The sequence below is a fragment of the Artemia franciscana genome, chromosome 4 (genome assembly GCF_032884065.1).
Source record: "Artemia franciscana chromosome 4, ASM3288406v1, whole genome shotgun sequence".
Lineage (NCBI taxonomy): Eukaryota > Metazoa > Arthropoda > Branchiopoda > Anostraca > Artemiidae > Artemia > Artemia franciscana.
Window position 1 is genome coordinate 22,007,161 of NC_088866.1, and position 288,358 is coordinate 22,295,518.

The window sequence follows — 288,358 nt, forward strand, 5'->3', positions numbered from 1 at the left end:
GTATTCAGGGGAAGAGTTACCGGGTTTGAACCCTTCCCCCCCCCCAATTTTCGTCCAAATCATAAAAATGTAACAGAAATGTATATGAAAAAATTGTTTTGTTTGTCATCTCTTTTTGTGTAAAACACCTCCGGAAAAAATAACTACCTTCCCGAACAAAAGTCATAGCCCTTGCTCTACCTGCAGTGCCCTTACTCGTTTGGTGTAATCTTCCACTGTTTGAAGGGTTTGTTTCTTTTCTTTTTGTTACTCCGCCTTCTTTCTTCTTTTTTAGTAGCGGGTTAAAAATAAATTATTATAATTTCGTGGAAAGTTAAGGGAGATATGAACTAAAACCTCTATTTAATACCCTATTTTACCAAAAACTCATTTCGACTTCTTTAGCTTTATTACAGATCTTATTCAGAGATTTTTTTGTTAGTTTTATTGTGTAATTTTGAAATATTAAAACGGACAAAAATTAATTCGAAAAAAACAAGCTTTTCCTGTGAACTTAAGAAATGAAGTTGAAACTTAAACAAACCGAAAATCATTCTTTTACTGATTACGCAAGATATATTTAAAAAATTAAATAAACTGACTTGATTTTTCAATTTTTACAAAGTTCTAATGCTAAGGTTTCATTGAAAACTGAGCTTGCTTGTATTTTTTAAGAAATTATAATTGTATGCTAAAAGTTTTCGAATCATGATCACTGAAAGACTATTGAGTCTCGTACTCAATTTTTTAGCGTTGTTTTCAGTAAAGTGCAAGTCCGTAGAATTCTACAGATATTGGTTACCTGAGCTAGTTTTGTAGATTTATCTTTCGTAATCTGAGAAACAATAATTTTTGTTCGTTTCAAGTTTTCAAATTCGCTTTTTACTTCTGTAAGACAAACTTCATTTTTTTTAGACTGCGATTATTACATTTTTTTTTTTTTGTTTTATGTCTTTTTCTCTAGATTTAAAAGGGATAAAATTCTTCGCTCTCTTAGGTCAAAACCTTTAGGGACTAAAAGGAACATCTGTCTATCCTCATTTCCTTTCATTTGTAATGAAGTTCTAATTTTAATTGTGATACGTTTTAAGTTGTCATGTGAGATTGTTGTCTGTTATGGTTAGGTATTTACGAGTGAATCATCGTTTTGGAGATAACGAGAAACTTGTTTTAAAGAGTTTTTTGGCATATAAGGTAGTAGACTTAAATTACGTCAGACGGGTATATACTACCCGAGTTAGGATGTAACTTGGAATGATAAGTTAGTTTTAGGCCAAAGGCCCTACCTTCGTGACTATACTAACGACGGAGTACACACAAAAATTGACAAAACAGAAGCTAAAAGGGTAATTTTTAAATAAAAATATGTTTCTGAAAAATAATTATTATCAGTATTTCTATTCACTGATGGCTTCGATTGTTCAATTATTTTGACGGAAACCATGGAATTTATACAAGTTTTGAGACCTATAGTGCTCATAGGCCTATTTGCAGTTCAAAAGCATTTTTGATGTACTTTTAGTATTCTATTTGTGAAAACCACAGTGGGTTTATGCCTTTAATCTTCAGTTTTAAAGGAGTTTGCTTTATAAGCTACTGAAAACCAGGAGATTACCACACAAAGCGTAAAAACTGAATCAAGAGCCTAGAAATTACATGGCTTTGAACCAGAAGATTTTCCTACGAGGGTTACAACTTCAGCAAATATTGTCTGATAGTTTAGACACCGCCTTGGTCGTATCGGTCCAGTTCAGGCTTTTCTTTGTTATCTTGGAAATTGTATGTGAAACTCAGAGCCAGAGTTAGGTTCTTTCTCAGGGGGGGGTGTAGAGTTTGTCGCTCCCTGTCGTACCATCATTCCTGTAAATATTACAATTGTTGCCCATAAATATTACAATTTTAGCTTTCTCCCCCCCCCCCGATCTGCCCTTGGTGAGACTTTCGGAATAAATTAATAGCACAAATTAAAGCCCAGGAATATGTCTTCAACACCCCCCTCCACACCTCTCCTAATTATCAGGCTCAGGGGATTTTTTTGGGGGGAGCGTGAGCCAAGGATATTTGTCCCTTAGATATTGAAAGATGGTGTTTTTGGGAGTATTTCTATTGAAGTACCTTTTTTGGTGTTTATAGATTATGTATAAATGCAAGTATACATATGCTTATATATAACTGTTAAAAAATATATTAAAATCGGTAAAGGAAAAAAAAAAACAATCCAATGGATGAATCTTATGACTTCCTACCAATCTGGCCGAATCTGACTCAATATTGGTGAGTCAGTTTTCAATGTCCGCATCCGTTGATTTTCAAACAATTTCTGTGTTTTGTCTAAATGTTTGTAGGCACAATGTACACTGAACTCTTTTTCGACTAGGCATGATGATAGAAATGCAAAAAGATGTTTTCCAGAAATATACGTAGTAAAAAGCAGGGCTCGGCATATATTTTCACCTTTAATATATCGAATATTAAAACTTGTCTAAAAGGATTGTACGCTAGGACTCATTGCCTTGCACAAATTTGTCCGTCTTATTGACTTGTCGACTTTTCATCTTGTACGCACTTCTTCGAGTTGAACGACTTGTTAAGTTTATTTCTACTATATCAATTATAGTTCGTACTAAAATATCAGTTATTCTTATAACAAGTTGATACATTTAACACAACTTATGTCACATCTTGAAGTGCCACATAGGAGCTTGTGTTAACTCATAGGGATCGGTTTTCAGACCTCGTCGATCACTTTGGGAGTCCCTGGTCTAAAGACAAACCTATCTTAACTTAAAAAAACAATCAAGTTTATCCACTAAGAGTCTGTATCTATTACACTCTAGCTCTTGGCAAAGGTAGTTCCTAATATTTGTATTCTCAGCCAAATTTAACTTCTGTTGAAAGTTTGGAACTATTTTCATCGGAAAATTTCATTGTGAAATATTAGAATGAGGCGAGGACTTGAGGTATAAGGTCGGGAAGATCTTTTTAGGCTCATAATTGAACTGCAGATCTATCAGTGCAGGTTTGTTTCCCTAGCACGATATTTTTCCATTTGTAAAAGGTCAATAATCTCGTCAGTGAGGCGAATCTATGTACTTGAAAATACTGAAGAGAGAGAGGGGTCGCCGGACTCCCAAATCAAATTTAAGCTTTGGAGTTTTCTGTTTCGATGGACTTGAATATGTTATGTTTACCTTTTATAAGTAATCATACATTGCCTATGCTACTACTTGATTGTCATTGGATACAACAATATAGCCATAGGGTCTATGCAGGGTGAAAGCTAAGCGCTCATTCCTTAACATCGTACCTTAAAAATTACAAGAGTTTTAATTTTGTCCCATAAGACTATAATTTCTTAGATAATTTTAATGCATGACTCTTTTCTGAGCAAATCGATGTAATAACAAAATTCTTATTGCATAAGAAAATTATTTTTATTGGATTCTCACTATTGCTCTCATTAAATCTGCATTCCTCTCTCAATCCCTGGATATATTCCAAATTTTGGTAAAAATTATAGCCCTAAGGCTGTGTCCAGGCCTTAGGGAGGGGATGTATTATTCTGAAAGTGATTTTAAAAACTCAATAAATATAAGTTTATGAATGTAATGCAGTAAAAATCTTGTTAATACAGTCTTTGGTTTAGAGAGGCAGTCTTGCACCAAAATTACTTTTTCTTATATTTAGGCTGTTCTTTTTCTAATTTTTCTTTTCTCTCTAGGAACTCTTATAATCATTTATTCCATACGTGCCTGGTAAAGCCTATTCTTAAATACACTGCGACGAATCAATTTCAGTGGGCCTGGCTCTTTGCTTTCTGAGCTTATTGAGAAATCTGAATATGGTCATTGACAGGAAATGACTAATTTTTCTTAAAAGTACAAGGCAATGTCTAATATTTAAGAAAATGTAATATGCATAACCACAACTGGAAACGAGAGGAAATCTTAAGAATCTGAATATCATCCTGAGTCCAAATATAACATTCATTTGCGTCGCAAAATAACTTTTCCCCTACCCCCTAAAGGTGAAATATATAGCCTAAATTGTATTTATGCACCGAATTTTCCACACGTCCCTCTTTTCTTCAAATTGATTTAACAGATTATCAAAACCAAAATACCCTCCTAGTTAGATTTTTGATAACCGGGGGGCTCTGTGTGAATCTGCGTATTTAAAAATGGTGGAAACAGGTAATCGAACTCCCCAATTAATGTAAAACTGCATTTTTCTGCTACCATATTTTTAAATGCGTTAAGTTTTTTTTAATATATATATATATATATATATATATATATATATATATATATATATATATATATATATATATATATATATATATATATATATATATATATATATATATATATATATATATATATATATATATATATATATATATATATATATATATATATATATATATATATATATATATATATATATATATATATATATATATATATATACATATATTTATTTTTCACTTGTTCTGATTTTTGCTGTCGCTTATCTTCTAATAGCTAAGTTCTATGTTCTTCACTCCATTTTTGACACGTTCTGATAATCGCTTTCCCGTGATTACTTGTAAATCTCACTGCCACTCATGTTTTACTTATCTTTTACATTCACTCATCCTTATTCTCTCTGTGGTATATGTTTCAGCAGCATATTTGTTAACGGTTTGATTCTTGATTAATGTGTCGGGTCATGTTTTGATTCTTCCTGTCGTATATCTTCTAACCACATTGTTGTTTCTTCTTCATTTGCATTTTTGATTACTTCAGCCATTTTTCAATGCCCTTTACTTTAGCTACCCGTTTTGGTTTCGTCTCAAACTAAGAGGAAAAGAATTATTTCGTATTTTACTCCCAGTGCCTTTTTGACAGAACATTGTTTAGGCTATACTTTACTGACAACAATCTTTATTTCGAGCTGTGTATTTTATTTCTCATAACATAAAAAACCCCATCAGAATCAAAATTACTGAAAAAAAAAAAACAACAAATAAATATGGATTGACAGTTTAATGACAGTTTGATATAAAAAAAAAAATTGATGTTTTTGGATTGTAAGCGTTATCATTTGTCTTTTTTTATATTTATATTGTAGCCTAGTCCTCATTTTTTGAGGGAAATAAAGAAATTAAAATAAAAATAAAACATATACTGTTGCTCATTCCTGAAAGGCTAAATTATTTCGTATTTTACTCCCAGTGCCTTTTTGACAGAACATTGTTTAGGCTATACTTTACTGACAACAATCTTTATTTCGAGCTGTGTATTTTATTTCTCGTAATATAAAAAACCCCATCAGAATCAAAATTACTGAAAAAAAAAAAAATGTGGATTGACAGTTTAATGACAGTCTGATATAAAAAAAATTAAAAAAATTGATGTTTATGGATTGTAAGCGTTATCATTGGTCTTTTTTTATATTTATACTAGCTGTTGGGGTGGCGCTTCGCGCCACCCCAACACCTAGTTGGTGGGGGCGCTTCGCGCCCCCCCAAGCCCCCCCGCGCGCGTAAGTCGTTACGCGCCATAATAGTTACGCGCCATTGTAGTTGTGTCCCTATGTCCCACCTGTGAATATAGATATATATATATATATATGGTTTTAACTACGTAAAACTTGCGAATATACAACATTCTTTGCTGTCCCATTGTCTTTGCATATAAATAGATTGTCAGGTTATCCCCCTGTTTCCCCCGGTGTCCCCGTTGTAGTTGTGTCCCTGTGTCCCGGTCGTCATTTATATTCCCTGTGTCCCGGGTCCCGGTCATCATTTGTATCCCGGTGTCCCGGTCTGTATATACATTCGTTTTTTAGTTTTGTTTTTCTCCTTTATTTTTTTCCTTTTTTTTCTTTTTTAGCTTATTTAGATTTTTAGATTTTTTTCCTTTTTTTTTCTTTTTTAGTTTATTTAGATTTTTAGATTTTTTAGTTTTTTTATTAGTTTTTAGTTTTTTTTTCTTTTTAGTTTTTTTGTAGTTTTTACCTTCTTTTTAGTTTTGTTAATTTTTTTTTTTACTTGTGTCCTGGTCGTCATTTATACTCCCTGTGTCCCGGTGCTTTGTTGATTGCTAATCGAACATTCCTTTTGTCCTGGTCGCTTTCTCTTTGAGTGTCGTCATTTATTTTTTTCTTTTTTAGTTCTTTTAGTTTTTACCTTTTTTAGTTTTTTTTTAGTTTTTAGTTTTTTTAGTTTTTTACCTTTTTTTAGTTTTTTTAGTTTTTTAGCTTTTTTATTTTTTTTATTAGTTTTTAGTTTTTTTGTAGTTTTTGCCTTTTTTTTTAGTTTTTTGTCCTGGTCGCTTTCTCTTTGAGTGTCGTCATTTATTAGTTTTTTCCTTTTTTTTTTTAGTTTTTTATTGGTTTTTACCTTTATTTTAGCTTATTTTTCAGTTTTTTCCTTTTTTTTAGTTTTTTTTTATTTTTTATTTTTTTTAGTTTTTTACCTTTTTTTAGTTTTTTTAGTTTTTTTAGTTTTTTAGCTTTTTTACTTTTTTTATTAGTTTTTAGTTTTTTTTTGTAGTTTTTGCCTTTTTTTAGTTTTTTCAGTTTTTTTTTTAGTTTTTTATTGGTTTTTACCTTTATAGTTTTTTTAGTTTTTTAGCTTTTTTATTTTTTTTATTAGTTTTTAGTTTTTTTTGTAGTTTTTGCCTTTTTTTAGTTTTTTCAGTTTTGACGTCACCTAATCCAGTTTTTTCAGGTGACGTCACCTGACACATCCATCCACACATCCATCCACACATCCACAGACAGACAACTTATTTTTATATATATAGATTGTAGCCTAGTCCTCATTGGAAAATAAAATAAAAATAAAACATATACTGTTGCTCATTCCTGAAAGGCTAAATTATTTCGTATTTTATAAATTTACGGATAAAATGTATATATTTTATTATCAATTAAGTGCCAATTATGTTTTGATCTTTAAAAGACGCAGGGGGAGTTAGTCTTATTTCTCTTTGTGGCCGCTTCCGCTTGTTTTGAGTTTGACTTGGTTATTTTTTGTAATTTCTATTCGTTTTGGTTGTTGTTTGTTTATTAATGGCGATTTATAGCAGTTTTAAGCTTCAAAATTATTTGACTCCGTTTTTGCTCATCTTTGGTTTAATGTGACTTTTTACTTTTCTTTGAAAACTTTTTTGTGGAAAAACCTTTTTGAAATTAGTCTTGAAAAAATGGAAAGAAAAAAGACCAACTTTTGAAAGAAAATCCTACTTTTATTTTGCTACTAAAAAAATATTTTATTCAGTCAAAATTGATATAAGAACTTGACTGGTAGCAGAAATCTATGCCAAATTTCATCAGGGCAGAGGCGTCATATGTATGACTCAACCGGTGACAGGATGGAGAAATCCGACTTTAGAAATGATATAGAAAGCGAAAGGAAAAATACTATTTAAGTAATAGATTACACTTTCATATCAAGACTCATTAATTTTATAGTTACTAAGATAGTAGCTCGAAATGGTGTGGAGATAAAAATTATGAATAACACAGATCGGTCAGGATGTTTGACTTTCTCCCAAAAGACTGCTATCAAACAGTTCGTGGTAACGGACTTAAGGAGCGATGCGGCTCAGAAATTATTTCAAATATGAAGGGGATTGCCCCCTCCTCAGTGCTTCGCTCTTAATGCTAAAGTTTTTTTACCTTTAAAAAAAGCTTATTATTCAAATCAAACAGCCCTTGTGTTTTATGAGTCATTCTTAACCAATTAAAACAAAAATTGAAACTTTAGCGTAAAGAGTGGAGTATTGAGGAGGGGCAATCCCCTTATGTTCATAATAATTTCTGTTCGTTTTAGGCTCGAATGTTGTCCTTACTTTCAGCTAAAAATAACTTGTTTTTTCATTTCATATGAGAAGTAGGGGGGATTTAAACCTAGGAAAATACATGAGATGAAATTTTAAACTATAATTGTTAATAACACATCATTCATTAAATTGAGTCTATTTGTTTTCAATTCGTTTTTTTTTCTTTTTGTATCTCTGGCCGAAATCGTCTGCAACAATGACAGCTGTTCCGAAAAATCGAAATGAGAGCCTATGTTGCCCCAACTGCAAGTTAGAAACATAATGCACTTTAAATTGTATAACATTACAATTTTTGTCTGTGTTGCCAAATTTGGAAGAATCGTTGCCTTAAGTAGGCTTGCCTCCCTTAATTTTTCACGTCTCTCTTTTCATCTTATTGATGCTAAAAATTTCGTTGTTTTGAAATTTAAAGTGCAGTTGTTATTTTATGATTAGCGGAGATAGATCAACAGATGTCCTCACACATAATTATTCATACCATATAAGTATTATTGCCCGAAGGTAGACAAAATAAAGTAAAATTCGACCTTCAATACTATTATTTTGTAAAGTTCATTTTCCTCTCGTTGTTATGTCCGCTTATGGAAGCTATTGTTTCTTTTTCTCTCATATTATTAACCTATCCAGGGCTCTGTCAATGCATCTTTTTAATGGAAACGAGTCAATAATCCTTATAAGGAAGCTGTTTGTATTAGGAAATCTAATATACACTATTACAGATATTTAAGTTTTTTTCTGTTTATTTCTTTGCTGTTTTCTTTTTTTTAAGTAAAAAGCTATGTTATGTACTTTTAACTGCAAGGCTTTGGATTTTGATGTGTCTGTGTGTTTGTGGTGGTGGGCGGGGGGGGGGGGTGTCAAAACATTATGGGGGATTTTGGAAAATTTCAAAATGGGGAAATAGAAATGCCAGGGACCTTATGAACAAAGTGCTTTACAAGCGTTTGTTTTTACGTAATTTTCGCATTGTTTTCGGGATCAAACCCAAAACCTTCCTGGTACGCGCCTTGTTTTTAGAGGCATGCAGTCGAAAATAGCATTCACAGGGGTCGGTGCAGCATTAAGAGAACCAAGACACATTTCCGATCCAAATCTTTAGTATATTAGAATCTTTAAAAAAATAAACACAATAAAGGGTTTTGAACCCTAAGTTGTTAAAAAATTTTACGGATAATAAGGTCAATCACCAGCACCAATTTTTAAAGATGGCATAACTGTCCCAAAATGCCTCTTGCGGACCTGATATATCAGACTGGGCAAATATCAGCCAAGACTTGACTGCATTTCTATCGTAAAAACGTAGAAATAATACAAGGAAGAGACGGGGCTAATTTTTGTAGGACAGTGGAGTAGAAAAATAGAAAAAAATCGTCATTTAAGGACATAACTTCAAACAATTGACCGACTTGAAATACCTGGAAATACACATTACTTCAAAAAAAGTTTGCATCATTTCTTTCGTTCTTTTATTTCTTCATTCTTTGCGGTCTATAGGAATATTATTAAGCTCGAAATGCTTAGCCCATGTCCCCCCTTAAAAAGTAAAATAAAGAGAAGATACCTGCAAATAATTGCACATAGGGTATTTTTTTTCAACTATTTTCCTGTAGTTGGTAGTCCCTAGGTTCTGTTTGAGCTTGTAGATTGTTTCCCTTGATAACTATTAATTAAACAAAAAAAAAATTTTCGAGGGAAGTAAAGACTGAAGTTGAAACTTCAAACGAAAAAAATTATTGCTTCACAGTCTATTTAACATATATCAATAAAACTAGTACAAATAAGTCAAATAACCATACCTATGTTTCTAGGATTATAGAAAACTAGCACTTTACTGAAAACACAAAAACCAAGTATAAAAAACAAGAATGTTGATTTATTGGTTAAATGTGAGTATGTATCCTATCAACAACAAACTAATCTATAAAGCTTTTCATAGTCTTATTCCAGCTGTGATATTAATAGCTTTCAGTATACAATTAAAATTATCTTAAAAACATAAGCATAAAAATAAATATTTTCTTATTAACCGCAAAATCTCTGAACAGTGTACAGAAATATTGTAGTGATTTATCAGGTAAAATTTTGGTCTCACCAGCTATAATACCAATAGTAAGTAATAAACAATCTTAAATTGTAAGAAATGCGCTTTAGTATTACTCGAAATGAAGATGCCCTAATATGAGCTTTGGGAGTCCAGTGATTTCTTTCTATACAACAGAAAATTTCAAGTTATAATAGAAATTATAAAGCTAGTCTATAGTACTAATACTATCAAGATGGTTTCACTTCGAACTTGTGTACAAACTAATCATGAAATGTCCTTTTCATAACCAAAACGAGAGCCAATCATTGGACTGAACCGTAGTGCTGAAGTGTTTAAGCAACAATGCTAAAATGCTTTATTTTTGTACTGTAAAAAGTGCCCTTAATCAGTTTGCTTTTACTGTACCAAGAATCCTATATTGTTTTGTGTTTTCATAAATAATTTCTGAGACTACACTGGCTAATCATGATAAAACATAAAATAGCGAAAAAATGAGAAAACGAGTACAATAAACAGTGAGTGAGAAAATTAAAAAGCTATACAAATATTTCGATCAAGACCTACGCTTGACCGTCCTCAGCGCAGAATAAAACTGATAAAAATATTAAAAAACCAAACCTTGAAACAAAACACAAAACTAAAATAAGATGACCCTTTCTAAGTAACGGTGAAAGGGTAACTGAATAAAAACTCAACCCTAAAAGGTATTTCTCCGAAGTGAAAAAAAACTTCTCACTGGCTGTTTATTGTTCTCGTTTTCTCCCTTCTTCACGATTTTATATTTTATTTATTTTTTTTTTCAGTAAAGCGCTATTTTCTATAATCCTACCAACATAGAGAAACATGATTATTTGATTTATTTTTACTTATTTTATTGATGTATGTTATATAGACTCTGAAGCAACAATTTTTGTTCTTTTTAAGTTTTAACTTCGTTCTTTACTTACCTCAAAAAGATGTTTTAAAATTAATCTTTGCCTGTTTTTATTTTAAAATTTAATGCAGAAGCAGTACTGCAATGATCTTTTTTTATTTTTTCAGGGGATGGGGGCGCAGCCACCTCATATACGGAATAATATCTCTTAATTCTAAGCTTTAATGTCCCTCTTTACTTTCAGTTGAAAAAAAATCACATAAATTTCTGATCATTTTCAAATAATGCCGAGAAATCTATGTTACACAAAATGGTGTACACGATTTTTGAAGGTGGGCAACCTCGACAATTAGGAAAGAATAACCATTTTTCAAAAAGAAGATTTTTAAGTTCTTCAAAACTTAAGGAAAATCTTGTATGTCTAATTTATTTCACTAAACATCTCCCCCCTCTTCCCTGATAAACACAAAAAATCTTTAGGCATTCAAGTGTAAAATAGTAATAAACAAGAAAAGGTTGGAAAGTAACCTGACAACTAGAAAAATATCACAGAAAAAAAGAAAATAGTTTCTTAGTGCTATGATGTCTCTTTATACGCTACAAATAGTTTTATTCCGTCTACTAAATAGTAAAAAAGGAAATAATACGAGTAAATAAATGTAGCAATAAGTAATCCTTCTTTGAAGATACAACTTTCAGTGGTTCCAGAACCATATGCCTACACTTCTCCAACCCCTAAGTGACAAGGGGTCCAGTGCGTAATTTGTTCCAAAACTAGTGTAAAGAACGTTTCATAATTCATAAAAATTTAACAAAAATAGTGAATTAGCTGAAAAATTAATAAACATTAAGTTAATGAAAGTTTCTATTATAAAGAGTGAGAGCGTTAAACTATACTTGGTGAAGCTGAACTTTTGTGGAAAGGAGGAGGGAAGGGGCTAAGTCAAGGAATGGGCAATTGGAATTTCGAAATTCAATTATTTGTTATTCTATAAATTTCTTCCTCTTAAGAACATTCGATATTTAAAAAAAATCCTTTTATGGGCCTCAACGTTGGCTGACCGTGTTAAAGAGCTCATAGTGAATTCTCCCAACGGACTAATGGGACTTACTAAGGGAGCCAAGAGGGGGAATGTACGGGAGGGATTTTTGTAAATCTTCAGTTAAGAGTTTAGGACCATAATAATTACAACTGTACCATTAAATGCTTCCAAGCTTTTCCATTTAAGAATTGGCACCAAAAGTACCGTTTTTAGTGCTATATGGCACTTGGGGATGGTAGAACTGGTAAAAAGCACGTAGATATAGCAATAACTTTCCATTGAGCCATAAACATGTCTCTAAGAAGTTCCGCTAGCCCATTAGCCCCAGCTTTTCCACTTCAGACATGGCACCAGTATTACCATTTTTAGTGTAGTTTGGCGCTTGCAGGTGGTGGAATTTATAAGGAAAACGCAGATATGAGAAATAAATTTTATGTGAGATATTAAACATCTGACTTCAATGTTTTGGTAGCCGGCTAGCCCCACCCTTTGAGAAATGGTACAGAAAGTGCCATTTTTTGCCATATGGTACTTCCAGATGGTGGAATTCATAAACAGTAGGTAGATGGGAGAAATAGATTTCGAGTGATCCATTAAGTATCTCTCTATGATGTTCTGGTAAGCTGCTAGCCCATTAAAAAAATCGGGAGACAAATCACTGCTATCTATGCAAAAAGGGGACTTTCCGTGTTGTTGAAGGTTGGTGACTGTAATTTCCCTGTAGAAGGTTTTCGACTATGCTGATTCCAATGGAAAACTTTTCATTTTGATCTGACGCCATTTTCGAGGGGTTTCAGGCTTTTATGAAATTACCACAAATTTCTTTCGAAATAAACTTTTACTTTTAAGACGAACCAAAATAATAGTTACCATTAGACGGGGTTTTTTTTTCACAAGACAGTTTTTTTCTACGTGCGTTTTTTAGCTTTTGGTTACTATGGGCTGCTGCTCGGTCTTTACTAGGTTGCAGCTACCGCTGCAATCATGATAGGGGGCAAAACTTAGGGTAATTAAAATATATTTTTATGCCACTTGGTATTTACCAAGTGACATATAGCGATCGTAATTTCTGTCCGTCGGTCTGTCTGTCTGTCTGTGTGTCTGTGTGTCTGTCGGTCCCGGTTTTGCTTGTTCGGGAGCTTCTAGATAAGCTAGGACGATGAAAGTTGGCAGGAGCATCAGGGACCGGACTAGACTAAATTAGAAATAGTCGCTTCCCGGATTCGACCATTTAGGGAGGAGTGGAAGGACGGTTAATTCGGAAAAATGAGAAAAACAAGGTATTTTTAACTTACGAACGGGTGATTGGACCTTAATGAAATCTGGTACCTAGAAGGATCTCGTGCATCAGAGCTCTTATTTTAAATGCCGGCCGGATCTGGTGACATTGGGGGGAGTTGGAGGGGGAAACTGGAAATCTTGGAAAACGCTTATAGTGGAGAGATCGAGATGAAACTTGGTGGGAAGATTAAACACAAGTCCTAGATACATGATTGACATAAGCGGAACGGATCAGCCCTCTTTGGGGTAGTTGGGGAGGCGGTTAATTCGGAAAAATTAGATATTTTTAACTTATGACTGGGTGATCGGATCTTAATGCAATTTGATATTTAGAAGGACCTCGTAACTCATAGCTCTTGTTTTAAATCTTGATCAGATCTGGTGACATATGGGGGGGACCGGACTGGATCCGTTCTCTTTGGGGGTTGTGGGGGGGACATAGTTTGGAAAAATTAGAAAAAAATTAGGTATTTTTAACTTACGAACGGGTAATCGGATCTTAATAAAATTTGATATTTAGAAGGACCTCGTGTCTCAGTAAATCCTAACCGGATCCAGTTGATTGGAGGGGGGGGGGTCGGAGGAGGAAACCAGAAATCTTGGAAAACACTGAGAGTGGAGAGATCGGGATGAAACTTGGTGGGAAGATTTAGTACAAGTCCTAGATACGTAATTGAAATAACCGGTCCGGATCTGCTCTCTTTGGGGAGTTGGGTACTCTTTGGGTACGCTTTTGGAACGCATGGTTTGACCTACGTGGTGTACACGATATATGAAAGTGGGCAACTCCATCGTTCTGATATAAGAATTTGTTACACGGGATGGTTGGTGCATCAAAATCAAAAGCAGCAATGAATTTTGTTTCTGAACTTCCTTCGGGTTTTTTCGTGGGCTGGGGAAATTCGCTCCCCTGAATAGTTTCAAATAACAGAAGGAAAAATTATAAAAATGTATGTTGTCAGTTTTTATTATTGTGTGACTGTTATCTTGCGGGAAAATGTTCAGGGATTCTTTTTCTTTTTTTCTTTCTTCTGGCAGTTTCGGGTAGCTTGTTTGAGTGCATACAGTCACTAAAACTTACGTAAAAAATAATTATTTAATTTTCAATTTTCAATTTTTTACATTTTACTTTTTTATTATCCTCATTTTTAGAAATACTCTTATAAAACGTAACAAGTTGGTTTTTGCACGTTTTGAGAGGCAACAGATTCAGATCGCACGGGGATGAGTCTTAACGCTTGCATTTCTTAAAAAAGAAGTTAATTAATGTATAATTAACCCATATAGAATATTTGTTCACAAAACATTTCATGATAAAAGTGCCTCTACGCTTGCAGCAATCTTTTTCTTTGTAAAGATTTTATTTTTCTTTGTTTTTCCTACTGGCATAGAGGTATAAAAGCCGAACTTGGACATCTTGAGCCTCAACAGGGAATTTCTTGAGGGTGGACGGGGGGAAATGCTAGCTGGAGCTTTGTTCTTTTTTATGTAGAGTGTTCCAGTGTATATAAACATGTGTATACTATGTATTTAAACATCAGGGAGCCCAATGGCTTGGTCATAATAGCTATTAGCGGCGTAGGAAATCAAAACCCACGATTTTTCATCCGTATACCCCTTTCCGTAAACCCAAAATTATGCTGTAAAAATGTTAATAAGGACTTATTCAACAAAAATACTGTTCATCAGAAGTTTTGACTAAATATTCAAATTTTGTCTAGAATTTTAATTACAATTCAGGATTTAATTCTTTAACTGAAAATCTGAAAGTTACTTTTGCATATTTTGGGATAAAATAGATATGTTCCTATATAAACAGAAAATTTGGGTTACGTGGGGGCGAGTTTTAACACTTGCATCTTTGTTAAAAAGCCAAAACTATGATTAACCCAATTAGAATGTTTGTTCACAAAATAGTTTATGGAATGTCCATATATGTAGTTCATATTATCTACATTTTTAAACAAACTTCAGCTTCATTGCCATTATCTTGTGTTTTTTTTATGCTTCTTTTATGCAAACAAGTTTTACGAAGTGTCGCCCACACTTGACTTATCCGGTTAGTGCAATATCAGTGAGAGAAATGTAGATTCTGTATCTTCAAAGTAAGTTTCTTTTCTTTAAACTATAAGTAATTGTAATATAATATATAATATATCTATATATATAAAAATAAGTTGTCTGTCTGTGGATGTGTGGATGGATGTGTGGATGGATGTGTCAGGTGACGTCACCTGAAAAAACTGGATTAGGTGACGTCAAAACTGAAAAAACTAAAAAAAGGCAAAAAACTACAAAAAAAAACTAAAAACTAATAAAAAAAATAAAAAAGCTAAAAAACTAAAAAAACTATAAAGGTAAAAACCAATAAAAACTAAAAAAAAACTGAAAAAACTAAAAAAAGGCAAAAAACTACAAAAAAAAACTAAAAACTAATAAAAAAAGTAAAAAAGCTAAAAAACTAAAAAAACTAAAAAAACTAAAAAAGGTAAAAAACTAAAAAAAAATAAAAAATAAAAAAAAACTAAAAAAAAGGAAAAAAACTGAAAAATAAGCTAAAATAAAGGTAAAAACCAATAAAAAACTAAAAAAAAAGGAAAAAACTAATAAATGACGACACTCAAAGAGAAAGCGACCAGGACAAAAGGAATGTTCGATTAGCAATCAACAAAGCACCGGGACACAGGGAGTATAAATGACGACCAGGACATAAGTAAAAAAAAAAAAAACTATCTATATATATAAAAACTAAAAAAATAAAAAATAAAAAAAAAACTAAAAAAAAGGAAAAAACTGAAAAATAAGCTAAAATAAAGGTAAAAACCAATAAAAAACTAAAAAAAAAAGGAAAAAACTAATAAATGACGACACTCAAAGAGAAAGCGACCAGGACAAAAGGAATGTTCGATTAGCAATCAACAAAGCACCGGGACACAGGGAGTATAAATGACGACCAGGACATAAGTAAAAAAAAAAAAACTATCTATATATATAAAAATAAGTTGTTTGTGGATCTGTGGATCGTGGATCAGGTGACGTCACCTGAAAAAACTGGATCAGGTGACGTCAAAACTGAAAAAACTAAAAAAAGGCAAAAACTACAAAAAAAACTAAAAACTAATAAAAAAAATAAAAAAGCTAAAAAACTAAAAAACTAAAAAAAGGCAAAAACTACAAAAAAAACTAAAAACTAATAAAAAAGCTAAAAAACTAAAAAAACTAAAAAAAAGGCAAAAACTACAAAAAAACTAAAAACTAATAAAAAAAATAAAAAAGCTAAAAAACTAAAAAAACTAAAAAAAGGTAAAAAACTAAAAAATAAATAACGACCGGGACACAGGGACACAACTACAACGGGGACACCGGGGGAAACAGGGGGATATAAATGACGACCGGGACAAAAAAACTAAAAAGAAATAAAAACTAAAACTAATAAAAAAAACTAAAAAATCTAAAAATCTAAATAAGCTAAAAAAGAAAAAAAAAAGGAAAAAAATAAAGGAGAAAAACAAAACTAAAAAACGAATGTATATACAGACCGGGACACCGGGATACAAATGATGACCGGGACCCGGGACACAGGGAATATAAATGACGACCGGGACACAGGGACACAACTACAACGGGGACACCGGGGGAAACAGGGGGATAACCTGACAATCTATTTATATGCAAAGACAATGGGACAGCAAAGAATGTTGTATATTCGCAAGTTTTACGTAGTTAAAACCATATATATATATATATCTATATTCACAGGTGGGACATAGGGACACAACTACAATGGCGCGTAACTATTATGGCGCGTAACGACTTACGCGCGCGGGGGGGCTTGGGGGGGGCGCGAAGCGCCCCCACCAACTAGGTGTTGGGGTGGCGCGAAGCGCCACCCCAACAGCTAGTAGTAAATATATAGTAATATATAAATACATATTATTATACATCATATAATATATAATATTATATAATACATAATATATATATAGTAATATATAAATATATAGTAAATATAATATATTTCTTATAGAGAAAATATTCTTTACAATGAGTGTACCTGAACCTCATGACGATCAGAACTTAGTATCGTGTGAAAGATTGACTTCCGGCTCTCCTGCTACAAAAATCGATGTGGTGAGTTTTTTTTTCTTTTATTATTGTGTTTCAGTATTTGATCACAAGTATAGTGTCTTTTTACAAAAATAAAACTTTAAGTTTTATTAAAACTTATTTAACTTTATAATTTATAATTATAATTTATGATACTATTATTATAATATGATTATAAAATTTAATATGATTTCCTTCAAAGCGAAGTTCCTACTTCTTCTATATAACAAGAAGATTAAGATCCCATTATATAATGAAGACGCCAAGAGGTTCAATTGAAATTGAAATGTCTGAAAAATCAAAAAAAGGTTTCCTAAACCTTATAGTTTTATAATCATACCTTATAATTGTATAAACCTTATAAAACTTATAATTAACACAGAAATAAACCGTATAAACCTATATATAAACCTTATAATTATAAATTTCATAATAACTTTATAATTTATAAATTTATAATTTAACTTTAATAAAAATTTAAGGTGTGTAACCAAAACTTTTCAAACATCCAAAATGTATATTTTAATAAACCTTAGCGTAAAATTATATATAAGCGGATTATTGTAAATAGAGATGAGATTTAATATAAATTAAGTTTTATGTCTGATGGGTTAATTTTAAAAAACAGGCCACAACCTTGTATGCTCTTAAAATCGAAGAAGATTAATAGCGAAGACATTTTGTACGCTCAACACTAAACAAGTTTGAATTCAATAAAATAAAGGTCAAAATGAAATAAAACCTAAATAAGTCGAGGTGCTGCGACTCGATCAGCAAAAGAAAAAAATTATTTAATTTGTAATGCATTTTAGTATTAAAAAATATAGGACTACATCTGATTTAATTTGATCTAGGCTTTGCGTTAGATTTTTGAATAAAATATTATTTCATTTTGTTAGATGCTCTTGACAGTAGACAACTCAAAAAAAAGCAAAAGCAAACTTTCGCATGCAAACCGATTAGGGTTCGCGTAGCGCAGGTGCCGATCTCCTGATTCTCAGCCCTCGGCCGGGGTGCAATGCGTGGTTGGGGGCAAGCCATCCGACGCTTTCCCGTGCTTTTCCCTAGATTTCTCTAGGTACCCATTTTGAAGCTGGGTGGACTTTTGGCTTGTCTTACGGGGAAACGCCACTAACCCTCGTCCTAAACCAAACGGTCGGCACCACCGAGATTCGAACCAGCGACCCTTCGCTTGTGAGTTCGGCGCGTAGACAACTCGCAGATGAATAATAGTGTGTAGGTAACAGTCTCGATGTCTTTTTTTTTAGATTGAATTATCAGTTTGGGCTTGTTTAAAAACAAAACTAGTTTATCAAATGTGTTTTATAGTACTTTTTGTATCGTTGCTATTTTTCTCATCTTTTCATGTATGTGTTAATTGGTTTAAGCTAGTTTCGTTTATTTTTATCTTCCTTCCCTGTTCTTTCCTGTTTATAAAAAGTTCCGGATGTCAATCCAAAATATACAGACTTGTGTTATTATTTGTATATATTTTCTTCTCAGCTCACTGTCTTATTGAACATCTCACTTTTCAGTATTTTATTCAGTATTCAGTATTTTATTCAGTACTCACTCACTTATTCAGTATTTTCATCTCACTTTAATAATAAGATTTATCATGGTATACAAGGTCATATCCATTATTTTTGTTGAGGGGGAGGGGGTTCAGAAAACTTTAAAAACGCATAAAATTGGTTTATATGCATTTGTTCCGTTTCACGAGCCGGGTCGACATTTTTGGGGGATGGGGCTCAGACCCCCTAAATCCCCTCCCTTTTCAGAGAAAGCAAAATACTCCCATTGTTTTGGTTATTCCAATATAAAGAAACAATAGTATTTCAGCAAGTAAGGGGAATATCAAAACTTCTAGTTATCTAACAGTCCAAAATCTCTAGGGATTAATTATCGCTATGAGTCTCTTTGTGCAAGGAAATTAAAAATTGAGATATTGAGGATTCAGTTCATCCAGGCCTTGGCAAAACTAGAGATGCACGGAGCATAACAAGGTGTCACTACCAGTTTGAAGTTGGGATATCGCAGGCTTAGGTTCCGACAAGACATGAATATAACTTTGATAGCCAGAATTCATGTCCCTTGACAAAAAAAAAGGAATTCCTCACTGTGGAGTTTGTGATTCGTTCCTGTTTCGGGTGAGAGTAAAAAAAAAATCCGTTTTCCAGACGTCAAAATTACCAATAAATTTCATTTTCTTATAATTTATTGGAATTGACACAAATACCGCTCTCAAAATTGAAGATGTGGCCTAACAGTTACATCATAATTTATCAGCACAATAAATGCCAAAAGATTTTTCATAAGCGTAAAATTTCGAAGTCTATAAAGAGCATGACTGAAGTCATTTGTTCCGATTCGTTTCACATCGTTTGTTTTAAGACCTCGAAGTAGATTTTAAGCGTGTAGCTTTTATCAGTTGCTAATTGGTAGTAGAATGGTTATAGTTATTCGAAAGAAAAAGAAAAATGTTGCTATATACGTTCTCTTTTTTCAGGATGATGGGGACTCAATTGCTATTACTAGAGAGGGTAAGTTTTTTTCTAGTAAATTATCTCTTTTTGGATTTTCTGATGAACTGACTATTCTAATGGATAATAATAAGGTGGGGGGCTTATCGGTATAAGTCTAGAATTGAGGCTGATGAGAAGGAAACATGGTAAGATAATAATTCTCGCTTCAGTGTATGCTTAAAAATTGTAGTTTACACATTTTGACTGCAATTGTACTGTACTTCACCCCCCCCCCAAAGTTTAAATATATTTCCAAAGGTAAAAACCAGAATAACACATGGGAAATGTATAATTTGGGCTATATATTTGCAAATCAGTGTGTGGGGGGGGGGGTAAAGTCCGCAATCAAAATGTGTTAACTACAATTATTATGTATATAATGAAGTAAGCATTGCTTTTTTAAATTTATCTTCTAGCCTTGAAATCAGATAGCAAAAAAAAGGAAAAAAAAACTACAATCTGTTCCTCATTCAGTGCTATTTCTAAATGGAATAATCACTGCCATTGCAATTGCATCCCAGCTTTCCCCACCCTCTTTACCGAGGATATAGGTTAGGCTAAATGCAAAAGTTGTTGGTTCTGTTTCCGTCATAGTTGTTTTGTTTTGTTTTTGTTTTTTTCATACAACTGGTGTTATGTGGTATTTATGAACCAACTCATGATGAGAAATAGTGCAATACCTAGGCACTAAGGAAGGAACTGGGAGCAATTACAACATTAGTAATAAGTATTATTGCAAAGAGCATTGAATGGGTAATTAAATGGTATACTTCCTTTTTTCTATCTAAGTCCTGTGTTACTAGGTAAATATGGGTATTTTTCGTATCATATGACCATTACTGGAGGTTCTGACAAACACGCGACCATACCCTCTGCTGAAACTAGCTTACTAGTTCCTAAGATTATCAGCCAAGTACAGAGCTGTTAAATGGGTTCGGTTAGGGACTTGAGCATCAATTTATTGCGGTAGCGCCTACAAATGCGCAAAAAACATGGACATTCTATTAAAAATATACAAAACTATTATGAAACTAGCAATAACCTCTATGGTAATGAATATGGTATGGCCTTGATATGGCAGATAACGTTGTTAAAATGATTATTGCAAAATATGCTGGAAATACTTTTTTTAAACTTGTGAAGGACGTTTGTATACGATAACAAAAAGACTAATTTATTTGAAAACCAATCATACAAAAAAGAAAGACGGAGCATAAACAAAACAAGAAAAAAGTACAACTAAAAAAACACAAAAAAATACATAACACATCAACAGCGACGAAGACAACACTGCCTTTCCATCATAAAAACAAACAACGAGTAAAAAAAAAAATCCCTGTTGTTTCTACTTGTTATTTGTGCTTAGAACGCGTCAAATATTTTAATAAATTACTATAATGGCATCGAAGACCAAGGATGGTTCAGCTTCGAAAGGCGCGTATTGTAAATAGAGACTTGCTTTTCTACAGCTATAAAAAGGTAAGCTAGGCTGAATTTTCTGACAAAATAAGTGTTACAAGTCCATGGGGGAAAATGTAGATGTTATTTTGGGAACCGAAAGAAAACTGAACAAAGTTCTGACTTTTCAGAGGAACAAAGGAGGAATAAATAGCTCCTCTAACAATAGGAGGAACAAATAGAGGAGTAGGAAGATAGTTGGTCGCAAAATCAGTTTTGGTTGCAATGCTCAAATAACATTCAATTAACTTATCACTTTGTCTTTAGATTTTTATAAGCAGTATGAAAGTTTATCTCAAAATTTTAATGGTAAACAGAAAACCTTCCAATCAAGACTTGGACAAATTTGTCATTCAAAAAGCCAAAATCAGAAAAGATAGGCCTTAAATAGAGATATATTGTCTTGGTCCTTTAGCTGACAATGATCGGAACCAGCATGATGATAACTGATGAATGGTCCCTTTTCGCTATCTGCCCATATTGAGTGTGTTCTCAATAATACACAAGTAAAAACACACACAAAAAAAAAAAATACATAACACATGAACAGTGACGAAGACCACACTGCCTTTCCATCATAAAAAAACGAGTTTCTTTAATCTTTACTTTAATCTTTACAATCTTTACTTGTAATTTCTATTTTGTATTTTGATTTCCAAAAGAAAACTATCTCACGCACTATAGATCATCTGTTTTAGTAGACATTTTCCGAAATGGTGCTTTGTACAGATAATGTGGTAGAGCAACTGACTGAAAATGTAGATAGCGGTTGAAACGCAGCTTAATTGTCACAAAAGAAGCATCTCACTTTTCGTTCCTCATTTCTCATTCCTCAACAAAAAACCACTCTTGCTAGAATTTATGTTTTTGAACTGTGGCTACCACAAAAGAAAATATAAAATTAAACTTCAAGATTGTACTTGAATTTTATCTATCCTCAAAATTTCAATTCATTTTACTACCTTGGTTAATCTGATACCAACACTGATATATAAAATCAGTATTCACTCTGCTTAGAAAAAAATTTGGGGGCAATTAAAGTTGCGTGATGGTTTATGTTATAATAAAGTTTTGAAGTGTGTGGATGTGAATTGAGGCTGGAGACGAAGTGAAGTGAGGCGATCGAAGTGAAATGAGTAAAGTGAGGCTAGAATGAAGGAGGCTGGAGACGTGAATGAAGCTGGCTGCTGTAAATATCTTATTCTCAGATAATTCGTTTTTGGTCGTGTTATTTGCTTGGGGGGGGGATTGTAGCCTGGACAAGGCTGTTATTTGGGAGAGAGACTAGGGTAGGTTCTTTATAACTTCTTTCCTTTTTCAAACTAAGATATACACTATAAAATCTACGCGTTGAATTGTAATACGAGGTTTTTCGTAAGTTTTTATGAGAGAAGCATCCCCCACTAAAATCTAGCATTCCGTTAACTAAGTTTTTCGTCTTTTCAATTTATGTCTTCAGAGTTGTATGTTCAAAATCTTCAGTAGCATCCTCCCTTTTTATTTCTAGAGGAAATAGTTGTAAAAAAGCGTCGAGAAGAAAAGACAACACGGCAAACAGAGACTAGAGTACAGCGACAAGTCCTCCTTGAAAACGGACGTATTATTGGAGATAGCGGGCCAAAAGTTACGAATAACACCACTGAAAACGTTGAAATACAAGAAAACCAGCAGAGTGAGGTAATATCTGAGTTATTGCTTCTCCTTTTATCTCTCTTTTTCTATCCTCTTTATTTATTTCCCAAAAGTTACGAATAACACTACTGAAAACGTTGAAATACAACAGAACCAACAGAGTGAGGTAATATCTGAGTTACTAACTGACACCACTGAAAACTTTGAAATACAAGAAAACCAGCAGAGTGAGGTATTATCTGAGGTATTACTTCTCCCTTTATCTCTCTTTTACTATCCTCCTTGTTTATTTCCCATTTTGTCGTTTCACTGAACTTGTAATTCATCTTAAATAACCGAGAAAAAAATTTCTAGCTTATATTTGATTTTTCGTTTTATTATTGTCTACATGTCTCACTTTTTCTTTTCATTTCTATTAAATTTTTATGTGTAACCAAAGATATGTTTGCATGATTTTAGTGACCGTTTGTTAGCTACAATTAGTTGCGATTTAAATATGTGTAATTTTAATTCTTTTCTGAAAATTTTAAAGAAGACTTTTGCCGATCGTTGTTTGAATTTTAATCTACAACCTTGTCTTTGTCATTGTAATCCCCAGATCCCTGTCTTTCTGGATCCGAAGCTTTCGAAAGATGACAGTATCATATATCCCTCAGTGGACTAGTGGATCAACACGTCATGGGAGTTTTTTGTCATTATCGTCTAGCTGACATTGCAACACATTTCTCAAGTAATTTCTGAGTTAGAGATGTTGAATTATTATTTTTATTAACCTTCAACGGTCTCATCTACCTCTTTTGAGGGAGAATAAAATATAATAAGTAAATTAATGCTGTCGGATGGGATACAGCCGGGGTCTTGCAGGAGGGGAGAATTTTTGGAGATTTCCCATTGAGCTCCTTAAATCAACCGCTGATAAGTGAGAGATATGGATAGATTCCTTTATATTCATCAATTTACAAAACCCAAATCAATTAAATAAACTCAGCCTTTCCTTGAAGGTCAAATGACCTGTGTACAGAGGCTCAACTAGTTAAATAAATCGCATCATTAACAATACAAAAATAAAGGCGACAAAAAAAGATGAAAAAGAAGAAAACAGTAACAACAAAACCATGATCTTGACAAGGAACCTGGTCTGACCCTGCATCTCGACTAAGGAGGAACTTTTTGACCTATAATCTAAATGAATAAACGGATTCAGTGTTCCTAATCCTGTCCGCGCGAGTCTATTCAGGTCCAGAGGGTTACAGTTACTTTACCAAACACATAGGCTGACCTTTCTGTATGTTCCCTCTCATAACCCAGCGTATCCACATTTCTTGTATGATACTTAAGAATAGTAATCAGAATCAGTAGAAAATATCTCCACTGAATAGACTGGCGCAACACAATTGAAACAGTGGTATAACCACGATTAATAGCCGGAGTTCCCTCTTTATATTCGTTGTTTCCAGCAATCTTGACTATTATGGCGATCTTGTTGTATTTTTTGTTGTTTGTTTTTGACTGATGAAATCCACGCTGTTCAATTTGTGCGTATCGTCTTCAGTGAAATGTGCACGCCTTTCAAGCTGTTTACGATAATCCTACCCAGAATGTTTTGTCATATTAATACATTATCCCAAATAAGATTGTTTTTGTGGATCCTAGAACCATAAAATCTGAAACATTGCTTGGGTTATACGACGATATTCTAGTCGAGGCAGACTACTTGATGCAAGAGGTTGAGCTTAGTCGCAGCAAATGGGAAAAAATATTGATCACAGAAAACCATCCTTGTGCTTTATCTTGTCTTCAAGACTGTGACTCTACTTTTTCTCAATATAGTTTCCTTTTTGCTGTTGTTGCGACGTTGCCAGTAGCTACTGGTACCCGAGTAAGAAGCCTCTCCACACTCAGAAGGCTAAAAACCCCGCTAGTAAGTTCAACTAGACAAGAAATGTTGGGTAGTTTAACCTTCCTCGCTGTCTACATAAATATCTATATCTGCTTGGGGAAGGTAAAAGATGTTTTTGCAGGGATGAAAAACATTGTTTAAACTTTATTATGGAGATAGTGACTAATAAACTTAACAATACCAGTTTATCGACTATGCAATACTTGATCTTTAAAAAAAAAACCTTAAAGATTTAACAGCATGCTTAGTGAATGCGTCTTCATTCGTAGGGGTGGACTAACAGTATCGATCTATGAGCTCCGGCTTACGGTTATCTAAGGTCACTATTCAAAGTCCAAGGGAGGCGGAGGCAAAATCATTCTTCTCTTTTTATTTACTACCCTTTGCCCTAAACAAAAATATCGGATATGGCCCTGAATCAGGGTATGTTCACTGAAAACTTATTCGAGGAATTGTGCCTATGATGCATTTCTGCTTGAAAAATATTTTTTTCGGTGCATTTTTGCATTTCTGACTAGGTTTCTTACACCAGTCTTAACAGTGGATTAAATGCATCTCCGGAAAGAGAAACAGTCTATATTAAACTTTTCGGGGATAGATAATACGAGGTGCACCCTTTGGTAATGGGTACCACGATACCTAAAAAAATTTCTAGATCAAAACCTGGTATAAATAAAATGGCTTTCTATTCGAAGATTCTATGATAATGTGTTGGCTATCCAATTGTTTATTGCGTAATCATTTCTTGAAGTTTTTTTTTTATTTGGATGTTTTGATTTTTCTTCTCTAAAACAGTAGTTTAGGATACTTTTCTTAATAAAATAATTTACGCTGAATAAGATATTTTATTGGATTGTGCTACCACATAATGCTTTTGTTTTATAAATTTGTGAATTTTGAGATGTCAATAAAAAAAATAAAAAAATTGAATATGAACTTTGGGTCCTAACTTATTTAGTACTTACAATTTTGAACTAATTTCTAATCTGTCAACATCTTTTTGAATCTGGCACTAAAATGTGTAACAAAATGTTAATGAGCAGGTATACCATGTTTGTTGAAACTAAAATACCTAGATTAAACAAAACAAAAACAAAACAAAAAATTGTCACCGCTGCACGGAAGAATTTGTCAAACTGATGTCAATCATCTTAAGAATGTAGAAAGATTTGAATATTTTGACAGTTCTTTGGTCACTGTAGATACGAGGGTCAGATTTCCGTCATCGGCATTATACTCGCAGTACTAATGTTTCAATATATTGTTAAGCGTTTTTCATCCATCTGGAAAAAGCAGTGTGTAATTGTCTATATAAGTTACTGTAGCTTATCGTAATTACCTTTGGTATTGTGAGAATTGGCTGAAAATACCCAGAATTCGGTGAAGGACATTGTGGCGTAAAATATCAGTTATTAGTGACCGCTATTTGGAAGACACTGCTTCTTAAACGACATCATTGTAAGGTTATCCTGGATTTGTATTAAATGAGCTATACACCCGGCAATGCTCTTATTCCAAGCTTTGATTTATGAAAGACAGAAGAAACAATATGACGACTGTGTAACGATAAACATATCGTGGGGGGGGGGAGTCTGGCTACAATCTATCTTCTTGTTGAGTTCAGACCCAACGCTTTGGATAAAAACACATAATGCCCTCTATTCTTTATATATCTATGATTTTATGTCTCTTGGTTTTCTAATGGGTAAAATTGTAGTTTAGCTACTTTCCACTATCTTCCATCCAGAAGAAACTCATTGATGTGGTGTAAAATTCTACTCAAATAGCAGGAATTGCATTTTCAGAAATAAAACCAGAGAAAAAGAAACTGATAACTGTAGATTAAGGTAACACAGCCCCTTTTTATGATTGCGAAAAGTAGTTAAACTAGAATTTTATCTAGTAAACTAGAAATAAGTCCCAAGGTATATACTACTAAATCTCACAGCAAGCACCAAGCCGCCTGAAGCCAACACAGCTACACACGCTCCTCCTCTATCGCAATCTATTCGAAGCCTCCCTCTTTACACCCTCTCAGGAGGTTTCCAATTTTTTATAATCTTTCTTTATGACATCCACCCACCCTACTGCGGACGACCTGCTTTCTGTTTAGCCCTAAACGGTTGGCAGAAAAGGACACTCATTGGCAAAATGTCCTCCTTAATCAGCAGAACGTGCCCTAGCCCAGCCATCTCAAGCTTTCTCTCCTTATAGCCCTAAAAAGTGGGATTGAACCACACTTTCGTACAGCCTACTGCTTGAAGTACGGTCAGTCAGCCGGGTACCCTGGACAATCCTTAGAAAATTTCTCTGGAAAACGTCTAGCAAATATACATCCGCTTTTCGGAGCCCCCAAGTTTCAGAGCCAAAGTTGACCACTGTCATCACTCCAGCTTCCAATATTCTAATCTTTGTTGCAGACTTATATTCCTTTTCTTCCAAACTTTTTTAACTGTGAAAAAAAAAACAAGAGCTAAGAGCTCATATGGCACTTGTGACGAGGCGAGAAGAGCTAAGAGCCAAGAGATCGTATGGTATGAGCTCTAACAAAATTCTATGAATCAATAGATTGATTTAAAAAGGAAAATTAGAGGCTTAATGCCGGTCAGGATTTAAAATAAGAGCTCTGAGTCACTATGCCCTTCTAAATATCAAAATTCATTAAGATCCGGTCACCCACTCGTAAGTTATAAATACCTAAATTTTTCTGATTTTTCCTCTCCCTTTAGCCCCCCAGATGGTCGAATCTGGGAAAACGACTGTATCAAGTCAAATTGTGCAGCTCCCTGACACGCCTATCAATTTTCATCGTCGTAGCACATCCAGAAGCACCAAACTCGCCAAATCACTGAACGCTTCCCCCCAAACTCCCCCAAAGAGAGTGAATCCAGTACGATTCTGTCAATCACGTATCAAGGACATTTGTTTATTCTATCCACCAAGCTTCATCCCGATTCCTACACTCCAAGTTTTTTTCCAAGAATTCCCCCTCCAACTCCCCCAATGTCAAATGATCTGGTCGGGATTTGAAATAAGAGCTGTTAGACATGAATTCTTTCTAAAAATAAAATTTCATTAAGAGCCGATCATCTATTCGTGAGATAAAAATACCCCAATTTTCACGTTTTCCAAGAATTCCAATTTCCCTCTCCAACTCCCCCCAACGTCACAGGATCTGGTTGGAATTTAAAACAAGGACTTTAAAGCACAAGATCCTTCTAAATATCAAATTTCATTAAGATCTGGTCACCCTTTCGTAAGTTACAAATACCTCAATTTTCAAAATTACACCCCCCTCCAATTCCACCAAAGAGAGCAGATCCGGTCCGTTTATGTCAGTCACATATCTTAGACAGGTTTTTATTCTTCCCATCCAGTTTCATCCTGATCTCACCGCTTTAAATATTTTCTAAGATTTCCTGTCCCCCAACTGCCCCCCCCCCCAATTACGCTTGATCCAGTTGAGATTTAAAATAAGAGATCTGAGTTACAAGATCCTTCTAAATATGTAGTTTCATGAAGATCCGATCACTCCTTCGTAAGTTAAAAATACGTCATTTTTTCTTATTTTTCAGAATTACCCCCCCCCCAATAGATTGGATCCGTTCCAATTATGTAAATCACGTATGTAAGACTTCTGCTTATTCTTCCCACCAAGTTTCATCCCGGTCCCTCCAATCTAGGCGTTTTCCATGATTTTAGGTTCCCCCACCCCAAACTTCCCCCAACGTCACCAGATCCAGTCAGGATTTAAAATAAGAGCTTTGAGACACGATATCCTTCTAAATATCAACTTTCATTGAGATGCGATAACCCGTTCGTAAGTTAAAAATACCTCATTTTTTCTAATTTTTCAGAATTAACCCCTCCCCCAACTACCCCAAAGAGAGCGGATCCGTTCAGGTTATGTCAATCATGTATCTAGGACTCGTGATTATTTTTTCCACCAAGTTTCATCCCGATCCCTCCACTCTAAGTGTTTTTCAAGTTTTAGGTTTCCCCCTCCCAACCCCCGCAAGTTAAAAACCCCCGCAAGTTCGCAAGTTAAAAATACCTCATTTTTTCTAATTTTTCAGAAATAACCCCCCCCCCCATCTATCCCAAAGAGAGCAGATACATTTCGTTTATGTCAATCATGTATTTAGCACTTGTGTTTATTTTTCCCACCAAGTTTCATCCCGATCCCTCCACTCTAAGTGTTTTCCAAGATTTTAGGTCCCCCCCCTCCAACTCCCCCCATGTCATCAGATCCGGTCAGGATTTAAAATAAGAGCTCTGAGACACTATCATTCCAAACATCAAATTTCATTAAGATCCCATCACCCATTCCTAAGTTAAAAATACTTCATTTTTTCTATTTTTTCCGAATTAACCGGCCTCCCACTCCCCCCTCCCAGATTGTCAAATTGGGAAGACAACTATTTCTAATTTAAGCTGGTCCCGTCCCTGATACGCCTGCCAAATTTCATCGTCGTAGCATACCTGGAAGTGCCAAAAGTAGAAAAACCGGGACCGACAGACAGACCGACAGAATTGGCGATTGCTATGTCACTTGGTTAATACCAAGTGCCATAAAAACCTGAGCCTTTTCTATTCCACTTTTAACATCTTCACTACTCCCACGGTCTTTACTAATAATACTACCAAGCTAAGTGATAGATGATTTTATTTTTTATTTTTCGCGCAATTCATATCTTCTTGATAGTTTATTCAAACTCCCTTCCTCCCTCCCCAAAAATGGTTCAAGCTTACATCTGGCACTTAAGCGGTTATAATACAAATGCTAGATGACTCTGAGCCAATGCAATTCCTTCTCTATTACAGGATTTAATTTTCTTTGGAGGTATAAAGATTTAGCCAGATGGGATTATCTTAAAGATATTTTTAGTCAACTATAGATGATTTAAGTAATCTAGAGTACGAAGATTACATTAGAAAACAGACGATATTGTCTTTATCCAGTAATATCAGATTTATTTTCAAGGTAAGTACTGAGAGTAACGACATAAATGTTCCTGGGAAAACGAAGGTTTCAATACACCCAAAAAAGTATCGTATTTTTTGTCGAATATTAAAAAAATGCTTCAACTTTGCATATTTTGTCCTCGATATGAGGAGAAGGGGGGAGGGTGATTTCCCGGTGTATCTCCCGTTCCATCCCGGTTCGTACATTCAACGCTTTTATGTTGGTATGTCGTGGAACATTATGTTGGTATGTTGGTATGTCGGGTAAGTACTCGGGTTGTTGGTATGTCGGGTAAGTACTCGGGTTGTTGGTATGTCGGGTAAGGTAAGTACTGAGAGTAACGACATAAATGTTCCTGGGAAAACGAAGGTTTCAATACACCCAAAAAAGTATCGTATTTTTTGTCGAATATTAAAAAAATGCTTCAACTTTGCATATTTTGTCCTCGATATGAGGAGAAGGGGGGGAGGGTGATTTCCCGGTGTATCTCCCGTTCCATCCCGGTTCGTACATTCAACGCTTTTATGTTGGTATGTCGTAGAACATTATGTTGGTATGTTGGTATGTCGGGGAATTTTTCTTTATCTTCATGATATCTTAGAAATAACGACTTTGGTAATTTTCTCAAAATCAGCGAATCAATTACAAATGCAAATTTTTTTGGCTATTAAAAAGGCAACGACTCTGCTAAACGCTTGGCACGCAGTCAAGGTTGGTCTTAATTTGTCCATTACCGCACATGAAAATCTGCTCTCGTGTCTTCGTAATCACCGTTGGCACAACAAGCAAAGAGACAAAGAAATAGCTATTGGTAATGGTAACTATCTAATGCCAATCTACATAGTTTCTTTTCCTAATTTTAATTCTCCGAAGTATCTAAGAAAAACTATTTATTCTACAGTTTGCTACCAAGGTACTTAAAATTTTTATTTTGCATCTGTATAAAAGATCGTCCTTTGCATTTTTATTTTCTATTGGACTTTTTTTGAGGGGGGTTGAGCTAAGTCCATCCAAGGAAGGGTTTAGTCCTTGAACAGCTATGCCAATGAAATGGAATTTGAAGTGTTAATGAATGGACTTTGTCAAAAACCAGGGAGGGACGTAGCTTATGTGAATTGCATGGAGGAAGTCGATGGACGTCAAAAGCTGATTTGGCATCTTGATGAGTAATACACGAGCGTAAGTAGTTAAAAAGAGTTTGTAATCAAATTTGGCGCTGTCCCTGGAGGGATGGGAGGAGGTCCTTTGAACTCTTTGAATCATGCCCCAAATATTTGAACATAGACCTCTGTCGATTGTTTTTTCTTCTTTTCAATCTATCGGAACATTGAACTTTCTACGGATATTAAAAAGATTGAAGCAATGAGATCACTATGAACTTTCTTGAAATTTTAGACCAATTAGATGATGTTTAGGAATTCAAATAGAAAATGAATTTCCATCATAATACTTTGACCATGTATGTTGTTTCTTTTTTATTGAGAAAAATAACTGATTAAAAAATGAAGGGTACACTGAAGTTTTCTGTCTTGAAAAGGATCAGTTTTGATTAGATTTGGATTAAATGCTGAATACAAATCAGCGCCAAAAAATTGACTAAAATAAGACGGAATGTTTGAGTATGAAGGCAGGGGCGTAATTTGTCAAAATCCTGGAGGGGGGGGGGTGAATCTAGAGACGATTTTCATTTTTCTAAATCAGGTGAAAATGATAGTGAAAAGGATTTGGGTAGGGAGGCAGCTGCCCTCCACCCCATTTCAAGTTCCCCCCTGTATGAAGGGTTTGGTTATTCTATTAAGTATTTTATCTTTTCTTTATTTATTCTATTAAGAAAATTTCATGTTTGATCACTAAATTTATAATTGGTAAAAGATTGAACATCCATTATGTTCTTTTTGAATTTAGAGCTTTTCTCTCATCAGCTGTTGATGAGTAAAAACATCCAATCTCTATTCTTTGTACCACTTCGTTAATTTCTGATAGAAAAAAGGATTTGCCTGTATATAGCAACTATTCTTATGATTTGAATTTCTTCTTTAATTAGAGATATTTAAAACAGTAAAGTCGACTGTCGATAACTCGAATCTCAATAACTCGAAATCCTCGATTTCTCGAACTATTTTCAATTCCCTTGGAAAAACCTGTAAGTTGAAGAAAATACCATAAATAACTCGAAACAATTTTGCGGTTCTATTTCACCTCTATAAGTCGAAGTGATCCAAAAGCTACCTCGACCTCGAAAAGTAGTAGGTAAGCTTGCCTCTATAAATCGAACTATGAATAAGCAAGTTGAATTTTATGTAGAATGACCTCTATAATTCAAACTATACGTAACTCGAAGAAAAATCGTGGTTCCTTGAATTTCGAGTTAGCGAGAATCAACCAGTTATGCATTCCCCTGTTTATAAAAAGTTCCAAAGAAATTGATGTGCTACAATAACCAGTTATCATTGCGATTCTCCATTGGTGCCACATTTTGTTGTCAATTGTGTACTTCTTTGGGATTTCGGTTGCTGCGCAATGTTTGCTTATTTCCCGTAATTTTTGCTGTTGTGAAAAGACTGTATAATAGGTTACTTAAAATGCATCGATGATTCGGATGGACAACCATAGGGCTGGGCCTTAAACTGGGTTCCCGATTAGAAGAACAGTGCGTTGGGTACTTGCCTGTTATTCCGACCACGCTCGTTTTTGATCTGGGTAAAACCGGTATCTCTGTCTGCATTAGGTTACAATTAGCTTAGCCTGAGTGAGATAAACTGCTATGTTGGTATATCTTAATCAAATTTTAATATATAGAGTTGGTTAGGTGAAACATTTCATATAATGTGTTCTGGGCGACCTGTTTTCCATAATTCTCTATTGTAGTCTCATAATTTTGTTAGTAAAGCGTTTTATTGTCATCATATTTTGGTATATTTCATTATAATTATCCTAACTGCACTTGTTGAGTGTGGTTGGGATAATAGGCAAGTATCATACGTTGAACCGTCAAAAAGGAATAACTAGAAAATTATATGTGCTGTTTATAATAAACAGAAGGAGGATAGGACTAATGCCTCTCTTTACCTTTATTTTTTAGACACTCTGGTTTCAAAACAAGTTTAAATCCCATACATTATATAATTTCAGAAAAAAAACCTTTTTAATATTAGAGCTCCCTCTTGCATTTAGAGAATCTAGTCTTTTTCGTTTTTTTGGTTCTGGGCTTCTAGCCAATGCTTTTTAAAGCAGAATAGCTTGGGACACTGAACTTAATAATATCATGGCATTTGAAAAACTATCGAGAGCCCTAAAAATTAGTCATTTATTTGTTGCAGGCTACTTTAGGACTTTACTGCTCCTTAGGGTACATCCTGGTTTTGTGTCGGTTTTGTTTTTGCAATGAAGTGGTAATTTTTAGAACTAATAATATGGAAAAAACTTCGTTTTCTTAAAGAGTTAAAGAGGCTGCGTCCCAAAGTCGAACCTTAAAACCTACAGGAATTAGGAAAGGCAGTTGGGGGGGGGCTGCTGCCCCCTAAACCCTCCGCTTTTAAAGACTCTTTTGTACAGGTTTTTTGTTGTGGGGGGACTTCATTGTTACTAATTACTAGTTTCGGCGCAATGGTTCTCCTGTCCTCTTGTGTTTAACATTTTTTCGAAGTTATTCCATTATTCATTCATTTCAATTTTTTGTTAATTAAAAGAGGGCCTTTCCGAAGCCAAGAGCGGGGGCGGCAGCCCCCCACAACAAAAAACCTGTACAAAGTCTTTAAAAGCGGGGGGTTTGGGGGGTGGCAGCCCCCCAACTGCCTCTCCTAATTCATGTACGTTTTAAGGTTCGACTTTGGGACGCAGCCTCTTTAACTCTTTAAGAAAACGATTTTTTTTTCATATTATTTCTGTACGTTTTTCTACAATCCAAGGTGGATGTAATTTAATAATAATTTTCCATGTTTATTTTCTCGCTTTCTGTATCAATAAATTCAAACTGACAAAATTATTTAATTTTGATAATTTTAATAGTTTAGCAGCGTAATTAAAAATTTAGCAGCTAGTGGTTTTTACCCACCCGCCTCCGGTTTATGGGCCCAGCGCGCTTCCGCTGCGCCAAGCTGCTGTTATGCTTGTTATCAAACAAGTTATCACAATAGAAATTTTCACCAACGGCCTCAATTAGGAAATCAATTTAAATGGTTCTTTTGACTTGCTTCCATCAAGCCTTACCCCCGCTTCAGTATAAATTCTTGTGAACATTCCAGTATGTAATTCTGATCACATGTTTCCATGTTTATTTTCTCCCTTTCTGTATCAATAAATTCAAACTGACAAAATTACCTAATTTTACAAATTTTTAAAAATTAGTAGCTAGCGGTTTCGATCCACCGACCTCTGGGCTATGGGCCCAGCACGCTTCCTTTGCGCCAAGCTGCTGTTAGTGTAAGAATTTTTCAAACAAGTGATGTTATTACAAGAGAAAATTTTACCTTCAATGGGGAAATGGGTTTTTCTAAGCTAGATAATCGGAGGGTTAAGATTTTCCGACGAAACTTTCCAGGAAAATTACTCGGAGAATTCCGCGTCGAATGAGTCTTCGTACACCCAGATCCGATGTCGGCTATGACCTGTAGGCGTATCAGAAAAAACAAACAAAAGGAGAATATGAACATTAAGTGGCTATGTGTGGTTTCTGGAAAACAGGGAAGGAGTTATCGGATCGAGCTGAAATTTCGCAGATAAGCTCCTGGGCCCAAGGGGACCTTAACTTGTGAATTTCAGCTCGATCGGACAACGTTAAAGGGGGGCTGGGGTTGACGGGTCGAAACTTTTGGCCAGATTTTCCCCATGAAGGAAAAGCCGGAGGGGGGGTGAAATTTGGCAGGTTTCTTAGTTGGAGCTCGGGCTACGAAATGCATCCCTCCCCATCCCTCTGCGACCACTGGAACCGAAGATCGCTTAACATTGTCGTGGTTCGCCTCTTTAAAGATTTTTTTACATTTATATATAAATAAAACACGCATCCGTGACCATCCTTCTCAATAAAAATTCATAATCCTTTGTTTTTGCATGCACTATTAATTTTTTATTTATTATTTATTTATTTTTAATTATTATTATTTATTTCGAGACCTCTAATATAGACGTTTTGGGCGTGATGTAGTTCATTACTATGAACTGTTTGATTCATCTTTAGCATTAATCCTTGAAAATAGGGTTACCGAACCAATTTTACCATGTTATTAATGTCATATTTATAGGTTATGACCTACGCAAGACTTCTTAGCATAAAGACAAGGGTTAATACATACTGAATGGAATCTGTGGATTATTTATCTAGAAGTCTCCATGCATTTAAACGAATTATATTTGGACAACTTTTATGGCTGCCCTATTTCAACATTCGTCTTTAACACTAATCCTTGAAAATAGGCTTTCGGAAGCTGTTTCCCATTTTATTAGCCAGAATTAAGCTGGTCTTATAATCAAAGTCTCGAAGTTAACTACATGTAGGTAGTCTAGCCTACTAGATAATTCAAACTGGAAATATTTGTTTGTATCAATGCTAATTTGATAAGCAAATGTGAAAGATCAATTTGACTGAAAGTGGGTAGATTTCTTTCTTTTTTTTTTAGCTATTATTGTAGAGGAGGGGGATCATGGAACAAAACTTTTTAACATTAAACTATTAATCACCCAAAAACATAATATGTAAAACGTTTGCTCATAAAAGCAGATAAAAAAAGAAAATAAAAGACGAAACAGAAGGGGAAAGAGCTCATTCAAATACGAGAAAACCTACAGCTGAAAATATGCGATGCTAGACTTCAAAGACCAGACGAAATATACATATATATACATATACATATATATATATATATATATATATATATATATATATATATATATATATATATATATATATATATATATATATATATATATATATATATATATATATATATATATATATATATATATATATATATATATATATATATATATAATTTAAGGATATTTGTTTCTGGCCCAAGTAAATGGACCAGGAAGCCCCGGGGGATTTGTTTTTTATTTTAGATTTTTAGTTGTTGAAATTGGAATTGAAGGATTACGAAACTGTAAACACCCTAAATAATTATTAGGAAAAATATTTTTTGTTTCTTTAATTTAAGGTTTGTTGTCCAAATTGTTATTGTTACTGTTCTGTTTTCTTATAGAAGCAGAATTTATGTATCACAAATTTGTGACTAAAACTATTTTGAGACAGCCTCCTTATCGCAAGGGAAATTTAATAATGAAACTGTTAAATACGAGCAGCTATTCGATACTGGATTAAGAATTGGAAACGTGGATAAAAATGCGACGCGAAACGGTAAAACAATGGTTTTTTTTTAATAGTGAACTTATCTTTTTCCTCGGAGAATTCAGAAAAGGTAAGCCGGCTTTTTCGAGAAGACATAGCGTACTTTTGAGACTTATTGATTTTAATTCTTTCTTCCCAAATTTCAAAATCCGTCACTGGAAAAGTCCTAAAGGCATCACCCTACTTCAGCGTTGCCTTATTTTAGTATTTCCTTTGATTGTATGGAAGGGGGCATATTTTTTTTAAGATGAATTTTGTGTTAAAGGTTCTCTCCGTGAATAGGGGCGTAGCTCCTGCATTTTTATTGGAGGGGGGAAGAGGGGTCCACATCCGGAGAGTCAAGGGGCACGGGCTATATAATAATTGTTTCTCCAAATTATTAGGGGCAACTACCCCCGTGCCCCCTCTAAACGATGCCACTCCATAAATATATAGCATATGTGTCACTGCCATTATTATAGGCATTTTATTGCGTTTTAAAATTGAGTTCAGTAGGCGTGGGGGTTCAGTCTATTTAATACCCATATTACAGGTCACTGCTTACTTACATGACAATTAAACTTCACTTGGAGTATTTCTAGATGAGTAAGTTCTCGAAAAGAGCCTGCCTCACGTGGTAGTGTTATATTTATATAGTAACGTTGCTGTAGGTGTAAATAGTGTTACACGATGTTGTAATTTCAGGTGGCAGGCATCAATCATCACCAAAAAAATTCTCTTCTAATGTGTAACATGTTTAAGGCTGGTGAAGGTGCATGATAGAGTGCATAAAAATAATTGGATTTTTACTTTCTCTTGAATCAGTTTGAAAGAGGTCCAAATGAAGGCTGTTAATTTTTGGCTGGCTAATTGATGAAATTAGAAACTATAAATTATGCTACTTCTGTCTTTCCATGTACTAAAAAAACTGGTAAACTCTGTAAGTTAAAACATGAAACAAATTGGAAATCTCTTTTTCTCTTTCTTTCTCTCTCTTTCTCTTTCTTTCTCTCTCTCTCTCTCTTTCTCTTATACGCTCATTCTCTCTCTCTCTCTCTGCCACTATTTTTGCACCATTGCAATAGACATAAGAATTTGAGTAAAAGCCAGTCTTTATTATGCACTTTCCCCGAATATGGAACAGAAATAGGTACTTCTGTACAGCCCAGAACACACCCGAGAAAATTGCTCTGTTGAATCTGAGATACCCAGTTTATAGCTGTCTGTATTTGGAGACAATTAGCTTAAGCTGAAGCGAAAAACAACGTTGTAGTTATTTTTTAATTAAATATCTAAGATCTGGTATTTTGGTAAGGTTAGACATTTAAATTTAGGGGCCTGCTTTCCATAATTCTTTGTTGTTGTTTACATAATTTTGTTACTAAAGTATTATATTTTCACCATATTTTGGTAACTTTCTCTATGATTAACCTAACTTCACTTTGTGAGTGTGATCTGGATTGTACGGAAGTACCCAGAAAAATTCCATTTTTTTTTTTTTACATTGAGCCCTAAACAATTCCTGCTTCAACCTAAAAAAACCTCAAATTTCTGGAATAGCTAGAGCGGCAAACTCTTTGGATCAGCATATATTTTCTTGTTGGTTAGTGGAGTAATCATTTATATATCAACTGGTTCTAGGCGAATCCCCTTTTTCAACCCTTGTCATACTATTAAACAGTATTTAATTTTCAATTTGTCAACCCTGGGAAGTCAGTAGGATCTTACATCAATTTTAAATTTACAAACCTGTAGTAGCGCAGGGAACTGGTCCTCTGCTTGGCAATAAGGGGTTTCGGGTTCGATCCCCACCGCAGCAAGGCTGGGCTACAAGCTTGCTACTTGTACCTGCAACAACACCCAGCAACTGAAACGTCGATTCGACCCTCTATTCGCCAGCAATGGCACTTTGTCTTTCTTTTCTTTTCTTTTTTTAGGGTAGTACCACATTGGTACTACACTGTGGTACTACAATCGTACTTTTATACCGTGTAGTACCACAGTAGATTGATGCTCTTCCTGGCAATATGGGTCTAGAGTTCGATCTCCGCAGCAGCAAGGTTGGGCGACAATCTTGCTACTTGTCTTTGTAAAAACACCCAGCAACTAAAATGTCGATTTGACGTCCTATGCACCAGCAATGGCTCCCAAGGATCTTTATGCTTTATTCAAATTCTAAATGGTATATTGGAAAGTTGACAAATATAATACTTCAGTTAACCATATATAAATACTTTTAATTTTGTTTTTATAGTACTTTAATTTTGTGGATTGCCATAAAAAGCAATTTAAAATTTTCTAATTCTGCAACATTTCTAAAAATGGATCAATGATGATTGATTATTTCCAGGAAATGTATTTTTGCAAAGTTGTATAAAATACCAACTGGAGACTGGCTTTAATCATTTGGAAAATGGCAAAAAAGGAAACAGCAGCAATAATGATACTAGTTGAACTTGTAAACAAAGTTCATGTGTTAAATAAAGCATTTTACTGACAAAGTAGTAATTACAAACATTTCGGCTGATCTTCTGTGATTATTGCATTTTATTTTCAGCACACAACTCGAGGAGATGATCCTCTCCCTGTAAATTGGGTTGTAGTCCCTGGTTCAGTTGTAGTAAGAGACAAGACCGAGAAGAAGACAAATATTCATGATGAAAAAGAAGAACGACTTGAAACCGAAGAAACAAAGCATTTGAAAAACTTTACAAATGATGTAAGTTGCATATTATTTAAGTAGGAGTAAAAGTGAGTAGATTTTTTACAAGTTCTGTCTTCCTATTGAAGCACAAGCGGATGTTCAGAAAAAAATTCAATCGATGGATAGATAGATCTATTCAATAACTAACTACATGATAGATTTAAACAAACAGAAGCCATGTTACCCCGCAAGACTCCATGGCTCCAAAAATTACTAAAAAAATGAAGGAACGGTGTTCATCACTTACAACCCAACGGAATCACAAACACACACGTAGAAGCATACATCTACAATTGGACCCCGAGATATCCATCACGGGTAGTAAAAATGATGCAGTCATTTAAATTAGTTCAAAGGCTTTAAATTCCTGATATTTAAGATTTGGTAGAGTTTCTGCGGAGAGGTTGATTATGCGAATATGAAATCAGCTTAATTCTTATTGACTTTGGTTAGAATAGTTGATTTTGTATGTCTTTCCTAAAGTACGGACTGTGACTAGAATTTTTGAGATAATCTTGGTATATTTAAACATGTGTGTGAAATACACTCACGAAACACATAACCTGGGGTTTCCCTGTGAAATTAAGAGTTTTTCTTTTCAAAGCATGTTGTATTGAAATTAAAAACTGAAAGTGGTTATTCCACATCCTTGCGTATTTAATAACATGTAGTTAAGCCTTATTGGCGCGGAACACATTTTTACGTTGGTGACAAGTTCACATTCCGGACCCCACTTATGAAGACCTGAAAATAGTTTCCAGAATAAAATTGGATTTGTGGTACGACAATGAACATTTTTGTAGCAGCCTGTGACAAAACACTCATGTTTCTAGCGGAGACTACTGTTCATGAACGCAATACTATTTTCAAAGTGAGCCACCAAAGTCTACCAAATGAGCCAAATTTTATTACAGCGCTGAGAACTTCCACATGCAATCAAAGTCGATCTTTTCTTTAAATTTTGTCGCAATCGGCTTTCAAAACGGATTTTGGGTGTTTAAAGATACGCCATATTAAATGCAAAGGAAAATGCAAGTAAAGACTTTGGATATCTCTTCATTATATGGTAATTATTAGATAATTCTATTTTACACACATATATAAAAAATTATCCAGCACCTACTAAGTTGGCAGCAGGTGGCAGTCTTCTAAGTCTACTTTATGCAAATATTAAATAAAAAACAAGTTTTTTAAATGATAGTAAGTTTGACTTTCTCTTAACTCTACTTTTTAAAACAGTAAGAAACTTTAGTGTAAAAACCAGGTATTTTTATTTAAAAATGCCTTTTTTGGTATCGTTGGGAAAGTTAAAAAACAACAAAAAATCCTCCTTAGATTTTGAAAAATACATTTTCCCCCCTCCTTAGATTTTCAAAAATGCATTTTGCTCCCCCCCCATCCCCTAAATTTTTGTGAAATGACGTTACTGAATATTCCAGTTACAGAAAAAACATGTAAAATTATTAAATAAAAATGAAACATTAGCAGCATCAAAAACATCATTCTTCTTTCTTTTGGAAACTAAAATCTCCTTGCTGTAGCCTTGAAGGATGCCAAACTACCTTAATGTTCGGTATCAATTTGATATTCTAACAGTTCGTGGTCACAAACTGTAAGTAAGGAGCGATGCGGCTCAATAGTAACTGAAATTCTAAAAAACAAAATTTGATATTAATAGATAGATCGAAAGAATCGACTTATTATGCCTATTCCAAATATAAAAAGTTCATTAAGTTTAGCGTCACCCATCAAAAGCTAAGAGTCTACAAAAATTTGCATGATTTTAAAAGATGGGGGACACCCCCTCCACCCCAAAAAAATTCAAGGAATGTTCTTAAAAATCACATCTGGTTTAGCGTATCCGGAAACTTTATTGTAGACGTTTCAAATTCCCATTTGAAAAAATGCGGAACTTCGTACTTTTGCCAGATCACGGATCATGGAGGTCTTTTTTTTTTTCAGGGACGATCGCATCGAACCAATAGCCATAAAATATCGGGAAGGGCTTATTATAACTTAAATTAAAAGTTCTAGTGCTCTTTTTAAGCGACTAAAAGGCTGGAGGGCAACTAGCCCCTTTCCCACTCCCCTTTTTTCCTCAGTCGTCTGATCAAAAATTTGAGATAGCTATTTTATTCAGCGTAGTTGAAAAGCCGCCTTTGGGGATAACATAATCCCCCATAGCCCCCAAGGAAAGGCTTGTAAGTCTTGGAATTTGCCCATTGTTTGCGTATAGTATTAGTGCTAAAGGGAACTTTCCACGGGAATATTTTCCGTTGGAAAGTAAGTATCCGGAGATGAACTCTCCAAGGGAGATCCTAGACTTTGGAATTTACCCGAATTCCTATGCGAAATTATTTTTATTTGTCTTACTTTCTAATTGTCAACTCAATTTTCAATGTGGAGATGTTAAGGGGAATTGTCCGGTGAAAATTTTTTACTGGGTTGGAATTTTCTAATAGTATCTTTTCGTAGGGGGGGGGGCGTTTTTCCGTGTGATAAATTCTTCAGATCAAATTTTCTGCGGGAGCAAATTTTACTAGGAAGGGGGAGTATTTTCGGGAAGAATTTTCACGGCAAGAAGGGATTCTTCAAACGAAAGTATTCTTAGAATTTTTTTTTAGCCGGAACTTCAATCCGCCAAAAATGTCCCTTGGGAATTTTCAGCCAGACTAAAATTATCTGAGGAGAATTTTGCTGATAGGGGAGGGGGTATTTTACGTGGTAAGAACTTTATGTGGCGTTACTTTCCGTGAAGGGAAGGAATTTGATATGGGGAAGGGGCTAAATATCTCGGCATTATTAAAAAACGATCAAAAATTAAAAATAAAAGTTTTTCTACCGGAAGTACCGGAAGTAATGGGCTTGTTTTGTATTTAATCCATACAGAAAGGGCAAATTTTCTAATTTCAAATTAAGTCGTTGTTATATTTGTAAATTAAGTGTAAGAATGGATTGGGACAGACATATAGATGGTGGGTAAGAACTATAGACATAATAATTCGTTATAGAATAGAGACACAAATGTGTCTAAATATGCCATTTTGAGTACAAAAAAAGAAAGAAACGCCATATTGAACGCAAAGAAATAAAAATTTGTAGCTTCTCTCCGCTTAATGATAATCAAGCACAAGGACATATTGAGGCAACTAAATAGAGGATAAGAGCTATAGACTTGCTAATTCATAATAAACTACAGAATCGTATTTGGTGAGCTGGTTGAGTTTTTTCTTTCAATCCTCTGACAAATGTGTTCTAATATGTTCGGATTAGCCGCACTGAGTTCGATCACCCTTTAGAGGCAAAACATACATAGAATTTAGAGCCTCTTTCATTGGTTCTTTACATTCGTTCTCGTTTCCTATTCTCCATTATTGTAGTTATTTTATTTTAGTCTTTAAAGCAATGATTAGCTTAATTTATGATTCTAGGTCACATGAATGATAAACCCCCTACCGCTCAAGTTGTTCATTCATTGACACATTATGGAATCGGTTTTCTTTTTAGAGAGGAGCGACAGAATAGATGGAAAATATATAATTTGGGCTATATATTTGCGAATTGGGCTATAGGGGGGGGGGGTAAAGTGTTTGGACAATCTGAAGTTAGGAAACAATTCTTACTATATAATATGCAGAATAATTGTACCTAACACATTAGGCATGCAGACCCACTATACTTAATCCCCCCTCCTCCCTAATGTGCGAATATACAGCCCAAACTTGTTTCTAAAGTGTTCTGTTTTATCTTACTTTGGTATATTTCATTACGATTGAACGTCAGAGAAACATATTAGAAGAATATTAGGTAGAGGGTATATCATACACGAACCGATTCTAGAATGAAAATGCAGTTTCTAGTGTATTTGATTTCTCTAGTAATGTCAAACTTCAATGTACTTTACAGGATATTGTTCGTGCTTTAAGAGAAAATACAGATCTAAAAACAGCTGTTACAAGGAGACAAGGATCGTCCAACACTCTGAACACAATTGATGAAACAGACTCCGCACTTGTGCCCTCTGGTCATCGTCGAATTATCCACCAGTCTAAGAAACACAGAAGAATAATCGATGAAGAGGATATTAAGGTTGGTTTTCTTTCATGATTCTTTATTATAATCTTAATTAAATATACTATCAAGATTAACTAAAATAACCGTTACTATTCCTGAATAAGTTTCAAATAAAATTCTTTTTCTCTTGGCAATTTGTTTGTCAAGTTTGTTTATCCCTTTTTCAACTACCGTTTACTGTTGGCCGAAGTTTGCTCTTAATTCGATTGCAATCATAGCAGCATCAATGGTCTATGAAGAGATAAGTTGTCTGTGTGTCTGTGTGTCGAGTTACGTCATGTCATCAGGTCGTCATGTCGTCATTATGACGATGACGTCATTAAAGGTATTTAAGATATCCGTTCACGGAAAAATGTTTAATTGTAAAATGACTGAAGAACCTACAATGTCAACAGCCGAGGAAGGTGCTCGAAGAGTCTATGGCAAAAAACTTGCTGATGATAGAGAAAGTAAGAAAAGAAAGCGTGCCGAGGAATCACAAGAGCGACGCGAAACCAGACTTGCTGCTAAAAGAGGAAGTGAAAAAAGAATGCGTGCCGAGGAATCACAAGAACAGCAAGAAAACAGGCTTGCGGCTGATAGAGAAAGTAAGAACAGAAAGCGTGCCGAGGAATCACAAGAGCAACGCGAAACATGACTTTCTGCTAAAAGAGAAAGTGAAAAAAGAAGGCGTGCCGAGGAATCACAAGAACAGCAAGAAAACAGGCTTGCGGCTGACAGAGAAATTAAGAAAAGAAAGCGTGCAGACGAATCACAAGAGCAACCTGAAAATTATCCCCTGGCATTCAGGTACAGCCCAGTCGATGATTATAGCTTGAGTAGATGTGTTCAAATCGGGACTATGTCTAAAATTTGTCCCTATTGCAAGGCATTGAAATTCAATGGTGAAACAATGGGAATGTGTTGCGCCTCAGGAAAAGTTAAACTTCCTCTATTGGCTGCACCACCAGAGCCATTGAAGACTTTGCTTACTGGAACTACGTCAGAATCTAAGCGTTTTTTTTATCACAGATCAGAAAATATAACTCATGTTTCCAAATGACGTCGTTTGGTGCCCAAATCGAAAATCCAGATCAATTTGTGGCTACTTTCAATGTAAAAGGGCAAATTTATCATAGAGCAGGGTCCCTTCTACCATTCTCAGGCGAGAATCATAAATTTTTACAATGGTACTTCATCAGTGATAGAAATTCTGAATTGGTTGCACGTTGCGAAATCTCTCCCAAAGTTGAAAGGACAATCGTTTCCCAATTGCAAAATCTTTTCCACGAAAATAATAATTTAGTGCGTCTGTTCAAAACAGCCATCGATTTGAAGCCTACTGATACGCATAAAATTCTTATTTCCGCTGACAAAACGCCTCCTGGTTAACATGTGCGTAGATACAATGCTCCAGCTATCGACGAAGTGGCAATCGTTAGGGTCGGTGATCAGTTTTTACCTCTAGATATTATTCTTCATAAGCGAAACGCTCAGTTGGTAAGAATTGCTGAAACTCATCGATGCTACGATGCCCTACAATATCCTATCATTTTTTGGGATGGAGCCGACGGCTATCACTTTAATATTAAATTGATGAATCAGCCACTAACAAAGAAATGAATAAGAATATGCAGTGCAATGCATTATTATTCCTATAGACTAATGATTCGGCAGGATGAAGAAAATTATATTTTAAAATGCCGTCAATTGTTTCACCAATACGTCGTTGATATGTATGCAAAAATTGAATCAGAACGCTTGCTATTTATCCGTCTGAATCAGACCAAGCTCCGCTCTGAACAATACATTCATTTGCGAGATGCAGTTGTAAATGACGGTAATACCACAAAAGTTGGAAGATTAACGATTTTACCTTCGTCATATGCTGGCAGTCCCCGTCATATGCATGAATATGCTCAAGATGTTATTGCGTATGTTCGTCTCTATGGTCGTCCAGATTTATTTATTACATTTACATGTAATCAATCTTGGGACGAGATACAGCAGCTTTTACTTCAAGGACAATCGGCGGTTCATAGACATGACATTACGGCCCGTGTCTTCCGGCAAAAGTTGAAATCACTGATAAACTACATAGTAAAACTTGAAGTGTTTGGGTCAGTGCGATGCTGGATGTACTCAGCGGAATGGCAAAAATGAGGTTTCCCATACGCACATATACTAATCTGGCTACATTATAAAATTACTTCTAACGAAATTGATGATGTGATTTCCGCTTAAATACCTGATGAAAATGTCGGTAAGGGGTTATATGATATTGTTGTAAAAAATATGATACATGGACCTTGCGGTCCACTGAACGAAAATTCACCATGCATGGCCAAAGGAAGGTGCACAAAGCAATATCCTCGACTTTTAGTATCCAACACAGTTACTGGCAATGATGGTTACCCACAATATAGAAGAAGATCTACTGAAGATGGTGGTAAAACAGCAATAATAAAGAAGCGTAACGGTACCACCATCGAAGTAGATAACCAGTGGGTTGTTCCATATTCCCCATTATTATCAAAAACATTTAATGCACACATAAACGTTGAATACTGTAACTCCGTAAAGCCAATCAAATACATATGTAAATACCTCAACAGTTTTTGGCTTGCAGCCCGAAATCGAAGATTTCGACGAAATCGTACAATATCAGGCTGGAAGATACATAAGCAGAAATGAAGCTGTTTGGCGAATTCTTTCATTTCCGATACTTGAACGTAGTCCAGTTGTTGTTCACTTAGCGGTACATTTACAGAATGGTCAACGTGTTTATTTCACGGAAACCAACGTGCAACAAAGAGCCCTGAATCCACCGCATAAAACATTAACAGCTTTTTTTTCGCTTTGCAAAAATGATTCTTTTGCAAAAAACTGCTGTATACTGAAGTGCCTTTGTATTACACGTGGAATACTAAAAATAAAGTATTTGAACGTCGAAAGCAGGATAAGTCAGTCGACGGCCAACCTACCATCTTCAAAGATACCACGATAGGAAGACTCTACACCGTTCACCCCAATCAACATGAATGCTTCTTTCTACGCCTGCTTTTGGTGAATGTACCCGGTCCGATATCCTTTGAGTATTTGAGAACTGTAAACGGTACTATACATGACACTTACCGTAGTGCATGCCAAGCTCTGAATTTATTGGAGAATGACCAACACTGGGATAACTGCATCAATGACGCGTGCGAAACGTCACCCCCAAGTCAAATTCGTGCATTGGTTGGCATCATTTTAACAACTTCCTCTCCATCAGCTCTCCATTGAACGCAAAGAAATAAAAATTTGTAGCTTCTCTCCGCTTAATGATAATCAAGCACAAGGACATATTGAGGCAACTAAATAGAGGATAAGAGCTATAGACTTGCTAATTCATAATAAACTACAGAATCGTATTTGGTGAGCTGGTTGAGTTTTTTCTTTCAATCCTCTGACAAATGTGTTCTAATATGTTCGGATTAGCCGCACTGAGTTGGATCACCCTTTAGAGGCAAAACATACATAGAATTTAGAGCCTCTTTCATTGGTTCTTTACATTCGTTCTCGTTTTCTATTCTCCATTATTGTAGTTATTTTATTTTAGTGTTTAAAGCAATGATTAGCTTAATTTATGATTCTAGGTCACATGAATGATAAACCCCCTACCACTCAAGTTGTTCATTCATTGACGCATTATGCAATCGGTTTTCTTTTTAGAGAGAAGCGACAGAATAGATGGAAAATATATAATTTGGGCTATATATTTGCGAATTGGGCTATAGGGGGGGGGGTAAAGTGTTTGGACAATCTGAAGTTAGGAAACAATTCTTACTATATAATATGCAGAATAATTGTACCTAACACATTAGGCATGCAGACCCACTATACTTTATCCCCCCTCCTCCCTAATGTGCGAATATACAGCCCAAACTTGTTTCTAAAGTGTTCTGTTTTATCTTACTTTGGTATATTTCATTACGATTGAACGTCAGAGAAACATATTAGAAGAATATTAGGTAGAGGGTATATCATACACGAACCGATTCTAGAATGAAAATGCAGTTTCTAGTGTACTTGATTTCTCTGGTAATGTCAAACTTCAATGTACTTTACAGGATATTGTTCGTGTTTTAAGAGAAAATACAGATCTAAAAACAGCTGTTACTAGGAGACATGGATCGTCCAACACTCTGAACACAATTGAATGAATGACAAAAACGAGGTTTGCCACACGCACATATACTAATCTGGCTACATAAAAAAATTACTTCGAACGAAATTGATGATGTGATTTCCGCTGAAATACCTGATAAAAATGTCGATAAGGGGTTACATGATATTATTGTAAAAAATATGATACATGGACCTTGCGGTGCACTGAACGAAAATTCACCATGCATGGCCAAAGGAAGGTGCACAAAGCTATATCCTCGACTTTAGTATCAAACACAATTACTGGCAATGATGGTTACCCACAATATAGAAGAAGATCTACTGAAAATGGCGGTAAAACTGCAATAATAAAGAAGCTTAACGGTACCACCATCGAAGTAGATAACCAGTGGGTTGTTCCATATTCCCAAACATTATCAAAAAGATTTAATGCACACATAAACGTTGAATACTGTAACTCCGTAAAGGCAATCAAATACATATGTAAATACGTCAACAAAGGCAGTGACATGGCAGTTTTTGGCTTGCAGCCCGAAATCAAAGATTTCGACGAAATCGTACAATATCAGGCTGGAAGATACATAAGCAGTAATGAAGCTGTTTGGCGAATTCTTTCATTTCCGATACATGAATGTAGTCCAGCTGTTGTTCACTTAGCGGTACATTTACAGAATGGTCAACGTGTTTATTTCACGGAAACCAACGTCCAACAAAGAGCCCTGAATCCACCAGATACAACATTAACAGCTTTTTTTCGCTTTGCAAAAATGGTTTTTTTGCAAAAAAACTGCTGTATACTGAAGTGCCTTCGTATTACACGTGGAATACTAAAAATAAAGTATTTGAACGTCGAAAGCAGGGTAAGTCAGTCGACGGCCAACCTACCATCTTCAAAGATACCACGATAGGACCCCAATCACCGTTCACCCCAATCAACATGAATGCGTCTTTCTACGCCTGCTTTTGGTGAATGTACCCGGTCCGATATCCTTTGAGTATTTGAGAACTGTAAACGGTACTATGCATGACACTTACCGTAGTGCATGCCAAGCTCTGAATTTATTGGAGAATGACCAACACTGGGATAGCTGCATCAATGACGTGTGCAAAACGTCACCCCCAAGTCAAATTCGTGCATTGGTTGGCATCATTTTAACAACTTGCTCTCCATCAGCTCCTACAGAGTTATGGGAAAAATATAAGTCAAAAATGTCCGAAGATATACTCCATCGAAAACAGCTAGAGACGTCAGATATGAGTTTTGATTTTACATCAGAAATTTATAACTACACTTTAGTTATTATAGAAGATTTGTGCGTACGTATGGCAAACAAACCTCTCCAGGATTTGGGAATGCCTTCACCTAACCGTATCACTGCTGTTTCGACATGTGTAGAATTGGATCGTGAACAAAGTTACAGTACGAGTGATGTATTCTCGTATGTATAAAATAACATTTCCAAGTTAACGTCGGAACAAAAAGACATTTATGATACGATAATGCATTGTGTCGATAACAACGTTGGAGAAATTTTCTTTTTGGATGCGCCAGGAGGTACTGGTAAAACGTTTGTGATAAAACTGATTCTGGCATCAATTCGATCAAAAAATGATATAGCGTTGGCAATTGCGTCGTCCGGAATAGCCGCAACATTGCTGCCTGGTGGAAGAACTGCTCATTCCGCTTTGAAATTGCCTCTGAATTTGCATTCTACAGAAACTCCCACGTGCAATATTTCCAAATCATCTGGGATGGGTAAAGTATTGCAGCAATGCAAACTTATTATTTTGGATGAGTGCACAATGGCCCACAAAAAATCGCTCGAGGCTCTGGATCAATGCTTGAAAGACTTAAGAGGGAATTCGAAACCCTTTGGCATCACATTGATATTGCTTGCGGGAGATTTCAGGCAAACATTACCTATAATACCTAGATCAACTCCTGCAGACGAAATGAATGCTTGCCTGAAAAATTCTAATTTATGGGCACACGTAAAAATATTAAAATTAACTACAAATATGCGTGTCCGATTGCAAAATGATGACTCTGGTCAAACATTTTCAGATCAATTGCTGGCAATTGGAAACGGAAAGCTCCCAGTAGACTCAATTTCAGGACGTATACAACTACCTGCTGATTTCTGTAATTTAGTGACGTCCAAAAATGAATTGATTGAAAAAGTATTTTCGAATATTCTAAAAAATTATAAAAATAATAAATGGCTAAGTGAAAGAGCGATTCTCGCACCCAAAAATATAGACGTCCACGAAATCAACAATATTGTTTTGACCAAGATTCGAGACAAGGCAGTCTTTTACAAGTCAGTCGACACAGTTTGGAACCAAATGAAGCGGTTAATTATCCATCTGAATTTTTAAATTCCATAGATCCTTCAGGGTTTCCACCACACGTGCTACAACTAAAAATAGGCGTACCAATAATACTTTTAAGAAATATCAACCCACCAAAGCTTTGCAATGGCACGCGACTTGCCGTAAAAAAAAAACATGGAAAACCTAATAGAGGCCACAATCTTGACAGGGCCTTTTGAGGGTGAGGCTGTTCTTATTCCTCGCATTCCCATGATTCCAACGGATCTGGCTTTTCAATTTAAAAGATTGCAATTCCCAATTCGATTAGCATTTGCAATCACCATTAACATAGCTCAAGGTCAATCATTAGAAAAATGTGGTATAGATCTTAATACTGATTGTTTTTCCCATGGACAATTGTACGTTGCATGTTCGAGGGTCGGTAAACCTGACAATCTATTTATAGGCAGCGACAATTGGACAGCGAAGAATGTTGTATGTTCGCAAGTTTTACGCAGTTAATTTGTATTGTGTCTATCTATCTATCTATCTATATAAAAACGAGTTGTGTTTATGCATGTTTGTTTGTTTGTAAAAAGAGCGTTTGCATATGACGTCATTATTAGTACATGCAGCTTTGTATATGCACAGACAATGGGAAAGCCAAGAATGTTGTATATTCGCAATTTTTACGTAGTTTGAAACACATATATAAATCTATCTATATTCACAGGTGGGACACAGGGACACAACTACAATGGCGCGTAACTAATATGGCGCGTAACGACTTACGCGCGCGGGTGGGGTGGGGGGGGGCTTTGGGGTGGGGGCACGAAGCGCCCCACCAACTAGGTGGTGCCACCCCAACAGCTAGTATACTATAAGAAATAGTATATGATAAATCCAAAAGAAGAGTATGAGATTGCTCTTTATTAAATCTTTGCTACTCCTCAAATTAGGGACATAATTTTGAATGCTTTAAACGTATTATGCATAATTTGTTGGAGGTTACAGTAGCACATTGGTTCAGACAGTTCCTTTAAGATTCTAAAGGCGTAAGTGCAAATCACTGTCTGGTAACGTGCTGCAGTAACTCTATAAATATAATTTGAATAATGTGAAAACTTGGGTTCACTGAGTTTCACACTCTCAGTGAGTGCTGCGCCCCAGGCACCCAAATCGCGTCCCCAGGTGGCGGATAGGGGAACGTCCACCAGATATGGTGGATACCTTCGAATATCCAATAAGAAAGAGCGGACCACGAGGGTGACCAGATCCTGCTTGGTCTTAATTCTTCAGGACTTAATGGAATGGTGGTTGTAGTGAAGTTGAAAACAAGAAAAAAAAAGTAGTTTAGAAGAATTCTTAAATAATAATTTGTTGGTATATTTTTGTCCTGTGGTGGCGCAGTAGATTTGACCTTAGCTCGGTAATACGGAACCCAGAGATCGAATCACAATGCAGGAATGCACTGCAGGGCCGACGCTGGGACATTAGTAGTCAAAGAAGCGTCATTAATTCTTAAATAAATAAATAAAAATAATTTGTTGGTGTGCATGCTAGTAGCAATTACAGATCACCCTACCCTCCAACCATTGTATTTCAAAATATCTAGTACAGCCCTTGTAATGGTGGAACGTTTTCTCTTCTTCTTTTCATTCCTTTTGTTCAGATGCCTCAATTGTATTTTCGGGGTTCAATTTTAAAGCTGATGATGCTTTGATCAATTTTTCTGATAATTCAGGCTCTTTTTCACCTTTGGCTGAGACAATGCTTAGATAGAGGTAGAATATTATCATATACCAGGAACTTAAACATGCAAATGCAACAAGTTTTATACCCCAACTCGAGTAAAGCAACGTGCAACTCAAGACAACAATATGTAGATATAACGATTTGAGATGGATTATTTGTTCAAAAGTAAATGCAGAAATATCAACCTTATGAGTAACGTCTTTGTCGCATATCAGTTTTGTAAAAAAATCGATTCTCTGTTTAAAAGTAAATGCAGAAATATCAACCTTATTAGCAAGTGTTACCAGCACCACATAAAGGTAGACATACAGAGCCATAAGAATAAAAAATAGTAAACCCTTTAAAAAGCCACTGCAAGTCATAAGCCCTAGGTTCAGTCCGACGAAAGAAATAAGAAGAAATAGCATTTCATTTTTAACCTTTAAACCAAACATAACTAATGTTTGTCGTTACGGACTTTCTAAGCAAGGCTGTGGGTTGAAATTTTCATTGATGATATTTTCCGGGAAAAAAAATAAATGATTAACCGTTCCGGAAAATTCTAAATTTACCATCGTTCTTTCTTAGAATAGATAATTTTGCTACTTGAAGTTATAACACATCATTTGTTAACTGTTGAAATTACTTGGGACAAAAGTTGAGAATTTCTCCTCCCAAACTTTTATAATCGTCATTAAGGAATTTTCTTTCAAACAGTTCGTGGTAACGTAACTGTAAGTAAGAGGTGCTCAATAGTAACCGAAGCTCTATAAAATGGAATTTTGGTACCAATAGATACACCAAAAGAATTGGGTTTTTATCCTGATTTTAAATATATAAGTTTCATCAAGTGTTTTAATCTTTCCCATCAAAAGTTACGAGCCTGAGAAAATGTGCCTTATTTTCGAAAAAAAGGGAAAACACCCCTAAAAGTCATAGAATCTTAATGAAAATTACACCATCCAGATTTAGCGTATCAGAGAGCCTTATTGCAGAGGTTTCAAGCTCCTATCTGAAAAAAAATGTAAAATTTTGTATTTTTTGCCAGAAAAAAGATCACGGATACGTGTTTATTTTTTTTGTCCCCAAGGGGTGATCGTATTGACCGAGTGGTCCTAGAATGTCGCGAGAGGGCTCATTTGAATTGAAATTGAAAGTTATAGTGGCTTTTTTACTTAAAAAACTAAATTTAATTAAATAAAAAAAACTTCTTTTTTTTAAACTGCATTTTTATGTACAAGCTTGATGAATGGACGTCCTCAAATTGAGTGACAAAAACAGATATAAGCAGTATGAGAAAGCAGTAGCTCTAAAGAACGTCGAGTTTTAAAACGATACAGTGCTGTCTTGCAGTGCTTGCAGGGCTGTCTAAGTGTTGCAACAGTAAACTATTTCGCGATCGCCAGTCAAAAACTTGGAAGCCTTCAATTAAACATGCAACATTTCTTTTGAATATTATTATGAAGTTTTGCCAAAGCGTACCTCCAATACCAATCCAACACCAGCTGTACCTCTTTCAAAAAGAATTTGAATTTGTAATTTTAATATTTACTATGCTCCCGGCAATACATTCGTATACCTCTTCAGGATTTGGGAATGCCTTCACCTAACCGTATCGCTGCTGTTTCGACATGTGTAGAACTGGATCGTGAACAAAGTTACAGTACGAGTGATCTATTGTCGTATGTACAAAATAACATTTCCAAGTTAACGTCGGAACAAAAAGACATTTATGATACGATAATGCATTGTGTCGATAACAACGTTGGAGAAATTTTCTTTTTGGATGCGCCAGGAGGTACTGGTAAAACATTTGTGATAAAACTGGTTCTGGCATCAATTCGATCAAAAATGATATAGCGTTGGCAATTGCGTCGTCCGGAATAGCCGCAACATTGCTGCCTGGTGGAAGAACTGCTCATTCCGCTTTGAAATTGCCTCTGAATTTGCATTCTACAGAAACTCCCACGTGCAATATTTCCAAATCATCTGGGATGGGTAAAGTATTGCAGCAATGCAAACTTATTATTTGGGATGAGTGCACAATGGCACACAAAAAATCGCTCGAGGCTCTGGATCAATGCTTGAAAGATTTGAGAGGGAAGTCGAAACCCTTTGGCAGCACATTAATATTGCTTGCGGGAGATTTCAGGCAAACATTACCTATAATACCTAGATCAACTCCTGCAGACGAAATGAATGCTTGCCTGAAAAATTCTAATTTATGGGCACACGTAAAAATATTAAAATTAACTACAAATATGCGTGTCCGATTGCAAAACGATGACTTTTTTCAAACATTTTCAGATCAATCGCTGACAATTGGAAACAGAAAGCTCCCAGTAGACTCAATTTCAGGACGTATACAACTACCTGCTGATTTCTGTAATTTAGTGACGTCCAAAAATGAATTGATTGAAAAAGTATTTCCGAATATTCTAAAAAATTATAAAAATAATAAATGGCTAAGTGAAAGAGCGATTCTCGCACCCAAAAATATAGACGTCCACGAAATCAACAATATTGTTTTGACCAAGATTCGAGACCAGGCAGTCCTTTCCAAGTCAGTCGACACAGTTTTGGAACCAAATGAAGCGGTTGATTATCCATCTGAATTTTTAAATTCCATAGATCTTTCAGGGTTTCCACCACACGTGCTACAACTAAAAATAGGCGTACCAATAATACTTTTAAGAAATATAAACCCACCAAAGCTTTGCAATGGCACTCGACTTGCCGTAAAAAAAAAAAAATGGAAAACGTAATAGAGGCCACAATCTTGACAGGGCCTTTTGAGGGTGAGGCTGTTCTTATTCCTCGCATTCCCATGATTCCAACGGATCTGCCTTTTCAATTTAAAAGATTGCAATTCCCAATTCGATTAGCATTTGCAATCACCATTAACAAAGCTCAAGGTCAATCATTAGAAAAATGTGGTATAGATCTTAATACTGATTGTTTTTCCCATGGACAATTGTACGTTGCATGTTCGAGGGTCGGTATACCTGACAATCTTTTTATATGCAGCGACAATTGGACAGCGAAGAATGTTGTATATTCGCAAGTTTTACGCAGTTAATTTGTATTGTATCTATCTATCTATCTATCTATATAAAAACGAGTTGTGTGTATGCATGTTTGTTTGTTTGTAAAAAGAGCGTTTGCATATGATGTCATTATTAGTACATACGGCTTTGTATATGCAGAGACAATGGGAAAGCCAAGAATGTTTTATATTCACAATTTTTACGTAGTTTAACTCCTGCAGACGAAATGAATGCTTGCCTAAAAAATTCTAATTTACGGGCACACGTAAAAATATTAAAATTAACTACAAATATGCGTGTCCGATTGCAAAACGATGACTCTGGTCAAACAGTAGACTCAATTTCAGGACGTATACAACTACCTGCTGATTTCTGTAATTTAGTGACGTCCAAAAATGAATTGATTGAAAAAGTATTTCCGAATATTCTAAAAAATTATAAAAATAATAGATGGCTAAGTGAAAGAGCGATTCTCGCACGCAAAAATATAGACGTCCACAAAATCAACAATATTGTTTTGACCAAGATTCGAGACCAGGCAGTCCTTTACAAGTCAGTCGACACAGTTGTGGAACCAAATGAAGCGGTTAATCATCCATCTTAATTTTTAAATTCCATAGATCCTTCAGGGTTTCCACCACACGTGCTACAACTAAAAATAGGCGTACCAATAATACTTTTAAGAAATATCAACCCACCAAAGCTTTGCAATGGCACGCGACTTGCCGCAAAAAAAAAACAATAGACAAAAAACAATAGGGCTTGGGGGGGCGCGAACCCCAACAGCTAGTATATATATAAAAATGTAGTGTCTGTCCGTCCGTCTGTCTGTCACTAAGTTTGACGTCAATATGTAAAAAAAAACTTACTAAAAAAAAAAAACTTAAAAGAACTAAAAACTATCATCTATTAAAACCTAAAAATAAAAAATAAAAAAAATTAAAAATTACAAAAAAGAAGACTAAAAAAGAAAAAACAAGAAAAGAAAAGAAGAAACTACAAAGAAAAGAAAAAAAAAGAAAAAAAATGACAAACTAAAAATTAGGAAAAACTGATAAAAGAAAAAAAAAATAAAAAACTAAAAAAAAAAGAAAACTAAACAAAAGTCAGAAAAAAACTAAAGACAAAGATAAAACAAAAAAAAATTAAAAAAAGAAAAGACTAAAAGAAAAAACAAATAAAAAAATACTAAAAAAGAAAAAATAAAAAAAATAAATAAATAAAAAAAGTTAAAAAAAAAACAAAAAATAAAAAAAGAACAAAACTAAAAAAAAGATTAAACTAAAAATAAAAAAATAAAAAAAATATATGATAAGAGATGTGATAAATATAGATGAAAGAATATGATAAATATACTATAAGAAATAGTACATGATAAATCCAGAAGAAGAGTATGAGATTACCCTTTATTAAATCTTTGCTATTCCTCAAATTAGGGACATAATTTTGAATGCTTTAAACGTATTATGCATAATTTGTTGGAGGTTACAGTAGCACATTGGTTCAGACAGTTCCATTAAGATTCTAAAGGCGTAAGTGCAAATCACTGTCTGGTAACGTGCTGCAGTAACTCTACAAAACAATTTGAATAATGTGAAAACTTGGGTTCACTGAGTTTCACACTCTCAGTGAGTGCTGCGCCCCAGGCACCCAAAGCGCGTCCCCAGGTGGCGGATAGGGGAACGTCCACCAGATATGATGGATACCTTCGAATATCCAATAAGAAGGAGCGGACCACGAGGGTGACCAGATCCTGCTTGGTCTTAATTCTTCAGGACTTAATGGAATGGTGGTTGTAGTGAAGTGGAAAACAAGAATAAAAAGTAGTTTAGAAAAATTCTTAAATAATAATTTGTTGGTATTCTTTGATCAATTTTTCTGATAATTCAGGCTGTTTTTCACCTTTGGCTGAGACAATGCTTTGAATGAGGTAGAACATTATCATATGCAAGGAACTTAAACATGCAAATGCAACAAGTTTTATACCCCAACTCGAGTAAAGCAACGCCCAACTCAAGACAACCAAATTTAGACATAACGATTCGAGATGGATTATCTGTTCAAAAGTAAATACAGAAACGTCTGCAACGTCTTTGACTTTATCACATATCAGTTTCATAGCAGCTTTTATCCTTTCTTGGCTGGGTTGTGCAAAAAACTCTTGAATGTCAATTAAAGAACAGGCTAACGTCTCTCCAGTCCTTTCTCCTCCAGTCTTTTCAGTCTCAAGTCTCTTCAGTGTTACCAGCACCACATAAAGGTAGACATTTAGAGCCATAAGAATAAAAAATAGTAAACCCTTTAAAAAGCCACTGCAAGTCATAAGCCCTAGGTTCAGTCCGACGGAAGAAATAAGAAGAAATAGCTTTTCATTTTTAACCTTTAAACCAAACATAACTAATGTTTCTCGTTACAGACTTTCTAAACAAGGCTGTGGCTTGAAATTTTCATTGATGATATTTCCCGGGAAAAAAAAAGAAATGAATAACCGTTTCGGAAAATTCTAAATTTACCATCGTTCTTTCTTAGAATAGAGAATTTCGCTACTTGAAGTTATAACACAACATTTGTTAACTGTTGAAATTACTTGGGACAAAAGTTGAGAATTTCTCCTCTCAAAACTTTATAAGCGTCATTAAGGAATTTTTTTTTCAAACAGTTAGTGGTAACGTAACTGTAAGTAAGAGGGGCTCAATAGTAACCGAAGCTCTATAAAACGGAATTTTGGTACCAATAGATACACCAAAGAATCAGGTTTTTATCCTGATTTTAAATATATAAGTTTCATCAAGTGTTTTAATCTTTCCCATCAAAAGTTACGAGCCTTAGAAAATGTGCCTTATTTTCGAAAAAAGGGGAAAACACCCCTAAAAGTCATAGAATCTCAATGAAAATTACACCATCCAGATTTAGTGTATCAGAGAGCCTTGTTGCAGAGGTTTCAAGCTCCTATCTGAAAAAAAATGTAAAATTTTGTATTTTTTGCCAGAAGAAAAATTACGGATACGTGTTTAGTTTTTTTTCCCCAAGGGGTGATCGTATCGACCGAGTGGTCCTAGAATGTCGCGAGAGGGCTCATTTGAATTGAAAATGAAAGTTATAGTGCATTTTTTACTTAAAAAACAAAATTTGATTAAATAAAACACTTCTTTCAAAAACTTCTTTTTTTTAAACAGTATTTTTATGTACAAGCTTGATGAATGGACGTCCTCAGATTGAGTTACAAAAACAGATATAAGCAGGATGAGAAAGCAGTAGCTCTAAAGAACGTCGAGTTTTAAAACACTACAGTGCTGTCTTGCAGTGCTTGCAGTGCTGTCTAAGCATTGCATCAGTAAACTATTTCACGATCGCCAGTCAAAAACTTGGAAGCTTTCAATTAAACATGCAACATTTCTTTTGAATATTATTATGAAGTTTTGCCAAAGCGTACCTCCAACACCAATCCAACACCAGCTGTACCTCTTTCAAAACGAATTTGAATTTTTAATTTTTAATATTTAATATGCTCCCGGTAATACATTCGTATAGTATTCTTCAGTCTATCAAGATCAGAATGCAGTTTTGCTATCTTTTCGGACTTCTGAATGTACTTTTTAACTTGTCTCAATGGGTTCCTTAATACACCCTCGCTGATGTCATAACCATTTTTTATAGCTTTCATCGCTACGGTGTTTACTCATTGTTCTGCTTGTGGCTATTTTTATCTTTGAAATAGATGGCGCTTTTGTATTTGCCATTGTCTAACTTGTGTTAAAAGGAAAACATGTAACATGTTGGCTTCAAAATAAAAACTAAATGAAACAAATTTATTTTTCACCAAAACTAATGATTTTGAATAGATATATTATTTTATCAATAGATGCGAATAGCGTTTCTTTGTATGAATCGTTGTTTTTTTATATTGATTATTTGTTTCTAATTTTCAGTTTTCTGTAGAAAAACAATAAAAAAAATTGAAAAAAGGGGAAAACACTCCATAAATGCCATAGAATGTCACACCATCGCACTCAGCGTATCAGAGAACCCTAACTTAGAAGTTTCAAGCTCCTATCTACAAAAATGTGGAACTTTGTATTTTTTGCCAGAAGATCTATCACGGTTTTTTTTTTTTTTTTTTTTTTTTTTTTTTTTTTTTTTTTTTTTTTTTTTTTTTTTATGTATTTTGTACAATGAATTATGTTTGACGTGAAGTTCAAATTCTTTCCAATATGTATATATATATGTATGTATGTATGTATATATATAGGTGTATGTGTATGTATATATATATATATATATATAGCCTCCATAGGAGGCTTAGGCCAAGTAGGACCTTGTCCCAGTAGGGCCCATAATAGAAACTGGGAAACCCTCCCCTGGGGGTCATAATTTCAGGTGGAGGAGGAAGAAGGCCCCTCAAATGTACACTCAGCAGGGCCAACTGCCGTGTTCACGCGTCAGATGAGTTACAAACCTTCTCCCAGTAATGGGTTAAATTCCATGGTGAAGCAGAACACCATCGTGGGAGGATCCTCTATAGGAGGACAACTGCGGCAGGGCGTAAGATCCAGATTTATGGACAACGGCCTCTGTAAAGGGCTGCCTCGACCCTTTCGGGGTACCTGCAAGACTGGGAAACTTGCGGTCAATTTTTCCCACTTGAGGAGTGGCGCCCCTCGAGGAAATTATAGCCTAGTAAACAACACAGCACTCGTACAGGATTCTGATTATTGAATAATTTTCTGGGCTTGGTTTGTTTTGATGGGCGTTTTCGGGCTGAAAAACCTCTTCCTAGCTAATTTATCTACTATGGGCTGCCTCTTCCCCGTAGTAGCATAATATTTGTAGGCATGAATATATAATGAGTCGGAGGTAATAGGCTTGGGACTGTCTGTGCAGGATTTCGACTCTTGTTGATAGAAGAGCATAGCCAAGTGCGGAAAACCATGTTGTGACTAAGATGGGCCCAGGATTGCACAAAGCCTCCAACATACTGGAGGTCCAAGGGACTTCATACTGTCCGGTTCTAAGCCGGCTTAAGCGCTTCAGTGTAGACTTGAGAAGATATGTTGGTCCCCATCCTGCACTGGTATCCGGGATCACTGCTTTTCTTGAGGCCAAAATAATTTCAAAGATTTAAAGAACATGAAAATTAGAACTTGGAATGTGACGACGTTAAAAAATGACTATCGCATCGACATTTTGACTGACGAATTCAGACGGTTTGAACTGGATTTATTAGGAGTTTCAGAAACTCATATCCCAGGGGTAGGAAGCATGAAATTAGTTAGGCTGGGAAGGTATTAATAATAGAATACTAATTGCTTATTTTATGACTAAAAAGTTTAGGGTATCAGTTATAGTAGTATATGCCCCCATTGAACCAACTGATGGAGATACTAGTGACTCAGATGAATTTTACTTACAGTTACAGGAGCAAATAGACAGGGTACCAGGTAGAAATATGGTGTTTTTGCTAGGAGATTTTAATGCCCAGGCTGGTAGAAATAGGGATAGATGGTATCCTAGCCTAGGTAATTTTGGTGTAGGAAAAGAAAACAGTAATGGCTATAGGCTTTTGCAATTTTGTAGGTATAACAACCTAGTTATAACCAATACGGTGTTTGGTCACAAAATGGCCCATAAGTTGACATGGTATTCACGTGATGGTAAGACAGCAAACCTTATTGATTATGTTATTGTAAACAGAAGACTAGCAGGATCAATACAAGATACTAGGGTGTATAGGAGTGCCGTTATTGATGTTAAAAGTAAAGATCACCATCCAGTAGTGTCTAAGGTTAATTTAAAGCTGAAATTCCGGAAGAGTAACTCCCTCCCGGAAAGTTATGATGTTGGTAGACTTCAGGATGAAAATTTGAGAAAAAAAATTCCAGGAACAGTTGAGTACTAAACTTGAGGGTTTAAAATTTGACAATGTGGAAGATGGATGGAATAATTTCAGAAAAACAATTTGTGAAGTTGCTGATGGTGTCCTAGAGAAGAGGGCTAAGACAGCAACTAGGAATATTAGTGAAAAAGCTTTAGGTTTAATAGAGAGTAGAAGGGGTTTGTATAAGAATTATCTGAGCGATAGGTCGTATGAAAACAAAAGGAATGTAAAGAAAGTGGAGAAAGCATTAAAATATGAACTAAGGAGATGTGAAATGGAGGCGATGGATAAAATTGCTGAGGATCTGGAAGATGCGGCTAGACGGCATAATAGTAAAATATTATACTGGCATGTTAATAAATTGAAAGGGAGTAGCCGATCCGGACTAGTCCCAGTTAAAGATAGAAATGGGGCCACAATTAGTGATAAGGAAAAAGTTAAAGAAAGATGGGTGGAACATTTTGAGAATGTGCTAAACCGAGATACAGTTGCAGGAAAAGATATAGATGAAAATGAAAAAAGTTTGTGATACCTTGGATGTGAAGGAAGATTTGTTTAGTGAGGAAGAATTAGCGACAGTACTAGAAGGATTAAAAAATAATAAGGCCCCAGGTGCTGATAGTATGATTAATGAGTTCCTTAAATATGGTGGCTCTTAGGTTAGGAATAAGCTACTGAAGATTATGAACATGATTTTTGAAAAAGGGGAAGTACCCAATGATTTTAGGAAAACCTTAATTAAACCACTGTATAAGAAAGGTGACAAGAGTGAATGTCAGAATTATCGAGGCATTAGTCTGGTCTCTGTAGGTAGCAAATTACTGAGTAATATGATACTTTTTAGACTGAGACATGCTGTAGACAAAGTTTTAAGGGAAGAACAATGCGGTTTTAGAAAAGGTAGAGGATGTGTCGACCATGTTTTCACTCTTAGGTTAATAATTGAGAAGTCCCTTCGTTGTCAAACACCTTTGGTCCTTAGTTTTATCGATTATGAGCAAGCTTTCGATTCTGTTGATAGAACAGCGTTAACAAAGGTCTTATCGTTATATGGTATACCAGAAACATACATTAAAGTGATTTGCGCTATGTACGAGAATAATACTGCTGCGGTTAAGGTAGGGAATGAGGTTAGCAACTGGTTTTGTATTAAATCAGGAGTTAAGCAGGGTTGTGTTCTATCCCCCTTTATATGGATCATTTTGATGGACTTCGTCTTAAGGAGTACAGGAAAGGCAATTGGAGACCATGGAATCAAATGGGGAGGAAGAACGCTCCTGGACTTAGATTATGCTGATGATTTAAGCATATTAGATGAAAGTGTGAGCAAAATGAATGAATTTTTAGAGGTTTTACGAGTTCAGGGTGCTAAAATAGGCTTGAAAATTAATGTTAAGAAGACTAAGTCACTAAGGTTAGGAATAAGTGAAGATGAACAGGTGACCTTAGGTAACGAAAAGATTGATCAGGTTGGGAGCTTCAGTTACCTTGGTAGTATTATTAGTAAAGATGGTGGGAGCAGTGAAGATGTTAAAAGTAGAATAGCTAAAGCTCAGGGTGTTTTTTCACAGTTAAAAAAAGTTTGGAAGAATAGAAAGATAAGCCTACAAACCAAGATTAGAATATTGGAAGCTACAGTGATGACAGTGGTCAAATATGGCTCTGAAGCATGGACACTCCGAAAAGCAGATGAAAATTTACTAGACGTTTTCCAGAGAAATTGCCTACGGATTGTTCTGGGTACCCGGCTGACTGACTGTATTTCAAACAGTAGGTTGTACGAAAAGTGTGGTTCAATCCCGCTTTCTGGGGCTATAATGAAAGAAAGGTTGAGATGGCTAGGCCACGTTCTACGGATGAAGGATGACAGATTACCGAAGATTGTCCTTTTTGGCCAACCGTCTGGGGCTACACGGAAAGCAGGTCGCCCTTGTCTGGGTTGTGAGGATGTCATAAATAAGGATTTAAAGGAAATGGGAACTTCCTTTGAGGGTGTAAAGAGGGAGGCTTTAAATAGATTAGGTTGGAGGAGGAGCGTGCGTAGCTGTGTTGGCCTCAGGCGGCTTGGTGCTGCAGTGAGTTATTAGTTATTAGTAGTAGTAGTAGTAACCATAGATGACGTTATAAGTTAATACAATATTTATAAACGTTTATCTTTCAACAAAAATAAATAAGAAGTACAGAATGGATAGATACAGTTTATAATAAATGGGGACTATGTAAGTTTCATGGAATATAGCTGAAACCTAGCAAAGAACAAACCACGGCATATAGCAGCTAAAAGTTAAAATAATACAAGCATCTTTTGAAAAGTTGGTTTTCCAGGGTATGGGGCCATATTGAGGATTTTCTCTTGCTATTCTAACTAAGAAAAATTGATAGGGTTTATCCTGTTTGTAATCCAAGTCGTAGTTCTGTTGCGTTATCGGATAAAAAAGGATACAGCGGTAACTAGTCCGGGTTGCAGCGGTAGCTGCCTAGTAAGAGACGATCACGTGCAATACTAAGAAATGTAATAGCCCCATAACTTTTGGAAATAGTGTCAGATCAAAACAGGAATTATGCTATTAGTAAAGACTCGTCCGAAATCCCTACATTCCTGGGTTTAAACAACGAAGAAAATCTATTTTCTTGAAAAAAAAGATAGTTGCTTCATCTATGATATTCTACATATACGGCAGCTTATCTAAAAATAAAATAAAAAAAACTACATTTTAACTAAAAATGGATTTTTTAATTAAAAAAATATTTTTCAATTTTGAAAATTTTTTGGTTAGAAAAAAAATATTCCGTAAAAACATTTTACGTAATAATTTTATTTTTAGTTAAAGTGGTAGTTTTATTTTTATATTTTGTTTTTGTTCACTGCTTTGTCGAAATTGAAACCCCTTTTCTCTTTGCTTAATTTTTTGTAATAGGTCATCTTGCACCACAACAAGATTTGGGTATTTTGCATAGTCAGTTAGGCCATCAAGAATATGACAACAACATTGCAGAGATAGCCCTGACCAAATTTTTTAACCATTTGTAGTATTTTAATTGTATTTGTGATAGTTGAATATGGTGTTTTGAACTTTTTATTCTTACAGTGACTTTGTACTTGTTGTCTTTAACTTTGTAGCTAACTTTGTCAAGCATGATATCTCCTTCGATTTCATTAAAAACCAGTTTTAAATACTTCATGATTTCTACATGAATAATATTATAAGATTTAATATATAGGATTTATGTGTAAGATTTATAAGGCTATCAAGATTTATAAGATTTATCTGTACATGAGATTTATCAAGTTTAATGTTAAACATCAAAAGTTACGAGACTGGGTAAATTTGCCTGGTTTTTGAAAAGGGGGAAAAGAGCCACTAAAAGTCAATGAATCTTAATGAAAATCATACCATCAGTTTTATCTTATCAATGAAGTCTACTATAAAAGTTTCAAGCAGTTCCTATATACACAAATATAGAATTTTTTCTCTTTTTTTTACGAGAAGAAAGATCACGGATGAGTGGTTTTTTTTATGAGTGATGGTATCAAAATATAAGTACTAGAGGATCGGGAGAGGATGCATTTGAAGAAAAATTAAAGGTTCTAGGGACCTGCTTAAGTGACGAAAAGAAATTAGAGGATGACTAGACCGTCCTCGCATGCCTCTTTCCCTCCAAAGTTATCCAATAATATTTTTGAGATAGTTGTTTTGTTCAGCATAGCAAAATATCCAACAACTATATCTATTCCGGTAACATGATCTCCCACAGTCCGCGGGGAGAGGTCTTTAAGTTGTGACATTAGCCCATTGTTTATGTATAATATGTGATATTGGGATCGTATACAAACAGCTCTCGGGGAGAGGGTAATTGTGCTTGGGGTGGATTTCCATAGTGAGAATTTTTCATGGGGGGGGGGAATTTCCAGTAAGTGAACTTCTCAGAGGAAATTTTACTCCCGGGGCATTTGACAGAATTCCTATTGGGAATTCTTTTTATATAGTATTTTTACCAACTCAAGTTTGCATATGGAGATGCTCTGGGGGACTTGTGTTTGAATTTCTGGGAAAAAATTTCTAACGAAAGGAGGATTTTCGGAGTGATCGAGAAAAAAGTTTTAAGTTGAAGTGTTTTTAAAATGTAAGTATGCAAGACATTTTACGAGGGGATTTTTAGCGAGGATGGAATAGTCCGGATGAAATTTTGAACATAAAAACAACAAGTTTTTTTTTAACTGAAAGTAAGGAGCAACATTAAAACTCAAAACGAGCAGAAATTATTCTGTATATGAAGGGGTCGCCCTCTTTCTCAATACTTTGCTCTCTACTCTAAAGTTTGACTATTTGCCCTAAATTTCTAAGAACGGCTCCTGAAACAAAAAGGTCATTTAATTAGAACAGGAAAGAAGGTCTCTTATCACCAGTATTGTTGTATAGGTACAGTTTTGGATTTTTTGGGGAGAGAGTTGACTAGCGAAGGGGAGGATTTATTATTCTCTCTTAGAGTCTAGCTTTGTGCTGACTCTTAATGGGTTTTCTAGTTGCATAAGGATTCTCCTAAGGAAAAGTGTTCCACACATGTCCTCCTCATAACCGCGCACATGCTTATGAAATTGTACATTGTACGTCATTCTTTTAAAACGAAAAGTATTGACACGTTTCAGTCAAACAGTTCGTGGTAACGAACTGTAGTAAGGAGCGACTCGGCTCAATAGTAAACGAAACTCAAAAAATGAAATTTTGATGCTAAAAGATAAATCAAAAGAATTGAATTTTTATGCTGATTTTAAATATATAAGTTTCATCAAATTTAGTCTTTGTCATCAAAAGCTACGAGCCTGAGAAAATGTGCCTTATTTTGGAAAATAGGGGGAAAACTCCCCTAAAAGTTATAGAATATTGAAAATTACACCATCGCATTCAGCGTTTCAGAGAACCCTATAGTAAAAATTTCAAGCTCCTATCTACAAAAGTGTGGAATTTCGTATTTTTTGCCAGAAGACAGATAACGGGTGCGTGTTTTTTTTATTATTTTTTTCCAGGGGTCATCTTATCGACCAAGTGGTCCTAGAATGTCGCAAGAGGGCTGATTCTAACGGAAATAAAAAGTTCTAGTGCCCTTTTTAAGTGACCAAAAAAATTGGAGGGCACCTAGGCCCTCTCCCACGCTCATTTTTCCCAAAGTCAATGGATCAGAAATTTTGAGATATCCATTTTGTTTTACATAGTCAAAAACACTACTTACACCCCCACAATCCCTGGGGTAGAGGCTGCAAGTTACAAACTTTGACAAGTGTTTACATAGAGTAATGGTTATTGGGAAGAGTACAGACGTTTTCAGGGGGATATTTTTGGTTAGGGGGTGGGGTTGAGGGGAGGGGGCTATGTGGGAGGAATTTTCGTTGGAGGAATATGTCATGGGGGAAGAGAAATTCAATGAAAAGGGTGCTGGATTTTCTAGCATTACTATAAAAAAAGCAATGAAAAAATAAACATGGAAAAGTTTTTTCAATTGAAAGTAAGGAGAAGCATTGAAACTTAAAACGAACAGAGATTATTACGCATATGAGGGGTTCTAAGAATACTTAGCATAAAGAGCGAGGTATTTAGGAAGAATCAAATACCTTGCTCTTTATGCTAAAGTATTTTTAGTAATTTCAACTATTTATTCTACGGCCTTTCTGGTTCAGGGATCACTCTTAAAGAATTGGGACAAAACTTAAGATTTAGTTTAAAGAGCGAGGTATTAACGAGGGGACAAACCGCCTCATATACATAATATAAAAAAAATAAGAACATAAAAGTTTGTTACGTAATTTAATTCTTAAGTTATGTATATTTTTTACTAATAAAAACGATCGTTAAAAATTAAAAGTTTTAGTTGCCTTTTTAAGTAACCGAAAAATTGGAGGGCAACTAGGCATCCCTCCCCGCCCCTTATTTCTCAAAATCGTCTGATCAGAACCAAGAGAAAGCCATTTAGCCCCTCCCCTCCCCCCCCAAAAAAAGAATTAATATGCAAATATTATTTTAATAATTTATGTGCGAAGAGCCAAAATCAAACATGTGTTAATTCAAAAACGTTGAGAAATTAAATAAAAAACTAGTTTTTTAACTGAAAGTAAGGAGTGACATTAAAACTTAAAACAAACAGAAATTACTCTGTATATGGAATGGGTTGTCACCTCTGCAATCTCTCGCTCTTTACGCTAAAGTTTGACTGTTTGCCACAATTCTACTTTTTAAAACAATTAAAAACTTTTGCGTAAAGAGCAAGGCGTTGAGGAGGGGACAACCCATTTCATATACGGAGTAATTTCTGTTCGTTTTAGGTTTTAATATTGCTCCTTACTTTCAGTTAAAAAATCTAGTTTTTTTTTATTTAATATAAACGAGAATTGTATTTATTTTGGCTGTATTTAGACTGACAAAGCCAAAAAAGAGATGGTTTTCTCACACATATCAATTCATCTATCAATTTAGAATCTTCAGAAGAAACTAAACCTAATTGAAAGTCAAACTAAACTTTCAATTCAACAAATATGTTGCCTGAAACGGAAAGTAATGAAACCCTCATAGGATAAAATCTTTTTGCTAAGCTTTAATGGGTAGCATTTGCCTCCCAATTTTTTTTTCTTTTCTTTTTTTGAATTTATATTACTTCAGTGGAAAACTGTCTCGTCTATTGATTATATTATTTTATTTTGTTTTAATTGATATTTAAACTTCTGAATCACACTCTGACCTTCCTCTGTTTAGTATATGGACGGGCTATTCATTATTTGGTAATCTGTCGACATTGTCTTGGATTTTGGGTGTTTCTATTAAAATGTTTTGGTGGAACGTTTTCGGATAGAATAAATAGAAGGCTATAAGAAAAGGTCTATTAGAAGTAGGAACTTTATAAGGAGGGATAAGGAGTGAAGTGCTGAGAAGAGTGGGATGGAAGAGGAGCTTGCGTTGCTATGCTGATCTCCTTCAGCTTCATACTACAATGAGTTGTCGAGAGCAGTGGTAGTAACAAGATTTTCATCATTATAAACTAACATTACTATTTTCTGTTATACATCCATTTTGTCGGGTTGTGACCATTATCTTCTAATAAAATGGTAAAAACTGAGCAGAATTATTTATCAAAATAAGATCAGAATAAAAGCATACGGCTTCTATAGTTTTAGATGTTCAAATGCGGCAATAATATTTTGTTGTGCTGTTGGTTCTTTCGGCAAATATGCATATTGATAGAATAAAGAAATTGTAGTAAAATTAAACTGTATTTATTTTTATTATTGCCATAGGATATTAAAAGAAAAACAACAGCCCCGAAAATTGGGCAAGTGAGTGAAAATAAAGGGAATCTTGGGAAGAATTGACCGAATCTTTTGATTTTCCTGAAGACCATGTGTGGGGCCCCCATTCACCCTTTGTGTACATGCCTGATACACGATGCATTATGATGTTTGTCGACACAAGGAATGAACAATGTATTTTCTGTTAGCTTTTAAAAAGAAACAATAATCAAATAATTATAAACCGAACTCCTTCTTAACAACGGTCCAAAAACGAAGCTGCCTACCGACCACAGGCTCAACGTTGTTTGCACCATGGTAAGCGTGGTGCACTCACCATGGTGAGTCACATGGTGACTCACCATGTGAGTCAAAGTATGTTGTATAAGTATGCTTTGTTTCTGTTCTTTCCATGTACTTGAGCTTCCCTATTGCGTCCACTTTGAAGCACACACGTCCAAATCAGATTTGCCAGTTCTGTTTTCGTCTTTGAATACCTTATGAATGAATTGTTGTGAACAAGAATAATATCAGCTGTTTCTTGCTTACCCAGCTGGATGTATGCTATTGTACCTGCTAGTGTTCTAGCTCTGGCTCCTTCATGGAAATTTTTCATGAAAAGAAATGTTCCCTCTTTAGATACCCCAAGTGACTTTTGTGCCTCCCCTTGTGACACAAAAATAGTGATGTACCCGGAGGTACAAAATCACAGATCCTTACCCTGCTGTTGAAGGTGACATTGAAACTTTCAGAGCTGATGTCATTAACGTATAAACCCATAGAACAATACTATTTTATAGTGACTTGCTGAATTATATTCTATTCTCTTTTATCACATTTTTACATATCTACTCTGGGTTTCATATTTTTGTTTATGACGCATAATAAATTAGAGCAATACTAATAATAAAAAGGATAGCAAAGAAAAAAAGACAATTTTGATGAAGGAGTATAGGACTCAGCTCAATAGATAAAAAAAGAGAAAAAAAATTATAAACAACAGCTCCGAAGAACGTTGATCGAATTTATCTATGAAACAAATTTTCAAATTTGACTTTTTAACGGCGTGCGATAATAATAAAATCGGTATTTGTCTTCAATTGTCAGAATTTCACGGTGATTTATACCATAAACATTGAAAAGGATGGCATTCTCTTTCATCATAAGAAATCAATTCCTGCTCCTTTTATTTTTTAATTGTGATTTTCACTTTCTTTTTTTTTTTTTGATAGCCCAAAGACAGAAACTTGTAAGAGTTGTTTGATTTTCTCTTTGATTCATTTATTGATCTTTGGTTGACATTCGTATCTTTTAGTTACTTGAAATTAAATGTTTTGCGGGTATGAGTGAAAACTTCTGGTTAATTCCACTTACCATACACTAAACTTCCGGAATAGCTTGGCAACTCCTAAGGTTATTTTTAATGTTTTCGTCTTTGCATTTATGTACTCGTAAATAAATCAGTGTGCTTCGGTCCTGATGATATGAAAGTTCAAGAGTTTGTGCTAAGAATTAGAATATACCATTATAGGGTATGTCATGTTTTTTCCCCTTTGAGTAGCCATGTAAGGTTTAAATTCTGGCATGAAAATTACAAAAAAAAGCATTGCTTCGCTAGTAAGATTTTATATTTTTAATATATCTTCAAACTTCACTTTCTCGTTTAAGACTCGTAGTAGCAGCAAAGACAGTAAAATTAAAATAATTTTTTGGAGTCGTAAGCTGCCGGAGATGAGCTCAGATAATGCACTGTTGGTATGCAAATAAGGTTTTAAATCATATGAGAAGCTTCAATATATATTTAATAAATGTTTAAAAAACTACTCCAAATAAACCAACTGTTGATATTTCGTTGTGTTTTTATGACGATAGAAAACTAGTACTTTACTGAAAACAAGAAAGCCAAGTAATAAGAGCAAGAATATTGATTTAGGAGTCAGAAGTGAGTAGCCATGGAAGTTTTTAAATCCTGGCATGAAAATTACTCTGAAAATTATAAAAAGGGTACTTGTGCATTATTCAGAACATACTCAATAAGTGAAGTTAGGTTTTTCCGTGAAACAAAGTACGATGCAGTTTAGGTTAGGTTCCTTCTCGTAAGAGTATAAAGTCATGTTGTATCCATTGACGCACTGTTCTGTTGTGGGCAACAACCCCTTATCCTGGAAAAATATAATTGCCTCTTTTTCAGACTTTGGAAAATCCCAGATCTTCATTTCAAAATCCATGTTCAGACACTATCTTCTATCACTATGCGTAACAAACTAATTGAGTTTTGTTGGCTATGAAACTGGATTTTCTGCGCGAAATTCTTGAGTGTGTTCTGAATTGAATTGAATCAATTGAATAATGACCAATTACCAAATATTTAATTACAATGTACCTGCATCGTAGTTTGTTTCACAAAAGAACCTAACTTCACTTAATGAGTGGGTTCTGAATAATACACAAGTATCCAAAAAAGATTTGGTTCGCTAATAAGATTTTATTTTTTAAGATATCTTGCGAACTTCTCGTGACATTTTTTTTTTTTACGTGAATGGAAATTTTACTGGACACACGAGAAAAAAAACAAAAAAAACATCGATTGTACATTCCCCTGAAATTGTCTTGAATCTATTCATTTCTGGAAACCATGATTCTTTAAAACTTTTCTTTCGGTTACTTTAAAACTACAAAATTATCAGGGTAGCGCCGCATATTCTTCAGTGTCACCTCGTTGAGACGCAAAAATGAATCTGCTAAAATAATTAGTTAAATTTGACAATATTTTTCCTGCGTTCATTCTTTGAGGCTAATTCTTTGGTGATTGAAGACTTTCAATCAACAAATGATTCTTTAAGACGTTTCTTTCGGTTGTTTCAAGACTACAAAATTTTTAGCACAGTGCCACATATTCTTCAGTGTTGCCACGTCGAGACGTAAAAATAAATCCGCAAAACTAATTAGTTAAATTTGACAATATTTTTTCTGCATTCATTCTTTAAGACTGATTCTTTGGTGATTGAAGACTTTCAATCAGCAAATGATTCTTTGAGACGTTTTTTTTTTCGGTTGTTTCAAGACTACAACATTTTTTGCGCAGCGCCACATATTCTTCAATGTTGCCACGTCGAGACGTAAAACTAATTAGTTTTGGCAGCATCCCCAAAAATAATTAGTTAAATTTGACAATATTATTCCTGCGTTCATTATTTAAGACTGATTCTTTGGTGATTCAAGACTTTCAATTAACAAATGATTCTTTAAGACGTTTCTTTCGGTTGTTTCAGGACTACAAAATTTTTAGCGCAGTGCCACATATTCTTCAGTATACCCACACCGAGACGTAGAAATAAATCCCCAAAGCTAATTAGTTAAATTGGACAATATTTTTCCTGCGTTCATTTTTTAAGACTGATTCTTCGGTGATTAAAGACTTTCAATCAACAGATGATTCTTTAAGACGTTTCTTTCAGTTGTTTCAAGACTACAAAGTTTTTAGCACAGCGCCACATATTCTTCAGTGTTGCCACGTAGAAACGCAAATATAAAACCCTACAACTAATAAGTTGAATTTGACAACACTTAGCCGGCGTAGAAATTGAAACATTAATAACTTATTGATTTGTTTCCCATAGACAACTATATCTTCAAAGGAAAGCTGCACCTTTTGAAGTTGTTTGGTGCCATGTGCTTTTAGCTGACCCTTACCAGTACCAAATTTCTGGTAACACCCACCAGTCTAATGTCAGATTGGTATCAGTATCACAGCTTAGATATAAAATACAGTTATGAAAACTTCTATCTTGCCCATGAGAAGCTTTTGGTACAGAGATTTGAACGTGGTGCCTCCTAGGTCGTACTACAACACCGTTGGCGGGAACGCAATTTTGTTTTGTTTATCCAATTGCTCCAATCCTTTAGGTCTAGACTGCCAGTTTCCTGTCTCCAGCCGCTAGCATCGCTACCGCGCAATGTGTCCCAAAAATAAATCGGGTTTTCATAACTGTATTGTATATCTAAGCTGTGACCAGTATCAATCTTACACTTACCAGCATCATCTCCAGGACTTTGTCAGAGGTCTTTTCCATTATAAATGGACTTCCCGATTTTTCTTACTTTATCAAAATATAGTACGAAGAGAGAATAATGAGGACTTATTTTCCCAAGATAGTGAATGAACAAAACCATTTTGAATATTTCGGCCCTATATCCAAGGGCCATCTTCAGCAAAGAAAATAATAAAAAATACAACACAAAAACACTTATAATAAAAGTTCTTGGTTAAAAATCCGTTTTTTAAAATAGACAGAATCATTACTTCTTAACGAAAAGTTCAGCCAAGACTGTGTTATAAAAGCTAAAATCTTACAAGCTAAAAACGTTCATTTCACTGACTTTATTTATTAAAAATTGGAATAATTTCTTATTGCGATGAAATTGCGGTGATGAATTATTTTTTAATTCGTCATTATTTGTTTTCATTGTTTACTCAAATATTATTTATTGTTTATTAAAAACTAAAAAAAAATTTGGAAGCTATTTTAAACATCCCTAAATATTTACTTATATCATTCTTAAATCCAGACTGTTTTGCCCCCTCCCCTCTAATGGACGAATAGCGCCGGTTATTTATATTCTCATTGTATAGGTTGCAGCAGTAGCTGCAACATAGTAAAGAACGAAGCACGGCCGATTATTATTAAAATTGAAAGAAAACGTTAAACAAAAGTGGTTAGCGACAAAACATTGTTATTTGTTGATGGTTCAGTAGTATTAACTATTATTTTAATTATTTTTAATAGTGAAATGTTATTTCGAAAAAAAAGTTATGAGAAGTTGAAAAATAGCCTGAAACCTCCTAGAAACAGCGTCGGATTGAAGGTACACCATTGATATTGCAGTGGCTTGAACTTGAAGTTCCTGGTCTTGAACAACAAGGGAAACGTGTTTATACTTTCATTTTCAACATGGTGACTCTTCTTCTAGCTGCTTGTTTACCGTTTGCCGATGCAATGAGTATATATAGTTTGAGCTATATATTTAAGTATGTATATATTGCGAATATACAATAGTCTTCGATGTCCCATTGTCTGTGCATGTAAATAGATTGTCAGGTTTACCGACTCTTGAACATGCAACATAAAATTGTCCATGGGAAAAACAATCCGTATTCAGATCTATACCTAATTATTCTAATGATTGCCCTTGAGCATTTTGATCCGGTGACTTTGGGGAAAAATGAGCGTGGGAGGGGGCCTAGATGCCCTCCAATTTTTTTGGTCACTTAAAAAGGGCACTAGAAATTTTCATTTCTGTTAGAATGAAAATTTCTAGTCCCTTTTTAAGTGACCAAAAAAATTGGAGGGCATCTAGGCCCCCTCCCACGCTCATTTTTTCCCAAAGTCACCGGATCAAAATTCTGAAATAGCCATTTTATTCACCATAGTCGAAAAACCTAACAACTATGTCTTTGGGGACGACTTACTCTCCCGTAGTCCCCGTGGGAGGGGCTGCAAGTTACAAGCTTTGACCTGTGTTTACATATAGGAGTGGTTACTGGGATGTGTACATACGTTTTCAGGAGGATTTTTTTAGTTGGGGGAGATTTGAGGGGAGGGGTTACTTGGGAGGATCTTTCCATGGAGGAATTTCTCATGGGGGAAGAGACTTTCAATGGAGAGGGCGTAGGATTTTCTAGCATTATTAAAAAAAAACAATGAAAAATAAATGTGCACAGTTTTTTCTACCGAAAGTGAGGAGCAGCATTGAAACTGAAAACGAAAAGAGATTATAACGCACATAAGGGGTTTACCTCCTCGTAATACCTCGCTCTTTACGCTAAAGTACTTTGAGTAATTACAACTACTTATTCTACGGCCTTTGTGATCCAGGGGTCATTCTTAAGGAATTGGGACAAAATTTAAGCTTTAGTGTAAAGAGCGAGGTATCGACGAGGGGCGAGCCCCCTCATATACGCAATAAAACATACGAATACAGAAGTTTGCTACGCAAGTTAATTCGTAATTTACGTATATTTTTTACTTTTGAAAACGTTCGTAAAAAAATTTAAAGTTAATGCCTTTTTAAGTAATCAAAACATTGGAGGGTAACTAAGCCTCCTCCCTCGCTCCTTTTTTCTCAAAATCTTCCGATTAAAACTATGAAAAATCCATTTAGTCAAAAGAAAATAATATGTAAATTTTGTTTTAATTATTTATGTATGGAGAGCCAAGATCAAAACATGCTTTAATTCAAAAACGTCCAGAAATGCAAAAAAAACGGTTTAAAAAAAAATAAAAGTAAGGAGCGATATTAAAACTTAAAACGAACAGAAATTACTCTTCTCAACGCCTCGCTCTTTACGCTAAAGTGTGACTCTTTCTCTTAACTCTATTTTTAAAACAGTAAGAAAATCTAGCGTAAAGAGCGGGGCGTTGAGGAGGAAAAGCTACTTTCATATACGGAGTAATTTCTGCTCGTTTTAAGTTTTAATGTCGCTCCTTACTTTTATTTTAAAGAAATTGTTTTTTTTTTGTTTGAATTTGTCAATGAGACGACTTTTTTTTGGTTGGTGCGAAATGCCTCCTCCGAGACGAAACTTGACTCAGAATCCAACTTGAGTTTGTTAGCAATAAATGTGTACTTTACCAAGGCTAGAGCTGAGAATTCTTCAGGCACAGTTGAGTTCAAGGCGCCATCTACACAAAAATTTGGCGATTCGTAAAAACGCAACAAAAATGCATACAAACAAATTTTGATACTTGTATGATATACCCCTACCTAATTATTCTTCAAATATGTTTCTCTGGCGCTCAATCCTCATGTAATTTACCAAAGTAAGATAAAAATATAATACTTTAGAAACAAATTGGGGCTATATATTTGCAAATTAGTGGGGATGGGGGTAAAGTATAGTGGGTCTGTATCCATAATGTGTTAGGTACAATTATTCTGCTTATTATGCAGTAAGAATTGTTTTTAAACTTTGCACTGTCCAAATACTTTACACCCACCCCCACCCCATAAGGTAAAAATATATAGCCCAAATTATATATTTTGTATCTATTCCTTCGCTTCTCTATACGCTAAGCTGGAAGAAACTAACGGAAAAAAAACTGGTTCTATAATGCATCAATGAACGAATAACTGAAGGGGTAGGGGGTTTATCATACTAGTACCTAAATTTTTGACGCGGTTTTTTACAGTTTTTTGTCCCCCTTCCCGAACAAAATCCTGGATACGCCCTTGGTTGACCCCTGAACACACAAATGTGGACATCTATGCTGTCATTTTTCTGGGGATGGGGCATGAATTTAAAAAAAATACAGAAAATAGATAAGTTACATAGAAATGGTAGAAATTACAAGAAAAATTGCAGAATTTTACAAATTTCGGGCTTGAGTGTGGCTCCAAAGACCCAGCTTGCCTACCTGTAAAAATACACTTGATACTATTTTCATGATAAAATATACATGATATTTTTCTTTTGCTTTCTACTTTCTGGGCCATAATGGATTCATTTTTCAGTATACTAGTCATCTGTATCCGCCAAGGGCACTTCGTCCTAGCATCTGCTTAGAAAATTGTTTTAATTTTAGTGTTGCTGTTAAATACTAGGAGGGAAATGCGGTTTACCCAGGAAATGTGGTTAAATGTGGCTTGGGGGTGTGTAAAGAGGGAGGCTTTGAATAGATTGGTATGGAGGAGGATGAGCGTGTGTAGCAGTGTTGGCCTCAGCCAGCTTGGTGCTGCAGTGAATTGTTAGTAGTAGTAGTAGTAGTAGTAAGGAAGCTTATGCATGAAATATTTGCGTGAAATTGAATTATGAGAAGACTAAGTTTTTTTCACTAAATAGTTGAAGGATAAAGGCATTTGTTTGTTTTTTTTTTTTGTTTGTTTTTTTGTTACAGTATTTGCATGAAGATCCTACTCTGTGAAATTATAGATGTCATTACCTATCTGTTCGTAAAGGTATGCTTCACTTTAAAACAAAATATGTCAAATTCTTTTTTCTTTTCCTTTTTAGTACGTTTTAGAGGGAACAGTATCATTTAACTTTTTTCCTCGAGTCCTCTACGCAATAACTAATTTAAAAATCGTAACAAAAAAAAAAAGACCGTGGATTCATGCATAACTTTCTTTTGTAATCAGTGAACCGGTTCTGAAAATAAAAATGGATAGGTGGTTTCTTCTTATATGGGTATGATTGATATGTTATACTTACTATCTTTTTTTTCTTTTCTTTTTTGTCTCAATTTATCACATTCCATATTTTCTTCCATTTATATAATATCATTAGTGCTATTCAACTTTTAAGATAAAGACTTATAAACTTATTTTAGTACTATTGGTGCTGCACTTCGATAAGTATAGCCATAACGAAAGGGAGAATTTAGCTGTAAAAAGAAGTTATAACTTCAAAGCGTTTTGTTCATTTGATGGCCTAATATATTCCACAAAAGAACCAATCATGGTTTTCCTTTGCTAACTCAGAATTAGACGTATAAATTCTCATTGTAAGTACAACAATGAGTTAAAAAACGATAAGATTGATTGGCTTCCTTTTCTAAATACACAAAAGAAATAACGTGGTAGTTTCAGTTCAATGCATAAAAAAACAATAAATCATGGATTATATTCATTTATTATAGTATATTAGTCACTTATGGATTATTGGGATTTGCAATGACCATGATGGGACTTATTAACGTTATCAGGTTCTTCGCTCGTTTCCTTCGTTTTTTTTCGAAAGTTCTAAAAACTAGTTTTTAAGGTATTAAAATAAGCTATCAGTTTTCAAAAGTATCGCCTTTCAGACTCCTAAAGGGTTTTCTGAAATCATCTGCATAGTAATCGAGCCGTAAAAACTGTTTAAATTTTGCTATAATCTTTCTGAGTTTAATTTATGTTTTTATTTTGTTTCTTTTCTTTTATTTTCTTTGTATTCAGCAACTGTCAACTAGACAGATGGGTGATATTATATAGGCTGTTCAGAATCCAAGTTGAGAAGTTCACTTTTTATCGTCAAATTCCTCTTGAAGGAGAACGCTAAGTTTAGGCTACTGTTTAACCCCAATTTTCGGTTAAGAATATAAAACACTGATCAGATGCGTTGCATAATGGAGATATTTCAGTCAAAATAACGATAGATTTAGACAAACATCTTTGGGAGATGGGAATAGTACAGACCCTCATATAATCCAATGAAATTTTGTCTAACTTCAAGTCGTCTGAAAACACTGAAACTCTGAAATAACACTGAAAACACTGAAATACTGAAATTAAAACATTGAAATAGACTCCCTCCTTCTCTCTCTCACCCTACCTAAAGCGTCAAATTTAGCTGCCCTCCTCCAAAACCCCAATAACCTTTGGCCGATATTAATGCTTTCATTCTAGCCTAATTTGGGGGTCTTTATTTTCTCTTGACAGCAAATTGTTAAAGGTATTTGAGTGATTTTATATTTGCGTCTAGCAAGGAGGGGGGGGGGTACCAAAAAAACTTAAAAAACGCAGCAAAAATTTTTTATATGCATTTTTATTACGATTTTATGAGTTGGACAATGATTTGGGGGGAGGGGGTTGAAACATGGTATCCCCGCCCTGGATCCGGCAATGATGTCCAGTATATGACTAGGATTATTTCTTTTTTCTTAGAAGCAAGTATACTCCTCTTTCTCTAGTTTTTGCTCTTTAAGACTTGTTCTGTAAGCTAAATTTAATTGCAGGAACATTCGGAGGAAAAAGATGGAAAGGTTGTAACTGAAATCACAAAGAATGAACACCATGAAGAGGTGGACACCGAAGAGGTGCCTAATGATAGTGATCGAAGTCATTCCTCGATTCATGAAGTTACAAAGGAAACCAAAAATAATTACAGCAATAGGAAACATGATGAACAGGTGATCATTTTACCTTAATCCGTTGCAATGAAAGTGTGTAATATTTTTTGAGAAGAGGGAAGAAATTCTTGGAGACTTGTGATCAGATTTAATATTTTCTCTTTAGATAGTCCATCGTATAGTTTTTTTTTCAGGTTTTCAAGTCTTGGTCATTGGTAATGTGGTAACCGCACACTCCCCCACAACACCCTGTGTCACCTCGCAAGAAACCACTGCACATCTCACTACTCACGCAACTCGCTGCCCATATAAATCTTCCTTCATAATACTCCACCCCTCGTATAATTCCCCATCGCTTAATTCAATAATGCACTAGTTACATGATTTTCAGGAAATTTATGTTTCCCTTATATACGAGAATTTTTAATTTTTTTTTTATTCTAATCTAACCTGTTCTTCCACTTTTAATCGTGCTAATTTATAGGGTACCTAAATGCTAAAAAGAAAATGGTAAAATAGAATCTTAAAATTAAAATATTTAGTGAATACATAAACATTTTTTGTTATGTCGTATTTTAAATAGCCTTAAGGTTTTGCTTTTCAGATTGATTATGTGGCAAAAGCAACCAAAGTAGATGGCGCTCATGTTCGTGATAAAGTTGCAGACGATGGTCAATGGGAATCTCTCTCCGACAGAATTCGTCGAACTAGGCAAATTCAAGACAAAACAAAAAGTCCAATTGAAGGTAAATTTGATTATCTTTTAAGTTTTCTATTATTCTTCTTTATAACATAACCAATATTTACACTCTGCTCTCTGAATTTTACTAAGCTCATTTCTTTGAGTAGGTGAAGTACTTGTGTTTATCGCGCAGGTAAGATGAGAACCTTTTTTTCTTACAAACAGCACCATATTTATTATTTTATGTGTCCGGAGATAAGCTGATGAGTTTACTAATTTTTTTTTTTATTTCTTAAAAATTTAAAATAAAGCAATGGAGATAGGGCTAAATTCATAATTTGCAGTACAGGGCAGGATTTACTTACAATGTTTGTTGTTTTTATCTTATAAAAATGCCCTTACTTTTACAAATTTTATGAATCGATGTTTTTATCATCAAGGCCGTACCCGGGGGGGGGGGCTGTGTTTTCTCAACATTGATACAGGTCAGCTTTACCCCATCTACACTCAACGACTACACCCTCTACACTGCTTTTATTTCTGACGGGAATCGGGCGTTTCAGCTTGCCCAGGATTGAAAATCGCTTGGATTTGTTTGGTCCATGAGAACCCCCAATAGGCTCGAGTTCTCATTTCACTAGGCTTAACCATTTTTATTTGGTCCTTCTTGACGTCTCTGCTAAGAGTGAGAGGCTCAACTAGAGGGATGTGATGCCATAGGTACTCTAGTTGCTTCCTTGAAACATTGCCCGGCAATGCTAGCTGTTCTTCCTCGACAGTGAGAATGAAGCTCCTCTTAATATTGTGCATTTATTGTACTTAAAGGTTAGATTTAAGGTGAATGCAATTTATTCTAATACATTTTTTTACAGAAAATTTTGCTCAAACACATTCATTGCATTCTTGTGTTGCGAAGGCATACACATTCAGTTCATTCTTATGTTGGTATATTAATTTTAACAATAAAAAAGGTAATATTAAATAGTTTGAATATAAAAGAGACAAAGATTTAAATAGTTTACTATTCAATCCTATTGTTCTCTATTGCCTATTTTTTGTTTTGTTCCTGTAATCAGACAATATTAAGTTATTTTGGATGTAGGCTTTATTCAACATTTCAACTGTGTTAAATAAAACCAATTGAATTTATGGTGGCGCTGTTCAACTTCTTTTCCCGATAAATTAAGCAAGAAAAAACATAACGATAAACATAGCAATAGAGTTACAACAAAACATAGTAATGAACATAGAGTCAAAACATAGTAATATAATATATATAATAGAGTGTTTGATAAAAATATATACTAATACATATCAATATATAATATATAATACAGAAACAACATAAATAATAAATAATGTGTAAATATTAAAATAATCCATAAATACATATTAAATGCATAGTATAAAATAATAAGGATAGTGCATCATAATATACATATTAAGAATAAATACAATCAGCAATAATGAAACAATCTAATAAATAGCTGATTAATTATAGGTAGACAAAGGGAGCCAACCCCTGAGAGGAAAGATGCTCTAACCCAAAAACCGCTTGATTTGGACGAGGAAGAAGAAACGAGGAAACTAGAGACCTCTAAGTGGCTTGAAAGTCATTTTGGTAGCGAATCTTCACAGTAAGTTCCCTTTCCAGTCTTAACAAGAAACATTTTAGTTATTTTCGTCAAGGAAATTTTTATATAATGATTAATTACCTGTCTGTCCAAAGACTTGGGTTTTTTTTTTCGTTTTTTTTTCACAACTTGTTAAAGCTTGTAATATGTAATATAAGCACAGATAGTGCCCCGTGTCATGGCCACTTTTATATCATACTAGCTGTTGGGGTGGCGATTCACGCCACCCCAATACCTAGTTGGTGGAGGTGCTTCGCCCCCCCCAAGCCCCCCCCCCCCCCCCCCCCCCCCGCGCGCTTAAGTCGTTACGTGCCATATTAGTTACGCGCCATTGTAGTTGTGTCCCTGTGTCCTACCTGTGAATATAGATAGTTATATTTATATTTTTAACTACGTAAAACTTGCGAATATACAACATTCTTGGCTGTCCCATTATCTGTGCATATAAATAGATTTTCAGGTCTACAATGATTGCCCTTGAGCTTTGTTGATGGTGATTGCTAATCGAACATTCCCTGTGTCCCCGTCGTCATTTATATATCCCCCTGTGCCCCCCGGCGTCCCCGTTGTAGTTGTTTCCCTGTGTCCCGGTCATCATTTGTGTCCCGGTGTCCCAGTCTGTAATTTCTCTTTGAGTGTCGCGGTCGTCATTTATATTCCCTGTGTCCCGGTGTCCCGGTCGTCATTTGTGTTCCGGTGTCCCGGTCTGTAATTTCTCTTTGAGTGTCCTGGTCGTCATTTATATTCCCTGTGTCCCGGTCGTCATTTGTGTCCCGGTGCTTTGTTGATGGTGATTGCTAATCGAACATTCCATGTGTCCCGGTCGCTTTCTCTTTGAGTGTCCCGGTCGTAATTTATATTCCCTATGTCCCGGTCGTCATTTTTGTCCCGATGTCTCGGTCTGTAATTTCGTCAGTCGACAAACATGACGTCAGTCGACACACAAACATGACGTCACTCGACAGACACACAGACAACTTATTTTTATATATATAGATATTAAGAAGTAATATTTTTAGCAAGGCGTAACCAATTTTTTTTTTTTTTTTTGGGGGGGGGTATTTTTCTTGGGGGCAATTTACAAAAAAAGAATCTTTAAAAAACGTATCAAATATTTGTTTATATGCATTGTTGTTACGTTTTTAGGAGTTCGGTAAAAATTCTGGAGGTGGGGGGTTAAAACTCGGTGCTCTCCCCCTCCCTGGATACGCCTTTATTTTCAGATGAGTAGGCCCAAACACTTATTTCATAGTTGAATGAGTAGAAGTAAACTCAGTAGCTTAAGGCTTTTGAGATTTTCCTACGCCAAGAGGTAGATACCGGAAACGATTGCTACTGACTCAGCTTTTAAGGTAAAATTTGTATCATTCTGGGGGAGTCTTAATGTTTTCACTTTTACTGTTTAACACATAACTTAATGATGCGTTTATTGTTGTGGCCCACGCAAAATGTAGGAGCATACATGACGCTTTTTCTGAAGATAAGTTGTGGTGTTGCTAAGTTATAAATGTAGGGGCAATGTAGGGGCATACATGACGCTTTTTCTGAAGATAAGTTGTGGTGTTGCTAAGTTATAAATGTAGGGGCATACATGATGCTTTTTCTGAAGATAAGTTGTGGTGTTGCTAAGTTATAAATGTAGGGGCAAAATGTAGGGGCATACATGACGCTTTTTCTGAAGATAAGTTGTGGTGTTGCTAAGTTATAAATGTAGGGGCAATGTAGGGGCAAAATGTAGGGGCATACATGATGCTTTTTCTGAAGATAAGTTGTGGTGTTGCTAAGTTATAAATGTAGGGGCAATGTAGGGGCACACATGACGCTTTTTCTGAAGATAAGTTGTGGTGTTGCTAAGTTATAAATGTAGGGGCAATGTAGGGGCAAAATGTAGGGGCATACATGATGCTTTTTCTGAAGATAAGTTGTGGTGTTGCTAAGTTATAAATGTAGGGGCAAAATGTAGGGGCATACATGACGCTTTTTCTGAAGATAAGTTGTGGTGTTGCTAAGTTATAAATGTAGGGGCAAAATGTAGGGGCATACATGATGCTTTTTCTGAAGATAAGTTGTGGTGTTGCTAAGTTATAAATGTAGGGGCAATGTAGAGGCAAAATGTAGGGGATACATGATGCTTTTTCTGAAGATAAGTTGTGGTGTTGCTAAGTTATAAATAACGGTCTTTTTGCGTGGCTTTATCCAGTAGTAGTATTTGAAATTGACCTAATTTAATGTCTCAGCCCCCCCCCATCTGGCGTGTATTCGACTCTTTGGGTTTTTTTTCTAAGAAAATAGTGAAAGGGTGCTAAAAACTATGCTTTGTGGCTATCCACATGGGGTCGAACAAAAAAAGGGCGGTATAGGACGTTCTAGGACGTTATAGGAATATTACAGGGCTAGGTCACAAGGAAGAATTTAAAGAGAATTGGGACTTTATTAGAGGGAGTAAACAGTGAAACCTTGAACAAATTGGATTGGAGGAGAAGTGTGCGCAGTTTTACATCTTAAAATTAACATATTTGTATATATTTTTCAATGAATTAATCTTACAAAAAAAAACCATTTTCTAATGAAGTCTAATTAAACCATTAAGTTACATTTCTCTTATAACGTAGCAACCAAATAGAGAGAAAATATGTTTGTTTTGTATCATATTTACGTTTGGATATTCAAAATGCGGATGGCAATGTGAATTTCAACAGAGACGGGTTTATTTTGCATTTTAGAAAGGATTTGTAACACTCAAATAATGATTTAAATGAATTCAAATGTAGAAAAGAAAAACAAATCGGTTGGCTCCTTTTTGACTTGAAAAAGTGGCCAACGCTTTGAATGGTCAACTTAGAATGATCAACAAGGACTAACTAACATTTTCAAGTCTCTTTGTAGCCTAGACATTGCACTATTGCGCTGCCTGCTGGGGAAGGGATATACTAAAAGACCTCTAAAAAACACATGAAAAATTTGCTTATATGTATGTTTTGTTACGTTTTAACAAGTAGGACAAAAAATTTGGATGGGAGGGTTCAAAACTCCCCCCCCCCCGGATATGAACTTGAGACTAGCCAGCTATTTTACAGGCAATGGGGCAAACTTTCACCGTACCTGAACTTACCATTTATTGGAAAAATGTTAAAAATTTGAAAAATGAGGTGTTTTTAACTTACGAACGAGTTATTGGATCTTAATGAAATTTGATATTTAGAAGAACCTCGTAACTCAGACCTTTTATTTCAAATCCTTTACCGGATTCAGTGTCATGGGGAGGATTTGGGGGGGAGGGGTTGGAAATCTTGGGAAACGCTTAGAGTGGAGAGATCAGGATGAAACTTGGTGGGAAGAATGAGCTAAAGTCCTAGATACGTCATTGACATAACCAGACTAGATCTACTCTCTTTGGGGGAGTTGGGGGGGGGGGGCCTAATTTGGTAATTCGGAAAAATTAGAAAAAATTAGGTATTTTTAACTTACGAACGGTTGGTCGGATCTTAAGGAAATTTGATTTTTAGAAGGACCTCATGTGTCAGAGCTCTTATTTTAAGTCCCTACCTATCCAGTGGTATTGGGGGGGGGTTTGGAGGAGGAGACGGGAAATCTTGGAAAACGCTTAGAGTGGAGACATCGGGATGAAACCTGGTGGGAAGAATGAGCTAAAGTCCTAGATACGTCATTGACATAACCAGACTAGATCTACTCTCTTTGGGGGAGTTGGGGGGGGGACCTAATTTGGTAATTCGGAAAAATTAGAAAAAATTAGGTATTTTTAACTTACGAACGGTTGCTCGGATCTTAAGGAAATTTGATTTTTAGAAGGACCTCATGTGTCAGAGCTCTTATTTTAAGTCCCTACCCATCCAGTGGTATTAGGGGGGGGGTTTGGAGGAGGAGACGGGAAATCTTGGAAAACGCTTAGAGTGGAGACATCGGGATGAAACCTGGTGGGAAGAATAAGTACTAGTCCTAGATACGTGGTTGACATAAACGGACTGAATATGCTCTCTTTGGGGGAATTTGGGGGATGTTAATTCTGAAAATTCGAAAAACTGAGGTATTTTTAACTTACGGACGTGTGACCGGATCTCAAATAAAATTTAATATTTAGAAGGAATTCATGTCTCAGAGCTCTTATTTTAAATCCTGACCAGATCTGGTTACATTGGGGGAAGTTGGAGGGGAAAATTGGAAATCTTGTAAAACGCTTAGAGTGGAGGAGATCGGGATGAAACTTGATCTGTAGAATAAGCAAATGACACAGATACGTGATTGACGTAACTGGAACGATCCGCTCTCTTTGGGGGAGCTATGGGGGAAGGTCCAGGGCTTTGGCGAGTTTGGTGCTTCTGGACTTGCTAGGACGATAAAAATTGGTAGACGTTTCAGGGACCTGCACGAATTGACTTAATAAATTCGTTTTCCCCGATTCAACCATCTCGGGGGCTAAAGGGAAAGGAAAAATTAGAAAAAGTGAGGTATTTTTAACGTACAAATGGATGATCAGATCTAAATGAATTTGATATTTAGAAGGACCTCGTGTCTCAGAGCTCTTATTTTAAATCCTGGCCGGTATTAAGCCTCTGATTTTCCTTTTAAGTCGATCCATTGATTCTTATAATTTTGCTAGAGCTCATGCCATATGAGCTCTTGGCTCTTCCGACCTCGTCACAAGTTCCATATGACCTCTTAGCTCTTGTTTATACTTAGTGAATGTTTGATTTCTTCTTTTTTTTTATCTCTCTGCATTGTATTTCTAGTTCAGCTTCACTGTGTTGATGAAAATAAGTTAGCTCTACTTTTCCTTACGATCATCAGCGATTTTTGTTATAAAATTTTGCTCCTTATGACATTTTATGCCTAGTTTTTATAAAAAAAAAAAAAGAAGTAATTTATCAAAAAACATTAGTAAATCTTTATTATTTACCAGTATGAAAAGCAGTTCGTCCCAAAATGGGGAAACAGGATATCTTTAGGAAAGATTTAAGAAAAATGGGAAACTTTTTAGGAGGGTGTAAAGAGGGAGGCTTTGAATAGATCGTGATAGAGAAGGAGCGTGCGTAGCTGTGTCAGCCTCATAAATTTTGGTGGTGCAGTCAGTTGCTAGTATTAGTTAATAGAAGTATTTTCACTCTACTTGCTATTTATGTCCTATATTAATGGGAACTTCTTAGGAGGGTGTAAAGAGAATAGATTGGGATGGGATTGGATAGATTGAATAGATTGGAATGGAGAAGGAGTGTCCGTAGCCGTGTCAGCCTCAGACAGGTTGGTGGTGCTGTCAGTTGGTGGTAGTAGTTAATAGAAGTATTTTCACTTTACGTACTATTTCTCTGGGATTATAAAATTAAACTCTTATATTTAATTTAGCAGTGGTGAGAGGTATTTTATGATAGAAAATGTCTTTCTTTGGACCTTTGATTCCACGTAACCCTCTTGTTTCGTTTTATATTCAAAGTTATGTATCTGAAGCTTTAATTTTAAAAAATTCGTATTTGTATCGTTTGAATGTGTAACATAAGCGATACACTTAGTGGAGCTGCAATTTTCGACATGGTTTTTCATTTCTAAGTCGCAATTACATACCCCCAGTTCCAACTTCTTCTTTATATAGGGTTGTAAAGTGATCTGCGTAATTACGATAATGACTAGAAAATGGTCTTGGTTTTAATATTGTCAGTTCTGTTAGGCAGTAATGATAGTGATCCAAGTGTGATTAAAAAAAATAGTCTACATGGAATTGACGAGGATACCCCTTGTAAATATACTTTGCTTCTAGTGAACCCGCCGAGAGAAGAGACTCTGACAGCCCAGGTATTAATATCACAATGAAATCAAAGAAAGAGGAGAAGGTGCCTGAGCCACCATGCATACCATCTCCTCCCCCTGCTCCACAATATGGCCAGAAGATACCATCCACAGTGCATACAACAAGTAAGGATGGAAATGATGATATTCCAAGGCTAATGAGCCCATGGAAAATTGGGGATAGAATTCAGGTTTTACCCATTGGTCCAGAAAATAAATTCTTTCCAAGGGAATTATCTCCCTCCAGAAAGACAACAAGTCCAAGAAAGAATAAGGTAGATATTTTACAATTTTATAAAGGAAGTTTTTACTTATTTTGATCTTAATTTATTGTTCCTGGTATCTTGAGGCCTTGAACTTCTTTTTTTTCTTTTTTTTGCTTTGTTACGACACCTTAGAAGTTCAATTTTCTTCAGAGACCGGAAGAAACAATATTTTTTTTTGTCAGTCACTGTTTCAACTATTTTCAGAAAAAAAGAGCAAAATAAAAATTTTTCTGAAGAACATTAGGGTTTACTGTCATTAAAACTAAAAATGTAGAATTTATACAAATTATGCAAAAATAGTGTAACTAAAAAAACTTATATATTTTTCTAATATCTGCTTATCCATTGTAGCCATGAGTATATAGTTAGGATATTTTCTCATGGGAGACAACTGGCTAGCTATAGGTGGATATTACATGTCAAGACGAAGCTCTATTCTTGTTTTTGAGGATTTTTTTTGGGAGGGGGTACTTCTTTGTTTTATTCCAAAAAAATGATTATTGTTTTTTAAATTTCGGGAGGGGGTGCTTCTTTGTCATATTCCAAAAAAATTATTATTTTTAACATTTGTAAAAGACATGTAAAAACGAAGCTCTATTCTTTCTTTTGAGGATTTTTTTGGGAGGAGGTACTTCTTTGTCGTATTCCAAAAAAATCTATATTATATTTAAAATTTGTAAAAGATATGTCAAAACGAAGTTCTATTTTTGCTTTTGGAGATTTTTCGGGAAGGGGTACTTCTTTTTCATATTCCATAAAAATGATTATTATTTTTAAAATTTGTAAAAGACATGTCAAAACGAAGCTGTATTCTTGCTTTTCAGGATTTTTTTGGGAGGAGATACTTCTTTCTCGTATTCCAAAAAAATGACTATTATTTTTAAAACTTGTCAAAGAGTTTGTCGTACACATACTTTTGAAAAATATTAGAGTGTTTCTATTCTACCTTTGGTGTGAGTAATTATGCGTTTAGATCGAGGCGCATTAAATTCATGTGCTCATAGCCTTCTTTGCCTCTAAGGTAAACGCTGTGGACTCTTTCTCAAAATATCGTATTGAAGTTTATATTATAGACAGCGTTTCCTCTTCTGCCGATTTCCCAATTCATCGCCCAACAAAAAAAGAGAGATTTCGAAAATATTTTCGTAAGAAAATCGGCACACAGCACTCAGGCTAAGAGCTACCTGCTGTTTTTCTACCGAAAATCCCCAAGGTTTTACAGATTGTCAGAAAAGAAAAGTGGAAGCACTGATTATATATAAAACAGACAGTTAGCATTAACATATAGTTTTGATAATTAGTGTTGTATTGAAACAAGATTACTTTAGAGGGTTGGAGTTAATGTAGTAAAGCTGACATCAAAGCTTGTAAATTCCAGGAATGTCTCCAACAATCCCCATCCTGTAAGTTATGAATTGAAACCACAAGTGTTTGTCTCACTCTCTAAGGATGATAAATGAAATTGGTCAAAAAAATCAAAATTATGCCTACAAAGTCAGTTAAATTTTACAGTATCTACTAGATCATACAAGAATAAGCAGAATGTAAAGGAGGTAGGGAAAACGACCAGAGTAAGAATTAAGGTGGTGAAGTATAGGCCAAAGATAAAATTAGTGAAGATTTGGAAAATGCAGCCAGACTGTAAAAATTGTCCAAAACTATACTGGTATGTTAAGAAATTGAGAGGGAGTAGCAAACCCAGATTTATCCCAGTTAAATATAGAACAGTTAGTAATAAGAGAAGTATTGGAGAGAGATGAGCGGGGCCTGAGATCTGTCGACTCCGTCTTTTCTTTTACCTTTATAATGTCAATTTATTTTATTGTTTAAGACTTAGCCAATAATTTAAGTCAATAATCTTTATGCTTGATGAAAACTAGAATAGAGAACATTTGTTTCACTTAGTTTTGGGTTCAAAAATAATAAAATATCCTTCTGTGCCAACAGAGGCGCTTAGAATATCCGAGAAGAGTCGACAGTTATCTCTCATGGCTTCGGTAACGCAGACATTCTCCCACTTGGGTACAAATGTGGTATTGAGACATGTAAGGTCAGCTCGGTACCTGTTCTGTTCGGTGTAGTTTCTGGCCAAATCATGTGCCCGAGGTTGATCATTTTGGTTATCAGTAGTTGAGACGCTTTTGTTAGTTTTTGTCAGAACGAAAGCTTATAAAATCAGTTTCTTGTCAGTTTTCATCAGAACGGAAATTTATAAAATCAGCTTTTTGTTAGTTTTCGTCAGAACGAAAACTTATAAAATCAGTTTCTTGTCAGTTTTCATCAGAACGGAAATTTATAAAATATGTTTTTCTTCAGTTTTCGTCAGGACGAAAGTTTATAAAATCAGTTTTCTCTCAGGTATCGTCAGGACGAAAGCTAATAGAATCAGTTTTTTGTCAGTTTTTGTCAGAAAGAAACTTTATGTAGTCAGTTTTTTATGAATTTTAAATTATGGAAGAAAATTTATGAAATCAGGATTCTGATTGCCAATGGGACAGGATTTAATGATCTAGATCCTCAGTCGAGTGGCATACGAGAATGTGCAATCTGGCAGACTGTGAATTTACATTCTTGACATCAAAATAATTTAATTATACTATTTTGTCAATATCTTAGGCTGATTAATCTCTTATTGTTAATTTTTCTTCTTTTCTTATTGCAAAAATCCTGTTTTGCATAGGCCTATTTTTAAAACGTTATGATTTCTTCAATTAAAGAAAATCGAGTATACTCTTATATTCAAGTGGTAGATAATCAGATATGGAGTCACCTTCACATGTTGGAACTCGAAAGTAAAGAAGGGGGGCGGGGTAACATTTTCTTTGCTAGAAACAGTTTGTGTTTTCAATTATTGGCAGCAATTGCGCTTTTTATGCAATTATGTATATTTCAGATCGTAGAATAAATTTGGTCGGTTGGGTGTGTATGTGGGTCTATAGTTGCTCTTTGTTTTTCACATTATTCATAAATTAATTCGACGGTATTATTTATTATCTGCTTGAAATTTATAAACCCTTGTCACTGATTTAAAACTTGCGCAAAACTGTATGCTTTGATTTCTTTTTTCTTATACTGCAAGTAAATAATGACATCGCATATATTTGAATTGATTTGTATCTGGGGGAGGGGGAAGTAGGTTTATGCGTATTGAAAGAAACATAAAGTACAGTCCTTAATTCTTATACTACCTAATCAATTTGCGTTAATTCCACTTATCTAAGTTCACACCTAGTACCCTCTTGTATATAAACAGAATTGTTTATTTGCGTTTACATTGAATAGACAGCTGCACTTGAAATTTTGTAGAAATATCGTTCAAAGTAGAGCTATTTTCTTTTTGAAGCGCTATTTACAAGTTTTAGTGTTTAAATATCCCAAAAACTGCGAGTTCTTCTAGCTTGGAACTATTGAATCAATTTCTTGCTTGCATTCTGTATATTAAAAGTTATTTTTGTTCTAGACTCCCCAAAAAAATCCTGTTGTAAACATCATTCCTCCAACACCAAGCACTCAAGTTTCAGCTCCGTTCAGTGGGAGTGCGGTCAAACGCTCTCATTCGTTCAATGTTATGCCTCGTGGTCAAAACAGCCAATGGAAAAAGGAAGATCTTATCAAGTATCCACCACCTGTTCCCTCAAAATCTTATAGGAACCGAAATTCGTTCAAATTTGACTCAAGACCAGCAGAACGGTATCAGAGCATGACTCATTTAAGGTATCTCCTTCTATTTTTTTTTTTAAATAGTAATGATATCATTACTAAATATAAAAAATTCTGTTTTGCATAGGCCTATTTTGCCTATTACTTTCTCAATTTTTTATAATAGTAATATTGTCATTATCAAATATAAAAAAATTCTTTTTTGCATAGGCCTATTTTGCCCATTACCTTCTCTATCTTTTTTTAATTGTAATAATGTCATTCATGGGGCTATTTGAAACCAATTGTGTAAATGAATACAAAATAAATATTTTGGAAACGACACTAAAAGCATGTTTAGTACTTATAGTACTTGGCCATTGAGGAGATAAACTTACTATGTCATATAAACTACATATCCTAGTAATATAGAGTAGAAATTAGGAGTTCTTTATGTTGCTGTTAAGGCTTTAAGGGACTCCAAATATAGGCAGATCTGACACGTTTTTAGAAGTTTTATTTTTGGGACAGGAAGAAGAAGGGGGAAGATAGTAAAAATTGAAAATTAATATGTGAGTTATACAAGAATGCAAAAAAAGTGGGAGAGTTTGTACATTTAGACTTTCTAGAAAGAAAAGACTGGCCTGAAAATACTCCTCCATAAGCAGGGGCTTAAGGGGATTTATTCTTCCTTTCCCCTGACTTCGACCTAGCCAGGCATAAGTCACCATCTTTCGGGTCCCATCATGTGTGCTCTAGGTGTGTCGCTTCGGTAACGGGATCATGACGCCCCTGGGATGCGCCTTCTCCTGAAACTCCCTCCGTAGCAGAAAAATTTATGAAAAATGCAAGCCTTTACTTGTATTGTATTAGTTGACCAAATCTAACATACATTTAAAGACTGTTTTGCGAAAGTTCGCAAAATATCAAATGTCAATAAAAGTAAATAAAAAACGAAGTCATTTCCAGGTATGAGATATTTTTCATTTTCTAGTGTTATAGTTCTTATTCGATTTTTTCGAGAATAAAATTTTTTAAAGCATAAGAACCGGTTTGTATGTACAAATCTCTTATAAATTATATTCATGATTTGCTAGTTGCTAATTTTTTTTAGTCTATGTGACTGTACTCATGTAATTTACGCTGTGCAAAACATGGGCTGATTAATTCGCTGTTAGAAAAAAAAGGAATAAAATGCTGTAGTTGTTGTTTGAATGTTATAATATCCCTCTGAAAAAAAAAATTAATAATCATAATGATTAAGGTTAATTTTATTAAGTGAATATTTTTTTCAATCGAAGTTAACATTAAGATATAGAATAAATGAACAACATCCCCTTTAAACATTTTTATATACAGTCTTTCTTAAGATAAGTCTTTATTAAGTATTATATGTCTTATTACGTCTTGTTTCTAAGGCGGGGGGGGGGGGATAGCTTCGAGAAAATCCTAAGAAATATATCTATTATACGGAAAAATTGAAAAATATAGGAAATCATAAAAATATGGATATTTTAGGGAAGGTGACTGGAATGACAGGGAGGGTCCTATGTGTACGTGGCTGGCTAAAAATAACTGCTGCAATATTGAAGCTTCCTCATGGAAGAACATATCAGGAAGAACATAAAGCAAAAGCTGTCGTAAGCGCTGGTTTATACTCATTTCCGTTTTTAAATGAATTCCTATCATCTCTAGGGATAAGTTCAGCCCTGAAAGACGTGTCGAAACAAGCATCCGATTCCCTAGTGAGCAGCAGCTGAACTCATCAAGTAATTTTATGGAGAGAAGCAAAACTGAAACGGATCTCTATGCGACACCTGTTAAAACCCAAAGGACGAAAGCCACGAGGATTAACTCTTCGTCTACAGGTCGTGAGCCACTAAAATCTGATTCTGACTCTACTCCTAGTCAACAAAGGTATACGACTTTTACCATTAAAAATCTCATTATAACTATCATTATTGTTGTTAGTGTTTTAGTGATTAACGCTTTTTTAAATTGTTTTCTTTTCATTTCTTTGTTGCTTTTCTGATGTTTTTACATATTTACATAAAAGGTGTTATTGTTATTAACATTGTATTTTTGTCCGTTTTATTATTGTGCTAGTTAACATTAATTTTGTTATTTTTTGTAATTCAGTCTTTTGGGCGTGTGAGGGTGAACTAAATCCATAAAATTAGTTCTTTAGTCGCACCGAACTCTTGGTTTAATAAATGATGGATGTAGCTCTTAAAAGGCTTAGCAGACATCAGATTAATGCAGTTACACAAAATGTTCATAGATGACGTTCCATTTGGTAGCGTATATTCTCTGCTTACAAAATTGATCGAAGATTGGATGGTGCGGTAATTAAGATAGATGGAAAAATTACTTCACATTCCGTTTGTCCGGCTCTCCATCCTATTGTCTTTTAGCGACACAAATGGATAAAACGGCAAATCTATTCATATGTATTTTCGCCTTGTAGATAAAGTTTTCATACCAAATCAACTGGTTCAGGCATTTGTCTTTTTTCCGAAATGGAGTTTTATACACACATAGTGTTTTACGCACCTTTTCTCGCTCGATTAATTCCAAAAATGTTATTTTTGTTTATGCTAGACGCTTTGAATTAGCCCAGGTTTTTGCAGCAAATTTCATTGGTTTTTAAAGGCCAGAGGGTGAGAAAGAAAATGTTGGAAAATCTCTAAGTATATTTTTTTTTTATTTCAACTGAATGCCCAATATTTTCCAGGATACGTCGGATTAGTCCAGACTTTGAATATGAACAAGTCTATAAATCGCCTATTGGAATGAGAGAGATAAAACCAAAATATGCATACACTGACCCTGATGCTGTCAAGCCAATGGAGGAGCCACAGTCCACACCGAGACGCCGCTCTCCACCAACTTACAAGGAAAAAGATGAACGAAGAACGCCATCTAACCAAACCATAAAGGTGCCGCCTCGCCCAGCACCACCAAGAATTATAGCTAAAGTTACAGTATGTATTCCTGATCTTAAGGTTAGGAGAGAGAAAACATTATCAGTAAATTGTCTAGTAAAATTATTTCAATCGTTCTCTGAAAATTGGACCTTAAGTTTGAACCCTCCTGCAGTGAATTTACTCTGGATAGAAGAAATTTCCCCTAATCAAGAAATTGTTTATTAAGAAAAATCTTTCCTTTATTAAGAAAAAATATTTTTACCCACAGATAAGTTGAAGCCGCGGAAAAAAGCGAAAATACAAAAAGTAAAATTTAATTTGATATTCAACAGCAATTTTGCTGTTCAAAGACCCAGGTTCACTCTCATTTGAATGAATTTCCCAAAACAGAACTGGGTGGTACTAAAGCGGACAAAAAAAAGAAAGATATATTGCGTAAAGGAAGCCTGATAAACAAAAATATCTATTCAAATACATAGGTTCTTGCTCATTTGTATGAGATTCTTAAAACTGAACTGGGGTGGTTCGAAAACATACAGTTAAAGTAAAAATGTATTGTGTAAAGAAAGTCTGAAAAAAAATGTGTTCAAATACGTAGGTTCTTGCTCATTTGTGTGAAATTCGTAAAACCGCACTGGATTGGTGCGAAAACGGACAAAAAAGAGGAAGAATTGTTGTTTAAAGAAAGCCTGATAATAAAAAGTATCTATTCAAATATGTCGGTTCTTACTCATTTGTATTAAATTCCTAAAAACTGGGTTGGTGTGAAAACAGACAAAAAAAAGTACAAGATGTGTTGTGTGAAGAAAGCCTGATAAACAAATGCGTAGATTCATACTCATTTGTATGAAATTCCTAATACCAAACTGAGGTGTTGCTAAAACACACAAGAAACAGTAAAGATGAATTGTGTAAAGAAAACCTGATAAACAAAAGTATCTAATCAAATATGTCGGCTCTTACTCATTTGTATCAAATTCTCAAAAACTGGGGTGGTGCGAAAACAGACAAAAAAAAGTATAAGATATATTGTGTTATGAAAGCCTGATAAAAAAAAACTATCTATTCAAATACGTAGGTTCCTGCTCGTTTTTGTGAAATTCCTAAAACCAAACTGGGGTACATATCAATTAGTCACAAAAAGGCCGTTCTAGCCTGTAATAGCGACTACATTTATGTTACTTTAATCATCAATAATACTAACTCATTAAATGCAAAAAAAAGTGTATGTATAAACATATACACACATACACACACACATACACATATAATAACACATATACACATACATACAAATATACATACACAACTCCAAATAATTACTCAGATTTGGAAAATTCTGGATAGCCCACTCTCATTCAATACGCTTCCCTTCACCATCCTGATCATTTATCATTCAAAAAATGCATTTTTAACCGGTGCTTAAGCTGTGGGAGAGTCTCTGACTCCCTTATATACTCTGGGAATGAATTCCAAATTGTCGTGCCTATGTGTCTTGTCACATGCCCCGATCGCTTTGTATTCCTTACCTCATTAATCAGATCATTTCCATATCGGGTAAAATACTCATGGTAAAACGAATTATGTTTAAAATAACTTCTAAAAACTTCAGGTCCTAAATTATTCAAGCATTGAAAAACAAAAATGCCTATCTGCATATCTCTAATTTGATCTACATTTAGTAAATTCAACTTTTTGAATATACTTAACGTACTATCGGTTCCTCGGTCATAATTTCCAATAATGCGAACAGCTTTATTTTGCTGTACCTGTTCTCTTTTATAATTTGTGTAAAAATCATTTGCCCATATCATACATCCATAATTAATATAAGACGATACCGAATGGTACAATGAAAGCATTACTTTATTTGAAAAAAAAAATTTAAGTTTACGCAGCATCCCAACACCTCTTGAAACTTTCCATGAAATCACATCACTATGTTTTTTCCTGCTGAGTTTATTGTCCACTATAAATCCCAGATATCGAGTTTCTTGAACATCTGCTAGAGTAGTTCCATTATATATAATAGCTCCTGGAGAAGTGGTAGGCGCTGTTCGTATTCTAGTGAATGTCATAAAATTTGTTTTGGTTGTATTTATTGCAAGCCGACTTAGACAGACGAATGTATGCAGTCCTTTTAATGCTTCATTAGCATTATCAGTAAGTTCATTGAGAGTCTTTCCTGTAACTGTAAGTGCAGTATCGTCTGCAAATGAAGTAATTTTGGCTCTTGGTATGTAAAACCGCATACTATCACAATATATATGGTGTAATAGCGGACCCAAGACTGAACCCCGTGGAACTCCACAAGTAATTGAATAACATTTAGAAATCAAACAATCTAATATCACTCTTAAAAACCTTCCATTCAAATAAGATTCAAACCATTTAAAACATTCATCTTTATTCCTAGGCAACGTAATCTTTTCAATAAAATGCTAAAATCTACTGTATCAAAAGCTTTTTAAAAATCTATAAAAATCGACATACAAAAATTCCTTTTATCTAGTTCACTATTTACGGTATCCATCAGGTCCTCCAGAGCATGCACAGTTGAATGAGCTACCCTGAAACCAAATTGCGTCTCGGATAAAAATCCACATTTCAATAAATACTCATAAAGTCTTTTATGCATTGCTTTTTCATAAATTTCTGACAAAACTGGCAAAATCGATATGGGTCTCCAGTTTGAGATGTCGGTAAGTGATCCTGCTTTTGACAGCGGGACAACTTTTGCTAGCTTCAATGGATCAGGAAATTGTCCTTCTTTAAAAGATAGATTTATCAGATAGACTGATATGGGTACTACTGTGGGTAGTATGGATTTCAAAGCCGGTAGATTTAGTCCATCTATTCCTGCTCTGTTCGGCTTAACTGATGCTGCAATTTTATTTACCTAATCTGTTGTACACGATTCAATATTCATTTGGTGCTCATCACCTTGGTTGTCTTCGAACTCCATTGTTGATGGTCGGTCGCTAGGAATTTTGCTTTGGATCATTTTTCCGATATTCGAAAAATGGTCTGCGAACAGTTCAGCTACTTCAACTGGGTATCAGCAATCCTATCATTCGCTTGAATAGCTATAATTTGTTTTTTCTTCGTTCCTTTTATGACTTCATTTATAGCTTTCCAAGTCTTCTTCGGATCATTTTTGTTTTCTTCAAAATAAGCTGCATAATAATTTTTCATATTTTGCCTCCTTAGAGAGTTTGTTTTATTTCTATATTCTATGAACTGAGCGCGATTATCATCATTTGGCTGACTTGAATAATGCTTAAACAGATAATTTCTATGCTGTATCATATATAAAAGTTCCTCATCAACCCATGGTTTCCTAATAGAATTTTTTTCAGTTTTACAGTTTTCACAGGGCATGTCCTGTCATAAATTTGGTTTGAAGTGACGTAAAAATTTTCGAAAGCTTTAGACGGGTCTTTTTCCTCAAGTAGAGTTTCCCATGATATTACTTTCATTTCCTCAGCAAACTTTTTCAAATTATTTGCTTTCAAATCTCTAAAGCTCATTTGCTGACCTTTAAATCTCTGTCTAGTAGTCACTTTCAAACACGCTAATATTGGGAGGTGATCCGATGCAGGGGTTAGTATAACATCCGCATGTGTTGTTCGTATTCTTTCCCCAGTGACGAATAAATAAATCAATAAATGTTGCGCTGTGCGTAATAAGTCTTGTTGGAATAGTCGTTACAGGATACAGATTATAAGACAGCACAAGGTTTAAAAAATCTAAATTAAAACCTATTAAATTCTCCAAATCATAATTAAAATCTCCCATACAAATATATTCAAGTCTTGAACTACTCACTATGCCCATTAAAGATTCAAAACCATGCTTAAAATCTTCAAAAAAATGCAATCGGAGGTTTATAAATCAGAATAAATAAAATTTTTCTTCCAATAACATCCATTTCTAACGATAAGCTTTCAAACTTACTTTCAATCCAAATTTCCATATCATCACGAATTTTATACTTGTCTGACTCTAAAAAAGTCAGGCCTCCTCTACCTAATACTGAGCAACTTCTTGATTCAAGATGATAACCCAGAAAATCGTAAGACGAGAGCGGACTATCCTTACCAAGAAATATTTCACATAGGCCTAATAACTGGATTCTTTTTTGAGAAATAAGAAAATCAACTATTTCATGATAGGAAGATGTAACACGAGAATTCCAGCTGCACACAAAAATAATCATCATTTGGAGTAGTGATTCCTAAGCTATCAATGTATCTATTCGGTTTCGCTGGTTTAAAACTAGTTTCTGAATTTTCTGACGCTATATCACACAATTAAAGTTCATCAATATCAAATGGCTCACTTTGTGTGAGCCACACTTTGTGTGATTCTTGCTCATTTGTGTGCAATTTCCAAAACCAAGCTGGGTTGGTGCTAAAACAGACAAATAAAGTAAAGACTTATTGTGTAAAGAAAGCCTGATAAACAAAATATCTATTGCAATTACGTAGCTTCTTGCTCATTTGTATGAAATTCCTAAAACCGACCTGGGGTGGGGCTAAATAGACAAAAATAGTAAAGCTGTAAAGAAAGCCTGATAAACAAAAATATCTATTCAAATACGTAGGTTCTTACTCATTTGTGTAAAATTTCCAAAACTAAACTGGGGTGGTGCTAAAACAGACAAAAAAAAAGTTAATTATGTAATGAAAGCCTGATAAACAAAATATCTTTTCAAATACCTCCTGGGTAGTCTCCTACTTGTAGTTTTTATTGGAACATCATAGAGGATTTGGACCATTTAGATAAGATCCAGGTGTTCTGTCATCCTGTCATTTTTATTTGTGAGCAATTTCTATTTTTATAATTATTTATTTGTTACGTGTCAAAATTAAAAAAGGGTAATTAAACAAGGTATAGTTAAAAGGATAAATCCAAAATTGGACAAAAGACAAAAACCCCTCTAGTTCAGGGGTAATCACTATTTAGTACAACAGTCATAAATTTAGCTACTGGTTCACCGGCTTGTATAGAGTCTGTAATATGGCACTGATTGGCGCGCTATTTCTGTGCCTCTAGAGTGACTAAAAAAGAACTTCAAATATTTTTAGGATGAGCCTCATATGGGCTGTCTTGAGTACTTTCCGAAGAGAGCCAGTATGAGTAGATGAGGGGCTATAGAGTAGTTGCATAGCCGAGTAAACAAAAAAGGCTTTGAACTTGTGTTTGAAACGAATGATCCGTATGACTTCCGAAAACGGGAGCAGACGTGAGGGATCCAAGCCGACCCTCCGCCCTTCAACGTGGATGTATCACGCAGGTGCAGGCACAAGAAATACTCGCAGGGTTTAGTCAGGATATTACCGTTGTTGATAGGGAGCCTGCTTCGTAGTTTTTTTTTAAAGCTGTTGAAGAGGAGGAGATGAGTTAGAAAAGGGCTTAAGCTCCAAAAAGAATAATTTTGTGTTTTTAATTTCGACACAGAAGTACAATTTCCCTGAAAGATATACGTTAGAATCTATCGTCTCTATCAGCTGTTCGAACATTTTTTAAATGCTTGTTGTTTTTTTCAGCCGCTACCAGAAACAACGATCAAACATTCCTTTGAAGAAGAGAAGTCACCTCCTGTCCGGCCAATGAGAAGAAAACACAAGCAGAAAGCCGACTCTGGGACGCAGACAAATTCATTTGAAACCCAAACTTTAGATAGGAAACGCCCTTCGAAAAGTTATTACCTTGGCGAGCTCGGAAACGACTTTAAAAATGAATTCAACGACAATAGAACGATAAAAGTGGATGATAATAATAAGGTCAAATCCTCCGCCACAGCTCAAAGAAGAATTGAAGAATATAATAATAAGGTTAATGCTGCTGTTGATAGTGATTATGTCTTGAGGTCACAGACTCTTCCAAGATCACCAAAGAAACACTTTACGCCACCAGAAAGCCCGAAAGAGAAACCTATGTTTGGTGAAAGGAAGAATGATGTAAAATTTGAAGCAAGAGAAATTAAACCTCCTCCAAGAGTTTCTCGAAGTCAGAGTTTTCAGCAGAAGCAGAATAAAGTTCATCCGCAGCCCCGATTTGAACCATTCAAAGTCACATTCAATTCAAATGACGAATATCTTAAAAGCCCAGGAATAATTTCTAGTATCAGCAAGAGTCAAGTTGACTTGACAAAAGGTGATAACGAACTAGAGAGAAAATATGAGAACGCCGCACTTTACACACTCCCAAGGAAACGTGCCGAAAATAAAGAAATAAAAAATATATATTATCACACTGAAAAGCAAATTGATCTGAATGGACCAACAGCTAACCCAGCTAAGACTATAAGCAAAAGTACAGTTAACCTTTCACAACCTTTCAGAACACTAGAACACGACGGCAACTTTAAAAGGTTCTCCCTAAATCCAGAGAATTCTTACCGCCCCCAAACAGAAAGAAAGGAAAACAGCCCCCAGCCCCCTTTAAGAAGGGAAAAAACAGTTGGGGAAATTCGCTTAAGCGCAGGAGTTCAACAAAAAAAGCAGCTTTTTGAACAATCTCTTCCGAAAGATTCCTCGACTTTGCCACGCGTGGTTGGTGGTAAGATTAAACCGTCTCATCCGCTATCAAGAAGGCAGACTTTGTCGCCAACCTCTTCTACTGACGAAAAAAGACAGAAGTATTTACAGAGCTTGCTAAGGACTGCTCCAGAACTATACATGACACTTCATGGAAATGAAGAATCTGGAAATAAGGTAAGAATTTAGGCTTGAACTGAAAATGAGTAAAATGTATGTTGCTACAAGTGTATCTCTATGATTCCTTATATTTCTTACATGATTCCTATCTTACAAAATATTTTCTTACATAATTATATATGGTTATTGTGTGATTACTGTGTCTTTAAAATTATATGTCTATAAGATATTTAAAATACATGTAGTACCGGGCGCCCGGCGGCTTCGTCGCCGGGTCTCGGCATCAGGCACGCAGAAAGCTTCTATATATAGATTCTCAGTGTCACTTGTCTTTGAAACGCAAACAATTTGAGTCTTTTCTTGATGTCATGGCGTCCAAATGGACCTTAAATTTGAAGTAGTGCCTTTGTGAAATTATATTTTTTTATTGGACTTTCAACTTTTGTGTCGGCTTGTCTTTTGTCATTATGAAAGACATATCGCCGAACCTTTGTTTCTTTTAATTGTTCAGGTGATGGGACAAAACCTTCTGTTTTTGCCTTGGTTTGTCTTTTGTCATTATGAAAGACATATCGCCGAACCCTTGTTTCTTTTAATTGTTCAGGTGGTGGGACAAAACTTCTTTTTCTTCCAACGATTTATCTAGTCCAGGTTTTTGATTGTCACGGTATAATAGGCACTGATAACCTTATCCATGTCGAAATGTCATGGATAAGGTTACAAAACACATGGTTTTGTAGTTTTTGCCTTTTTTTAGTTTTTTTAGTTTTTTAGCTTTTTTATTAGTTTTTAGTTTTTTTTGTAGTTTTTGTCTTTTTTTAGTTTTTTTAGTTTTTTAGCTTTTTTATTTTTTTTATTAGTTTTTAGTTTTTTTTGTAGTTAGTTTTTTACCTTTTTTTTTAGTTTTTTTAGTTTTTTTAGTTTTTTAGCTTTTTTATTTTTTTTATTAGTTTTTAGTTTTTTATTGTAGTTTTTGCCTTTTTTTAGTTTTTTCAGTTTTGACGTCACCTGATCCAGTTTTTTCAGGTGACGTCACCTGATCCAAATAGATTGTCAGGTTTACCGACTCTTGAACATGCAACATATAATGGTCCATGGGAAAACAATCTGTATTCAGATCTATACCTCATGATTCTAATGATTGCCCTTGAGCTTTGTTGATGGTGATTGCTAATCGACCATTCCCTGTCCCGGTGTCCCGGTCGTCATTTATATCCCCCTGTTTCCCCCGGTGTCCCCGTGTGTAGTTGTGTCCCTGTGTCCCGGTCGTCATTTATATTCCCTGTGTCCCGGTCGTCATTTGTATCCCGGTGTCCCGGTCTGTATATACATTCGTTTTTTAGTTTTGTTTTTCTCCTTTATTTTTTTCCTTTTTTTCTTTTTTAGTTTATTTAGATTTTTAGATTTTTTAGTTTTTTTATTAGTTTTTAGTTTTTTTTTCTTTTTAGTTTTTTTGTAGTTTTTACCTTCTTTTTAGTTTTGTTAGTTTTTTTTTTACTTATTTCCTGGTCGTCATTTATACTCCCCTGTGTCCCGGTGCTTTGTTGATTGCTAATCGAACATTCCTTTTGTCCTGGTCGCTTTCTCTTTGAGTGTCCGTCATTTATTTTTTTCTTTTTTACTTCTTTTAGTTTTTACCTTTTTTAGTTTTTTTTTAGTTTTTTAGATGAAAATTTTTTTTTAGTTTTTTCCTTTTTTTCTTTTTAGTTTTTTATTGGTTTTTACCTTTATTTTAGCTTATTTTTCAGTTTTTTCCTTTTTTTTAGTTTTTTTTATTTTTTATTTTTTTTTAGTTTTTTACCTTTTTTTAGTTTTTTTAGTTTTTTTAGTATTTTAGCTTTTTTACTTTTTTTATTAGTTTTTAGTTTTTTTGTAGTTTTTGCCTTTTTTAGTTTTTTCAGTTTCTTTTTTAGTTTTTTATTGGTTTTTACCTTTATTTTAGCTTATTTTTCAGTTTTTTCCTTTTTTTAGTTTTTTTATAGTTTTTAGTTTTTTTAGTTTTTTACCTTTTTTTAATTTTTTTAGTTTTTTTAGTTTTTTAGCTTTTTATTTTTTTTATTAGTTTTTAGTTTTTTTTTGTAGTTTTTGCCTTTTTTTAGTTTTTTTAGTTTTTTAGCTTTTTTATTTTTTTTATTAGTTTTTAGTTTTTTTTGTAGTTAGTTTTTTTAGTTTTTTACCTTTTTTTAGTTTTTTTAGTTTTTTTAATTTTTTAGCTTTTTTATTTTTTTTATTAGTTTTTAGTTTTTTTTTGTAGTTTTTGCCTTTTTTTAGTTTTTTTTAGTTTTTTAGCTTTTTTATTAGTTTTTAGTTTTTTTTGTAGTAGTTTTTTTAGCTTTTTAGCTTTTTTATTTTTTTTATTAGTTTTTAGTTTTTTTTGTAGTTTTTGCCTTTTTTTAGTTCTTTCAGTTTTGACGTCACCTGATCCAGTTTTTTCAGGTGACGTCACCTGATCCATCCACAGATCCACAGACAACTTATTTTTATATATATAGACTAGCTGTTGGGGAGGCGCTTCGCGCCCCCCAAGCCCCCCCCGCGCGCGTAAGTCGTTACGCGCCATATTAGTTACGCGCCATTGTAGTTGTGTCCCTGTGTCCCACCTGTGAATATAGATAGATTTATATATGTGTTTCAAACTACGTAAAAATTGCGAATATACAACATTCTTGGCTTTCCCATTGTCTGTCCATATACAAAGCCGTATGTACTAATAATGACGTCATATGCAAACGCTCTTTTTACAAACAAACAAACATGCATACACACAACTCGTTTTTATATAGATAGATAGATAGATAGATACAATACAAATTAACTACGTAAAACTTGTGAATATACAACAGTCTTCGCTGTCCCATTGTCTGTGTGTATAAATAGATTGTCAGGTTTACCGACCCTCAAAGATGCAACATACAATTGTACATTGGTAAAGCAATCTGTATTAAGATCTATACCGCATTTTTCTAGTGATTGCCCTTGAGCTTTGTTGATGGTGGTTGCAAATGCTAATCGAATTGGGAATTGCAATCTTTTAAATTGAAAAAGCAGATCCGTTGGAATCATGGGAATGCGAGGAATAAGAACAGCCTCACCCTCATAAGGCCCTGTCAAGATTGTGGCATCTATTAGGTTTTCCATTTTTTTTTTTACGGCAAGTCGCGTGCCATTGCAAAGCTTTGGTGGGTTGATATTTCTTAAAAGTATTATTGGTACGCCTATTTTTAGTTGTAGCAGGTGTGGTGGACACCCTGAAGGATCTATGGAATTTAAAAATTCAGATGGATAATTAACCGCTTCATTTGGTTCCGAAATACAAATTAACTGCGTAAAACTTGCGAATATACAACATTCTTCGCTGTCCAATTCTCGCTGCATATAAATAGATTGTCAGGTTTACCGACCCTCGAACATGCAACGTACAATTGTCCATGGGAAAAACAATCAGTATTAAGATCAATACCACATTTTTCTAATGATTGACCTTGAGCTTTGTTAATGGTGATTGCAAATGCTAATCGAATTGGGAATTGCAATCTTTTAAATTGAAAAGGCAGATCTGTTGGAATCATGGGAATGCGAGGAATAAGAAACAGCCTCACCCTCAAAAGGCCCTGTCAGGATTGTGGCCTCTATTAGGTTTTCCATTGTTTTTTTTACGGCAAGTCGAGTACCATTGCAAAGCTTTGGTGGGTTTATGTTACGTAACAATATTATTGGTACGCCTATTTTTAGTTTTAGCACGTGTGGTGGAAACCCTGAAAGATCTATGGAATTTAAAAATTCAGATGGATAATTAACCGCTTCATTTGGTTCCAAAACTGTGTCGACTGACTTGTAAAGGACTGCCTGGTCTTGAATCTTGGTCAAAACAATATTGTTGATTTCGTGGACGTCTATATTTTTGGGTGCGAGAATCGCTCTTTCACTTAGCCATTTATTGTTTTTATAATTTTTTAGAATATTCGGAAATATATTTTCAATCAATTCATTTTTGGACGTCACTAAATTACAGAAATCAGCAGGTAGTTGTATACGTCCTGAAATTGAGTCTACTGGGAGCTTTCCGTTTCCCATTGCTAGCAATTGATCTGAAAATGTTTGACCAGAGTCATCGTTTTGCAATCGGACACGCATATTTGTAGTTAATTTTAATGTTTTTACGTGTGCCCATAAATTAGAATTTTTCAGGCAAGCATTCATTTCGTCTGCAGGAGTTGATCTAGGTATTATAGGTAATGTTTGCCTGAAATCTCCTGCAAGCAATATTAATGTGCTGCCAAAGGGTTTCGAATTCCCTCTTAAATCTTTCAAGCATTGATCCAGAGCCTCGAGCGATTTTTTGTTTGCCATTGTGCACTCATCCCAAATAATAAGTTTGCATTGCTGCAATACTTTAACCCATCCCAGATGATTTGGATATATTGCACGTGGGAGTTTCTGTAGAATACAAGTTCAGAGGCAATTTCAAAGCGGAATGAGCAGTTCTTCCACCAGGCAGCAATGTTGCGGCTATTCCGGACGACGCAATTGCCAACGCTATATCATTTTTAGATCGAATTGATGCCAGAATCAGTTTTATCACAAACGTTTTACCAGTACCTCCTGGCGCATCCAAAAAGAAAATTTCTCCAACGTTGTTATCGACACAATGCATTATCGTATCATAAATGTCTTTTTGTTCCGACGTTAACTTGGAAATGTTATTTTGTACATACGACAATAGATCACTCGTACTGTAACTTTGTTCACGATCCAATTCTACACATGTCGAAACAGCAGCGATACGGTTAGGTGAAGGCATTCCCAAACCCTGAAGAGGTTTGTTTGCCATACTTATGCAAATATCTTCTATAACAACTAAAGTGTAGTTATAAATTTCTGGTGTAAAATCAAAAGTCATGTCTGACGTCTCTAACTGTTTTCGATGAAGTATATCTTCGGACATTTTGACTTATATTTTTCCCATAAATCTGTAGGAGCTGATGGAGAGCAAGTTGTTAAAATGATGCCAAACAATGCACGAATTTGACTTGGGGTTGACGTTTCGCACGCGTCATTGATGCAGTTATCCCAGTGTTGGTCATTCTCCAATAAATTCAGAGCTTGGCATGCACTACGGTAAGTGTCATGTATAGTACCATTTACAGTCCTCAAATACTCAAAGGATGTCGGACCGGGTACATTCACCAAAAGCAGGCGTAGAAAGAAGCATTCATGTTGATTGGGGTGAACGGTGTAGAGTCTTCCTATCGTGGTATCTTTGAAGATGGTAGGTTGGCCGTCGACTGACTTACCCTGTTTTCGACGTTCAAATACTTTATTTTTAGTATTCCACGTGTAATACGAAGGCACTTCAGTATACAGCAGTTTTTTCGCAAAAGAATCATTTTTGCAAAGCGAAAAAAAAGCTGTTAATGTTGTATCCGGTGGATTCAGGACTCTTTGTTGCACGTTGGTTTCCGTGAAATAAACACGTTGACCATTCTGTAAATGTACCGCTAAGTGAACAACAGCTGGACTACGTTCATGTATCGGAAATGAAAGAATTCGCCAAACAGCTTCATTACTGCTTATGTATCTTCCAGCCTGATATTCCACGATTTCATCGAAATCTTTGATTTCGGACTGCAAGCCAAAAACTGCCATGTCACTGCCTTTGTTGACGTATTTACATATATATTTTATTGCCTTTACGGAGTTACAGTATTCAACGTTTATATGTGCATTAAATGTTTTAGATAATAAAGGGGAATATGGAACAACCCACTGGTTATCTACTTCGATGGTGGTACCGTTACGCTTCTTTATTATTGCTGTTTTACCGCCATCTTCAGTAGATCTTCTTCTATATTGTGGGTAACCATCATTGCCAGTAATTGTTTTGGGTACTAAAAGTCGAGGATATTGCTTTGTGCACCTTCCTTTGGCCATGCATGGTGAATTTTCGTTCAGTGCACCGCAAGGTCCATGTATCATATTTTTTACAATAATATCATGTAACCCCTTATCGACATTTTTATCAGGTATTTCAGCGGAAATCACATCATCAATTTCGTTTGAAGTAATTTTTTTATGTAGCCAGATTAGTATATGTGCGTGTGGCAAACCTCGTTTTTGCCATTCCACTGAGTACATCCAGCATCGCACTGACCCAAACACTTCATGTTTTACAAGGTAGTTTATCAGTGATTTCAACTTTTGCCGGAAGACACGTGCCGTAATGTCATGCCTATGAACCGCCGATTGTCCTTGAAGTAAAAGCTGCAGTATCTCGTCCCAAGATTGATTACATGTAAATGTAATAAATAAATCTGACGACCATAGAGACGAACATACGCAATAGCATCTTGAGCATATTCATGCATATGACGGGGACTGCCAGCATATGACGAAGGTAAAATTGTTAATCTTCCAACGTTTGTGGTATTACCGTCATTTATAACTGCATCTCGCAAATGAATGTATTGTTCAGAGCGGAGCTTGGTCTGATTCAGGCGGATATATAGCAAACGTTCTGATTCAATTTTAGCATACATATCCACGACAAATTGGTGAAACAATTCACGGCATTTTAAAATATAATTTTCTTCATCCTCCCGAATCATTAGTCTATAGGAATAATAATGCATTGCACTGCATTTCTTATTCATTTCTTTGTTAGTGGCTGGATTCATCAATTTAATATTAAAGTGATAGCCGTCGGCTCCATCCCAAAAAATGATAGGATATTGTAGGGCATCGTAGCATCGATGAGTTTCAGCAATTCTTAACAACTGAGCGTTTCGCTTATGTAGAATAATATCTCGAGGTAAAAACTGATCACCGACCATAACGATTGCCACTTCGTCGATAGTCGGAGCATTGTATCTACGCACATGTTGGCCAGGAGGCGTTTTTTCAGCGGAAATAACAATTTTATGAGTATCAGTAGGCATCAAATCGGTGGCTGTTTTGAACAGACGCACTAAATTATTATTTTCGTGGAAAAGATGTTGCAATTGGGAAACGATTGTCCTTTCAACGTTGGGAGAAATTTTGCAACGTGCATTCAATTCAGAATTTCTATCACTGATGAAGTACAATTGTAAAAATTTATGATTCTCGCCTAAGAATGGTAGAAGGGACCCTGCTTTATGATAAATTTGCCCTTTTACTTTGAAAGTAGACATAAATTGATCTGGATTTTCGATTTGGGCTCCAAACGACGTCATTTGGAAACATGAGTTGTATTGTCTGATTTTTGACAAAAAACGCTTAGATTCTGACGTAGTTCCAGTAAGGAAAGTCTTCAATGGCTCTGGTGGTGCAGCCAATAGAGGAAGTTTAACTTTTCCTGAGGCGCAACACATTCCCATTGTTTCACCATTGAATTTCAAGGCCTTGCAATAGGGACAAATTTTAGACATTGTCCCGATTTGAACACATCTACTCAAGCTATAATCATCGACTGGGTTGTACCTGAATGCCAGGCGATAACTTTCAGATTGCTCTGATTCCTCGGCACGCTTTCTTTTCTTACTTTCTCTATCAGCAGCAAGCCTGATTTCTTGCTGTTCTTGTAATTCCTCGGCACGCTTTCTTTTCTTACTTTCTCAATCAGCAGCAAGCCTGATTTCTTGCTGTTCTTGTAATTCCTCGGCACGCTTTCTTTTCTTACTTTGTCTATCAGCAGCAAGCCTGATTTCTTGCTGTTCTTGTAATTCCTCGGCCCGCCTTCTTTTTTCACATTCTTTTAGCAGCAAGTCTGCTTCTGCGTTGCTCTGGTAGTTCCTCGGCATGCTTTCTTTTTTCACTTTCTCTTTTAGCAGCAAGTCTGCTTTCGCGTTGCTCTGGTAGTTCCTCGGCACGCTTTCTTTTCTGACTTTCTCTATCAGCAGCAAGTTTTCTGGCATAGACTCTTTGAGCATCTTCATCAGTCATTATAAACTTAAGCATTAATAGAATTCTACGCGAACATACGTCTTATATAACTTGAATGACGTCACGCCTTCAAAGCAAAAATGATGGCAGCTAATTTCATGACGTCAGCCGAAACATGACGGCGAACATATGTCTTATATAACTTGAATGACGTCACCTTCAAAGCAAAAATGACGGCAACTAATTTCATGACGTCAGCCGAAACATGACGTCACCCGATCCATCCACAGACAGACAGACAACTTATTTTTATATATATAGATAGATACTAGCTGTTGGGGTGGCGCTTCGCGCCACCCCAACACCTAGTTGGTGGGGGCGCTTCCCGACCCCCCCAAGCCCCCCCGCGCGCGTAAGTCGTTACGCGCCATAATAGTTACGCGCCATTGTAGTTGTGTCCCTATGTCCCACCTGTGAATATATATATATATATATATATATATATATATATATATATATATATATATATATATATATATATATATATATATATATATATATATGGTTTTAACTACGTAAAACTTGCGAATATACAACATTCTTTGCTGTCCCATTGTCTTTGCATATAAATAGATTGTCAGGTTTACCGACTCTTGAACATGCAACATATAATGGTCCATGGGAAAACAATCTGTATTCAGATCTATACCTCATGATTCTAATGATTGCCCTTGAGCTTTGTTGCTGGTGATTGCTAATCGACCATTCCCTGTCCCGGTGTCCCGGTCGTCATTTATATCCCCCTGTTTCCCCCGGTCTCCCCGTTGTAGTTGTGCCCCTGTGTCCCGGTCGTCATTTATATTCCCTGTGTCCCGGTCGTCATTTGTATCCCGGTGTCCCGGTCTGTATATACATTCGTTTTTTAGTTTTGTTTTTCTCCTTTATTTTTTTCCTTTTTTTTTTTTTTTTTAGTTTATTTAGATTTTTAGATTTTTTAGTTTTTTTTATTAGTTTTTAGTTTTTTTTTCTTTTTAGTTTTTTTGTAGTTTTTACCTTCTTTTTAGTTTTGTTAGTTTTTTTTTTTACTTATGTCCTGGTCGTCATTTATACTCCCTGTGTCCCGGTGCTTTGTTGATTGCTAATCGAACATTCCTTTTGTCCTTTTTTTTTTTAGTTTTTTATTGGTTTTTACCTTTATTTTAGCTTATTTTTCAGTTTTTTCCTTTTTTTTAGTTTTTTTTTTTTTTTTTTTTTTTTAGTTTTTTACCTTTTTTTAGTTTTTTTAGTTTTTTTAGTTTTTTAGCTTTTTTACTTTTTTTATTAGTTTTTAGTTTTTTTTGTAGTTTTTGCCTTTTTTTAAGTTTTGTTTTTCTCCTTTATTTTTTTCCTTTTTTTTTCTTTTTCAGTTTATTTAGATTTTTAGATTTTTTAGTTCTTTTATTAGTTTAGTTTTTTCAATTTTTTTTTTAGTTTTTTATTGGTTTTTACCTTTATTTTAGCTTATTTTTCAGTTTTTTCCTTTTTTTAGTTTTTTTTAGTTTTTAGTTTTTTTAGTTTTTTACCTTTTTTTAGTTTTTTTAGTTTTTTTAGTTTTTTAGCTTTTTTATTTTTTTTATTAGTTTTTAGTTTTTTTTTGTAGTTTTTGCCTTTTTTTTAGTTTTTTTAGTTTTTTAGCTTTTTTATTAGTTTTTAGTTTTTTTTGTAGTTTTTGCCCTTTTTTAGTTTTTTTAGTTTTTTAGCTTTTTTATTTTTTTTTTTTTAGTTTTTAGTTTTTTTTGTAGTTATTGCCTTTTTTTAGTTTTTTCAGTTTTGACGTCACCTGATCCAGTTTTTTCAGGTGACGTCACCTGATCCATCCACAGATCCACAGACAACTTATTTTTATATAGATAGATATATATATATATATATATATATATATATATATATATATATATATATATATATATATATATATATATACTAGCTGTTGGGGTGGCGCTTCGCGCCACCCCAACACCTAGTTGGTGGGGGCGCTTCGCGCCCCCCCCAAGCCCCCCCGCGCGCGTAAGTCGTTACGCGCCATAATAGTTACGCGCCATTGTAGTTGTGTCCCTATGTCCCACCTGTGAATATAGATATATATATATATGGTTTTAACTACGTAAAACTTGCGAATATACAACATTCTTTGCTGTCCCATTGTCTTTGCATATAAATAGATTGTCAGGTTATCTCCCTGTTTCCCCCGGTGTCCCCGTTGTAGTTGTGTCCCTGTGTCCCGGTCGTCATTTATATTCCCTGTGTCCCGGGTCCCGGTCATCATTTGTATCCCGGTGTCCCGGTCTGTATATACATTCGTTTTTTAGTTTTGTTTTTCTCCTTTATTTTTTTCCTTTTTTTTTCTTTTTTAGTTTATTTAGATTTTTAGATTTTTTAGTTTTTTTATTAGTTTTTAGTTTTTTTTTCTTTTTAGTTTTTTTGTAGTTTTTACCTTCTTTTTAGTTTTGTTAATTTTTTTTTTTACTTGTGTCCTGGTCGTCATTTATACTCCCTGTGTCCCGGTGCTTTGTTGATTGCTAATCGAACATTCCTTTTGTCCTGGTCGCTTTCTCTTTGAGTGTCGTCATTTATTTTTTTCTTTTTTAGTTCTTTTAGTTTTTTCCTTTTTTAGTTTTTTTTAGTTTTTAGTTTTTTTAGTTTTTTACCTTTTTTTAGTTTTTTTAGTTTTTTAGCTTTTTTATTTTTTTTATTAGTTTTTAGTTTTTTTGTAGTTTTTGCCTTTTTTTTTAGTTTTTTGTCCTGGTCGCTAGATTTTTTAGTTCTTTTATTAGTTTAGTTTTTTCAATTTTTTTTTTAGTTTTTTATTGGTTTTTACCTTTATTTTAGCTTATTTTTCAGTTTTTTCCTTTTTTTAGTTTTTTTTAGTTTTTAGTTTTTTTAGTTTTTTACCTTTTTTTAGTTTTTTTAGTTTTTTTAGTTTTTTAGCTTTTTTATTTTTTTTATTAGTTTTTAGTTTTTTTTTGTAGTTTTTGCCTTTTTTTTAGTTTTTTTAGTTTTTTAGCTTTTTTATTAGTTTTTAGTTTTTTTTGTAGTTTTTGCCCTTTTTTAGTTTTTTTAGTTTTTTAGCTTTTTTATTTTTTTTTTTTAGTTTTTAGTTTTTTTTGTAGTTATTGCCTTTTTTTAGTTTTTTCAGTTTTGACGTCACCTGATCCAGTTTTTTCAGGTGACGTCACCTGATCCATCCACAGATCCACAGACAACTTATTTTTATATAGATAGATATATATATATATATATATATATATATATATATATATATATATATATATATATATATCCATCCATCCATCCATCCACAGACAACTTATTTTTATATATATAGATATATATATATATATATATATATGTGTGTGTGTGTGTGTTTTTAACTACGTAAAACATGCGAATATACAACATTCTTCGCTGTCCCATTGTCTGTGCATATAAATAGATTGTCAGGTTTACTGACTCTTGAACATGCAACATATAATTTTCCATGGGAAAAACAATCCTTATTCAGATCTATACCTCATTATTCTAATGATGTGTCCATGTGTCCCGGTCGTCATTTATATTCCCTGTGTCCCGGCGGTCATTTGTGTCCCGGTGTCCCAGTTTGTAATTTCTCTTTGAGTGTCCCGGTCGTCATGTATATTCCCTGTGTCCCGGTGTCCCGGTCGTCATTTGTGTCCCGGTGTCTCGGTCTGTAATTTCTATTCGAACAATCCCTGTGTCCCGGTCCTCATTTATATATCCCGCCTGTGCCCCCGGCGTCCCCGTTGTAGTTGTGTCCCTGTGTCCTGGTCGTCATTTATATTCCCTGTGTCCAGGTCGTGATTTGTGTCCGGGAGATCTATACCTCATTATTCTAATGATGTGTCCCTCTTTTTCCGGTCGTCATTTATATTCCCTGTGCCCCGGTCGTCATTTGTGTCCCGGTGTCCCGGTCTGTAATTTCTTTTTGAACAATCCCTGTGTCCCGGTCGTCATTTATATATCCCGCCTGTGCCCCCGGCGTTCCCGTTGTAGTTGTGTCCCTGTGTCCCGGTCGTCATTTCCCTGTGTCCCGGTCGTGATTTGTTTCCGGGTGTCCCAGTCTGTAATTTCTCTTTGAGGTTCCTGGTCGTCATTTATATTCCCTGTGTCCCGGTCGTCATTTGTGTCCCGGTGTCCCGGTATGTAATTTCATCAGTTGACAAACATGACGTCAGTCGACAAACAACTTCATGACGCATACAGCTCAATCCTTATAATGACGTCACTCGACAAACATGACGTCAGTCGACACACAAACATGACGTCACTCGAACCACAGACACACAGACAACTTATTTATATGTATATAAATAGATAGATATACATATTGTGATTCCTCGGCAAGCTTTCTGTTCTTACTTTCCCTATTAGCCGCAAGCTTGTTTTCTTGCTGTTCTTGTGATTCCTCGGCAAACTTTCTTTTCTTACTGTCTCTATCAGCCGCAAGTTTTTTGGCATAGACTCTTTGAGCAGCTTCCTCGGCTGTTGCCATTGTAGGTTCTTCAGTCATTTTACAATGAAACATTTTTCCGTGAACGAATGTCTTAAATACCTTTAATGACGTCATCGTCATAATGACGACATGGCGACCTGATGACATGACGTCACTCGACAAACAGACACACAGACAACTTATTTATCTATATATATATAAATAAGTTGTCTGTCTGTCTGTGGGTCTGTGGATCTGTGGATCAGGTGACGTCATGTTTCGGCTGACGTCATGAAATTAGTTGCCGTCATTTTTGTTATGACGATGCTTAGTATATTGTAAAACACATTAATTTGGTTAATAATATACCATTTAAAACACCAAAAGGAACATGCTGGAATAGTCACTCGGTGAGAGAGGGTGTCAGAACGGAGAATGAAGGTCCCAGGTTAAAATCCTGGTTAGGCTAAAAAAGGTAAAAAACTAAAAACTAAAAAAAACTGAAAAAACTAAAAAAAGGCAAAAACTACAAAAAAACTAAAAACTAATAAAAAAATAAAAAAGCCGAAAAACTAAAAAAACCAAAGAAACTAAAAAAAGGAAAAAACTTAAAAAACTAAAAACTAAAAAAAACTAAAAAAGGAAAAATGAAAAATAGAAGAGAAAAAGAATACTAATAAAATTAAAAATAAAAATAAAAAAAATAAAAAAGATAAAAAGCTAAAAAAAGGTAAAAACCAATAAAAAACTAAAAAGAAAAAAAGGTAAAAAACTAAAAAAAAATTCATCTAAAAAACTAAAAAAAACTAAAAAACGTAAAAACTAAAAGAACTAAAAAAGTAAAAAAAAAACTAAAAAAAGGAAAAAACTGAAAAATAAGCGGGATATAAAACAGGGGGATATAAATGACGACCGGGACACCGGGACATAAGGAATATAAATGAATCAGAAAATACAACTCATGTTTCCAAATGACGTCGTTTGGAGCCCAAATTGAAAATCCAGATCAATTTATGTCTACTTTCAAAGTAAAAGGGCAAATTTATCATAGAGCAGGGTCTCTTCTACCATTCTCAGGCGAGAATCATAAATTTTTACAATTGTACTTCATCAGTGATAGAAATTCTGAATTGAATGCACGTTGCGAAATTTCTCCCAACATTGAAAGGACAATCGTTTCCCAATTACAACATCTTTTCCACGAAAATAATAATTTAGTGCGTCTGTTCAAAACAGCCATCGATTTGATGCCTACTTATACTCATAAAATTGTTATTTCCGCTGACAAAACGCCTCCTGGCCAACATGTGGGTAGATACAATGCTCCAACTATCGACGAAGTGGCCATCGTTATGGTTGGTGATCAGTTTTTACCTCGAGATATTATTCTCAGGGTTTCCACCACACGTGCTACAACTAAAAATAGGCGTAACAATAATACTTTTAAGAAATATCAACCCACCAAAGCTTTGCAATTGCACGCGACTTGCCGTAAAAAAAAAACAATGGAAAACCTAATAGAGGCCACAATCTTGACAGGGCCTTATGAGGGTGAGGCTGTTCTTATTCCTCGCATTCCCATGATTCCAACGGATCTGCTTTTTCAATTTAAAAGATTGCAATTCCCAATTCGATTAGTATTTGCAATCACCATTAACAAAGCTCAAGGTCAATCATTAGAAAAATGTGGTATAGATCTTAATCCTGATTGTTTTTCCCATGGACAATTGTACGTTGCATGTTCGAGGGTCGGTAAACCTGACAATGTATTTATATGCAGCGACAATTGGACAGCGAAGAATGTTGTTTATTCGCAAGTTTTACGCAGTTAATTTGTATTGTATCTATCTATATAAAAACGAGTTATGTGGATGCATGTTTGTTTGTTTGTAAAAACAGCGTTTGTATATGACGTCATTATTAGTACATACGGCTTTGCATATGCACAGACAATGGGAAAGCCGAGAATATTGTTTATTCGCAATTTTTGCGTAGTTTGAAACACATATATAAATCTATCTATATTCACAGGTGGGACACAGGGACACAACTACAATGGCCCATAACTAATATGGCGCGTAACGACTTACGCGCGCGGGGGGGCTTGGGGGGGGCGCGAAGCGCCCCACCAGCTAGGTGTTGGGGTGGCGCGAAGCGCCACCCCAACAGCTAGTATATATATAGATAGATAGATTGGAAAGTCTTCTTCTAAGCACTTGTAGTGGACACGGTAACACATTGAGCAAAAACGCGTTTTTTTTAGGTTGATCCTGCTAGAATGAATAAAGTACCTGACTCTCCACCTCCAACTTTAATTAAGGCTGAGAGCCCGTCCTCTTTCCTTTTATTCTCCATTTGAAAGTCTGCTTCTAAGGACTTCTAGTGGACGAGGTAACACATTGAGCTAAAACGCGTTTTTTTAGATTGATTCTGCTAGAATGAATAAAGTACCTGACTTTCCACCTCCTCCTCTAATTAAGGCTGAGAACCCGTTTTCCCCTCTTTTACTCTCCATTTGGAAGTCTCCTTCTAAGGATTTCTAGTGGAAACGGTAACACATTGAGCTAAAACGCGTTTTTTTTAGGTTGATTCTGCTAGAATGAATAAAGTACCTGACTCTCCACCTCCTCCTTTAGTTAAGCCTGAGAGTCCTCCTTCTTCTCCAGACACTAAACGAGATAACGCTCGAAAGGATCGCTTCGATCATGTATGCACGAGTACTCCAGCATTGAATAGGTAAGAGTTAGAAAAATAATATTTCAACTTCTTATATTTATTTTCATAACTTTACGGGAAAGACTAATAGACTCAAAAGTGTAATAGTGTGTGTAAGCTTTGATCTCCAAAATGACAAAAAAAAAGTTCCTAACAGAGAATCTTTGAAACTAAAAATTAAAGGATTGATCGGTTAAGAGGTATATTTTGTTTTTAAATAGTTATAAAACGTTGAAAATTGAGTGAAAGTTATAAACTGAAAAGTTATGAAAAAGTACTTGATAGCTTTTTGCTTCTGTTTTCTAGTATTTTTATGCTATTGTTCCTAGTCTTAGGCAAAGATTTTAGAACGAAGATGTTGGAAAGGCATTTCAAGACGAGAAAGCTATTAATTGCTGTAAAACTAATACCTATTGCATTGACCACCCATACTCTTCTTCAAAACAGGTTAGCTGTATGTAAGCTGCGACAAGAATAGGGTTTCGATTATTAATTTTTTGTTTTGCAGAAAAGAGCTTCGACATTTATTTAGCAGTCTGGGTCGGTGTGGGTGTGTGGGGGGGGGTGTCATTAGAGGGGTTCTTTGCCTGTTATGTAATTTTATTGGACGTTGGTGTATTTATATTTCAGCTCACTAGGGCCATGGAAAGTTAATGAAGTATTGATTGCAAGGTTTGTTAGCTTACGCATCTTTTATGTATTAAAATCGATTTATATAGTCTTTTAAAGAAAAGATTAGACTTCACTTCAAAACGTGGCAAAGTTTTTTTAGTTTGACGAATACTCTAGACACAGTTATATTTTCTTTAACACAGATGGTGACATCAATTAGATGTTGATATTGTCAAAATCTACATTTGTGGATATTTCTTCCTTGAGACACTCTTCTAAGCATAATTTTCATGGTATAATTTAGAATTGATACCATTCCATCCGAAGAACTTGTCAATATGTCAAAATTTCGAATAGTGAAATATTATTCCCTCTAGGGAAGGTATATCGAATAATCTAATTTTCATACCCCTCTGAATAATATCATAACTGCTTGTGATCAAGTATGTGCGTTATCGTGTGTCATCAAGTTTAGCACGTGACTTGAACATTTTTGTCCAGGTACTTGTTATTAATATGCTCCTCCCTGCCTTATTTATCTTTCACATGGGTATGACTGAATAGTGCTTTATGCCCGTCTAAAGCATCTGAAAGTAAACATTCAAAATGTTAAATCGTTAAATGTTAAGGGTTCACTTTTTTTATGATGGTTTATGCTCCGCATCTTCTGTGCGAATTTGTAAGTAGGCAAAAATAAATTTATTTTTACAGCATGTGTAAACCCTTCGTTATTTATGGATTTTATTTCTATGCTTTGGGGTAAAAAAAAAGAAACCCACTGTAGGTATGTCGTTGGAATCGATATGATGCGGTTGGCTTGATATTTAAGCGAAATTTGAAAATAATGCACCACCTCTGGGCAAGTCTATGCCTAATGTGCTTTGTCATTTTATGCACCACTTCTTTTCATATGTTACTTTATCTTCTTAGCGGCATATATGCCAATTTACCCTGCACTGGTGACAAAGTTTGTGCTTCACTACTTTACACTGTTGATTTTTTTAGTGTTTAATTTCATTTTTGTTAGTTTATCTTTCTACTTCATAAATTAAAAGTTGGCTTTATTGTAAAACAGATTCTAATATTAGCAGGACCAAAAACCTTTCTGCACCCAAGATTTGCAGTTTTCTAGGTTTTTCTTTTGCTCAACTTTTTCTATATTGTGTTTTTTTTACCAGCGCTTCTCTTAGGACGCCTGAGGGCACTCGAGGTCAATACTATGCACCAGTGACAGCGCTTAGCTACTCAACAAATACAAAATCGTATCAGTCTCTTGGTCCAATTCAAAGTTCTGGATATGGTACTGGCTCACGTAATAATCTGTATTCACCCGTTTCCTCGAAAACACTTGAAAGAGCCAAATCCCCTTACAGCTCTGGTAAGTTACTAAAATAATTAATAATTTTCTAGTTCCTCATTGCTCAGTAGCTAGGTAAGGTGCTTTGAAAAGTTACTGAAATGATAACTGATTTTTTGGCTATTGAATACTCAGTAGCTAGGTAAGTTATTCTGGTAAGTTCTGAAGTAATTACTGATTTTCTAGTTACTCATTACTCAGTAACTAGGTAAGTTGCACCTGTAAGTTACTGAAATGATTACTGATTTTTTACCTGTTGATTACTCAGTAGCTAGGTAAGTTACTCTGGTAAGGTACTGATTTTCTAGTTATTGAATACTCAGTATCTAGGTAAGTTACTCTTGTAAAAGTGGTAAGTTCTGAAATAGTTCCTGATTTTCTAGTTACTTATTGTTCAGCAGCTAGGTAAGTTACTCTGGTAAGCTATTGAAATGATTACTGATTTTCTAGTTATTGAATACTCAGTAGCTGGGTAAGTTACTCTGGTAAGTTACTGAAATAATTACTGATTTTCTAGTTACTTATTACTCAGTAGCTAGGTAAGTTACTCTGATAAGTTACTGGTTTTCTGAAATAATAGAAGTTTATTCCAAAAAGGATAAAAACGTAATTGAGAGTGAATGTGTGAAAGAAAAGGGGAATATCTTAAACTTGATGTGACAAGAAGGTTAGAGGAAAATCGGATCTTTATCAAAGTGTTTACAAGTCAATGAAGCAAAGAAATGAAAGAACTATATTAAAAACTATAAAGAAACAGACACTACAGGTTTTTTTTTTCTTGTTGTTCAAGATAGGGGATTGTTTAGTTTAATGCAGGTTCTATGTATACGATTTTTCTGTCATGACGTTCCCAATGGTATATTTTTTATTTCGACTCGATTTGGTAATGGGTTAAATTTTCCGATTTAGTAATGGTCGATTCGGTAATTGGCCGAGGGTCTTTCTTTACTTGGTTCCAGCTACCGCTGCAGCCACGTTGAACTTTTATTCGCAATAAAACACATTTCGTAACAAATATAAGTTCATAAAGTAATACGTGATTATTATTGATAATCTTTCGTAATGTGAAAAAGAACTGACCGTTATTCGCACTATATAATAATGTTTATTTGTTTCTAACCCTCAACAACCGCAGAAAAGCATAGCGATAAAAAGAAAGAAAAAAACACTTTAATAGACAACAAACCCTAGAAGCTAAATCAGAGAAGTAAGGGCACATTGGGTACCAGCTACTTAGATGTGGACTGGGTTAGTTTATCATCAAGCTCCGTAACTTTCAAACTGATATCTGCGACAGCTGAGAGTCCAATTACAAATATAAAGTTCTAACGTTTATAGCGTAGTGGCATAAGCAATAAAAAAAACTGAAAAGCTAAAAATAACTGTGATCAGCCTGAACGGATATCTTTATAATGAGGAAGAGGATAGATTCCAGAAAGAAACCAAGCTGAATAATTTGCAAAACCGAGTATAATGCAGCGAAAGATGTTCTATTGTATCTGGTGTAATTAAGGAATAGTTTAAGAATAAATTTACACAATTTTCTTCTTCCAATCAGTAAAGTCGGGATGCATCTTAGGATTTGGTTTTAATAACTTCAGTCTTCAACTACTGAAAAGGGGTAACCAACGAGATAGAAAACGATAAAGAAGATAGGCGGGAGGAAAAATAAGAAACCAACTATATAGTAAGCAATAAAAAGGATAAGCCAAAAGATAAACCGTATAAAGAGGAAGCCGACGACAAAGAAAACGATACATAGGATACGACATAAGATAAGGAAGAAACCGTTGAGATAAAAAACAATAAAGAGGATAAGCCAAAGAATAAAGAGGGAACAAGCGAGATAGAAAAGGACAAAAAGGATATGGCAAAGAATAAACAGGATATTGAGATAAAAAACCAAAGAGATGAAAACCGATAAATACGATAAGAAGGAACCAACAGGATAGAAAACAATAGAGGGAATTGACCAAAGGATAAAGAAGAAACTAACGAGATAGCTATGATTCTTAGTCGAGTCGTAGCGTTGCTACGAATAAAACGTATTCACACTCTGAAAAACTAAGAAAAGTTTAATTGCTTGTGAAGTATTGAAGCATCAGGAATAAAATGTTTAAATGTTTCAAATGTTTAAAAGGGACATTTCTGATTTTTTTTTTCCTAAACAAAACTTCGTTAATTTTTATTTTTATTCTTCAATAGTGAAAAACTGCGTTTACGCTTTTCTGTCTTGTTATACATGGTGCTGTCGCTGTGTTTATATTCCAAGAATTGGCAAACTTTTCCAAAATGGAAATCGAAGAAACACGTGACTGAACTGCTAAATAAAACTTAAGTAAGCAACTAGAACTACATGTCTTAAATGTGAGTTTAAGTCAAGCCAAATAGCTAATTTAAATCACCAGTTTTCTTGAAGGCCACTAGAAGCGTCCCTTTTTTGCTTGTTTTGGCGCATCAATCCCAAAGATTCTTGACAACCCTGATAAGAGTAGGTGAGTTTTCTAAGGCTCACAAGGGAGTATACTTTTTTCTACGGCTGTCATCCGACAAACGTTGTTCCAAATGTTCCAAACTAAGTTGTTTGTAGTTATGCGCAGTTTTTACTTATACGTCTACCAAGCAAAAAAAGGCGTGATCGAAATTGTAGCCTAAAATGCGTCAGGTAAAAAAAAAAAAGAAAAAAAAAATCTGCGAGATCTTTTTAGGTCAATTTGATTAAATCTATTCTGAAGAATACGGATGAGCCTTCATTTGTAACTCGGACTAAAAGTTACATAACATCTTTTGCATTGCTACAATGACTTTTAATGCTAGAACAAGGACAATAAATTTATTATAATAAATAGAAAACGGAACTATTTTCTGAGGAATTAAGGAAGTACAAAATAAATGATGCTAACATTTAAGTATAAGATTAATAATGTTTATTTGACATTATTCGCAGTGATCAGGCTGGGTTGCATCCAGGATTTGTGTTCTTTCTGGGGGTCATTCTTTTCGGGAGGAGGGGCTCAAAAAAGTTTGAAAAGTGCATGCAAAAAATTGTGTGCATTTTTGTCATGTTTTTAAGAGTCGGACAGACATTTTAGGAGAGGAGGAGGTTTTAACCCAATAACCTCCCCCGGGATGAGTCCTTGTAATCAGGCTTCATAAATAAGGATAAAAATACTCAGTTTTTCATTAACAAATGTAGTATATATATTTTTTCTAAGTTTCCGTTATTGTTTAATAGGAAGTACACCTCTTCCTGCCAGTTCCTTCAACTCCCGGCGTGATTCGCGGGACTTGATAGCACCTCTTCGCTCTCCTCCACCGGAAAATTTCAGTGAAACTATCCGTGTGAAGTCAAACAAACCTCAGACCTTTGGCGATGCTGAAACCGATTATGTCCAACGATACTCTAAAAAGACAGTACCAACAAAGGATGGATACACAATGGAGGTCGTCGAAAGCTCTGAAAATACTACTCATAGTCGATCTAGGTATTTACGCTATTTTTAACTTCTTTTGTTCTCTCTTGGGTTAAATTAATTTGATTATTTTAATAAGAAGAAATGTTTGCTTCGTTTGGACAGAGGAAACCTAGGGCTAAGGGCTCAATAAGTAATAATTCTAAGGCATAGATAATTTCGGTATATCAAAAAGAGGAAGGTTAATACCGCTTGCGGCAGGGAGGGGATATCAGGGGTTGCCTGAAGCCATTCATTTGGTACGAAACGGTTTAAGGGCTTGTAATATCAATATTCAACAAGAGGGATACCAATATTTCAACTCTAATCATTTTGGGAAGAAGGACGTATCGGAAGGGCTTTTGGCCAAGCCTTAGGAACAGACGGGTCAAAATGTGCATCCAGCATGTGGTAAATTTCAGTTCTAGGTCTGATTGTAACTATGCCAAAATCCTAGGTCCAATGGGTTCTTGTTCATTTATACCTGTTTCGGAAAGTTTTTTCTTAGCGACTAATGTGCTTCTAAAATCATACCTTCTATGATTGCTTATGCTTTTTCTCATTCTTTTTGTTGCCCATTCTTTTGTTCATTCTGTAATTGTACATTTGTTGATATGGGTAAATGTAGAAAATATGGGGAGAATGAGGGCCTGATTTCATTTTGTGGCTATAAGTAAACGTTAAGTTCCACGGTATGTTATGTGCAGTCGTTTCCAAAGCTGAAAAACATGTATCACATTTTTACACAGTTGCATCGATTGGAGGGAGAATTGCCCCCCCCCCTGAATTTTTGACCTCTTCTTCACCTTAATCGAAAATTGTTGACTAAAAAATTTCTCTTTTTGGTATTCTTATTAAAATAAAATAAAAAACAGTAAAACTGCCCCCCCCCCCTCTAGATTCTGAGAAACTCACTCCCCTCCCCTATTTTTATTAAATTAAAGCCATTGAGTTTAAATCAGAACAAAACTAGATTTTCAGCTTTTGCGGGAATAGGTCTAATTTGTATCAGGTATTGGATGGAGAACAATGTGCAAGTTTAGAAGTTTAAAAGCTGAGAACAATAAACCGAAACAAAGCCAAATAGATTTCGTTAACTATTTTTTACAAAAGAAAATTACACATTTTTAGAACACCCAAGATATTTTTAATAATAAAAAAAATGGACTTTAAGTTGAACAAACGGTTGACCAGCTTCAAACTTAAGCTGGAGAGAAACCACACATTTTTTTTTTTTGAATATCCTTCCAAGAATACAATTTTATAATCAATATTTACAATTCAGTTGTATGACTTTTTATCCATAACAACAAAATTACAATGAATGTTACCTGGCTTAACTGCTGAAAAAATTTAATTTTTCGAAAAATAAGAATTTACAAGGACTGAGAACTTTTTCTTAGAACAGTTAATAAAATAAAATCTTAGCCAATATTCGGCTACAGGAAAAACTAAACCAAAGAAGCTAATAAAACTAAATTTAAAACCAAAAATAAAAACTAGGGTTCAAAGACCCTTAGTTTTATATCTTCTCAATTGTAAGCTAAGAATGACAAAAAAAATCGTTAATTCATGCTAGTGTTTGGGCCTGTTTATTCATGTAAAAATTCTTTCATTTTTTAATTTTTAGCTACAAAGAGACAGACGGAAAGAGATTCCATGGGAACGATTACAGCTACGTTGAAGTTCGACCAAGAGAATCCGGTGGTGTAATAATTCAGCTACGTAGTGGTGATGGTAGACCTTATTAATGTGGTGCAGCTAAAAATAGTACCAGCAATTAGTGTAATGAAAGTTTCAGAGACTAATACAAAACTTATATGACTTGCAGTTGAACCCAGCTCCGCAGGTTAATCCCAGGGAGCATTTAGTGAATGATATCAAGGCCTTTTTAATTCCACAGATGATTAGTGTAGTCTTTGTTGCCTTATATTTTAAACTTCACTTTTCGGCTTTTTAGATCTACTCAATTATTATGAATATAAAATTATGCAAATATATAAATATGAAACTTAAATCCTTGTAACTGGTGTTTAATTGTTCGGAGTAAGAAAATTTTGAATTTTATATTTTTTTTTTTTTGTTATTAAGAGAGCCTGAAAATTTTTTACAACATGGAAATAAGCTTCAAACGTATGTTGTCAAGATTAGTGTTACAAAAATCTGTAGCAAGTTTGACATTGCTCAATCTAATGTTCCAGCTTATATACTTGCTCAGCCTTATTCTATAGCAAATTTATTTTGCCTTACTTATTCTATAGCAAAAGGCTATAGAATAAATGCGGTTAAAATCAGCAGATCAGAAAGAAAAGAGCATTAAATGAAATGTTTTTTTTTCTGAAATTTAGAATGTTTTACAGGAGTTTCTAGTAAGCCTATTTTCAGAAGAGTGAACCGAATCTGGTGTACTTACTTCATGCTGCCCAATTCTGACCGTGACATAACTTTAAAAAAAAAAAAAATTTTTTAGATTCTTATGTTGCTGGAGTGTAAAAATATTAACCTTGACTTAACCTAAATTAACCTTGACTTGATGCCCACTTAATTGGACAATCTGTCTTGGTTTTTTCTACAAATGGCCATGACTTGACTTTTCCCACAACTATTTCATTTTTAATACAATACATGACTTGATGCCCACTTAATTGGACAATCTGTGTTGGCTCAATACATAGGATCAAGAAAAAGCTAAGAAATAAGATTTTGAGCAAACAGTAGCTGCAGGTGTTAGTGGCAGATACCTCCGGTTTTTCTGACTTCTACTGTTAGATTTCTTTTAGCTTACGTAAAATGTATTCCTTTCGTACATCCCCCCCCCAGATTTTGAGGCCTGAAATTGCTACTGGTCATTAGACAAAATTTCAGTTTGCACCCGTGTATTTGGTTAATTGTACATGTTCACAAGGAGGGACTGGCAAAAAAATCTCAAAAAAAGAGAGCTTGTGTGAAGTGTATGGGCCTAAAAGTCGGAAAAATCAACCTATTAGCTCTTCCTATAATTTGATCTTTCTCTTTTCTCTCTTCTATTCTTACATTATATTAATTTTGTCGTTTTAAAGGGCATATTATTTTTCTATTTTCAATTTTCTGGTTCAATGTTGTTTGTTTAGAGTAAAAAAGACAGTAACATAAAATAATTTTTAATTATTAATAATTATAAATATTTATTATTAAAATAATTTAATATTAATAATTTAATAATTAATTATTTAGATAATTAATTTTGTTGTTTTAAATAAAAAAAGTAAAATTTTTGACCCATCTTAGGTTCATTCACACCTGAAGACGACGATTTTCTAAGATTTTTCTTCTGACTGTTTAAAAACAAATTTTAGGGCTCTACCACATTTTTACAAATGCGGCTACCTTGAAAATAAATATACAAAACTAATTGGTTAAATTTGACATGACTTTTTGTCGGTAAAATTCAAACATCAGTAGCCTGTTGATTCCCAAAGACAATTACACGTTCAAAGGAAAGCCGTAACTTCTAAGGCTATTTGGTGCCATTTTTTTCGTCTTTTTTTCGCTGATTTGTCAAAGACGTTTCTATTTCAAAATTTAACGGCTAAAATTTCATGGCCAAAATTTGCCGCGTCATCCCTAGATTTTTCAAAATATCTCTGGGGGCATTTCAATTGACAAATAATTTTTTCGAATTTTCACTGAAAAAACGATAAATTTACCACCCCTCCCTTAATTCTAGAAATAGTTTGCTTAAGGGTTTTTTTCATTAGAAATTAAATCCCAAAAATTTTTCTCAAATTTCAAAGATAAAAGAAGGACGTTACTGGTCTGATCCATCCTAATGCTTTGATCTTTTAACGGAGAAAATGTCCAAGATTTTTTTTTTGGCGTTTACTTTGTGAAGAAAGTTATTGTTGTATTTTAAAATATGGTAGGTCAATGGCCTATTATCCTACACTCCAAACGCTGAAAAATTTGCAAAATGTATTGTGATTCTGGACAGGGAGTGTTTCCGACTGTCCTTCCAAAATCTAATATCAGCATTTTGTGAATTTTCAAGAAAATTGCAGTGACATTTTGTTTTTTGTTTTCTATTTCTCCGACTTGAACAAGAGAAATCGATGAAGACATACCGTTTCATACATAGATATGAGCTTGGAACATCCAAAGTTAGGTCCTCTGATGGTGTGATTTTCATTAAGATTTTTAGACTTTTAAGGAGTATTTTCCCTCTTTTCCAAAAATCCGGCAAATTTGCTGATGCTCGTAGCCTTTGATGGGTAACACTAAACTTAATGAATATCATATATTTGGAATCAGCACAATAAGCCGATTCTTTTAGTATATCTATTGATATCACATTTCCGTTATTTAGAGTTTCAATTAATATTGAGCTGTGTCACTCCTTACTTACATTTCGTTACCATGAACTGTTTGATTTCCTGATTTCTTCCTGTCTTTGCCAACCATTTAATTTCTTTGTCATGTTTGAAGGACTTAAAGACACTTTTGTGAAGGCTGATGGACGTTCAATACTGTAGCTTGCAACGCACTCATAGGTGCTTTCACGTTCCTCTTTTCAAACTGAGCGATTTTAAAGCGGAATTTGAAGACAAACACGTCACTTATTTACTGCACTTCTTGTGGTGCACACAAGCAGTAGTTCCACATTTGACAATGTCCCTCAGTCTATAAGATGAAATTCCTCTTTAGGCCAAACATTTACTCTTTTTAAATACCCACGAGAAGTGCCATTAAAAAATACAGATGTAGCGAAGGATAAGTCTGACCGGGTCTACAGTACTCCTTTTTCGGGCGAAGTCATCATAGTAACTTTAAACGGCAAAGATCGACATGGTTACGGCCAAGATTCATATGGAAGCTTGATAAAATGAAAGGAAAGTTTTGTCTGCTGTTAACTTAAGAAACAGTTTTTCGTCACCCGATTGGGTATTTCAAAGAAAATCGTCGGAGTGTTCTTAATTTTGAGTCGTTTAGACTCAAAATGATACAAATTGAAAAAAAAACCTTTGAGTAGTTTCAATTTTATTTTTGTATGCTACACCCTAATCTTGATAACTGCCGCTAAGTCGGAGGAGCTCATGTCCTGCCTTTTTGTTAGTAGCCTACAGTCTACTGCATAAGAACGACAAAATTTACGCAGAAAAATATAGATTTATTGGTAGTAAATTAAATACACAAAACACGGTGTTAACAATAACATTAGAGCTCGGATGTATAGCGGTCGAATGCAAATTTCTGGTTTACGGTGAAAATGGAATTTGACGAATACCCTTGAATTTTGGGCTATAGTTTCTTTAAACAAATTCCTTAGTTTCGCATTTGAGTCGCTATGATTAGTAATTAAAAAATTTAAATAGTTTTGTAAGCTTTGTTATGTTATAACGCCTATATTAATTTTTTCATCCATTGGCGCACTGTAGAATCGGTTTCTTTTAGCTTAGCGTGATACTTTTACAAAGAACAGAAAGTGACATAATAAATGGGAAATATACAATTTGGGCTATATATTTGCACATTAGAGAAGGGTAGGGGTAAAGTATTTTGACAATGTGAAGTTAGAAAACAATTCTTACTTCATAATATGCAGAATAATTGTATCTAGCACATTTTGCATGCAGACCTGCTCCCGCTAAACTTTACCCCCCCCCACCCCTCATGTGGAAGTATATAGCCCAAATTTGTTTACAGTATTATACTTGTGATATTTCATTAGAATTAGTCAGAGAAATAGGTTCTACATAGATGTCAATAGAGTAAATTGCTCCCAGTGTGGAGCAGACCTTCCTCAAAACATAGGTGACATGCAGTCGGATTCTAAGAGAATTCTTTTATTTATCTCATAAGCATATTCTCTTATCAACTGCCACTGTCTCTCCACTTCTTTATAGCTTTTTTTTTAATTCAGTCTTTTAACTAAATCAAACCGTACCAAGAAGGGGACTATAGTGTCAACAGCGCCATGTAAAGCAATACACCCGGATTCAGATACATTAATAATTTCGGGGATGAGCCCCTACAGCTAGGTACGATTCCCTTGTTTAATCTAACAAACTGTTAAATAAGTTCTGACAAAAAATTACCTTTTAGTGACTAAAGAAAAGAGTACTCATCCAGCGGCGTCAATTCTCGAAAATTTAGAGGGACAAAATACATGGTTTAAAATCAGAAGGTATGTGCAAATTTGTCGTTTTTTTTTCTATTGCAATGCCATCCGCCCAAAACAGCGATATTTTTCAAAATATATGGGGGATATTCCCATCCCAATTGATTCTACTTATAATCAGTAACATTTTATTGATTGAAAAAAAGGGAACTTCTCTATTTCCGCGGACAAATTTGCTTTCGTAAAGCTGAAATGGTGGAATCAAACAGTTCGTGGTAACGAACTGTAGTAAGGAGCGACCCGGCTCAATAGTAACCAAAACTCTAAAAAATGGAATTTTGATACCAATAGCTACATCAAAAGAATCGCATTTTAATGCTGGTTTTAAATATATAAGTTTCATCAAGTTTAGTCTTACCCATCAAAAGTTACGAGCCTGAGAAAATTTGCGTTATTTTAGAAAATAGGGGGAAACTCCCCCTAAAAGTCATAGAATCTCAACGAAAATCACACCATCAGATTCAGCGTATCAGAGAACCCTACTGTAGAAGTTTCGAGCTCCTATCTACAAAAATGTGGAATTTTGCATTTTTTGCCAGAAGGCAGATCACGGATGCGTGTTTATTTGTTTTTTTGTTTTTTTGTTTTTTTGTTTTTTTTCTTTTTCCCAGGGGTGATCGTATCCACCCAGTTGTCTTAGAATGTTGCAAGAGGGCTCATTCTAACAGAAATGAAAAGTTCTAGTGCCCTTTTTAAGTGACCAAAAAAATTGGAGGGCACCTAGGCCCCCTCCCACGCTAATTATTTTCCCAAAGTCAACGGATCAAAATTCTGAGATAGCCATTTTATTCAGCGTGGTCGAAAAACCTTATAATTATGTCTCTGGGGACGACTTACTCCCCCACAGTCCCCGTGGGAGGGGCAACAAGTTACAAACTTTGACCTGTGCTTACATATAGTAATGGTTATTGGGAAGTATACAGGCGTTTTCAGGAGGATTTTTTTGGTTTGGGGGAGAGGTTGAGAAGAGGGGGATATGCTGGGGGAACTTTCCTTAGAGAATGTATAATGGGAGAAGAAATTTTCCATGAAGGGAGAGCAGGATATAGGCTATTAGCATTATTAAAAAAAAAAAAAAAATTAAAAAATAAAAGTGAAAAAGCTTTTTCAGCTGGAAGTAAGGAACAGCAATAAAATTTAAAACAAACAGAAATTATTACCCATATGAGGGGCTCACCTCCTTCTAATAACTCGCTCTTTACGCTAAAGTATTTTCAGTAATTTCAACTACTTATTCTACGGCTTTTGTGATTCAGGGGGTCATTCTTAATGAATTGGGATAAAATTTAAGCTTTAGTGTAAAGAGCGAGGTACTGACGATGGGGCGAATCCCCTCATATATGTAATAAAAACATGAGAATACAAAAGTTCTTTACGTAAGGTAATTTATAAGTTACGTAAATCTTTTGCCAATAAAAAGATTCGTAAAAAATTAAAAGTTCTAGTTGCCTTTTTAATTAACCAACAAATCGGGGGGCAACTAGGTTTCGTCCCCCGCTCTTTTTTTCTCAAAATCATTCGGTCAAAATTATGAGAAAGCCATTAAGCCAAAAAAAATATGCAAATTTCGTTTTGATTATTCCTCTGCGGAGAGCCAAAATCAAAACATGCATTATTCAAAAACGTTAAAAAACAAGTTTTTTTAACTGAAAGTAAGGAGCGACATTAAAGCTTAGAACGCACAGAAATTACTTCGTATATGAAAGAGGCTGCTTCCTCATCAACGCCCCGCTCTTTACGCTAAAGTTTTTTACTGTTTAAAAAAAAAGAATTGAGAGAAAGAGTCAAACTTTAGCGTAAAGAGCGGGGCGTTGATGAGGAGGCAGCCTCTTTCATATACGAAGTAATTTCTGTGCGTTCTAAGTTTTAATGTCGCTCCTTACTTTCAGTTAAAAAAACTTGTTTTTTTATTTAATAATGTAAAGCTTGAACAGATTCCAATTCATTGAACCTAGCTTCGGGTAAACAGAAGCGGTGTCTAAAAAGGATACAGGCAAAATTAGGTGGCTCATATTCCTGTTCTGCCTCCATGTAAAAAAAGGACGGAAAAGAACTAATCACACTGTAAGCTGACTTACCATTTAAAAGCCTGGGAGAGCGAAATAGAAATCGATCATTCATAGTCCATTGTGGTTAATGCAAGGTGCATCCTCAATGAAATTATCATAAAAGGTTAGTAATTAATTTGGATGAATTACAACAAAATGTTGTTTCAATGTTTATAAACTGTAATAGTGGCCACCAGTGTTGTCACTTCAGCGCTGACAAGAGTATGAATGCATTATTTTTTTGCTATATTATATCCTAACGATGGAGTTAATAGCGAGTAAATTTAGTGATTTTGTACCTCTACAACTCGAATTTTCATTTGGCTTACCTCTCGAAGAAAAATCTTTGTCCCGTGAATTTCAAGTTAACGAGTCAACTATAATTGTACATTCCTCCAGAATGGACTTTAACGACTAAAAGTCTTGCCGACCAAAAGTCTTACATGGGAAATATTTGTTACTAGATAGCTCCATTAAAACTGTTATTTATGTTACGATCACTGTGAGCAGTGGTTCACTCTTGATTAGGTTGCAGCTACTGCTTTAATAATGGCCAATTTCCTTTATTTAGCTAATACAGGTAACAAGTCATAATTTGGTATATAGAAAGCGACTGCAATGTTAACAAACTTAGCAATTTATTGAAAAAAAACGAGACTAAGGATTTGATAGAACGTATAATCATATCTGTAAACAACACCTAGTTGGTGGGGGCGCTTTGCGCCCCCCAAGCCCCCCCGCGCACCTAAGTCGTTACGCGCCATATTAGTTACGAGCCATTGTAGTTGTCTCCCTATGTCCAACCTGTATATATATATATATATATATATATATGTTTTTAACTACGTAAAACTTGCAAATATACAACATTCTTTGCTGTCCAATTGTCTGTGCATATAAATAGATTGTCTGGTTTACCGACTCTTGAACATGCAACATATAATGGTCCATGGGAAAACAATCCGTATTCAGATCTATACCTCATGATTCTAATGATTGCTCTTGAGCTTTGTTGATGGTGATTGCTAATCGACGATTCCCTGTGTCGCCGTCGTCATTTATATATCCCCCTGTGCCCCCTGGCGTTCCCGTTGTATTTGTGTCCCTGTGTCCCGGTCATCATTTGTGTCCCGGTGTCCCGGTCTGTATATACATTCGTTTTTGAATTGGTCTTTTTTTTAGGTTTTAGTTTTTTACCTTTTTTTAGTTTTTTTAGTTGTACCTCATGATTCTAATGATTGCCTTTGAGCTTTGTTGATGGTGATTGCTAATCGAACATTCCCTGTGTCCCCGTCGTCATTTATATATCCCCCTGTGCCCCCCGGCGTCCCCGTTGTAGTTGTGTCCCTGTGTCCCGGTCGTCATTTATATTCCCTGTGTCCCGTTCGTCATTTGTATCCCGGTGTCCCGGTTTGTATAGGCTATACATTCGTTTTTGAAATGGTATATGATGAAATAAATTTTTGTATTTTTCCCCTTTTTTTCTTTCTATTTTTTTTTGTTTTTACTTTTTTTTAGTTTTTTCTCTTTTTTCTTTTTATTTTTTTTTTATTTTTATTTTTTTTTAGTTTTGTTTTTCTCCTTTATTTTTCATTTTTTTTTCCTTTTTTTATTTTTTTCTTTTTTAGTTTTTTTTAATTTTTTTATTAGTTTTTAGTTTTTTTTTTAGTTTTTTTGTAGTTTTTACCTTTTTTTAGTTTTTTTTTAGCTTTTTTTACTTATGTTCTGGTCGTCATTTATACTCCCTGTGTCCCGGTCGTCATTTGTGTCCCGGTGCCTTGTTGATGGTGATTGCTAATCGAACATTCCTTGTGTCCCGGTCGCTTTCTCTTTGAGTGTCCCGGTCGTCATTTATATTTCCTATGTGCCGGTGTCCTTGTCGTCATTTGTGTCCCAATGTAATTTCGTAATTTCGTCAGTCGAAAACATGACTTCAGTCGACACAGAAACATGACGTCACCTGACACACAGACAGACAGACAACTTATTTTTATATATATAGATGTGCCGGTGTCCCGGTCGTAATTTGTGTCCCGATGTCCCGGTCTGTAATTTCGTCAGTCGAAAACATGACGTCAGTCAACACAGAAACATGACGTCACCTGATCCACAGACACACAGACAGACAACTATATATATATATATATATATATATATATATATATATATATATATATATATATATATATATATATATATATATATATATATATATATATATATATATATATATATATACGTCTTATTTTAGAAGCTATTCTTTTCTAGACTTGTTTTAATACTGAGCCTTTTTTAATAGGATTTAAACTGTTAGTATCATATTTTGATAAAGAAGTATACAGCATGATACGTAATATGTAACAATATATAATATAAATGGAGGTTGGAGGTGCTAAGCTGTTCAATCATAACTATCTCACGTTTAGGTCGTACTCAACACCGTCTCCAGGGGGTCACAGAATTTGAGACCCCTCCCGAAAGTTTTGTCCGAAACATAAAAACATAAAAAAAACATGTAAAAAGAAAAATTTTCGATACATTTCCAATTGTTTGTAAACCCTCCCCCTCCACACGAAAAAAACTCCTTCCCTTAAGAAAAGTCCTGGATACGCCCTTGGTCGCATTTAAAACTTTTCACTTCTGAGATACTAGCAAAGAATTGCTTTCCAAGTTCTTCTCAAAGAGAAGATCCATGGGTAATGCAGATTGGGAGAATCAAAGCGTGATTGAACACACATTGCCCTGCTGATCCTCCATTTAAGAGCAGCATAACTGCAAGCTTTAGGTGCATAACGGTTTATAGCCAATTGGTTTTAAAAATTCAGATATGATCTTTAGACGTGACAGAGGCAAAGCACTTAAAAGGGTTGAAATTAATTATGTCAGTAATTACAAGTGAAGCTCAGTATGATAGATCTAAAAATAAATAGCTGATTTTAGGGTTCAGACCAATAGCTTTTCAATATAACTTCGAAAGAAGAATATGTGTCATAATTGTGAACAAGACGGGTATATACTGATGGTAAATATCATTCAAATCATTTTCTTTGTACTTGTGAGCTCACAACTTAAGAAATAATACATTAAATCATGCATATTTCATATATTCCAGTAAACCTATAGATAATTAAAAAGATATGATCTGGCTCAAAACGAAAAATTGTGCTTTATAGTGTTTCAGAAATTTCTATGCCAATGTTGTACACTTATTTCATTTTTTTTGCTTGCATATTTACGGCAGTGCACCCATAAGGTAAGACAGAACGCACTCCCCCCCCCCCCCATCAGACCCAAAAGAAGAAACAAAGTACAAAATCTTATAGCACCTAAAGAAGATTGTAGCTTCTCTAGTTAACATTCTGCGTAGCCTTCACCCTCCGAAGAACTATTTCTATCACAGGATCCACCACTACCCAGAGATGTAAATGTAGGGCCCTTGTTTACACCTTGTAGACTATATAAAAATGTCTGTAGCGGTATTATTGGCAATTCTCCTGGAAGCCTCTTTCACTTGATTTCGGAGGGAGAAAGAGAGAGAATATGGAAGACGGCTTTTTTTTTACAGAACGTTATCTATTATGGTTTTTATACTAAAATACACACGAAAAATATTGCTCACAAAATTCGATTATAAAAAGGCAGAATATAAATTATTAGCTTAGCTATAAAATAAACTAACCGATAATATATAGTATCAGATTAAGCTTTGCCAGTAGCATACTTAAAAAGAAAAGATGTGCAAATTGACTAAATATGGTTTCCTTCAATGCATAATATAAATCTCGAATACACTCCACTTATTTAGCTACACAACTCGTTTCATTTTTTTTTTTTTTTACATTAGAATCTACATCATATAATCACTTAATCCTCTATAAACGACAAAAATGAAAATTCTGTCAAAACAAAAGCAACAAGAGTTACAACAAACATCTCTTCAAGAAGATATTGACTATTTACAAGACTTAGAATCATACCTGTGCTCAAAATTTTAAAAACAGCAGGACAGAGTTGCTTACCAATACTGTACAGCTGCTTTGCCTCTGTTTCTCTCAGATGCTCGAGCAGGAGCAGGCCTTGCCATTTCAACTTTTCCCTTTTTGGCACGTCCTTTACCCTTCTTCTCTTCAGCCAAACCATTTGCTTTAATTAAAATAAAATATGCCTCACAAGAAACTCTTTATAAAATGTTAAGAAATAACTGATCTTTACAGATAAGAAAAAGAATATTTTTTTATTAAGCGGGAAGAAAAAAGAACAACCTCTGCGTGTCATTACTCACACTCAGCAACCTTCAAAAATACATCAAATGCTAAGGATAAGTGATATCACACTATTTAGGGACCAGCAACGGACTCGCTGCTGGTCCCTTTAACACCCAATTGACACTCCTTTCTACTACTACTACTACTACTACTAATAACTCACTGCAGCACCAAGCCGCCTGAGGCCAACACAGCTACGCACGCTCCTCCTCCAACCTAATCTATTTAAAGCCTCCCTCTTTACACCCTCCCAGGAAGTTCCCATTTCCTTTAAATCCTTATTTATGACATCCTCCCAACCCAGACAAGGACGACCTGCTTTCCGTGTAGCCCCAGACAGTTGGCCAAAAAGGACAATCTTCGGTAATCTGTCATCCTTCATCCGTAGAACGTGGCCTAGCCATCTCAACCTTTCTTTCATTATAGCCCCAGAAAGCGGGATTGAACCACACTTTTCGTACAACCTACTGTTTGAAATACGGTCAGTCAGCCGGGTACCCAGAACAATCCGTAGGCAATTTCTCTGGAAAACATCTAGTAAATTTTCATCTGCTTTTCGGAGTGTCCATGCTTCAGAGCCATGTTTGACCACTGTCATCACTGTAGCTTCCAATATTCTAATCTTGGTTTGTAGGCTTATCTTTCTATTCTTCCAAACTTTTTTTAACTGTGAAAAAACACCCTGAGCTTTAGCTATTCTACTTTTAACATCTTCACTGCTCCCACCATCTTTACTAATAATACTACCAAGGTAACTGAAGCTCCCAACCTGATCAATCTTTTCGTTACCTAAGGTCACCTGTTCATCTTCACTTATTCCTAACCTTAGTGACTTAGTCTTCTTAACATTAATTTTCAAGCCTATTTTAGCACCCTGAACTCGTAAAACCTCTAAAAATTCATTCATTTTGCTCACACTTTCATCTAATATGCTTAAATCATCAGCATAATCTAAGTCCAGGAGCGTTCTTCCTCCCCATTTGATTCCATGGTCTCCAATTGCCTTTCCTGTGCTCCTTAAGACGAAGTCCATCAAAATGATCCATATAAAGGGGGATAGAACACAACCCTGCTTAACTCCTGATTTAATACAAAACCAGTTGCTAACCTCATTTCCTACCTTAACCGCAGCAGTATTATTCTCGTACATAGCGCAAATCACTTTAATGTATTTTTCTGGTATACCATATAACGATAAGACCTTTGTTAACGCTGTTCTATCAACAGAATCGAAAGCTTGCTCATAATCGATAAAACTAAGGACCAAAGGTGTTTGACAACGAAGAGACTTCTCAATTATTAACCTAAGAGTGAAAACATGGTCGACACATCCTCTACCTTTTCTAAAACCGCATTGTTCTTCCCTTAAAACTTTGTCTACAGCATGTCTCAGTCTAAAAAGTATCATATTACTCAGTAATTTGCTACTCCTTTCTCACTCCTAAAAAGATGGATGAGCTTTAAAAAAGACAATATTCTCCTAAAAGTTCCTTTAAAACGCGAATTTTTTTCCAGCAAATTTCAATTTCTTTAAGTATTCGTCACGAGCTTTCAAGAAAATATTTTTTTAAACAAACTTAAATTTCAACAAAATTTAATTTTAGGATCTTTAAACCACAAAGGATAAAACTACAAAAGAATTTTCGGTCAAAATAATGAAAACATTTGGTGAATGAAAACACACTAAAAACTAATAGTAACTATAAATGAAGGTTACATATGCCCTCTAAGGGTGTAGGTCACAGTGGAGTCAGGCACCTGTAAAGCATTTGATAAAATTTTGATACATACCAGTAAACAATATCCTGTCAAAAGAGGTTGCTTTTATTGAGAAGAAAATGGAAGGATGTCTGATTTTCACTTGAATAAAAAGACTAAACTATATTTTGGGCGCAAGTGTCTAAACCCCCCCAGAGACTGCGTAAATGTCTAACACAGTACGGTAAATTTTGTCAAAACTTTATTAAGCAACATCAAAATCCATATCAAAAGACAAAAGAATCTTGTTAATAAAATTATAAATAATAATAAAATAATAATAATAAAATAAAAAGACGAACACTCCTCTGACCCTACATTTTTTGAAGTTTTTTTTTTCAGATTAGTGTTGTTTGCCATAATTAGGATTTTTTTCATTATTAGGTTTACAGGTTGCACAGACTTCAGCACTTTACTCTTACTCTTCTGTGCCACCACCAAAGGTTTTCTCAGATGTTCAAAGCAGGAAAACTGGTTATTTTAAGTACAAAATACATCAAAATGAAAAAACACACCTCCCCCCCCCGGCTCCATCTTCGGACGGTTAATAACTGGAAACCCGGATTTTGTATGTTGTTCATTGGACTGTTATACAACTGTTAAGATTTCTCATTGCGTAATTTCTCTTCTTTGCTGCAACACTTGAATCGTTAAAAGAAACAAGCAGAATACAATTAGATGTATCCGTTTGGTATATATTTTCCATAATTCTCAGTTATAACTTCCATAATTTTGTCCCTAAAGTATTAAATCTTCATCATATTTTGGTACATCTTGTTAGGATTAGCCTAACTTTACTTCTTTAGTGTGGTTGCTATAATGCGTAAGTACTAAAAACCGAACATGGTTGAAAAATCAGCAAAAAATAAGCTAAGAACACATGGTAATAAGCAGCTTATTAAGCGTACTAAGCACCATATGGTACTGAGCAGCTAAGCAGCTTGTGTTCCCTTAGCAATTTTTAGAATGTTATCTTTCTGCTCTCTTATGGTTTTCATATCCCAAAGAAAAACGACAATTTCGATATTATTTCATAGCTCATAATGAAGCTAATTCACCGAATTAGCTTTTTGAAATTTGGTGTATCTATATGGCTTCATAGATTAAAAAAAATCTCTGAAAACTGATTAACCAACTACTGAAAACTGATAAAAACCAAGCGGATACAACTTCGAATTTGTCTTCAGCAGTTCAACGAGAAACGTACAATCAGTAGGGCATTCCGACCGTTAAGTTAAGTAGGTCAATTGGACAAAAGTGGGCTATTGAATACATAAAATTAAATAGAAAAAGTAACACTTTTAAATCAGAAGGAAATAAAGATTCCATTGACATGTCCATAGTCAACAAAAGGGATAAATATAACAAAATAGAATAGTCTAACCCGTCTTTCTAAAAATATAGTTTTAATAAATTATTTAATAATTTAGACTTGTAATCTTCAACAATTTTAATAAAGTTCTTGTTAATGCAAAGCTTAGATTTGTGAGTGTTTACTTTTTAGTAAAGCAATGACGGAATTTACAGTTTCTAGAGCTCCATAGACATTTTTTTCACTCAATTTCTGCTGAATTTTCATAAACGTTCCTTATTTTCAAACCTGGCGTCCGCTAAGCGCAAAACCAACCTGATTGGCTAAGGAGTTTCCTAGTTTTCCTAACTTTTTTAAAGACGCATACAGTTGTATGAGTTCCCACGTCACCAATTTAAGGCAGCAGTTTTTTTTGAAATCTTTAATTCCCTTTGTATTATAAACATCTCTCAAGAAGGCAAACACTAGAGACAAAAAGAAAGTCAGAAAAAAAGATCAGTCTGGTGCATGGCCCCTTCCAAACTAAACACTATAACAACAAAAGTATAATAGTATTCAATTCCCCATTCAATATTGTTTCCAAACATAATAGCCACTGTCGAGACAATCGTGTTCCACACTCCCCCCTTTCTATGTAATAAGACATGATACAGCACTAGGCTATATAAAAACCTTGCTGATAAGGTCAGTTTGCACGTTTGTACGCATTTTTAACCAGCAGTTGGTTCATATTGCAAAATAATACCAATTTGAAAAATAAAATAAGGGCGGGGGGGGATTGTCACGATGGCCGCCATTATATTCGGAAACAGAATCGAATTGCACTACATTGTGTTATTGTGTTTAGCTTCAGAAGTGGCCATGAGCAAAACTGTAACCAAAACTTAAAATTAAAATAGAATCCAAAAATAGACACGAAACAGATAGAAAAAGTAAAAAATTTCCTAATGTGAGGATGTGCTGCTCCCTTCCCACATTAAACAAATTTATCAAGGTTAGCGAAATCAGAAAGAAGTCCTCTGTACAACCCAAAATACTACTGTTCTTCGATTCAATTGTTGCGGGTTGAATACTTTTTTTTACATAGTCAGCTCACCTTTCTTTCCTTCTTTGGTTTCTTCAGTCTTGTTATCGGCAGGTTCCTCCTCTTCAGTTGTCTTTTCCTCAACTGCTGGCTCTTCAACCTTTCCACCTTTCTTGCCTTTACCTGTCAAAAGATCCAACTTGAGACAATAGAAACAAAAATGCAACATGACTTTATAAAAAGAATAAAAAATACATCAGAAATAAAAATCATTTTTTAGCATTTAAAAGTCTTCCTATCTTATAAACATAAGTTATGTATTCAGAACATAAGTCCAAACACAATTTGATTAAGAACATATTCTTATTGCTCCTCAGGTTCTTGGATACGTAAATGGCTAGACATCTATCTATATAAAAATAAGTTGTCTGTCTGTCTGTGGATCAGGTGACGTCATGTTTCTGTGTCGACTGACGTCATGTTTTCGACTGACGAAATTACGGACCGGGACATCGGGACACAAATGACGACCGGGACACCGGCACATCTATATATATAAAAATAAGTTGTCTGTCTGTCTGTCAGGTGACATCATGTTTCTGTGTCGACTGATGGCATGAAGTTAGTTGTCGTCATTTCTGCTATGACGGTTCAATACCATTAACGGTATTTAAGACATTTGTTCACGGAAAAATGTTTAATTGTAAAATGACTGAAGAACCTACAATGACAACAGCCGAGGAAGCTGCTCAAAGAGTTTATGCCAAAAAACTTGCTGCTGATAGAGAAAGTAAGAAAAGAAAGCGTTCCGAGGAATCACAAGAACAGCAAGAAAACAGGCTTGCAGCTGATAGAGAAAGTAAGAAAAGAAAGCGTGCCGGGGAATCACAAGAACAGCAAGAAAACAGGCTTGCGGCTAAAGAACGCAAAACCGCGCAGTTAGATGAAAATCCACCTGGACAGCGAGAGTCAAAACATATCAAAACTGAAAATGATAGCGATGATGATTGGGTTTCGGATTTTGACTTGGATAAGGTCATCAATGCCTACCAGATTTAAGTTAAAAAAACAAAGGTTCGTCGCTATGTACTTCATAGTGACGCTGAAAAATAAAAAAGAAAAAGAAAACTGAAAAAAGAAAAAGGTAAAAAACTAAAAAAAAACTAAAAAGAAAATACACTCAAAGAGAAATTACCGACCGGGACACAAATGACGACCGAGACGGAGGGAATATAAGTGATGACCTGGAACCTCAAAGAGAAATTACTGACTGGGACACCCGGACACAAATCACGACCGGGACACAGGGAATATAAATGACGACCGGGACACAGGGACACAACTACAACGGGGACACCGGGGGCACAGGCGGGATATATAAATGACGACCGGGACACAGGGATTGTTCGAATAGAAATTACAGACCGAGACACCGGGACACAAATGACGACCGGGACAACGGGACACAGGGAATATAAATGACGACCGGGACACTCAGAGAAATTACAAACTGGGACACCGGGACACAAAAGACGACCGGGACACAGGGAATATAAATGACGATCGGGACACAGGGACACATCATTAGAATAATGAGGTATAGATCTGAATACGGATTGTTTTTCCCATGGACAATTATATGTTGCATGTTCAAGAGTCAGTAAACCTGACAATCTATTTATATGCACAGACAATGGGACAGCGAAGAATGTTGTATATTCGCATGTTTTACGTAGTTAAAAACATATATTTATATCTATCTCTATTCACAAGTGGGACACAGGGACACAACTACAATGGCGCGTAACTAATATGGTGCGGAACGACTTACGCGAGCGGGGGGGGCTTGGGGGGGTACTCTGAATATCTCAAATACTTTTGCTAGGGTTACTAAATGGTCCTCTGGAGTTTTATCCATTGCTATGACGTCATCCACAAAGTGAATGATATTATTTAGACCTCTTAATAAATGAAGTAAGGGTCTACAAAATGCACTTGAAATAGTTTCAGTCCAAACGGTACTCTTAAGTATTCATAAGAGCCACATTATGTCGTAGAAAACGCAGTTTTGTAAACATCTTCTTCTGCTATTTTTACTTGATGATAGCCTTGTGTCAAATCCAGGGAAGTAAATATTTTATTTTTATTTGATATAGAATCTAAATTTCATCTATTCTAGGAAGGGAAAATTTGCCACTGACTACCTGTTTATTTAGGGCTCTATAATCTACTACTAGTTTAAGATCATTATTTTTCTTTGGCACGATTATAACGGGTGCAGAATATGGGCTTATGCTCGGTCTTATGACTTAATTCCTTTCGAGTTCCTGTATTTTATTTATTAGCCATTCTTTATTTTTATAAGGAATCCGGTAAGGTTGTTTTACGACTGCCAGCCCCGTAGTTTGTATTGCGTGTTCATAAAATGGGATAAGTCCTATGTCATTTTCAGATGTCGAGGAAACATCTTTATATTCCCATAATAAGTCGCATAATTTTGTTTCAATGGAATGTCCGTTATAAGATTTGGTTCGATTTTTTCAAGATACTGAATTCTTGCCAGGGGGAATTTTTTGTCAACTTGAATGTTTATATTGTTAACTAAGTTTTTCTTCGCATTTTTCAAATTATTTATATCGGTTTCCGATAATACTTGTATTTCTACTAAGTATGTTCCTTTGCTTAGGGTAATCATGTCATTTGCGTGAGTGTTCGTTACCCAAATGTACCCTTCACCCTTTTCGTAATTTATAATCTGTTCTTCACAGATTATATATTTTGGTATATCCTCCGACGGTGATGCTACCCAGATTTCATTTTTATCATTTATTGGTTCTAACATTCGGGATATTTGCACTCTCTGCATTGATTTAGCGGGAATCTTAGTTTTTCGTACTACAAATCCATAATATTTTTCGTTATTATTTTCTTCTATTGAATTTAGAATATTCTCCGCTGTTTTTTTCCTGGGAATTTCTATATTTGCTAGTTTTTCCATGAATAAGAAATTTCGTGAATTTTTTTCTTCCTATACTCTTTCACATTGCCTATGCTCTCCTTTACCTTGTTTGCTTGTATGTTATTTACTATTGATGTAGTTCCCGTTGGATAGATAAACTTTAAGTTTACTACATGTAATAAAATTTTATTGGCTTTTAAAAAATTAGCGCCTATTATCGCCTCATATGCAAAATTTTTACAAATTATAAATCGAGCATAGAAATTTCTATTGTTTTTTTGCCAGATTAGATGCACAGTTCCCTTTACGTCTAGATCATGTCTGGTTACGCTTGATAAATTGGGACAGATATTGCTCATTCTTTGTTTAATATAATTGGGTAATTTATTAAATTCTTATGTATTTATCACATTTACTGTTGCCCCTGAATCTATAACAGGTGAGAAATAAATATTCCCTGCATTAAAATTTTCAAATATTGGTAATATATTATTATTATTTGCACTCAAAAATGTTATAATCACTGGTGGGGACCTATAAATTATTTTGCAACCAAATTTTGTTCCTACGAATTTCGGAGGCTTGAATCGTTTCCCTGGGGTTCCCAGATGTCAGGTGCAGAACTATTATTTGTTTTACATTGGTTTCCTTGATTATTGCTTGAGGTGGAGTTGTTATATGGTTGCCGTCGGCTGATATAACTACCTCTTGTATTTCTATTCCAAATATTACTAGGTTGATTGGTCCACAATACCCTCCACGATACTGATTGCGTTGGAAATTCTGATTTTGGGTTGGTTAATTACCTCCTGTTACAAAGGTGTTCCTTCGATTGCCCTTAAGGGTGTACCCACTACAGTTTGTCCCCCTGGACAAACGGTTACTCGTTCCCCTAAAATTAGGGCGTTAATTATTGTTTGCAAAACAATTTCTTGCAATATGTTCTAACCGGCTACAGGTGTAGCACCTTAGTGGCTCATTATTAGTTTGTGCCCTCAATTAACTATTGGGGGAAAACGTACTTGTCTTGGAGGTGTGGTGGTTCAAATTTGATTTCGAATGGGTTTTGGCGATGATTCTTGGGAGAAAAATTGTGGAGAGGAATCTCTTGATTTTCCAGGGGTTTTACTTTCTACAGCATTTATTGACAGTTTTTGATGGTGTTGGACAGTCGAATCATTTTCTACAGCTCTTTCTATTTCCTGAACTGCTAGTTCTAGGTTATCAATATTTTTAGCTATTAGTAGGCGATATAATTTTGGGTTGAGCTCCTGTTTAAATTCGTTAAAAATTATTTTCATATAATTCCCCTTCTCCTGGACCTAATCGCGCTTCTGTTGCGATTCTAATTTTATGTAAGTACTCACGAAAGTTTTGGGTCTGTTCGAATGTAACTAGCCCGTGTTTTAGTTTATTCAATGAACTTGTGTCAATAAATCTCTTCTGGAAGGCCTGTTGCAATAATTCTATTGAGTTAATTGTTGAGGTGGCTTCTGTGCCTATCGTATTTTCGATTTGTTTTAAAAACTTTAGCGCCTGTCTTTTTAGTCTTAAAAGTAACATGCTTTTTAATACTTTTAAGTCAATTTTTGTCATTTCTACGAATTGTCCTAAATGGCTGTTGATTTGATCAACGTCTATATCTCTTTCATATTCCGGTAATGATTTTGCAACTTCTAGTTAAGTTGCAATAATTTGTTGCGCTTTCAATATTTCATCTTGTTCCTGGTCCATATTTATATTAGTGTTTTTTTTTAAGTATACGGTATATAATAATCTCTAATAGTTTTTAATTTTACTACTGTTTTATTTAAATTCTTAAAGATTTTGATTATTTTTGTATGGGGTATGCCTATATATAAAATAAATGCAAAAATAGAAATAATATTGCACTGCACATAAAAATCGAAAAATAATTTGTAAATAATCATAATTGTCTATGTTAGTAGGCATTCATTGTTGCAGGTATTTTCAGGTCCTTTTATTGTCTTTTCTTTCTGGCTGCACCAAATGTTACGGAGGTGGTTTTGGTGAAATATTTATTTATTTGGGAAGTTGTTGTGAGTTTTGCTTAAGGGGGGATTTTTTCTGTGAGGTACTTGGGACTTTTCTAAGTCTTAGTAGCTTAATGTTGAGATGAAATATGGGAGCTAAATTACTAACAGAATAAAAAAGCTCTTTAGACAATCCCCATTGACCTAGGAGACAGAATCATCTCAGTGATGTTCGATGTCTTCTAAATAGTATAGATTCCCTTGGGACCATACCTGAAGATAAACCAGTTATAGAGATTTGATTTTGATTGGTTGAAAAAAGAAACATTTCTACTCTTTGTTTGACTTGTGTTTAGAGGCACGTAGTCCACAAAGTATTGAATAACTGCTAAATTCCAGACTTAATTTTAAATTTTTTTCTAATTTGAAATTTACTAAAGGGGTATGAATGAGAAATTTAGTCCTGAATTTAAGAGTTTCTAAACGAGTATGGATGAGAGATTTAGTCCTAATATAAGAATTTCTTAGGGGGTATGAATGAGAGATTTTGTCCTGAATTTTATAGGGGGGGCTGGTCTATATGTTAAATACCTCTAACACCAATCCAACACCAGCTGTACCTCTTTCAAAAAGAATTTGAATTTGTAATTTTTAATATTTACTATACTCCCGGTAATACATTCATATAATATTCTTCAGTCTATCAAGATCAGAATGCAGTTTTGCTATCTTTTTGGACTTCTGGATGTACTTTTTAACTTGTCTCAATGGGCTCCTGAATACACCCTCACTGATTTCATAACCATTGTTTATAGCTTTCATCACTCCAGTGTTTACTCATTGTTCTGCTTGTGGCTATTTGTCTATATCTGTTTCGATAGTCATAAATATTATAATAACACTCTTTAATCTTATGGATATCTTTGTTTCAGTATAAGCTCCTTGATCTGTTACTCAACCCCCTAAATTACAGTTTTTGCAAAACATTAAGTTTTGCCAAAGTGTACCTCTAACACTAATCCAACAATAGCTGTACCTCTTTCAAAAAGAATTCGAATTTGTAATTTTTAATATTTACTATGCTCCTGGTAATACATTTGTATAATATTCTTCAGTCTATCAAGATCAGAATGTAGTTTTGCTATCTTTTTGGACTTCTGGATGTACTTTTTAACTTGTCTTAATGGGTTTCTTAATACACCCTCGCTGATTTCATAACCATTTTTTATAGCTTTCATCACTCCAGTATTTACTCATTGTTCTGCTTGTGTCTATTTGTTTATATCTGTTTCGATAGTCAAAAATATTATAATAACACTCTTTAATCTTTTGGATATCTTTGTTTCAGTATACGCTCCTTGATCTGTTGCTCAACCCCGTAAATTACAGTTTTTGCAAAACATTAAGTTTTGCCAAAGCGTACCTCCAACACCAATCCAACACCAGCTGTACCTCTTTCAAAAAGAATTAGAATTTTTAATTTTTAATATTTACTATGCTCGCGGTAATACATTCGTATAATATTCTTCAGTCTATCAAGATCAAAATGCAGTTTTGCTATTTTTTTGGACTTCTGGATGTACTTTTTAACTTTTCTCAATAGGTTCTAAAATACTCGCTGTTGTCATAGTTTTTTTGCAGCTTTCATCACTCCAGAACGGCATAAAAATAAAACTATTTTAGATGAGCTATATTTTTTTGTAGCCCCCAACCCCGAACAAAAATCTGGATGCCCCTTGGCCGTAGGTAAAGTGCCCCTTTACAAAAAAAACGAAGAATCTAGAAAACAAATGACCATAATCTGCTTTTTGGGCCGACTTAACCAAAAATTAACACAACCAAATTTCACGTCCGAGAATACTAGATCAAAAGTTTCAACCAGAGGTTTCAGCCTAAGATAGCGAACTAAAATACGACATTTCGCATTTCCAGTTAATAAAGCATTGAAGCTTCCACTCAATAATTCTAGCCCGTTAGTTCAAGAACGGCTCCTGAAACAAAAGGGTCGTTTAATCAGAACAGGAAGGAAGGTCTCTTATCACCATAATTGTTGTTTAGGTACAGTTTCGGGTTGTTTTGGGGAGAGAGTTGACTAGCGAAGGGGAGGATTTATTACTTTCTTTTAGAGTCTAGCTTTGTCCTGCCTCTAAATGGGTTTTCTAGTTGGATAATGATCATAAGGAAAAGATTTCTACACATGTCCTCTTCATAACCACGCATATGCTTATGAAATGGTACATTATGTGTCATTCTTTTAAAACGAAATGAATAGACATATTTCAGTATAAACAATAACTGTATTTATTATGGTTGCATTTAGACTGACAAAGCAAAAAAGAGGTGGTTTTCTCAAGCATATCAATTCATCTATCAATTAAAATCTTCAGAAGAAACTAAACGTAATTGAAAGTCAAGCTAAACTTTCAACTCAACAAATATGTTGCCTTAAACGGAAAGTACTGAAACCCTCATAAGATAAAATCTTTTTGTTAAGCTTTACTGGGTAGCATTTGCCTACCAATTTTTTTTCTTGTCTAACATTTTGAACTAGCTGTTGGGATGGCGCGAAGTGCCACCTCAACACCTAGTTGGTGGGGACGCTTTGCGCCCCCCAAAAGCCCCCCTGTGTGCGTAATTCGTTACGCGCCATATTAGTTATGCGCCATTGCAGTTGTGTCCCTGGGAACCACCTATGAATATAAATAGATTTATATATGTGTTTTGAACTACGTAAAACTTGCGAATATACAACATTCTTGGCTTTCCCATTGTCTGTGCATATACAAAGCCTTAGGTACTAATAATGGCGTCATATGCAAACTCTCTTTTTTACAAGCAAACACCCATGCATACATACAACTCGTTTTTATATAGATAGATAGATACAATACAAATTAACTGCGTAAAACTTGCGAATATACAACATTCTTCGCTGTCCAATTGTCGCTGCATATAAATAGATTGTCAGGTTTACCGACCCTCGAACAAGCAACGTACAATTGTCCATGGGAAAAACAATCAGTATTAAGATATATACCACATTTTTCTAATGATTGACCTTGAGCTTTGATGATGGTGATTACAAATGCTAATCGAATTGGGAATTGCAATCTTTTAAATTGAAAGGCAGATCCGTTGGAATCATGGGAATGCAAGGAATAAGAACAGCCTCACCCTCAAAACGACCTGTCAATATCGTTGCCTCTATTACGTTTTCCATACGGTAAGTCGTGTGGCATTGCAAAGCTGTGGTGGGTTGATATTTCTTAACAGTATTATTGGTACGCCTATTTTTAATTGTAGCACGTGTGGTGGAAACCCTGAAAGATTCACGGAATTTAAAAATCCAGATGGATATTAACCACCTCATTTGGTTCCAAATCTGTGTCGACTGACTTGTAAAGGACTGCCTGGTCTGGAATCTTCGTCAAAACAATATTGTTTATTTCGTGGACGTCTATATTTTTGGGTGCAAGAATCGCTCTTTCACTTAGCCATTTATTATTTTTTTAATTGTTTAGAATATTCGGAAATACTTTTTCAATCAATTCATTTTTGAACGTCACTAAACTACAGAACTCAGCAGTTACTATACGTCCTGAAATTGAGTCTACTAGGATCTTTCCGTTTCCAATCGCCAGCTATTCATCTGAAAATGTTTGACCAGAGTCGTCGTTTTGCAATTGGACAAGCATATTTGTAGTTAATTTTAATGTTTTTACGTGTGCCCATAAATTAGAATTTTTCAGGCAAGCATTCATTTCGTCTGCAGGGGTTGATCTAGGTATTATAGGTAATGTTTGCCTGAAGTCTCCCGCAAGCAATATTAATGTGCTGCCAAAGAGTTTCGAATTCCCTCGCAAATCTTTCAAACATTGATCCAGAGCCTCGAGTAATTTTTAGTGTGCCATTTTGCACTCATCCCAAATAATAAGTTTGCATTGCTGCAATACTTTACCCATCCCAGATGATTTGGAAATATTGCACGTGGGAGTTTCTGTAGAATGCAAATTCAGAGGCAATTTCAAAGCGGAATGAGCAGTTCTCCCACCAGGCAACAACGTTGCGGCTATTCCGGACGACGCAATTGCCAACGCTATATCATTTTTTGATCAATTTGATGCCAGAATCAGTTTTATCACAAACGTTCAGTACGTCATAGCGCATCCAAAAAGAAAATTTCTCCCACGTTGTTATCGACACAATGCAATATCGTATAATAAATGTCTTTTTGTTCCGACATTTACTTGGAAATGTTATTTTGTACACACGACAATAGATCACTCGTACTGTAACTTTGTTCACGATCCAATTCTACACATGTCGAAACAACAGCAGTACGATTAGGTGAAGGCATTCCTAAATCCTAAAGATTTCTTTGCCATATATACGTACTAATGTTCTATAATAAATAAAGTGTAGTTCTAAATTTCTGATGTAAAATCAAAAGTCATATCTGACGTCTCTGACCGTTTTCGATGGAGTATATCTTCGGACATTTTCGATTTATATTTTTCCCATAGCTCTGTAGGAGCTGATGGAGAGCAAGTTGTTACTATGATACCAAACAATGCACGAATTCGACTTGGAGTTGACGTTTTACACGCGTCATTGTTGCAGTTATCCCAGTGTTGGTCATTCTCCAATAAATTCAGAGCTTGGCATGCACTACGGTAAGTGTCAAGTATAGTACCGTTTACAGTTCTCAAATACTCAAAGGATGTTTAACCAGGTACATTCACCAAAAGCAGGCGTAGAAAGAAGAATTCATGTTGATTGGGGTGAACGGTGTAGAGGTTTCTTATCGTGGCATCTTTGAAGATGGTAGGTTGGCCGTCGACTGACTTACCCTGTTTTCGACGTTCAAATACTTCATTTTTAGTATTCCACGTGTAATACGAAGGCACTTCAGTATACAGCAGTTTTTTTGCAAAAGAATCATTTTTGCATAGCGAAAAGAAAGCAGTTAACTTTTTATCCGGTTGATTCAGGGCTCTTTGTTGCACGTTGGCTTCCAAAAAATAAACACGTTGATCATTCTCTAAATATACCGCTATGTGAACAACAGCTTGACTACGTTCATGCATCGGAAATGAAAGAATTCGCCAAACAGCTTTATTACTACTTATATATCTTCCAGCCTGATATTGTACGATTTCGTCGATATCTTTGATTTCGGACTCCAAGCCAAAAACTGCCATGTCAATGCCTTTGTTGACGTATTTACATATGTATCTGATTGCCCTTACGGAGTTACAGTATTCAACGTTCATGTGTGCATTGAATGTTTTTGATAATAATGGGGAATGTGGAACCACCCACTGGTTATCTACTTCGATGGTGGTACCGTTACGCTTCTTTATTATTGCTGTTTTACCGCCATCTTCAGTAGATCTTCTTCTATATTGTGGGTAACCATCATTGCCAGTAATTGTGTTAGATACTAAAAGTCGAGGATATTGCTTCGTACACCTTCTTTTGGCCATGCATGGTGAATTTTCGTTCAGTGCACCGCAAGGTCCATGCATCATATTTTTTACAACAATATCATACAACCCCTTATCGACATTTTCATCAGGTATTTCAGTGGAAATCACATCATCAATTTCGTTTGAATTTATTTTATTATGTAGCCAGATTAGTATATGTGCGTGTGGCAAACCTCGTTTTTGCCATTCCACTAAGTACTTCTAGCATCGCACTGACCCAAACGCTTCAAGTTTTACTATATAGCTTATCAGTGATTTCAACTTTTGCAGGAAGACACGGGCCTTAATGTCATGTCTATGAACCACCGATTGTCCATGCAGTAAAAGCTGTTGCATCTTGTTCCAAGATTGACTGCATGTAAATGTAATAAATAAATCTGGACGACCATAGAGACGAACATACGCAATAGCATCTTGAGCGTATTCATGCATATGACGGGGACTGCCAGCATATGAGGAAGGTAAAATCGTTAATCTTCCAACGTTTGTGGTATTACCGTCATTTACAACTGCATCTCGCAAATGAATGTATTGTTCAGAGCGGAAATTGGTCTGATTCAGACGGATATAAAGCAAACGTTCTGATTCAATTTTGCATACACATCAACGACGTATTGGTGAAACAATTGACGGCATTTTAAAATATAATTGTCTTCGTCCCGTCGAATCATTAGTCTATAGGAATAATAATGCATTGCACTACTAGTGGCTGGATTCATGAATTTAATATTAAAGTGCTAGGATTTCCTAGCACATACCATAAGGATTTTTATAATGATTATAGTTGGACGTTTTGGACGTACTTGGTGTAAAAAACTCTTCTAAGCCAATTTGAACTATTTTCGCCGACCCATAAAGATAGACATACAGAGCCATATGAACAAAAAATAGCAACAACTTTAAATAGCCACTGCAAATCATAAGCCCTAGGTTCAGTACGACCAAAGAAATAAGAAGAAAAGGAACTCCATTTGTAGCATAACTAATTTTTGAAATGTTATATAGACTCAGATAAAAATATAGTATACAGTATTTCATAATATAGTATAACATTTTACATAGTAACATAAAAATAGCGACGAAGGCCACACTGCGTTTCCATAACAAACAAATAAAACGTAGGGACAATAGTAACATAACTAATATTTGTCGTTATGGACTTTCTCAACAAGGCTGTGGCTTGAAATTTTCATTGATCATATTTTGCGGGACAAAAACAAGAAATGATTAACCGTTTCGGAAAATTCTAAATTTACCATCGTTCTTTCTTAGAATAGATAATTTTGCTATTTAAAGTTATAACACAGCCTTTGTTAACTGTTTAAATTACTTGGTACAAAAGTTGAGAGTTTCTTCTCCCGAACCTATATAAACGTCATTAAGGAAATTTCTTTCAAACAGTTCGTGGTGACGTAACTGTAAGTAAGAGGTGACCCTGCTCAATAGTAACCCAAGCTCTAAAAAACGGGATTTTGGTACCAATAGATACACCAAAAGAATTAGGTTTTTATCCTGATTATAAATATATAAGTTTCATCAAGTGTTTTAATCTTTCCCATCAAAAGTTAGGTTTCAAGCTCCTATCTGAAAAAAATGTAGAATTTTGTATTTTTTGCCAGAAGAAAGATCAGGGATACGTGTTTATTTTTTTTGTCCCCAAGGGGTGATCGTATTGACCGAGTGGTCCTAGAATGTCGCGAGTGGGCTCATTTGAATTGAAATTGAAAGTTATTGTGGCTTTTTACTTAAAAAACTAAATTTAATTAAATGGAAAAAACTTTTTTTTTTAACTGCATTTTTATGTACAAGCTTGATGAATGGACGTCCTCAAATTGAGTGACAAAAACAGATATAAGCAGGATGAGAAAGCAGTAGCTCTAAAGAACGTCGAGTTTTAAAACGATACAGTGCTAATCTTGCAGTGCTGTCTAAGTATTGCATCAGTAAACTATTTCACGATCGCCAGTCAAAAAATTTGAAGCTTTCAATTTAACATGTAACATTTCTTTTGAATATTATTATGAAGTTTTCCCAAAGCGTACCTTTTACGGGGGGGGGGTTGGCGAAATATTTATTTATTTGGGAAGTTGTTGTGAGTTTTGCTTAAGGGGGGATTTTTGCTGTGAGGTACTTGGGACTTTTCTAAGTCTTATTTGCTTAATGTTGAGATGAAATAGGGGAGCTAAATTACTAACAGAATAAAAAGGTTCTGTAGACAATACCCAGTGACCTGGGAGACAGAATCATCTCAGTGATGTTCGAGGTCTTCTAAATATTAAAGATTCCCTTGGGACCATACCTTAAGACTAGAGGAACTGTACCTGATGCCCTAATACATAGACAAAAGATGATTAAGGACAATAAGTTTTATTTGCTTACAGCATACAACTTTGGATAAAACAGCTCCAATAATTTATTGCATGAAAGGGTGCACATGAACTCTGGAGCTTAACTATTATAAAACTGTCCTAAAACTGACTTGCTAGCTGCCTGTGTCGCGCAATATAAGTCCAAGAATTGATTTCTGACAACCAGAACTTGGTGGAAGCTTGGTGACCTGGGCAGTTAACCTTTACCGCAGAATTTTGCAATACTGCTGGTAATCCCCAATCATGATACTTTGACCATTCTCCGCTCCCAGGAGTTATTTTTGTAACAAGGATTTCCCTTCTGGTTTTGAGTTAAAAAAGCAAAGTTCAGATAAGCCAGTTATAGAGATTTGATTTTGATTGGTTGAAAAAAGAAACATTTCTACTCTTTGTTTGACTTGTTTAAAGGCACGAATTCCGCAAAGTATTGAATAACTGCTAAATTCCAGACTTAATTTTAAATCTTTTTCTAATTTGAAATTTATTAAAGGGGTATGAATGAGAAATTTAGTCCTGAATTTAATTCCATATCCTTATAATGATTATTTAAAATTTATAGACATATTTTCCTACACCCTGTATATATCCTGTACCTAGCACTAAAAAAAATAAATAACGACAGCACTTGACATTAACTGTTATTAAACATGAATACCTGGTTCCAATTGTTTGTAATTGTAAAATATACAACATTATATAAAAAAATTACCACTGGTACTTTTATTTAATTTAAACTATTAATTCACTATTTGGCACTTTTATTTGTTTAGCACTTATTATTTTGGGATATTATATTCACACCAATCACAATTTTCGTGTCCTTGCCCTATTTACTGATTGAACTAATATAATGTCATTTTCTAATCTATCACCTTCAAGTGTTTTTGTTGCTTCAAAATTTATCTATTGTAAAGACTGTCTTGTTTTATTGCTTTTACAAAATGGGAAGCGCGGGACCCAGAATCACCTATCCCCAGCAGTTTATTTACAAAAGTACCGCCGGTATTACGGCTCTTCCGTCCCGTTCCCACTCTCTTCTGTATTTTAAGCGTTATTTTTATTGTCTTTAGTTCAATGGATTGAGGTAGTATTCAAGACCTTACTTTGTAGTTGATTCCTAAGTTTATAAAACTAGGATTTAGGACGTTCTGTTCTAAATTTTCATCTAGGTTTGTGAGGTAGCTGATTTTAGATTTCCATATTGAATTAGGTTATCATCTATGGTGTCTTCGTGGATATCTAGTCTACGGTGTTCAGTCAGGTTGATGAAAATGGTTGTAGTACAATAGATGGTGCTATTTGAGTTGTCATTTGGGTGATAGCTGTCTGGTTGAATAAGATGTGTTTTTCAGGCATTCTTCGGCGGTTGATAAATCATGTTAGGTGTTTTCCAGTTTTGACCATGACGTATCGTCGGCTAACGTCAAGTGTGTGCCAAATTCTGTAATAAAAAATTTCCAAGCAAAATCATGTCGTTAACACATAAAATGATACTAGCGATACGATACTATGAAGCATTATTATAACATAAAATTGCGTAATAATAACATAAAATTGCATAAGAGTAATATTATTTAAAAATTCAAAGGGAAATTGAATGTACAATAATTTTAGAGGTACATTCGAAGTAACGTGAGGTATATGAGGTTATATAGTAATTAAAAATATTTTATGTGTATTACACTAATACTATATTTTTATGGTTACATGTAAATATAAGAACACTCAATAAAAGGGGTTGGTTAAATATAAGATTACATAGAGGTCTTAATTTATTTTTGATCATACTTTAATTCAATTTTTTTGAACTTCCAATGCATGATTTGTCAAAAAGTAATACATTTTGCATCATAGCCTTTCAATGATCATGCCTTGGAATATTTTTAGTTGGGAAATAGAGTAGTAAAATTACAAGAGACGACCTCCTAAATCTCTTGCACATAAGAAAAGAAAGGAACGAATTTTTTTCGTGCTTGTTGGAGGTCTATATTTCCATAAGACTTTTTGCCAAGAGTATTTTTGATGTATATGGAAAAAAAATACAGTATATTGCATCATAGCCTTTTAGCCGTTATACACCAACAATATTTCCTACAGTAGGGAAAGGATGCTAACGTACGGGAAAGGACCTCTCAAATTTCCTGTATTCTTACATCCTCCCTGTTAAAATGGCTTAAATAACATCAGGAGCAGTAGGGTTCAATTGATGCATCTCTTGTCCTTCAATTATATCATTATTTATCGTTTTTGCTTCAGGAGTTTTCCATAGTTAATTGTTAGTAGCGCTCTTATTGTTAGTAAAATTAGAAATACCATGAATATAGTAATTATAATATTATACCATGAGTTTGGTGAGAACAATCTGTATTGACTTTCCACGTATATCAACCTTTGGCCTTCGTCAGTGAATAAGGGTAATTGCATATCTAACGCTTCCTTTATTTTTGTTAATTGCATTGTACCTTTAATCTTTTCTATTTTTGGCCATATGGATGATTTAGATTCCTCATCATTTATATTAGGAATTGTGAAGGATAAGTTTATTCCTTGAAAGTTTATTATTTTTGGGCTCATGACATTAGTGCTGGTTGTGATTAGAGGTGTTTGCACAGTTGTTTCTTTAATTACAAGTGTACAACCTTGTTTGATTGTAATAGTTCCAACGTCCTGTAATAATATTTCGGTTCGATAACTGGGGTAAATTTTTCTGTATTGTTGTAGCAGGATAGGGTTCCTACCGTCTTTTTAGGTACTGTAAATAACCATAAATCGTTGCGTAAATTAATGAAAGTTTCTCTTTTGGTATTTCCTATTAAGGCTTCACAAGAGTCGGGAATATTTTGTTGCTGTGATTCCTTTAGGAGCAGATCTAGCATGCATATTCCTATCTTTACGTTATATATAGGTAATGTTAGTTGGCAGACCAAATTTTTAAATGACCCGCATTCTTTTAATTCTTCGGCATTTGCTAGTGCATATTTTCATCTGTGTTGATCTATTAACATATATTCCGCTTCCGGGATGATGCTCATGAAGGAGTTTGTCTCTTTTATGTTAATGGGGAAGGTAGATATTTTGTACAGGTCATATATGGATTGTTGATTAATTAATGGAATTGTGACTACTGCAAACAGTTGTTCATTAATCTTGGTTATATGCACCTTTAGTTTGGTATAATATAAAAACAAGTTAACTACTTCTGGTTCTAAGAGTAAGTGGAGACCAAATGTTAAGTGAATTTTATTTCGTTTAGGATGTTCTTAAGGTCCGAGGGATCTAGTAAGTCGTAAGAAAGGGATCCTCCCGTTAATTCAAATAACGCGAATTCAAATTCACTGACATCAGTAGCTAAGTTCAACAAAGACATAATAACAATATCGAGTGACACCATTGTTAGGCTGGAATCAGAGATTACTCTGTCTACTTCATTTTTCAAATAATTAATTGTGTTGACTGTTCTTGAGATTTTTTTGGATATGGCCTCAATTTTATTTTTTTGATAGTTGCCAATACTTGCCTGTATTTTTATACCTGTAGGGTTGTATTCATGGCGTTTTTGAGTCTTTTAAAATCATCTCTTAATATATTTAAATCTTCTTCAGTGGACAAGCCAAATAGACGAGAAGCAAGCTCCCCTACTGTTGGGATTTAACTTGTTGATCTTTTATATTTACTCTTTCGGAAAAATACTTCAAATATACGGTTGTGCTTTGTTTAAGTTTTTGTATTTCTGTATTGAATAGTTAAAATAACGCTTCCAACCTTTGTCTATATAATATGAGGAATGCCTGTTGAGTTGATATTTTATGAGCATTTTCCATGGTTAAATCTCGGAGGGGTTCTAGTTCATTCTTTGCTGGTTCGTCGGCTCGTATGGCCAGTTGTGCGCAAGTTTACCATCTATTGTCCAACATTCTCTCCAGTGGTTTTCATCTTGGCATATTTTATCTCCATCCATACAATGTGTTCTACCATAGTCAGTGTCGACAAAAGGGATTTGCCATCTAACTTGTATTTTCCTTTCTTCGTTGAAGTCCATACCCAGCTAGTAGATTGGTATGGTTGCCTTACTGTTATTAAAATTTCATAGTTGTTATTTGGTATCAATACACTAGGGACAGTTTCTGTAGTAATTTCTGACATTGAGGTGTCTAACTCTATTGGTTGTGGGCCAGTAGTCGTGGGGTTTGACGTGGGGAATGTTTCTTCTTTTTTGATCGTTGGGGTATAGTCAGTTTCGATGGTTGTTGGTCCAAATTCAGTTTTGGACGTAGTTTCCTCGTTTTGAGTATTGTATTTCCAGAAGGTAGTCGTTTCATATTTCTTTGAGGTGCTTTTAGAGATTTCCATTAATTCGTTTGTGTTTTCGTCTGTATTAGTTGTAAGATGTGGAATTTAGGAGGTCGTTCTGATTTTGGTAACTTCTGTTGTAACATTTATTATTCTACAGAAGTATTGGCATTTAGACTTGTATTTCGGTTTACTGGTACCATTAGTAAAATTTGATGCTACTGTTTCTGGTATTTTGTTTGTTCGTTTTACAAGGTCAGATACAATCTTTGTTGTTTAGGCTTTAATTGGAGTGGTTTCTTTTGTGTTTAGGGAAAAATCTGTTATATCTTTCGTTTCAACTTCTGTTGGTTTTATTTTAGAGAGATTTATCTTTTCTTGTATTGGTTTTTTTCAGCCGTGTTTGATTTTGGACTATTCCATAGTTCTTTGAAGAAATTCCACACTGCGGGCAATTCGTTTAATAATGCATATTGTCCATCATAAAATTTTCTTTGTCTAAGTTGTGTCTTAATTAGTTTAATTTTGTTTTGGGTCTTTTTATTGGTATCTAGGTTTTGATTTTCATTAATTGATCTCTTTTTCCTTCGTTCAATGGCTTTTCCGAGTCCTATAGCTTTATCAATTTTGGCCATTTTTGCATCAAAATCATCAACTATTTTCTTTATTTTGGGATAGGTAGGGGATGGTATATCTTCTTTTCTTTATGGTTGCTTTTGCTTGCCTGTAGTCCCTTGTCTGATCTTAAGAATTGAAAAATTGATTCTTTCAGGTCATATATATTTTTTTCCAGTCTTATAACTTGTTGGAACAACGTTTCAAATGGTTTAGTGTCTAGCTTCATAAATATTTTCCAAGCGTTGTTACTAGTTAGAAGTGAATTTTCATGTTTGATTGTTATCCCATATTTACGACATCTTGTGGAAGGGCACTTATACACATGGTCATCAAAAATGTTAAGATCATCACTTCTTATCTGTAAATAATGTTGAATAAATTTTTTTTTGAATGAATACGGTGGGAAAAAAATGAATTGCGTGACAATGAGATTTATTAAATAGTATTTGAATTGCTGAGCATAGATTAATCTGAAGGGCTAATAACCTTATAGTTTAATTACCAACAAATAATGTTAAAATAGTTACTTTAAAAATATCAAATAATATCAATTGGGGCTGAGAACGGAAGTGATCGTTTTTTTCATAAAATCAATCAACAAACAAGCAGTACGTGGTAACGAACTGTAATAAGGAGCGACCCGGCTCAATAGTAACGAAACTCTAAAAATGGAATTTTTTGCTAAAGGACACAGTAAAAGAATTGAATTTTCAATCTAATTCTCAATATATAAGTTTCATTAGATTTAGTCTTTGTCATCAAAAGTTACGTGCCTGACAAAAGGTGCCTTTTTTGGAAAATATTGGGAAACATTCCCTAAAAGTCATAGAATCTTAATGAAAATTACAGCATCGCATTCGGCGTATCAGAGAACTCTATAGAAAAAATTTCAAGCTCCTATCTACAAAAATGTGGAATTGTTTGCCAGAAGATTAATCACGCCTGCGTGTTTTAGAGGATAATAGAATAATACTTTAAGGTTGTAAACATTAGGTATTTTAATATGTATATTGTCAACAAATTAAAGAAAAAACTTAAAACTTACTAATAATTTATTAGTGACTTTTTTGAAAATCTTTGTTTTAGGCCTGGGATGGGGTTAACTCTAGACCTGTTATATGTTCATTACTCGCTACTAAAACAGAGCTTAGGGGGAGATGGATAGAAAGTTGCAATATTTACATTAAATTTATTTTATTATTTATAAAAATACCTGGATATTGAAGAAAATAATAGCATTTGCGTTCTGAAAGAATCACCGTTAAACTTCTTCATGTTTTTAAGCAATTAAGAACGAAAAGTATTTAAATTTTGCTAATTAAGAGGAAATTCCTCTAACAACACATATCTGATAAAAGTATGAAATAATTTATTTGTTTGTTATGGCCTGAAACTTATATTACTGATTATGTAGGTATAATAGAAGGGTTGACCTATTTTATTATCAAAGTTTTGGTTTATGGTTCAAATTTGAATTTGGTTAAAATCTAATTATGGATGGGTTAATGTAGTTTGGAGCTTAAAATGAGGGATTGTTGTTATATAATAAGATTATAAGGCCTAGTAACTATGTTTCAAAGATCACAGCTCTTTTTGTATGAACTTTTAGAAATAATTATAGCTATTCCAAAACTGGCACAAATTGGATGAGTGTGTCATATTGAGGTATAAGGATTTCTTCCAACAAGTTAGCGTTGTTTTGCACTTGAACTCCTTCCAGCTCAAAATTAAGTAGCCTGGTTGGTAAAAACAAAATAAAAAAAATATGACTTATTATTTAAATTGACTTATAATTAAAATTTAGTAGAATTTTAGCCTAACTTAAATAATAAGTCGTAGACTATTAGTCTTTTGTAATACAAGTTTATATTGTCTCATAATTAAGAAGAGATTGTATCATAATCATTTACGAAAAGTTGAATCATTCGATTAATAATTTCGAAAAATTTTACAACTTTCCTCCTTTTTTTCTTGCTTAAAAAAAATATTTGTTATAAATTACACAATCCCAGCCGAGTTTTAGACAAAGAGCTATTTAAACTACCCTGTCTTGTAAAATTTTTTAGGCGAGAAAAATTATTATATTTAAATTTATACGCATACCCACATATGTATTCAGCATGTTGTTTAATATAGCCTACAGTTTAAAATAATAGCATTTATGTTTAATTAATTTTTTTTTTAATTTTTAACCGAATGAGTCGGTTAAGGGATTAACATTAATGCCAAGGGGATGGTTTATATATTAATTAACTTTTTTTAAAGAAAAAAATTATGATTAATCGGTCTCCTATAAACAATTTTGGCCTATAATCTTAAGAAGAATTAAGTTCTTTAGGCTATTAATTTTTAAATGATAAAAATGTATTTTTTGAAATAGCATATAAATTAGCTAAATTATAAGCATATAAAAATTTTACGTCGGTTTAACTTCTAACCACAAGTCATTCTTTCTTCACTAAGACTTTTGCTAATCACGGTGTAATTACGGTAATCACGGTCTGCTATCACGGTGTAATTTTTACTCCGTCGAGGATTATTCAGAAACCTTATAGTATTAATTCCTTTAATTTAGAAGGACATTAAATTATTTTATTACTATAGGCACAGTTTCTCAGTGCAGAGTGACACGTGGTAAAAAAAATAATTATGAAAAATGAATTAAGCATTTCATACGGTTCATTGAGTTTTGTCTTACAGGGCGCATATAACGACATAACGCGGCGCCGGATTTAATGTTTTCCTATGTGACACGCGAGACAGAATGCTGGGTAGCGCGATTTTTTTTTGTCCTTAGGCAGGAATACACTTTTAATGCAATCATCTAGTTTTGATTTTCCTTTTAGGTATGACCTGAACATTACAGAGGTTTATTATACCCAAGTTTACGACCTGTCATTTAGGCTCATAAATAACGTTTCTTTTGACTTTTCAGATCCTTATAATTGAAAGTTTTATTTGACTACATTAGGGGGAACGTACGAAGATGTCCTTTTTTTGTTTTTGGACTGAGTGCTATTTAAATTAAAGACAATATATTACATTGTAAGCTGATATATGCAATTTCTTTAATAGGGTAAGTCTAACTGTTGATCTTAATCTTAAGGGCTCAACTTTTTTGGGATTTGTCGTAATTCTGTAAGTCCTTTTCTTTTTCATTCCTTGTTCGGTTATTAAGTTGGAAACACCATATTTGGTTTAGCTAAGCGTGGTATATAAATATATTTTGTGAACAAAATACTTACCAATTATATTTACTGTGTTTTGGAGTGTGCTCAAAGTTTGGATCTTGCTATGAACCTATGTAGATTTTGGACAAGGTAAGAGGTCGTATTTTGTCAAATGCATTTGGTACTTTTAAAATTAATGAAAAAAAAATTTATTTTATTTTTATAACGCGCTATAGTCATATCAATAGTCTAGAGCTCTGCCTTTTTTTCTCAATGGGCAATAGTTATCGCCAGGGCTCCGCCTTCTTTTTTCCTAAGCCAATCAAATCTTATCGATAATTAGGCTATATTGTTGAAAAAAAAATTTGATCTAATTGGAGGGAATTGAAGAATTGAATTAATATATATATATATATATATATATATATATATATATATATATATATATATATATATATATATATATATATATATATATATATATATATATATATATATATATATATATATATATATATATATATATATATATATATATATATATATATATATATATATGTATATATAATTTATATATTATTTATATATATATAAATTATATATAATTTATATATATTTTTGTTTTCTTTATTATTATAAGGATTCAATAGGCTAAGTTTCGAGTGTTCTTATTTTCTACAAAAGGAACCTTTGGACAAAATATTATCATCACAGGTTGTTGTATTTCAGATGGGGTATATTCTTACTCTTATTTATAATGGCCAGTAAAATCCTGACAAGATTAGCGGTTTCGGTAATTTTAGACATATTAAAATGACTGTAGGCATATGGGTAAAGATAGTTATATGGTGGTTATTTTCTAGTAGTGTTACTGTTGGTAAGCGTAATCTATATATATAAAAATAAGTTGTCTGTGTGTGGATCTGTGTGTGGATCAGGTGACGTCATGTTTGTCCGCATATGACGTCTGAATTATTTCACACTAATACAAAAGAAGAAAAAACTAAAAAAGGTAAAAACTACAAAAAAAACTAAAAAGAAAAAAAAACTAAAAAAGCTAAAAAACCAAAAAAAACTAAAAAAAGGTAAAAATCTAATAACTAAAAAAAAACTGAAAAAAATAAAAAAAGGCAAAAACTACAAAAAAAATAAAAACTAATAAAAAAACTAAAAAAGCTAAAAAACTAAAAAAACTAAAAAAAAACTAAAAAAAGGTAAAAAACTAAAAAAAACTAAAAACTAAAAAAGAAAAAAACTAAAAAAAAGGAAAAAACTGAAAAATAAAAGGGAAAAAGAAAACTAAAAAAATATGAATAAATATATATAAAAATAAGTTGTTTGTGGGTTATGTCTGTCTGTCTGTCTGTCGAGTGACGTCGTGTTTGTCCGCATATGACGTCTGAATTATTTCACACTAATACAAAAGAAGAAAAAAACTAAAAAAGGTAAAAACTACAAAAAAAAACTAAAAAGAAAAAAAAACTAAAAAAGCTAAAAAACTAAAAAAAAACTAAAAAAAGTTAAAAAACTAAAAACTAAAAAAAACTGAAAAAACTAAAAAAAGGCAAAAACTAAAAAAAAACTAAAAACTAATAAAAAAACTAAAAAAGCTAAAAAACTAAAAAAACTAAAAAAAACTAAAAAAAGGTAAAAAACAAAAAAAAACTAAAAACTAAAAAAGAAAAAACTAAAAAAAAAAGAAAAAACTGAAAAATAAGAGAAAAAGAAAACTAAAAAAATATTAATAAATATAAAAAATATAAATATAAATATAATATAAATTAGCAATCAACAAAGCACCGAGACACAAATGACGACCGGGACACAGGGAGTATAAATGACGACCAGGACATAAGTAAAAAAAAAAACTAAAAAAACTAAAAAAAATGGTAAAAACTACAAAAAAACTAAAAACTAATAAAAAAACTAAAAAATCTAAAAATCTAAATAAACTAAAAAAGAAAAAAAAGGAAAAAAATAAAGGAGAAAAACAAAACTAAAAAACGAATGTATATACAGACCGGGACACCGGGATACAAATGACGACCGGGACACAGGGAATATAAATGACGACCGGGACACAGGGACACAACTACAATGGGGACGCCGGGGGGCACAGGGGGATATAAATGACGACCGGGACACCGGGACACAAGGAATATAAATGACACCCGGGACACTCAAAGAGAAATCACAGACTGGAACACCGGGACACAAATGACGACCGGGACACAGGGAATATAAATGACGACCGGGACACAGGGATTGTTCAGATTTTTCTATGGCTTTCACGAAAGCATTTCTTGCGAGTTCAACTTTGCTATTATTTTTCAGATGTAAGACTTTTAACGTTAGATGGAAAGAGATTTGTTTGATTAAGGCCTATGTTAAGGTTGGATTTTTTTCTATTATATGATTTTGCAAAATTGAAGCATTCATCCTTGTTTGAGTGTTTGTAATTTGGACGGCGAGAAAGTCATTTGGTCGAGGTTCTTTCCTCGACCAAATGAACTCGACCAAAACTCGACCAAAATTGAAGCATTCATCCTTATTTGAGCGTTTTTAATTTGGACGGCGAGAAAGTCATTTGGTCGAGGTTCTTTCATTATTCCAGATCTTTTGACAAGTCCAATTTCTAAAAAAAAATTAAGTTGGGTTATTTTAATGATAGTTAGGTGGAATTAAACATATTTTCATAAACATTTTCACGGGATTAGCTGTGTGAATAATTAGGGGTTCAAAGGTTCGTGCTACAGTTGATTTTATAATTACTTGGAAAATTAAAAATTGGTCCATTTAGACGTGTTAAAAAATCTTTTGACGCGGGTATGCGACCTGACCAAAAGGTTAATTTAGATATTTGACTGTTATTTTCGGAGTTATCATCAGCGAATATTAGGTATTGTTGTAAACATTTAGGTAGTTGAAGGTCGATCAAGGTATAATTTATATCTGCCTTCCGCATAAGAAAACGTCTAAGAGGACGTGTTTTCTGCACTGTTTCTTTAAAGTCAGATGTGGTGACACATTACGGATTATTTTGAAAATTAATATTTTATGGGAATATAAGGGGTCTTTACAGCCTATTAATTTGTCGAATATGATTACATCTGTTTGAGGCGCTATTTTTGAAGCAAAATTTTCGTCACATTTGCTACAGATAATGATTATTTTCTTTCATTCATCATAGTTCCGCTCATGAAGGTGGAATTGCCGACCGTTTCCTATTAAATTACTTGCTGAATAATGGGTTTTATAATTTTTGTAAATGCTGTATAGTATGTTTGGTTGTTCTAATATGACATTTTAATTTTTTCTTATTAGTATTGATAAAAATCTTAGGGGTCTTATAATCGCAAAGCCTTCATCATTATAAACTCTCTTGAAGTTTTCGCGAATCAATTTTGCTATTAGAGGATATTTTTTGGCGGGGGTTTTGTTAAGTAGGGTCGCAAAAGTTAAAGACGGAAGTCGTTACTTACATTGGAAGTCTTCTCTTCTTATTTTACGTGTAAAGGAACATAATAACAAGATGAATAAGATTTTTGTTATTAGATTATTACTGAGGACTAGGAACTTCAAGTAGAAGGTAGAGGGTTTGGTAACGTAAATCTCTTGTTGCATTCTTAACGGCAGTTTCTAAATCTTTGTCCAATAATTCGTGGTCGATTTTAGACAAGTTTGGCAAACTGGGTTTTACACGGAAACCAAAATGTTCGGTTTTTGGGGTATCTTGGGGTGTTTTTATTGACCTGGTTTTTACGTCAAAACTTTCCCCAATCTTCAACCTAGTAAGGTTTGGATAACTTAAGGTTCTTTTTAATGACATTATTTTTTTCAATATCTGTTAGTTAAAAGCGAGTTAGTTAGTGAAATAGCGGTTACCTGATTGACACCGGTTTCTTCTAGAATTGGGTATGACGTGTTTATTAAGGGTATTGATTTTCCTTTTTCACAGCCAACCAAAATTTTCTTTTTATTTAATCAGTCCTCCTTTGTCTATAAATTAGAAAAAGTACATAAAGGGTGTGGAAATAGTTTGCTGAAACACTGTTTTAAGATCGTCAATGTCATAATTTTCCGTAATTCTCAATATTGGTCCATAATTGGTCAGTAATTTACTTTCTGATTTTAAAAGATAGGGGGTTGTAAATGTTAATTGGAAGTCTTTGTTGCCTATTTTGGGACCATTTCCAATGTACATTAAATAATTCTTTAGGACAACGGGGATTTGGAGGCTATTTATAGAATGATAAATATCCCTTTTTCTTTAGATTTGGCGTACTTGCTTCCGGCATTGATCTTTTAGACTTAGTTTATTTGGGGCTGTGTGAATTATCTTGTAAATCAATTGCTTACGAAAGCATAGCGGGTTAGCTCTGTCCAGCAATTTTTCATGCACAATAACGGCTTTATTTGGTAAAATTTTCATCATTCATGTAGAATTTAATTGTTACATTTTTTTTAATTCTATATATTGTTCATCATAAATATAATGGGTTGTGTTGTTTACAATCATTGGGTCAAAATCTGCACTGTACCATAAATAATTTTCGTATATCCCCAACAGTATATTTTCATCTTCAACTATTTTATAATTTAAGTCTAACAGCAATTCCAGAAACTTTAAGGGCCAAACTATTTTGAAACCTGATTCTTCTTGCATGTGCCAAAAGTTTTCGCGTATTAAAGATGCTATTAAAGGATACTTGCCGGGGGGCATTGCACGGAGTAGGGCTGCGAAGGTGTATAAAGCATTTTCGTGCCCATAATTGTAATCTTTACTCATTATATCTTGTCAGAAAGAGCCATATAATAAAATGATCATACCGTGTATAATGAAGTCGTCATTAAAAATGACGGGAACTTGTAATAAAGAACTTAAGGTACTATATTGTAAGTTCCTTATTGCATTTGTTATTGTGGATTCAAAGATTATTTCACGTAACTCATGGTCTATTACCGAGAGGTTTTGTAAACTTTGGGTTTTATTTGGAATCCAAAATTCTTGTCTCGTAGGTACTAGGTCTTGGTTGGGTTCTAAAGCATCGGTACTACTTAAGGCTCTTCGTCGCGGCATTTTTTCTCTGTTAGTACTAGTTACGCATACAAGCAGGCTAATTAGCTAATGGGTAATTACCTTTTCGGCCTGGAGTCCTTCTGGTGTTTCGTCTAAAAATTTATACATTTTCTTTATCATTTGAATTTTTTTGATTTTAGTTTACTTTTGTACGCGTCTTTTTTTGCATCTACTGATTTTTTTCGCTTTAAGAAAATGTTATTTCCCCTTACTGCATATTCTTGAGACGTTGGGTCATACATAAATTTGGCATAATGTCGGATTTCATCTAAGGGGTGGTGTATTCCTTCGTACTTGATACAATTTTTATTTTCTTCGATTTTGTAACAAATTTTAGGTGGTCAACATTTATCAATTAAAAGTAGATCGGTTTGATTGGGGCCCATACAAAACCAGCAGCGTATATTAAATCTTTGTTGTAGTTTTCTTATTAATGGTTGAAGGCTTGTTAAATTCTTTCCTTTTTTACTTTTATTTGAGTATTTAATTTTTACTTCCCCTCTTGCAGGTTGGTACTTTGGGGTATTTGCTAATTTTAAGCCAAATCTATAGGTATGAGGCTCGAATTTTGTTAAATCGTAATTGAGGTACCACGTTTCAGCGTACACTTCTTTACCATTCTCGTCTTGAACTAAGATCGCAGCCTCGTATATAAAATTTTCTTTAGCATGATTGAGATAAATTCCGTATCTATGCTTTGGACATATTTTGGTAGTAAATTGGGTAATCCATTAAATTTAGAAGGGTTTAGCAACTTGGAAAAATTGTAAATTTGTAATTTGAATAACAATCAAAGAAATACAACTTATAAGGATTTATAATCGAATTTGTTCAAAAAATGTGCGAGCATCGTATTTTATGGGTAGAATTTGTTGGTATAATATGGATTGAAGCAATGAAGAAATAGTAATTGGGAAATCGGACAGATACAGCTTAAAATTTGGTGGAACTCAGACAAAATTCGTAAGCAGTAACTATATCAACTACCGACTATTGGCTTACGGGGAATTGGGATTACAATTTAATTTCACTTGTTCACTTTATTACTGGCTGTAACAATGAAGAAGTAGCTTTCAAGGAGTCCTCCTAGGTGATATGTAGAAAAACAAGCTGAAACACGCTAAGTTTTTCTACCATAACCCATGAGGGCGTCCGTTATCGTTATTCCAGGTTGCGTGTATAGTAGACTGCTCTTAACCTCGGTTGCAATTCTTGTTTCTAAACTAAATCTTCTTGTTTGGTATGCATAAGCTATTGCAATATTAATAAGCTTTCTAATTAATGTTTTGTTATTGTTAAATTATTCTTATGGTAATATATGTTAACAAAGCGACGGGTTATATTATTGGAGAAATTAAAGTTCAAGAAATAGGAAGAGTCTCGCCCACTTATCTCGCGAAACGTTTAGTTGACGGGGCAGTCCCAAATTCTAGTCGCAAATATTTAGAACTTTATGTTACAAGAATAAGCGGTTTTTATTTTAGGGATATTTTATCGGATCAGTTTACAATAGGGAAATAGCAATTAGAAAATTATGGGCGGCAAATAGGAACACATTTGTTTCTTGGTAACAGTTTGCTAGGGCGCTTGTTGGCAATTAAATTTTTTGACTTATTTTTGGAATAATAATGCACTTTATATTAGGTGTCTGTTAAACGATGATACAACCATACAAGTTACCTTAAACATAAGGTTTCAATTCCTGTTAGGCCAGTGTTAATTATAGAAGTGTTGATAATCTTTAAGGTTTAGGAGTTATTTTGCGGTTAAGAAAAAGGCTAATGAAGCAATTGCACTCTTGTGGTTATTATTGTTAAAAAGATGATTCGAAACTTACTTAGAATAATGAGCACTCTTTGACAAGGTAGGCCAATATTTTCAATCGGAGTCTTAGCAAACTTTCTGAAAGGTATTTTCTTTTAGGGATGTTTATTACGGAGCGGTTCCTTGGTGAGGAGCAAAAAAAATTAAATTGAATTTTTTTAATCATATCTTGATTTTATCAATAAATAGCTATTTTTATTATACCCCGAACTGATAGATTGTTTATTTATAATCTAATCTGTCTGGTTCTTTTATAACACGGCCCGATCTGGTTGTTACCTTTTCTTCTGAAGGCGCTGTTTTCTTCTTCGGTTTTGCTAGCGATATTAAGTCAAATTTTTTGTATTGTTTCTTAAGGAATTTTTGACCTTTCAGTTGTGCCTTTTTTGCTTGGGCCGTTGCACTGTGTGGTCTTATTCCTTCCGAGTCCTTGAACTTATTGGCGTCTGATTCACTGTCAGTATCTGAGGAACTAGTAGATGTAGATATAGTATCTGGTTCTCTTGAAGTAGAAGTTTGAGATTTAGGTGTTGACCCTGCTTGACTTTCGTAAATTTCTTCTCCTCGCGAAGTAGAGGGTTTACTGATTGATTCGTCCTGTTGATTTCTTGGCTCAGGAGAATTGAAGGATTCTTGGGAGCTTTGGGAGGATTCAAATGTCTTCTTGGGGTGCCTCCATTGCTTGAAATCCATATCTTCCGGGGAGTGCGGAACTGATTGCATCAGGGTTTCCTTCCAAGATAACCAGTCCTTTGGTTTTGCTTTTGAAACGGTTATATCGTGATACTGGTGTTCATCAGTAGCTGGATTAGTATTAAATGTACTTTGTCTAGTTTTAATTGGGTAATTAATAAGGTCCATGGCTTCTCGTGAAGTTTGTCGTTGGGGCTGGTTGACCTTTTCTGACTATGTCACCAGGGGTCTGTATAGCCTTATTTAATTCATCATGTAACGAAAAATGTCTGTCTATTGGTGTGACAGGTTTTACCAAATTGTCGGGAAAACGTTTTGGAGGGTAAGGAGTTGAAATTCTATCAGGAAAAAATTGCGTTTGTGGAGAAATCGTATAGTCCAATGCTTCTGACTCCTCACTTGAAGATGAGTCGCTTTTCTTCCATCTCCGCGTGACGGGGGTATTTTTTACCCCCCACGCTCATTTTTCCCAGAGTCAATGGATCAGAAATTTTGAGATATTCATTTTGTTTTACATAGTCGAAAACCATACTTACTCCCCCACAATCCCTGGGGTCGGGGCTGCAAATTACAAACTTTGACCAGTGTTTACATAGAGTAATGGCTATTGGGAAGAGTACAGACGTTTTCAGGGGGATAGTTTTGGTTAGGGGGTGGGGTTGAGGGGAGGGGGCTATGTGGGAGGATCTTTCGTTGGAGGAATATGTCATGGGGGAAGAGAAATTCAATGAAAAGGGCGCTGGATTTTCTAGCATTACTATAAAAAAAGCAATAAAAAAATAAACATGGAAAAGTTTTTTTTAATTGAAAGTAAGGAGAAGCATTGAAACTTAAAACGAACAGAGATTATTACGCATATGAGGGGTTCTAAAAAAACTTTAGCATAAAGAGCGAGGTATTTAGGAAGAAATAAATACTTCGCTCTTAATGCTAAAGTATTTTTAGTAATTTCAACTATTTATTCTACGGCCTTTATGGTTCAGCGATCACTCTTAAAGAATTGGGACAAAACTTAAAATATAGTTTAAAGAGCGAGGTATTAACGAGGGGACAAACCCCTCATATACATAATAAAAAAATAAGAACATAAAAGTTTGTTACGTAATTTAATTCTTAAGTTACGTATATTTTTTACTAATAAAAACGATCGTTAAAAATTAGAAGTTTTAGTTGCCTTTTTAAGTAACCGAAAAATTGTAGGGCAACTAGGCCTCCTTCCCCGCCCATTATTTCTCAAAATCGTCTGATCAAAACCTGGAGAAATCCATTTAGCCCCCCTCCCCAAAGAAAAGAATTAATATGCAAATTTTATTTTAATAATTTATGTGCGGAGAGCCAAAATGAAACATGTGTTAATTCAAAAACGTTAAAAATTAAATAAAAAACTAGTTTTTTAACTGAAAGCAAGGAGTGACATTAAAACTTAAAACAAACAGATATTACTCCGTATATGAAATGGGTTGTCACCTCTGCAATCTGTCGCTCTTTACGCTAAAGTTTGACTGTTTGCCACAATTCTACTTTTTAAAACAATTAAAAACTTTAGCGTAAAGAGCAAGGCGTTGAGGAGGGGACAACCCATTTCATATATGGAGTAATTTCTGTTCGTTTTAGGTTTTAATATCGCTCCTTACTTTCAGTTAAAAAATCTAGTTTTTTTTTATTTAATATAAACAAGAATTGTATTTATTTTGGCTGTATTTAGACTGACAAAGCAAAAAAAAGAGATAGTTTTGTCACGAATATCAATTCATCTATCAATTTAGAATCTTCAGAAGAAACTAAACCTAATTGAAAGTCAAACAACTAAACTTTCAATTCAACAAATATGTTGCCTGAAACGGAAAGTAATGAAACCTTCATAGGATAAAATCTTGTTGCTAAGCTTTAATGGGTAGTATTTGCCTCCCAATTTTTTTTTCTTTTCTTTTTTTGAATTTATATTACTTCAGTGGAACACTGTCTCGTCTATTGATTACATTATTTAATTTTGTTTCAATTGATATTTAAACTTTTGAATCACACCCTGACCTTCTTCTGTTTAGTATATGGACGGGCTATTCATTATTTGGTAATCTGTCGACATTGTCTTGGATTTTGGTTGTTTCTATTAATATGTTTTCGTGGAACGTTTTTGAATAGATTAAATAGAAGGCTATAAGAAAAGGTCTATTGGAGGTAGGAACTTTATAAGGAGGGATAAGGAGTGAAGTGCTGAGAAGAGTGGGATGGAAGAGGAGCTTGCGTTGCTATGCTGATCTCCGTCAGCTTCATACTACAATGAGTTGTCGAGAGCAGTGGTAGTAACAAGATTTTCATCATTATAAACTAACATTACTATTTTCTATTATACAGCCATTTTGTTGGGTTGTGACCATTATCTTCTAGTAAAATGGTAAAAACTGAGCATAATTATTCATCAAAATAAGATCAGAATAAAAGTATACGACTTCTATAGTTTTAGATGTTCAAATGCGGCAATAATATTTTGTTGTGCTGTTGGTTCTTTCGGCAAATATGCATATTGATAGAATAAAGAAATTGTAGTAAAATTAAACTGTCTTTATTTTGTTATTGCCATAGGATATTAACAGAGAAAACAACAGCCCCAAAAATAGGGCAAGTGAGTGAAAATAAAGGGAATCTTGGGAAGAATTGACCGAATCTTTTGATTTTCCTGAAGACCATGTGTGGGGCCCCCATTCACCCTTTAAGTACATGCCTGATACACGATGTATTATGATCTTTGTCGACACAAGGAATGAACAATGTATTTTCTGTTAGCTCTTAAAAAGAAACAATAATCAAATAATTATTAACCGAACTCTTTCTTATCAACGGTCCAAAAACGAAGCTGCCTACTGACCACAGGCTCAACATTATTTGCACCATGGTAAGCGTGGGGCACTCACCATGGTGAGTCACATGGTGACTCACCATGTGAGTCAAAGTATTTTGTATAAGTATGCTTTGTTTCTGTTCTTTCCATGTACTTGAGCTTCCCTATTGCGTCCACTTTGAAGCACACACGTCCAAATCAGATTTGCCAGTTCTGTTTTCGTCTTTGAATACCTTACGATACATGACACTTACCGTAGTGCATGCCAAGCTCTGAATTTATTGGAGAATGACCAACACTGGGATAACTGCACCAATGACGCGTGCGAAACGTCAACTCCAAGTCAAATTCGTGCATTGTTTGGCATTATACTAACAACTTGCTCTCCATCAGCTCCTACAGAGTTATGGGGAAAATATAAATCAAAAATGTCCGAAGATATACTCCATCGAAAACGGTAAGAGACGTCAGATACGACTTTTGATTTTACATCAGAAATTTATAACTAAACCTTAGTTATTATAGAAGATATGCGCGTATGTATGGCAAACAAACCTCTTCAGGATTTGGGAATGCCTTCACCTAATCGTACTGCTGCTGTTGCGACATCTTTAGAATTGGATCGTGAACAAAGTTATAGTACGAGTGATCTATTGTCGTATGTACAAAATAACATTTCCAAGTTAACGTCGGAACAAAAAGACATTTATGATACGATAATGCATTGTGTCGATAACAACGTTTGAGAAATTTTCTTTTTGGATGCGCCAGGAGCTACTGGTAAAACGTTCGTGATAAAACTGATTCTGGCATCCATCCGATTAAAATATGATATAGCGTTGGCAATTGCGTCGTCCAGAATGGCCGCAACGTTGCTGCCTGGGGAAGAACTGCTCATTCCGCTTTGAAATTGCCTCTGAAATTGCATTCTACAGAAACCTCCAAGTGCAATATTTCCAAATCATCTGGGAGGGGTAAAGTATTGCAGCAATGCCAACTTATTATTTGGGACGGGTGCACAACGGCACACAAAAAATCGCTCGAGGCTCTGGATCAATGTTTGAAAGATTTGCGAGGGAATTCGAAACCCTTTGGCAGCACATTAGTATTGCTTGTGGGAAATTTCAGGCAAACATTCCCTATAATACTTAGATCAACCCCTGCAGACGAAATGAATGCTTGCCTGAAAAATTCTAATTTATGGGCACACGTAAAAACCTTAAAATTAACTACAAATATGCGTGTCCAATTGCAAAACGATGACTCTGGTCAAACATTTTCAGATCAATTGCTGGCAATTGGAAACGAAAAGCTCCCAGTAGACTCAATTTCAAGACGTATACAATTACTTGCTGAATTATGTAATTTAGTGACGTCCAAAAATGAATTGATTGAAAAGTATTTCCAAATATTCTAAACAATTATAAAAATATTAAATGGCTAAGTGAAAGAGCGATTCTTGCACCCAAAAATATAGACGTCCACAAAATCAACAATATTGTTTTGACCAAGATTCGAGACCAGGCAGTCCTTTACAAATCAGTCGACACAGTTTTGGAACCAAATGAGGCGGTTAATTATCCATCTGAATTTTTAAATTTTGTGGATCTTTCAGGGTTTCCACACGTGCTACAGCTAAAAATAGGCATACCAATAATACTGTTAAGAAATATCAACCCACCAAAGCTTTGCAATGGCCCGCGACTTGCCGTAAAAAAAAAACAATAGAAAACGTAATAGAGGCCACAATCTTGACAGGGCCTTTTGAGGGTGTGGCTGTTCTTATTCCTCGCATTCCCATCATTCCAACGGATCTGCCTTTTCAATTTAAAAGATTACAATTCCCAATTCGATTAGCATTTGCAATCACCATCAACAAAGCTCAAGGTCAATCATTAGAAAAATGTGGTATAGATCTTAATACTGATTGTTTTTCCCATGGACAATTGTACGTTGCATGTTCGAGGGTCGGTAAACCTTGACAATCTATTTATATGCAGCGACAATTGGACAGCGAAGAATGTTGTGTATTCGCAAGTTTTACGCACTTAATTTGTATTGTATCTATCTATCTATCTATCTATATAAAACCGAGTTGTGTGTATGCATGTTTGTTTGTTTGTAAAAAGAACGTTTGCATATGATGTCATTATTAGTACATAAGACTTTGTATATGCACAGACAATGGGAAAGCCAAGAATGTTATATATTCGCAAGTTTTACGTTGTTCAAAACACATATATAAATATATCTATACTAGCTGTTGGGGCGGCGCTTCGCACCACCCCAACACCTAGTTGGTGGGGCGCTTCGCATCCCCCCGAGCCCCCCCGCACGCGTAAGTCGTTACGAGCCATATTAGTTACGCGCCATTGTAGTTGTGTCCCTGTGTCCCACCTGTGAATATAGATAGATTTATATATGTGTTTCAAACTACGTAAAAATTGCGAATATACAACATTTTTGGCTTTCCCATTGTCTGTGCATATACAAAGCCGTATGTACTAATAATGACGTCATATGCAAACGCTCTTTTTACAAACAAACAAACATGCATACACACAACTCGTTTTTATATAGATAGATAGATAGATAGATACAATACAAATTAACTGCGTAAAACTTGCGAATATACAACATTCTTTGCTGTCCAATTGTCGCTGCATATAAATAGATTGTCAGGTTTACCGACCCTCGAACATGCAACGTACAATTGTCCATGGGAAAAACAATCAGTATTAAGATCTATACCAAATTTTTCTAATGATTGACCTTGAGCTTTGTTAATGGTGATTGCGAACGCTAATCGAATTGGGAATTGCAATCTTTTAAATTGAAAAGGCAGATCCGTTGGAATCATGGGAATGCGAGGAATAAGAACAGCCTCACCCTCAAAAGGTCCTGTCAAGATTGTGGACTCGATTAGGTTTTCCATTGTTTTTTTTACGGCAAGTCGCGTGCCATTGCAAAGCTTTGGTGGGTTGATATTTCTTATAAGTATTATTGGTACGCCTATTTTTAGTTGTAGCACGTGTGGTGGAAACCCTGAAAGATCTATGGAATTTAAAAATCCAGATGGATAATTAACCGCTTCATTTGGTTCCAAAACTGTGTCGACTGACTTGTAAAGGACTGCCTGGTATCGAATCTTGGTCAAAACAATATTGTTGATTTCGTGGACGTCTATATTTTTGGGTGCGAGAATCGCTCTTTCACTTAGCCATTTATTATTTTTATAATTTTTTAGAATATTCGGATATGCCTTTTCAATCAATTCATTTTTGGACGTCACTAAATTACAGAAATCAGCAGGTAGTTGTATACGTCCTGAAATTAAGTCTACTGGGAGCTTTCCGTTTCCAATTGCCAGCAATTGATCTGAAAATGTTTGACCAGAGTCATCGTTTTGCAATCGGACACGCATATTTGTAGTTAATTTTAATATTTTTACTTGTGCCCATAAATTAGAATTTTTCAGGCAAGCATTCATTTCGTCTGCAGGAGTTGATCTAGGTATTATAGGTAATGTTTGCCTGAAATCTCCCGCAAGCAATATTAATGTACTGCCAAAGGGTTTCGACTTTCCTCTCAAATCTTTCAAGCATTGATCCAGAGCCTCGAGCGATTTTTGTGTGCCATTGTGCACTCATCCCAAATAATAAGTTTGCATTGCTGCAATACTTTACCCATCCCAGATGATTTGGAAATATTGCACGTGGGAGTTTCTGTAGAATGCAAATTCAGAGGCAATTTTAGAGCGGAATGAGCAGTTCTTCCACCAGGCAGCAATGTTGCGGCTATTCCGGACGACGCAATTGCCAACGCTATATCATTTTTTGTTCGAATTGATGCCAGAATCAGTTTTATCACAAACGTTTAAACAGTACCTTCTGGCGCATCCAAAAAGAAAATTTCTCCGACGTTGTTATCGACACAATGTATTATCGTATCATAAATTTTAAAATATAATTTTCTTCATCCTGCTGAATCATTAGTCTATAGGAATAATAATGCATTGCACTGCATTTCTTATTCATTTCTTTGTTAATGGCTGGATTCATCAATTTAATATTAAAGTGATAGTCGTCGGCTCCATCCCAAAAAATGATAAGATATTGTAGGGCATCGTAGCATCGATGAGTTTCAGCAATTCTTAACAACTGAGCGTTTCGCTTATGAAGAATAATATCTCGAGGTAAAAACTGATCACCGACCATAACGATTGCCACTTCGTCGATAGTTGGAGCATTGTATATACACACATGTTGGACAGGAGGCGTTTTGTCAGCGGAAATAACAATTTTATGCGTATCAGTAGGCATCAAATCGATGGCTGTTTTGAACAGACGCACTAAATTATTATTTTCGTGGAAAAGATGTTGCAATTGGGAAACGATTGTCCTTTCAACGTTGGGAGAAATTTCGCAACGTGCATTCAATTCAGAATTTCTATCACTGATGAAGTACAATTGTAAAAATTTATGATTCTCGCCAGAGAATGGTAGAAGGGACCCTGCTCTATGATAAATTTGCCCTTTTACTTTGAAAGTAGACATAAATTGATCTGGATTTTCGATTTGGGCTCCAAACGACGTCATTTGGAAACATGAGTTGTATTTTCTGATTCCTGACTAAAAACGCTTAGATTCTGACGTAGTTCCAGTAAGGAAAGTCTTCAATGGCTCTGGTGGTGCAGCCAATAGAGGAAGTTTAACTTTTCCTGAGGCGCAACACATTCCCATTGTTTCACCATTGAATTTCAAGGCCTTGCAATAGGGACAAATTTTAGACATTGTCCAGATTTGAACTGAACACATCTACTCAAGCTATAATCATCGACTGGGTTGTACCTGAATGCCAGGCGATAGCTTTCAGGTTGCTCTGATTCCTCGGCACGCTTTCTTTTTTTACTTTCTCTATCAGCAGCAAGCCTGATTTCTTGCTATTCTTTTGATTCCTCGGCACGCTTTCTTTTCTTACTTTCTCTATCAGCAGCAAGCCTGATTTCTTGCTGTTCTTGTAATTCCTCGGCACGCTTTCTTTTTTCACTTTTTCTTTTAGCAGCAAGTCTGCTTTCGCGTTGCTCTGGTAGTTCCTCGGCACGCTTTCTGTTCTTTCTTTCTCTATCAGCCTCAAGCCTGTTTCCTTGCTGTTCTTTTAATTCCTCGGCACGCTTTCTGTTCTTTCTTTCTCTATCAGCCTCAAGCCTGTTTCCTTGCTGTTCTATTGATTCCTCGGCACGCTTTCTTTTCTGACTTTCTCTATCAGCAGCAAGTTTTTTGGCATAGACTCTTTGAGCATCTTCATCGGCTTTTGCCATTGTAAGTTCATCAGTCATTTTAAACCTAAACATTAATAGATTTCTACGTGAACATATATGTCTTAAATATCTTTAATGACGTCACCGTCATAGCAAAAATGACGACAACTAACTTCATGATTAAATATCTTTAATGACGTCACCGTCATAGCGAAAATGACGACAACTAACTTCATGACGTCAGTCGACACAGAAACATGACGTCACCTGACAGACAGACACACAGACAGACAACTTATTTTTATATATATAGAAGATAGATTCATAGGTAGTATACAGGGACACAACTACAATGGCGCTGAACTAATATGGCGCGTAACGACTTACGCGCGTGGGGGAGCTTGGGGTGGGGGTGTGAAGCGCCCCCACCAACTAGGTATATACTAGCTAGTCTATATATATAAAAATAAGTTGTCTGTCTGTGTGTCTGTCTGTGGATCAGGTGACGTCATGTTTCTGTGTTGACTGACGTCATGAAATTAGTTGTCGTCATTTTTGCTTTGACGGTGACGTCATTCAAGATATTTAAAACATATGTTCACGTAGAAATCTATTAATGTTTAAGTTTACAATGACTGATGAACTTACCATGGCAAAAGCCGATGAAGATGCTCAAAGAGTCTATGCCAAAAAACTTGCTGCTGATAGAGAAAGTCAGAAAAGAAAGCGTGCCGAGGAACTACCAGAGCAACGCAAAAGCAGACTTGCCGCTAAAAGAGAAAGTGAAAAAAGAAGGCGTGCCGAGGAATCAAAAGAACAGCAAGGAAACAGGCTTGAGGCTGATAGAGAAAGAAAGAACGGAAAGCGTGCCGAGGAATCAAAAGAACAGCAAGGAAACAGGCTTGAGGCTGATAGAGAAAGAAAGAACAGAAAGCGTGCCGAGGAACTACCAGAGCAACGCGGAAGCAGACTTGCTGCTAAAAGAGAAAGTGAAAAAAGAAGGCGTGCCGAGGAATTACAAGAACAGCAAGAAATCAGGCTTGCTGCTGATAGAGAAAGTAAGAAAAGAAAGCGTGCCTAGGAATCAAAAGAATAGCAAGAAATCAGGCTTGCTGCTGATAGAGAAAGTAAGAAAAGAAAGCGTGCCGAGGAATCAGAGCAACCTGAAAGCTATCGCCTGGCATTCAGGTACAACCCAGTCGATGATTATAGCTTGAGTAGATGTGTTCAAATCGGGACAATGTCTAAAATTTGTCCCTATTGCAAGGCCTTGAAATTCAATGGTGAAACAATGGGAATGTGTTGCGCCTCAGGAAAAGTTAAACTTCCTCTATTGGCTGCACCACCAGAGCCATTGAAGACTTTCCTTACTGGAACTACGTCAGAATCTAAGCGTTTTTAGTCAGGAATCAGAAAATACAACTCATGTTTCCAAATGACGTCGTTTGGAGCCCAAATCGAAAATCCAGATCAATTTATGTCTACTTTCAAAGTAAAAGGGCAAATCTATCATAGAGCAGGGTCCCTTCTACCATTCTCTGGCGAGAATCATAAATTTTTACAATTGTACTTCATCAGTGATAGAAATTCTGAATTGAATGCACGTTGCGAAATTTCTCCCAACGTTGAAAGGACAATCGTTTCCCAATTGCAACATCTTTTTCACGAAAATAATAATTTAGTACGTCTGTTCAAAACAGCCATCGATTTGATGGCTGTTTTTTTATCGATGAATAAAAAAAGATATTGCCATCTATGCTACATCTTGGTTTATTGTGGCTAAATTCGACTCTTTGCTGTTAATGGGATAAAGCTTCTGCATTATTTTTAGGTTATTTTCATATTGATTTATATACTCTAGAGATAGATTTTTAGCTAAGGTGAATTTGAGAAACCCTTTTCAATTCCTAGTATAGGTCTTTTCTCTAGAAATTTCTATAAGCGCCATCTTTTTTCACATATTAATTAGGTCGCCATCTACATCGCCAATATCATATGGCACCATTTTTGTTGCTCTTCATATAACACTGGTCGATAGTTGCTAAGTACTTATTTTCCAACAAATATAATCAATTCTGATGCTTTTACGATCTAAACGACTACATCTGACTAGTTTTTAGCAAGAAAGACATTTCATTTAGCCATCAAGTAGTGAATATAATTGGAAATTCCAAAATTTAATGGCAATCACGCTGCGATAGAGGTGGCGAGAGAAAGGTAAGCAGAAGGGGGGTGAGTGAGTTGGTAGCAAGAGCCGTGGTACCCGCCGGGCGTGCCCCTTAAATTGCGGGGACAAGGTAACCAACCCTCAACACTTCCCTTACTTTTCTATTCATTGTTGCCAGAGCATCGCGGCGAAGTGATTCGGACATCTTTTTGGCCCACCTTCCTTAATTGCGGGGTAAGGGTTCAATAGCCAGACGAAATTTCGAGCTCAAAACACTCGGCGCTTCTACTTGATTTGCAACTAAACAAATGAACCAACCACCATGTTCTGTTTGCAGTCAAAATGTAACGAAAAGCAGCGGCGGTGCAAAATGCACGAAATGCCATAAGTGGTGCCATCTGACGTGCGGAAAGACAAAATACTCACGTGAACTAGCAAGCATCTTTGTTTGCTCTAGCTGCAAGCCTGCGAATACAAGCTCACCTGCATCGGGAGTCAAAACCCGATCGAACCCAGAAGTAGCCCCTAGTCCAAATCTACCGCCGAAAAACAACTCAACTCCGATCAGCACAAACAACGATATGCCAACAACATTCAGAGGCAAAAACAACATCTCGGATCAGAGCTTGGGACAGGGAAAAGCCACCTTACCTGAAGCGGTCGAGCTCAGCGCTGCAAATGAACTATGCAGCTACTGTCATCTACAGACAGAAAATTCCACGGCCATCAAATGCTTTTTCTGTGGTGAATACGAGCACGCGGGATGTAGACAATTAAACGCCGATCTATTCCTAACAATTAAGAGCCTAGATCCTGATTCACGTCTTTTCAAATACGAATGCGAGAGCTGCAACAAAAGAAACGTATCGTTCCTGCAGCTAAAACTGAGGGAAGCGTTCCAGTTAAATGCACCCAGTCCTTCGCTCCCAGCTCCAGTTCCAACGGAAAGCACCATCCAAAGCTATGATACTACTGTTGATGTGATACTGAAGGCTGATAAGGAAAAACAACTTAGAGAAGGAAAACGGACAAATGTTGCGATCTTTGGTCTCCCGGAGTCAGAAGACACCTCTGACAAAGACTTGGTGATTAACCTAACTACAGAGAATGATTTGGGAGCTCACCTGCAGGACGACGACATTCGTGAGGTCGTACGCGTGGGAAGTCAAATAAATGGCAGTAAGCCACGCGTCTTAGTAGTCAAACTGAAGGACTCAATCGACACAATCAAGAAGCGACAGAAGATTCTCAGCGCAGCCCCAAATTTAAGAAAATCGACCAACGAACTTGTAAAAAACCAGGTCTACATAAACCCTGATCGAACACCAATGCAAAGGGCACAACTGGCACAACAGCGTCGAGCAAAGTCGAGCCAAGGTCAGCAAGCACAGCAACACTCTAATGTTACTGGAAGCACCAATTCCAGGTCCAACGGGAACCAGAGAATGAGACAACAAGCGAGACCATCAAATGGTCCCAGCCAACGACAGCCCCAAAATTGACGAGAAAAAGGCCCAAGCCATACAAATGAATCCGAAAAAAAAATAAAATGCCTCTATTTCAACGCTGACTCTCTCTTAAACAAAATGGAGGAAGCAAAGCAGGTTATCAAACTGGAAAATCCGGATATTGTGGCAATAGTAGAAGTTAAACCAAAAAACTACAGATACTTACCTACCGTCACAGAGCTCAGTATCGAAGATTATTATCTGTATGAACAAAATCTGGAAGAGAATACAGGTAGAGGGATAGTCTGCTATTGTCGAAAAGGCATCAACGTGCATCCAATATCGAGGTCAACCGACACGATTGAGCCCAAAGAAAGTCTGTGGATCTGCATTAAGTCTAAAACGACCAGCGACACTGTTCTTGGGATCTGTTATCGTAGCCCCAACAACACTGACACATCCGACGAAGCTCTGTTCTCGCAAATAGCAGCATTCGCTAAGAACACCAACCAAAAGCTTGCTATTATAGGAGATTTCAATCTCCCTAAGATAGACTGGAATAGGCGATACACCACGGAATCTACCGCAAGCTTGACGAGTAAATTCCTGGACGTTATTAACGAACACTTTTTAGAGCAGCTAATATCTGAGCCAACAAGGATGCGGGGATCTGACACACCAAGTATCCTCGACTTGTTACTAGTAAGCGATGGAGACCTGGTATCAGATATTAAGCAGTTGTCACCAATCGGTAAATCGGATCACTCGGTAATTGTGTTTAGCTTGGAAACGGAGGTTTTGAGGACACGTGTGGCACTGAAACGTAACTACTACAAGGGAGATTACGTTGCTATGAGAAGAGAGCTTTCGGATGTCAACTGGACTGAAGAATTTAGTGGGTTGGAGTCGTTAGACACCATTTACACAAGGTTCACTAAGATTGTAGCCTCAATGGAAGAACAATTTATTCCTATGCACAATAAATACACCCGTGTTGCATTACCTAAAGCCAATATTGAACTGATTAAAGCAAAACAAAAAGCATGGAGAGACTACAAAAGTAATCGACTAAGTAACGACCGAGAGAAAACATTCAAGAGGCTCCGCAACAGGGTTCGAAAAGCAACAAGAAGAGAAGGAAAGCTTAGAGAACGTAAATTAGCTTTCTCCTTGAAAGAAAACCCAAAAATTTTCTGGAAATACGTTAACAGCAAAAGGAAAAACAAAGGTGGAGTCTCATCTCTTTACGATCCCGTGAAACAAAAGCTGGTACACGACACCATGGACAAGGCAAATTTTCTCAACAGCCAGTTCTCTTCTGTTTTTACTCAGGAACCTGAGAACGAAGACCACTTTAGCCGCGAGGAACCAATTCAGGGTATAAGCGAATTGATAAGACCGATAGAGATCAAACATAGCGATGTTCTAAAAAAACTCAGAGAACTTAACCCAAGCAAGTCCACAGGCCCAGACAATCTACATCCAAAACTGCTCAAAGAACTTGCAACGGTAATAACAGAGCCACTAGTCTACATTTACAGAAAGTCTCTTGAACTCGGTGAGCTTCCCACTATTTGGAAAAAAGCTATTGTCGTCCCAATATACAAAGGTGGGAAACGAGAAGACCCATCAAACTACAGACCGATAAGCCTCACTTGTATCACGTGTAAAGTACTTGAGTCTCTCATTGCAGACCACACCCTAGAACACTTAAAACGAGAAAAAATACTTACCGAAAAGCAGTTTGGTTTTCTTAAGGAACGATCTGCAGAGATCCAACTGCTTTGTGCCACAGATGATTGGAAGAAAAACATCGACAAGGGGTTCCAGATTGATCTCATATACTTGGATCTCAAGAAAGCCTTTGACAAAGTTCCCCATAAGCGTCTCGTCAAGAAGCTCAGGAAATACGGTCTCTCATCATCCGGGTCCTCATTCAGTCTTCTTCAATGGATTACGGACTTCTTAACTGACAGAAAGCAAGTTGTGTGCGTAGAAGGTTGTCTCAGCAATGTCGAAGAAGAAGTTCTTAGCGGAATACCCCAGGGGTCAATTCTCGGCCCCCTTCTGTTTAATCTCTACATCAACGACCTAGTTGAGGGCATCAAATCTGACATCCTTCTCTACGCGGACGACACAAAGCTCTATCGCGTCATCTCGTCATGTGAAGACATTCACCACCTGCAGGCGGATCTCCAACGAATCGATGACTGGATGAGGAAGTGGATCATGGAAATCAATACCCAGAAAAGTCATATCCTCACTCTGGGTCCACAAAACTTTTCGTCCTCATACTTTCTTGGTTCCGCTGCACTCACTCTTAGTAGAGAAGAAAGAGACCTAGGCATCTTAGTGGATTCTGAACTGAACTTCAGTAGCCACTATGAAGCTGTCGTCAAGAAGGCTTCCAAAGTTGCTGGTATGATCAGAAGAAACTTCTCGTGCGAGGACGACAAAATGCTTGCTACGCTCTATAAGTCCCTTGTCCGCCCGATTCTTGAGTATGGACATTGTTCTACAAGACCATACTACAACAAGGACATAGATGCTCTCGAAAATGTTCAGAGGAGGATAACTAAATTCTCTCCCAGGTTACGCTTCCTTCCCTACGAAGAGCGGCTTAGAAAGCTTGAAATCCCAACCCTCGCATATAGATTCCATCGCGGTGATCTTATTGAAATGTACAAGCTCTGCAATGGAGCCTATGATAACGTACCAGCCCAGAGAATCGTGCAGTTCAATAAAAATCATCTCCGAGGACATCAGTACAAAGTGAGTATGGAACGTTTTTACAAGGACATGGGCCGATGGACTTTCGGCAACCGAGTTGTTCAGCATTGGAACAACTTACCAGAAAGAGTAATCTGCTCCACAAACCTACGGACATTCAAGAAGGAAGTTGATGAATATTATTCAAGTGACATTTTCTCCTTTTGCAAATTTAGAAGAAATGCAAATTAAGATTTTGTTTTGTAGAGGCTTAACGGCCTGCCATCAAATTTGCGAATATATTTATTTATATTTATTTATTTGATGCCTACTGATACGCATAAAATTGTTATTTCCGCTGACAAAACGCCTCCTGGCCAACATGTGCGTAGATACAATGCTACAACTATCGACGAAGTGGCAATCGTTATGGTCGGTGATCAGTTTTTACCTCGAGATATTATTCTTCATAAGCGAAACGCTCAGTTGTTAAGAATTGCTGAAACTCATCGATGCTACGATGCCCTACAATATCCTATCATTTTTTGGGATGGAGCCGACGGCTATCACTTTAATATTAAATTGATGAATCCAGCCACTAACAAAGAAATGAATAAGAAATGCAGTGCAATGCATTATTATTCCTATAGACTAATGATTCGGCAGGATGAAGAAAATTATATTTTAAAATGCCGTGAATTGTTTCACCAATTCGTCGTTGATATGTATGCTAAAATTGAATCACAACGTTTGCTATATATCCGCCTGAATCAGACCAAGCTCCGCTCTGAACAATACATTCATTTGCGAGATGCAGTTATAAATGACGGTAATACCACAAACGTTGGAAGATTAACAATTTTACCTTCGTCATATGCTGGCAGTCCCTGTCATATGCATGAATATGCTCAAGATGCTATTGCGTATGTTCGTCTCTATGGTCGTCCAGATTTATTTATTACATTTACATGTAATCAATCTTGGGACGAGATACTGCAGCTTTTACTTCAAGGACAATCGGCGGTTCATAGGCATGACATTACGGCCCGTGTCTTCCGGCAAAAGTTGAAATCACTGATAAACTACATTGTAAATCTTGAAGTGTTTGGGTCAGTGCGATGCTGGATGTACTCAGTGGAATGGCAAAAACGAGGTTTGCCACACGCACATATACTAATCTGGCCACATAAAAAAATTACTTCGAACGAAATTGATGATGTGATTTCCGCTGAAATACCTGATAAAAATGTCGATAAGGGGTTACATGATATTATTGTAAAAAATATGATACATAGACCTTGCGGTGCACTGAACGAAAATTCACCATGCATGGCCAAAGGAAGGTGCACAAAGCAATATCCTCGACTTTTAGTATCAAACACAATTACTGGCAATGATGGTTACCCACAATATAGAAGAAGATCTACTGAAGATGGCGGTAAAACAGCAATAATAAAGAAGCGTAACGGTACCACCATCGAAGTACATAACCAGTGGGTTGTTCCATATTCCCCATTATTATCAAAAACATTTAATGCACACATAAACGTTGAATACTGTAACTCCGTAAAGGCAATCAAATACATATGTAAATACGTCAAGAAAGCCAGTGACATGGCAGTTTTTGGCTTGCAGCCCGAAATCAAAGATTTCGATGAAATCGTACAACATCAGGCTGGAAGATACATAAGCAGTAATGAAGCTGTTTGGCGAATTCTTTCATTTCCGATACATGAATGTAGTCCAGCTGTTGTTCACTTAGCGGTACATTTACAGAATGGTCAACGTGTTTATTTCACGGAAACCGACGTGCAACAAAGAGTCCTGAATCCACCGGATACAACATTAACAGCTTTTTTTTTCGCTTTGCAAAAATGATTCTTTTGCAAAGAAAACTGCTGTATACTGAAGTGCCTTCGTATTACACGTGGAATATTAAAAATAAAGTATTTGAACGTCGAAAACAGGGTAAGTCAGTCGACGGCCAACCTACCATCTTCAAAGATACCACGATAGGAAGACTCTACACCGTTCACCCCAATCAACATAAATGCTTCTTTCTACGCCTGCTTTTGGTGAATGTACCCGGTCCGACATCCTTTGAGTATTTGAGGACTGTAAATGGTACTATACATGACACTTACCGTAGTGCATGCCAAGCTCTGAATTTATTGGAGAATGACCAACACTGGGATAACTGCATCAATGACGCGTGCGAAACGTCAACCCCAAGTCAAATTCGTGCATTGTTTGGCATCATTTTAACAACTTGCTCTCCATCAGCTCCTACAGAGTTATGGGAAAAATATAAGTCAAAAATGTCCGAAGATATACTCCATCAAAAACAGTTAGAGCCGTCAGATATGACTTTTGATTTTACATCAGAAATTTATAACTACACTTTAGTTGTTATAGAAGATTTGTGCGTACGTATGGCAAACAAACCTCTTCAGGATTTGGGAATGCCTTCACCTAACCGTATCGCTGCTGTTTCGACATGTGTAGAATTGGATCGTGAACAAAGTTACAGTACGAGTGATCTATTGTCGTATGTACAAAATAACATTTTCAAGTTAACTTCGGAACAAAAAGACATTTATGATACGATAATGCATTGTGTCGATAACAACGTTGGAGAAATTTTCTTTTTGGATGCGCCAGGAGGTACTGGTAAAACGTTTGTGATAAAACTGATTCTGGCATCAATTCGATCAAAAAATGATATAGCGTTGGCAATTGCGTCGTCCGGAATAGCCGCAACATTGCTGCCTGGTGGAAGAACTGCTCATTCCGCTTTGAAATTGCCTCTGAACTTGCATTCTACAGAAACTCCCACGTGCAGTATTTCCAAATCATCTGGGATGGGTAAAGTATTGCAGCAATGCGAACTTATTATTTGGGATGAGTGCACAATGGCACAAAAAAAATCGCTCGAGGCTCTGGATCAATGCTTGAAAGATTTGCGAGGGAAGTCGAAACCCTTTGGCAGCACATTAATATTGCTTGCGGGAGATTTCAGGCAAACATTACCTATAATACCTAGATCAACTCTTGCAGACGAAATGAATGCTTGCCTGAAAAATTCTAATTTATGGGCACACGTAAAAACATTAAAATTAACTACAAATATGCGTGTCCGATTGCAAAACGATGACTCTGGTCAAACATTTTCAGATCAATTGCTGGCAATGGGAAACGGAAAGCTCCCAGTAGACTCAATTTCAGGACATATACAACTACCTGCTGATTTCTGTAATTTAGTGACGTCCAAAAATGAATTGAATGAAAAAGTATTTCCGAATATTCTAAAAAATTATAAAAATAATAAATGGCTAAGTGAAAGAGCGATTCTCGCACCCAAAAATATAGACGTCCACGAAATCAACAATATTGTTTTGACCAAGATTCGAGACCAGGCAGTCCTTTACAAGTCAGTCGACACAGTTTTGGAACCAAATGAAGCGGTTAATTATCCATCTGAATTTTTAAATTCCATAGATCTTTCAGGGTTTCCACCACACGTGCTACAACTAAAAATAGGCGTACCAATAATACTTTTAAGAAATATAAACCCACCAAAGCTTTGCAATGGCACTCGACTTGCCGTAAAAAATACAATGGAAAACCTAATAGAGGCCACAATCTTGACAGGGCCTTTTGAGGGTGAGGCTGTTCTTATTCCTCGCATTCCCATGATTCCAACGGATCTGCCTTTTCAATTTAAAAGATTGCAATTCCCAATTCGATTAGCATTTGCAATTACCATTAACAAAGCTCAAGGTCAATCATTAGAAAAATGTGGTATAGATCTTAATACTGATTGTTTTTCCCATGGACAATTGTACGTTGCATATTCGAGGGTCGGTAAACCTGACAATCTTTTTATATGCAGCGACAATTGGACAGCGAAGAATGTTGTATATTCGCAAGTTTTACGCAGTTAATTTGTATTTTGGAACCAAATGAAGCGGTTAATTATCCATCTGAATTTTTAAATTCCATAGATCCTTCAGGGTTTCCACCACACGTGCTACAACTAAAAACAGGCGTACCAATAATACTTTTAAGAAATATCAACCCACCAAAGCTTTGCAATGGCACGCGACTTGCCGTAAAAAAAAACAATGGAAAACCTAATAGAGGCCACAATCTTGACAGGGCCTTATGAGGGTGAGGCTGTTCTTATTTTCTCGCATTCCCATGATTCCAACGGATCTGCTTTTTCAATTTAAAAGATTGCAATTCCCAATTCGATTAGCATTTGCAACCACCATCAACAAAGCTCAAGGGCAATCACTAGAAAAATGCGGTATAGATCTTAATACAGATTGCTTTACCAATGTACAATTGTATGTTGCATCTTTGAGGGTCGGTAAACCTGACAATCTATTTATATGCACAGACAATGGGACAGCGAAGACTGTTGTATATTCACAAGTTTTACGTAGTTAATTGGTATTGTATCTATCTATCTATCTATCTATATAAAAACGAGTTGTGTGTATGCATGTTTGTTTGTTTGTAAAAAGAGCGTTTGCATATGACGTCATTATTGGTACATACGGCTTTGTATATGGACAGACAATGGGAAAGCCAAGAATGTTGTATATTCGCAATTTTTACGTAGTTTGAAACACATATATAAATCTATCTATATTCACAGGTGGGACATAGGGACACAACTACAATGGCGCGTAACTAATATGGCGCGTAACGACTTACGCGCGCGGGGGGTCTTGGGGGGGCGCGAAGCGCCCCACCAACTAGGTGTTGGGGTGGCGCGAAGCGCCACCCCAACAGCTAGTATATATATAAAAATGTAGTGTCTGTCCGTCCGTCTGTCTGTCACTAAGTATGACGTCAATATGTAAAGAAAACTAACTAAAAAAAAAACTTAAAAGAACTAAAAACTATCTTCTATAAAAAACTAAAAATTACAAAAAAGAAAACTAAAAAAGAAAAAACAAGAAAAGAAAAGAAGAAACTACAAAAAAAAGAAAAAAAAAGAAAAAAAAGAAAAAAAGATAAAACTAAAAATTAGGAATAACTGATAAAAAGAAAAAAAAAGAAAAAACTAAAAAAAAGAAAACTAAACAAAAGTCAGACAAAAACTAGACAAAGAAAAAACAAAAAAAAATTAAAAAAAAAGAAAAGACTAAAAGAAATAACAAATAAAAAAACTAAAAAAGAAAAAATTAAAAAAAATAAATAAAAAAGTTAAAAAAAAACAAAAAAATAAAAAAAGAACAAAACTAAAAAAAAGATTAAACTAAAAATAAAAAAATAAAAAAGATATATGATAAGAGATGTGATAAATATAGATGAAAGAATATGATAAATATACTATAAGAAATAGTATATGATACATCCAGAAGAAGAGTATGAGATTGCTCTTTATTAAATCTTTGCTACTCCTCAAATTAGGGACATAATTTTGAATGCTTTAAACGTATTATGCATAATTTGTTGGATGTTACAGTAGCACATTGGTTCAGACAGTTCCTTTAAGATTCTAAAGGCGTAAGTGCAAATCACTCTCTGGTAACGTGCTGCAGTAACTCTAAAAATACAATTTGAATAATGTGAAAACTTGGGTTCACTGAGTTTCACACTCTCAGTGAGTGCTGCACCCCAGGCACCCAAAGCGCGTCCCCAGGTGGCGGATAGGGGAACGTCCACCAGATATGGTGGATACCTTCGAATATCCAATAAGAAGGAGCGGACCACGAGGGTGACCAGATCCTGCTTGGTCTTAATTCTTCAAGACTTAATGGAATGGTGGTTATAGTGAAGTTGAAAACAAGAATAAAAAGTAGTTTAGAAAAATTCTTAAATAATAATTTGTTGGCATATTTTTGTCCTGTGGTGGCACAGTAGATTTGACCTTAGCAGAACGTTTTCTCTTCTTCTTTTCATTCCTTTTGTTCAGATGCCTCAATTGTATTTTCGGGGTTCAATTTTAAAGCTGATGATTCTTTGATCAATTTTTCTGATAATTCAGGCTGTTTTTCACCTTTGGCTGAGACAATGCTTAGATAGAGGTAGAACGTTATCATACACAAGGAGCTTAAACATGCAAATGCAACAAGTTTTATACGCCAACTCGGGCAAAGCAACAGGTAACTCCAGAAAAAAAAATGTAGATGTACCCTTTTGAGATGGATTCTCTGTTCAAAAGTAGATGCACATTTTTTAACCTTATGAGCAACCTCTTCGTCGCATATCAGTTTTGTAAAAAGATCGATTCTCTGTTCAAAAGTTAATGCAGAAATATCAACTTTATAAGCAACGTCTTTGTCGCTTATCAGTTTTGTAAATAACTCTTGACTGTCAATTAAAGCACTGGCTATCGTCTCTCCAGTCCTTTCTCATCCAGTCTTTTCAGTCTCAAGTCTCCTCAGTGTTGCCAGCACCACATAAAGGTAGATATACAGAGCCATAAGAATAAAAAATTGTAAACCCTCTAAAAAGCCACTCCAAGTCATAAGCCCTAGGTTCAGTCCGACGAAAGAAATAAGAAGAAATGGCATTTCATTTTTAACCTTTAAACCAAACATAACTAATGTTTGTCGTTATGGACTTTCTAAACAAGGCTCTGGCTTGAAATTTTCATTGATGATATTTTCTGGGAAGAAAAAAGAAAATTCTAAATTTACCATTGTTCTTTCTTAGAATAGATAATTTTGCTATTTGAAGTTATAACTTCAACACAGGGAACGCCGGTGGCACAGGGGGGATATATAAATGACGACCGGGACACAGGGAATGTTGAAGTAGCAATCACCATCAACAAAGCTCAAGGGCAGTCATTATAATAATGAGGTATAGATCTGAATACGGATTGTTTTTCCCATGGACAATTATATGTTGCATGTTCAAGAGTCAGTAAACCTGACAATCTATTTATATGCACAGACAATGGGACAGCGAAGAATGTTGTATATTCGCAAGTTTTACAAACATATATATATATATATATATATATATATATATATATATATATATATATATATATATATATATATATATATATATATATATATATATATATATATATATATATATATATATAAATAAGTTGTCTGTCTGTGTGTCTTGTGTCTGTGTGTCAGGTGACGTCATGTTTCTGTGTTGACTGACGTCATGAAATTAGTTGTCGTCATTTTTGTTATGACGATGACGTCATTAATGGTATTTAAGACATGCGTTAATGCGTTCACGCTGCTGATAGAGAAAGTAAGAAAAGAAAGCGTGCCGAGGAATCACAAGAACAGCAAGAAAACAGGCTTGCAGCTGATAGAGAAAGTAAGAAAAGAAAGCGTGCCGAGGAATCACAAGAACAGCAAGAAAACAGGCTTGCGGCTAAAGAGCGCAAAACCGCGCAGTTAGATGAAAATCCACCAGGAAAGCGAGAGTCAAAACATATCAAAACTGAAAATGATAGCGATGATGATTGGGTTTGGGATTTTAACTTGGATAAGGTCATCAATGCCTACCAGATTTAAGTTAAAAAACAAAGGTTCGGCGATATTTACTTCATAGTGACGCTGAAAAATAAAGAAGAAAAAAAAATGAAAAATGTAAAAAACTAAAAAGAAAAAACACTCAAAGATAAATTACAGACCGGGACACAAATGACGACCGACAAAGAGGGAATATAAATGACGAACGGGAACCTCAAAGAAAAATTACAGACTGGGACACCCGGACACAAATCACGACCGGGAATATAAATGACGACCGGGACACAGAGACACAACTACAACGGGGACGCCGGGGGTACAGGCGGGACATATAATTGACGACTGAGACACAGGGATTGTTTGAATAGAAATTACTGACCGGCACACAAATGACGACCGGGACACTGGGACACAGGGAATATAAATGACGACCGGGACACTCAAAGAGAAATTACAAACTGGGACACCAGGACACAAATGACGACCGGGACACAGGGAATATAAATGCTATTTATATGCACAGACAATGGGACAGCGAAGAATGTTGTATATTCGCATGTTTTACGTAGTTAAAAATATATATTTATATCTATCTCTATTCACAGGTGGGACACAGGGACACAACTACAATGGCACGTAACTAACATGGCGCGTAACGACTTACGCACACGGGGGGGCTTGGGGGGGCGCGAAGCGCCCCACCAACTAGGTGTTGGGGTGGCGCGAAGCGCCACCCCAACAGCTAGTATATATATATATATGTATATATATATATATATATATATATATATATATATATATATATATATATATATATATATATATATATATATATATATATATATATATATATATATATATATATATATATATATATATATATATATATATATATATATTCACAGGTTGAACACAGGGACACAACTACAATGGCGCGTAACTAATATGGTGCGAAAAAGCCAAAAAAAGTACATTTTGAAATGATATAAGTAGATATTTTAGTATTTTAAAACAATGTCCGAGTTTGATAGCGTTTCGTTCTGGAGTGCGGAATTGCTAAACTGACACATCAGCAGTTTTTTTTATCAGAATTTAAATGAATTATTTCTCATTTTCGTCTTTTAAGATTTTTTTAAACGTCATTTGTATATGTTTGGTCCTCTTTTAAGCTAATAACGTCCATGGCGACGTTTCTTGGTCATCTCGCTTTAAAAAAAGTGTTTACCGTTTGATAGAAACAAGCCTAAGCTTAAGACATATTTAAAAAAGCTCTTCCTGAAAAAAAATGGATATTTATTGACAAATTGATAATCAGGAAAAACCCCATGCACTGATGATCGTACATCTTGGCTTTGATCTTTTGGATGCTTATTTGTGCGTTAAATACAAAATTTGAATCCTTTTTTATTATAGATTAACTCTTTATAACGCTGCTTAATGAGACTTACACAAAGTGATGGATGCATCATTAGTCATAATAACCAGTAAGAAAAATTCCAATTTAAACACAAATTGACCTCCAAGCCTTGAGAATGTAAAAAAAAAACTTACCATATACAATAAAAAAAAGTAAAAATATAAAAAGCCAAAACACACAAACCTAAATTATCAGTATAATACTTTATTACATTTTTTTAATAACATCATACATTTTATCAATAACAAGCCAAACCAAGACCGGATTGACCATCACCAGACATCAGAAAAGTATTCCCATTTTCAAAAATTTAATTCAAATCTGTTTCTGTTTTGAGTTAAAAAGTCGGTTTCTCTGGCAAGCAAAAACAGAAAAGAAATTTTCTCGAAATAGAACTACAGTACAATTTTGCCAGTGCGTTTACAGAAATATTTCATTTATTAAAAAAAAGAAAAAAAAATGGATCCGAGACAGAAGCAAATCCATTTCAAACAGTTCGTGGTAACGAACTGTAGTAAAGAGCGACCCGGCTCAATAGTAACCGAAACTTTAAAAAAACGGAATTTTGATACCAATAATTACATCAAAAGAATTGCATCTTAAAGCTCATTTTAAATATATAAGTTTCATCAATATTAGTCTTACCCATCAAAAGTTACGAGCCTGAGAAAATTTGCCTCATTTAGAAAATAGGGGGAAACACCATCTAAGAGTTATACGATCTTAACAAAAATCACACCATCAAATTCAGCGTATCAAAGAACCCTGTTGTAGAAGTTTCAAGCACCTATCTACAAAGATGTGGATTTTCGCATTTTTTGCCAGAAGACAAATCACGGATGCGTGTTCGTTTTTTTTTTTTTTTTTCAGGGGTAATCGTATCCACTTAGTGGTCCTAGAATGTCACGAAAGGGCTCATTCTAACGGAAATGAAAAGCTCTAGTGCCCTTTTTAAGTGACCAAAAAAATTGGAGTTCATCTAGGCCCCCTCCCACGCTCATTTTTTCCCCAAAGTCACCGGATCAAAATTCTGAAATAGCCATTTTATTCACCATAGTCGAAAAACCTAATAACTATGTCTTTGGGGACGACTTAATCCCCCGTGGTCCCCATGGGAGGGGCTGCAAGTTACAAGCTTTGACCTGTGTTTACATATAGGAGTGGTTACTGGGATGTGTATATACGTTTTCAGGAGGATTTTTTTCGTTGGGGGAGGGTTGAGGGGAGGGGTTACTTGGGAGGATCTTTCCATGGAGGAATTTCTCATGGGGGAAGAGACTTTCAATGGAGGGGGCGCAGGATTTTCTAGCATTATTTAAAAAAAAACAATGAAAAAATAAATATGCACAGTCTTTTCTACCGAAAGTGAGGAGCAGCATTAAAACTGAAAACGAACAGAGATTATAACGCACATGAGGGGTTTACCTCTTCGTAATACCTCGCTCTTTACGCTAAAGTACTTTGAGTAATTACAACTACTTATTCTACGGCCTTTGTGATTCAGGGGTCATTCTTAAGGAATTGGGACAAAATTTAAGCTTTAGTGTAAAGAGCGAGGTATCGACGAGGGGCAAGCCCCCTCATATACGCAATAAAACATACGAATACAGATGTTTGCTACTTAAGTTAATTCGTAAGTTACGTATATTTTTTACTTTTAAAAACGTTCGTAAAAAAATTTAAAGTTAATGCCTTTTTAAGTAATCAAAAAATAGGAGGGCAACTAAGCCTCCTCCTTCGCTCCTTTTTTCTCAAAATCTTCCTATTAAAACTATCAAAAATCCATTTAGCCAAAACAAAATAATACACAAAGTTTGTTTTTATTATTTATGTACGGAGAGCCAAGATCAAAACATGCTTTAATTCAAAAACGTCCAGAAATGCAAAAAAAAAACGATTTAAAAAAAATAAAAGTAAGTAGCGATATTAAAACTTAAAACGAACAGAAATTACTCTTCTAAGCGCCACGCTCTTTACGCTAAAGTTTGACTCTTTCTCTTAACTCTATTTTTAAAACAGTAAGAAACATTAGGGTAAAGAGCGGAGCGTTGAGGAGGAAAAGCAACTTTCATAAACGGACTAATTTCTGCTTGTTTTAAGTTTTAATGTCGCTCCTTACTTTAATTTAAAAAAAAATTGTTTGTTTTTTTGTTTTAATTCGTCAATGCGACGACTTTTTTTCGGTTGGTGTGAAATGCCTCTTCCGAGACGAAACTTGACTCTGAATCCAACTTGAGTTTGTTAGCAATCAATGTATACTTTACCAAGGCTAGAGCTGAGAATTCTTCAGGCACAGTTGAGTTCAAGGCGCCATCTGCACAAAAATTTGGCGATTCGTAAAAACGCAACAAAAATGCATACAAACAAAATTTGGTACTTGTATGATATACCCCCTACCTAATTATTCTTCTAATATGTTTCTCTGACCTCATGTAATTTACCAAAGTAAGATAAAAATATAATACTGTAGAAACAAATTTGGGCTATATATTTGCAAATTAGTGGGGGTGGGGGGTAAAGTATAGTGGGTCTGTATCCATAATGTGTTAGGTACAATTATTCTGCATATTATGCAGTAAGAATTGTTTTTAGACTTTGCACTGTTCAAATACTTTACACCCACCCCCACCCCATATGGTAAAAATATATAGCCCAAATTATATAATTTGTAACTATCCCTTCGTTTCTCTTTACGCTAAGCTGGAAGAAACTCACGGAAAAAAAAACTGGCTCTATAATGCATCAATGAACGAATAACTGAAGGGGTAGGGGGTTTATCATACTAGTACCTAAATTTTTGACACGGTTTTTTACAGTTTTTTTGTCCCCCTTCCCGAAAAAAATCCTGGATACGCCCTTGGTTGACCCCTGAACACACAAATGTGGACAACTATACTGACATTTTTCTGGGGATGGGGCCTGAATTTTAAAAAAAATACAGAAAATAGATAAGTTGCATAGAAATGGTAGAAATTACAGGAAAAATTGCAGAATTTTACAAATTTCGGGCTTGAGTGTGGCTCCAAAGACCCAGCTTGCCTACCTATAAAAATACACTTGATACTATTTTCATGATAAAATATACACGATATTTTTCTTTTGCTTTCTACTTTCTGGGCCATAATGGATTCATTTTTCAGTATACTAGTCATCTGTATCCGCCATAGGCACTTCGTTTTAGCATCTGCTTAGAAAATTGTTTTAATTTTAGTGTTGCTGTTAAACACTAGGAAGGAAATGCGGTTTACCCAGGAAATGTGGTTAAATGTGGCTTGGGGGTGTGTAAAGAGGGAGGCTTTGAATAGATTGGTATGGAGGAGGGGGAGTGTGCGTAGCAGTGTTGGCCTCAGCCAGCTTGGTGCTGCAGGAATTGTTAGTAGTAGTAGTAGTAGTAGTAGTAAGGAAGCTTATGCATGAAATATTTGCTTGAAATTGAATTATGAGAAGACTAAGTTTTTTTCACTAAATAGTTAAAGGATAAAGGCATTTTTTTTTTTTTTTTTTTTTTGTAACGGTATTTGCATGAAGATGCTATTCTGTGAAATTATAGATGTCATTACCTATCTGTTCGAAAAGGGATGCTTCACTTTAAAACAAAACATGTCAAATTCTTTTTTCTTTTCCTTTTTAGTACGTTTTAGAGGGAACAGTATCATTTAACTTTTTTCCTCGAGTCCTCTACGCAAGAACTAATTTGAAAATCGTAACAAAAAAAAAGACCTTGGATTCATGCATAACTTTCTTTTGTAATCAGTGAACCGGTTCTGAAAATAAAAATGGATAGGTGGTTTCTTCTTATATGGGTTTGATTGATATGTTATACTTGCTATCTTTTTTTTCATTTTTTTGTCTCAATTTATCACATTCCATATTTTCTTCCATTTATATAATATCATTAGTGCTATTCAACTTTTAAGATAAAGACTTGGTGCTGCACTTCGATAAGTATAGCCATAATGAAAGGGAGAATTTAGCTGTAAAAAGAGGTTTTAACTTCAAAGCGTTTTGTTCATTTGATGGTCTAATATATTCCACAAAAGAACCAATCATGGTTTTCCTTTGCTAACTCAGAATTAGACGTATAAATTCTCATTGTAAGTACAACAATGAGTTAAAAAACGATAAGATTGATTGGCTTCCTTTTCTAAATACACAAAAGAAATAACGTGGTAGTTTCAGTACAATGCATAAAAAAACAATAAATCATGGATTATATTCATTTATTATAGTATATTAGTCACTTATGGATTATTGGGATTTGCAATGACCATGATGGGACTTATTAACGTTATCAGGTTCTTCGCTCGTTTCCTTCGTTTTTTTTCGAAAGTTCTAAAAACTAGTTTTTAAGGTATTAAAATAAGCTATCAGTTTTCAAAAGTATCGCCTTTCAGACTCCTAAAGGGTTTTCTGAAATCATCTGCATAGTAATCGAGCCGTAAAAACTGTTTAAATTTTGCTATAATCTTTCTGAGTTTAATTTATGTTTTTATTTTGTTTCTTTTCTTTTATTTTCTTTGTATTCAGCAACTGTCAACTAGACAGATGGGTGATATTATATAGGCTGTTCAGAATCCAAGTTGAGAAGTTCACTTTTTATCGTCAAATTCCTCTTGAAGGAGAACGCTGAGTTTACTGTTTAACCCCAATTTTCGGTTAAGAATATAAAACACTGATCAGATACGTTGCATAACGGAGATATTTCAGTCAAAATAACGATATATTTAGACAAACATCTTTGGGAGATGGGAATAGTACAGACCCTCATATAATCCAAGGAAATTGTGTCTAACTTCAAGTCGTCTGAAAACACTGAAACTCTGAAATAACATTGAAAACACTGAAATACTGAAATTAAAACATTGAAATAGACTCCCTCCTTCTCTCTCTCACCCTACCTAAATTTAGCTGCCCTCCTCGAAAACCCCAATAATCTTTAGTCGATATTAATGCTTTCATTCAAGCCTAATTTGGGGGTCTTTATTTTCTCTTGACAGCAAATTGTTAAAGGTATTTGAGTGATTTTATATTTGCGTCTAGCAAGGAGGGGGGTTACAAAAAAAAACTTAAAAAACGCAGCAAAAAAATTTTATATGCATTTTTATTACGATTTTATGAGGTGGACAATGATTTGGGGGGAGGGGGTTGAAATATGGTATCCCCGCCCTGGATACGGCAATGATGTCCAGTATATGACTAGGATTATTTTATTTTTTCTTAGAAGCAAGTATACTCCTCTTTCTCTAGTTTTTGCTCTTTAAGACATGTTCTGTAAGCTAAATTTAATTGCAGGAACATTTGGAGGAAAAGGATGGAAAGGTTGTAACTAAAATTACAAAGAATGAACACCATGAAGAGGTGGACACCGAAGAGGTGCCTAATGATAGTGATCGGAGTCATTCCTCGATTCATGAAGTAACAAAGGAAACCAAAAATAATTACAGCAAAAGGAAACATGATGAACAGGTGATCATTTTACCTTAATCCGTTGCAGTGAAAGTGTGTAATATTTTTTGAGAAGAGGGAAGAGATTCTTGGAGACTTCTGATCAGCTTTAATATTTCCTCTTTAAATAGTCCATCGTATAGTTTTTTTTCAGGTTTTCAAGTCTTGGTCATTGGTAATGTGGTAACCGCACACTCCCCCACAACACCCTATGTCACCTCGCAAGAAACCACTGCACATCTCACTACTCACGTAACTCGCTGCCCATATAAATCTTCCTTCATAATACTCTACCCCTCGTATAATTCTCCATCGCTTAATTCAATAATGCACTAGTTACAGGATTTTCAGGAAATTTATGTTTCCCTTATATACGAGAAGTTTGAATTTTTTTTATTCTAATCTAACCTGTTCTTCCACTTATAAATCGTGCTAATTTATAGGGTACCTAAATGTAAAAAAGAAAATGGTAAAATAGAATCTTAAAATTAAAATATTTAGTGAATACATAAGCATTTTTTGTTATGTCGTATTTTAAATAGCCTTAAGGTTTTGCTTTTCAGATTGACTATGTGGCAAAAACAACTAAAGTAGATGGCGCTCATGTTCGTGATAAAGTTGCAGACGATGGTCAATGGGAATATCTCTCCGACAGAGTTCGTCGGACTAGGCAAATTCAAGACAAAACAAAAAGTCCAATTGAAGGTAAATTTGATTATCTTTTGTGTTTTCTATTATTCATCTTTATAACATAACCAGTACTTACACTCTGCTCTCTGAATTTTACTAAGCTCATTTCTTTGAGCAGGTGAAGTACTTGTGTTTATCGCGCAGGTAAGATGAGAACCTTTTTTTCTTACAAACAGCACCATATTTATTATTTTATCCGTCTGGAGATAAGCTGATGAGTTTTCTACTTTTTTTTGTTTCTTAAAAATTTAAAATAAAGCAATGGAGATAGGGCTGAATTCATAATTTGCAGGACAGGGCAGGATTTACTTACAATGTTTGTTGTTTTAATCTTATAAAAATCCCCTTACTTTTACAAATTCTATGAATCGACGTTTTTTATCATCAAGGTCGTACCCGGGGGGGGAGGGGGGCTATGTTTTCTCAACATTGATAAAGGTCAGCTTTACCCCATCTACACTCAACGACTACACCCTCTACACTGTTTTAATTTCTGATGGGAATCGGGCGTTTCAGCTTGCCCAGGATTGAAAATCGCTTGGATTTTTTTGGTCCATGAGAACCCCCAATAGGCTCGAGTTCTCATTTCACTAGGCTTAACCATTTTTATTTGGTCCTTCTTGACGTCTCTGCTAAGAGTGAGAGGCTCAACTAGAGGGATGTGATGCCATAGGTACTCTAGTTGCTTCCTTGAAACATTGCCCGGCAATGCTAACTGCTCTTCCTCGACAGTGAGAATGAAGCTTCTCTTAATATTGTGCATTTATTGTATTTACAGGTTAGATTTAAGGTGAATGCAATTTATTCTAATACATTTTTTTACAGAAAATTTTGCTCAAACACATTCATTGCATTCTTGTGTTGCGAAGCCATACACATTCAGTTCATTCTTATGTTGGTATATTAATTTTAACAATAAAAAAGGTAATATTAAATAGTTTGAATATAAAAGAGACAAAGATTTAAATAGTTTACTATTCAATCCTATTGTTCTCTATTGCCTATTTTTTGTTTTGTTCCTGTAATCAGACAGTATTAAGTTATTTTGGATGTAGGCTTTATTCAACATTTCAACTGTGTTAAATAAAACCAATTGAATTTATGGTGGCGCTGTTCAACTTCTTTTCCCGATAAATTAAGCAAGAAAAAACATAACGATAAACATAGCAATAGAGTTACAACAAAACATAGTAATGAACATAGAGTCAAAACATAGTAATATAATATATATAATAGAGTGTTTGATAAAAATATATACTAATACATATCAATATATAATATATAATACAGAAACAACATAAATAATAAATAATGTGTAAATATTAAAATAATCCATAAATACATATTAAATGCATAGTATAAAATAATAAGGATAGTGCATCATAATATACATATTAAGAAATAAACACAATCAGCAATAATGAAAAAATATAATAAATAGTTGATTAATTATAGGTAGACAAAGGGAGCCAACCCCTGAGAGAAAAGATGCTCTAACCCAAAAACCGCTTGATTTGGACGAGGAAGAAGAAACGAGGAAACTAGAGACCTCTAAGTGGCTTGAAAGTCATTTTGGTAGCGAATCTTCACAGTAAGTTCCCTCTCCAGTCTTAACAAGAAACATTTTAATTATTTTCGTCAATGAAATTTTTATATAATGATTAATTACCCGTCTGTCCAAAGAATTGGGTTTTTTTTTTTTCGTTTTTTTTTTCACAACTTGTTAAAGCTTGTAATATGTAATATAAGCACAGATAGTGCCCCGTGTCATGGCCACTTTTATATCATACTAGCTGTTGGGGTGGCGATTCACGCCACCCCAACACCTAGTTGGTGGAGGTGCTTTGCACCCCCCCCCCCGCGCGCGTAAGTCGTTACGTGCCATATTAGTTACGCGCCATTGTAGTTGTGACCCTGTGTCCCACCTGTGAATATAGATAGTTATATTTATATTTTTAACTACGTAAAACTTGCGAATATACAACATTCTTGGCTGTCCCATTATCTGTGCATATAAATATATTTTCTGGTTTACAATGATTGCCCTTGAGCTTTGTTGATGGTGATTGCTAATCGAACATTCCCTGTTTCCCCGTCGTCATTTATATATCCCCCTGTGCCCCCCGGCGTCCCCGTTGTAGTTGTTTCCCTGTGTCCCGGTCGTCATTTGTGTCCCGGTGTCCCAGTCTGTAATTTCTCTTTGAGTGTCGCGGTCGTCATTTATATTCCCTGTGTCCCGGTCGTCATTTGTGTTCCGGTGTCCCGGTCTGTAATTTCTCTTTGAGTGTCCTGGTCTTCATTTATATTCCCTGTGTCCCGGTCGTCATTTATATTCCCTATGTCCCGGTCGTCATTTGTGTCCCGATGTCCCGGTCTGTAATTTCGTCAGTTGACAAACATGACGTCAGTCGACACTCAAACATGACGTCACTCGACAGACACACAGACAACTTATTTTTATATATATAGATATTAAGAAGTAATATTTTTAGCAAGGCGTTACCAAGTGTTTTTTTTTTTGGGGGGGGGGGTATTTATCTTGGGGGCAATTTACAAAAAAAAATCTTTAAAAAACGTATCAAATATTTGCTTATATGCATTGTTGTTACGTTTTTAGGAGTTCGGTAAAAATTCTGGAGGTGGGGGGTTAAAACTCGGTGCTCTCCCCTTCCCTGGATACGCCTTTATTTTCAGATGAGTAGGCCCAAACACTTATTTCATAGTTGAATGAGTAGAAGTAAACTCAGTAACTTAAGGCTTTTGAGATTTTCCTAGGCCAAGAGGTAGATACCGGAAACGATTGCTACTGACTCAGCTTTTAAGGTAAAATTTGTATCATTCTGGGGGAGTCTTAATGTTTTCACTTTTACTGTTTAACACATAACTTAATGATGCGTTTATTGTTGTGGCCCATGCCAAATGTAGGGGCATACATGACGCTATTTCTGAAGATAAGTTGCGGTGTTGCTAAGTTATAAATGGTGGTCTTTTTGCGTGGCTTTATCCAGTAGTAGTATTTGAAATTGACCTAATTTAATGTCTCAGCTCCCCCCCCCCATCTGGCGTGTATTCGACTCTGGGTTTTTTTTTCTAAGAAAATAGTGAAGGGGTGCTAAAAACTATGCTTTGTGGCTATCCACATGGGGTCGAACAAAAAAAGGGCGGTATAGGACGTTCTAGGACGTTATAGGAATATTACAGGGCTAGATCACAAGGAAGAATTTAAAGAGAATTGGGACTTTATTAGAGGGAGTAAACAGTGAAACCTTGAACAGATTGGATTGGAGGAGAAGTGTGCGCAGTTTTACATTTTAAAATTAACATATTTGTATATATTTTTCAATGAATTAATCTTCCAAAAAAAAAACATTTTCTAATGAAGTTGAATTAAACCATTAAGTTACATTTCTCTTATAATGTAGCAACCAAATAGAGAGAAAATATGTTTATTTTGTATCATATTTACGTTTGGATATTCAAAATGCGGATGGCAATGTGAATTTCAACAGAGACGGGTTTCTTTTGCATTTTAGAAAGGATTTGTAACACTCAAATAATGATTTAAATTAATTCAAATGTAGAAAAGAAAAACAAATCGGTTGGCTCCTTTTTGACTTGAAAAAGGGGCCAACGCTTTGAATGGTCAACATAGAATGATCAACAAGGACTAACTAACATTTTCAAGTCTCTTTGTAGCCTAGACATTGCACTATTGCGCTGCCTGCTGGGGAAGGGATATACTAAAAGACCTCTAAAAAACGCATGAAAAATTTGCTTATATGTATTTTTTGTTACGTTTTAACAAGTAGGACAAAAAATTTGGATGGGAGGGTCAAAACTCCCCCCCCGGATATGGACTTGAAACCAGCCAGCTTTTTTACAGGCTATGGGGCAAACTTTCACCGTACTTGAACTTAGCATTTATTAGAAAAATGTTAAAAATTTGAAAAATGAGGTGTTTTTAACTTACGAACGAGTTATTGGATCTTAATGAAATTTGATATTCAGAATAACCTCGTAACTCAGACCTCTTATTTCAAATCCTTTGCCGGATTCAGTGTCATGGGGAGGATTTGGGGGGGGGGCTGGAAATCTTGGGAAACGCTTAGAGTGGAGAGATCAGGATGAAACTTGGTGGGAAGAATGAGCTAAAGTCCTAGATACGTCATTGACATAACCAGACTAGATTTACTCTCTTTGGGGGTGTTGTGGGGGGGGGACCTAATTTGGTAATTCGGAATAATTAGAAAAAATGAGGTATTTCTAACTTACGAACGGTTGGTCAGATCTTAAGGAAATTTGATTTTTAGAAGGACCTCATGTGCCAGAGCTCTTATTTTAATTCCCTACCTATCCAGTGGTATTGGGGGGGTTTGGAGGGGGAGACGGGAAATCTTGGAAAACACTTAGAGTGGAGACATCGGGATGAAACCTGGTGGGAAGAATAAGCACTAGTCCTAGATACGTGGTTGACATAAACGGACTGAATATGCTCTCTTTGGGGGAATTGGGGGGATGTTAATTCTGAAAATTCGAAAAACTGAGGTATTTTTAACTTACGGACGTGTGACCGGATCTCAATAAAATTTAATATTTAGAAGGAATTCATGTCTCAGAGCTCTTATTTTAAATCCTGACCAGATCTGGTTACATTGGGGGAAGTTGGAGGGGAAAATTGGAAATCTTGTAAAACGCTTAGAGTGGAGGGGATCGGGAGTAAACTTGATGTGTAGAATAAGCAAATGGCACAGATACGTGATTGACGTAACTGGAACGATCCGCTCTCTTTGGGGGAGTTAGGGGGGAAGGTCCAGGGCTTTGGCGAGTTTGGTGCTTCTGGACTTGCTAGGACGATAAAAATTGGTAGACGTTTCAGGGACCTGCACGAATTGACTTAATAAATTTGTTTTCCCCGATTCAACCATCTTTGGGGCTAAAGGGAAAGGAAAAATTAGAAAAAGTGAGGTATTTTTAACGTACAAATGGGTGATCAGATCTAAATGAATTTGATATTTAGAAGGACCTCGTGTCTCAGAGCTCTTATTTTAAATCCTGACCGGTATTAAGCCTCTGATTTTCCTTTTAAGTCGATCCATTGATTCTTAGAATTTTGCTAGAGCTCATGCCATATGAGCTCTTGGCTCTTCCGACCTCGTCACAAGTGCCATATGAGCTCTTAGCTCTTGTTTATACTTAGTGAATGTTTGATTTCTTCTTTTTTTTATCTCTCTGCATTGTATTTCTAGTTCAGCTTCACTGTGTTGATGAAAATAAGTTAGCTCTACTTTTCCTTACGATCATCAGCGATTCTTGTTATAAAATTTTGCCCCTTATGACATTTTATGCCTAGTTTTTATAAAAAAAAAGTAATTTATCAAAAAACATTAGTAAATCTTTATTATTTACCAGTATGAAAAGTAGTTCGTCCCGAAATGGGGAGACAGGATATCTTTAGGAAAGATTTAAGAAAAATGGGAACTTCTTAGGAGGGTGTAAAGAGGGAGGCTTTGAATAGATCGTGATAGAGAAGGAGTGTGCGTAGCTGTGTCAGCCTCATAAATTTTGGTGGTGCAGTCAGTTGCTAGTGTTAGTTAATAGAAGTATTTTCACTTTACTTGCTATTTATGTCCTATATTAATGGGAGCTTCTTAGGAGGGCGTAAAGAGAATAGATTGGGATGGGATTGGATAGATTGAATAGATTGGAATGGAGAAGGAGTGTCCGTAGCCGTGTCAGCCTCAGACAGGTAGGTGGTGCTGTCAGTTGGTGGTAGTAGTTAATAGAAGTATTTTCACTTTACGTACTATTTCTCTGGGATTATAAAATTAAACTCTTATATTATAATTTAGCAGTGGTGAGAGGTATTTTATGATAGAAAATGTCTTTCTTTGGACCTTTGATTCCACGTAACCCTCTTGTTTCGTTTTATATTCAAAGTTATGTATCTGAAGCTTTAATTTTAAAACATCGTATTTGTATCGTTTGAATTTGTAACATAAGCGATACACTTAGTGGAGCTGCAATTTTCGACATGGTTTTTCATTTCTAAGTCGCAAATACACACCCCCAGTTCCAACTTCTTCTTTATATAGGGTTGCAAAGTGATCTGAGTAATTACGATAATGACTAGAAAATGGTCTTGGTTTTAAAATTGTCAGTTCTGTTAGGCAGTAATGATAGTGATCCAAGTGTGATTAAAAAAAATAGTCTACATGGAATTGACGAGGATACCCCTTGTAAATATACTTTGCTTCTAGTGAACCCGCCGAGAGAAGAAACTCTGACAGCCCAGGTATTAATATCACAATGAAATCAAAGAAAGAGGAGAAGGTGCCTGAGCCACCATGCATACCATCTCCTCCCCCTGCTCCCCAATATGGCCAGAAGATACCATCCACAGTGCATACAACAAGTAAGGATGGAAATGATGATATTCCAAGGCTAATGAGCCCATGGAAAATTGGGGATAGAATTCAGGTTTTACCCATTGGTCCAGAAAATAAATTCTTTCCAAGGGAATTATCTCCCTCCAGAAAGACAACAAGTCCAAGAAAGAATAAGGTAGATATTTTACAATTTTATAAAGGAAGTTTTTAATTATTTTGATCTTAATTTATTGTTCCTGGTATCTTGAGGCCTTGGACTTCTTTTTTTTTCCTTTTTTTTGCTTTGTTACGACACCTTAGAAGTTCAATTTTCTTCAGAGACCGGAAGAAACAATATTTTTTTTGCCAGTCACTGTTTCAACTATTTTCAGAAAAAAAGAGCAAAATAAAAATTTTTCTGAAGAACATTAGGGTTTACTGTCATTAAAACTAAAAATGTAGAATTTATACAAATTATGCAAAAATAGTGTAACTAAAAAAACTTATATATTTTTCTAATATCTGTTTATCCATTGTAGCCATGAGTATAGCTAGGATATTTTCTCACGGGAGACAACTGGCTAGCTATAGGTGGATATTACATGTCAAAACGAAGCTCTATTCTTGTTTTTGAGGATTTTTTTGGGGAGGGGGTACTTCTTTGTCGTATTCCAAAAAAATGATTATTATTTTTTAAATTTCGGGAGGGGGTGCTTCTTTGTCATATTCCAAAAAAATTATTATTATTTTTAACATTTGTAAAAGACATGTCAGAACGAAGCTCTATTCTTTCTTTTGAGGATTTTTGGGAGGGGATACTTCTTTGTCGTATTCCAAAAAAATGATTATTATTTTTAAAATTTGTGAAAGACATGCAAAAGGAAGCTCTATTCTTGCTTTTGAGGATTTTTTTGGGAGGAGGTACTTCTTTGTCGTATTCCAAAAAAATCTGTATTATTTTTAAAATTTGTAAAAGATATGTCAAAACGAAGTTCTATTTTTACTTTTGGAGATTTTTCGGGAAGGGGTACTTCTTTTTCATATTCCATAAAAATGATTATTATTTTAAAAATTTGTAAAAGACATGTCAAAACGAAGCTGTAATCTTGCTTTTCAGGATTTTTTTGGGAGGAGATACTTCTTTCTCGTATTCCAAAAAAATGACTATTATTTTTAAAATTTGTCAAAGAGTTTGTCGTACACATACTTTTGAAAAATACTAGAGTGTTTCTATTCTACCTTTGGTGTGAGTAATTATGCGTTTAGATCGAGGCGCATTAAATTCATGTGCCCATAACCTTCTTTGCCTCCAAGGTAAACACTGTGGACTCTTTCTCAAAATATCGTATTGAATTTTATATTATAAATAGTGTTTCCTCTTCTGCCGATTTCCCAATTCATCTCCCAACCAAAAAAAGAGAGATTTCGAAAATATTTTCGTAAGAAAATCGGCACACAGCACTCAGGCTAAGAGCTACCTGCTGGTTTTCTACCGAAAATTCCCCAGGTTTTACAGATCGTCAGAAAATAAAAGTGGAAGCACTGATTATATAGAAAACAGACAGTTAGCATTAACATATAGTTTTGATAATTAGTGTTGTATTGAAACAAGATTACTTTAGAGGGTTGGAGTTAATGTAGTAAAGCTGACATCAAAGCTTGTAAATTCCAGGAATGTCTCCAACAATCCCCATCCTGTAAGTTATGAATTGAAACCACAAGTGTTTGTCTCACTCTCTAAGGATGATAAATGAAATTGGTCAAAAAAATTAAAATTATGCCTACAAAGTTAGTTAAATTTTACAGTATCTACTAGATCATACAAGAATAAGCAGAATGTAAAGGATGTAGGGAAAACGACCAGAGTAAGAATTAAGGTGGTGAAGTATAGGCCAAAGATAAAATTAGTGAAGATTTGGAAAATGCAGCCAGACTGTAAAAATTGTCCAAAACTATACTGGTATATTAAGAAATTGAGAGGGAGTAGCAAACCCAGATTTATCCCAGTTAAATATAGAAACGGAGCCACAGTTTGTAATAAGAGAAGTATTGGAGAGAGATGAGCGGGGCCTGAGATCTGTCGACTCCGTCTCTTCTTTTATCTTGATAATGTCAATTTATTTTATTGTTTAAGACTTAGCCAGTAATTTAAGTCAATAATCTTCAAGCTTGATAAAAACTAGAATAGAGAACATTTGTTTCACTTAGTTTTGGGTTCAAAAATAATAAAATGTCCTTCTGTGCCAACAGAGGCGCTAAGAATATCCGAGAAGAGTCGACAGTTATCTCTCATGGTTTTGGTCAGGCAGACATTCTCCCACTTGGGTACAAATGTGGTATTGAGACATGTAAGGTCAGCTCGGTACCTGTTCTGTTCGGTGTAGTTTCTGGCCACATCATGTGCCCGAGGTTGATCATTTTGGTTATCAGTAGTTGAGACGCTTTTGTTAGTTTTTGTCAGAACGAAAGCTTATAAAATCAGTTTCTTGTCAGTTTTCATCAGAACAGAAATTTATAAAATGAGCTTTTTGTTAGTTTTCGTCAGAACGAAAACTTATAAAATCAGTTTCTTGTCAGTTTTCATCAGAACGGAAATTTATAAAATATGTTTTTCTTCAGTTTTCGTCAGGACGAAAGTTTATAAAATCAGTTTTCTGTCAGGTATCGTCAGGACGAAAGCTAATAGAATCAGTTTTTTGTCAGTTTTTGTCAGAAAGAAAGTTTATATAGTCAGTTTTTTATGAATTTTAAATTATGGAAGAAAATTTATGAAATCAGGATTCTGATTGCCAATGGGACAGGATTTAATGATCAAGATCCTCAGTGGAGTGGCATACGAGAATGTGCAAGCTGGCAGACTGTGAATTTACATTCTTGACATCAAAATAATTTAATTATACTATTTTGCCAATATCTTAGGCTGATTAATCTCTTATTGTTAATTTTTCTTCTTTTCTTATTACAAAAATCCTGTTTTGCATAGGCCTATTTTTAAAACGTTATGATTTCTTCAATTCAAGAAAATCGAGTATACTCTTATATTCAAGTGGTAGATAATCAGATATGGAGTCACCTTCACATGTTGGAACTCGAAAGTAAAGAAGGGGGGCGGGGTAACATTTTCTTTGCTAGAAACAGTTTGTGTTTTCAATTATTGGCAGCAATTGCGCTTTTTATGCAATTATTTATATTTCAGATCGTAGAATAAATTTGGTCGGTTGGGTGTGTATGTGGGTCTATAATTGCTCTTTGTTTTTCACATTATTCATAAATTAATTCGACGGTATTATTTATTATCTGCTTGAAATTTATAAACCCTTGTCACTGATTTAAAACTTGCGCAAAACTGTATGCTTTGATTTCTTTTTTCTTATACTGCAAGTAAATAATGACATCGCATATATTTGAATTGATTTGTATCTGGGGGAGGGGGAAGTAGGTTTATGCGTATTGAAAAAAACATAAAGTACAGTCCTTAATTCTTATACTACCTAATCAATTTGCGTTAATTCCACTGATCTAAGTTCACACCTACTCCCCTCCTGTGTATAAACAGAATTGTTTATTTGCGTTTACATTGAATAGACAGCTGCACTTGAAATTTTGTAGAAATATCGTTCAAAGTAGAGCTATTTTCTTTTTGAAGCGCTATTTACCAGTTTTAGTGTTTAAATATCCCAAAAACTGCGAGTTCTTCTAGCTTGGAACTATTGAATCAATTTCTTGCTTGCATTCTGTATATTAAAAGTTATTTTTGTTCTAGACTCCCCAAAAAAATCCTGTTGTAAACATCATTCCTCCAACACCAAGCACTCAAGTTTCTGCTCCGTTCAGTGGGAGTGCGGTCAAACGCTCTAATTCGTTCAATGTTATGCCTCGTGGTCAAAACAGCCAATGGAAAAAGGAATATCTTATCAAGTATCCACCACCTGTTCCCTCAAAATCTTATAGGAACCGAAATTCGTTCAAATTTGACTCAAGACCAGCAGAACGGTATCAGAGCATGACTCATTTAAGGTATCTCCTTCTATTTTTTTTTAAAATAGTAATGATATTATTACTAAATATAAAATTCTGTTTTGCATAGGCCTATTTTGCCTATTACTTTCTCTATTTTTTATAATAGTAATATTGTCATTATCAAATATAAAAAAAATTCTTTTTTGCATAGGCCCATTTTGCCCATTACCTTCTCTATTTTTTTTTAATTGTAATAATGTCATTCATGGGGCTATTTGAAACCAATTGTGTAAATGAATACAAAATAAATATTTTGGAAACGACACTAAAAGCATGTTTAGTACTTTTAGTACTAGGCCATTGAGGAGATAACCTTACTATGTCATATAAACTACATATCCTAGTAATATAGGGTAGCAATTAGGAGTTCTTTATGTTGCTGTTAAGGCTTTAAGGGACTCCAAATATAGGCAGATCTGAAACGTTTTTAGAAGTTTCATTTTTGGGACAGGAAGAAGAAGGGGGAAGATAGTAAAAATTGAAAATTAATATGTGAATTATACAAGAATGCAAAAAAAGTGGGAGAGTTTGTACATTGTAGACTTTCTAGAAAGAAAAGACTGGTCTGAAAATACTCCTCCATAAGCAGGGGCTTAAGGGGATTTATTCTTCCTTTCCCCTGACTTCGACCTAGCCAGGCATAAGTCACCATCTTTCGGGTCCCATCATGTGTGCTCTAGGTGTGTCGCATCGGTAACGGGATCATGACGCCCCTGGGATGCGCCTTCTCCTGAAACTCCCTCCGTAGTAGAAAAATTTATGAAAAATGCAAGCCTTTACTTGTATTGTATTAGTTGACCAAATCTAACATACATTTAAAAACTGTTTTGCGAAAGTTCGCAAAATATCAAATGTCAATAAAAGTAAATAAAAAACGAAGTCATTTCCAGGTATGAGATATTTTTCATTTTCTAGTGTTATAGTTCTTATTCGATTTTTTCGAGAATAAAATTTTTTAAAGCATAAGAACCGGTTTGTATGTACAACTCTTTTATAAATTGTATTCATGATTTGCTAGTTGCTAATTTTTTTTAGTCTACGTGACTGTACTCATGTAATTTACGCTGTGCAAAATATGGGCTGATTAATTCGCTGTTAGAAAAAAAAAGGAATAAAATGCTGTAGTTGTTGTTTGAATGTTATAATATCCCTCTGAAAAAAAAAAAATTAATAATCATAATGATTAAGGTTAATTTTATTAAGTGAATATTTTTTTCAATCGAAGTTAACATTAAGATATAGAATAAACGAACAACATCCCCTTTAAACATTTTTATATACAGTCTTTCTTAAGATAAGTCTTTATTAAGTATTATATGTCTTAGTACGTCTTGTTTCTAAGATGGGGGGGGATAGCTTGAGAAAATCCTAAGAAATATATCTATTATACGGAAAAATTGAAAAATATAGGAAATCATAAAAATATGGATATTTTAGGGAAGGTGACTGGAATGACAGGGAGGGTCCTATGTGTACGTGGCTGGCTAAAAATAACTGTTGCAATATTGAAGCTTCCTCATGGAAGAACATATCAGGAAGAACATAAAGCAAAAGCTGTCGCAAGCGCTGGTTTATACTCATTTCCGTTTTTAAATGAATTCCTATCATCTCTAGGGATAAGTTCAGCCCTGAAAGACGTGTCGAAACAAGCATCCGATTCCCTAGTGAGCAGCAGCTGAACTCATCAAGTAATTTTATGGAGAGAAGCAAAACTGAAACGGATCTCTATGCGACACCTGTTAAAACCCAGAGGACGAGAGCCACGAGGATTAACTCTTCGTCTACAGGTCGTGAGCCACTAAAATCTGATTCTGACTCTACTCCTAGTCAACAAAGGTATAAGACTTTTACCATTAAAAATCTCATTATAACTATCATTATTGTTGTTAGTGTTTTAAGTGATTAACGTTTTTTTAAATTGTTTTCTTTTCATTTCTTTGTTGCTTTTCTGATGTTTTTACATATTTACATAGAAGGTGTATTATTGTTATTAACATTGTATTTTTGTCAGTTTTATTATTGTGCTAGTTAACATTAATTTGTTATTTTTTGTAATTCAGTCTTTTGGGCGTGTGAGGGTGAACTAAATCCATAAAATTAGTTCTTTAGTCGCACCGAACTCTTGGTTTAATAAATGATGGATGGAGCTCTTAAAACGCTTAGCAGACAACAGGTTAATGCAGTTACACAAAATGTTCATAGATGACGTTCCATTTGGTAGCGTATATTCCCTGCTTACAGAATTGATCGAAGACTGGATGGTGCGGTAATTAAGATCGATGGAAAAATTACTACACATTCCGTTTGTCCGGCTCTCCATCCTATTGTCTTTTAGCGACACAAATGGATAAAACGGCAAATCTATTCATATGTATTTTTGCCTTGCAAATGAAGTTTTCATACCAAATCAACTGGTTTAGGTATTTGTCTTTTTTCCGAAATGGAGTTTTACACATATAGTGTTTTACGCACCTTTTCTCACTCGATTAATTCCAAAAATGTTACTTTTGTTTATGCTAGACGCTTTGAATTAGCCCGGGTTTTTGCAGCAAATTTCATTGGTTTTTAAAGGCCAGAGGGTGAGAAAGAAAATGTTGGAAAATCTCTAAGTATATTTTTTTTTATTTCAACTGAATGCCCAATATTTTCCAGGATACGTCGGATTAGTCCAGACTTTGAATATGAACAAGTCTATATATCGCCTAGTGGAATGAGAGAGATAAAACCAAAATATGCATACACTGACCCTGATGCTGTCAAGCCAATGGAGGAGCCACAGTTCACACCGAGACGCCGCTCTCCACCAACTTACAAGGAAAAAGATGAACGAAGAACGCCATCTAACCAAACCATGAAGGTGCCACCTCGCCCAGCACCACCAAGAATTATAGCTAAAGTTACAGTATGTATTCCTGATCTTAAGGTTAGGAGAGAGAAAACATTATCAGTAAATTGTCTAGTGAAATTATTTCAATCGTTCTCTGAAAATTGGACCTTAAGTTTGAACCCTCCTGCAGTGAATTTACTCTGGACAGAAGAAATTTTCCCTAATCAAGAAATTGTTTATTAAGAAAAATCTTTCCTTTATTAAGAAAAAATATTTTTACCCACAGATAAGTTGAAGCCGCGGAAAAAAGCGAAAATACAAAAAGTAAAATTTAATTTGATATTCAACAGCAATTTTGCTGTTCAAAGACCCAGGTTCACTCTCATTTGAATGAATTTCCTAAAACAGTACTGGGTGGTACTAAAGCGGACAAAAAAAGAAAGATATATTGCGTAAAGGAAGCCTGATAAACAAAAATATCTATTCAAATACATAGGTTCTTGCTCATTTGTATGAGATTCTTAAAACTGAACTGGGGTGGTTCGAAAACATACAGTTAAAGTAAAAATGTATTGTGTAAAGAAAGTCTGAAAAAAAATGTGTTCAAATACGTAGGTTCTTGCTCATTTGTGTGAAATTCGTAAAACCGCACTGGAATGGTGCTAAAACAGACAAAAAAGTAAAGGCTTATTGTGTAAAAAAACAATGATAAACAAAAAATCTGTTAAAATGCGTTGGTTCTTGCCCGTTTGTATTAAATTCCTAAAAACTGGGGTGGTGCGAAAACGGACAAAAAAGAGGAAGAATTGTTGTTTAAAGAAAGCCTGATAATAAAAAGTATCTATTCAAATATGTCGGTTCTTACTCATTTGTATTAAATTCCTAAAAACTGGGTTGGTGTGAAAACAGACAAAAAAAAAAGTACAAGATGTGTTGTGTGAAGAAAGCCTGATAAACAAATGCGTAGATTCATACTCATTTGTATGAAATTCCTAATACCAAACTGAGGTGTTGCTAAAACACACAAGAAACAGTAAAGATGAATTGTGTAAAGAAAACCTGATAAACAAAAGTATCTGATCAAATATGTCGGCTCTTACTCATTTGTATCAAATTCCCAAAAACTGGGATGGTGCGAAAACAGACAAAAAAAAGTATAAGATATATTGTGTTATGAAAGCCTGATAAAAAAAAACTATCTATTCAAATACGTAGGTTCCTGCTCGTTTTTGTGAAATTCCTAAAACCAAACTGGGGTTGTGCTAAAAGAGACAAAAAAAGTAAAGACTTATTGTGTAAAGAAAGCCAGATAACCAATATTCAAATACGTAGGTTCTTGCTCATTTGTATTAAATTCCTAAAAACTGGGGTGGTGCGAAAACAGACAAAAAAAAAGTATAAGCTGTATTTTGTAAAGAAACCCTGATAAAGAAAAAAATATCTGTTCAAATACGTAGGTTGTTGCTCATGTTTATGAAACTCCTATAACCAAACTGGGGTGGTGCTGAAACATAAAAAAAGTAAAGCTGTATTGCGTAAAGAAAGCCTGATAAACAAAAATATCTGTTCAAATACGTAGCTTCTTGCTCATTTGTATGAAATTCCTAAAACCGACCTGGGGTGGTGCTAAACAGACACAAAAAGTAAAGCTGTATTGCGTAAAGAAAGTCCGATAAACAAAAATATCTATTCCAATACGTAGATTAGGTAGGTAGGTAGGTAGGTAAATTTTTATTTAAAACCTTTATATCATATACATATCAATTAGTCACAAAAAGGCCGTTCTAGCCTGTAATAGCGACTACATTTATGTTACTTTAATCATCAATAATACTAACTCATTAAATGCAAAAAAAGTGTATATATAAACATATACACACATACACACACACACATACACATATAATAACAAATATACACATACATACAAATATACATACACAACTCCAAATAATTACTCAGATTTGGAAAATTCTGGATAGCCCACTCTCATTCAATACGCTTCCCTTCACCATCCTGATCATTTATCATTCAAAAAATGTATTTTTAACCGGTGCTTAAGCTGTGGGAGAGTCTCTGACTCCCTTATATACTCTGGGAATGCATTCCAAATTGTCGTGCCTATGTGTCTTGTCACATGCCCCGATCGCTTTGTATTCCTTACCTCATTAATCAGATCATTTCCATGTCGGGTAAAATACTGATGGTAAAACGAATTATGTTTAAAATAACTTCTAAAAACTTCAGGTCCTAAATTATTCAAGCATTGAAAAACAAAAATGCCTATCTGCATATCTCTAATTTGACCTAAATTTAGTAAATTCAACTTTTTGAATATACTTAACGTACTATCAGTTCCTCGGTCATAATTTCCAATAATACGAACAGCTTTATTTTGCTGTACCTGTTCTCTTTTATAATTTGTGTAAAAATCACTTGCCCATATCATACATCCATAATTAATATAAGACGATACCGAATGGTACAATGAAAGCATTATTTTAGTTGGAAAAACAATTTAAGTTTACTCAGCATCCCAACACCTCTTGAAACTTTACATGAAATCACAACACTAAGTTTTTTCCTGCTGAGTTTATTGTCCACTATAAATCCCAGATATCGAGTTTCTTGAACTTCTGCTAGAGTAGTTCCATTATATATAATAGCTCCTGGAGAAGTGGTAGGCGCTGTTCGTATTCTAGTGAATGTCATAAAATTTGTTTTGGTTGTATTTATTGCAAGCCGACGTAGAGAGACGAATGTATGCAGTCCTTTTAATGCTTCATTAGCATTATCAGTAAGTTCATTGAGAGTCTTTCCTGTAACTGTAAGTGCAGTATCGTCTGCAAATGAAGTAATTTTGGCTCTTGGTATGTAAAACCGCATACTATCACAATATATAAGGTGTAATAGCGGACCCAAGACTGAACCCCGTGGAACTCCACAAGTAATTGGATAACATTTAGAAATCGAACAATCTAATATCACTCTTAAAAACCTTCCATTCAAATAAGATTCAAACCATTTAAAACATTCATCTTTATTCCTAGGCAACGTAATCTTTTCAATAAAATGCTAAAATCTACTGTATCAAAAGCTTTTTAAAAATCTATAAAAATCGACATACAAAAATTCCTTTTATCTAGTTCACTATTTACGGTATCCATCAGGTCCTCCAGAGCATGCACAGTTGAATGAGCTACCCTGAAACCAAATTGCGTCTCGGATAAAAATCCACATTTCAATAAATACTCATAAAGTCTTTTATGCATTGCTTTTTCATAAATTTCTGACAAAACTGGCAAAATCGATATGGGTCTCCAGTTTGAGATGTCGGTAAGTGATCCTGCTTTTGACAGCGGGACAACTTTTGCTAGCTTCAATGGATCAGGAAATTGTCCTTCTTTAAAAGATAGATTTATCAGATAGACTGATATGGGTACTACTGTGGGTAGTATGGATTTCAAAGCCGGTAGATTTAGTCCATCTATTCCTGCTCTGTTCGGCTTAACTGATGCTACAATTTTATTTACCTAATCTGTTGTACACGGTTCAATATTCATTTGTTGCTCATCACCTCGGTTGTCTTCGAACTCCATTGTTGATGGTCGGTCGCTAGGAATTTTGCTTTGGATCATTTTTCCGATATTCGAAAAATGGTCTGCGAACAGTTCAGCTACTTCAACTGGGTATCAGCAATCCTATCATTCGCTTGAATAGCTATAATTTGTTTTTTCTTCGTTCCTTTTATGACTTCATTTATAGCTCTCCAAGTCTTCTTCGGATCATTTTTATTTTCTTCAAAATAAGCTGCATAATAATTTTTCATATTTTTGCCTCCTTAGAGAGTTTGTTTTATTTCTATATTCTATGAACTGAGCGCGATTATCATCATTTGGCTGACTTGAATAATGCTTAAACAGATAATTTCTATGCTGTATCATATATAAAAGTTCCTCATCAACCCATGGTTTCCTAATAGAATTTTTTTTCAGTTTTACAGTTTTCACAGGGCATGTCCTGTCATAAATTTGGTTTAAAGTGACGTAAAAATTTTCGAAAGCTTTAGACGGGTCTTTTTCCTCAAGTAGAGTTTCCCATGATATTACTTTCATTTCCTCAGCAAACTTTTTCAAATTATTTGCTTTCAAATCTCTAAAGCTCATTTGCTGACCTTTAAATCTCTGTCTAGTAGTCACTTTCAAACACGCTAATATTGGGAGGTGATCCGATGCAGGGGTTAGTATAACATCCGCATGTGTTGTTCGTATTCTTTCCCCAGTGACGAATTAAAGATTCAAAACCATGCTTAAAATCTTCAAAAGATGCAATCGGAGGTTTATAAATCAGAATAAATAAAATTTTTCTTCCAATAACATCCATTTCTAACGATAAGCTTTCAAACTTACTTTCAATCCAAATTTCCATATCATCACGAATTTTATACTTGTCTGACTCTCTAACTAAAAAAGCCAGGCCTCCTCTACCTAATACTGAGCAACTTCTTGATTCGAGATGATAACCCGGAAAATCGTAAGACGAGAGCGGACTATCCTTACCAAGAAATATTTCACATAGGCCTAATAACTGGATTCTTTTTTGAGAAATAAGAAAATCAACTATTTCATGATAGGAAGATGTAACACGAGAATTCCAGCTGCACACAAAAATAATCATCATTTGGAGTAGTGATTCCTAAGCTATCAATGTATCTACTCGGTTTCGCTGGTTTAAAACTAGTTTCTGAATTTTCTGACGCTATATCACACAATTAAAGTTCATCAATATCAAATGGCTCACTTTGTGTGAGCCACACTTTGTGTGATTCTTGCTCATTTGTGTGCAATTTCCAAAACCAAACTGGGGTGGTGCTAAAACAGACAAAAAAAAAGTAAAGACTTATTGTGTAAAGAAAGCCTGATAAACAAAATATCTGTTCAAATACGTAGCTTCTTGCTCATTTGTATGAAATTCCTAAAACCGACCTGGGGTGGGGCTAAATAGACAAAAATAGTAAAGCTGTAAAGAAAGCCTGATAAACAAAAATATCTATTCAAATACGTAGGTTCTTACTCATTTGTGTAAAATTTCCAAAACTAAACTGGGGTGGTGCTAAAACAGACAAAAAAAAAGTTAATTATGTAATGAAAGCCTGATAAACAAAATATCTTTTCAAATACCTCCTGGGTAGTCTCCTACTTGTAGTTTTTATTGGAACATCATAGAGGATTTGGACCATTTAGATAAGATCCAGGTGTTCTGTCATCCTGTCATTTTTATTTGTGAGCAATTTCTATTTTTATAATTATTTATTTGTTACGTGTCAAAATTAAAAAAGGGTAATTAAACAAGGTATAGTTAAAAGGATAAATCCAAAATTGGGCAAAAGACAAAAACCCCTCTAGTTCAGGGGTAATCACTATTTAGTACAACAGTCATAAATTTAGCTACTGGTTCACCGGCTTGTATAGAGTCTGTAATATGGCACTGATTTGCGCGCTATTTCTGTGCCTCTAGAGTGACTAAAAAAGAACTTCAAATATTTTTAGGATGAGCCTCATATGGGCTGTCTTGAGTACTTTCCGAAGAGAGCCAGTATGAGTAGATGAGGGGCTATAGAGTAGTTGCATAGCCGAGTAAACAAAAAAGGCTTTGAGCTTGTGTTTGAAACGAATGATCCGTATGACTTCCGAAAACGGGAGCAGACGTGAGGGATCCAAGCCGACCCTCCGCCCTTCAACGTGGATGTATCACGCAGGTGCAGGCACAAGAAATACTCGCAGGGTTTAGTCAGGATATTACCGTTGTTGATAGGGAGCCTGCTTCGTAGTTTTTTTTAAAGCTGTTGACGAGGAGGAGATGAGTTAGAAAAGGGCTTAAGCTCCAAAAAGAATAATTTTGTGTTTTTAATTTCGACACAGAAGTACAATTTCCCTGAAAGATATACGTTAGAATCTATCGTCTCTATCAGCTGTTCGAACATTTTTTAAATGCTTGTTGTTTTTTTCAGCCGCTACCAGAAACAACGATCAAACATTCCTTTGAAGAAGAGAAGTCACCTCCTGTCCGGCCAATGAGAAGAAAACACAAGCAGAAAGCCGACTCTGGGACGCAGACAAATTCATTTGAAACCCAAACTTTAGATAGGAAACGCCCTTCGAAAAGTTATTACCTTGGCGAGCTCGGAAACGACTTTAAAAATGAATTCAACGACAATAGAACGATAAAAGTAGATGATAATAATAAGGTCAAATCCTCCGCCACAGCTCAAAGAAGAATTGAAGAATATAATAATAAGGTTAATGCTGCTGTTGATAGTGATTATGTCTTGAGGTCACAGACTCTTCCAAGATCACCAAAGAAACACTTTACGCCACCAGAAAGCCCGAAAGAGAAACCTGTGTTTGGTGAAAGGAAGAATGATGTAAAATTTGAAGCAAGAGAAATTAAACCTCCTCCAAGAGTTTCTCGAAGTCAGAGCTTTCAGCAGAAGCAGAATAAAGTTCATCCGCAGCCCCGATTTGAACCATTCAAAGTCACATTCAATTCAAATGACGAATATCTTAAAAGCCCAGGAATAATTTCTAGTATCAGCAAGAGTCAAGTTGACTTGACAAAAGGTGATAACGAACTAGAGAGAAAATATGAGAACGCCGCACTTTACACACTCCCAAGGAAACGTGCCGAAAATAAAGAAATAAAAAATATATATTATCACACTGAAAAGCAAATTGATCTGAATGGACCAACAGCTAACCCAGCTAAGACTATAAGCAAAAGTACAGTTAACCTTTCACAACCCTTCAGAACACTAGAACATGACGGCAACTTTAAAAGGTTCTCCCTAAATCCAGAGAATTCTTACCGCCCCCAAACAGAACGAAAGGAAAACAGCCCCCAGCCCCCTTTAAGAAGGGAAAAAACAGTTGGGGAAATTCGCTTAAGCGCAGGAGTTCAACAAAAAAAGCAGCTTTTTGAACAATCTCTTCCGAAAGATTCTTCGACTTTGCCACGCGTGGTTGGTGGTAAGATTAAACCGTCTCATCCGCTATCAAGAAGGCAGACTTTGTCGCCAACCTCTTCTACTGACGAAAAAAGACAGAAGTATTTACAGAGCTTGCTAAGGACTGCTCCAGAACTATACATGACACTTCATGGAAATGAAGAATCTGGAAATAAGGTAAGAATTTAGGCTTGAACTGAAAATGAGTAAAATGTATGTTGCTACAAGTGTATCTCTATGATTCCTTATATTTTTTTACATGATTCCTATCTTACAAAATATTTTCTTACATAATTATATATGGTTATTGTGTGATTACTGTGTCTTTAAAATTATATGTCTATAAGATATTTAAAATACATGTAGTACCGGGCGCCCGGCGGCTTCGTCGCCGGGTCTCGGCATCAGGCACGCAGAAAGCTTCTATGTATAGATTCTCAGTGTCACTTGTCTTTGAAACGCAAACAATTTGAGTCTTTTCTTGATGTCATGGCGTCCAAATGGACCTTAAATTTGAAGTAGTGCCTTTGTGAAATTATGTTTTTTTATTGGACTTTCAACTTTTGTGTCGGCTTGTCTTTTGTCATTATGACAGACATATCGCCGAACCTTTGTTTCTTTTAATTGTTCAGGTGATGGGACAAAACCTTCTGTTTTTGCCTTGGTTTGTCTTTTGTCATTATGAAAGACATATCGCCGAACCCTTGTTTCTTTTAATTGTTCAGGTGGTGGGACAAAACTTCTTTTTCTTCCAACGATTTATCTAGTCCAGGTTTTTGATTGTCACGGTATAATAGGCACTGATAACCTTATCCATGTCGAAATGTAAAACCTAACTATCGCACTCGCTATCATTTTCAATTTGTTTGATTCGTTTTACCTTGGCTTCTATTTCGTCATTATGAAATTCATACCGCCGAAACTTTTTTTTTAACAAAGGTATGGTAGGAATTGATGAACTTATCCCAAACCCAATCACCATCGTTATCATTTTCAGTTTTGCACGTTCTTTTTAGTGGACCTTCAACTTTTGTTTCTGCTTGTCTTTTATCATTATGAAAGATATATCGCCGAACCTTTGTTTCTTTTAATTGTTCAGGTGATGGGACAAAGCCTTCTGTTTTTGCCTTGGTTTGTCTTTTGTCATTATGACAATCTGTCATATGACAGATTGTCCTAATCTGTAATTCCCTTTTTATGCAAATTGAATCAAATAATCCTCATTTTTAAATTGCTTCTACTATAACAAATAAAGTACCTGACTCACCACCTCCTCCTTTAGCTAAAGCTGAGAGCCTAGCATCTCCCCTTTTAGTCTCCGTTTGAAAGTCTTCTTCTAAGGGCTTCTATTGGAGATGGTAACACATTGAGCTAGAACGCTTTTTTTTAGGTTGGTTCTACTAGAATGAATAAAGTACATGACTCTCCGCCTCCTCCTTTAGTTAAAACGGAGAGCCCTTCCTCTCCCCTTTTATTCTCTGTTTGAAAGTGTCCTTCTAAGGACTTCTATTGGAGACGGTAACACATTGACCTAAAACGCTTTTTATGTGTTGATTCGGCTAGAATGAATAAAGTACCTGACTCTCCACCTCATCCTTTAATTAAGGCTGAGAGCCCGTCTTTTCCTCTTTTATTCTCCATTTGAAAGTCTCCTTCTAAGGATTTCTAGTGGAAACGGTAACACATTGAGCTAAAACGCGTTTTTATTAAGTTGATTCTGCTAGAATGAATAAAATACCTGACTCTCCACCTCCTCCTTTAATTAAGGCTGAGAGCCTGTCCTCTCCCCTTTTATTCTCCACTAGCTGTTGGGGTGGCGCTTCGCGCCACCCTAACACCTAGTTGGCGGGGCGCTTCGTGCCCCCCCGCGCGCGTAAGTCGTTACGCGCCATATAAGTTACGCGCCATTGTAGTTGTATCCCTGTGTCCCACCTGTGAATAGATATATATATATATATATATATATATATATATATATATATATATATATATATATATATATATATATATATATATATATATATATATATACATATATATATATATATATATATATATATATATATATATATGTGTGTGTGTGTGTATGTGTGTTTTTAACTACGTAAAACATGCGAATATAGAACATTCTTCGCTGTCCCATTGTCTGTGCATATAAATAGATTGTCAGGTTTACTGACTCTTGAACATGCAACATATAATTTTCCATGGGAAAAACAATCCTTATTCAGATCTATACCTCATTATTCTAATGATGTGTCCATGTGTCCCGGTCGTCATTTATATTCCCTGTGTCCCGGTCGTCATTTGTGTCCCGGTGTCCCAGTTTGTAATTTCTCTTTGAGTGTCCCGGTCGTAATGTATATTCCCTGTGTCCCGGTGTCCCGGTCGTCATTTGTGTCCCGGTGTCCCGGTCTGTAATTTCTATTCGAACAATCCCTGTGTCCCGGTCCTCATTTATATATCCCGCCTGTGCCCCCGGCGTCCCCGTTGTAGTTGTGTCCCTGTGTCCTGGTCGTCATTTATATTCCCTGTGTCCCGGTCGTGATTTGTGTCCGGGAGATCTCTACCTCATTATTCTAATGATGTGTCCCTCTTTCCCGGTCGTCATTTATATTCCCTGTGCCCCGGTCGTCATTTGTGTCCCGGTGTCCCGGTCTGTAATTTCTTTTTGAACAATCCCTGTGTCCCGGTCGTCATTTATATATCCCGCCTGTGCCCCCGGCGTTCCCGTTGTAGTTGTGTCCCTGTGTCCCGGTCGTCATTTCCCTGTGTCCCGGTCGTGATTTGTTTCCGGGTGTCCCAGTCTGTAATTTCTCTTTGAGGTTCCTGGTCGTCATTTATATTCCCTGTGTCCCGGTCGTCATTTGTGTCCCGGTGTCCCGGTATGTAATTTCATCAGTTGACAAACATGACGTCAGTCGACAAACAACTTCATGACGCATACAGCTCAATCCTTATAATGACGTCACTCGACAAACATGACGTCAGTCGACACACAAACATGACGTCACTCGAACCACAGACACACAGACAACTTATTTATATGTATATAAATAGATAGATATACATATTGTGATTCCTCGGCAAGCTTTCTGTTCTTACTTTCTCTATTAGCCGCAAGCTTGTTTTCTTGCTGTTCTTGTGATTCCTCGGCAAACTTTCTTTTCTTACTGTCTCTATCAGCCGCAAGTTTTTTGGCATAGACTCTTTGAGCAGCTTCCTCGGCTGTTGCCATTGTAGGTTCTTCAGTCATTTTACAATTAAACATTTTTCCGTGAACGAATGTCTTAAATACCTTTAATGACGTCATCGTCATAATGACGACATGGCGACCTGATGACATGACGTCACTCGACAAACAGACACACAGACAACTTATTTATATATATATAGATAGATAGATTGGAAAGTCTTCTTCTAAGCACTTGTAGTGGACACGGTAATACATTGAGCAAAAACGCGTTTTTTTTAGGTTGATCCTGCTAGAATGAATAAAGTACCTGACTCTCCACCTCCAACTTTAATTAAGGCTGAGAGCCCGTCCTCTTTCCTTTTATTCTCCATTTGAAAGTCTCCTTCTAAGGACTTCTAGTGGACGAGGTAACACATTGAGCTAAAACGCGTTTTTTTAGATTGATTCTACTAGAATGAATAAAGTACCTGACTTTCCACCTCCTCTTCTAATTAAGGCTGAGAACCCGTTTTCTCCTCTTTTACTCTCCATTTGAAAGTCTCCTTCTAAGGATTTCTAGTGGAAACGGTAACACATTGAGCTAAAACGCGTTTTTTTAGGTTGATTCTGCTAGAATGAATAAAGTACCTGACTCTCCACCTCCTCCTTTAGTTAAGGCTGAGAGTCCTCCTTCTTCTCCAGACACTAAACGAGATAACGCTCGAAAGGATCGCGTCGATCATGTATACACGAGTACTCCAGCATTGAATAGGTAAGAGTTAGAAAAATAATATTTCAACTTCTTATATTTATTTTCATAACTTTACGGGAAAGACTAATAGACTCAAAAGTGTAATAGTGTGTGTAAGCTTTGATCTCCAAAATGACAAAAAAAAGCTCCTAACAGAGAATCTTTGAAACTAAAAATTAAAGGATTGATCGGTTAAGAGGTATATTTTGTTTTTAAATAGTTATAAAACGTTGAAAATTGAGTGAAAGTTATAAACTGAAAAGTTATGAAAAAGTACTTGACAGCTTTTTGCTTCTGTTTTCTAGAGTTTTTATGCTATTGTTCCTAGTCTTAGGCAAAGATTTTAGAACGAAGATGTTGGAAAGGCATTTCAAGACGAGAAAGCTATTAATTGCTGTAAAACTAATACCTATTGCATTGACCACCCATACTCTTCTTCAAAACAGGTTAGCTGTATGTAAGCTCCGACAAGAATAGGGTTTCGATTATTAATTTTTTGTTTTGCAGAAAAGAGCTTCGACATTTATTTAGCAGTCTGGGTCGGTGTGGGTGTGTGGGGGGGTGTCATTAGAGGGGTTCTTTGCCTGTTATGTAATTTTATTGGACGTTGGTGTATTTATATTTCAGCTCACTAGGGCCATGGAAAGTTAATGAAGTATTGATTGCAAGGTTTGTTAGCTTACGCATCTTTTATGTATTAAAATCGATTTATATAGTCTTTTAAAGAAAAGATTAGACTTCACTTCAAAGTTTTTTTAGTTTGACGAATACTCTAGACACAGTTATATTTTCTTTAACACAGATGGTGACATCAATTAGATGTTGATATTGTCAAAATCTACATTTGTGGATATTTCTTCCTTGAGACACTCTTCTAAGCATAATTTTCATGGTATAATTTAGAGTTGATACCATTCCATCCGAAGAACTTGTCAATATGTCAAAATTTCGAATAGTGAAATATTATTCCCTCTAGGGAATGTATATCGAATAATCTAATTTTCATACCCCTCTGAATAATATCATAACTGCTTGTGATCAAGTATGTGCGTTATCGTGTGTCATCAAGTTTAGCACGTGACTTGAACATTTTTGTCCAGGTACTTGTTATTAATATGCTCCTCCCTGCCTTATTTATCTTTCACATGGGTATGACTGAATAGTGCTTTATGCCCGTCTAAAGCATCTGAAAGTAAACATTCAAAATGTTAAATCGTTAAATGTTAAGGGTTCACTTTTTTTATGATGGTTTATGCTCCGCATCTTCTGTGCGAATTTGTAAGTAGGCAAAAATAAATTTATTTTTACACCATGTGTAAACCCTTCGTTATTTATGGATTTTATTTCTATGCTTTGGGGTAAAAAAAAGAAACCCACTGTAGGTATGTCATTGGAATCGATATGATGCGGTTGGCTTGATATTTAAGCAAAATTTGAAAATAATGCAACACCTCTGGGCAAGCCTATGCCTAATGTGCTTTGTCATTTTATGCACCACTTCTTTTCATATGTTACTTTATCTTCTTAGCGGCATATATGCCAATCTACCCTGCACTGGTGACAAAGTTTGTGCTTCACTACTTTACACTGTTGATTTTTTTAGTGTTTAATTTCATTTTTGTTAGTTTATTTTTCTACTTCCTAAATTAAAAGTTGGCTTTATTGTAAAACAGGTTCTAATATTAGCAGGACCAGAAACCTTTCTGCACCCAAGATTTACAGTTTTCTAGGTTTTTCTTTTGCTCAACATTTCCTATAGTGTTTTTTTTTTACCACCACTTCTTTTAGGACGCCTGAGGGCATTCGAGGTCAATACTATGCACCAGTGACAGCGCTTAGTTACTCAACAAATACAAAATCGTATCAGTCTCTTGGTCCAAATCAAAGTTCTGGATATGGTACTGGCTCACGTAATAATCTGTATTCACCCGTTTCCTCGAAAACACTTGAAAGAGCCAAATCCCCTTACAGCTCTGGTAAGCTACTAAAATAATTAATAATTTTCTAGTTCCTCATTGCTCAGTAGCTAGGTGAGGTGCTTTGAAAAGTTACTGAAATGATTACTGATTTTTTGGCTATTGAATACTCAGTAGCTAGGTAAGTTACTCTGGTAAGTTCTGAAGTAATTACTGATTTTCTAGTTACTCATTACTCAGTAACTAGGTAAGCTGCACCGGTAAGTTACTGAAATGATTACTGATTTTTTAGCTGTTGTTTACTCAGTAGCTAGGTAAGTTACTCTGGTAAGGTACTGATTTTCTAGTTATTGAATACTCAGTATCTAGGTAAGTTACTCAGGTAAAAGTGATAAGTTCTGAAATAGTTCCTGATTTTCTAGTTACTTATTGCTCAGCAGCTAAGTAAGTTACTCTGGTAAGCTATTGAAATGATTACTGATTTTATAGTTATTGAATACTCAGTAGCTGGGTAAGTTACTCTGGTAAGTTACTGAAATAATTACTGATTTTCTAGTTACTTATTACTCAGTAGCTAGGTAAGTTTATTCCAAAAAGAGAAAAACATAATTGAGAGTGAATGAGTGAAAGAGAAGGGGAATATCTTAAACTTGATGTGACAAGAATGTTAGAGGAAAATCGGATCTTTATCAAAGTGTTTACAAGTCAATGAAGCAAAGAAATGAAAGAACTAAATTAAAAACTTTAAAGAAATAGACACTAAAGAGTTTTTTTTTCTTGTTGTTCAAGATAGGAGATTGTTTAATGCAGGTTCTATGTATAAGATTTTTCTGTCATGACGTTCCCAATGGTATATTTTTTATTTCGACTCGATTTGGTAATGGGTTAAATTTTCCGATTTGGTAATGGTCGATTCGGTACTTGGTTCCAGCTACCGCTGCAGCCAAGTTGAACTTTTATTCGCAATAAAACACATTTCGTAATAAATATAAGTTCATAAAGTAATACGTGATTATTATTGATAATCTTTCGTAATGTGAAAAAGAACTGAGCGTTATTCGCACTATATAATAATGTTTATTTGTTTCTAACCCTCAACAACCGCAGAAAAGCATAGCGATAAAAAGAAAGAAAAAAACACTTTAATAGACAACAAACCCTAGAAGCTAAATCAGAGAAGTAAGGGCACATTGGGTACCAGCTACTTAGATGTGGACTGGGTTAGTTTATCATCAAGCTCCGTAACTTTCAAACTGATATCTGCGACAGCTGAGAGTCCAATTACAAATATAAAGTTCTAACGTTTATATCGTAGTGGCATAAGCGATAAAAAAAAAACTGAGAAGCTAAAAATAACTATGATCAGCCAGAACGGATATCTTTATAATGAGGAAGAGGATAGATTCCAGAAAGAAACCAAGCTGAATAATCTGCAAAACCGAGTATAATACAGCGAAAGATGTTCTATTGTATCTGGTGTGATTAAGGAACAGTTTAAGAATAAATTTACACAATTTTCTTCTTCCAATCAGTAAAGTCGGGATGCATCTTAGGATTTGGTTTTAATAACATCAGTTTTCAACTACTGAAAAGGAGTAACCAACGAGATAGAAAACGATAAAGAAGATAGGCGGGAGGAAAAATAGGAAACCAACTATATAGTAAGCAATAAAAAGGATAAGCCAAAAGATAAACAGTATAAAGAGGAAGCCGACGACAAAGAAAACGATACATAGGATACGACATAAGATAAGGAAGAAACCGTTGAGATAAAAAGCAATAAAGAGGATAAGCCAAAGAATAAAGAGGGAACCAGCGAGATAGAAAAGGACAAAAAGGATATGGCAAAGAATAAACAGGATATTGAGATAAAAAACCAAAGAGATGAAAACCGATAAATAAGATAAGAAGGAACCAACAGGATAGAAAACAATAGAGGGAATTGGGCATAGGATAAAAAAGAAACTAACGAGATAGCTATGATTCCTAGTCGAGTCGTAGCGTTGCTATGAATACAACTTATTCACACTCTGAAAAACTAAGAGAAGTGTAATTGCTTGTGAAGTATTGAAGTATCAGGAATAAAATGTTTAAAAGGGACATTTCTGATTTTTTTTTTTCCTAAACAAAACTTCGTTAATTTTTATTTTTATTCTTCAATAGTGAAAAACTGCGTTTACGCTTTTCTGTCTTGTTATACATGGTGCTTTCGCTGTGTTTATATTCCAAGAATTGGCAAACTTTTCCAAAATGGAAATCGAAAAAACACGTGACTGAACTGCTAAATAAAACTTAAGTAAGCAACTCTACATGTCTTAAATGTGAGTTTAAGTCAAGCCAAATAGCTAATTTAAATCACCATTTTTCTTGAAGGACACTAGAAGCGTCCCTTTTTTGCTTGTTTTGGCGCATCAATCCCAAAGATTCTTGACAACCCTGATCAGAGTAGGTGAGTTTTCTAAGGCTCACAAGGAAGTATACTTTTTTCTACGGCTGTCATCCGACAAACCGTTGTTCCAAATGTTCCAAACTAAGTTGTTTGTAGTTATGCGCAGTTTTTACTTATACGTCTACCAATTAAAAAAGGCGTGATCGAAATTGTAGCCTAAAATGCGTCAGGCAAAAAAAAAAAAAAAAAATAAATAAAATCTGCCGAGATCTTTTTAGGTCAATTTGATTAAATCTCTTATGAAGAGTACGGACGAGCCTTCATTTGTAACTCGGACTAAAAGTTACATAACATCTTTTGTAATGCTACAATGACTTTTAATGCTAGAACAAGGACAATAAATTTATTATAATAAATAGATGACGGAACTATTTTCTGAGGAATTAAGGAAGTGCAAAATAAATGATGCTAATATTTAAGTACAAGATCAATAATGTTTATGTGACATTATTCACAGTGACCAGGCTGGATTTCATCCAGGATTTGTGCTCTTTCCGGGGGTCATTCTCTTCGGGAGGAGGGGTTCAAAAAAGTTTAAAAAGTGCATACAAAAAATTGTGTGCATTTTTGTCATGTTTTTACGAGTCGGACAGACATTTAAGGAGAGGAGGAGGTTTTAACCCAATAACCTCCCCCGGGATGAGTCCTTGTAATCAGGCTTCATAAATAAGGATAAAAATACTCAGTTTTTCATTAACAAATGTAGTATATATATTTTTTCTAAGTTTCCGTTATTGTTTAATAGGAAGTACACCTCTTCCTGCCAGTTCCTTCAACTCCCGGCGTGATTCGCGGGACTTGATAGCACCTCTTCGCTCTCCTCCACCGGAAAATTTCAGTGAAACTATCCGTGTGAAGTCAAACAAACCTCAGACCTTTGGCGATGCTGAAACCGATTATGTCCAACGCTACTCTAAAAAGACAGTACCAACAAAGGATGGATACACAATGGAGGTCGTCGAAAGCTCTGAAAATACTACTCATAGTCGATCTAGGTATTTACGCTATTTTTAACTACTTTTATTCTCTCTTGGGTTAAATAATTTGATTATTTTGATAAGAAGAAATGTTTGCTTCGTTTAGACAGAGGAAACCTAGGGATAAGGGCTCAATAAGTAATAATTCTAAGGCATAGATAATTTCGGTATCTCAAAAAGAGGAAGGTTAATACCGCTTGCGGCAGGGAGGGGATTTCAGGGGTTGCATGAAGCCATTCATTGGGTACGAAACGGTTTAAGGGTACGAAACGAAAAGTTAATATCAATATTCAACAAGAGGGATACCAATATTTCAACTCTAATCATTTTGGGAAGAAGGACGTATCGGAAGGGCTTTTGGCCAAGCCTTAGGAACAGACGGGTCAAAATGTGCATCCAGCATGTGGTAAATTTCAGTTCTAGGTCTGATTGTAACTATGCCAAAATTCTAGGTCCAATGGGTTCTTAAAGACTCCCTGAATGAATCACTTGCTTGTTCATTTATACCTGTTTCGGAAAGTTTTTTTTAGCGACTAATGTGCTTCTAAAATCATACCTTCTATGATAGCTTATGCTTTTTCTCATTCTTTTTGTTGCCCATTCTTTTGTTCATTCTGTAATTGTAGATTTGTTGATATGGGTAAATATAGAAAATATGGGGAGAATGAGGGCCTGATTTCATTTTGTGGCTATAAGCAAACGTTAAGTTCCACGGTATGTTATGTGCAGTCGTTTCCAAAGCTGAAAAACATGTATCACATTTTTACACAGTTGCATCAATTGGAGGGAGAAGTGCCCCCCCTGAATTTTTGACCTCTTCTTCACCTTAATCGAAAATTGTTGACTAAAAAATTTCTCTTTTTGGTATTCTTATCAAAAAAAAAATAAAAAACAGTAAAACTGCCCCCCTAGATTCTGAGAAACTCACTCCCCTCCCCTATTTTTATTAAATTAAAGCCACTGAGTTTAAATCAGAACAAAACTAGATTTTCAGCTTTTGCGGGAATAGGTCTAATTTGTATCAGGTATTGGACGGAGAACAATGTGCAAGTTTAGAAGTTTAAAAGCTGAGAACAATAAAATGAAACAAAGCCAAATAGATTTCGTTAACTATTTTTTACAAAAGAAACTTACACATTTTTAGAACACCCAAGTTATTTTTAATAATAAGAAAATGGACTTTAAGTTGAACGAACGGTTGGCCAGCTTCAAACTTAAGCTGTAGAGAAACCACACATATATTTTTTTTTTAATATCCTTCCAAGAATACAATTTATAATAAATATCTACAATTCATTTGTATGACTTTTTATCCATAACAACAAAATTACAATGAATGTTACCTGGCTTAACTGCTGAAAAAATTTAATTTTTCGAAAAATAAGAATTTACAAGGACTGAGAACTTTTTCTTAGAACAATTAATAAAATAAAATCTTAGCCAATATTCGGCTACAGGAAAAACTAAACCAAAGAAGCTAATAAAACTAAATTTAAAACCAAAAATAAAAACTAGGGTTCAAAAATTTTTATATCTTCTCAAAATGTAAGCTAAGAATGACAAAAAAAATCGTTAATTCATGCTAGTGTTTGGGCCTGTTCATTCATGTAAAAATTCTTTCATTTTTTAATTTTTAGCTACAAAGAGACAGACGGAAAGAGATTCCATGGGAACGATTACAGCTACGTTGAAGTTCGACCAAGAGAATCCGGTGGTGTAATAATTCAGCTACGTAGTGGTGACGGAAGACCTTATTAATGTGGTGCAGCTAAGAATAGTGCCAGCAATTAGTGTAATGAAAGTTTCAGAGACTAATACAAAACTTATATGACTTGCAGTTGAACCCAGCTCCGCAGGTTAATCCCAGGGGGCATTTAGTGAATGCTATCAAGGCCTTTTTAATTCCACAGATGATTAGTGTAGTCTTTGTTGCCTTATATTTTAAACTTCAATTTTTGGCTTTTTAGATCTACTCAATTATTATGAATATAAAATTATGCAATTATATAAATATGAAACTCAAATCCTTGTAACTGGTGTTTAATTGTTCGGAGTAAGAAATTTTTGAATTATATTTATTTTTTTTTGTTATTAAGAGAGCCTAAAAATTTTTCACAACATGGAAATAAGCTTAAATCGTATGTTGTCAAGATTAGTGTTCCAAAATTCTGTAGCAAGTTTGACATTGCTCAATCTAATGTTCCAGCTTATATACTTGCTCAGCCTTATTTTATAGCAATTCTATAGCAAATTTATTTTGCCTTACTTATTCTATAGCAAAAGGCTATAGAATAAATGCGGTTAAAATCAGCAGATCAGAAAGAAAAGAGCATTAAATGAATTTTTTTTTTCTGAAATTTAGAATGTTTTACAGGAGTTTCTAGTAAGCCTATTTTCAGAAGAGTGAATCGAATCTGGTGTACTTACTTCTTTATGCTGCCCAATTCTGACCGTAATTTATAGCTTTTTATAAAAAAAAAGTTATACTTTTTATAAAAAATTTTATAACTTTTTATAAAATTTTTAGATTCTTATGTTGCTGGAGTGTAAAAATATTAACCTTGACTTGATGCCCACTTAATTGGTCAATCTGTCTTGGCTTTTTCTACAAATGGCCATGACTTGACTTTTCCCACAACTATTTCATTTCTAATACAATACATGACTTGATGCCCACTTAATTGGACAATCTGTCTTGGCTCAATACATAGGATCAAGAAAAAGCTAAGAAATAAGATATTGTGCAAACAGTAGGTGCAGGCGTTGGCGGCAGATACCTCCGGTTTTTCTGACTTCTACCGATAAATTTCTTTTAGCTTACGTAAAAGGTATTCCCTTCGTACATCCCCCCCCCCAGATTATGAGGCCTGAAATTGCTACTGGTCATTAGACAAAATTTCAGTTTGCACCCGTGTATTTGGTTAATTGTACATGTTCACAAGGAGGGACTGGGAAAAAAATTTCTAGAAAAGAGAGCTTGTGTGAAGTGTATGGGCCTAACAGTCGGAAAAATCAACCTATTAGCTCTTCCTAAAATTTGATCTTTCTCTTTTCTCTCTTCTATTCTTACATTATATTAATTTTATCGTTTTAAAGGACATATTATTTTTCTATTTTCAATTTTCTGGTTCAATGTCGTTTGTTTAGAGTAAAAAAGACAGTAACATAAAATAATTTTTAATTATTGTAAATATTTATTGTTAAAATAATTTAATATTAATAATTTAATAATTAATTATTTAGACAATTAGTTTTGTTGTTTTAAATAAAAAAAGTAAAATTTTTGACCCATCTTAGGTTCATTCACACCTGAAGACGACGGTTTTCTAAGATTTTTCTTCTGACTGTTTAAAAATCTTTTTTAGGGCTCTACCACATTTTTACAAATGTGGCTACCTTGAAAATAAATAAACAAAACTAATTGGTTAAATTTGACAGGACTTTTTGTCAGTAAAATTCAAACATTAGTAGCCTGTTGATTCCCAAAGACAATTACACGTTCAAAGGAAAGCCGTAACCTCTAAGGCTATTTGGTGCCATATTTTTCGTCTTTTTTCTCGCTGATTTGTCAAAGACGTTTCTATTTCAAAATTTAACGGCTAAAATTTCATGGCCAAAATTTGCCGCGTCATCCCTAGATTTTTCAACATATTTTTGGGGGCATTTCAATTGACAAATAATTTGTTTTTGAATTTTCATTGAAAAAACGATAAATTTACCACCCCTCCCTTAATTCTAGAAATGATTTGCTTAAGGTTTTTTTCATTAGAAATTAAATTCCAAAATTTTTTCTCAATTTTCAAAGATAAAAGAAGGACGTTACTGGTCTGATCCATCCTAATGCTTTAATCTTTTAACGGAGAAAATGTCCAAGATTTTTTTTTGCGTTTACTTTGTGAAGAAAGTTATTGTTGTATTTTAAAATATGGTAGGTCAAATGGCTAAAAGAGTATTGTAAAGTGTTGAAAATCCAAGAAATGTTTCGAATTTATTATATTAGTCCATATTTGTTATGGGACCATCATTGTGAATGTACAAAGTTCAGAGCCAGTTAGTGCTTCGACAGTACAACCATAAGAAATATAAAAGAGTGGGGTTGGTCAGATTGGCTTCTGAAAGGGTTATACCTTGGTTATTCCTCGATAATTTGAAAAAAAAAGTATTTTTTATTGACATGGTAAAAACAATCATAAAGTAGTATGCTACAAGATTGTAATTTTTCTACTTGGGGTAGGAAAGTTACAATCAAAATTAAAAAGTTTCTCACAAGAAACTTTAAGCGCCAAAATTTCATGATGGCATTGACTTGAATTGTATACCCGGAGTACTTCGTCTAGCAAATATAAATTAAATGGCAGTAACTCTCAATTTTCAAGAACTACCGTTTTCAATCTTGGAAATAAAATGGATAGGACTTTATTATTTGCATAGAATATTTGAGTTGACCCAAGACAAGATGGACGGCACTTGCAACTCCCCTATTTCTTCTTCATCACAGAAAAAATAAAAAATGTAGCACCTTCAAACAAAATCTTTCACTTTTATATTTTTTTCATTTCTTCGTAAAATGATTATTTGTGATATTTTTTTCATTTCTTTATAAAAATGAAGAAAGAGTTAATTTATCATAACCGAAAAATGGATTTTAAAAGCTGTACGCATAAAATTCATGCTTGGTTACGTGAATCCGCAACGAAAGTTATGCAAGGTTCGTGATTGAGAGGAAAAGTGAATGAGCAAATAGGTATTTCTTTGTATGGCACCACAGAAATTGATGTAATTTATACCATTTAACTATTATCCTACGCTCCAAATCCTGAAAAATTTGCAAAATATTGTAATTCTGGACAGGGAGCGTTTTCGACTGTCGTTCCAAAATCTAATATCAGCATTTTGTGAATTTTCAAGAAAATTGCAGTGACATTTTGTTTTTTTCTATTTTTCCTACTAGAACAAGAGAAATCGATGAAGACATACCGTTTCATACATAGATATGAGCTTGGAACATCCAAAGTTAGGTCCTCTGATGGTGTGATTTTCATTAAGATTTTTAGACTTTTAAGGAGTATTTTCTCTCTTTTCCAAAAATCCGCCAAATTTGCTTAGACTCGTAGCCTTTGATGGGTAACACTAAACTTAAAAAATATCATATATTTGGAATCAGCCCAATAAGCCGATTCTTTTAGTACATCTATTGATATCGCATTTCCGTTATTTAGAGTTTCAATTAATATTGAGCTGTGTCACTCCCTACTTACATTTCGTTACCACGAACTGTTTGATTTCCCGATTTCTTCCTGTCTTTGCCAACCATGTAATTTCTTTGTCATGTTTGAAGGACTTAAAGACACTTTTGTGAAGGCTGATGGACGTTCAATACTGTAGCTTGCAACGCACTCATAGGTGCTTTCACGTTCCTCTTTTCAAACTTAGCGATTTTAAAGCGGAATTTGAAGACAAACACGTCACTTATTTACTGCACTTCTTGTGGTGCACACAAGCAGTAGTTCTACATTTGACAATGTCCCTCAGTCTATAAGATGAAATTCCTCTTTAGGCCAATCATTTACTCTTTTTAAATACCCACAAGAAGTGCCATTAAAAAATACAGATGAAGCGAAGGATAAGTTAGACCGGGTCTACAATATTCCTTTTTCGGGCGAAGTCATCATGGTAACTTTAAACGGCAAAGATCGACATGGTTCATAAATGAAGATCGACATGGTTCAGATTCATATGGAAGCCTGATAAAATGAAAGGAAAGTTTTGTCTGCTGTTAACTTAAGAAAGTTTTTCGTCACCCGATTGGGTATTTCAAAGAAAATCGTCGGAATGTTCTTAATTTAGAGTCATTCAGACTCAAAATTATACAAATTGAAAAAAAAAAAAACTTTTGAGTAGTTCAATTTTATTTTTGTATGCTACACCCTAATCTTGATAACTGCCGCTAAGTCGGAGGAGCTCATGTCCTGCCTTTTGGTTAGTAGCCTACAGTTTACTGCATAAGAACAACAAAATTTACGCAGAAAAATATAGATTTATTGGTAGTAAATTAAATACAGAAACACGGTATTAATAATAACATTAGAGCTCGGATGTAGAGTGGTCGAATGTAAATTTCTGGTTTATGGTGAAAATGGAATTTGACGAATACCCTTGAATTTTGGGCTATAGTTTCTTTAAACTATTTCCTTAGTTTCGCATTTGAGTCGCTAAGATTAGTAATTAAAAAATTTAAATAGTTTTGTAAGCTTTGTTATGTTATAACGCCTATATTAATTTTTTCATCCAGTGGCGCACTGTAGAATCGGTTTCTTTCAGCTTAGCGTGATACTTTTACAAAGAACAGAAAGTGACATAATAAATGGGAAATATACAATTTGGGCTATATATTTGCACATTAGAGAAGGGTAGGGGTAAAGTATTTTGACAATGTGAAGTTAGAAAACAATTCTTACTTCATAGTATGCAGAATAATTGTATCTAGCACATTTTGCATGCAGACCTACTCCCGCTAAACTTTACCCCCCCCCCTCATGTGGAAGTACATAGCCCAAATTTGTTTACAGTATTATACTTGTGATATTTCATTAGTCAAAGAAATAGGTTCTACTTAGATGAAAATAGAGTAAATTGCTCCCAGCGTGGAGCAGACCTTCCTCAAAACATAGGTGACATGCAGTCGGATTCTAAGAGAATTCTTTTATTTATCTCATAAGCATATTCTCTTATCAACTGCCACTGTCTCTCCACTTCTTTATAGCTTTTTTTTCAAATTCAGTCTTTTAACTAAATCAAACCGTACCAAGAAGGGGACTATAGTGTCAACAGCGCCATGCAAAGCAATACACCCGGATTCAGATACATTAATAATTTCGGGGATGAGCCCCTACAGCTAGGTACGATTCCCTTGTTTAATCTAACAAACTGTTATTTGTACAAAAATAAGTTCTGACAAAAAATTACCTTTTAGTGACTAAAGAAAAGAGTACTCCTCAAGCGGCGTCAATTCTCAAAAATTTAGAGGGACAAAATACATGGTTTAAAATCAGAAGGTATGTGCAAATTTGTCGTTTTTTTCAATTGCAATGCCATCCGCCCAAAACAACGATATTTTTCAAAATATATGGGGGATATTCCCCATCCCAATTGATTCTACTTATAATCAGTAACATTTTATTGATTGAAAAAAGGGAACTTCTCTATTTCCGCGGACAAATTTGCTTTCGTAAAGCTGAAATGGTGGAATAATGTAAAGCTTGAACTGATTCCAATTCATTGAACCTAGCTTCGGGTAAACAGAAGCGGTGTCTAAAAAGGATACAGGCAAAATTAGGTGGCTCATATTCCTGTTCTGCCTCCATGTAAAAAAAGGACGAAAAAGAACTAATCACGCTGTAAGCTGACTTACCATTTAAAAGCCTGGGAGAGCGAAATAGAAATCGATCATTCATAGTCCATTGAGGTTAATGCAAGGTGCATCCTCAATGAAAATTATCATAAAAGGTTAGTAATTAATTTGGATGAATTACAACAAAATGTTGTTTCAATGTTTATAAACTGTAATAGTGGCCACCAGTGTTGTCCCTTCAGCGCTGACAAGAGTATGAATGCATTTTTTTTTTGCTATATTATATCCTGAACGATGGAGTTAATAGCGAGTAAATTTAGTGATTTTGTACCTCTATAACTCGAATTTTCATTTGGCTTACCTCTCGAAGAAAAATCTTTGTCCCGTGAATTTCAAGTTAACGAGTCAACTATAATTGTACTTTCCTCCAGAGTGGACTTTAACGACTAAAAGTCTTACATGGGAAATATTTGTTACTAGATAGCTCCATTAAAACTGTTATTTATGTTACGATCACTGTGAGCAGCGGTTCACTCTTTATTAGGTTGCAGCTACTGCTTTAACAATGGCCAATTTCCTTCATTTAGCTAATACAGGTAACAAGTCATAATTTGGTCATACAGAAAGCGACTGCAATGTTAACAAACTTAGCAATTTATTGAAAACAAAACGAGACTAAGGATTTGATGTCGCATTTTGATAGAACGTATAATCATATCTGTAAACTTTGGGTGATGTAAACAGCTATGTATTTTGAAAATATCCAACCTGGTGAAACTGTGTCTATCACACGAGTTGTTATATATATATATATATATATATATATATATATATATATATATATATATATATATATATATATTTATATATATACAAGAGAAATTCACTGACAGATTAGCAACTCACCGGAATTTTTTTTTTCCGACAAGGTTAGAAGCAGCAGACAACGCTGAAGGAAAATTATAGGCATGCGAGGGCTAAAAGATAGAGTGAAGAATATTTGACACCATAACAAGCATTTGAAGCCTCATTTACAAGGAACAAAGACTATAGAAAAGCATTTTGCTAGCCCAAGGACCTACAAAGCCAACCTTTTTGGCTAGTTTTCAAAATTCTTAAAAATAGAAGTTGAGTGGATATGAACAAAAGCTAGTCTTTACTTCTTAAATATAAGTATGACGGTTTATTGCCCTTTAACAATCCTCTATGTAACAAAGTATGCAGCTAAACACTATGAAAAGAAAAACCCAAGTTTTGTAAATACTTTTCTAATTCGTTTTGGTTTTACGACTAAGAAAAGACAACTTAAATGCAAAGGTCGCATTAATCCATTAGTGGACAACTTACCAATAAAAAAAAAAATCTGTCATCCATTTATTTTAAAAATCAGAGTTGACAAAACATACATTAGTGAAACCTAAAAGAACATACTTATATGGTAAAGAAAGAAAAAGAATAATATCCACCAAACCGAAAACTAAAGTGTCAACACACATCCAGGAGAACACAGGTGAGAATTTAGTGCTGTCCTATCATTAAATACACAATAGTTAACGGGCATATCGCATTGCTGAGCACAACAAGGTAAAAAAAAAAAAAAAAAAAGATTAAAGATACTTTTTAAATTCACCAATTATAAACTCAGATTCAGGAAACTTCAGCCTTCTTGGAGGTCCCTTTGTCAGGCCACTCCACAACAGATAATTTGAACCATTTGTTTCTAAAGTGACTTCAAATGCTCCACGCTTACTCCCTTTTGGACTTTTAAAACATGTAAATTCAACATCAGAAAAATTTTCTTCTAGGGTAGCAACTAGCGCTAGAGCATTACGCTTAAATACACCTCATGATTCACTGAAATAAAAAGATAATTAGATAGTGTCGTTAGAAAGGCCGCTATACCTTCTAAGAAGAGATAAAAAAAAATAGTTGAGGAAATTCACGTAAACCAGAACCTCAACAAAAAAGATAATTCTTTGAACACCATCTTTCAAAAGATCCATCAACTTTGTCCAGCGTCGTTAATAGGAATAGTTCGTTGATTTCAAATGTGTGGTTGAAAAACATTCAAATCCATTATCACGAAAGCAAGCATTTACTCTTCTACTGATGGAAAAGACCTAAAGCATTTTGTTCTATCAAATCCCTACGACTAAATGGGTGGACGATAACGTCAGTTAGAACCAACAAGCCATTCCCCTCATTTTGTGTGGCCGGTCAAGTTCTTAATGGCTATTGGTTTGGAAGGAGATAAAGGCATTGCGTTCCTTATCATCGATGGTGGATAGTGGGGTTCTCGACAGCTATTGGTTTGGAGGGAGAGAAAGGTACGATTGTATCTTTTAATTGCTTGTGGAGGTTCAGGTTCTTAATGACTAGGAGAGAAAGATGTTGTCTTTTCTTATTATGGTCTGTGAACGATCACACGGACTGACGTTTAGACCGTTAGAAATGTAACCTTATGGTACACAACAGAGGATGTGCAACACAGACAATTCCGCCACTGAAAAGACATTAGATACAATTAATCAACTACTGTATATTTGACCTTTTTCGTGTGTCTGGAAAAATTGTATAGATAAAATTTGCATAGCTGTCACTAGACTGAGCTCTTTACTATTATATAGACAAAGATTAATTTCAAATAATTTGAATTTTGTGGAGGCTCGGATTTAGTTTGACAAAGTTCTACAGTAAATGTTCCAAAACCTAGGTTACTCTATCAATAAGAACTTATGATTGTAATGACTTATGGCAACTCATGATTATTTTTAAAGGTCGATTCTCTGAAAAGATCTGACGAAGTGAAACAACAATAGATAAAATACACACTGTTTTATTTTGAACTCGTTCTGAGAGTTACCTGACCTCTCGCCACTAATTCAGCAAATATTTATTTTCATTTGGCTTCAAAACGTCTTATTTTAGAAGCTATTCTTTTCTAGACTTGTTTTAATACTGAGACTTATTTAATAGGATTTAAACTGTTAGTCACATATTTTGATAAAGAAGTATACAGCATGATACGTAATATGTAACAATATATAATATAAATGGAGGGCGGAGGTGCTAAGCTGTTCAATCATAACTATCTCACGTTTAGGTCGTACTCAACACCGTCTCCAGGGGGTCACAGAATTTAAGACCCCTCCCGAAAGTTTTGTCCGAAACATAAAAATATGTACAAAGGAAATTTCCGATACATTTTCAAGTTGTTTGTAACCCCTCCCCCCTCCACACGAATAAAAAACCTCCTTTCCTTAATAAAATCTTGGATACGCCCTTGGTCGTATTTAAAACTTTTCAGTTTTTGAGATAATAGCAAAAAATTGCTTTCTAAGTTCTTGTCTAAGAGAAGATCCATGGGTAATGTAGATTAGGAGAATCAAAGCGTGATTGAACACAATTGCCCTGCTGATCCTCCATTTAAGAGCAGCATAACTGCAAGCTTTAAGTGCATAACGGTTTATGCCAATTGGTTTTAAAAATTCAGATATGATCTTTAGACGTGACAGAGGCGAAGCTCAGTATGACAGATCTAGAAATACATAGCTGATTTTAGGGTTCAGACCAATAGCTTTTCAATATAACTTCGAAAGAAGAATATGTGTCATAATTGTGAACAAGACGGGTATATACTGATGGTAAATATCATTCAAATCATTTTCTTTGTACTTGTGAGCTCACAATTTAAGAAATAATACATTAAATCATGCATATTTCATATATTCCAGTAAACCTATAGATAATTAAAAAGATAGGATCGGGCTCAAAACAAAAAATTGTGCTTTATAGGGTTTCAGAAATTTCTATGCCAATGTTGTACACTTATTTCATTTTTTTTGCTTGCATATTTACGGCAGTGCACCCATAAGGTAAGACAGAACGCACTCCCCCATCAGACCCAAAAGAAGAAACAAAGTACAAAATCTTATAGCACCTAAATAAGATTGTAGCTTCTCTAGTTAACATTCTGCGTAGCCTTCACCCTCCTAAGAACTATTTCTATCACAGGATCCACCACTACCCAGAGATGTAAATGTAGGGCCCTTGTTTACACCTTGTAGATTATACAAAAATGTCTGTAGCGGTATTATTGGCAATTCTCCTGGAAGCCTCTTTCACTTGATTTCGGAGGGAGAAAGAGAGAGAATATGGAAGACGGCTTTTTTTTTACAGAACGTTATCTATTAGGGTTTTTATACTAAAATACACACGAAAAATATTGCTCATAAAATTCGATTATAAAAAGGCAGAATATAAATTATTAGCTTAGCTATAAAATAAACTAACCGATAATATATAGTATCAGATTAAGCTTTGACAGTAGCATACTTAAAAAGAAAAGATGTGCAAATTGACCTCAATATGGTTTCCTTAAATGCATAATATAAATCTCGAATACACTCCACTTATTTAGTTACACAACTCGTTTCATTTTTTTTTACATTAGAATCTACATCATATAATCACTTAATCCACTATAAACGACAAAAATGAAAATTCTGTCAAAACAAAAGCAACAAGAGTTACAACAAACATCTCTTCAAGAAGATATTGACTATTTACAAGACTTAGAATCATACCTGTGCTCAAATTTTTAAAAACAGCAGGACAGAGTTGCTTACCAATACTGTACAGCTGCTTTGCCTCTGTTTCTCTCAGATGCTCGAGCAGGAGCAGGCCTTGCCTTTTCAACTTTTCCCTTTTTGGCTCGTCCTTTACCCTTCTTCTCTTCAGCCGAACCATTTGCTTTAATTAAAATAAAATATGCCTCACAAGAAACTCTTTATAAAATGTTAAGAAATAACTGATCTTTACAGATAAGAAAAAGATAATTTTTTTTATTAAGCGGGAAGAAAAAAGAACAACCTCTGCGTGTCATTACTCACACTCAGCAACCTTCAAAAATACATCAAATGCTAAGGATAAGTGATGTCACACTATTTAGGGACCAGCAACGGACTCGCTGCTGGTCCCTTTAACACCCAATTGACACTCCTTTCTCACTCCTAAAAAGATGGATGAGCTTTAAAAAAGACAATATTCTCCTAATAGTTCGTTTAAAACGCGAATTTTTTTCCAGCAAATTTCAATTTCTTTAAGTATTCGTCACGAGCTTAAAAGAAAGTATTTTTTTTTAAACAAACTTAAATTTCAACAAAATTTTATTTTAGGATCTTTAAACCACAAAGGATAAAACTACAAAAGAATTTTCGGTCAAAATAATGAAAACAGTTCGCTGGTTAACAAATTTGAATTACTATAGGCTAAGTTCTGAAATGATAAGAACTAAGGGTGTAGGTATGAAGAAATCTAACTGAAAAATAAAACAAACAACACAAATTAGAAACAAGAAAAAAAAATTGGTGAATGAAAACACACTAAAAACTAATAGTAACTATAAATGAAGGTTACATATGCCCTCTAAGGGTGTAGGTCATAGGGGAGTCAGGCACCAGTAAAGCATTTGATAAAATTTTGATAGATACCAGTATAAAAAAAAATATCCTGTCAAAGGAGGTTGCTTTTATTGAGAAGAAAATGGAGGGATGTCTGATTTTCACTTGAATAAAAAGACTAAACTATATTTTGGGCGCAAGTGTCTAAACCCCCCCGGAGACTGCGTAAATGTCTAACACAGTAGGCTACGGTAAATTTTGTCAAAACTTTATTAAGCGACATCAAAATCCATATCAAAAGACAAAAGAATCTGGTTAATAAAATTCAAGCTCCATGAAGCCTAATAAAAAGACGAACACTCCTCTGACCCTACATTTTTTGAAGTTTTTTTTTTCGGATTAGTGTTGTTTGCCATAATTAGGATTTTTTTTTTCGTTATTAGGTTTACAGGTTGCACAGGCTTCAGCACTTTACTCTTCCTCTTCTGTGCCACCACCAAAGGTTTTCTAAGATGTTCAAAGCAGGAAAACTGGTTATTTTAAGTACAAAATACATCAAAATAAGAAAACATCACCCCCCCCCCCCCCGGGCTCATCTTCGGACTGTTAATAACTGGAAACCCAGATTTTCTATGTTTTTCATTGGACTGTTATACAACTGTTAAGATTTCTCATTGCGTAATTTCTTCTTTGCTGCAACACTTGAATCGTCAGAATACAATTAGATGTATCCGTTTGGTATATATTTTCCATAATTCTCAGTTGTAACTTCCATAATTTTGTCCCTAAAGTATTAAATCTTCATCATATTTTGGTACATCTTGTTAGGATTAGCCTAACTTTACTTCTTTAGTGTGGTTGCTATAACACGTAAGTACTAAAAACGGAACATGGTTGAAAAATCAGCAAAAAATAAGCTAAGAACATATGGTAATAAGCAGCTTATTAAGCGTACTAAGCACCATATGGTACTGAGCAGCTAAGCAGCTTGTGTTCCCTTAGCAATTTTTAGAATGTTATCTTTCTGCTCTCTTATGGTTTTCATATCCCAAAGAAAAACGACAATTTTGATATTATTTCACAGCTCATAATGAAGCTAATTCACCGAATTAGCTTTTTGAAATTTGGTGTATATGGCTTCATAGATTAAAAAAAAATCTCTGAAAACTGATTAACCAACTACTGAAAACTGATAGAAACCAAGCGGATACAACTTCGAATTTGTCTTCAGCAGTTCAACGAGAAACGTACAATCAGTAGGGCATTACGACCGTTAAGTTAAGTAGGTCAATTGGACAAAAGTGGGTTATTGAATACATAAAAGTAAAATAAAAAAAGTAACACTTTTAAATCAGAAGAAAATAAAGATTCCATTGATATGTCCATAGTCAACAAAAGGGATAAATATAACACAATAGAATAGTCTAACCCATCTTTCTAAAAATATATTTTTAGTAAATTATTTAATAATTTAGACTTGTAATCTTCAACAATTTTAATAAAGTTCTTGTCAATGCAAAGCTTAGATTTGTGAGTGTTTACTTTTTAGTAAAGCAATGACGGAATTTACAGTTTCTAGAGCTCCATAGACATTTTTCACTCTATCTCTGCTGAATTTTCATAAACGTTCCTTATTTTCGAACCTGGCGTCCGCTAAGCGCAAAACCAACCTAATTGGCTAAGGAGTTCCCTAGTTTTCCTAACCTTTTTAAAGACGCATACAGTTGTATGAGTTTCCACGTCACCAATTTAAGGCAGCAGTTTTTTTTTAAATCTTTAATTCCCTTTGTATTATAAATATCTCTCAAGAAGGCAAACACTAGAGACAAAAAGAAAGTCAGAAAAAAAGATCAGTCTGGTGCATGGCCCCTTCCAAACTAAACACTATAACAACAAAAGTATAATAGTATTCAATTCCCCATTCAATATTGTTTCCAAACATAATAGCCACTGGCGAGACAATCGTGTTCCACACTCCCCCCTTCCTATGTAATAAGACATGATACAGCATTAGGCTATATAAAAAACCTTGCTGATAAGGTCGGTTTGCACGTTTGTACGCATTTTTCGCCAGCAGTTGGTTCATATTGCAAAATAATACCAATTTGAAAAATAAAATAAGGGCGGGGGGGGGGGGGGGATTGTCACGATGGCAGCCATTATATTCGGAAACAGAATCGAATTGCACTACATTGTGTTATTGTGTTTAGCTTCAGAAGTGGCCATGAGCAAAACTGTAACCAAAACTTAAAATTAGAATAGAATCCAAAAATAGACACAAAACAGATAGAAAAAGTAAAAAATTTCCTAATGTGTGGATGTGCTGCTCCCTTCCTACATTAAACAAATTTATCAAGGTTAACGAAATCAGAAAGAAGTCCTCTGTATAACCCAAATACTACTGTTCTTCGATTCAATTGTTGCGGGTTGAATACTTTTTTTTTTTTACATAGTCAGCTCACCTTTCTTTCCTTCCTTGGTTTCTTCAGTCTTGGCATCGGCAGGTTCCTCCTCTTCAGTTGTCTTTTCCTCAACTGCTGGCTCTTCAACCTTTCCACCTTTCTTGCCTTTACCTGTCAAAAGATCCAACTTGAGACAATAGAAACAAAAATGCAACATGACTTTATAAAAAGAATAAAAAATACATCAGAAATAAAAATCATTTTTTAGCATTTAAAAGTCGTCCTACCTTATAAACATAAGTTATGCATTCAGAACATAAGTCCAAACACAATTTGATTAAGAACATATTCTTATTACTCCTCAGGTTCTTGGATACGTAAATGGCTAGATATATATAATATAAATCATAATAACATATATTATAATCTTTGAGATGCCATGGCCTTTCCTTTTATATGAATTATGTGGGATAAAATTTATAATTGAAATGACATTTGAAAGTTTTAATTGTTGTTTACATAAACAGGAGACTTTTATCTCGTTTACACGATCTTAATCACAGGAGATCTGAAAACTCCAGCCTGAAAAGAAATCAAACCAGACAAGAGGTTATTTTTTCAATGGGTGTTGCAAAATCAAGCTGGAAGATATATGTTCAAAACAGTTTTCTAAGCTATCTTCTGCACGTTATCATACTTTGTTTTAGTAGTTTTAAGTGATGATACTGACGAAGAAGTATCGTAAGATATGTCATTCAGTTTTTTTAGACTTGAAGATTTAGAAACTGAACACTCTTTCTTAAAGCGAACATGAATGAACCCAGCCCATTTTTTCCCAACAAACCTATCTTTTACCGTAATAAATCGTTTTGTCATAACAAATTTAACCTAGCGATTTTTCTCAAAGCTAGTATAGATAGATTTTTTCGCACCAAAGTCAAATTGGGCCATGGTGACATACACAAAACAAGCAAAAAAATACAGCAACAAAACATACACTGAAAAGAACCTAAAACTAATCATTTACGAAAATCATCACGATATTTCATACCTACCCAGACGAACTTTCCAACATTATTTATATTTAAGTGACACCTATTTCTAAAAATTTCCGAAATCCAATCCCTCCCCCTGACCTCCCTACCAAATATTTCAAAGCGTAACTCCCTCAACTCCCTCTATTCGCCTAAAAAATGATAAAGACTCATCCATCTCTTCACAAATAGGGCAACTATAAGAACAGATACCTCATACCTACTCAGACGAATTTTCCAACATTATTTGTATTTAAGTAACACCTACTTCTCAAAATTTCCGAAATCCAATCTCTCCCCCTAACTTCCCAACCAAATATTTCAAAGCGCAACTCCCTCAACTCCCTACATTTGCCTAAAAAATGATGCTAAGACTCATTCATCTCTCCACAAATAGGGCAACTATAAGAACCATCCCTCCATCTATTTCTCCTTAAATATTTCCTACGTTCTCCAAGAATCATAAAATTCCCCCTAGCATACATTGCTCATTTAAAATTTTCCGGAAACAATCCCATTTTTAGGTAAATTTCTTCTCCCCTGTTCTCCTTGACCTACGCGTATAGCCCAAGGGACGGCGAGGTGGCCTTCGCAGCTTGCCAAACCTGAACTTCCTGAGACTCTAGCCTAGTAGCAACTAACCTAGATAGAGTCCCTACCATCCCCTTTCGCTCATTTAAGCAATTAACTAGCCCTGCACGGTCTGCTATATTCTTCCCCTGATTTGGTCACGAATCCTTCCTCCTATCTTGAAACATCATTAAAAGTGCTTGTTTAACTAGCCTATTATCTTCTATCGATACCACCCTTTCCCAGTATTTAACCATACAAATTAACCTAGTCTGTCTCATGCACTTTATTCCTATATCCCCTCTCAGCACTAACCCATGAAACTTATTATCAAGGCCTAACATACGCTTAAAAAACCTCAACTGCATTCCTTCTAAATTAAACCCCCCAAAGCTCCGCCCCGTAATGCAAAGCCTATCAAACCCTAGCATTAAAAATATACTTAAACTTCTATCCACTCTATCATTAAACTTCTATCCACTCCATCAAACGCCCCTTTTAAATCCAAAAATGCAACAAATAGATTACCCTCTTTTCTCTTAACTTGTTTCCTAATCATCCCTAATAAATTAAAAATCTGATATATAGGACTATAGCCTTTTCTGAACCCTGCCTACAAATCTGGTAAAATTCTATTTTGTTCTATCCAACCATCTATCCTACGACATAATATCTTAGCAAAAACCTTACTAAGTACAGTTCTTAGGCTTATACTTCTATAATTCCCATGGTCTAATCTATCCCCCTTTTCAAATAACGGCACTAGAAAAGACGTAGCCCAAGACAAGGGCCATTCTGCACTGTTCAATATAGCAGAAAATATCCCTACTATAAAAGGCAGCAGCCACACCCATCCCCACTTCCAAAGTGCAGTTGGTATTCCATCTATGCCTGGAGCAGACCCGCCTCTCATTCCTTTCATTGTCTCCCAAACTTCCCTTTCCTGGATGGGAGCAACCAAATCATAATCACATTCTTTCATTGGCCAATATACTACATCACGCACTGCACATACCAGATCTACACCATAACTAGTTCCTCCTGGGTCCCTAATCACTTCATTTTCTCTCTCCTCTAAATATGTAGGCCATTAATCTACTGCTAGTATACCATCATAAACCTCCTGTAGAATTATTAACTATATGCCAAAAGGTCCAAATATCCCCTTTTCTGTAATCTTTCTTCAGTTGCTCCCCTGTTCTAATTTCATGCTCTTTTTTCTTAATCTTCAACATTTTCTTATACTTATTCCGAATCAACTTATAATCCATATAAAATCTAGTATTTTCTCTACTACCTAGGCCATCCCTCGCTTTCCGCAGTGCCTCTAAAACTTCCTGGCAATTCCTTTACCAATCATCATCAAAATATCCATTCTTAATATTCTTCGTAACTCTGCGATTTGACTTTGAACCTACCTCGTATATAACATCATAAACTAATACTAACGACACCTCTATTTTTCTATCACCTAATAAAACCAAACATTTCTCTATTTCCTGTTGAACTTCTTCACTCGTCCCCAAATTATTCTTCCGTCTATAGTCATTACTGGCCCTTGGAGAGATATGGATTACTAAATCACCCCAAACCTCCCAAGCAGCTTCATCCATACAGGCATGAGGTGACATCAAAACTTCGAGTAACCCCAACATAACCACTAAAGTCCCCAATAAGACAAAACGAATTGGAAGGAAACTGAATAGAAAATTTACGTTCTTCATCCTCTAATATACACCACGTATCCTCCTCGTTGTACAAGCAGATACAAAAATTGCAACTCCACCAGAAGTTCGTCCATTCCTAGATTTTTTTTTGCGATGGACACCGAAATACCGAAACCTTTCAAACTGATTTTCTTTTTCCAACCAAGTTTCAGATAATGCTGCAATATAAAACATGCACTGCGATACCAATAGACTATTAATTTTCATTTCACTCCACCCCTGAATGTTCCAATATACCATATTTATTCTTTCCCGCACAATACCATGGCAATGGTCTCCTTATTCTTGATGCCGATCACTTAGATCTTGGAGAGATAGCTTACGAGGTGCAATCTGCCTTTCATTTATTGTGGCCCTACCTCTAAGAGACGGTGACTGTGTTGTATTCCACGCACTGTCTTTTGGGCTAATAATTTCAAGATTTCTTCTCTTTGGAGTGCCTCTTTCAACTTGTGGCACAGCAACAGAAAAGGGTGTTTTATGCACTTCGATTACATTTTGCAATTTTACAGGATCCCTAAATGCGCTACCGAATGACTGCATAGATATGACGCTAGTTTGATAACTTCCAATTTGCTCTCGGTCTTCCGTCATCTATCAACATTACGTTTGAGCCTAGCCGATATTTGGTGTGCACTAGCAATTCCCCTTCTATATTTACCACCATGTACTGTGCGCTCTTTTATCGCATCAGTTACGAAATTTTATATATAGCCCTTTTACTCTACAAACAATTTCATACCGCGCAACTTAGCCTCTTTTCCCACTGGTTTCGCTGCCACAAGGGCAAATTTCATTTTCTTTCTCGCAAGCAATTCTCGTTCTGTGTAGTCAGGCGGAATCCAAATTTTCGCGTGTCTAAAATGTTGACCCGATTTCAGAACAAAATCGCGGCAAAAAGGGCTCGTAAATTTAAACCAAAACGGGGCGTTTTTTTTAAAATACATTTAATACAGAAAACGTCTTTTATGTTGCTAAGATGTATCGGAATAAAGTGGTTCAAAGTGGCAACTACATCTTCAAGTAATTTCTGTGCTCGTCTTGACGGATCAAAGTTGTACAAAATCACATTTGTTCTTATCGAATCAGCCTCCATATTACTCATTTTAAGTCGCGTCATCTCCAGTTCTGTTCTCAGAGAATCCACTTCCTGCTGCGTATTTATGTTTTCTGAACTTCAGCGATCGCTCCCTCCAACTTAGTTGATAACTGTGTTAGTACCCCATTTATTTCCACTATTTTCGATGAAATTGGGTCTATTTCTGCTAACTGATGATTCATTATGGTGAGCATCGCCATTATTCAAGATTCTGCATCATTTGAGATATGGCTATCGCCTGGATTCTGGCCTTGTGTAAATATTCCTTGGAACTATATGCGCAAATTCACAGCTCTGCTTATCACAGGTTATATGCCAATACGAATGCAATTATGTGCCACTATAGCCCTTATTATTACCCAACTGGCATACCGCTCTTTGATTTGTAAGAAATTGTCTCATTTTAAGAATGCCAAAAGTTCAATTAATGCAGCGGACAAAAACTTCAGTCAATTCAATTTATTCAGTGACGTCACATATTTCACTCGGTTATAGATGTTACTGAATAAATATTTTTAATAGTTTATAAGACGTAAAAGTATTCTCACTACTGATAGTATTTTAATTCTATATAATATCTATTATTTTATCATTCTTTCAGTAACTACTGAAAGAATTCAGTTTCTAATTAAATCAGAATAAAATCCTTTACCAAAAACTTGTTCAAAAATGAGATTAATCCTTTTTAATAGAATAGATAGATCTTAACTGGTCAACAACTGAATAACAACTATATGCCACTATGTTAACACTCGTTTTTGCGTTTCCCAAATCACAATCCAGATTTAGTTACGGCATTTTTCAAGGTTCTAGCATGACAATTCGAGCTTGAATGACACGAAATGCCGCTTTTTAGCGTTTAAAGAAACTTCAACACTAAATTGCTTGAACAATTGTTCACCTATTGCTTCATAAGAACAATCCCTGGAAATAAAAATTAATCGCTCTTTTAATATTGTGATCAATGACTCGATTAGAAAATACTAACACTGTATGCATTATTTTTATATCTGTTAATACATTTTTTTTAAACTATATTTGCAGTGAAACATTTTGAAAAAAATATATAACAAAATCCATATTAAGATTTGTTATTGGAAGTAGGTGCAATTTATTTTACTATTCGTTTATTCAGCATAAAAATTGTTTGCCAAAATAGCAGTTTATTTTCATTTTTTGCTGACTGTTAGTGCCAACAAGAATCTGAAAAATTCGATTTTTTCCTTTCTCTTGAAACTTTGACAATCTAAAATGAGACTCAAGACGGACAAGCAAAAGTCCTTATATATTTGATGCAGATTCAGCTGGATAATAGGAATATAATGGTGGAATCAGAAATACCTTTAGCAACTGGCTTTTTTTCTTCAGCCTTTTCTTGGGCTGCAGGCTTCTCTTCTGCATTGGCTTCTTTCTCGCCTAATAGTAAAGGAATTTTTAGCTAATAATTTTGCTGTTCTTTCTTTGCAATTCAAAAAGATTAGAAGCATAAGATTATAACTCAAGGTTTGAAACTACAGAAACCCTACAAGGAAGATTTAAAAATGAGGACAAAAACAAACTGCTTGGGCCTAAATGAAGGAGTAGTTGTGTTTCTAACAACAATCTTTTTTTCTGAGTGAGTCATCCTTACTGTTCCAAGAAGCATTTAGCTAATCAGTAGAACATAAAGAACGGCGAAGCTTTATATAGATTTTACAAAGTTCACCCCAATTAATCAGCAATTCCCATGAGCTCTTAAATTCTGCAGAAACTTTCAAAATATCCAACACCCTCTGGAAAATGGTTTTGGGTGCTAATAACTCCTGAAACTGTTTTAACTGATTTTGCTATTCCACTTCTGAGGGATGCGGATTGTAAGGGCGCAAACTAATAGTTCCATACAGCAAAATAAAAAATCAAAGATCTCATCCAGGTCCACCTTGTCATTTTGATATTTTTTTTAGATAAGCAATACATATTTATCAAATTTTATATGAGTGCCAAAATAAACACGAATGCTCAGGGTTTCCACTCGAATATTAATAGTGGTACTAATCAGACGCGAAAAAGTACTACTTTGAGAGAAAAATATTACCTTTCCAAAATTTTAGTTTGTGTTGCATAAAGCATAATACACGCCCATGATTCCGTAGATTTCTCTTTGGTTTGACACAGAGTAGGACAATTTTGTTTGTTTTGCTGGTGTTTGAAATTGATTCATCAATAAAAACTTTGCATAAAATTTTTGGAACTGGAACTTTCCTTGAGAATGGGCATCCGAGGTCATTTCTAGATTGTCACCTCCAACAAAACAGTGTTTAGGAATTACGAAAATAATCTTTCAGCATTTTCTAAAAAGAGCCTGGAATCCCTCGAAAATAATTCTGATTCAAAAATAGAACAACTGGTCATACAAGGCCAAAAGCCTGAAAATCAAGGTTTTCAGCCCCCTGTTCATGAATTTACTTTACTGCAATTAGACCAATACATCCCACCCTATAGGTGGGTTCCTCTTTATCCTTGAGTAGTGCTACAATTCACCCTTCTATCCCATCCACAACATAGGCCAATTTTATGCTGTAATAAGTGTTTTAGGTTTACAACAGTTAATAGACACTTTGACCAAAGACAAATTTTCCACTGTATTGTTGCTTCTTTCTGAACTGTGACAGCATAACCAAGAGACCAGCATAACTGGATTTGTGGAAAGGCTATATTATCTAAAGAGGGTCTTTCAAATATATCATGCTTTAGTTTTCAAAATACCAACCTCCCTAATAGGGACTAATTCCAAGCCTTGAAGCACAAGTTCAATGATTTATCACAGTGCTTTGACATTTAAAAGCTAAAATTTTCTGTTAAAAATAGCATTCCTGCAATATGAGTAGAGTTGTCATTTTTTCAACATCGTTTCTGCAGGTTTGGCCAAAAAGTAGTCACTAAAAAAGGGATAATACATATCAACTCCCTCTATCATTTTAATTGAAGGATTTCTCATGACAGTTTAAAAATTTGAGAAATATACATTTTTAAGCTTTAGACGCCCTTCCCCCCTCAACCCAGAAGAATCCACTTATATCCCTCCTATTAGAAGATACAATATTTGATTGGAAGCACCAAGGTACCAGAGGTGAGGACTATCCACAATCATGGTATAGTATTTGATCTGTTATTAAAGTTTGATGAGCATACAAGCATTGTCTTGGGTAGAGCATGGTTTTACATTGTCTAGAATTAAAAGGGTATTTTTGAAGTTTAATGTGAATTTTTTTTTAAAGCTATACAAGATTTGCCCTATCCTTAAATATTGCTCTCCAGTATGCTACTTTATAAATAAAGATGATAGGAAGAAAATTGATGGAAGTGCTCTGAGTTTCTCAGTGTCAGCAGTTATGTAAATGGCATTGGAAATTTGGTTCCCCAGAAAATTTCTTTCAAAGAAGCTATTATACAATAACCAGGCAAAACATTAAAATTTTGAAACACATGGCACATTTTCATACACAAGGTCCCTAGCACACCCCTGTCTCTCCTAATTGATAAGAAGCCTTCACTTTGTAATTTGCAAAGGGTTCACAAAGGGTGGGAGGGTTCACACCAGCCCATTGCACTATCTCTTACTCCTGTGTGCAGGTATATTGCAGTTTAAAATAACTTGCCTTGATCTGTCTCTGAAGAAATCTGTTCTTCCTTAGGAGTTTCTTCCTTTACATCTTCTTCTGACTTTCCAACCTTGATTTCTGGTTCACCCTCAACTTTCTCTGGTGCTTGGGCAGATGCTTTGCCACCACGACCTCTTTTTGGACCAGCCATATCTATAAAAAAACAAACAAAATAAACACACAAATAGCAATTTTTCTATTTGCATAAAGCATATAAAGAATTACAAGACTTACATCTTGCAAGAATTACAAGTTCAGTGGTTATATTTAGTTATGATGATCATGCAAGCAATATGAAGATCCTTAGATTCCTGAAGTTATTGAGTTCAAAGAGGGTTATAGACAATGAGTAACTCATGTGAGCTTTGGAGTTGGAGTCAGGACAGATATTTATTAGAATTTGAGTCAGACTTAAGTAGGAGCCTTTTTTTGTCAAGACTAGATTTCTTTTGAATGCTAGTATCAAAGACATTAATTCTTCAAAAAAAAGGAACAGATTTATAAATGTTTCTAAGTTATTAGTTTTATAAAAATTGTGAGTTTAAAATTTTCTGAATAATTTTGCTATTAATGTATCATTTTCTTAGCTCGTAAGTAGAAATTAAAGGTTTCCTCTATTGAGAATTTTATTAAGAACTTAAATGTTTGGTTGGTTCTTTTTTAAATTATCACATACAACTTTTCATCATATTGAGCTAATGCCCAAACTTCTTTGTTTTTTTCCACTTAAGAAAAACAGAAAAACTTTTTTGCTGAAAGAAGTAGGCCTAGTCCTTTTTTTATAAGTCAAGTGATTGGAGATCAATCAGCCAAGGGTGTATTTTCTGGGGGTAAATACCCCCCCCCTTTACAAAAATGGAATCATTGTTTAAACACTTTCAGAAACACTTATGCATATTAGCCTATTCATAATAAGAAAGCATTATGGAGCAACCTCCCTCACATAATAGGCTAATTTATGTTTGTTTTAAATTATTATGTTGGTCCTTACATTCTTTTGAAAAACTTTTGTTCATCCTATTTCAAATTTTAAGTTTAAATTACCAACACTAAAATTAAATTAGTTACTCAGACAACAATAACATTAAAAAAGATTGTTTTCAGTTGCTAGCAAGCTAAACAAAATGAATTTAAAATTAACCCAATGAACAAAATTTTGACTGAAAATTGAGTTTGAAAGGTTACTATTTTAAAAGTGATGAGAACAGAAAGATAAGAATCTATTTCCATATTTTGAAGTATGTGTTTCCATAACAAAGTGGATGATGTGAATGGCCAAGAGACTTACTAAGTTGGTATTTAAGAATTTAAAAGGTGGTACTGGTCTGGTTGTTGATGGTATACCAATCAAGTCATTTATGAACCTTCTTATCATTTTTTTTTTCAATTTAATTCCCTTTTGAATCAAAATGCTTGACAAATATCTTCCTGGAACATGCTTTAAAAAATGAGTGCATCAGATTTAGAGTATGCTATATATATATATATATATACTAGCTGTTGGGGTGGCGCTTCGCGCCACCCCAACACCTAGTTGGTGGGGGCGCTTCGCGCCCCCCCCAAGCCCCCCCGCGCGCGTAAGTCGTTACGCGCCATAATAGTTACGCGCCATTGTAGTTGTGTCCCTATGTCCCACCTGTGAATATAGATATATATATATATATATATGGTTTTAACTACGTAAAACTTGCGAATATACAACATTCTTTGCTGTCCCATTGTCTTTGCATATAAATAGATTGTCAGGTTTACCGACTCTTGAACATGCAACATATAATGGTCCATGGGAAAACAATCTGTATTCAGATCTATACCTCATGATTCTAATGATTGCCCTTGAGCTTTGTTGATGGTGATTGCTAATCGACCATTCCCTGTCCCGGTGTCCTGGTCGTCATTTACATCCCCCTGTTTCCCCCGGTGTCCCCGTTGTAGTTGTGTCCCGGTCGTCATTTATATTCCCTGTGTCCCGGGTCCCGGTCATCATTTGTATCCCGGTGTCCCGGTCTGTATATACATTCGTTTTTTAGTTTTGTTTTTCTCCTTTATTTTTTTCCTTTTTTTTTCTTTTTTAGTTTATTTAGATTTTTAGATTTTTTAGTTTTTTTATTAGTTTTTAGTTTTTTTTCTTTTTAGTTTTTTTGTAGTTTTTACCTTCTTTTTAGTTTTGTTAATTTTTTTTTTTACTTGTGTCCTGGTCGTCATTTATACTCCCTGTGTCCCGGTGCTTTGTTGATTGCTAATCGAACATTCCTTTTGTCCTGGTCGCTTTCTCTTTGAGTGTCGTCATTTATTTTTTTCTTTTTTAGTTCTTTTAGTTTTTACCTTTTTTAGTTTTTTTTTAGTTTTTAGTTTTTTTAGTTTTTTACCTTTTTTTAGTTTTTTTAGTTTTTTTAGTTTTTTAGCTTTTTTATTTTTTTATTAGTTTTTAGTTTTTTTGTAGTTTTTGCCTTTTTTTTAGTTTTTTAGCTTTTTCATTAGTTTTTAGTTTTTTTTGTAGTTTTTGCCTTTTTTTAGTTTTTTTAGTTTTTTAGCTTTTTTATTTTTTTTATTAGTTTTTAGTTTTTTTTGTAGTTTTTGCCTTTTTTTAGTTTTTTCAGTTTTGACGTCACCTGATCCAGTTTTTTCAGGTGACGTCACCTGATCCACGATCCACAGATCCACAGACAACTTATTTTTATATATATAGATAGTTTTTTTTTTTTTACTTATGTCCTGGTCGTCATTTATACTCCCTGTGTCCCGGTGCTTTGTTGATTGCTAATCGAACATTCCTTTTGTCCTGGTCGCTTTCTCTTTGAGTGTCGTCATTTATTAGTTTTTTCCTTTTTTTTTAGTTTTTTATTGGTTTTTACCTTTATTTTAGCTTATTTTTCAGTTTTTTCCTTTTTTTTAGTTTTTTTTTATTTTTTATTTTTTTTTAGTTTTTTACCTTTTTTTGGTTTTTTTAGTTTTTTTAGTTTTTTAGCTTTTTTACTTTTTTTATTAGTTTTTAGTTTTTTTTTGTAGTTTTTGCCTTTTTTTAGTTTTTTCAGTTTTTTTTTTTAGTTTTTTTTGTAGTTTTTGCCTTTTTTTAGTTTTTTTAGTTTTTTAGCTTTTTTATTTTTTTTATTAGTTTTTAGTTTTTTTGTAGTTTTTGCCTTTTTTAGTTTTTTCAGTTTTGACGTCACCTGATCCAGTTTTTTCAGGTGACGTCACCTGACCCATCCATCCATCCATCCACAGACAGACAACTTATTTTTATATATATAGATATATATATATATATATATATATATATATATATATATATATATATATATGATTTCCTGAAAATATTTGCTGCACATTAGGATCCCTTGTGATCTTAAAAAGGATCACAACTTAAGCAAAAACAGATTTGTTTTTCCTTAAGACAGATTTGTCTTTAGCATATGCATGCTAAAGGAGTAGGCTATGTTTTAGGTGTAATCCTAGCCTATGCAAAAAGATTCTGGAAGGAATCCACAACTAGATTTTTTTTTTATTTAAATGGTCCAATCAAAATTTTAAGATATCATCTACTTTCTATGGCTGTAATGAGAGAAATGTTAAGGTGGCTAGGGCATGCTTTGCAGAAGAAGGATGACAGATTACCAATGATTGTCCTTTTTGGCCAGCTGTCTAGGGCTAAACAATAAGCTGGTCATGATCATCCATGGTTGGAGTGGGAGGATTTCATAAAGAAAGCTAAATGAAATGGGAATTTTCTGGGAGAGTGTACAGAGGGAAGCTTTGAATAGATTGGGACAGAAGAAGACTGAGCTTAGCCATGTTGGCCTAAGGCAGCTTGGTGCTGCAGTAATTTGTTAATAGTAGAAGTATTATTTTCTTAAAAATAGTTGAAAGACCAAACAATTATAATTTTCAAGATACCACAATCCTCCTGGGAATAGGTCTAACTTATAAAATGTGCCTGCTGCTTACATAGCCTATTATAGGGAAGTATACATACATTTTTTTGAGTGGGGGAGATTTTCTGCTAGTAAAATTTTTTGTGAGAATTCCCAATGAGAGGGAAGTTCCTAGGGGGTAAATTGTTCATGAAAATTTTAACACCAAGGGAATTTGCTACAATTCTTATATGAAGTTTCACTGTAAAGAGCAGGGCAATGAGGGAGAGACAATCCCTTTCATATACAGAATATTTTCTGTTCTTTTTAAGTTTTAAAACTTAAAAGGAAGATATACTATCAACCATTAATTGTTGACCCAACTCTTACTAGGCTTTATTTCTGGTTTGAATCTCTTAAATTGCATCTTCAAGATAGATCATTGGCAGGTGATCAGAACTCCTTGATGTGGCTGAATTAGCATAATGGATGTTTCCTAAATTTGTGTAGATATATTTGTAATGGTTTTGATATATTAAATTTGATTTAAGCATCCAAAATTCACTCTTGCAAACATCTTCACCTCAAAGCAGCCCAGTCTTCAAATGATAGCTAGATCTTTCAATCAGAACAGAGACAGATCCAAGGAGGACATAGGGGCACATCCCCCCAATAGCATGGTGTTATATTTGTAGTTGGGACTACTTGCTCTGGTTTGGGTCTCAGCAAAAGTAATTTTTCTTTGTAATTGATTTTTAATAGTTGAGTTTTTCATAAATTTTTCAATTTTAAGACTGTTTCTTTTTGCAAACCAGTTTGAAACAAGATATTAGTCACTTAGTGCAGTCTTAGTTAGATTTTACTAATGTTGTATACCTCCAAAAATTATTTAATTAAATTTAGGTTTATTAATGGAATCTGTCTGTATTACTGCAAAAACCAACTGCAAGGCAAAAATCTTCATTTTGTAATAACAAGGAGGAGAAATTTAAAATCCTAACTTCTTTTGGCTGTCAGAATGATATTTCAGGATTGTGTTGTCACAACAGGACTGAAAAGCAAAATATTTACTTCTTTTTACTGTCAAAAATTTGTTTTCAAGTCTTGCTATGGTGCTGAGGCAAAGAAATTGATAGGCATATCATAACTTTTTTGGCTTTATGAGTTGTTGTTTTTTTTTTTTTGCAAAGAGTGGTGGCTTTTACAACACAGCCTAGTTGTTTTTAAGGGATTTGTATAATAGAAAGTAAATGTATGAGAAGCGCAAAAATTATTAATTTAGGTTTTGGATTTTTGTAAGGAAATGGTGGCCACTTTACTGCCTATTTTCATCCAATTAAAGCTCTGAATTATAAGACATATGTTCATCCTAAAACATTAAAATAAAGGCAAAACTTGTTAGCACTTTAGACTCTTTTAACTACCTACCTATGATGCATACTTGTCAATGTTCCCATTGAATTGTGAGTTTATTTCTTTGTTTGCAAGTTTATCAAAGCAACCCATTATGTGCACCCCCCCCCCCTAAAGAAAATGCTGGATCAACAATTTATACTCGGAAAATCCAATTTAAAATAATAAATTTCGAGACATTACACTGTCTAATGACAAAACAAAGAGCCCAAATAATAGATCTCAGCAAAGAATGTCTAAACAGGTTTTTTGGAAGCAACCCAGAAAAATGTACAGATAGGGTGTCCAAGATTAAAGTCTTTTGTCCCAGTATTGGACAGGTTGCAATCCAATCAAAGATTCTGTCCCATAATAGGTATGTATCCAGCACTGGTTGCTTTACACTATGACTTAAATTAAAAAGACTATGGTAAAATTCTAGTAAATTGACTTCTTGCTATCTCAGAAAAGGTTCAGGTTAGGAAAATAAAACTTTCAGGGATGAATCTACAGAATAAAGTACATCCTGGGAAGGTATTTTGAAGCAACTACCTCTACTCCTTCTCCCTCTAGAGGGTCCTGACCTTAGATGACTTTTAAAAATATGTGAATTATTAAAGTGAAACCTTGCAAAATAGATCTTCTGCTTAATTGAAGTACAACAAAATTGTTTTCAGCTTCATAACTTTGCTCAATTCCATTTTCAAGGTTTTAAAGATATGCAAATACATTTCCTAAATTTTGAAAAAAAACATTGACATGGCTCAAAATTCCACTCAAATAACAGGAATGGTATTTTCAGAACTAAAGGCAGAGAAAAAGCAACTAATAACTGAAAATTAAGGTAAAATGTTGTTTAGTCAAAATTTCAATAGGTAGACATGTCACATAGGCAAATTCAGGGCCCTCTAGAGGGAGGAGTGGATACTTTAAACTACTTTCCTGTGACATACTTTAGCCTGTAAACCCACCCCTGAAAGTTTTATTTCCCTAACCTAAACCCTTTCCAAGATAGCAAGAAGTCAATTATCTAGAATTTTACCAAGACTATTGTAACTGTCACTTAATGCATTCAGTGAAGGTTTAGAGTACATGCTACTGAGAATGAAACATTAAGAAAACAATTTGGACTTCCTAAAATGCAGAACAGTTGTATAACTAACACATTTAGAATGCAGCTCCATTGTAGCTTAGTTTACCCCCATCTCCCCTAATATGCATATACAGTCCAAACCATGGATTTCTCATGTATCCTGCCAGTCATCACTTGTTTTGTCATAGCCTAATTGATTCAATTTATGGGTACAAAAGTTAAGCCAAGAGATGTATTGTCAGAGTGCATGAGAAATATGAAATACAAGCTTTGTAACAGCATATTAAGGGGATTGGGGATAGATTAGTTGAGCTGTAGGCCTAGTCAAAGTGTGGTAGCTACAACTGTTGTGCATTTTAGAAAGTAAGGATCATTTTCTTAACCTATTTCTTTCTTAATACCACCTACTTTACACCTTTACCATGTATTCTTTAATTAAAAAAATACTTATGAATAAAACCCTAAGCTTAAAACTTTGGTGCCACTAGGCTAAACGGATAGCCTAAATCCACAGAAAGTTAGCTTCCTTCTGGATCAATTTTGCTACAATAGGCTAAGCTACTACAAAATCAAAAATACAACAGACGCTACGAATTTTAGATTAGGTAAAAAAGCAAATTTACCAGAATCCTAAACCAATACTTTCTTTCGGATAACAGGAACAACGGTTTGTTCAAAAGCGTGCGCAGTGATGACTATAAGGAAAAAAGCGCGAAAAATGATGATAAGAGATGGGTGACATTTCTAATGATTAATCGTCATTAATACGTTCTGCGCAAGAAATATCCTGTATTTGGCAATTATTTTGAAAATTGGAAGCGTTGGAAAACGGATTTAACCTTAGCTTGGTAATACGGGACCCACAGATCGAATCACGCTGCAGGAATGCACTGCAGGGCCGACGCAGGGACCTTAGTCGTCAATAAGCGTCGTTAATTCTTAAATAATTGTAAGGTAGCCTATATTCTTGACTTATTATAAAACTTTCAATTCCACCATTACATACAATAGACCTAAATGCTTGTAATTAGCTTACTAGGACCATATTTAAAGTTTGCACTTTTTTTATTTTATACAGGAATAATCCTGAATGAGGCGCTTTTTCTGCCTTGGAAAGTATAGCCTATGAGTTATGAGAATGACACTATCAGGAATGTATTCAGAGTCTAAATTAGGCCTAGGCTTTGGGAAAGTGATTTCAACCTCCCCTCTCTTCTCATTCCTTATTTCTAAGGCATAAATAATTGCATGGAGGTCTAGCTTATATTTTCTTGAATTCTGACAAACTAAGCCATGATTTTTAAATTTTTGTTGAGTCAGCTTTTCTTTGATTCTAGCCTAGGCCTAGAAAAAACAATTCTAATGATTTAAATGTGATTTTAAGCCAAAATAAGATTTATTTTTGAATTTGAGGCAAGGTTTTCCAACTTCTTTAAAACCTTGTAGGTTATAGTGTAGGCTATGATAGAGAGTTTGATATCCCTCTAGAAGACAATAACTGCAAAGGAGGAATCTTTGCAGATGATAATAATACTTGGACAGTCCAAAACACAGTAGAAAAAGCAGTCCAAGAAACATTGGATCAAATAGAGTTATGGTCCCTAGGAATAGATCTTGATTTTGGGTAAAATTCTAGTTAATTGACTACTTGCTATCTCAGAAAGGGCTTAGATTAGGAAAATAAAACTTTCAGGGATGGGTCTACAGGCTAAAGTATGTCCTGTGAAGGTATTTTGAGGTACCTACCTCTACTCCTTCTCCCTCTAGAAGGCCCTGAAATTTGCCTACATGACAGGTCTATAGGCCTATAGCCTATTAGTTATGAGAATGACACTATCAGGAATGTATTCAGAGTCTAAATTAGGCCTAGGCTTTGGGAAAGTGATTTCAACCTCCCCTCTCTTCTCATTCCTTATTTCTAAGGCATAAATAATTGCATGGAGGTCTAGCTTATATTTTCTTGAATTCTGACAAACTAAGCCATGATTTTTAAATTTTTATTGAGTCAGCTTTTCTTTGATTCTAGCCTAGGCCTAGAAAAAACAATTCTAATGATTTAAATGGGATTTTAAGCCAAAATAAGATTTATTTTTGAATTTGAGGCAAGGTTTTCCAACTTCTTTAAAACCTTGTAGGTTATAGTGTAGGCTATGATAGAGAGTTTGATATCCCTCTAGAAGACAATAACTACAAAGGAGGAATCTTTGCAGATGATAATAATACTTGGACAGTCCAAAACACAGTAGAAAAAGCAGTCCAAGAAACATTGGATCAAATAGAGTTATGATCCCTAGGAATAGATCTTGATTTTGGGTAAAATTCTAGTTAATTGACTTCTTGCTATCTCAGAAAGGGTTTAGATTAGGAAAATAAAACTTTCAGGGATGGGTCTACAGGCTAAAGTATGTCCCGTGAAGGTATTTTGAGGTACCTACCTCTACTCCTTCTCCCTCTAGAAGGCCCTGAAATTTGCCTACATGACATATCTATACCTATTGAAATTTTGACAAAACAAAATTTTACCTTAATTTACAGTTACTAGTTGCTTTTTCTCTGCTTTTAGTTCTGAAAATGCAATTCCTGTTATTTGAGTTGAATTTTGTGCTATATCAATATTTTTTTTTTATAAAATTTAGGAAATGTATTTGCATATCTTTAAAACCTTATAAAATGGGATTGAGCAAAGTTGTGAAGCTGAAAACAATTTTGTTGTAATTCAATTAAGCAGAAGATCTATTTTGCAAGGTCTCACTTTTATAACACACATATTTTTAAAGGTCATCAAAGGTCAGGGCCCTCTAGAAGGAGAAGGAGTGGAGGTAGGTACTTCAAAATACCTTCCTGGGACATACTTTAGCCTGTAGACCAACCCCTGAAAGTTTAATTTTCCTAACCTAAACCCTTTCCGAGATAGCAAGAAGTCAATTAACTAGAATTTTATCTGATTTTGAACCATCCAAAGCTAAAGTTATGTTGTTCACATCCAGGAGGAATATTAAGCCTCCCCAACTTACTCTATTTGGAGAGGAACTGCTAGTAACCAATTGTCATAAAGTCCTTGGAATACACATTGATGATAAACTTCAATTTAGCCAACATATCAAATATCTAAAAGAATCCTGTGCAAAGCAACTGAACTTGATGAAGATGCTTTTGTGTGGGAAGCATGGTGTCAACATAGTTACAACAAGACAATTTTATACCAAATACATTAGACCTAAAATTGATTATGGGAGTTTGATTTACCACATTGCCTCAGAATCCACTCTCAGAAAACTTGATTCAATACAGAATACAGCTCTAAGATTAGCATTTGGAGGTCATCAGAGTACCCCAATTCCTTTTCTCCTGAGTGAGTCTGGTGTGGAGAAACTCAATACAAGAAGGGAAAAATGGCTTATAATGTACATGAACTATCTATGGAAAACAGATCTCAATCATCCAGTTAAGAAACTGATAATTAAACCTGGACTAACCCACACTAGAAATCACCTTAGGAAAAGGAAATGTCTGAATCCTTTTGAAAAATTTGAAAAACTGCTTACTCAGGAAGGTATAGAAGTACCTATTACCCAAATGCTACATTATGAAAAGCCACCAAAAATTCCCCCTTGGGATTGGGTTGAGATTGATTACATGGAAAAAACAGGAAACAACCCCCTACTATTGAAATATTAATTCTTCTCAGTATTGAATAGCAAATATGAAGAATACGTGAAAATATATATAGATGGGTCAAAAATAAATGGTTTAGGAGTCAGCTGCTCAGCAGTGGCTCCAGAGTTCAATACAGAGATAACAAAGCCACTTGGCAAAGAATTAACTGTATTTGAGGCAGAAATAAAAGCAATTGAAAGTGCACTAGAATGGGTATTTGAAAAAATTAGTGAAAGTGATCAAAACAAAAATAAGTTCCTCATAAGCAGTGACTCAAAATCAGCCCTTCGATCCCTTATGAATTTTCCAAATAAACCAAAGGATAAGGTCCATAAGTGTTTTAGCTCTATTCTGAAGATTGTTGAGAAAGGAGTAACAATACAATTTTTGTGGTGACCAGCCCATGTGGGGGTGGTGGGTAATGAAAGAGCAGATAAATATGCCAAAAAGGCAGCACAAAAGTTATTCCATACACCTCCTACAGAACCATATAAACAGATTAGAGAGATGGTTAGAAGTATTTACCAAAAACATTTTGAGGAAATGAGGGATGATGGTTGTAATATAGCTCTTACCCGGAAAAAGAAACCTGGTTTTGATATGAAAAATTACAGTAGATTAACTGCCTTTTTGCATCTCTCCAGCACTCTCTAGTCCCTATGGTTTGTCGCTTGACCTTAGCACAGCGACCAGATCTATCACCATGATCAACTACAGAGCATCACAGTTCTTGCAACTAATTTTCTCCAAAGTGCGAATTAAGGTAATTAAAAAAAAAAAAACGGGGTTGCTTAATGTTCCATTTTTGGTTGACCCATGTAGGCATTAAGCATAGTTTGTTTATCATAGGCAAAGCTGATACTCCTCAGTGTAATAATTGTAGTGAGATAGAAAGTATTTTCCATTATGTTGTTGATTGTAAAGAATATGAAAATTTAAGAAAAGAAATGAGAATATTGTGTAAAGAGGAAAGTTTAGGAGAGCTTTCAGTTGGGCTTGCATTAGGAAATTTGATTGATGATGGATCTTTGAAGTACAGGATGATTGACTTGTGTATTAAGCTTAAATGTGAAAGTGGTAGAGAAAAAGATTTTGTCTGATGTTGATAATATTGTAAATGCTGTATTGGCAGTGATGTAATAGGGATTGATTTGTATGTGGATTCTGTCTGACTGAGTGTTTTACTAATGATCTAGGTATTTGATGAGTGATTAAAAAAAACCACTGTAAAGGAAGATTGTTTGTTCTTTTTAGTTTGAAGCTGAGATGAAGTAATAATTGCTGTATTAAAAGTAGACTGAAGTATAGGATAATAGACTTGTTTATTAAGTTTATATGTGAAAGTGGTAGAGAAAAAGATTTTTTCTGATGTTGATAATATTGCAAATGCTGCATCAACAGTGATGTAATAGGGATTGATTTGTATGTGGACTCTATCTGACTGAGTGTTTTACTAATGATCTATGTACTTGATGAGTAATGTTAAAAACAAAAAACAAAAAAACCTTGCTATAAAGGAAGATTGTTTGTTCTTTTTAGTTTGAAGCTGAGATTAAATAATAATTGCTGTATTGAAAGTAACTGCAGCTAATGGTGAAGTGCCGAGAAGAAAGAAAATTAGTCATATTGAAAGAAGTCTCAACTGGCATTGCTGTCAAGAGGAGGCTCAAATCTCTCAGATCAGATCAGCTTATTTGAAGAATCATTTTGTGCAAACTGTTGTAAGGTAGCCTATATTCTTGACTGATTATAAAAATTTCAATTCCACCATAACATACAATACTTAAATGCTTGTAAAAGTATAGCCTATTATTTATGAGAATGACACTATCCGGAATGCATTCAGAGTCTAAATTAGGCCTATGCTTCGGGAAAGTGATTTCAACCTCCCCTCTCTTCTCATTCCCTATTTCTAAGGCATAAATAATTGCATGGAAGTCATTGCATGGAGGTCTAGATTATCTTTTCTTGAATTCTGACAAACTAAGCCATGATTTTTGAATTTTCATTTGAGTCAGCTTTTCTTTGATTCTAGCCTAGGCCTAGAAAAAACGATTCCAAAATAAGATTTATTTTTGAATTTCAGGCAAGGTTTTCCAACTTTTTTAAAACCTTGTAGGTTATAGTGTAGGCTATATGGATTTAGCAATATTATATGGCTCAAATGTTTTCTTTGAGCCTTTGGGGAGCTGTAAATTATTTAAAGATTCTGATTTCCATAACACAGAGTTTGTGCAGGTTTATCAAAGGCCAATGCCTTTATGAGGGAAAAGGGACAGAGTTGTTGACGCTGATGTTAACTCCCCTCTTGCTGTTCAGCCTAGAGGATGTTCTATTGCAAGTCAATTCTCATTTCTTAATAAATAGTAGGAGGAAATCTTCTTTCCTGAAACTGTTATTCAAATGTCCTTTAATCTTGCAATTCTTGTCAGAAACTGTAAGACAAGACTAACTGTCATACAGTTTTATTCTTTACTATTAAATCCTTCTAATAACATATATAAGCTTGGCTACGCTTCCTTGTGTCTGAAAAAAATGGCACATTATCGTCAAGTGTTCTATAGTTTCTGATGCACCATACTTAGGACATTCCTCACTCTGTCCCATAAATTTTGCTTTGTAACAACCAACTCCATTATGGTGTGATCAGAGTTGAAATAGTTTCTTTGCTTCATATCTAGTGAGTTCTTTATAAACCTTTTTTTCTATATTTCTCTGTTTTTTCATTGTCACAAAAAGATTCTCAGTCAAATCTCTATTCATTTTGAAACCCTGACGATCAGTCTCTTTAATCACTTTATCAAATATCATAACTTTGTAAGGAGTGTCCATGTTGTTTACAAGTGTTCCTGACTCAACTGTGGATTTAGCCTTCAAATCTGCTATTTCATTTCCAGAGATCCCAATGTGGGTGGGATTCCACTGAATAACTACTTTCTTCTTGTTTAATATGTCTTTACATATGTTGGCAGCTGCTTGGTGACCAGGTTTGATGATTTTTGACTTAACTGGGTGGTTATTTTTAAAGACCAAATCCTCTGTACATATCTACAAAATCTGATCTTTCTTCAAGTTTCCAGGTCTGCTAGACCATTTTCTGATAGAAGGAAAGTAGCAGGTGTTGTTTTTCCTGCTCCAAACTCAATTCTTATGGCTGAGTTTTGGATTACATCTAATCTTGCAATGGTAGAATGAAAAGCTGTGCCATAAATTGTTGAGCAATACTCCATTTTAGGCATTACGTATTTGGTATAATTCTGGACTAAAACATGGGGTTTCCAGGTAAGTATATTGTCAACCACTACACCTAGTATTTTTGCTTTGTTAACATATTCAGCTAGGCAGCCACTTAGGTACAGATTTGGAAGGGTTCCAAATCTTTTCCTAGTGTTAAGAATTGTCTTCATCTTTGTTGCAGAAAACATTTGAAGTCAGCTTCTTTGGACCATTTTTCTAATTTTCCAATGACCTGGGTTATTAGGGTCTTTGTATGGTAGATATCATGTGCCATGACCCATGCAGTATTGTCATCTGCAAAAATAGCTCCTCCATCATCCTTCATGCTGATAGGAATATCATATGATCCTATGTTGTATATGTCAGGCCCCAATGCTAATCCCTGATGGATTCCTCTTTCAGGAAACACTGTTATATTTGAAATTGTTCCACCAACTTGCACTTTAACTTTTCTTCCTATTAAATAATCATTTGAAAATTCTAACATTTGTCCTTTTATGTCTGCTGTTACTAGGCCTCCAACTATTTTTCTATGAAGTATATTATCAAAAGTACCTTCAATGTCAATTGCAATTGCTGCTAAAATCTACCCATTTTGGACAGCATATAATGCCTCCTGTTTTGAGGAATATAAGACTGTCTTCTGCACTTCTAATTTTTTCTGAAACCACACTGAATGTCTTTCAAATTTTCTTCTGTTGTATCACAGCTTCCAGTCTCTTCTTCACCATCCTTTCCCCAAAACAGGGAGAAGGGTAATGTATCTGTAGTTTTCAATCTTTGATAGGTCTTTGCCAGGCTTTGGTTGCATTACTGCTTCACCATACTTCCAAACATTAGGAAATTTTCCCTCCCTCCTTACACTATTAATTAATTCAAGCAGTACATTGGTCCATAATTTGGGGAGAGACTTCGCAAACTGTGGCAAAATTTTGTCTGGTCCAGGAGATGTATCAGGAAGCTTTTAATTATATTCATTAATTCCTGTTCAATTAATGATCTATTGTATGGTTTGCCTTGTCCTTGTGTTCCAAGGTCACTTACTTTTGTGTCCATATTGGTCTTCTTCTGTATATCTGGATCTCCCTACCGATCATAGAGCTGATGAATTTGGCAGCTGCATCAGCTTTTTGATCATCAGTCACAAGAAGCTTATTATCAGATGCAATAGGTGGGTTGCTCTGGCCTGAAGTTGCTCTGTTATTCATCTTCTTCATAAACTCATATACTTTGGATGTTGGTTTTCAAAAGTCAAGTTTGCTTATAAAGTTATTTCATGATTTTTCTTGGCTTCAAGTACTTTTTTTCAAAATATAGCGTAAGCTCTGTTCTTTTCAATAAGGCTATGAAAATTTCTCACCAGATTATATATTCTCCTTTTTCCAATGAATTCTCTTTTGGCTTTTGAACAATCTTCGTTCCACCAGATACAACCTTGGTGAAGGCTGATTTCTCTATATGGTACAACAGTTTTGGCTATTTCTATAAATTTTTCTTAAAATATCTTCTTCTTTTTCAGCAGGTGGGGGGCTTTTCAGTTGACACTATTCAGCCCTTTTCCTTTTGACTCACTCTGTGAGATGGACAGAGCTTTGGAGTTGGTTTGTCTTATTTATTTTGTATCTGCTCAGATTTCTTGCAGTAAATCTTTTGATACTAGGAGTCGAATAATAAGAGAATATATATTGAGTTCTGTGCTCTCTGTGCAGGTATGGTCAGCAAGACTCTTGGCTGTTAGTGAAATTTTGTGGTGTTTGAACATTTTACATTGCAGGGTATACTGTGCAGACGTCAGTATATTACATTCAAATAGGCGATGATCAACTGTTTTATTTTTAAGATTACATGACCTGCAAAGGGGGGAAGAGGGAACTTCGCCACTTGAATTAGGGAGCTGATATGAAAATGCCAAAAAATTTAACCTATTTGAACCTGACCAAATTCTATGATAAATCTTGGAAAGGTGCTTTTTGGGGGAAAGGTGATAGGGTTGGATTCTTATTATTTATCAATACCTCTGGTGGTCTCCAGCGGTAAATATCTCTAATGGGGATTGGTCTCCCACATGGCTGATCAATATTTAAAGCATTTTTTGCTATTTCATCTGCCTTATGGTTACCTATTATTACCTAGGATTACATAATAGCAAATCAATTGTTGTTGTCTCTCCAGTCAGGGGATTAACTCTGGTTGGAATCTCAACATGTGTTGCCAAGCATATTGGGCTATTTATTAAGCAGTTTTCTAAACTTTTTCCAGAACTATTTACATTTCTGCGCTTGCACCAAGATTTACTATGTGCATTCATATCACCCAATATTATCATATCCTCTGCAACTGGTATCATTTTAATAATTTCATCTATCCTTTCTCCTGACAGTCCATTATTTCCAGATGGGTTATATACAAATATAACATCCATTTCCTTTTAATTTTTTAAAAACAGTTTAGTTCCAACTACTTCCACTTCATTATCAATTGATTGCTGGCTTGCTAAGTCCAATTCCCTATAATGAATATGACTTCGTATTCCAATCATAACTTGATTTTTTCTTCCTGTTATTCTATCATTTTTCATGATGTTGAAACCTTTGCAGGGGATCATGACATTTGGTTTTAGCCAAGTTTCTTGAATACAAAAAATATCAATGTCTTTTCTGTCACAATATTGAAGCAGTAATTCCCTTTTCTCTCTTGTGATTGAACATGCATTCCAGGATAATATTGTGAGCTGCATTAAGGACAAGTTCTGTTTTCCAAGGTGCTACTTGTTTCACAAACCAATTTTACATCATTGCGCTCAAGTTTTCAAAACTTCATTTATCAACCAATTCACACAGTTTATCTACTTTTTCATTCAATGGGAAGTTTTCAGTACTCAGCATTCCTGGGGCTATAAGTATTCCAATCAGTAACTTCTTTGCCGTCATTTGTTGCAACTCTGCTGCAGTGCTACTGATTATTCTTCTCTCAGGATTCAGGTTATTCTGGACTGCATGAGCATAACTTCTAAATGTTGTTCTTGCTCTCTTAAATCCCAAGCCATACTTTTCTGCCACTTCTAGCTCTTGTTTATTTTCCCTTCTTACTGGGTATACTGATGAAGTGCATGAATAGTTTTGTTTACAATTGGCGCACTGGTACCTGCTTGTATGCTCATCTACACTCTCCTGTTTCAGAGGGCAATCACAGCTTTGGTGATTTTGGGCACAACTGAGGCAGATCTCCTTTGATTTACAGTCTTTCTGAAAATGTCCATATTTTTGGCATTTGTAGCACTGCATCATCTTGCTATGGTAGGGTAAAGTATCTCTGTTTCTACTGCAGCACCACACACTTGCTGGGGTAATAATTGATTCAAAAACCACCAATAATGACAGGCTGCCTTCAAGCTTTTTTACATTCCGGTTATACCTCTGCATCCTAATCACTTCTTTTACAGCCACAGAGGATTGGATTCTTTCCTCAATTTGTACAATTGATAAATAAAAAGGGATTCCTTTCATCACACCTATTGATTCATGTTCTTTCCTTAAAACTGTTACTTCTATGTTATTCACAATTTTGATTTCCAATGCTGATGTCTTCCCGCTTTCATCTTTTAAATGCAAGTAAATAGTGTTCCCTTCATGATTTATTTCAAACTCAAACCTGCCACTAATTTTTTCCTTTGAACACATGCAAAGCTTGTATTCATTTCAGAACTTGGCATTTATATCAACTGCTTTGATTATGACACTTCCATGTATCATTTCCTTTTTAGGTATTTCCAATACTAGGATCTGGATATTTGAAATATTTCTCGTATCTTTTGCAAGTGACAGGTCTCTGGCCTTCTGGTTTGGTCTTTGGCAAACAAATTGTCTCTTTAGTGCTGCCCTTTCAATCTGAACACTTTCATGACTAATAGGCGAGTTCACTCTCCTTTTCAAGTTATTCTCTTCTCCTCTTGAGCATAGTCAATCAATCATTTTATTAATACTAAAACACTATTACAAACGTAAGTAGTCCTTCCACCACTCTTAGACTTACCATAGCCATATCATCAGATTCAAAGTTTGTATCAGGTAGAGAATAGTTAATACCATCTAACCCACATTCTTCCACTTCAAGTCCATTATATATGTTACTCACTGTGCCTGGTTCAGCACCGGTGCTCGATTACTGTACACTTGTTGTCCATATAGTGGGATAATTTGGCCTGATCCAAGTCCATCATTTGTGTTATTCACTGTGTACATATACTGCTGTGATGGGTTGGATGTTGGGGTATATACTTGTCCATAAACATTTAATACAATTGCTGGAAAGATGACTTTTTGCATACCACTTTACACATTCCACTGCATTTGTATCATCTGTGGTCTGGAGGCCCCATTTACAGGTGCCTGCATGGGACTATGCACTACTGAATACTGTCCAACACTAGTAGGAGCTACTGTACTCCCACCTGGGGGCCAATTTGACTATTCATGATACCGCTAGTTCCCAGTCCACAAAATCATTTATTCCAGAATTTTCTTGAACAAACTTCATGCACCTCAAACAAGTTTTTAGTTAAAAAAAAACGTTTTTCATAAGAAGCATGTGCTATGAATTCAAAATTTTCCATTTGAAAGGGATAGAGGCTGATACTTTAATAGATCTTTCAGGGTATAGTTCAGACTTCAAAGACATTCTTGAAAGTTTCATACACCTAATCTAACTACTTTCTAAGATAGCAAAGATTTCCTCATCTAGAATAGCAAAGGCCTTCTACTGTAATTCAAGACTCATCTAGAGTTCTACCATAACTCAAGTAGTATGGGGTAAGACACCCAGTACTCAGAGAGTTCCAAACCTCTGACAAATATTTTTATTCAGTCAATCTTTTCCTAAAATAGACTCTTTATCTTATGATGTATATAGTAATAGAAGGTCTTGATACACTTTAGTAACCCTTTTTTAGTAGTAAGATTGGACTTCGAAGGTTTTACATCTTTGTGCAAAGGTTACTGTTTTTAGTTCATCTTTGTTCTATGATCAAAGCTCTATGATATAACTAACTGATGTTAGCAAAAACTGGAAAAAGATCCTTAAAATTGCCTGACGGAAAATGAATACTACAGGTCCTTTTGCATCGTTTGAAATTGTGAAGTTCTGATGAGGTAGAAATGGGGTAGATGGGCGTGTTTCTCAATTGACAGACAAATGTGTCTTCACAATTCCTTTGTAAATCATTGCTTTATATCTATACTAGCTGTTGGGGTGGCGCTTCGCGCCACCCCAACACCTAGTTGGTGGGGGCGCTCCGCGCCCCCCCAAGCCCCCCCGCGCGCGTAAGTCGTTACGCGCCATTGTAGTTGTGTCCCTATGTCCCGGTCGTCATTTGTGTCCCGGTGTCCCATTCTGTGATTTCTCTTTGAGTGTCCCGGTCGTCATTTATATCCCCCTGTGCCCCCCGGCGTCCCCGTTGTAGTTGTGTCATTTATATTCCCTGTGTCCCGGTCGTCATCCCGGTATACATTCGTTTTTGAATTGGTATATGATGAAATAAATTTTTAATTTTTTCCCTTTTTTTCCTTTTAGTTTTTTTTTATTGGTTTTGACCTTTTTTTAGGTTTTTGAGTTTTTTCTTTTTAGTTTTTTTTGAAGTTTTTATCTTTTTAGTTTTTTTATTTTTATTTATATTTTTTTAGTTTTCTTTTTCTCCTTTATTTTTCAGTTTTTTTTCCTTTTTTTAGGTTTTTTTTTTCTTTTTTAGTTCTTTTAGTTTTTACCTTTTTTAGTTTTTTTTAGTTTTTTAGATGAAATTTTTTTTTAGTTTTTTTCCTTTTTTCTTTTTAGTTTTTCATTGGTTTTTACCCTTTTTTTTTAGCTTTTTTAGTTTTTTTTCGTTTTTTCTTTTTACTTTTTTTTTTAGTTTTTATCTTTTTATTTTTTTTTATTTTTATTCTTAATTTTATTAGTTTTCTTTTTCTCTTCTATTTTTCAGTTTTTTCCTTTTTTTTAGTTTTTTTTTAGTTTTTAGTTTTTTTAGTTTTTTTAGTTTTTTAGCTTTTTTATTTTTTTCATTAGTTTTTAGTTTTTTTTGTAGTTTTTGCCTTTTTTTAGTTTTTTCAGTTTTTTTTTTAGTTTTTAGTTTTTTACCTTTTTTAGCCTAACCAGGATTTGAACCTGGGACCTTCATTCTCCGTTCTGACACCCTCTCTCACCGAGTGACTACTCCAGCATGTTCATTTTGGTGTTTTAAATGGTATATTATTAACCAAATTAATGTGTTTTACAATATACTAAGCATCGTCATAACAAAAATGACGACAACTAATTTCATGACGTCAGCCGACACAGAAACATGACGTCACCTGATCCACAGATCCACAGACAGACAACTTATTTTTATATATATAGATTTTCAGTTTTTTCCTTTTTTTAGTTTTTTTTTAGTTTTTATTTTTTTTAGTTTTTTTAGTTTTTTAGCTTTTTTATTTTTTTCATTAGTTTTTAGTTTTTTTGTAGTTTTTGCCTTTTTTTAGTTTTTTCAGTTTTTTTTTAGTTTTTTACCTTTTTTAGCCTAACCAGGATTTGAACCTGGGACCTTCATTCTCCGTTCTGACACCCTCTCTCACCGAGTGACTACTCCAGCATGTTCATTTTGGTGTTTTAAATGGTATATTATTAACCAAATCAATGTGTTTTACAATATACTAAGCATCGTCATAACAAAAATGACGACAACTAATTTCATGAAGTCAGCCGCGCCACCCCAACACCTAGTTGGTGGGGGCGCTTCGCGCCCCCCAAGCCCCCCCGCGCGCGTAAGTCGTTACGCGCCATATTAGTTACGCGCCATTGTAGTTTTGTCCCTATGTCCCGGTCGTCATTTGTGTCCCGGTGTCCCAGTCTGTGATTTCTCTTTGAGTGTCCCGGTCGTCATTTATATCCCCCTGTGCCCCCCGGCGTCCCCGTTGTAGTTGTGTCATTTATATTCCCTGTGTCCGGGTCGTCATCCCGGTATACATTCGTTTTTGAATTGGTATATGATGAAATAAATTTTTAATTTTTTCCCTTTTTTTCCTTTTAGTTTTTTTTTTATTGGTTTTGACCTTTTTTAGGTTTTTTAGTTTTTTTCTTTTTTCTTTTTAGTTTTTTTTTGAAGTTTTTATCTTTTTAGTTTTTTTTATTTTTATTCATATTTTTTTAGTTTTCTTTTTCTCCTTTATTTTTCAGTTTTTTTCCTTTTTTTAGGTTTTTTTTTTCTTTTTTAGTTCTTTTAGTTTTTACCTTTTTTAGTTTTTTTTAGTTTTTTAGATGAAATTTTTTTTTAGTTTTTTTCCTTTTTTTCTTTTTAGTTTTTCATTGGTTTTTACCTTTTTTTTTAGCTTTTAGTTTTTTTTCGTTTTTTCTTTTTACTTTTTTTTTAGTTTTATCTTTTTTATTTTTTTTTATTTTTATTCTTAATTTTATTAGTTTTCTTTTTCTCTTCTATTTTTCAGTATTTTCCTTTTTTTAGTTTTTTTTAGTTTTTAGTTTTTTTAGTTTTTTAGTTTTTTTATTTTTTTCATTAGTTTTTAGTTTTTTGTAGTTTTTGCCTTTTTTTAGTTTTTTCAGTTTTTTTTTTAGTTTTTAGTTTTTTACCTTTTTTAGCCTAACCAGGATTTGAACCTGGGACCTTCATTCTCCGTTCTGACACCCTCTCTCACCGAGTGACTACTCCAGCATGTTCATTTTGGTGTTTTAAATGGTATATTATTAACCAAATTAATGTGTTTTACAATATACTAAGCATCGTCATAACAAAAATGACGACAAATAATTTCATGACGTCAGCCGACACAGAAACATGACGTCACCTGATCCACAGATCCACAGACAGACAACTTATTTTTATATATATAGATTTTCAGTTTTTTCCTTTTTTTTAAGTTTTTTTTAGTTTTTAGTTTTTTAGTTTTTTTAGTTTTTTAGCTTTTTTATTTTTTTCATTAGTTTTTAGTTTTTTTTGTAGTTTTTGCCTTTTTTAGTTTTTTCAGTTTTTTTTTAGTTTTTAGTTTTTTACCTTTTTTAGCCTAACCAGGATTTGAACCTGGGACCTTCATTCTCCGTTCTGACACCCTCTCTCACCGAGTGACTACTCCAGCATATTCATTTTGGTGTTTTAAATGGTATATTATTAACCAAATTAATGTGTTTTACAATATACTAAGCATCGTCATAACAAAAATGACGACAACTAATTTCATGACGTCAGCCGACACAGAAACATGACGTCACCTGATCCACAGATCCACAGACAGACAACTTATTTTTATATATATAGAAGATAGATAGGCCTACAGGGTAGTCAAGTATCAAAAATACTTCATCTGCATAGGAAGTTGGGAAATTAAGTTTGACAGAAGGTTCAGGCAATGTAAACTCTACAGTTACAACCCACTGGATAGTGGCTACCTCCAGATTCATGACTGTCCTGTACCAGCCATTATCTTGAAAATATAAAGTTATCTTGAAAGTGGACAAAATGAAAAAAAAACATAAAGAAGAGAGAAACAAGGATAATACAAGCCAGTGAAAAACGTAGATTACAATGCAAATATTTTGTTAAGACCTCTGCTTGACTGTCCTCATTGCACAATATTAAAAAAAGGAAAAAATACTTGCAAAAATCAAAAAATAATTTAAAAGTTACCCTTTCCCCATTCATATTTTTCATTTTTTTTCATCATTCTTCATATTTTAGTTTTTGTGTTTCTTTTAAGTTTTTTTTTATGTTTATCTTTGGATTTTTTTTTATGATCAGAGGATTATGTTAGATGTGTTTTAGTGGGCATATCTTTCATAAAGCCATGTTAACCACTAAAAAGGAGACCATTCTTTGTCATATATTATGTTATTGGGTCAGTGACTAACCCTTTGATAAACTTAGCCACTACTAAGGTAAGACTAAAGTGTCCCACGAAAAATTTTGTTCCATACATCCTAAAAAATTGTTCAAAAACCATCTTTGTCCCCTCCCCTTGAGTATATCCTTTCAAATCATTTTTTTTATTTTCTAAAAAAACATGGATTACTGTTGTTTCACTGCAGGTATAAATTCTGATCAAAAATATAGCCCTTAATTCACAGGTTTGGTAAAAAATCATTGAAGTGGCTTATTTCAAATTAATTCTGATTAAATTTAACGTGATTTTTGGAGAGGGCCTTGAACAACATGAAACATGTGCATTTGCTTTTATGAAAATTTTTCTTAAAAAGATGCCAAACCAAAGGTCTGAAAACTGTATTAATGTTTTTCTGTTTAAATCCCTGCTGTTTTTAAATTATTTTAGAAGCCACCCATAGGTCTAGTGCTATCACAAATGATTTTCCTCAAATTAACAAGTGCAAACCAATAACAAATAAAATTTTATTTTTTTATTATTGTAAGATTAGAATGTCACAAAGCTAAGCATTCAATATGCTTGTTTGTTTATCTTAAGGAAAACCAAACCCTGCTGGAGCTTTGCTTATGTCTGACTTGCAATGAGTGTGCCTAATTAAAATATACTATTTTTTTATAAAACATACATCATTTTTTTTAATTGTTATTTCTCTCTGGGAATATCTATTTTTTAGTATCCATACAGTATTTTGTCATCATTGATTTTAAAAGTATTTAGACTAGACAAAAAAAATGAGTTACTGATCTTGCTCAGCTGGTTCGCCAGTGTAGAGGGAAGAAAAGAGAACAACACTGACTATCCCTCTACTTTGGGTTCCACCAAACCAGAGCAGTGCCCATCCTTCTCTAATGTCTTCTTTGCTACTTTTGATAAGGTTTGTTTCTGTTATTCCCGCAATAACTACTTTCCATCTTTTGATTCTTCATCATACTAGACAAAAAGAACAAAAATATACCTGCACAAGGAGGGAGACAAGGTCCCTATCGATCAGTTAAAAGCTTGCAAGCAGGATTAGATTTAAATAGTTTTTCAGGCCATGCTGACTTTCCATACAAAACAAATATGTATTTTTGTGTGTTATTGTGGATAGCATATGGCTTTTAAAGTCATTACTTTTCAAGAAGGCCCATTTTCCCCGTTTATCAACTTTTTTGGCAATAAACTTTTTTTATCATCTGAAATTGTGCTGGGTTCTCATCATGGAGTTGTCCTTTTTATTGCACTTATTAATGATTGAAACATATTGTGGCTACTCAAAATTTTGAGAATCTCACCTATTTGATGAAAACAAACAGGACAAATGAATAAAGTAAAATATACTTGTACACCCGTTAAATGCAGGAAAGAAATGAAGAAAGCTTCAATTATGAATCTGTTTTCTTTAACAGACAGGAGGGACAAGTTTCCAAGCTTTGACAAATTCAATATCACTTTTGGGGCCAGGAATCCGAAGGTGTTTAAAAACTTGCAAACGAAAGTCAAAACTTTTTCATACTGTAGATAACCTATGCATACATGAGCATAGGTAGCACTACTGTTGTGTCTCCAGTGGACTTAGTCGAGCTCTATAAGATACATTACCCAGATTTAGCCAATAATAATCAAAGATGATTTAATGCAGGTTGTAGTTAGGACGGAATCGGCTAGGCGTGGCGCCTCATTGAAGTTCTCTTGTGGGGCCCTCTATGTTTTAAATTATAAAGCAAAATTCAGACTCAGTATAAAAGGTGTCCTTTAGCAGCATCATCAGGTGCTAAAATGTACATTTCCAATTGAAACTATGAATCTGTGTCCATCACAGTTGGAAATTTTTGTAGGGCCCTTCCTTCGTTTTAAATTTTAAAACAAAATTCAGATTCAGTATAAAAAGTATCCTTTAGCAGCTTCCTCGGGGTCTAAAAAGTACATGTGGTTATATAAATGGTGTTCAAAATCACATTCAAGGGTCTGTGTTGGATGTACCGCTAAATTGATTTTGCAGCAAGTTTGCCCAACTACTTTGAAGCTGAAAATATTATGACAAATGATGGTTCCATCATCGCTTACGTTGAATGATGCTAAAGCAAAACATGAGTTCAAGTTTTGTATTTGTTTGTGGAATTCTTTAGAAAGCAAGTGATATCCTATAACAGGCCAATCTAATTTAATTGGACGATGTGGACGTGGCAATCTAATTCGGCTAAGTAGGCAGCAGCCTCCAGATAAATCACTTTTGTTGCCTACTTTTCAAGGGAGAAAATGAAGGACTCCAAATACATACAACGTTGAAGGGTCCAAACACTTGCTTAGTTGACGGCAAAAACGGGTTTTTAGTTTCTTACTGGTTTTGCACCACAGTTTGTTGCTATTGAAGATTGCTATGGTGTTAATCCTCTAACGTAAAATTTCTTTCTTCTTCACCTTCATTTTTGACTTGTTCTAAGTCTCACAGTCGCTTGTCTTCCAACAACACAATTCTTTGTTCTTCATTGTCATTCTTGACAATTTCTGATACTCGCTTTTACATTTCTGTTAACTCTGCAATTCTTTGTTCTTCACTTTAATTTTTGACAGGTTCTGATTCCAGCTATTGCTTGTTATTCTTGCTTCCGCTTATTTTCTAACTGCAAATTTCTTTGTTCTCAATATCATATATCTTCTAACAACATATTTCTCTGTTATTTATTTTCATTTTTGACTCGTTCTGATCCTCATTATCGCAAATCTTGTAACCGTATATTTTTTAGCTCTTCAATTTCATTTTTATGGCATTTGGTATTAACCAAGCGACATATAGAAATTGCAAATTCTGTCGGTCTGTCTGTTGGTCCCATTTTTGCTACCTTAGGCACTTCCAGATAAGCTAGGACGATGAAATTTGGCAGGCGTATCAGGGACCGGACCAGATTAAATTAGAAATGGTCGTTTTTCCGATTTGACCATCGGGGGGAGGGGGAATGGGGGCCCGTTAATTTGGAAAAAAAGAAGTATTTTTAACTTACGAACGGTTGATCAAATCTTAATCAAATTCGATGTTTGGAAGGATATCGTGTCTCAGAGCTGTTATTTTAAAACCGGATCGTATCCGGTGACATTGGGGGTTGGGGTTGGGAGGGGGAAACCTAAAATCTAGGAAAACATTTAGAGTGAAGGGATCGGGGTGAAACTTGGTGGGAAAAATAAGCGCAAATCGAAGATACATGATTGACATAACCGGAAGGGATTCGCTCTCTTTGGGGTAGTTGGGGGGAGGGGTATTCTGAAAAATGAGAAAAAGTGAGGTATTTTTAACTTACGAACGGGTGATCGTAAGAAGTCAAATCAACTAAAATTCTACCAAATGTTGTTTTGTCAAATTTTCAATAGGCATAGAACTGTCATGTAAGCAAATTTAAGGGCTCTCTAGAGGGAGAAGGAGTAGAGGTGGGTACTTTAAAATACCTTCCCCAGATATACATTAGCCTGTAGACCCATCCCTGAAAGTTTCATTTTCCTTACCTAACCCCTTTCTGAACTAGCAAGAAGTCACTCAACTAGAATCTTACCAGTGTTTTGTACAAGAAAAGTAAAAGATGACTCACTTAGGGTTCCCCAATGATAATAGCCTACCGAGTATCTCTAGCTACCTATAATAGCAAGACTTGTTAAGGAAATAATTGTATCAATAACAAAGTGTTGATTATTGACTTACATGAATAAAAATAATGACTATACAAGAATTTAACTAAAAGGTGGTAAAATAGGCTATATGACAGATCTTATTGGTCTAAATATTCAAGACCTATAAACACAACTGCTTTCTAATCTCAATTCTTTGTGTTTCTGATTCTTAGCAGCAGCTTGGCAATGGAAAATCTCAGTTCTATTGGCCTACTAGATATGGACTAGATAGGTCTGGAAACATTTAAATTTTATTTTCTCTACAGTTAGATTTAATGTATCAGGGGATATGCATTATGTTACAAATCTAGTGATCCCCCAATTTGCATGATCACTAGATTTTCAAAGGTCAAAGAAAATTCGATCCTTGAATCTAGTGAAGACCTTTGATCTTGATTGCCATCATAAGAAAGTCATGGACCGAACTTATTGTTAGGCATAGGCCTACCAAAGAGTATAATAAATGCTAGATAATCCCTGTGTCTGACCTAGGCCATCCAAAATCAGGGTTTTGTTGTAGATTGCTAGTGACCCTTAGAAATTTGAACTAAATATAGCCTACAAAAAGTTAGTAGACATGCTTACCACTAACACCAACTTCCCCTGAGACCGTTTCCCAGACCTTTAACACAAGGTGTTTTTTGCAGTGATCACTCATATTCTTTGAAAATAATATGGGCACCTAACAGCCATAATTAGTTTTTCAGTCACCTCCATTTTTTTTTTTTTTTTAATCAGAACAAGGCATGCGACTTGTCGCAAAAAGTTGAAATTATTGAACGCATGCGATTTGTCGTAGGAGCTGAAATTATGAACGCATTTTTCATTGCAGCAAAACGCATGGTTTTGCTTCGTATGTCGCATGATTTTTGTCATTATCATCAACATCGCACGATTTTGCGCGAAATCGCAGCAGTGTGAACTAAGGGTAACCCTTAGTTCACACTGCTGCGATTTCGCGCAAAATCGTGCAATGTTGATGATAATGACAAAAATCATGCGACATACGAACATACGAACATGCGACTAAGAGTGTGTTCCAGCTGAGACAAAAAGTGTTAATAAAAGTAACTTTTTCCGTTTCAGCTGACGCTATTTAGCAGCTGGAACGACAGAAAAGTTACTTCAAAGTAACTTTTTTAGTAACTTTTACTAAAGATAATTAACGAGCATCTTTAGTTAAGTAACTTAACATCATTATCATCACTACAATAATATATAAAACTTTTATGATGGCTAAGACACAAAAGTTTGAAGACTATGAGCCTTTATGCAGGGAAGAGAATGGAGCTGCAATTGTTCAAAGAACTAGTGATGGTAAACAATCTTATTTTGACCTTAAAATGATTTTTAATAAAAAATTCATTGGTAAAGTTCAAGCATTAATGTGATCTGCTGGGCATATAGAGAAGCTTGGTTGAATAGTGTATTGGGGGTGAAGTCTTCAGGTCTTGCTTTAGCTTTTAATTAAATTCCTGTAATCCTTGGACAGTTGCTAGTCTATCCAAAGTCAGTGGTAAATTGTTTTGTAGAGATGGCGTAGCCTGGAGTGAGTAATAGGCCTAATTGTCCAGAAAAAATGTATATTTATTTATTTATTTATTATTACAATGGCGGTAAGCATTAATGCTTGTCGCAAAAACACAAAATCATCATACTAATCTAAAGTAAATTAGCAACGACAAATTAAACAGCAAAAACTTCTAAATAAAACGACACTACACAACAAAAGCGTCTAAATAAAAAGGCGTATTTACTAATGCACTCTTAAAATTTCGAACACTCTCTGCCTCGACAACCTCCAAAGGCAAACCATTCCATGGTCCGGCAACTCTACTAACAAAAGATAATTGACCAATTTCTTTCAGTGGTTTTGGGGGATATAATTTATAATCATGCTGACGAGTAGAGTGATAATGGCTAAATTTAAAAAATAAATTTGGATCAACATCATCCACTCGTTTAATTATACGAAACACATTTACAAGGTCATTGCAACGTCTACGAAACTTCAACGACGGGAGTTGAAGCCTAGAAAGTCTCTGCGGATAAGAAAGGCGCTGAAGGTATGGGACCAATCTAGTGGCCCTTCTCTGAACCTTTTCTATCCTATGCTCATCCGTTAGACTTAATGGAAACCAAACAGAAGTATTATACTCAAGAAGAGGGCGGACCATTGATTTGTATAGTAGTAAGAAACTACGATGGTTGAACCTACTAAAGCTTCTCCTTATAGACGATAAACGATAATTCGCATTCTTTACAATTTCCGAAACATGCTTATCAAATTTTAATTGGGTATCAAAGTAAACACCAAGGTCACGCACTATTTTGTTAGAAGGAATTTGTATGCCAGACAGCTGGTAAGTATAAACAGGTGGGAGTTTACGAGCATAGTGTAGAACAACACACTTAGAAGGGCTTATGAACATGGAATTAGATTCGCACCAATAAGTTAGAGAGTCAAGATCCTCCTGCAAAAGTTGCACATCGTTTTAATCTCGTACTGGTAGATAAAGTTTTACATCATCCGCGAACATCTTGACAGTAGAATGCTGAACAGAGGAAGGCAGATCATTAATAAATAAACAAAATAAAATTGGACCCAGGCAGCTACCCTGGGGGACTCCGCTTAACACATCAATTGAGGATGACATAGCTTCACCAACAACAACCTGCTGAGTTCGTCCATTTAGATAATCAGCAATAAATGCAATTGTTTTTTTACCCAATTTATAAGCTGCATATTTTTTAAGAAGGGTGGGTATTGAGACTTTGTCGAATGCCTTCGAGAAGTCGATGTAAATGCAGTCAAAGGGTATAGCTAAATCGGCAAAACGTTGAAAATCCAAAGTAACCTCAAGAAGCTGAGTATTAGAAGACCTATTTTTTCGGAAACCATGCTGAGCAGGATTCCAAAGATGATTTCCGTCAAAATACTTTTGAACGCGTGAAATAATCAACTTTTCCATCACTCGGCAAAAAATAGACGTGATTGAAATTGGCCGATAGTTTTTAAAATCTGACCTGGAGCCACTTTTGTGAAGCTGCTTTACCAAGGCCTTCTTCCACCCTAACGGACACAGTCCATGCGCCAAAGATAAGTTAAATATATAAGTAAGTGGTTCTGCAATTTCATGAGCAATTTGTCTTATCATTATGTTCGGGAAGCCGTCTATATCTGGCGCTTTAGACGTATCCAATTTTATAAGAATAGTATAAACTTCAGTCAATGAGAAACCTGAATCATCAAATGGAACAAGAATGTCCGGCGACGCAATCGACTCTACTTGAGATGCAAAATTAGCTTCATTTGAATGAATTGGCTGTGTTTTAAGAAAAACTGAAGATAAAATTTTGTTAAAAATAAGAGCCTTCTCAGAATCACTATCAATCTTTTGGTGTGTATCCTGATGTGTGAACGTGGATGAAGATGGTGCAAGGTTAGGCTTATTCCTATTTACATTTTTCCAAAATATTTTAGGTGATGCGGTGCTTGAGTGAATAATACGCGACTCAAGCTCTTCACGATTAGCCCTAAGAAGCCGAGTGACCTTGTTTCTCGCTAGTGAATACGCATGCCATTCACCTGAATCCTCTTGCAACTGAGTATCCAAATGCCCTTGTCTGACTACTTTACTATGTCGTGACTCAATATAAGACCGCCAAAGACTATTTTTTTCACGTATTGCTTGAAGTATGTGTCTTGGAAGTTTAGGATTATTTCTGCGACCGGAAAAATTCCTCACCAAAGGAACAAATTTATCCCTACATTCCCTCAACACCTATTTTACAAAATCAAACGCGGTGTCCGGAGAAATATGATTATTTTTTAGTTCATACATGATATTAATAGACGAAATAAATTGTCGCATTGATTCATAATTGGCTTTAGCATAATCATGCCGATAAAACTCAAAACCTCTCTGTTGAGCATCAATATTCATGTAAATATCTAACACAACATGATCACTTTTACCTAAATGCGGACGGAAATCTACACTCAAAATATAATCGAATGACATGGTAATAACCAGATCTAAAATCGATGGAATAGCATCATTCCTGGCTCGAGTTGGGCTAACAATATGTTGGTATAAGTACAGATCATCCAATTTATCTAAAAATTGCTGCTCATACGATGAAGTGGACAAACTCGTACTATGCGCACTCCAATCTATCAAAGGTAAATTGAAGTCACCTAGAATAAGGAACTTTGAACTACGACCAACAAGACGCGAAATACACGCTAAAATATTGGCATTATTAACTGGACTCGATAAATTCACAGTAGGACTACGATAAAAAGCTGCAATACACATGTAAGTACTATGATAAGGCAATTTAACATCAACCAAAAGACACTCCGACACTGAGTCTACTAACGAATCAACAACCACAGAAAACTTAATAGAACAATGAATATAAATACAAATCCCTCTTTTAGCTGAATTATTAGATACTAAATTATATTGTGGTAGCGGCTGAAAAAAAATAGACGGGTCACTGAAATGTTTTGGTAAAACTTCGGTAACAACAACTAAATGCGGTTTACGTTGCTTTATTAGCTCACTAAACTCTTCCCATTTAGATGACAGGCAGTCTGCATTTGTATATGTCACCAAAAATTTATCACTCAGACACTTCAACTTTTTTAGGGAGTCACTTTTCGATGCTCGCGTAGCTATTTGGGGTTACACGAAAAGAGTTATTATTCACGAGGGTTTGTCCGTTTTTGCTACGTTTTATTTTCCAGTTAGTTTCGCCAGCGTCCAATTTCGATTTCAGCTCCTGTTTCAGGGCATCGTACTTCTTTTTTTCCAACAGTTCAATCGTAGTACAATAATGAGAGACTTTGAACAAGGGGTATGTTGCTTTGATACTAGTAGTCTCGGACATCAGAAAGAAACAAACTGTATCACGTTTTACCGGTGTCTTGAACATCAACTTAATAGGCCTGATCTTACCAGGCGTATGTTTACCAAGTCTAACTGAGTAGCTACATTTCGCAGGGCAAAGTACAAGTAGCTTGTCGTTGAAAAATTTGCAATCGGTCTCGTTTTGTTGTCTATGAGATGACAAAGTAGCGCCTTCAGCTAAGCCAAACACGATCAGGTTTTTTTGTTTTTCCACAATATCTGACACATAAAATGAACTTAAGTTCGAGCTACTGACACTGATTTCCTCGTCTTTTTTCACAAACTTTTCAGTTAGGCTTTTTTCCAAGCTCAGACACTTCACCCCTATTAGGTTCTCGGTAAAATACTGGACGTCGGAAAGTGTGCACTTATTTTTCAGGTCATTCTCGATTTCAGCTACTTTCCGTTGGATAGGCTCTAATAAAGCGCAAAACTTATCCTCCATTGCCTTAAATGACGTTTGAATTTCACCCTCAAAATATCTTTAATTTCTGCAGATGTCAGCCCTTGGTTGATCGTGTTTTTCTTTTGTTTACATGCGGGACAGAACCAAAGTGACCAGAGCCTCCGAGTCATTTTTGTGAATAAGTTGTATTCCGGCTCTGTCATTTCGAAACATACGATGCATACCCAGGATTCGCATGAGTCGCAAAGCAATGCAAAATCGTCTTCTTGCAATTTGGAGTCACAACCTCTGCACTCATCAACACCTTTTTTGGGCGAATGTCTTGGTCTTTTTTGGGCAACTGTGTTAGACGATCCTTTATTTTTCTCCATAACTCTATCGTTCCAACAGTGCGCACGCGCTAATTTTGAAACCAAGCGTACACGTGGGCTAATAAAAACAAGGTCAAACAAAATAGTCCTTAAATAACAAGATTGACCTTAAAAATGCGAGTTAGGGTAATACACCACTCTATAGGGTCACTTATTAGCAAAGCAGGTAAGCAGATTGATACTTATTTCCTCTGATTTTTGGATTACACTTAGATAAGACAAGAAACAATACGCTTTCTTTGAACATATATAGTTCAAAGAAAGCTTAGTTCAATCTTACTTGACAGAAAGAAACACTGTTTTACTCTGGAAGCTGATTTAAAACACTCAATGATAATTACTTAAGCTTGTCTTAGCTAGATTGAACCCTGTAATTCATTGAAGTGCTTCAAAAAACTTTGCAGTTTATTGGTAGCCAATAACAACTTTTTAATATTAATTTATAAATACATTTGAGCTCTCCTAGCAAAGTTTTTAGTAGGCTACTCCATGCTTAGAAACCTGAGCTTAGGGATTTAAGGCCTGGTGTTGCTCTTATTTTGGGTGGGACAAGGGTCAATTGTGTGACTCTGTAAGCTTAGCCACATTACACCTAGCTATAATGAGTAGCCTACCTGGAGAAATTTAGAAGAAAAACTTAAGAAGAATCAAGTGGTTTTAGCCCCAGACATATATTGCACTCCCAGCTAAAGACATTGAATCAGGATATCATTTGCTGTGCAATGCTGACCATTGGTCAGCATACATTTTTTTTCTTTTAAGTAGGCCTAAATAAATGAAACAATTAAGTTGTAGTGGGGGAACTTCTTGCTACATTAGAAAATAGGGTCAAAACTAGTATGCAATTACACAAAATAATGTAAAACTCAAACCCTCATGTATTGCTATCAAAATAGGAATTGAGAAGAATTGTATACATCTATGCATAACAAAAAATCTAAGCAAGGCATCAATATGGTTATTAAGTACTTGTGTGTCATTCAGAACAAACTCAACAAGTAAAGTTAGGTTATTTTGTGAAACAAACTATGATACAGTTACATTTAAGTTAAATATTTTATATATAGAGGTGGTTAGGTTAGGTATTTGATATAATGCACCCCCCCCCTTCCTCTAATGTGCAAATATATAGCCCAAACTTTTGACAAAGCTAATGAAATAAAATAAAATATGATGCAAATGTAATACTTTATTAGGAAAATTGTAAAATTACAACTTATAATTATATACCCAGAATGCAGAAATGTTGTTAAGAATTGTGTTAAAAAGAGGTCTTCCTTTACTGCCACCCACCACATATACTCTACTAAGTATGATTGTAAATGATGGCAGGATATACATGTTCAGACACTATCTTCTATCAATATGCATTGCAAACCAAATTGAGTTCTTTTTTGGCTTTAAAACTAGATATTTGCATCATAGTTTGTTTCACTAAAGTACCTAACTTTACTTATTGAGTGTGTTCTGAATAATACACAATCATACAGTGAATATATACAAGTATATAATGAACTTTTAGTTTATTGACTTACCTAGAAGGACCTATTTTTGGAAATGCCATTTATCTTATTTTGATGTAACCTATATATTCTTTCAGTATTTTGGTTTTATTCACATATTAACCAAAAGTTGTTTATCTTCTGATTCATACAATGCAACTTTTATTATTTGATATTTATTCTATAAATCACATCTATTCACTTTTTTTTTCAATTGCTTGTCAAAACAGAGAACCAGTTTTGAATTTATGATGACAAATTTTTTAGTGAAAATTTCACCAAGAAGGCAGATAAAAGGCAGGAATCTTATTACTGCACTCACATTGCTTTTTAGTTTGGTTGGGACAAGCATCAATGGTATGACTGTAAGCTCAACCAGAGTATACTTAGCTATGATGGGTAGTCTATCTGGAGAAATTTAGAGGAACAACTTAGGAAGCATCAAATGATTAAGCTCCAGCCTATATTGCACTCCTAGTTGAAGGCATTGAATCAGGCAATAACTTGCTTTGCAATGCTGACCATTGGTCAGTATGCAAAAAAGTGGTTTTTTTAAGTAATCAAATGAAACAATTAAGTTCTAGGGGAGGAACTTCTTGCTATATTAGAAATTATGGTCAATACCAGTATGCAATTGAGCAAAATTATGTAAAACTCAAACCCTCATGTATTGCTATGACAGAAAAGTTCTTCAAAGTAACTTTTTCAGTAACTTTTACTAAAGATAGTTAACAAGCATCTTTAGTTAAGTAACTTAACATCATTATCATCACTACAACAATATATAAAACTTTTATGATGGCTAACAAACAAAAGTTTAAAGACTATGAGCCTTTATGCAGGGAAGAGAATGGAACTGCAATTGTTCAAAGAACCAGTGATGGTAAACAATCTAATTTTGACCTTAAAATAATTTTTAATAAAAAATTCATTGGTAAAGTTCAAGCATTCATGTGATCTGCTGTGCATATCTAGAGAAGCTTGGTTGATCAAGTTTGTTGGGGGTAAAGTCTTCAGGCCTTGCTCTAGGAAGTTACATGTTAAATTCCTGTAATCCTTGGACAGTTGCTACCCTATCCAAAGTCAGTGGTAAATTGTTTTGTAGAGATGGCTTATCCTAGAGTGAGTAATAGGCCTAATTGTCCAGAAAAAAATGTATATAGTTCAAAGGAAGCTTAGTTCAATCCCACTTGACAGAAAAAAACACTGTGTTACTCTGGAAGCTGTTTTAAAAGATTCAATGATAATTACTTAAGCTAGCCTTGGCTAGACTGAATCCTGTAATTCATTGAAGTGTTTCAAAAGACTTTGCAGTTTATCAGTATTCTATAACAACTTTTTAATATTAATTTATAGATACATTTGAGCCCTCCTAGCAAAGTTTTTAGTAGGCTACTCCAGGCTTGGAAACTTGAGATTAGGAGTTTAACGCCTGGTGTTGCTGTTATTTTGGTTGGGATAAGGGTCAATGGTGTGACTCTGTTAGCTTTGGTACAGTACATTTAGCTATAATGGTTAGCCTACCTAGAGAAATTTAGAGGAAAAACTTAAGAAGAATCAAATGGTTTTAGCCCCAGCCATATATTTCACTCCCAGCTAAAGACTTATCAGGAAATCACTTGCTGTGCAATGCTGACCGTTGGTCAGCATACAACTTTATCTTTTTTAAGTAGGCCTAAATAAATGAAACAATTAAGTTGTAGTGGAGGAACTTCTTGCTACATTAGAAAAAAGGGTCAAAACTGGTATGTAATTACGCAAAATAATGCAAAACTCAAACGCTCATGTATTGCTATCAAAATAGGAATTGAGAAGAATTGTATACATCAATGCATAACAAAAAATCTAAGCTATGCATCAATATGGTTATTAGGTACTTGTGTGTTATTCAGAACACACTCAATAAGTAAATTTAGGTTCTTTTGTGAAACAAACTATGATGCAGTTACATTTAAATTAATATTTTATATATAGAGGTGATTAAGTTAGGTAATTGATATAATGCACCCCCTTCTTCCCCTAATGTGCAAATATATAGCCCATTTTTGTATTTAGATTATGACATTTCACCTTTTTCTTTTTCAAATAAATATAATACAGAATTTGTAGACCAGACAGAGAAGTTGAACAAATAGGAAGAACAATAAATGTGGTTTTATTCCCTTCACTGCCTGTGTCAATAGAAAAGCCAGGGATTACTATTTTCATTCCCTTGAAATTAGTCTTATACCTGGTTCCAAAAGTTAGATTGAATTTGTCAAAGCTTGGAGGTTTATTCCTCCTGTCTGTTTAAAGAAAACAGATGCATAATTGAAGTTTTGTACATTTCTATCTTACACTTCATGGGCATCAATGTTATTTCTTCCTTTATTAATCTGCCTTGTTTCTTTTCTGCAGGAATGTTTTTGTCTCAATTTTAGAACAATACAAATTTTTATTTACAAGTTACTTATACTAGAAGCACATTTTCAAGACTTTGACCTACCTTAGGATCCCTTGATCCAAAGGTATGATTGAATTTCTTGAAGCTAGAAATTTCTTTTGTGGCAAATTCAATGGTAAATATTTAGTTCACCCTTTTTGCAACTTAATAGTGGTAAAATAGGTAAGATTGTCAATTTTTAATGACTGCAATATATTTTACCCATTGCTAATTGTAGTAGAAAGGAAAGTCACTGGTAAGGACCCCCAAAGAATTATTTCAGATTATTTTAAAAAGGCTTTACTGCCCATAAGGCTGGCATAACTGGAGAAGGGGCTTCTCAGTAATTAATGACTTTGAAAGCTATACATTATACATAAAAATGCACATTTTTTATGCAGAAAGGCAGCAAGTTAAATATTACTAATCAACTACAGCAGGTATATCTATTGCTTTCCTTGACCATCAATAAAGATAAAATGCATGCTGGAAACTGAATGCTCTTTGGAAACTTTCTTTAGACACACTAATTGTGAGATGGATATCAACAAAATTCCGGCAGGGTTTATATTTACTTAAGATTTACAAACAAGCATACTGAATGCTTAATTTTGTGATATCCTAATCTCTAAACAATAAATAAGATTTCTTACATTTCCTAATAGTTTTCCACCAGCTCATTTCAGCAAAATCATTTGTGACAACAATATACCCTTTGGTGGTTTAGCCTCTCTACTACATGCTTGGGTGGCCTGGCCTCTCCAAAATGAAAGACAACTGCTAGTAGGCTAAGTTAGTTCTGCTTGAAATTTACTATATGAATTAAGGTATCACTGAAATGGATTATGTTTTTTGCCACATGTTTAGCTGGATTATGAAACCCATCTCTAAGTTGACCAAAAGATGAATTTTATTCATCCTTTGATGGTTTCACAAGGATTTTAGTTGAACTTGAATCCTTGTGAAAACAGTCCCTAAGAAAATTTTATAAGATATTAAAAACTTCAGGGTGGAAAATGAGTTATTAAGGAGGGGGAAGCTACCCTCATTTATGAATCATTTAAGAATTTACTGTAGCTACTAGCCCCTGACAAATCTTGGAAACACAAACTTTAGATGTCAAGTATAATAAAACAAAGATGTTATTATCTTTGACATTGCAAGTTACTGAGAATTACAATGGATACCACCAAATTCAGCATTTATATTTGCACTAATTTGTTGAAAATTCAGAAAAGCAAGTTAATGTTTACATCATCAGAAATTTGTAATTTTGCAACAAGCCAACAACTCCATCCATAACCAAAACGATAAGATGCTTATTAATGCATTTCTGAGGAAAAAATGTATGATGGGAGAATTTTCTGCAGGAAAAATTCTCCACAAAGAGGAAATTCTAGCTAGGAAAAGTTATATGATTTGATTTCCCCTCCACAATGCTCTGCTCTTTATACTACAGTTTGACCTTTTGTCCTAATTCTTTCTGAGCACCTCATGAAACACAAGGGTCATTTAAATAAAATCAGAAACTTTTCAGTCCTAAAAAACTGTTTCTATGTAATATAAAGAAATTACAAATTATTGGCTTTGGGTTAAACTAATGTTACCAGATAGTACACAAGAAATTGGGCAACATCATTCTTTTCCAAATGGGTTTTGCAAAAAATAATATGTATTTTTCAAGAAAATCCTGACATTATGGGAAAAATAGGAAACATTTTTGGAATTAACATATCAAATAGCATGAAACTTAGCAAAATCCTTTATGAAATTTTCAAAACTGTAATTTTGGAGGCCAATGTTATCTGTGAGTAAATTTATTAATGCCAAACCTGAAAAAATTAATTCCACAAAACTAGAAGTTTATTCTACAAAGACAGTGATAGGTGATGTAGCCTATATGACTATTTCTGCTGTTTAACCAACATTCTTTCTTGAGAAAAAAGAAAATAACCATAAAATAGCCTAAAGTCAAAAACATTGTCAAATAAAGAATATTTCTGCTATTTAACCAGCAAAACAAAATTAACTAAATAGAAAGCATAAAACAGACCATAGCCAAAAGCCAGGAAGCAAAAAGAGACTTGTTGGTTGTACAGGCTGTCAGGTATTTAGTCAAAATGCTCCTATTGGGTTAGTTGGTCTATATGTATGGTAAACTTTTTCTTGAAATATGTACATCAAAATAAAGACTCACAATGATTGTATACAAGATGACATCTTTGTATACAAGATGATGAATAACATCATAATTGCAGGTTAAGACAATAAATAACTTTGTAGCAAAACAAAATAATGTATTTTTAAATAAAATCAAAATCCTTTTTTCTCAGTCCTAAAAAACTGTTTCTATGTAATATAAAAAAATACAAATTATTAGTCAACATAATACTTGTCTCCACTCCAACATTCATTTATAATATACCCCACAATAGAGAAAATGGGGTAGCTAAGTAGTAATGCTATTTGGCAGTTGCTGCTAAAGTGTCAGCAGCTTTTGTAATTCTGTTTAATTGTGCTATTGGCAGCTTTGGAACTTTGTCCACACCTGAATATACAAGATTGTTTCTAGAAAAAGAATAACTTGCAAGATTAAACTGAATATTATATTACAACTTACCACCATCAATTCATCTGATCCTACATCAGTATCCATTATTTCATCAATAAGCAACTGTAGAATTAAATAACGTTGTGCCATTTCTGATGTACCACTGTCAGAGTTCATTGTATGAAGATTTGAAAAAAAAACTGTAAAATTGTAAAATCAATAATTGTTTCTAGCTGAGACACTCTATTGAATTTTTGAGGTTATTCAATATTTTAGGATTTTGTAAGATATCTGTTTCAATAATAGTGAGTGTTTAGAAGAGTATAAAGTATTTGAGATGAAAGGAATGCATACAAAGTCTATACATTCAGTTATTTTTGTTTTCTACCTATCAAAAGACAACAGTATTTGAACAGCCATCAGAAGAGAGAAATATCACTTCACAGAAAAATCCTAAATCAGTCATTGCCATCTCTATGCTATATTTTTCATGAATTTTGGAATATTTGATGGAGGCTGTAAAATTTTGTTCCTTTATTGGGCTTTGAATAAATCATTTTATCTTGGACTGTGGTCTCAAAGAAACCCTATATTTAATTAGAAGCAAATACTGTAAACTGAAAACTGTGTTGTGACTACTCTGCTTTATAAAGGTTAAACTTGGTGAACTGAATATTTCAAAAATATGTCATCCACTTTACTCTAAATTAAATCCTACCTGCAAGTTTCTGTTTATTTTCCTTGTTAAGTTTAGGTCATGGGCCTAAGTATGAGCCTGATTTAGTTATTATACAAGTTTCTGAAAATCATATTGCCCTAACTACAAAATGTTCCAAGTTCACAAATTAATGCCCAAGAAAACATTTTAATTTTCATGAAAAATTGGCATTTTTTATATGCTTATACCTTTGATTGGATACAAGCTTAAGCTATTCATAAGCAAATACTATAAAATTCGGCAAACAAATAAAAAAACAAAAATTCCATAAAATGAAGACATGAAACCCTTACAATTTTCTATGAATAAGCTGAAATCAGTCAAGTATAAAATAAAATAAAATCCAGGACAAAACCAAAGTCTTTCTGCTATGCTAATTCACAAAACTGTAAATGGGAAGAGGAAGGGAATATATTTTGAAAATCTGGGGAGGGGGATTCCTTGATGGATATACCAAAATATATATATTTCAATGAAATTTCCGAAAGCATTTTGCCAAATCTAGGGGAATTCCCTCTCATTTGATGCAGATCCATTACTAAAAAATCATTAAGTAAGCTCAATTACTTTTCAAAATAGTGAAAAAGCAATCATTTGGAAATTTTAACCAGCCTGGTCTAAAATTCTAACCTTAATAGTTCAACTGAATGTCAGAAAGTGATAGGCCTGCTCCAAAGAGTTTCAATAATCAACTCTACTGTATGCTATCTCAGACACTAATGCACTGAAATTAATATAGAAACAGGATATTTAAACCCAATCTAGGTTAATGCCAAAAGATTTTATTGCAAAATTAATACCTCTCCATAATGAATTTGGCATTAAGTTATTTAATCAACATTCTGCTTTTCTTTTTGTGAACAACATAGGTCAATTTTATATAGTGGGTCAAATTTAAGATAGGCCTATAGGTTAGGCTAGCTTAATCAATCAGAACACAATACAGAAATAAAAATTGTGGTGAAATTCTAGTTTAGATGTTTTTTCCTATCTTGGCAAGAGGTTACATTATTCAAACTATGCCCAAGCCAAAGAAGTTTAAACATGCAACTAGAATATCCTATTCATACACCCCTAGAGTGTAGGCCTATCTAAATTTTTTGATTTCAACATCAGTTCCAAAATATTCTAAGAGTATCCTCTACTGGTCAGTGGCTTTAGCTAAAATATTTACAAGGGCTTATGCAGAGGACATTATTCTAAATTCAGACTAAATGAGTTTAAAGCAAATGTTATCAAAATCTTGGTCGTAATGTTTTTTTTTCTATCTGAATAAGACCTTTGTTACTTCAAAAGCCGTTCCTGGAGCGTGTTCCAGCTGAGACAAAAAGTAACTAAAAGTTACGGAAAAGTTACTAAAAGTAACTTTTTCCGTTCCAGCTGATGCTATTTAGCAGCTGGAACGACAGAAAAGTTACTTCAAAGTAACTTTTTCAGTAACTTTTGCTAAAGATAGTTAACGAGCATCTTTAGTTAAGTAACTTAACATCATTAGCATCACTACAATAATATAAAACTTTTATGATGGCTAACAAACAAAAGTTTGAAGACTATGAGCCTTTATGCAGTGAAGAGAATGGAACTGCAATTGTTCAAAGAACCAGTGATGGTAAACAATCTTATTTTGACCTTAAAATGATTTTTAATAAAAAATTCATTGGTAAAGTTCAAGCATTAATGTGATCTGCTGGGCATATCTAGAGAAGCTTGGTTGAATAGTTTGTTGGGGGTGAAGCCTTCAGGTTTTGTTTAGGAAGCTTTTAATTAAATTCCTGTAATCCTTGTACAGTTGCTAGCCTATCCAAAGTCAGTGGTGAATTGTTTTGTAGAGATGGCATAGCCTAGAGTGAGTAATAGGTCTAATTGTCCAGAAAAAAATGTATATAGTTCAAAGAAAGCTTAGTTCAATCCCACTTGACAGAAAGAAACACTGTGTTACTCTGGAAGCTGATTTAAAACATTCAATGATAATTACTTAAGCTAGCCTTGGCTAGATTGAATCCTGTAATTCATTGAAGTTCTTCAAAAAACTTTTCAGTTTATTGGTAGCCTGTAACAACTTTTTAATATTAATTTATAGATACATTTGAGCAAAAAATACATTTGCCTCCCAGTAAAGTTTCTTGTAGGCTACTCCTGGCTTGAAAACCTAAGCTTAGGAGTTTAAGGCCTGGTGTTGCTGTTATTTTGGTTGGGATAAGGGTCAATGGTGTGACTCTGTAAGCTTAGCCACAGTACATCTAGCTATAATGATTAGCCTACCTGGAGAAATTTAGAGGAAAAACTAAAGAAGAATCAAATGTTTTTTGCACTCAAATGAAGAATCAATGTTTTGTAACACTCCCAGCTACAGACATTGAATCAGGATATCACTTGCTGTGCAATGCTGACCATTGGTCAGCATACAATTTTTTTCTTTTTTAAGTAGGCCTAACTTCTTGCTACATTAGAAAATAGGGTCAAAACTAGTAGGCTTTACAATTATGCAAAATAATGTGAAACTCAAACCCTCATGTATTGCTATCAAAATAGGAATTGAGAAGAATTGTATTACCTTAAATTGCATTTGCCAGCAAGATAAGGTGGTAGATCCTCCTGTAGTTCTTGCTGGTGGTGAGTGATGTAATTATGTTGGCTTAGCTTCCCAGTCCAGCCTCTACTCAGCCCTCTCCCAGTCCCTGTCAACTCCAGCCTTGAAGGAGTGGGGAGTCTCAGCTTGGATGGTTGACTTGGATAGGCTATTCCAGAGGGGGACCACCTGAATGGAAAAGAAACCACATTGTTCCCTTCTCCGACATCCAGGCAGGTGAAGCTTAAGACTCTGACCTCTTGAATTGTTAGCCAAAGAGGGGGTGAAGATCTGGTTCAGGTGATTGGATTTGAAAATTTTGCATGCCATGATCACATCTCCTCTATATCTTTGATAGGTGAGGGTTGGAAGTCTCAGAGATCCTAGGCAATCCTGGTAAGGGACATTATTTAAGCCATGGACCAGTTTGGTTGCTCTCCTTTGTACACTTTCAAGGGCTCTTGTGTCCATTTTATTTTGGGGAAAGGCCAAACTCAAGGTGGGGACAGACAAGGGATTTATAAAGTTTTATAACTACACATGACTTTCTGGTTACAAAAGAGCGCTTAATGAGTCCAAGAGCTCGATTAGCTTTTGCAACCTGAGTGTGGCTGTGGAATTTTAAATCTTTGTCCACAATGATGCCTAAGTCTCTTTCCTTGGCAACTGCTTCCAACTGATCACACCCTATATGGTAGGGATGGTGGGGGTTATTGTGCCCTAAGTGCAGTACCTTGGATTTTGTTGCATTGGATTGTAGGGCCCAAGTAGATGACCAAGAGGATAGCCTGTCAAGGTCCAGCTGAATGCAGGCTCTTTCTTCTTCAGTTTCAACAGGCCCAATGAGCTTACAGTCGTCAGCA

General features: G+C 34.9%; 4 protein-coding genes across 6 annotated transcripts; 2 read left to right on the plus strand and 2 right to left on the minus strand.

The window, feature by feature from the left end:
* Nucleotides 1–1,211: 1,211 nt before the first annotated feature.
* Nucleotides 1,212–121,070, plus strand: LOC136026154 (uncharacterized). 3 transcript variants are annotated; one of them, XM_065702455.1, is made up of 18 exons: nt 1,212–1,325; nt 17,081–17,184; nt 19,670–19,703; nt 22,651–22,820; nt 38,521–38,682; nt 42,574–42,756; nt 76,846–77,019; nt 77,564–77,705; nt 79,143–79,278; nt 85,043–85,346; nt 88,798–89,051; nt 90,672–90,893; nt 91,711–91,960; nt 97,456–98,625; nt 113,502–113,653; nt 115,423–115,622; nt 118,837–119,086; nt 120,684–121,070. In XM_065702455.1, the coding sequence occupies exons 2-18, from the start codon at nt 17,098–17,100 to the stop codon at nt 120,802–120,804; spliced, it is 4,011 nt and encodes a 1,336-aa protein (XP_065558527.1). In that variant the 5' UTR covers nt 1,212–1,325; nt 17,081–17,097; the 3' UTR covers nt 120,805–121,070. The 3 variants fall into 3 exon arrangements, with proteins under 3 accessions (XP_065558527.1, XP_065558529.1, XP_065558528.1); XM_065702457.1 differs by having other exon boundaries at nt 115,435–115,622; XM_065702456.1 differs by lacking the exon at nt 1,212–1,325 and adding an exon at nt 15,140–15,158.
* Nucleotides 121,071–163,629: 42,559 nt separating this feature from the next.
* LOC136025724 (uncharacterized) lies at nt 163,630–164,268 on the minus strand. The gene has a single exon (XM_065701709.1). The coding sequence runs from the start codon at nt 164,266–164,268 to the stop codon at nt 163,630–163,632; it is 639 nt and encodes a 212-aa protein (XP_065557781.1).
* An 11,684-nt stretch (nt 164,269–175,952) lies between these two features.
* On the plus strand, nt 175,953–225,032 carry LOC136025725 (uncharacterized). The gene is made up of 13 exons (XM_065701710.1): nt 175,953–178,208; nt 192,696–192,869; nt 193,412–193,553; nt 194,994–195,129; nt 199,796–200,099; nt 203,667–203,920; nt 205,538–205,759; nt 206,576–206,825; nt 212,761–213,930; nt 217,549–217,700; nt 219,468–219,655; nt 222,790–223,039; nt 224,659–225,032. Exons 1-13 carry the CDS (start codon nt 175,953–175,955, stop codon nt 224,777–224,779), a joined length of 5,619 nt encoding a protein of 1,872 aa, XP_065557782.1. The 3' UTR covers nt 224,780–225,032.
* A 47,739-nt stretch (nt 225,033–272,771) lies between these two features.
* On the minus strand, nt 272,772–276,359 carry LOC136025726 (uncharacterized). Its single transcript, XM_065701711.1, has 3 exons — nt 275,881–276,359; nt 274,766–275,763; nt 272,772–272,839 (listed from the first exon to the last, which is right to left on the minus strand). The coding sequence occupies exons 1-3, from the start codon at nt 276,357–276,359 to the stop codon at nt 272,772–272,774; spliced, it is 1,545 nt and encodes a 514-aa protein (XP_065557783.1).
* Between the last annotated feature and the right edge of the window lie 11,999 nt (nt 276,360–288,358).

Bases quoted from the DNA above. Each gene is read 5' to 3' on its own strand.
- LOC136026154 (XM_065702455.1), top strand. From the start codon at position 17,098: ATGAGTGTACCTGAACCTCATGACGATCAGAACTTAGTATCGTGTGAA. The intron at 91,961-97,455 runs GTATGTATTCCT...TGTTTTTTTCAG, and splicing joins GAATTATAGCTAAAGTTACA to CCGCTACCAGAAACAACGAT. The intron at 113,654-115,422 runs GTAAGAGTTAGA...TTTTTTTACCAG, and splicing joins AGTACTCCAGCATTGAATAG to CGCTTCTCTTAGGACGCCTG.
- LOC136025724 (XM_065701709.1), bottom strand. From the start codon at position 164,268: ATGGACCTTATTAATTACCCAATTAAAACTAGACAAAGTACATTTAAT.
- LOC136025725 (XM_065701710.1), top strand. From the start codon at position 175,953: ATGGAGGAAGCAAAGCAGGTTATCAAACTGGAAAATCCGGATATTGTG. The intron at 178,209-192,695 runs GTCAAGAAGGCT...ATTTAATTGCAG, and splicing joins GTAGCCACTATGAAGCTGTC to GAACATTTGGAGGAAAAGGA. The intron at 213,931-217,548 runs GTAAGAATTTAG...GCGTTTTTTTAG, and splicing joins ATGAAGAATCTGGAAATAAG to GTTGATTCTGCTAGAATGAA.
- LOC136025726 (XM_065701711.1), bottom strand. From the start codon at position 276,359: ATGTGTATTGCAGCTTTTTATCGTAGTCCTACTGTGAATTTATCGAGT. The intron at 275,764-275,880 runs GTATGAACTAAA...TTCCGGTCGCAG, and splicing joins ATTTCGTCTATTAATATCAT to AAATAATCCTAAACTTCCAA. The intron at 272,840-274,765 runs GTAAAAAAACAA...TCATAATTTCAG, and splicing joins ATATGCAGCTTATAAATTGG to CTCCTACGACAAATCGCATG.